Source organism: Sturnira hondurensis, unplaced genomic scaffold (genome assembly GCF_014824575.4).
Source record: "Sturnira hondurensis isolate 20B ecotype Veracruz unplaced genomic scaffold, ASM1482457v3 Scaffold0020579, whole genome shotgun sequence".
Taxonomy (NCBI): Eukaryota; Metazoa; Chordata; class Mammalia; order Chiroptera; family Phyllostomidae; genus Sturnira; species Sturnira hondurensis.
Window position 1 is genome coordinate 2,769,446 of NW_028093210.1, and position 277,879 is coordinate 3,047,324.

A 277,879-nucleotide genomic window follows, 5' to 3' on the forward strand; every position below is an offset into this window, starting at 1 on the left:
CCCACCTAGAAGACGTCAGCCGCAGCCCTCCCTCCCCCGTCCTCTCACCCAGCTGGACCATACAGTCCTCAGTCAGGGTCCTCCAGTGGTTTCCCTTCACACTAACAATCGATTCCAAACCCCTCCAGGTCCTGCATAATCTACCCTCTGCCTCTCACCACCTCACCACACTCCAGACATACCAAGCCAGTCCCAGGCATAGCCATTCCCGGATGTCACTGCAGCTACTCTGGGGGTATTAAAGGGTTCCAGTGTCACATTTCATTCATGGTTCACTCCACTCAGAAAACCATCTTGCCCTGGCTGATAATGCTCAGTGGATTGAGCATGGGCCTGCAAACTGAAAAGCTGCTGGTTCGATTCCCAGGTAGGGCACATGCCTGGGCTGTGGGCCAGGTGTCCAGATGGGGTGTGAGAGAGGCAACCAACCAATGTTTCTCTCCCTCTCTCCTCACTTCCATTTTCTCTGAAAATAAATAGCCTTTTTTGAAAGGAAAATCATCTTGTGTAAGAGCTGACACATTGATCTAAGGGGCAATAGATCTAGCTTGGGGAGCCTTTTTATTTCAGAATGGAGCAGTGGAATTTGGCCAAGGGAACAGGGAAGCCCAGGCTTCTGTTAAGGATGAGTTACTTTGCCAAGACAGGCAGGACCCAGGCTCTGTGGAGGGCAAATCTACCAGGTTCCAGACACACTTACCAGGGACTTCTTTTCACTCATGGCCTGTGGCCTTCAGAGCCATATCCTCAGCCACAGATCCTTGTGATACCATGTCCTCTGGAAGCCCAGGGAACTGTAGCTTTTTAGGTGATCAGGGATCCAAGTCGAGTCTTGATGGGGTCATGGGCAGATTTCTGCCCCTATGCACACAAGGAAAATGGAAGAAGAAATAATTAGATGCAGATGTGCTTGAGTTGATGGATGCTGCAGACTAGCTTAGGGAGAGTAGAGAAGCAGAAGAGGGGAGGGGAGGTAAAGGAGGAGGCCCCCTAGGTCTTCTGACCACCACTGTGGCCACCGTAAGTTTGCTGTTCCTTCTCTAAAGGTCGCTGTCTTCCCTCTCTAAAAGCTTCTGCTGGGGGATACCACTCAGTGAACTGGCTATGATGGTGTATTTAAAAGATACCTTCTGTCCTGGCAAAGAGCTCAGACCACAATTTTTTCTCAGCTTATGGAAGAAAAAATGCCTGCCAAATCTCAAGCCTATTGTGTGTATTGCTTAAGAGAAGACAAGTGAGAATTGGTTTGGCCTGAGAGACTCTACAGGGTGAAAAAGCACTTTCATTCTGTGTGGGCTTGATGCACGTGCATGTGGGTGTTTGGCCAGAGCCAATGGCCCTGAAATTCCTACAGCCACATTCTCACTCCAACGACTGGAGGGAGCAGAGAGGGAAGGCCTGGCCTGCTGCTCTCCCTGATCAGCATGGCTTCCTGGTGGCTGCAGGGCCCCTCTCTCAATGTCTATGCTGGTGAGGTCCTGCTTCTCTCAAGGACTGACCTTTTGCCTGGGTTCATGGACCTCCACTCCAGCCAGAGGCCCTATCTCCTCCCCACATGGCCTCATAAGCAGTGTATGGCATCAGGCCCCAGCAGGCGGGTGATGTTCACAGAGTTTTCTTTGCCAAGACCATTATCTCCTCAGGTATGAAGATGGTCCTCTCAAGATTTTCTGCTCCAGTGGGGTATATCAAAGTCAGGGTGAAAATGCAGACCACTGATGTTTTCCCTGAAGGTGCCAACACCCCCTGGACCCGGGGCAGGTGACGCCGTGGTGCATCAATGTCAGCCAGGTCTCTCTTGAGTGGCGGCTGCCGCGCCTACTGTTCGGGAAACAGGAAGGATGGGACTGATCCGAACTTTTCCCTGAGGAGTCCTATCACCCAGAAGGCTGGCTGGGGTGAGACTCTCCTCATGTTTCTTTGGAAAAGCAAGATGTAACTCTCTCTTTCTTTTAAAGATTTTTATTAATTTATTTAGAGAGTGAGGAACGGAAAGAGAGGGAGAGAAGTATCAGTGTGTGGTTGCCCCTCACATGTCCCGCAACCCAGGCCTGTGCCCCAACTGGGAATCAAACCAGCAACCTTTTGGTGCGCAGGCCCGCACACAATCCACTGAGCCACACCAGCCAGGGCAACTCTCTTATTTTTTTCACAATCTGCATTTTTACAAATGCACTTCACAGTCAGGATGCTCCCTGCTCCTCTGTCCCAGGGCAAACAAAACATTGGACACTCTTTACAGGTAATTCAGGGTTTTAAGTCCTGTGGGGCTATTTGCAGCCTGGGTTCTGCCCGACTCCTGTCCTGTTTAGAGGCTGCCTGTGGTCCTGCCACATTCTTATTCAGGGATTTGAGGAGGGCAGGAGGCCCACGAAGACAAAGGGAACAGGGGGTTCCAGTTCAGAACAAATGCTGTGAAGGAGGCTGAAGAACCATTTGACCAAAACCCCCTCTCCCTAAACCCATGTTAATTGTGAGCATTGAGATGAAGGCAGTTTCAAAGCCAAGGGTTTTTTTCCCCCCATGGTCCCCTATAACCTCACTTTTCAAACTATAGCGTGAGGACCAGAAGCAGTGGCTTCAGGTGGGAGCTTGTTAGAAACTGGGACATTCAGTTTGTCCATCCCCCATACCTACTGGTATGGACATTACAGCCAGAGAAGCGCTGTCCTAAGGTGCACACAGGGCTGTGGAGGACGTGTGCTCCCTGAACTAAGGAGCACTGTGTAATTCTTGACCCCGATGAAAAGACATCATGTTTCCAGCACAAACTGGGTTCCATGCCCTGGCTGTGAGCCCTAGCACCATCTAGAACCTTCCTCTAGCAGTTGTCTATCTCTGTTGAGTGAGTTCTCCTAGGGTTGTACCTCAGAGCCTAGGATCTGCTCGGTAGATGCTTGCTGAGTGAACAAAATGAAGAAAACTTGCTTACTTGAAATCAAGTGTCTAGAGGGTCGGCACCAAGTGAGGATGGGTCTCTCTCAAAACTCTGAGGGTTCTCCCAACAGAGCTCTTACTCTCACGGGTGACACCAGTGCCGGCTGCTGAACCCGACTCTGAACACCTCCTGTATGGCCCCTGGCTACTTCACTTCCCTGCCCCTTTCTCTACATCTCCAGCTCTGGGAGCACAGCCATGATGCCAGCGTCTGGTCCCCAAGACTCTCTTCATCAGTAAACCTCCTGCCACTCTGAGTGCAGCAGCACGTGGGAAAAAAGTGCTGCCTTCTGTGGGCCCTCAATGTGTACACTGATGTGAGGGGTCCTGGGGTCATCAAAGAGGACAAGGAAGGGTGCTGGCCCAGGGAGCCTGGGCACACTTCTCATCATCCTTTCCAACGATGTCCTCTCTGGACACATTCCTGAAGGGCTTGTGGATGCAGAGTCCTCCCCCTCACTCGGAACACTCCAAATCTCATTTCCTTCCTTGAGGATCCTTTAGTTTGAACTTCATCGATTTGCCTATATACAGAGCCCTGGGCACCCAGGATCAGGTGACATGGCCCACTGTGGTCCTTTAGCCCTCTCCAGGTGTTGGGTGGGAGATGGGTTCATCATCCACACTGGGAGTTTAAAGCTCTGGGCACTAGGCAGACCAGCACTGTCAGCATTTCTTTTTCTGTGATGCCACGGTGATCCAGTGGGCACCAGACACAGGCAGACTGAGTCCCACATGGTCTTTTGTAAGGACTTAGTTACCATTTATTGCCCGTTAACTTCTGAGGGGTTACAATGTATTGTAACATTGCCATTTTCCCCAAGGTACCTCCAAAAGTGGGTTCAAGGTGAATCTGTGGAGTAAGGGAGGGAGGGCAGTTTTCAAGGCTGGGAGGGAAAGCTACTTCCAGGCACAAGGACATGGCTCGGGCCCATGCCTGCCCCTCGCTACCCATGAACTCAGGCAAGTTACTGCCTCCATTCTCCCACCTCATGGCCAGGGCAAAGGAGTTGATAATGCATTTAAATAGCACTTGTGGCTCGTGCTGGTTGCACGTGTGACCAGACACACGTTCGTTTCACGTGCCTGGGTAGCAGGTTCAGTCCCCACCTGGGGCACATGCAGGAGACAACCCATTGTTGCCTCTCTCTCACACTGTCTCTCTCCCACTCTCTCCCTTCCCCTCTAATCTTAAAAAAACACAGCACTTGTTACCCCATATGATTATCTTCTATTCAGATAGAAAGCAGAGATTAGAGTTCACTTAGGGCCAAGGCCCTGTGCCACTACCACACCGTCACTCCTGATTCTCAATGCCTCAGCTGCATGGAAGCCTCAGGCCCCCGCTTCCTACGGTCAGATCTCTTGCTCTAGTCTCCCTCAAATCCACTCAACCGTACCTGCACCATTTCCTTAACTAAGGTGTTCTAAGCTGTCAGCACCCTTTGTATTTTTCAGTTCATCCAGTGGTATCGTGGTCAATAAATACTAGTAAATCCTTTAGAAAAGGTGTGAGACATTGGAAACACCCTTTGCTTCCTTATCTACTTACCCAAATTTCCTCGGCCTTGCCCGTTAGCCTGGGTGCTACACTTACTCCAATATAACTAACTCTCCCCTACTCTTAACTTTGCACAATAAACATACTCGAGTCATGCATGGGATGAACATGGGGCATTCTGGGAAGGCATACTGTGGCTTTCCAGTTCCAAGTGGGCTTTGTCTACGTGCTCCTGCATACCCACCTGCTGCAGGGGCACCGCTGCAGTGTTTACTTCCCAGTACCGTTGTCGGGTGAACTTCCTGCTGGCACAAGGCTACCTCCTAGAGCTCAACTCCTTCATTACTTTCTTATTTCTTCAGAGTAGCCCATCTTCCCATGTAGTGCTAAAAGCTCTTTTTGGCCCAAATGAAGTCAGTTTCATTTTATAGTAATCAAAACAAGAAAGTTGTGTCTTCAGCCAGAGATCTCAGGTTTCCCAGAGGCTGCATTCAATTCCTGCTTTTAACATGCTGCATCTTCAAAGACATCATCAAACACATGCACTAGACAACCTCAACAATGCCTTTCAGTCTTACGCTGACTAGCTGCTAAACTACTTCTGAGGGTTGTTAGCCAACTGGAACCATCTTTGAATCCAAGCAGTTTTACCAGCTTTTATTATAAACACCAGCACATTTCAAGTTTCCTCTTTTGATCACAAATATATGACTTTTGTGTTCCCCTCCTAAGCAAACAGCATTGAGACACAGCATCCAGGCTTTCCAGCTTTTCCAGAAACTTCCATCCGCCAAGTGCAGGATGGGCACCCACACACCACTCTCAGCCGCATGCTTTGGCATCTGGATTGCAGGGACATGGACTCCAAGATGAGGTCAGTACAGTTTCAGACTCCAGAATCACCTGAAAAAGATGCCTGCCACTGTTACAGGGCTGCACATCTGGACTTTGGGCCTGGACCTGATCCTCCAGGGCCCCAGAGAGCTCACCCCTTCTTGTCTGAACATTGGGTCGGGGCTTTTCAACCACGGAAGGATCTTCATGGGTGTGAGAAGTGGGCAAGCTGCTGGGCAGGGATGGCCAAGATGGCCCCTGGAGGGTCATGTCCTTGCTTCTCCTTTTGGAAAGGGTGTGGACAGATGGGGGATGTTTAGGGGTGCTAGATAGTCTTATTCTTACCTGGCTTAATTCTCTACGAGATTCTAAGTAAGCTCAGGGCTAAAACAAATTTCTTTAGAAAGTTTCCTCACTTTAGATCCCTGTATCAAGTGTTCTGGAAATAATTCTTTGAATATTGGGCCAAAAGGGAAGCTATTTGGGCCATGATTTCTAAGTTTAACACAACTCCTGATCTAGTCCACTCTCTGGCTGGGGGGCAAGGGATGAGAGATACAACTCAGCTAAACAGTGCTTTGGGAGGGGTCACAGTCTCGAGGACTAACTTCAACTGCCCGGGCAGTGGTCCTGCTCTCAAGATGTGATTTTTATGTTTAAGAACTGAAGTGTGACCCCTTCAGTAGGGGCACCTGAAACTGGATGCAGAGGGGAGGGGTGGGACTAGGTGCAAGAGTCCCTAGAAGCTGGAGGCCTAGTCTTACCATAGCTGGGCTGGTGACCACGGCCCCCAGGCGTTTCCCCCCAGCAGCCTCCAAGGTAGCACTTGCTGTTTCTAGAGGGTAGGAAATGAAGGGCCAAAGCTCCTTCTGCCCAGTCCAGAGCTGGAGGCCATGGCAAGACTGTATGGTGGCATCCTCCCCTACCGTGCGGAGAATTTCAGAGGGAGGCCAGGAACCACCTCTAGTCCCTGGAGCACCCTTTGCCTTACTTCTGGAATTGCCACACAGGAAGGAGTGGGGGTGGGGAGACTGCAAACAAGTACAGGAACCCTCCCTACTCTGATTGCTTGGGGTGGGGTGGCTGAGACAGGGGCAGTGGAAGAGGGGTGACGTACTTTCTCTGATCCATCTGTGTTCCTAACTTTGTGGGCGAAGTTCCCCCGTGAGCATCGAATGTGTGCAGCCATCACTGAGCTGACTGCCTTAATCACTGGGAAGAGAACCTTCCACGTCTTGGCTAAGCCTGGTCGCCACCTCTGTGATGAGTATGACTTTGGCGGCTGCCTCTCCTCTACAAGCAAACAACCAGAACCCTGTCTTACAAAGAACAGATTCCAAAAATATATATAAATAAATAAAAACCTTAAACATTCTTACAGGGATCTTAAAGAACAGAATACATGTTAAAAACTTCAGTAATTTATATCAATTTTAAGCAGTACTTTATATACAATGGGGAAAAAAACACATGCATAGTCCAAATACAATGTTGAAAACAGCATTTTCATAACAAAAACCCCGAACACTAAGTGTTAATACCATATACATGAATTCAAGAAGGACCACCCTTTTTGTCTGTTGCACACAGTTTATTTAACAATATGATATAAGAAATGAGTTGGTACTTTACCATTCTATACAGTGATTGAATCTTCTTGAATTTTCTTATTTATAGTAATTATAGCACTTGCATGATTTACACTAGAATTGCTTTTCCTCATTTCAAGTTTCACATAGAAGAAAGAAAAGAATGCTCTTCTCTATTAACATTAGCATGGTCTAAGAGAATGATCATCCCTATTTTTTGTCTAAAACCAGTTTTATCAGAGAAACAAAGCAACAATTTCTACATCTGCAAGACAAGAGTTTGGCTTAAGCCAGTATGTATAGGTGTGTGTGGGTGTGTACATGTGTGCACACAGTAGCCAATTCCTATTATCGTCCAGGGGTAATACTTGGAGAACGCCCACAGAGTTCACAATAGAAAAAATCTTCCCGCAACGTCAGAAAGTTGTTGGGATACATTATAAGCTTGCATTATTTCAGGAATCAGTTTCTGAATATTATTTCTTCTCACTTTTAAACATAAATGTTTAAAGTCTTGAAAATACAAATAAAAAATATGAATATAATGAACTTGTTTTTCCCGTTAAAAAAAGGCATGAGTCACCAGCAATGACAAAAAAATCCAAACAAACCCCCCTCCCCCCAAAACAAAAAAATAAAATAAAATAAAAACAGAGAGAGAGAGCGAGACCAGATATTTAAATCAACTGGTTTTTAACAAAAAAATATATTCTTTGTATTGTTTCTTTAAACAGCAATCTACCCTTCCATGGCTTGGAAGTAGCAGTTCCATCTAGGAATAAAAAGAGCCTAGATGCTTGGATTTCAGTACAAAAGGTCCAAGAACATGAAAGGGAAAAAAGTGATGCTCTCACAATGCTACAAACCCTCCACAAACTTTTCTAGGGTGTCTCCTGTGGTGTCACCAACCAGGGACAGCTCACTGGACAATGCACTCCTGTTGGGGGTATTCAGCTGTGGTAGCATTGCACTCTGTTCGGGGTTCCCCAAATGTCCCTGATCTATAGAGCTGGCCATGGTGACTGCAAGTCCTGGGTGGGGGGAACCAGTCTGGGGCGAGACGTGGTGTGGTGAAGGCTGGGGCTGTATCCGTGGTGAAGGGCTGGAATGTGGAGGCTGGGACTGGGGCCGTGGAGACTGGACAGGGGCCGGAGACCGCACCTGGCTACTAAGGGATGTGGCCATCTGCTGGCCAGGGAGGTGCGAGGCCTGTGGCTGTCCTGAGAGCATGTGCTGCTGGGGGCTCATAGGATTTGGCTGGCCTGGGGACCCAATCTGCTGCTTCATCTGCTGCTGCTGCAGAATCCGCTGCTGCAGGGCTTGCTGGATGTTTGGGGAGCTGTCTGTGCCCAGCCCAGGCTGCCCCATCTGGCCAAGCTGTCCCATCTGAGCTGCCATCTGACCCATGGAGCTGCCCTGCATGGGCAGGTGTTGCTGCATCCTCTGCTGCTGCATGGCTGGGGGGTAACCTCCAGGTCCTTGAGGCTGCTGGAACTGGCCGTGTCCTGCCATGCCTGCAGCCATACCAGCACTACCCTGCTGTTGCTGCTGCTGCTGCTGTTGCTGCTGCAATAGCTGCCTCCGCAGCATCTCTCTGTACTGTGGGTTCATACTCGCCATGCTGGGGTTGTGCCCCGGGTTCATGATGTTCAGTGCCTGGCCCTGGGGGTTCAGACCTCCTATTGCTTGTTGCTGTGGAGGCACGCCGGGCCGTGGCCCACTGGCTTGCATGGTGTTCAGATTTTGCAGGCTGGGCTGCTGGTGTAGACTGGGCTGGGCCTGGAGGCCGGGCTGGGGCTGCAGGCCAGGCTGGGGCTGCAGGCCGGGCTGACTGGCCACATACTTGGCTGTGCGCTGTTTGATGAAAGCTGCCATCAGCTGAGGGTTTGACTTGAGGATGTTGAGCACCTGCTGTTGCTGCTGCGGGGAGCTGGGAGACTTCAGTGTTCGCAGCAGGTCCTGCAGGGCACCAGGCGAGATGCTCCGGGGTGGCTGCACACTGGGCATCCGAGGTCCGGCCACAGCTGGTTGGGCCTGCATGGACATCACAGGCCTGGGCATGCCCGGCATCGGCTGCTGCTGGGGGAGGGGTGCCTGCTGCCACTGCCCAGGGGGCAGGTTTGGCATGACAGGCCCACTGACCTGGTTGGGTCGGGGCACATTCAGGCCCACAGGGGCCATCTGGCTCACTGGGGTCACCATGCCTGTGCGCCCTGGGGGCATGCCATTGTTGATGTTCACCCGGTACAGGTGCTGCTGTTGCTGGGCCTCACGTTCAATCTGTCGGGCCGCCTCTACTGCTGCAGGTGGTGGCTGGGCAGGGGGTGGTGGAGCCGGCACTTGGTTGGTGGGCTTCCCAGTAGACACTGTGGTAGGAGGCTGAGTTCGAGCTACACTGGAGAAGCCAGCTGGTGACATGCTCACAGGCGAGGGCTGAGGCTGGGTGGGGGGCTGTGGTGTCTGGGGTGTGCTGGGCTGCTGTGTGGGGGTCCCGGGTGGTGCTGAGGTAGGGGAAGGCAGACTCTGCTGAGGCACGTTGCGGGTGTTCATGGTGGCCATCCGCCGGCGCATGAGCTGTGCTTGCTGCAGGCGATGCTGGATCTGCTGCTGACGGAGCTTGTGTTTGATGTTGAGGCAGAAGGGCACGGGGCATTTGTTTTCTTGGCAGTGTTTGGCATGGTAGCAGCAAAGGGCAATGAGCTGCTTGCACACTGGGCAGCCTCCATTGGTCTTGCGCTTACAGCCCTTGGTGTGCTGCACAACCCGCTTCATCTTCTGGCAGGACGGCAGCGAGCAGTTGGCGTTGCGGCACTGGCAGGCGTGCACCAGGGACTGGATACAGCGCTGGATGCTCAGGCGCCGTGACTCCTGTGGGCTCTTGGACTGCGGCTCACCCTGGCTGCCACCCTCGTCGTCTAGGCCCAGCCCCCACTTCACCATCTTGTGGGTGTGGCTCTTTGTGTTGTAGCAGTTGATACAAAGGTCATAGTCCTGTGGATAAGGAAAGGGGACAGACCAGCATCAGCATGCAGCCCAGAGTGACCACACATTATGGCCACCTGCTGGAACCTTCACTTCTAAGAATTCCTCCACAGCACAGAAGGCTCCAAAGACCACATGATCCATCTATCACCCTCACCCTGTCCTCCTCTAGGGGACCCCTGGCCCTTCCCAGGCTGCTTGCTATCTAACACTGTGTGAGCAGGTGCACAGGCTCGACACTGGTCCCCTTTTCCTTCCTTCCTCTGCACCCAGGGTGTGGCACCCAGCCCCGATGCCTGGTGTGGGAAGCCTGGCAATGAAGGAATGACTGCTGCGGTGCCCATTTCCTCCCAAGCACCACATGAGCGTCTAAGGCACCACAGACCTGAGTTCCCAGAGACAGGCCCTCCACTCTTCAGGGCTGCTACTGGGGTTGAAAGGCCTTCACCAGGAGGAAGACCCTGCATTCAAACCACTGTGACAAAATGCCCCTGCCCCAGGTTTGTAAAAGCTACCTACATCTGGAGATTGAGACAACAGGTGCTAGAGTAGAGAACAGAGTCCTATGGCCAGGACTGATAACCTTTTCACAGAACTGACATGAACATCTCAGCAGTAGAAAATGGGAGGGAAAACAAGGAGGCTGAAGAAAGAAGAAAATATAAGATAAGGGCATTACAAAAGCCCTGCTCTCCTCCTCAGAGATCATGAGAAATTCCCATGGGGCCCATGACTATAGGGACCAGCCCAATCGCCCACACTGGCAGAGAGGCGAGGACTGGGTAAAAGTCTGTGACTGTGTGCAGGGGGTGGTAGAGGGCCCACAATAGCCTGATTCACCCCAGGTGAGGGACCTATCTATGCAAGTGACAGACTCTGCTCCTTCATGTAAGTGGCAAAACCTCTACAAGGAGGAACCAGAGTGGCATGGCCAGAAAGTCCCAACCAGGACCAGGGAGAAGGGTCGCCAGACCTCCAACCACAGGGAGCCAGGGACAACAGGCTGACAACAGGGAAGGGGACCCAAGCAGAGCTCTGGTGGGACCAAAGCACTGCCAGTGCCTCTCCCACTCTCTCCACACTCCTGCTGTGGCACCACGAGGCCTGTGGGTGTGCCTGACACAGAAACAGAACTGGGGTTAAGAACACACATGAAATAAAATAACAAGTGCCTGTGATGGTCTCCTCATCCTGAATGAGTCAGTGTGTGCTGACTCCCAGGAAGACCAGCCTGTCCTGCCGAGGGGCTAACTGTGCCCTGGACACATGTCAGTGGCCCACTGCCAGTTCTGTCAGGGCCAGACCACACCCTGGGAAGGGAGACTGGCTTCTTCTTACCTCGAACGTCTGCTGTTGAGCCTAGTGTGGGCACAGAGGAGAAACCCAACCCACAGAGTTAGATCCTCTTATTTGTGAACTCTAAAATAACAATCTTACAACTAACAGTGCCCTGAGAGGACCAGGCCATTCTCCCACCACCACCAGGAAATGCCAACTGTCTAACGGTTCAACCTAAAATGTGAATGCATAGACTGAAGAGGACTGGGGAGGAGCCAAGGGTGCCCCAGACTCGTGGACCACATAGCCCTGCCAGAAGTTCCTTCAGAACGCAGACGTGGGGAGGGAGGTATGGGCCTACCTCGCACACAGTGCAGTGCCAGCGTGTCTCCACATGGTGCTTGCACTCGTTGCAGGTATAGACAAAACGGTCTTGGCCCTGGGTGTGCAATTCCACCAGCATGCACAGCGTGGACCACTTGGACCGCCGCAGGGAGGAGAACTCCCAGTGTTTGTCCCTGGCAAGGGTGAGGAAGGCGTCACGCCCATCCATGAGGTCACAGCTGAGCAGGGGATCAGGGTCAACAATAGGGGGAAGTGTGTTGATGACAGGCCCGGCATGGAGGTGGATCACAAAGAAGACCTGCAGGAAGAACAGTAGGAGACTGTCACCCCACAGAGAGTGGTGCCAAGGAAGTCTGGCCCTGGAGGACCCAGGGCTACCCCTGGGTAGCCTGCGAAACTGAGACTGTGTTGAGCCTGACAAGTACTGTCCCAGGTATGTCAAAGGCCCAACTCCCTGGCAATAAACTGACTTGGTAACGCACTGTGTGGTGTTACCCGACCAACCAGTTCTGCCTTCTAGGGGCTGGTCCTACCCCACACAGCACAGTAGAAAGCACCAGAAAGAATGCCACCATGCTTTCACCCTCCTCTTGGCCAGGGGCAGGGCTGTGGTTTCTCAGTAAACCCCCTCCTTTATCTTGGCCCACAGGGGCACAAATGCCAGGCTCTGAGGCCTGCCCTGGATCTCACCTCTTTGTGCTTCTCCATGGTGGCGTAGAGCTTCTGGGACAAGTCATTGGACACATTGGGCATACTGGGCTTCTTTTTGTTGGCCCGGCTGATACTGCTTTTATTCTTGTTGGTTTTCTTGTTGTTCTTTTTCTTGGCATTTTTGCTGTCACCCTGGCTGCCCTGCAATAACATGCAAAGGTGTCAGACAAGCTCAGCCTCCTCCTCTGGGACCAGTACCAGCTGGGACTCCCAGCTATTGGCCCTGGGGAATGCAGGAAGCCCAGCCTAAGGCTGGAGACCACTGGGCAGATCCCAACCTGCATGGCCTGTAAACACACCACTGCCTTCAGAGGAAACTGCTGGAGGAAAGGTGATGAGGATGGAAGCAGGGCCTGTGTACTCAGCTGAAACTCAGTAGGCACACTGGTGACACATAAAAATAGAGCAAGCACTGCCTGAGCCACAAGGGACACAGATCACATACTTCTTGAAGGAAGGATACACCTGGGATGCTAGTTTGGAATCCAACGAGTGAGGAAAAGTAATTTTTCACTGTTCCACACCATTCCACCGGATACCTGCAGCTCCATGGTATATCCTGCACGCTCAGTGGCTCATTCTACGCCTCACAAAAGCTCCAAATATCCACCATATGTGGGAGACATGGGAAAGGTGCTAATGAAGAAGTGACTGCATAGATAGGAGCAAGAACTTGAAAGTGGCTTATCCAGGTACCAAGCAAGGCCATAGTAGGGCAGGACACCTCCCTGACGCTGCTCCCATTGCCCAGGCACACTCAGGCCTGAAAGCCACCATCACTGCTGCAAATGGCTTAAGTCTGAGGGGTTCTGTTGCTTAGTTAAAACTTTCCTACTCTGGAAAGAACTCAAGCTCTTATTTAGGCTTCAAGGTGGACATTCACTTGGTCTTCCCAAAGAACTTCATTTATAACAAGGGGAGGGAGAGAGAGGACAGAAAGGAAGCGGGAGGAAAAAGAGGGGGGAGGGAGAGAAGTGGGGAGAGGGAGGGAAAAAGAGAAATATTCTTCCTCTCTCTCTGGGTGCTAAAAGGAGTGCTATTCTCGGGGAAGTTCAGTGGCACTCCACCACCACCACCAAGGCACATCTGAGAAAGAGCCAGAGGGGCCTGCGGAATCTTGACAAGTGATTGTAATGTGGACCACGATTGGAAAGGACACTAAGACTTCTGGCCAACATGAAAGCATAGGTAGACACGCTACCTCCTTGCACAAGCGGAAAAAACAACAAATTCAAAAATAAAAAACAACCAGAACTGACAGAAAAGCAAACTGTACGGAAGTCTGACAACCAAGGAGTTAAAGAAGACACATTTGTCCAGACAGGTAGGAGGAATGGAGACAAGCAGCCTAGTGGAGAGGACTAGCGGCAAAGCGGCGGTTGGCGGACTGGGTGAGATGGCGGCTGGCAACCCGGTGGTCCCACATCCGTGTGCAGATAAACGGAGAGAAACAACTGGGGAGTGAGACGAACTGTGCAACCCAGGGTTCTAGTGCGGGGAAATAAAGCCTCAAAAGCTCTGACTATAAAAACTTGTGAGGGCTGAGGTGGCAGGAGAAACTCCTAGCCTCACGGGACAGTTTGGTGGAGAGACCCACAGGGTTCTAGAACATATACAAACCCACCCAACCTGGAAATCAGCACCAGAAAGGCCCAATTTGATTGTGGGTAGCAGGAGAAGTGACTGAAAACTGGTAGGAAGGAGCAAGTGGCACCATTCCCTATCGAACCCCTCCCCAACATACAGCATCACATCACAGCAATGAGGTCTGCCCCACCCTGGTGAAAACCAAAGGCTCTGCCCACTACTACATAACAGGTGTGCCAAGACAAAAAGAGAAATGGCCCAAATTAAAGAACAGATCAAAGCTCCAGAAAAAATATAACCAAGCAATGAAAAAATAACCAACCTATCAGATGCACAGTTCAAAACACTGGTAATCAGGATGCTCACAGAACTGGCTGAAAATGGTAAAAAATTAAAGGAAAAAAATGAAGGCTATGAAATGTGAAATAAAGGAAAATGTACAGGGCACCAACAGGGAAGGGAAGGAAACTGGGACTCAAATCAATGGTGTGGACCAGTAGGAAGTAAGACTAGTCAACCAAAAGAGAATAAAAAAACAAGGACTCAAAAAACTGAGGAGAGGCTTAGGAACCTCTGGGACAACTTTAAACGTTCCAACATCTGCATCATAGGGGTGCCAGAAGGAGAAGAGAAAGAGCAAGAAATGGAAAACTTATTTGAACAAATAATGAAGAAAAACCTCCCCAATCTGTCAAAGGAAAGATTTCTAAGAAGTCCAGAAGCCCAGAGAGTCCCAAAGAAGGTGGACCCAAGGAGGAACACACCAAGGCACACATCATTAAGTTACCCAAGATTAAATATAAACAGAGAACCCTAAAAGAAGCAAGAGGAAAGGAGAGAGTTACCTACAAAGGAGTTTCCATTAGACTATCAGCTGATTTCTCAAAAGAAACCTTGCAGGCAAGAAGGGACTAGAAAGAAGTACTCTAAGTCATGAAAGGCAAGGACCCACATCCAAGATTGCTCTATCCAGCAAAGCTATCATTTAGAATGGAAGGGTTGATAAAGTGCTTCCCAGATAAGGTCAGGTTAAAGGAGTTCATCATCACCAAGCCCTCATTACATGAAATGTTAAAGGAACTTACCTAAAAAAAAGATGAAAACTATGAACAGTAAAATGACGACAAACTCATAGCTATTAACAACCAAACCAAAAAAAAAAAAAAGTCTAAGAATCACAGAAATGGAAATCACATGGAAGATTACCAGTGGGGGAGCCGAAGGGGGTGATAGGGGAAAAAGGTACAGAGATTAAGTAGCATAAATGGTAGGTAGAAAACAGACAGGGGGAGGTTAAGAATAGTACAGGAAATGTAGACACCAGAGAACTCATATGTATGACCCATGGACATGAAGTAAAGGGGGCAGAGATTGGAATGCGGGTAAGAGAGGGTATGCAGGGTGGAGGGGAATAAAGGGGGGAAATGGGACAACTGTCATAGCATAATCAATAAATTATATTTAAAAAAAGGACACTGGTAAAAACTAAGTACACTGAATCTGGTTAACAATGATGGACAAATATTGGTCCAGCAATTGTACCAATGCAGCACACCAATTTAAGATGTCATCAGGAGAAACTGGTCCTGGAATATAAGTAACTCTGTACCATCTCCTCAAGTTTTCCATAAGCCTTTATTCTAAAATATAAAGCCTATATTTTAAGTCATAAAATAAACAGATTCTCTGCACAGCTTAAGAAATATGGGTAAATAACTTTTTTGTCACCAAAGCAACAGCACATATGCACATTTACTTTGTGTATTTTTCTTCACAAAGTTGGGGTTACATAGGAATTGAGGCTGCATCCTGTTTCTTTCCCGTTATAGCAAAGCATTTCCTCATTTATCCCATTAAAGATCACTTTTAATGGCAAAGCAGCTTTCAACTGGAAGTGCTGTCTGTAACTAAGGGAACGCTTAGTTATGTGAACTAGGCACACTAAACAGTGCCTCTCTGTCCTTTGTCTCCATGTCCTGCTCTCTCCACCATGCAAATCCATGGTCAGCAAAGAGAGTCAGCCCTTGTCTATTTCCATCTCCCAGAAAGTACTTCCTCCCCAGCAGGCCACAGACAGACACGTCACCCTTGAACAGGACTCACAGCTGGGGCCTGAAATGCCCCCAACCCTTGCCTGCCGAGTCCCTCTCTATGGAATCTCCACCTTCACAGCAGACTCTCCTCCCTCTGCTGTACTGGTCACTGTCCTCCACCATCCAGATGCGCATTCAGATTCAGGCTACCTCCCATCCAGAGGTGTCTGGCATTGGCAGACACACATAGGGACCTTGGGGTTCACAGGCCAGGTCTGATCTCTCTCCCAATAAAAGTGAATTTCTGCCCTGGCTGATGTGGCTCAGTGGACTGAGAGTGGGCCTGTGAACCAAAGGGTCACTGGCTACACTCTCAGTCAGGACACATGCCTGGTTTTCGGGCCAGGTCCAGAGTGAAGAAAATGTGAGAGGCAACTACACACTGATGTTTCTCTCACTCTCTTTCTCCTTTCCTTCCTCTCGTTCAAATCAATCAATCTATCAATCAATCTTTAAAAAACAAAAGAGAATTACTGCTAAAATCCAGCCAGCTCTTCAAAGGTTGGCTGAGTAGGAGAGCTCCCGGTGAAGCACGCTTGCCTGGTATAGTACAGACACTGAGCAAGTCACGCTAGACCCTGACTCTGGATGCCAGCCCCACACAACTTCCTGAGCACACCTGTAAGGGCCACAGACTTTCACAGCTCCTCTAGAGTATCAACAGGCACCTTAACACTAACACGTCTACAGCTGATTCTAACTTCTTCCCCTCAATATGCTCTCCCTCTTCTGCAGCAAAAGACACAACAGGAAGCCTTGACCCAGCATTTTCCTTACCCGCCACAAATTCTGGGGTTACTAATCTCAAAATTCATCACATATTTCTCATGGCAGCTATAGCTATGACCCCAACTACGTCTTATGGGACACCCTGAAACACAGCACACTCACTTAGAACTCAGTCACTCATGTCTGCTGCTCCTCCTTTTGGAAGCTCCTTCTTAACTTGACCCTCTGGGTTCCTTCTCACCAGGTCAGTCTCTGCTCAGATGCCTCTGCCCCAGAAAAGGATCCACTACCCCCACCCAGAAGTGACTCTATCTTCCCGTGCTTTCTTTTCTCCAAAGCCTCCACCTCTCTCTCAGAGTGTGCTAGGCATGTTTTTCTTGTTTCTACTAGAACATACACCGCTGACAGCGGGGATGATATTTTCCTTTGTTCTCACTATACTGCTCAGGCCCATGCCTGCACAATGAGGACTTGGGGTAAGTGCATGAGTGCAGACAACACTGGAAGCTGTGGGTGTGTTTAGTTTGTAAAGTACTCTTTTAATATCATTTTTAAAAGACTTTATTTACTTATTATCATTTTTTGAGAGAGAAGTAAAGGGAGGAGAAAAAGATGGAGTGAATTTTATCAGTTGTCTGTTGCATGGCCCCAAGGGGGGACCTGGTCTGCAACCTAGGCATGTGTCCAAACCAGTTTGGGAATCAAACTGGTGACCTTTCATTCTGCACTCGGGTGATCAATCCACTGAGCCACTGCCAACCAGAGCTTCTTTATTTTTATTATTTTAAGTATATTTTATTTATGATGCTATTACAGTTGTCCCATTTTTCTCTTTATCCCTCTCCTGCCTGGTACCCCATTCCCACCAGCATTCCCTCCCCTCCTTAGTTCATGTCCATTGGTTGTACATAGAAGTTCTTTGGCTTCCCATTTCCTATACAATTCCTAACCTCCCCCTATCTATTTTCTACCTACCATTTATGTTACTTATTCTCTGTATCTTTTCCTCCTCCTATTCCCCCACTGATAACCCTCCGTGTGATCTCCACTTCTGTGATTCTGTTCCTATTCTAGTTTGCTTAGTTTTTTTTAGGTTCAGTTGTTGGGAGTTATGAATTTGTCATCATTTTACTGTTCACAGTTTTGACCTTCTTCTTCTTAGATAAATCCCTCTAACATTTCATGTAAGGGCTTAGTGATGATGAACTCCTTTAATCTGACTTTATCTGGGAAGCACTCTATCTGCCCTTCCATTTTAAATGATAGCTTTGCTGGACAGAATAATCTTGGATGTAGGTCTGTGCCTTTCATGACTTTGAATACTTCTTTCCACCCCTTCTTGTCTACAAGGTTTCTTTCAAGAGAAATCAGCTGACAGTGTAATGGGAACTCCTTTGTAAGTAACTGTCTCCTTTTCTCTTGCTGCTTTTAAGATTCTCTCATCTTTAACATTGGGTAATTTAATGAAAATATGTCTTGGTGTGTCACTCTTTGGGCCCAACTTCTTTGGGACTCTCTGAGCTTCCTGGACTTCTATGTCTATTTCCTTCACAAGACTGGGGAAATTTTCTCTCACTACTTTATCAAATAAAATTCCAATTTCTCACATTTCCTTTTCTCCTTCTAGCATGCGTAACTCGGATGTTGGAATGTTTAAGTTGTCCCATGGGTTCCTAAGCCTCTCCTGTTTTTTTAATTCTTGTTTTTCCATTCTGTTCTGATTGAATGTCTATGCCTACCCTTTGCTCCAAATCACTGATCTGAATACTGGTTTCCTTCTCTTCACTGTCAGTTCTATGTGTATTTTTCTTTCACTTTTCAAAGTCTTTATTTTCCCCCCTATTTTGCAACCATACTCAATCATTTCTGTGAGCATCCTGACTGCCAGTGTTTTAAACTCTGCGTCTGACAGGTTAGCCATCTCCTTGTCGCTTAGTTTTTTTTCTGGAGTTTTGATCTATTCTTTCATTCGGACTATATTTCTTTGTCTTGGTGCACCTGTTATTTTGTAAGGGGCAGAGCCTTAGATATTTACCAGGACGTGGCAACCTACATCACCGCACTGTGGTACTATATGCAAGGGAGGTATCAGGGAGGGAACAACTCTGCTTACTCAGCTCTCATCTGGCTTTCAGTCACACCCCCCCCCCTCCGCTTCCCACAAGCAAAATGTGTCTTTTCAGGAGCTGCCCTGGTGCTGACTCCTGGGTGGGAGGGCTTGTGTACATTTTAGGATCCCCTGAGCCCCTCCAATGGACTCTTCTGTGAGACTGGGAGTTTCTCCCGTCACCTCAACCCCCACAAGTTTTTATAGCCAGAGGTTTTGAGGCTTTATTTTCCCACACTGGAACCCTGGGTTGCACAGTCTATCACTCTCCCCAAGTTCTCCTCCTGGTTTATCTATACACAACTGTGAGACCATCTGATGCCTTGCCACATGTCCTCTCTATCCTTCCTACCAGTCTAGATAAATGTTTCTTCTTTAACTCCTTCGTTGTTGGACTTCCATACAGTTCGCTTTTCTTGGCAGAAAAAAACAACAGTTCTGGTTAATTCTGGTTTTAAAATTGGTTGTTACCCTTCTTTTGGTTGTGTGAGGAATTGAGATGTATCTACCCACATCTGCATCTTGGCTGGAGCTACTACTGTTATTATTTTTTAAATTGTATTTTTTAAAAAATTTAATTGTTGTTCAAGTACAGTTTTCTGCTTTTTACCCCCATCGCAGCCCACCCGCCCCAGCTCTCCTCCCCCGCCGTTATTGTCCAGGTATCCTGTATTATTTATTATTATTATTATTTTATTCTCACCCCAGGACATTTTTTCATTGCTTTTTAGAGAAAAGAAAAAAGAGAGGACGGAAAAGAGAGATGAAGGGAGAGAAAGAATGATGTGACAGAGAGAATCACCAACTGGTTATTTTCCGTGTGCCCTGGTAAGGGAATCAATACGTGCCTGAATCAGAAATCAAAACCACAAACTGTTTGGCTATGGGTGACATTCCAGTCAACTGAGTCACACTGGCCAGGGTTGTAAAGTCCTTTAAAAAAAAAAAATCCTCACTAGAGGTTATGCTTAGTGGGGAAAGGAGGGAGAGATTAGGAGAGAAACACCGATGGGCTGCTTCTTGTATGTGCTTCAACCAGGGCCAAACCGGCAACCCAGGCATGTGCCCTGACCCAGAAGTGAACCTACCACCTTTCAGTTTACAAGACATTACTCCAACCAAATGAGCTACATTGGCCAGGGCTGTATTGTTTTAAATCAATTGATTGGTTCTTGACTGTGATGCATCTATCTCAGTTTCTGTCTGTTCTGGGATCCCTGGCCAGGTGCCCGTGTTTCTCATTTTTCCATGTCTTAACATTCCTTATCTGTTCTGTCCAGAGATGATGGAGCAAGCACTTCCCATCCTCTTCTATTAGGTGATGAGTCTCCAGTGCCCACATGCCAGTTTGCCCAATAACCAGTGTGGGCTGTGCTCCCAGGCCACAGACCTGCTACGTGTGGTGACAAGGTAAGGTTATGTGTGAAAAATCTACCACAAAGAATGCCACATCCTATGAACTCAACAGCACAAGTTCTCTCCAGCCTGCCAGAATTCAGCCATCAGCACACATCTGGGCTAGCAAGCTTTCCAGAAGGAAAGTGGTGGGGGTGTCGGGGCTTTACCTCCGTTGTCTCACTGGCTGCAGTGCTCTCTTCCTTCTTCCTCTCTTCTTCTTCTTGTTCCAGTTCCTTAATGCTCTCCTCCAACACATTGGGCCAGAAGTCACCCTCAAAATAGGGCAGTTCCTTGGCACTGGTGAGCCTGTCTTCAGTTGCTTGTTTAAAAATGTCCTGGAGATTGAACAAAGAACAGCAGTGAGACAAGCACACCCAAGGAAAGTTCCCGAGGAGGGGATGGTATAGGGCTATGACACTGAAGAGGATGCTGGTGCAGTGTATTCCCATGGTGCACAATGGCCAAGATCAGACAATTTAAACAGGCAACACAACAGCATGGCTTTTAGACTGCCAACTAAAAGATCTTGACAGACTGCAGATAAAATGCTTTTGCATGTTTTACTTTTATTTTTTTGCTTTCTAATCTCTGTAAGTGAATACAATTCTAACATGTGAGCGTGAGAGGAAGACACATGAAGGTATGGAAATCAGTGGTGACAAACCCACTGCACGCCCTCCTACAGCAAGCACCCGGTACCTTGTAGTCATGGATGATTCGCTCTGCAAAAGCCTTGTCCAGCATCTTTTTGTACCACTCCTGCAAGCGCTTCGGTTTGGGGATTTTTTGATCAGGGGGGTGGCAATGGAAGATGTAGTCATCTCCTTCACTAGGAGGACAGGCCCAGATGTGTCCTGTCACATACCTGCAGGACACATATACATAACTCAGATTAAAGGGCTTAGCAAAACTGTTCCTGCCTTCGAGAAGTACAGCTGAGGAATGGGACAAAGCAAGGACAGAAATAACTACAAAGAAAAGAGAAAGCAAAGAAATGACCACAGTGCTTGTGGCAGAACATGTAAGATGTTGAGAGGGGTTCCAAACTAGTATCCTGGGAGAGGGGGATGTGTGAGTTAAGGCCAAAGATCTCTAGAGTGCCCAAATGCACGCCTGGAAGTCAGCCCTAAGAAGCTCCCTTCTCAGGGTGAGCACGTTGGAAAAGGGGCCTAGGCTGCAAGACAACCTGTGAGCACAGGAGAAAGCCCGGGAAAACAAGAGATTCATCAGGTATATCAAATGGCTTCTACTCAGGAACACAATGAATTTCTTAACTACTTTCTTCTTCACACAGAAAAGGCAGTTGGGTATTTATTTCCTCCTAAGGGTTTAAGTTAAAATAAAACATTCATTCTGTTTAAGACACTTCAGTCAAATACCTCTAACGTTTTCAAATTTGGGAAAGGAATATGACACAGATCTAAAACATGTGATCTGAGCTAGAGAAAGAAGATGCAAGAAACCACATCTTACAGGGTTCCATTCATTCGAAATATCCAGAAAAGACACATTTATGGGGACAGAAACTAGATCAGTGGTGACTGGGGACAGACATGGAACAGGGATTAACAGCAAATGGGCACAGGGATCTTATTGGGGGATGACAATGTTCTGAGACTGATTCATGGTGATGACCATACCACTCCATAAAGTTACTGGAAATCAGTGAAGTGTATACCTTTAACAGGTGAATTTGACAATACATAAAATATGATTCAGTAATTTTTTTAAAGAGAGAGACCAGAATGGAAAAATAATGAAAAGAACACAGAGGCAGGAACACCACACGCACTGTGCTGAGAAGCTCTGAGAGCACTGGAGGAGCTCTGGAGACTTTGGAATCCAGCTAACGACGTTAAAATGAAACTTAAACACTTCCACACTTTCACAAAATAAATACACAGTAAAAATTAAAAAATGGAGGCTATTAGTACTGGATAATCTGAATGAAACTTACCCCAATTTTTTCACATACTCTAAATATCCAATAAGGATCTCATGGTAAACGGCTGTCCGAAGGCATCGGGGCCGGAAGAAGTGAATACTGTCCAAATAAGATATGTACACACGCCTGGGGGTGGAGGAAGAAAAATTAATTGGAAGTTCAGGGTATCCCCTAAACTTGAAAGCAAACAGCATCCCCCCCAAAAACAAGCTACAGAAATACATTTTGTTTTGATAGCATTTACACTGGCCACAAACAGGACATAAGAAAACTCCCATGAGCAACTGCCTCTGCCAGTCAATAAATGGAATCCAATTTCATCACTAAACTGAGAAGCAATGGCATCACTCACCATGGAGAACCATGGAAAGATAAGGTCAAACTAAGAAGAGCCATTTTCAATTCCCTCACCCAGATTCTAGAATGAACACGAAAGAACTCTTTGTAGAGGTACTTCATTTTTCCAGGTGCATCAGAAAATGTCCAGGCTCATGGGAGTAGCCCCTACCCTATTCTCTGTGGGTCTACCTGGCCCAGGTAAGATAGAACAACAGCAAAACCAGAACCAGGACCCACGAATACTCAAAACACAAAACATACTTGAAACTCATAAAAATGCTTCACTTCCCACTGTCTTAGAGGGAACCTAAACTACTTTGGTTAATCAAGTGTGAATTATTTAATTTAAACCACGCTTTAAAACACACAGGTCCTCTCAGACACACAGAGCCTGAGTCTGTCGTAACACAGCAGGACACCCCCTGAAAGAAGAGAGAGGACTACCTTGTGTTTGGAGGGGGACAATCAGAGCCATACTCTTGGACGTGCATCCCAAAGAAGCACACATCTACTCCGTCAATTTCTTCAAAAGCAAAGAGAGCTTTGGTTCGATACGGGAAAGATTCAGACATTTCCCCAGAGTCCACAAACCTGAAATAAAGTCAGAACCTGATGTTTGCACACGTCATTGCTTACAACCTAAATCTCCTGCTCTAAACCTACTCAGGACAGAGAAGATCAAGCCTGTCATCTCTTCTGATTACCAGCCCAGAACTTCCCACCAGCCCGAGCAGCGTGGAGCCACGATCCCATTCTTTGTAACTGCTTCACTTGGCTGGAAATTTTACCACCTCTAATGAATTTGGGATAGCGAAAAGGGCTTGCTACACCCTAACCATGGAAAAGCCTGTAAGTTATGCAAAAAGCCTTGTCAGAAAGTAGGGCCTTCTGTTAACCAGGAGGGGTCAAGCACTAGAACAGTGCTGTTTTAGAAAATGACACAATGTCTACACACGAACCGTGACTTCATCCCAGGCTTGACCTCCACAGTCTTGTCTGAGCTGGCCACCACTCGGACAAAGACCTCCCCTGCTTCTGGATGATTCTGTCGCCGTAAAAACTTGTTGACTCGGTCTTCCAAGTGATTTCCCAACCGTGTGGTCTGTAGTCCTGGAAAGTTTAGAAGCAGGTGAGGGGGCTTTGGAAGGGCTATGAAGGCAGCAACAGAGGCCACAGAATCCACTTTTCCCTTTTAGGGTAGTCTAATATATTGTAGGAGTTAATGCTCTCTAGATCCAGAAGGGATCTGGTCTATACTATGAGGTGAGAGTTTTATGAGGAAAAGGGGTGCTCTGGGATCTCAGGCACTTCATACCCTGAAAATTGCCATCAAGTGCCCACATTATTTCCATCCTTTTAAAATTATTTTTATTTATTTGTTTTTAGAGAGGAAGAGAGGGAGAGAAACAATGTGTGAGAAACATCAACAGCTTGCCTCTCTCATGCCCCCAACTGGGGACTTGGCCTGCAGCCCAGGCATGTGCCCCAACTGGGAATGGAAATGTCGACCTTTCAGGCACTCAATACACTGAATGCACCAGCCAGGGCAGGATATTTTCACCTTTTTCAAACTATAAGGGGCAGAACAGTCAGAAAGGTGGACCTAGATCTGAAAGATGATGGGCTGTGGGGTAAAGTAGGGGGGCAGGCATGAGGAGAGCCATATTGTGCCCACCAGCCTTCTGCCTCCCTATTCCCCAGGCCTCGGTGAAGTATAGATATGGTCCTGGGTGCTTGCACGTGGCTGCTCAGGGTCACAGCTGTGCCTCAAGCCAAGAATGCTCATGAAGTGGGGGGCCTGCCACTGCTTTCCCTGGAGGAGGGCAGGTCTGGTGCACACGTGTTCCGTGATCTGCTTTCCTCTTGTTGCCCAGCTTTGAGAAGAGTACACTCTGCAGAGTCAAGAAATAGTACACAGCACATTCCACTGCCAACTAAGCCCTGGTTGTTTCTATCATGGCAGGAGCACTGGCACTGTCTCAATACCAAACCTGCCTTGCTCTGCTCCTGGGTAGGCTCCTCTCCTCCATAACCCTCTCTCCCAAGAAATGCTCCAGGCATGGCCACTGTGACAGGGGATATACAGCAAGCTACCCAGCAAAACATTAGTCATAACATAAAAACTCTTTGCACACGAAAAAAAAAAGACTAGTAAGAGTAGCACGAGGTTCGCAATGATTATTTATATATAATGGGATTTTAAAGATATTTTCTTTTTTGAGAGAGAAGGTAAGGGAGGGAAAAAGAGAGGGAGAGAAACATCAATGTGTGGTTGCCTCTCACATGCCCCAGCTGGGGACCTGGCCTGCAACCCAGGCATGTGCCCTGACTGGGAATCTTATCAGTGACCTTCCAGTTCATAGGCTGGTGCTCTTAATCCACTGAGCCACACCAGCCACGGCAATGTTTTTTTCTTTATGTTTATTGATTTTTAAAATATTTACAACATTAATGAGAAGTTTTTTGAAAAAGCTATTTGGGATTTTAGAAGATTCCTTACTGAGGTCAAGAATATATGGAAAATTTACACTAACTTTCTAAATTCCATTTTCTGCAATAAACCCATCAATGATAGGGTGTGTTTTTTTTTTTTTGGATAAGGTATATACAACGGCAATGAAATAAAAACCCCACAGGAAAATAAAACTTGAAAGGCTGTAAAAATAGGGGCAGTGGATTTGTGACCTATTTCCTACTCTGATGAAGATGTACCCTGCACACAGCCATGTGGTCAAGCTCTGGACCCCTCACATTCTGCACACCCCACGGCCGAGACAGCTAGCCTGAGAAATGCAGCATTAGCTGCAAGGACCCACAGGCCATCTTGTGTCTTCTTTGGGAAGCCCCTGAGAAAAAGTCTCATGTTCTTGCCCATATCCCTCCATTCCCCTCCACACTGCCACTGAACACATTTTATTCCCTCATGAGGCGGTTTCTTATCCAGAAGGGGGAGGACATAGCTAAGAAGGGCCACCATTGTGAGGGAACCCCCTTCCCTTGTGAAAATATCACCCTACGCACTAAAATTTTCAAAAAGCAAACAAAGGACCTTTAAAATTAGGTCTTTACTTTTTTTCTTCAAACCACCCAAGTTACCTGCACTAAAAAAATGTACTTAAACAAAACAACTTATAATAATGTTGTTATGAGCACCAAACAAACACTGTGAAAACGTAAAGAGGGCTAGAGAGTAGTTCCTGCAGGGACGGGGTACGACACGTAGGAAGGTCCAGTGAAACTGTGGGGAGCACCCAGCACAAGCTCAGAGATGCAAATACTGGAGATGCAGTTTCTCCTGGGTGAAAATTGGGTGATTCTCATTCATGTGATACGTACGCAGAGGTATATTTCAGGTCCTACAGTATTTATACAACAAGCTCTTCCCCCAGATGTCATGACTGCAACCTCTTTGCAGTCAGTGCACACTCTTCTGCCTCCTCCTTACACCACTGCCTAGTTTCCTGCAGTATGGTTGCATCCTTTTACTTAGTCACTTGTCCTCGCTTTCCCATCACCTGTCACCATGTTGCTCGAAAGAGCATCCTTGTACTGCCTATGCATGCACAAATATCTTTGCAGGATACATGAAAAGTGAAATTGCTGAGTCTAAAATGAACATTACAAATTGTATATCCCTCCACTGGCATTCAATGTACATTTTTGTTGTGAGATGGGTGGTGAGGAAGCTTTTTTCTCTATGTGATCAAATCCTTTAGCCTATTGCTTTCTCACTCAGGGTTCCAGTTTTTTACTTTTTTGTAAGGAAAGCTTTTTATAACCCAACACAATAGAAATAATCTTATTTCAACCTTCAGTGCGTTCGCAGTGTTTCCTTCTCCCTTTCAACCACCTCAAGCCCAGTCGTGTGTGGTGTAAGGTAGGGAAGTGGCTTTAGGGGAAGGTCAGTTGCGACTATCATTCACTGACTAGCAGCTGGAAGACATTTCCAGTAGTCAGTGCAAATATGAATGAGGCAACTTTTCATTTGTTCAAACCAAAAATAAGGGGTGACATTAGGTGTCTAAGGTCCTTTTCTGTAAGCAAGTGTTCTGTATCTTAAACCCTAAAGCTCATCTACCAATGGTCCACATGTCTTTCTCCACCATTCTCTGGACACTAGGGTGGGGTCAGAGACAGGCCAGCTCTCAAGCTCCTCTCTGACCCCCATCCTGTTCCAACCCTGTGCCTTTTGGCTGAAGCTACTCTCCTAGTGAGGCACAGCTCTCCTAGCAATTTAGTTTGGTCACTGAAGCTCTGACCTAGGCAAATGTTTCAAAGTTGCTAATTGCTTTAGTAATCTCACTCAGAACAGACACTCTGAAGTAGTGGTTCTCACCTGGGGGCAACTGCACCCCCAGGGCACACCTGGAAAGGTCTGGAGACATTACTGATGGTCACTACTCATGAGGGTGAGGGTGGGGGTGGGTTTATTGATATTTAGTGGGTTGCTACCAGGGATGCTGCTAAAACTCTACCAAGCACAGGGCAGCCACTGTAACAAAGAATTATCTGGTCCTGAATGTCAACAGTGGCTCAGCTGAGAAACCCTAATCTACAGAGAAATATTACAATAATGAGTTCATCAATATTTTAAAAATGTTTTACAAGAATGAGTTTAAATTACAGGGTAACTGTGGACTTTATTAACTACACTGTTCAAACTTGAACTGACAATGACTTGGTAGCCTATAGAGTAGCTTCCTCCTTGCCTCCAGTGAGTGACCTCTCTCTCCATCCATCATCTCTCATCTTCTCTCAGCACCTCAGATGGCCTGCCTCTTGTTGGAGATGCCCTGAGCAGTGTGCCAGACCCCTGTCTTGCTGGAAAAATGAGAACTGCAGGGAACACTAGACAGGTGTGCTCTAAGATGCTGCTATAGGTGGCTTCCTACTCGGGTGCACCATTAACTTAACACGAGGCCAGCCCGGGAACACCATAAGGTAGAAGGCAGATCCTAGTACTTGAGAGCCAAGTGGACAAAGGTTGTATATTGTACACTTAAAAAAAATGTTATCTATTAAAAAATCATGACTACCTATGAAAAGTTACTTTTAGTAGTAACAGATTGCTATCATCGAGAGACAGCAGTAGCCACTCTAAATGCAGCAGTGATACTCCCAACAAGTCCTTGTGCAGACCAGGCTCCTGCCAGTGCTGGGTGGATGGTGGCCAATCCTCAGGGAACCCGAGAGGGTCACTCCTCACAACAGCAGGGTCCACACCTAGTGATGGGCAAGCAGCTGCCCATACACGGCCCAGGGCTAATTGTGTTGCTCAGACAGAACATCTGTGTATGTGTGTGTACTTAAAAGGTCTTACTTTTTAAGGAAGGTCTTACTTCTAAGCTACTTGAGAATGATCTGCTGACAAATTTTCTCTCTCAGAATTCCAGTTTACTATATATTTAAGCTTTGTAAACTTTCATCATAAAGCTGTTCATAAAGCTGGATTGTTCATAAAGCTGACTTTGATATAATGATCAGGTCAAATTATGCTCTTTAAGGGAAAGACAAAATAGAAAGTATTAGAAAACAAACAAAAACATGGGACAAGTGAGCTTCAAAGGAACCAAAGGAAAACTGGGATAATTATGTAAGTTTCTACAACCTACAGACCAGGAAACAGAAATCCTTCTACAACTTACGCTTAGCACTAAATTTGTTTTCTTTTCGAGTTCTGCCAGTTTTCTTCAAGCAGTTGTCACACACAAAGCTGCAAAAACATAATGGATGTGATCAGATTATAGAAAACAGTATATGTTGCCAAACCAGTGAAATGTAACATTACGATACTTTGTTGGTGGTTAAATCACATCATTGTACAAAAGTAAAGAGGCAGACTGCTTTGATTCTATAGTTCCTAAAGCAGGCAAACACTTAAAGACTCAAAAGATTTAGAACCAGTTGCCATCCATCTTAATTGCTGAATTCTTGCTGACAACAATGAATGAAATGCAGCAGCAGCAGGCATCCTCCCCTCCACCGTGTAAAACTGCTTTCTCTTTCCCAAGATCACACGAAATTACTTACCCCGATGGCCAAATGATATCATAGTGTAAAACACAAATCTGATGCATCTTCCGGCCACATTCCTTGCAATCAACAAAACTGGAAGACAAAGAAAGCACACTGAAATGCGCACAGAACCACACAACAGAGTGGTCTGTAGGAGCTTGTGTACTGTGTTCGCATCCTGTCCTCTTGATTACTTTGAGTGTCTGGCATTAATGCACCTGTTGATTGATTCAGCCATATTTTATAGTAATTCATCAGTATATTTTCCATAGAAAAAGCTGACTTTCTCCCCCTTTTTTTTGTACAAATGCCTCACTCCGCTCTTCTCCCAATCTCCTTTGCAACCAGGAACGAAACTTTACTTTTAAAAAGCTCTATGATAAAGGCACATTTTATGGGCCACTATTTCTGACATTACTACACATCTTGAAGACCAATGCTTGCTCTATGTAACTGCACAAGCCTAAACTGACTTAAGTAACAGAGAACAGTATTTTCAGCATTATAAACACTTATTCTTAGACCTAGGCACAGGAAATATTTGCTCTGAGTCAGTCACAAAGGTGGGAAGTCCCAAGCTGAGTGGTAAGTGACAGTCCTTATTCAAGTACACACTGGAGAGCAAAAGTTCACACTGAGCTGCTTGCCCCCTGCTGTACTCCCACCCAAACTCATTTGGAAATCTTAATCACCAACATGCTTGAAGGTTAGTCTGTTTTTTCAGGCACTCCCTCAGCATCACCACAAATTACACTTGGTAGAAGCCTTAAGGGGCAAGAGAGTACCACATTTCCCTCAAATTCTCTTGGGTTCAGGCTCTTCCAATCAGCCTGGATGGTGAGAGAGCCCTGTAACCTGACACATGTTCTCATTTATCGTCTATTGAGCCCCTGATCTTTCCACTGTCCTTGCTGAGCAAGGCTTCAACCACAAATAGAGCCTAACCCAGCTTGTCTGTTCCTGTCTACTGGAGGAAGATACACGCACAAAATAGCAGCACCATTAACTGGCTTGTCTTGAATATTCTCTGGCAGTCCTGTGCTGTGTTGCCCTTCTCCCCACCCCCTACTCTATCTGGTGGCTGTTCTGAACAGAACTCCCTCCTCAAGTGCTCCATCACCCCCAACCAGATCCTTCTCTGAAATTTTGACAGTTGAGCTCATCCCTGGGTTAAAAAATTTTAAAAGCTCAGCAGGCAATCACTTCAGTTTCTGTGCCTACTCCAAAGATACCCTATCCTTAACCTTTCCCCTCCTATGTGTAAAATAGGAATGTGAAAAATTACATTATATATTCTACACTCCATTCTATCAATTTTGAATTTTAACCTCTTTCCCCTTCTATTAAATACTAACCAACTGATTGGCTCCCTTTCCTGTATTTTTTTTCATGTAGTTACATAAGCTGCCACCTACACTGGCCTTTTCCTTGCCTCCCCAGTGTGGTCCCTTCTACCAGAAGGCTGTTGTTCAGGTCGGCCTTCCACTGCCCACCTAAGCTGCTCCTGAGTCTCCTAAGTAGCTTCCCTACCAGGAAGCAAAGCCTTCCCCTCTGGTGAATCCCCCTCACAGATCCAGGGTGATCTTTCCAAGACAGAAGCCAATGATGTCTCTCCAAGCCTCCCCAGTACATCCAGGAGGAAATCTATATGTCAAAGAGCAGTGTAAGGGACCCTGTACCCAGTATCTTTCCTCTGCATCTCAAGGGGTTCCATCCAAACCTCCTACCTACCAACCACTTGAGCTTATCTGCAGTGTTGTTGAACATCCTGCGTTCTTCCACTCCTTTGTGTCTAGAACACCCTTCTCCTCTTCCCCAACACCTGCTTCTAGATAGGCATCACCTTCTCTGGGATACCCTTATGCCCTGGGACAGGACTGCTCACCTTTGCAGCATCTTACTGCCTTCTGCTATGTGTGCTATGACCCACCTGCCTCTTGTACTGAAGAACAGAGCCCCACCCCCCTTGATTCACCTGTGTGTTGGCCTACTGCCTAGCACTGAGTATTCCAATGCAGTATGTTTTGAAATTGAAAAATGAATATAAACTGTAGTGAAACTGAAAAACTGCAGGGAAGGACATACTGTGAACAGGGAGATGGACAACTGGCACAAACACCAATCCACTGGTCATTAAAGATCTGGGAAAGTATCTCCTCGTGAGCACTTTGCTCAGGCTGGAGCTCTGGTAGTCAATGTGTAATCAGCCTGGGCACTGCTAGTAGGAAAAACTAAGTAAGCTCTGAACAGTCAAGTCAGGTTCCAAAATGAGGCCTGGGTGGGGAGTCTGTCTTCCACTGCAGCAGCTGGTCTCCCTAGAGCTGGGGAGGTCAGGGCCGATAGAGAGGAGGACCTGTTTCTCAGTTCTGGATGTACCACAGCCACACTTCCCAAACATCCAATGGTGCCTGCTCTCACCAAGCAGCTCTGAAAGAGCATTCACCACAGTGATAGAACACAACGGGCCTCTCCACACACTGGCCTGCTCTCAGAACTCAGCGTTGGGGATCTAAAAGGAGTTGTCACACTGAAGGAGCTTGGAAGTCTCTTTAAGGGCCACCACAGAGCAAATTTTGCACATACAGCATTCTCATTGAGCACTGGAGGAAAGTCAGATCAGTGGCAAGAACATATACAAGGCTCCCCATTATTTATTTTTTAGAAAGTGGTTTCTAAGAGGTTTTCTTTCTGAAATTTCCCTTTAAATGATATTAGCACTACTCCACCCAATATTCTTTTGGTTTCTAAAGATTCACACTAAATGACTACCTAAAAACACCAATGACCAAGCTATCAGAAAGGTTCTAATAGGTTTGACTTCTGCCAAGATGGAGGCATAGGTGGAAACACTGTGCCTTCTCCCACAACCAAGTTTGAATACAACAAAGGTTTGGAGAACAAAGACGCAGCCAAAGAACAGAAAATTGAACTATACGGAAGTCCAACAACAACCAACCATTCAACCGGGACCGGTAAGAGGGGCGGAGCCAGCAGCGGAGCAGGGTCGGGCAGGAAAGATTCCCCCGACCCCAGGCACCCAGGCAGTTCTGCATCGGGCTGACCCACTGAGGGTTCGGGGCTATAGGCTGGCTGCGGTCACACATTCGAGAGCAGATAAACCAGCAAAGGAGTGAGCAGTAAGACGAACCAAGCAGGCCCAGCGGCGAAACCAGCGGTGGGCTGACTGCAGCCACATATTCGTGCGCAGTGAGACAGACCGTCCTGCCCGCCATGGCGGCGGGAGGCAGCAGAGGGGCCCGCCATTGTTTTCCTTTGGCCCCACCCCCCCAGTCGCCACTCAGTGGCCTGGCCCTGGTGAACACCTAGGGCTCTGCTCCTCTTACGTAACAGGCACAAACAGTCCAAAATATGGCTCAAGAAGAACTCAAAGCCCCAGAGCCCATAACTCTAAGCGACCAGGAAATAGTGAACCTCTCAGATGCACAATTCAAGACACTGGTGATCAGGATGCTCAGACTGGTTGATTTTAGCCACAAATTAGAGGAATATATGAAAGCTAAACTAATTGAAATGAAGGGAAATGCACAGGAAACCAATAGTGATGGAAAGGAAACTGGGACTCAAATCAATGGAATGGACCAGAAGGAAGAAAGAAACATCCAACCAGAAAAGAATGAAGAAACAAGAATTCAAAAAAACAAGGAGAGGCTTAGTAACCTCCAGGACATCTTTAAACATTCCAACATCCGAATTATAGGGGTACCAGAAGGGGAAGAGGAACAGCCGTGAGTGGAACACGTATTTGAACAAATAATAAAGGAGAACTTCCCGAGTCTGGCGAAGGAAATAGACTTCCAGGAAATCCAAGAAGCTCAGAGAGTCCCAAAGAAGTTGGACCCAAGAAGGAATACACCAAGGCACATCATAATTACATCACCCAAGATTAAAATGAAGGAGAGAATCCTAGAAGCAGCAAGAGATAAGGGGACAGTCACCTACAAAGGAGTTCCCATCAGACTGTCAGTGGATTTCTCAAAAGATACCTTCAAGGCAAGAAGGGGCTAGAAAGAAGTATTCCAAGTCATGAAATCCAAAGACCTACATCCAAGACTGCTCTATCCAGCAAAGCTTTCATTTAGAATGGAAGGACAGATAAAGTGCTTCTCAGATAAGGTCAAATTCAAGGAGTTCATCATCACCAAGCCCTTATTATATGAAATGTTAAAGGGACTTATCTAAGAAAAAGAAGAGAAAAAATATGAACAGTGAAAGGACAGCCAACTCACAGTTACTAACAACCACACCTAAAACAAAAGCAAACCAAGAGGACAGCTAGATCAGGAGCAGAACCACAGAAATGAAGAACACATGGAGGGTTAGCAACAGGGGAGTGGGAAGAGGAGAAGGGGGGAGAAGGTACAGAAAATAAGTAGCATAGACGGTAGGTAAAAAATAGATAGGGGGGAGGGCAAGAATAGTAGGGGAAATATAGAATCTAAAGAACTTGAGACACGTGGTCATAAACTAAAGGAGGGGAATGGTGGGGGAGGGGGTGTGCAGGGTGGAGGGGAATAGAGCAACTGTAATGGTATAATCAATAAAATATATCTAAGAAAAAGAATTTGGATTTCTTAAAGTACCTGAAAAGAAGTGATCATTCAATAAAGGAATAAATGATGGGGGAAAAAAAAGAAGAAGAAGAAGAAAAAAAGAAAGGTTCTAATAGAACCAAACATCCATCTCATCTTATCATTGTTAAAATTCAGTAACTGGAGAGCATGTTACAAAGACACACGTTTTGTGTGAGTAAAAGGATAATCTATACCTGAAATAACATTGCACAATAAAATTCCAACCAGGGCAATGCATTTCCAATGCCCCATCCCACAACCTGTTCATAAGGATGAACTTCCGTGACCTGAAACTAAAAGCTGAAAGTCAGAAAGAAAAAGCTATATACTCACGGTTCAGGATCTAAGGTATCATTTTTCTTCTTTTCAAACTGATCCTTTGAAATTGTCCTTGTTTAGAAGAAAAAAGAAAAAAGAAAAATGTTAACGAATTTATCTGCTGAGTATAAATTATAGTCTCAGATATTATTTTATAACTAGTTCTTCAAACGAAAAGTAACTGGTCAGCTAAAACCTCAAGTAGATGCAATGATGGCACAGGCATATAAAATTCAATTGCACAGAAAACACTAACATTTATTTTTCTCTTTCTTCCTTGGAACATTTCCTCCCACCTATCATCAACATTTACTACAAGATTTAACTAAGACTAGTCAAAATGTCATGACAGAATTGTGTTGAAATTCAAACCTGTTAATTTTCAATCAAATCCATATGGTAGTGGCTACTAAATATAATATTGGTGTAACCAACTCTTTTAAATTACAATATTCCCTCAATGACAGAAGGTCAACATGTACTTGGAAATACTGTTAAAGAGCTGAGTATTTGGTTTCTATTGTCCTTTTGTTATGATCAGTGTATATTTGAATTACTTTTGATTCATAGAATTACACAATTATTAATCATGCAATAGGACCGAAAGATTAGGATACAAGGGATATAAAAATAACTGGAATAGGTAGAATATCTGTTATACTGGTTTGTATGTTTTACAAGTGGATATGGTTTGTTTTGTACTTGAATAAAGTAACCTTGATTTGCAGAGTAAGTGTCCTATACCACTGGAAACTGCTTCATCAGGAGGCCTGCTGCCTCTAGGGGGCATCACACTAGCAGACTAGCCAGCATGACAGGAATCATGGCAGAGTCCGGACAGAAAAGAGTTAACGTGGATCACCGGTAGTCCTGGGCAGACATGTGGCTGGCAGGTTTTTAGGCATCTCAAGCATAAAAATGAGCTGACCACCCAATTTTGTGGATTTGCTTTTTCTTGCCACATTCTGGACATTTAACCACTGAAAGATAACTCCATCAGAGGACAGGCATCAGGAGGAAAAGATGGACTCAGTGAAGGAATGAATGAGCCACCTCAGGCCTATTTGCATTGGACCTAGTGAGCAAGAGTCAAACCTCCTGCCTGAAAGGAAGACACATTCACACTTTGGGAGCTCATTATCTGTGTTTTATTAGCTTTACGACCTAAAGGATGAAGGTAGCTACAAAAGACCTATTTTGTGCTATTGCCAGTTCTGTGAATAGGGTTACTTGGTTTCTCTGGTATAACAGCAAATTTACAATTTCCCAAAATGGAGGGTGACAACCACTAGGAATAGCCAAGTGCTTTAGAAGAAGGGTCAGAGCAAGGTCAAGAGAGAGCAGTGAACTACATGGGTGGGCTGCAGTCTTGAATGGAGGGAAGAACACAAAAGTGGCACTGGTGTTCAACTAAAACAGCTACATGTTAAAGTGAGCATAGTTAATATGAGGAGATACAACACACAAAAGTCAAAACAGCAGTGTTCCTTCCCTTTTACTCACGGACAAGAGACAAAAAAACAATTACAAATCACCCCCGAGAAAAATTACAGGATGGTACTTACGTCTGGGGTTGTGAAGGGTCGTCACCCAGGGTAACATTCTCCCCCTGGATCTCTGTGAAACACTTCTCACAGAAATGATACCTGTCAGCAAGAAGGCCATACTTGGGTGAACTGGTCCATCATAACACACAGCCACCCAAGCAACGAAGCCACCAATCAGAGCAGGGCAGATCACCACGACGAAAGGGGAACGTTGTTGGTTGATTGATGGGTCAGTGAGAACAATGAGAGGAACAGGGGAAGGTGGGGAAGGGCAGGATTAGAGAACAGGGAAGGGAACAAATAGCACAGACACAGAGGTAAGACGCAAACACCAAGACAACACAGAGCAGAAAGCCAAGGCAAAGCATTGATTAGCATTCGGTCTCATTGCACACATATCAGGCCATCATCACTAACAACGACTGGTCTGGGTTCAGCTCCAAGATGCAAGTGTTTGCAAGGAGTTGTTAATACTAGAATTGTAAGGAGCTTAAATTTAGGAGTTTGGATTTTGTTATTACTTAGAGAAAATCAAATATAATTTCAGGGCTTGATATGAAAAAAATTTACTTTGAACAAAACAGTCTGACAAAAGGCCTTAAAATGCAATTTAAACTGAAATAGCTTATTTTTCAAAACAGAATATTTATGCTTGACAGCAATTCAGAGATTTTATTTCTGGTATTTAAGCCAGATCTTTAAGGGTATAAATATGTTCAGTACCCAAAACTGGTTTTAATCTTTTTCCTGTCTTTTTTTTCATGTTAATCACTTGATTAGATTACAATACAAATGAAACCAAATCCATTTTCTAGACAAACAATTAACAGAAATGCAATCGGGGTCAAAGACTTTCCAGGCATTTATCAATAAGAATACACAGAGAAAAAACTGCGATATATTGTATAAACAATACAATATATGTAGATCCATGAACAAAATTAAAGACTTAAAATTTTCAATTCTAAGCTTTGTTTTAATATTTTTGGTACTGGGACCAATCATTCATCAATCTGAGATACTCAGTGATCGACTGCTCTGACTTGGTGACAATCCAAATTTAGCAAATTTAGAGAGTTAATCTTTAAAGCACAATCTGCATTTGAGAAATTATCCATAACCCCAATTTCTTGTAAAATAATCCAGAGCCTCAGCTCAAGCTAGCAAATAAGAATAAAATAAAAACTATTAAATGTTTGGAAAGGACACAAATGAGAAATCAACAAAAATGCAGGCTGATGCTATATAAAACAAGATGGGCACACAAGGATACTTTAAAAATAAACAAGCTGAATGGAGATGACCTATACAAGCAAAAAAGATGAGTATAAGGTAGCAGCGGCAGCACAGTAAAATGCGGTTTTAGTGCTCAAAACTATGTCTACAAGGTGCCAAGAGGATTAGTGTTAAAGACACTATGACAAGACTTGGAGTGCCACACTGAACCAAGAGTACAGAAGGAGACGCAGCAGCTTGCAGCTTCACTCATGCTCTCATGTGTGCACGCACACACGCATGCACACGCACACACGTGGCTACAAACGACTGAGAGTCAGGTACCACCTGGCCAGTTTGTCTTCATTACTAAAATAGGTCTCCCGCAAGTTCTAGCTCTAATCTTAAACATACTGACCATTTTGTCTGCTATAGTTCACTGGCTAAATACATATAGTAACAGCATAAAACTTTGGAGAATGCACACACACCAAGATCACACAACTTTTCAATTTTTTGATGAGGAACATGACAGATTCCCTGCGGGTAACAACTGGATTAATCAAAGTTTCTTGCTGGGACCTGTTTGTTTAGGGCTAAGTCAATCAATGAATTCTGCCAACATTAAAAACTTTGACCAGCCCTGGCTGGTGTGGCTCAGTGGATTGAGCACGGGCCTGCGAACCACACAGTTGCGGTTCGATTCCCAGTAGGGGCACATGCCTGGGTTGCGGGCCAGTTCCCAGCAGGGCACTCATGAGAGGCAACCATACATTGATGTTTCTCTCCTTCTCTCCCCCTCTGAAGATAAATGGATAAAATCTTAAAAAAAAAAAAAAAACAAAAAAACTTTGACCAGAAACAAAGAGATGAGCACTACTGTTTTAAAATAGATACCTACATAGAGGGGTGGGCAAAAGTAGGTTCATGGTTGTAAGTATGCAAAACCAGTTTATTCTTTATTATTTAATAATTATTATATTATTTGTCTTATTTTTATTACTGCTATTATTTAGTATCCTTACTTATGACTTATCTATTAGGTAATAATGTCTGGCAATTCAACCTACATTTGCCCACCCATGTGTAATACCTTTTTTTACTGAACAAACTATAGTAATATTCTGGCTATTCACTATTTTCTAAATATTTCTCCGGAGCCCTTGATATCACGTAGTGAAAACAAATTCCTTGTGCAGAAGGACATGGTTATCACTGGCAGGAAAGAATCAAAGTACAGGAACTATAAACTAATTCAGTGGCAATTAGAACAATAGGAAAAGAAATACCTCCTTCATGCCAAACACTTCCCTTTTAAAAGTAAAACTAGGAATTGAGCGTTCCAATTAATTTTATGATTAAACACACAGCCACTGTGGACTAACCAGAAGAGTACTCCTGAATACATTTTGAAATGAAATTGCCATGATAATTACATGTGAACCTAAATGGCTTTAAAACCCTGAACAAATTCTTAGTTTTTGTTCAAGCAGGATTTCAAGTCCAGCAATATCCAAGAAATAAGTATCACAAATCCAATGGAGGAAACCGGCCTGGGACAAATCACTGATGGCTGAACGGGCTGCCCATGGAGTGGCCGCAGAAAACTATGCTCTGCGTGCAACTAACTCCCATCCATGAAAAACATCAGCACCAGTAACTGGGACAGAGAATTAACACGTTAGAGCCTGTCCCAAAACAATGCCAGAGACATATTGAGGTTTTAGAGGGGAGTGGGAAGGGGCCCAGGGACTTACTTTAAAACCTTTCTGAGAAATGACCACAGCCCACAGAAGACAGCATCGTCACCCATCTAGTCAAATCAGCTGCAACCACCCTGGCAATCAGTGGGTGACAGATGTTAATGCCAGGCTGCCCCTATCTTATTACCTAGTCCAAACTTTATTCACCCCAGAAACACATAAGTATTCAGATATTTACTTTTCACTATAAGAGCCTAGTTGTCATTCTGCCTTGTGTGAAGGAAGCAGTTCGATGAACATGGAATTGTAAAGGAGAAATACTTCACATAATCTGATGATATACATCTGGGTACCTAAAGTTAGCACAATGTAACTACATAGTTTGTCTGTAGGGTAAGTTAATGCATGGAGTAAATTTTCAAATGCAGATTGTTTTAAGTACCACTGTTATCAGTATATACAAATACTGGGGATGTCTATAGACAGTATATCTTATCCACAGATAATAACTGGAAAAATCTATAAAACAGTTTTCCCAACATGAGTTTCTTTCAAATCCTTAAAGCATGGAAACAAGTGAAAATGTAACCATACTCTAGTTTATATATTAGTTTCACTTGTTTAAATGGTCTCTATTGTTTTAAGTGCCCAAACAGTTTAGGACTCTTAAGTGTCAAAACAATGATTCATAAGAACAACACAGTGTTCATAAATAGTCAAAAGTTAAGAATAAAAATGTAAGCAGTCAAAATGTCCAGCACAGGATTAGGCCAGTGCTTTCTTAAAATTACATGTTAATCTCTCTTAGCCAGTGTGGCTCAGCTGGAGTATCTTCCTATAAACCAAAAGGTCCGGGTCAGAGCACATGTCTAGGCCGTGGCACATACAGGAGATAAGCTACTGATGTTTCTTTCTCATATCAACATGTCTCTTTTTCTAAAAGCAATGAAAGTATGTCCTCAGATGAGGATTAAAATTTTTAAAAATTACATGTTAATCTCTTCACATTGAGTATTCTAGAAAGCACACCTTGTGAGATTAAGCTGAGAAGTAGTGTGCCTATATTTATAAAATGTTATTAAAACAACTCTTTATTTATATTTCTACTCTTAACGGACACTCCCCATCAATACCGTCATGCAAGGGGTAAGTAGTATACTCTGATGCTATCATTTCTATTGAACTTAAATACTGTGAAAATCTGTGCAATCAGCAAAGGAAGGGTCCCAAAGGATTCAGACACAATGAAATCAACAATGAAAGGCCCCAAACTTTATAGAGAGAGTGGCAAGCAATCTGTTGCCTGTTATTCCTTCTATACCCAAACTGTGTTGGGCACCCAGTGGCAGGGGCGTTTTTTAGCGTATCGTTTATTTTAACCTATTCTCTTAAAATTTCTAACTTTATTTTGCTCGGCACATAACAGTTTCCAAAGTGAATTCTTATTCATTATTTCACTGAAGACTGACAACCGAGACTATCAGGGAAGGTGTTATTATGTCTATATCACAAAGAGGAAGGTTAGGCTTAATATTTTATGGGATGTCCTGAAGGTTACGATGCCAAAGATGTAATTAACAGGACAGGCGAGAGCTTTCCGAACACTTGCCACTGTGGGAGAGGTTCCATTATACAAGGGCCACAGTGTCACTTCAAACTTTGTCTTAAAAGTTTGTCAAAACTTTTGTCTGTCAAAACTTCTTCTATTGACAGAAGAGTACACTGAGATAGAAATTAAATTCCAAATGTTAAAAAATATTTCTCAGCAGGACAGTTGTACAGGCTGCACCTCTATACAGGCTCCCCTCTGAGGTGTCCATCTCTTCCCCTTACCAGCATTTCACTGTACCATATGGTACATGGATAAGCAAGCTGGGCAAGGCTAGAAACTTTTTCTTGAAACATTTTTAGGTCAAGAGTTTTTTTAAAAGTAGGATTTTGATGAAAGTTATTAATAATCTTGACTATAGTTACATTTTTAAAAATTAAATAACTAGAAAACATAATTGCAAGAAAAATAATTTCAAAGTTCCAAATAATTCAAGCCTACGCATGAACCTCTGAATAAATAATAGAACACTCTCTACTTATCTTCTTCAAAGTACTAGAACATATGGAATTACTAAGCAAACAAGATCAAAATATAAAAATATCAAAGCCTAATGTTGACATTTAACATTTCAATATAAAGATGGGGAGTAGGCATGAAGCTTCTTGGTCATACAAAGAATCTAGTGGCCGATTCATAAAATGGAGGCAATGTAACTGAATTTGACCAAGAGTTATAACCTCTGCTTTAAGGCATAATGCCCTCACGCTATGGCAGTATGTGGCTACTGAAAATACTGGATGCAAGTAGCTTAATTTTCAAAACAACCCCCAAATATGAAAGTCATATTTGTGTGGGGAATCAATATAAAATAGTATTGCATTCTCCCTCTACTTAAGACAGGAGATCTATTCTTTACAAGCTATCAACATTTGAAGAGAATGGCAAATATTACTCATGCATACCTACTACTCACAAAACTCTGAAATGGCCATCTTACAAGAGGAGTTTTTCTTGAACTCAATAAAACACTGGATCCCATTCTGTGTTGTGCTGCTAATTAAAAACAAAATCTATGGTTTTAGCTCCAGTGCAAGTCTTTCTATCAGATTGTCCAGGCCAAATTATCCAGGCAAGCATTTACAGGGGGAATAGCAAAATAAAATGTTTCAACTATGTTATTATCTCAAAAAAGGCATGCTAATCTTTATTAGAGTTACTTTCAACTCTAGGCTCTTTCTTATATGGTTACATTTTAGAATCTTGACAATTGCTTAAGAAAGAATGTACCTGATCCAAGTAGTGCAGCAAGTAGTTGTGAGCTTAAGTTTTTACACTGTAAAAGGATTCCTTAATATTAAGATCCTGTACCTGAGTGACCAAGAAACACTGAAACTGTGGCTACTTTAACTGGAACTTCAGGAAAGAATTAATGTACTTGGGCTACAAGCAGACAAACAGGCTTTGCCCTAAAACCTTCCTTTTGTCCTGTAATTCAGGAAGCTGCTTGATGCTTACCTATTCTGATAGCTGTAGTAGGCTGCATCTCGAGGAATTGTACATAGCTGCTTCCCATAGCAGCACAAAGTCTGTGGGGAAAACTCATACTGCAAAAACAAAGGAGAAAACACTAAAAATATATCCCATTTACTGTCATTTAACGTTCTAGTCCACTATGGTGGGTTAGAGTCACCCAGTAAATTATTTCTGTTAGTATACTAGATAGTTTTCTAACATTTTTCACAGCTATTTAAATAAAGATATTTTTTTGATATGTTACAGAATTAGTGTCTAAGAGACATTCATCACTGATAGAGAATGCACACATGGGCAAGCAGAAATGCTTCACCCAAGGCCTTCCCCAATAAGCACCTCTAGCTTTGATCATTCATTATATATCACTTCAAGTAATCAACTCTTTTGCAGAATACCAGATTCCACCTGTATACTTCTGAGCACACACATGTGGCCAAAATGTTGAGTCTATCATATTATCATACAGCTGGATTAACTAGGAAAGATCATTTTCCAGAAGGAGCTTAAACTGTACCTTGCGTCCACAGCAATATCCAAGGGACTGCATAACAGGGTCAATTTCTTGCTCAAACACCTCTGCCAGTTTACTGCAGAATTTATAGACCCGAGACGTCTTGCGATTATAAAGCCACGCGTTGTTGAACATCAGCCAGACGTCATCCACATACTGCCAGGGTTCTTGGTACTGCCCTGTGTCCAGCTTCCGCTTGATGGTGGAAAGGTCCATGGGGTTCTTCACAATGTCAAAGTAATCCTTAAAGACAAAATGGCCTCAATCTAGTGGATACCCCAAATTCCAAATGCCAGCCTTATCTCTTAAAATAAAATAGAAAGTACTGAACAACATCTGTTTCCAACAACAAGAAATGAGAACTGACAATAAAAATAACCCGATCATCCTGTAGTTTTACTAAAATTATAATTAATATTTTCAAATGTGATCAAATTCCTTCAAAGGCAAAGTTAAAGAAAAATTATATAGAAAAGAATTGTTTAATAACAGATGCTTTTTAATGTAAGACTTTAAAAATAAGAATTTTCATACACTGAATTACAATGGTGAGCAAATTTATCAGAGAGTACGTTTTTCTAAAGATTAACTCTTGGGTCTACCAAGCAAATGAAATTCCAAGATAAACACAAAAACAGGAATACAACTTAATGGAATGCATCAGGTCACCATGGCCTTTGCAAGACTATCCAGGATATCAAAGCAAGAGGCTCATGTGTTTTATAATTAATGGTCACCAATTCTTCAAATCCATTTTTCAGACTAAGTCTTACATAAAACCCCAAGTACAAAGTGGGTCACCAGAGCAAGTGGGTGGTGTACCCAGAGCATGCTCCCTTCTCACGCATCCCAACCCCTCCATGGACCCTGTGGCTTCACAAAACAAGTAGGAAACACACATTTCAATAAGCCAAAGCTGCATTACTGTTTGACAGCAAACTGCTTTTTATATTAGGAAATAAGTATTTGAAACAAGGTTGCTATTTTACCCAATTAAAAAAAATAAAACATGAATACTCATGAATTACACTGGTAAAGTTATAACATATTCTTACTCTATGAACTTACTGGAATTCCTAGGAGCTGAGGATCAACAGGCTGGCGAAAAGGTAAGGACTCTGGATCCTGTCGATACAGTGCTTCTAAGGTTGGCATAAGAGCCTGACGTAATTCTTCTGGTTTAAAGACTGCAGTTAGAACGCATGAGGTGAGAACACTATTTATGAGGCACCCAGACTCCTCCTCCATGACACTTCAGATGGAAGCCTGGACCATTTCTGAGAGGGCCTGAATCATCTCTCTCCTAGCCTCGAAGTTTCTAAGGGTTCTCATTCAGTTGAGTCTACAGACATTCTAAAGTTACAAATTCAGGATTTCCCAAAAGTACAGTAAAGTTGGGGTTTCTAAAAACTGCATCCATGTTACAAAGCAAAATACAACATTAAGTTTGCTTCTTTAGTGAGAGGGTTCCAACATTAAAACTGTGTTGTAACAGAAAATGAAGCTCACTCCCAAATCTTCTTCAGTGATCAAACGGAGGTAATCAAGTCATTTCACTGGAAGGGACCTTTCCTTCTTCGATGAAACTTCCCTGTTTTTGGCTGAAGTAAACTCAGACCACCTGAGACAAAGTCTTATACTATAACCTCATAAATGTACACAGTGATAGAGCTATAAAAAAGTATTTTCCCCCAAAGTTCTATACTGTTCTCTCCCACATTTACCAATGCCCATTTTTCCAGCCTCTCAGTCATCCCATTTCCTGCTACATTTTCTGTTGTCACCAATTCAAGGATAAACAGTGGCTGCCAAATACATTCAAGATGGCACATTCATACGAATCCCAAATGAGTTCTAACGACACAGGAAAATGTGCACAATGGCCTCTGAAGGCCAGAGGCAGGTCAGTCAGCAGAGTGTGTGATGACCCCACTTTGTTCCCATACATCCTATGCACAGAAAACTGACCAATGAGAGGAAAACACAGCAGAGTTCTGATGACTTGGTTATAAGTAATGTGAGATTTCCTCTTTCTATTTTAAAAAGACTTTCTACAACAGATACGTGGTACACTATAATTTAAAAATCAGATTAAAGCACCACAAACATTTAAAGTTTTAGTTGGTAAGTGGCATGCATCGAGTATACTGAGAGATGAAAACCATAGCCCTGAGAAGTTTCCTTAAGTTTACTGCCTTCAGAGCTAAGGACCACCATATGTCCTTACTGACTTCCTGTGGAAAAGAAATACCTGGCTGACCCTGGCCGCTGTGGCTCAGTTGGTTGGAACGTTGTCCTGTAAACCAAAAGGTCACAGTAGGTTCGGTTCCTGGTCAAGGCACATGCCTAGGTTGCCAGTTTGGTCCTCACTTGGGGGCGTGTATGAGAGGCAACTGATCAAGGTTTCTCTCCCTCTCTCTCCCCCCTCCCTTCCCTTTAAATTGATTAAAATCAATTTATCAAATTTTAAAAAATCACACAAGGGAAAAGGATCCATACAAAATACAAGACAGACAAATGGATCCTAATGTCAGAGTATGAAAAACTCAGTGCTAAGGACTGTGATTTTAAAATCACACTGCAACTCATCTTTAAGAAACTTCCCCTTGTTGAGTTTTGGTGTAGTATCAAAAAAAAAAAAAAAACCAACAACAACAACAAAAAAAACACCCCAATTCACAATCATCTGGAAAGGTTGTTATTCTTCCCTTTACCAACTATCTGGAGTGGGATTCTCTCCATGTACTTCAACCAATGTAATATAAGAGAGTGAAGGCAGGGGCAGATATGAGAATCCAGCTGTGTTCACTTATCTCTGAGCCATAAAATTGTAAAACGGATGTCATTATACTCACTAATTACTAATTGTTTTGGAAAAGTTTTTCCCCCATAGAATGAGTTATTTATGGGTGCTGTGTAACATGTTATTTTTAAATAAATTACATGTTAAAAAATTTCTATTTGAACATATATCTTTATTTTCTAATAGAGCAGATAGCCACAGATAATCCACACAAAAAATCTCTGGGGTCCTCAATTTTCAAAATATAAAGAGGTCCAAGATCAAGAATTTAAGAACTGCTGTACTCCATAATCACCAGAGTCCCTTCTAGCAGCAGAACTACACAACAGACTCAAACATTTTTCCACCATCTTTTCCAAATGTATAACCTGCAACCCTGAACTTTCTGGGCCCCAATCTCACATCTCTAAGGGTCGCCTGACAATCTTCCAACCCTCTGCCACCTCTTTCCTTTCTGGACACCTCTTCAATGTGATTTTTAAAATCACATCCATTGTGAGACTGGCTCACTACGCACAGCTGGGAATCCAAAACATCTTCACTTACCTGCCCCTACTCCCTCCTGCTGCACTAGATAACTGGGTCCCACTCCATTACCCCATTACTTTAGGCACTTAGTTTCCTATCTGTTGCAGTAGAAACCTACAAGCTCCTGTATGTGTGCTGTCATTGTGAAAATTCCCCTAACACCATAGCTTTTGGTCATCTTCCTGCTCAAATCTGTCAGTGGTTGTTCATGCCTTGCCAAAAAAAGCCTGAGAACCTTGGATGCAATTTCAACTGTGGTCCCACAGCCAGGACATCTCAGAAGAGAGCTGTGCCCCTGGGCTGCCACCTAGAGCCAAGGCTTGTTTCTCATTCCTGCCGTGAACCTATGGGTTCTCAGGCAGTAGTCCAGCTTGGTGTCACCATTTCTACTTGGGGAACAGCAGGCAAAAAAGTAAAAGAGGAGATGAAATTCTTTTTCTGCATTAGCTTTTTTAAAGCCCAGAATTGACTCTTTAAAAATTTTTTTAATCTTTTTTTTCTTTTACCATTTAGTCCCCTTATACCACCTCCACTTTCTGCATTAGCTTTTAATCCACAGTATGGAATCACAACACAATGGCAAAGCAGCACAATTCATTAAGTTCAAGAAGACACAACCTACTTTTTTTGCGTGGCTGTGAAGGAGATGCTGACTGAGAGGCGGCACCATTAGCAGTGCTCTCTTCTTCCTCTTTAGCTTCTACTTTTACTTCTGGTTTCTTTTCATCTACTTCCATTGGTTCTGATTTCTGCTCTGTTGTGTCTGATTCTTCTTTAACTTGAGAGGATCCTTGTAGATCCTCCTCCAGCACCTTGAAAAAACAAATGTATAGATAACAATACAAGGATATTAAAAACCCCTTACTGTAACTCAGAGTTATTGGAAGGCTTGTTGACACCTTCCCTTAGTCACAGCTACAATTATCATTCACTTTCTTTCTCACAAAAGAAATAGAGTATTTGGTGTCATATGGGTTGCTTTAACATAGTACCAGTACAATTACAGTCTTAATTTAAAAGTTTTATATGTTAGACTGCTTAAAAAATTGCATATACACACATACCTACTATCACCTGTTTGATAGTTTTACATATAGATTATTTCCAGGTTAGAATAACAATCTAAAATCTGAAAACTTGGGGCAGAGATAAAAAACCACATTGCTCATAGGGCCAGGCAGGCAAAATAAATGAATGCAGCAGGAGGTGGGGTGTGAGATAACAGGAAGTAGCGAAGACTCTGGCAAACTGGAGAGGCCACGCCCATCCAAACGCCATGCTGGTGCTCCCACCCAGACTGCTGCCACAGAGGACTGCAAGAATGCTGCTGACAGAGCTTCTCATTTTTCCGAAAAAATCCAAAAATTCAGAATTTATGATTCCCCACTTAAAAAATATTGTGTGAGCCAAACAAAACACATTTATGGGCTGGATTCAGCCCACAGTCATTTTCAACTTTTGCCACAAGTTAATAAGTAAACCAATACACCCCTTGTACAATTTAACTCTGCAGAACTATAAATGAATAAAAAATGGCAATGAAAAAATTGCTAAATGATCCAAACATTTAAAATGCAAGCCTTTACACCACTGAGTATGTTAGCTATGGGTCTGTCAAACATGGCCTTTATTATGTTGAGATATATTCCTACTAGATCTTCTTTTTTGAGTTTTTATCATAAAAGGACGCTGAATTTTGTCAAATGCCTTTTCTACATCTATTGAGATGATCATACAGTTCTTATCCTTTATTTTATTAATGTATCACATTAGAACACTTCCATCCCTGGGATAAATCCCACTTTGTCATGGTGCATAACCTTTTTTTCCCCCTTTAAGACTGACTGATTGACTGAGTTAATTAATTAATTTATTGAGATTGAGATTAAGGGGGGGGGGGCGGGGGAGAGAAACATCAATGTGTTTGCCTCTTGTGCATCCCCTACTGGGAACCTGGCCTGTAACCCAGGCACGTGCCCTGACTGAGAATCAAACTGGAGACCCTCTAGTTCTCAGGCCAGCACTCAATCCTCTGAGCCACACCAGCTGGGGCAGTATACAATCTTTTATAAACGCATTGTTGAATCTGGCTTGCTAATATTTTGTTGAGAACTTCTGCATCTATGTTCAAGGATATTGGCCTGTAATTTCCTTTTTTTTATAATGTCTTTATCTGGTTTTGGTATCAGAGTAGTTGATGCTGGCTTGATAAAATAGTTTGGAAGCATTTCTTCTTCTTCATTTAAAAAGTAATGTTTAGGAAGGATAGGTATTAATTCTTCTTTGAATGTTTGGTAGATGTCATCTGGTCCCGGACTTTTATTTTATCTAAGATCAGGAACAAACAAGGGTGGCCACCATCACTACTTCTCTCCAACATAACATTCCAAGTCCTAGCCATAGCAGTCAGACAAAACAAAGAAATCCAAATTGGAAAGGAAGGTATACAAAAGGCATCCAAACTGGAAAGGAAGAAGTAAAACTCAACTATTAAAACCAATAAATAACTTCAGTAAAGCTTCAGGATGAAGAATCAATATAAAGAAATATATTGCTCCTATACACTGTACCAATACCAAATGATCAGAAGAAATTTTAAAAAAACCCATCCCATTTATATTTGCATCCTAAAGTATAAAATATCTAGGCATAAATCTGACCAAAGAGAAAGACCTGTATTCTGAAAACTGTAAGACACCAAAGACAAAAATTAATCAAAAACCAAATAAATGGAAGACTATATACCTTGCTTGTGGACTGGAAGGATTAATACTGTTAAAATGTCCTTACTACCTAAAGTAATATACAGATTCAATTCAATCCCTATCAAAATACCAACGAAACTCTTCTCAGGATGAGAATTAATCCTAAAATTTATATGGAACCACAAAACCTTAATAGCCAAAGAAATCTTGAGAAAGAACAAAGTATGAAGTATTTATTAGGCTGCCTAATATCAAACTATACTACAAACCTACAAAAATCAAAACAGTATAGTACTGGCACAATAAGAAGATACATATATTCATGGAACAGAGAATCTGGAAATAAATCATCTGTATGGGTCAATTAATCTACAACAAAGGAGACTAAGATACACAATGGATTAAAGGCAGTCTCTTCAGTAAGTGGCACTGGCAAAACTCTACAGATTAATGCAAAATATGGTATCAGACCACTTTCTTATATTATATACAAAAATAAACTCAAAATGGATCAAAGACTTACATGTTAGACATGAAACAATAAGACTCCCAGAAGAAAACATAGGCAATAAACTCTTTGCCATCACTCTTAGCAATAAATATCTTTTGGGATATATCTTCTTGAGCAAGGAAATCAAAAGAAAAAAATAAAGAAAAAGAAATGGGACTATATCAAATAAAAAGCTTTTGCACAGTGACAGAAACCATCAACAAAAAAATATAACCTACTGAATGGGACAAAATATTTGCAAATGATATATCTGATAAAGCGTTAATAGCCACAATATGTAAAGAATTCATACAACTTAACCCCCTAAAAATAAAATAATCCAGTTAAAAAGTGGGAAGAAGACTGAAGGTATTTATAAAAATCAAAATTAATCATTTCTGAGAAAGAAAAGAAGAGAAAAAAGAAAAAGAAGAGAAAGAAAGCCAGCCAGCCAGCCACATCTCATGGGTTCAGGTAGCAAATAGATTAAACAGGATAATAAGACAAGCCCTGGCTAGTGTGGCTCAGTGGATTGGCCTGTGAACCAAAAGGCTGCTGGTTTGATTTCTAGTCAGGGCACATGCCTGTGTTGTGGGCCAGGTCCCCAGTTGGGATGTACAAGAGGCAATCAGTCAATGTTTTTCTCACACATCAATGTTTCTCCCTAGCTCCCCACCCCTCTAAAAAATAAATAAATAAAATCTCTAAAAAAAGAAAAAGAAAAAAGGCAGGGACATCCATGGTGGACCCCTGGCACCTACCGCAGACCCAGGCTCCCCTTTGGGTTCACTGGCATCAGGCTCAGTGTCTTCGGTCTTGACCTCAGCCTTCATTTCCAGTATTGGTAATTCAGGTCCTGGCTGCTGGGAGTTGGTTTCAGCACTGGCCACTGAGGACGGAGTGGGTACTCTGTTCTCAATGCTAGCTGCTGCCTGGGAAAGCTGTAGAAAAACCAAAATTGCTTATCTCTGTTAACAGAACAATATAATCTTAAACTCTGTTGCTCACCCACAATACAGTTTTGTGTTAACATTTCTCAGTACTGACCTAATAAGCATCCCTATTTGTGAGAACTGAAGAACAAAAATTCAAATAGGAGTTCTACAGGAAGACATCATCACACAGAAACACAACCGACTTCTTGCCAAGAATGCAGAGATGAAACAGCTGAGCTTTTCACATGTGGATATAAAACTATTTTCTACAAGTTTTTCTACCTAAGCCATAGAACCCCCTATTTTATTTATTTATTTTTAAAAATTTCATGGTAAAAATTTCAAAGAAGCCTCAAACAGGAAAATAGATTAGTACAATAAACACACATATAAAATTATCACTGAGACTTAACAATTAACATTTTGCCATGCTACCTTCATTGATTTTTTTTAAAGTGAACTGTTTTAAAGTAAATTACAGATATAATATAACATTTAGCTATTCCATACAGTATTTTAGTATACATTTTTAAAAATAAGGCCATTTCCCTACATAATCATAACATTTTTATAACTAATAAAATGAACAACGATAGTACTTTCTCCTTATTCAAATGCTCCTGTTTCAAATGTATTCATTTAAGTCAGGATCCAATCGGGGCCAATCTGTTATATTTGCTTATCTCATCTCGTAATTCTTTTACTTTTAAAATTGTGTCTACATTTTATATTCTTAAATTATTCTTCCACCAACTTTTTATTTTGGAATTTCTAAATCTTGAAAAGTTGAAAAAATGGTACAATGAACACGTACATATCCTCTTTTAGATACAGCAAGAGTTAATATCCTGCTGCATTTAACTGCTTCCCTAAGTCCTAAGTGTGCGTGAGCACACGTGAATACATAGATGACCTTCCTCTCACTTTTGACTAAACCACTTGAAAGAAGCTGCTGTGAATATCAGCATGCATTTACTGGGAAAGGGGATATTCTCTTACATATTTATACCTTTCTGCATGTATAGAACCTCCTATTTTAAAATTAATTCCTTCCAGTAATATCGTTAATGTTTATGGTTAAAGGCTGAATTATAAATATATAAATATATATATAGGAAGGGGAATAAAGTGCCTATATGGAATAAGAATATATAGCTTGTTAATTGCAGGAACAGTGGTAGTATTTGGAGGCACAGAAATAAATATTAAGAGAAAGAACCACTAAAAGAATTCTAAATTTTCAAAGTCTTATCAAATGGAGTTTAAAGTAAACAAACAACGTAAAGTTAGAAAGGCTTTAGAGAAAAACAAATAGTAATGTTACCTTGGGACTGTTGTTGGGATTAGTTTTGATATTTTATAAATACCTTCAGTCCTCAGGGAAAGAGGTGTTTTTCAGTTAGACTGGTAAGAAAACGGATACTAAGATTTTCGTTGTAACTGGGGAAGGGAGGTGGAGGTGACAAGAGAGTAGCCTCAGGTCCCTGGGTCAGTGGGACAACCCAGCCCAGCCTAGGAAAGCATGCAGATGGGGCACCACTGGCAGGTGCATGGAGGACTGGGCAAATCTGAATAGCAGGAAGCACTAACCTGGGTCTGCCATTCTGTAATTAAAAAGAAAGTGCTTCCAGTTGAAAACAAGGCTGATAGGCAAAGTCAAAGCACATATAATCAGGAGTGCGACCACATTCTTGTGATGTTAAGAGAAAAGCTACTGAAACCCAGAAGACATCCATCTAGGACAGAAAATGGGAAACACACTGCTCCTATATAGAAGTAGTTTTAAAATTCTACAGAGGACCCACATATTATTTCTTTGTAATTGCTAATTTTTGCAAACTCATTTAATTATGGAAGATCATCATAAGTCATTCCCTACCAAATATAGCCTCTGGAGCCAATCTGGAAACAAAACACAGCTCATTATGGTTCTTTTTTTTTTAATGTTAACCCTCATCTGAGGATATATTTATTGATTTTAGACAGAGAGAGAGACAGAGAGAGAGAGAGAGAGAGAGAGAGAGAAACATTGATAGGTTATCTCCTGCTCACACCCTGGCCAGGGGTCAAACCCACAACCTGGGCATGTGAACCTGCAACTCTTTGGTGTATGGGCCAACACTTCAACCAACTAAGCCACCCAGCCAGGGCTCATTATGGTTCTAATAGAGTGCAGTTACTTTCTGGGGTTGTACCAAGATGCTGCAGCAACCTCATGACAGAATTTTTTATAGGAAAGTTTTCATCTAAGCGTCTCAGGCCAAAGATGACAGACAGAGAGGCTCACCGGTGTGCCAGGGGCCTGGGCATGCACAGGTGTCGGCTGCTGCTGTGATGACTGAGGGGTGGCCACGGATGCAGGCTGAACTGGGGTCTGAGGCTGTGGGGTCACCTGGGCTGCTGCCTGGACTGTAGGGGTGCTCTGGGCTTGGCTGGCACTGGGCACTGAGCCAGGAGTTGGGGTGGGGGTCTGCCCGGAAGACGACACAGGAGTTGATGGCTGAGTGGGAGCTGCTGGCTGAGGAGGAGTCATCCCAGGAGCTGTTGGATGCTGGAGAGATGGCATGCCAGTGGCTGTGGTAGCAGGAGGTGGTGTCTGGTGTAACGGTGACTGTGTCACTGGTGGGCAAGGAAGCTGGGACCCAAGCATGTTCAGAGGGTTAGGAAGAGCTGTACCAGGCACCTGTCCCTAACAGAGGGAACAGAGTATGTTAAAATTACTTTCCCCATTTGAAAATGCGGCAACAGATTCAAATAATTAAATGTATGAAAATTTAATCATAGTTTCTTGAAGAGGTTTGGTTTCACAGGCATGTTCCATTTATAAAAATTCATCCTGCAGTACACTTATTATATAATGTGCACTTTCCAATAAAATTAACACTATCAATTCTCTCTTACACTTTGATTTATAACTGTTGAAACTTCTGGCTTAAATAAACATATCCACTCAGCTTACTAGCTTCATGCTCCATAATACCCACCCACAGCTAAGACCAACAGAAAAGACATTTATCTTTTTTAAAAAAATGAGTTGTTGAAATACTGAAATGTTTCAGTGCAGGTCTCAACTGAGGACATGTTTCAGAATATCTGCAGACCTTTGAAAAAGTGATTCCAAATCAATGATCTAGAACAAGAGCCTGCAACCTACTGCCCATAACCAAAGCCAGCTAACTGCCTGTTTTTGTACTAAAGTTTTTTTTTTTAAGATTTTAATTACTTATTTTTATAGAGAGGAAGGGAGGAAGAAAGAGAGGGAGTGAAACATCAATGTGTAGCTGCCTCTTGTGCACCCCCTACTGGGGACCTGGCCCGCAACCCAGGCATGTACCCTGATTGGGAATCAAACGAGTGACCCTTTGGTTCACAGGCCTGTACTCAATCCACTGTGCCACGCTGGTCAAAGCTTTGTACTAAAGTTTTATTAAAACATAGCATGCCCATTCATTTATGTAGGAATGAACATGGCTATGGCTGCTTTTGTCCTGCAGTGACGGAGCTAAGTAGTTAAGACAAAGAGTCTACAAAGTCAAATTTGCTGATCCCTATTCTAGAACAATAACATGTGAGGGAAATTAAGAATTAATGGGTAAGCATTTAGAGAATAAATCTAGTGTACTCAAGGTTTTTTATGCAATATTACTCTCATGTTAAAAAATTTAAAACATAAACTTCATCTTTTGGGCAAAGGTTTGGCCTATTTAAAATACGTGCACAGCCCTGGGTGGTGTAGCTCAGTGGATTGAGCACGGGCCTGTGAACCAAAGAATAGCAGTTAGATTCCCAGTCAGGGCACATGCCTGGGTTGCAGGCCAGTTCCCGGCAGGGGACACATGAGGCAACCATACACTGATATTTCTCTCCCTCTCTCCTTCCCTTGCCCTCTTAAGATAAACAAATAAAATCTTTAAAAAAATCTTTAAGAAAAATAAAAATATGTCCATATATACAATATACATATATATACATATATACATACACACACACATATATGTATCTATCAGCACTTCTAATACACTATTAATTAACAAAAGGGGATAAAAGGTAGTAAAATGAGTAGAAAATAGTTCTCTTCAGGTTTAGGCTGAATAAGTAAAAATATATTCAATAACAAGACAACTACTCAACTGACCCAGTTAGCCTGACTTCACCTGGACAGTTCAGGAACAGGCAACAGAATGCACAAATCAATCATTAGCAGTGAACTCATGGGACCTCTCCCTACTCACTTAAAAATTCAGTGTCTCTCAGGATTGCATATGAAACTTAGAATTTAAAAGACACAAATAAAAACCAAGAAAATAGTAACGAAAACCCCAAAAATCAAAATGTAAAAGTACACAAATAAAAACATCACAAACCATTCCACTTTTACGTGAAGTTATCCTCAAGATGGTAAGAGTCATTCCAAACGAGGTAAAATGACAGGACAAAAATGAGGAACAATCAAAAGATGCTAAAAGACGAAAATGAAACGTGCAGTCTAGAATTGTAATTTCCACAAAACAAGATATGCTCAGGTCAGTAGGAACATGGGGTTATATCAATGCAGGTGGCCCAAAGGTGAACAGTGTACCTGTGACACGCCTGTCTGGGCTGCTGGTTGTCCCATGCCTACATTGTTCACACTCATTGCCCCACTGGATGAAGGGAACTGGTTCTGCGGCAGGAACTGGTTCTGCGCTGGTGCCTGGGCCAGCATGTTGTTGGCATGTGCACCCATCATGTTCGAAGGCTGAGGCATTCGGGAAGGAGAAATGGCCATCTAAAAGACAAAGCATCACAGAGAGTTCAGAGGACAAGGGCTAAAGACCTCATGATAAACCAGGAGAGACAGAAATCTTCAAATCCTCCCTTCTTACGAAGAGAAACATCACTAAGACGTTACAGCTTCCAGGCACTTTGCCTGCTTTCTCATGCAAAGTCTCTAATGAGTCAGCTTCAGACTGTCCTCTGGATAGGAATCAATAGCACGTTATAATTTAAAGTTCAAAATATGCATTTATGAGTTCTCTGAAGCATCTAGAGAGCAACCTCAGGGGAGTAAGCTGTAGGAGTCAACAGACACTGACAAGTCCCTCTTGGCCACAAATCTAAGGCTGCCTATTCTAGGTAGAGAACTCCCATCTTTTCACAGAGTCCTAAGTGCCTATGAATTTGGCATTCCAATAAAAATAATAATGGTCAAAGAAATAATTTTCACTATAGTAATGAAGACGAGAGAGAGAAAAAAAGAGACTGACTTGTATATAAAGGAAATAAAGCATAACCCAAATCCAAAGGAGCAGGTACCGTAGTATTCTAGACAATCTACAATTTCATTGCTTAGAGAATTCTTATCTGGGCAAGACGTTCTCAGCAGAGTTAAGGCAAGCAGGACTTACCCCTGGAACGGAGCCCATGCTGTTCATTGGGACAGAGTGGTTCATGGGGGATGCTGCACGCGGTCCCATGGGAGCTTGTGGCAACTGTACATTTCCCAAGGACATCGGGTTAAATGAATTCATCCCTGTGAACATACCCCCAATGGTTCATTAGGAAAATCATCTACAGGAAAACAGAATTACAACTCACCCAGTAAACTCTAAGCAAACTAAGATGGAACACATTCTCAACACATATAACTGAGAGGAAGTCACCCCACTAATCAGATATGATGATTAAGTGACAGAATTTTCATATCCAGGAAATATGGCACCAGTGGTAGTCAGGGTGGTATGGTAGGGGTGGGAGTGGGAGGCACAACACAACGAGGAGATGAAAGTAGAAAGTCAGGTAAGCCTCAAAAAATAAGGCCAAGGAAGCAGTGATTGGTATGGCAGCATCCTACACATAAAGCGTCAAAGTGACTAAGGAAACGAGACTACATTGGGAAGATACCGCCACCAACTTTGGAAGAGATGTTTTAACTAAGGCCAGGGCACCCATCAGAGTCAACCTCTCATTAACACCTCCTGGAGCATCTGGCTTCCACCCTCTCTTCTGCAGGAAGCCTGTTCTCATCCCCCAACTCCTACCTAGGGCTCCTAGTCTTCAGCTGGGTTTATATTTATTGTTACAATCTGGGTTAAGACTCAAAATATGGTTTTAATTTTGCAAGTGTTTAGAAAGCATCCAAAGGCGGCCAGTTCTCAACCTCAGCCTTCTCTCTACAGACTAGAAAAATCCTATTTTTACAGGACCTTTGCTGTCCTAGGGCTGCCCACAATCCACAAGAATGTCACACCATGAAAGATATCTCACTAGCCACTAAGCATCTTCTGACCATGGTCTCTCATTCTTTGTAATTTCCCACAATCCTCTGTAAACTGTCTCCTCTACAAAATCAGTTTATCTACCATGTCTTTTTCAGTACTCAATAAGATTACTCCAACTTTAAAAATGACCTCTTCTCCCCTCCCAAACTACTCTACACACAGCAGAAGAAAGCTTTGCTTTAGAATCTTCTGGATAATGTCACCATCTTATCTCACAATCTGTAAAAACATCCTACTGTTCAAGTCTCAATTTGACAAGAACTGTACAAAGTTTAAAACACCTGCCCCCAAGCTAAAATGACAGTATTAAGCAAGCAAAAACCATAGAATTTCAACTTGAGAAAGAAGCTTTCATGTTTTCAGACCAGCTTCCAGTATCTTAGCCTGATGCAGACTCAGAACAAACTCTCCTGGCTGGACTCCACCACCTGTGCTCACAAGTCCCAGAGCAGCCACGGCACGTTCCCCACCCCACCCCAGCCCAAGTGCTGCCCACTGCTCCAGGACTAGCCTGATGCTCTCCTTTCACACATTCATAAATGTTTCTTATCCCCACCTACAATGCTCTTTTGTGAGACTCTTCCTAAGAGTAATGACCTTTCCTTAAAAAAGGGCAGTAAATCCTACTCCTCATCTTCTTGAGGATCTTTCCTACGCTCTTCTAACTTTCAAATGCAACTGATATTCATACTGCCTGTGGAAATGAATCCTGCTCATCAACAAAAAGGAATGAAAGAAAAAAGAGGAGCTATAAGGAAATACAGAGAAAAAAGGGAAGCAAAGCCAATATTTTTAGTGGTTGTTGATAAACCAAAATATGATTCACAGCAATAGTTAAATACCTTGAGAAACCTGCATGCGATTCACTGGTAGGGGCATGGGCCCGGGCCCATCTATAATGGCAGAAAACAAATGGTTATTTAAAATAATCCTTGATTTAGGAATAAGGAATTTTATATTGAGTTCTTCAAACTTAAAACCAATCAACAGGTCCCAAAGCACTGTGCATTCTAATGCCAGCAAATCCTTTAAAGGGCCTCTCCATGAGAGAGACTCCATGTCCAAGCTTAAGCGAATGCACAAGGTCGTGACCACTATCAGTCTCCAAAATGTGGGACACCTGAGAACCAAATTCCACATACTTAGAAACACACTCCAAACACAGAAAAACAAATAAGCAAACAGGCTAAGGGCTAACAAAATGAAATGAAGGCCTTACTTGGAGGTCTCACAGGTTGTGACTGTGGAATCCCAGGGGGCTGTGCCCCAGGGGCTGGTAAGGCTGGCTGGTTACCCAAGATGCCTTGTTTGTGTAAACGTGACCTCCGTTTTTCTTCTAGTTCTTTCTGTATCTTGTAGATCTTCTCTGCTAATAAGTGATAGTATTCATCCTAAAAAGCAATAATATTTAATATTATACAGTCAAAACTATAAAAAACAAATGATCTGATTTGCATGCTCTAACAAACTAGAGTAAACTTGTTAATCACATACATTGGCAAAGGTAAGTACTCAACACTTCTAACTAAGAAACCAAAGGCCCAAATTCTTGATGAATTCCTAGTTACACTACAGGACTTAATAGAAGATACAAAATGCACATTATACTTCATTCCACAATTGAACATCTACTTGGATATTTACTGGTGCTGGCAATGACACAGTACAAGCATCACACACAACACCCATGTGGACATGAACATGGATGACACCCATAAATAAAATGCAGTTCTGTACACCTCATTTACGGCTATCGTGGTGATATGGTAGTAAGGAAGTTGTGCAAGAGACTTCATGTCTTATCTGCTAGTTCTCTCTGGTCTGCCACCTCAAAATGATGGGTCTACACAAACAACACATTCCCCATTTCCAGACAAGTAAGCCAGACAGATGTAGTCCTATCTACCATAGGTGTTGCCCGTGCTGGAACACATATAGCAACCTACCCGGCTATTGGCAGACTCATACATGTCCCCTTCTACTTTCTTAGCATATGCCACTAGGTTCTCCATGCGGCGATCCTTCAGGGCTGCAGGGTCAGGTGTTGGGAAGATGGCTTGGACGCTGAAAAAACAACATACTCTATCAACCCACTTCTAATACATCATCAGCATCTTGCCATTTTATACACGACATGGCAAGAGAAGCCATGTACCTATGGGGGCCATACATCATTAAGAGAAATCCCCAATCTCTCTTATTTAGGATGAGTCCACAAACAAAGTATTCCCTAGAGATAACACTAACCTATTGATTTAACTATAAGTCCAAAACAATATTTTGCTATTAACAATAAATGCTCGGTCATCTCAAGATTAATATGATTTTGCTCTGGCTCTGTGGACTGAGTGACAGCCTGCAAACCAAAGGGTCGGTGGGTCGATTCCCAGTAAGGGCACCTATCTGGGTTTTGGGCCAGGTCTCCAGTTGGGGCCACGCAAGAAGCAACCCCACATTGATGTTTTTCTCCCTTCCTTCCCGTCTCTCTAAAAAATAAATTAATTAAATCTTTAAAAAAATAGTATGATTGTGTGCCCTAGCTGGTGTGGCTTAGCTGGGTGGGTGTGGTTCCATAAATGTAAACGTTGCTGGTTTGATTCCCGGTCAGGGTACATGCCTGGGTGACATGCTTGGAACATGGTTGGGGTGCATATGAGAGGTAGCCAATCGATGTTTCTCTCTCACATTATTTCTTTTCCTTTCTCCTTTTCTGCCCTCTCCTTTAAATTTTTTCTACCTTTTTATTCTATTTATTTTAATTGTTGTTCAAGTACAGTTTTCTGCCATTTACTCCCATCTCAGCCCACCCCCTCAGACCTCCCTCCCTCCCTCCCACTTTTACCCCCCTTGTTTTTGTCCATGTGTCCTTCATTCTTATTCTTACAAAGTCTTTCCCTTTTCCCCTGAAATTCCCTCCCCTCTCCCCTCTCGTCACTGTTAGCCTATTCCCTATTTCAGTGTCTTTGGCTATATTTTCCTTGCTTGTTTGTTTTGTTGATTAAGTTCCTGTTAAAGGTGAGATCATATGGTATTTGTCTTTCACTGCCTAGTTTATTTCACTTAGCACAATGCTTTCCAGTTCCATCCATGCTGTTGCAAAGGGTAGGAGCTCCTTCTTTCTTTCTGCAGCATAGAATTCCATTGTGTAAATATAGCATAGTTTGTTGATCCATTCATTTACTGATGGGCACCCAGCACTTGGCTATTGTAAATTGTGCTGCTATGAACATTGGCGTGCACAGGTTCTTTTGGATTGGTGTTTCAGGGTTCTTAGGATATAATCCTAGCAGTGGAATTGCTGGGTAAAGTCCTACCCATTTTTAGTTTTCTGAGAAAATTCCATACTGTTCTCCACAGTGGTTGTACCAGTCTGCAATCCCACAAACAGTGCACTAGGGTCCCTTTTCTCTACAACCTCTCCAACACTTGTTGTTTGTTGCTTTGCTTATGATGGTCATTCTCAATGGTGTAAAGTGGCATCTCATTGTGGTTTTAATTTGCATCTCTGATAGCTAGCCATACTGAGCATCTTTTCATGTGTCTCTGGATCTTCTGTATGTCCTCCTTGGAGAAATGTCTGTTCAAGTCCTTTGCCCATTTTTTAATTGGGTTGCTGTCTTCTTAGAGTGAAGTTGTGTGAGTTCTTTACATATTTTGGAGATTAAAATATGTACCCTTGTCTGAGGTATCATTAGCAAATATGTCTTCCCTTATGACTGGTTCTCTTTTTATTTTAATACTATCTTCTTTAGCCGTGCAGAGCTTTTTATTTTGATGAGATCCCATTTGTTTATTCTTTCCTTTATGTCCCTTTCTCTCAGGGGACGTATCAGTAAAAATATTGCTGCGTGGAATACCTGAGATTTTCCTGCCTATGTTCTCCTCTAGGACTTTAATGGTGTGTCACAACTTATATTTAAATCTTTTGTCCACCTTGAATTTATTTTTGTGTATGGTGTAAGTTGGTGATTGAGTTTCATTTTTTTGTATGTAGCTGTCCAACTCTCCCAACACCATTTGTTAAAGAGGCTATTTTTACTCCATTTTATGTTACTGCCCACTTTGTCACATATTAATTGACCGTAGAGAGTTAGGTTTATTTCTGGGCTCTCTGTTCTTTTCCCTTGGTCTATGTGTCTGTTTTTATGCCAGTACCAGGCTGTTTTGATTACAGAGGCCTTGTAATACAATTTGGTATCAGGTATCATGATCCCTCCTACTTTGCTTTTCTTTCAAAATTACAGCAGCTATACGGGGTCGTTTATGGTTCCATATAAATTTTTTAAGTATTTGTTCTATATGTGTGAAATATGCCACTGGTACTTTAATAGGTATTGCATTGAATCTGTAAATTGCTTTGAGTAGTATGGACATTTTGATGATGTTAATTCTTCTGATCCATGAACACGGTATACGTTTCCATCTGTTTGTGTCTTCCTTGATTTTTTTCTTCCGTGTTGTGTAGTTTTCTGAGTACAGGTCTTTTACCTCCTTGGTTAGGTTTACTCCTAGGCATTTATTTTATTTTTCTTGTTGCTATATCAAATAGAATTTTTTTCTTGATTTCTGTTTCTGATGTTTCATTGTTAGTGTACAAAAATGCCTTTCATTTCCTAATATTGAGTTTCCCAGTCAGTGTGCATATGAGAGGCAGCCAATCGATGTCTCCCTCTCACATTATTTCTCTCCCTTTTTCCTTCTCTGCAGCTCTCTTTAAAAAAATTTTTAATAATATGATTTTGAATTCCTACCTTTAACTATTACAAATTTTTTTTAAAATTTTATATTTATTTTTTAGAGAAAGGAGAAGGATGGGAGAAAGAGAGGGAGAGAAACATCAATTGGTTTCCTCTCATACGCACCCTGACTGGGAACCGAACCTGCAACCTAGGCGTGTGCCCTGACCATGAATTGAACTAGAGATCTTTCACTTTGCGGAATGACAACCAACCAAATTAGCCAGGGCTTACTACAAACATTTTTGATTAAAATAATGAAGGAAAAAACAAAGGAAATCAAGTTGATTAACTTTGCCTTCAATTTAAGTTAACTAGCTCAAAAAAGTTAACTATTAACTTCCTGTATGATCACTGACTACATGATGCCATCTATATTCACTAGGCCCAAATACCCCCAACTCTCAGGGGTCTCTACAACTATAAACTTGAGCCATAAAAGGAGGCAAAGCTTCAGAGCTAATCCCAGTTCCCTCATGCAACCCAGAGCTCAGAGGACATATGTGGCTGCTAGGACATGGGTCACCGTTCACGCTCCCCTATAGGGTAGAGCCACAAATACTCTGATGCCCGCTGTGGGTGTACATGGTCTAGGATTCTCTGGCCTGCCAGCAGTGGCCGTGACTCCCTAAAAAAGGATGTGGCCCCCTTCAGTTACCAGGGTACTGTCAGCTGGGACCACTCAGGGATTAAATCAGATACCAATGAAATCACAACACTGTCATAATGACATTAGCCACAAAAAGCTTCTCTCACAAGTGAATAGTGGATGAGGTTGGGAACATACAGTTTATGCACTAGATGGCTCCGTAGGTCCTGAGTGACATGTTCATGCCAGCCTTTCCGAACACCACTGCTGGAAGGAGGTGCTGCTGTCGGTATAGTGCTGAGGGTTCCAATGTTTCCAGAGTTTGAGCCATCATTCATCAGTGGGCTAAGGGAAGAATAAGAACACTTCATCCACCTAGTGAAGTAACTGAAATGCACTTCATGTAAGTAAGGTCTTCAACCATAAGAGACTTTTAAAATGTTTAACTTAGAGAGCCAAGTGATGTACATACAACAAAATAAAAAATATGTCCTATCTATTATCTGTTCTACATTTAAATTTGAAAGAAAAACAGCATGCCCCCATCAAAACTATTTTGTCTGCTGCACATTTAGAAAGAATAATGGAGTTTTGTTAATATTTCCAGCCCATTTGCATCTGACTGTCACTCCGACAGGAGCCAACTGAAACATGGGTCTTACTTCGTGGCCCCAAGAGAAGTTGGAAGAGCTGATTCTGAAATCAAGTTTGGTGGCTGCTGATCTGTTGTTATTCCTCCTGCTGGAATGTTCATTGGGTTATTTCCTTTAAAGACAAAAAGAAAAGAAATCAGCTTCTAACTTCTAATATACACGAATTCTGATAACAGATAAACAAGTCAACATATGAATAAGTGATTCTTAATGAGTTACAATAATAAAGATTGTGGCAGGAACTCTGGGAGTTATATTTTCAATAATGGTAATTGACTCCTTCCCACTATACTTTGTAACTAAAATAAGACATTTTTATGGAGGCTAGATGATATAAGTTTACTCTATGATGTGGAAAAACACTAGAAATACCTATTTCTGTTTCAGATTTTCATTCTGGCATGATTAATATCATGCCCTAAACAAGTAAGATGACTTATCATATATATGTGTCCTCTATTTCTTGTGTATCAGAGAATAAAATCATAGATGTTAAGTGTAGGTAAAAAGCATGAAAGGTCAATCTGTCTACAGTATTCATTTTAAAGTATGTATATAAGAGAACTATAGGATCTTATAGTTTAGGATCTACAGTCATACCCTAAACTATACCATCAATAGGAGAGGAGTTAGATTAGAACTCAAGTCTTAGGACTTCAATCCAGTGTCCTGGCCAGTAGAAGTTAGATATGCATTATGGCAGCTGCTCTTCAAAAAACAACAAAGATGTTTAATCAGTCATTTTTAACCTTAAAATATTCTGTTAAGAAAAGAACAAAACCAACACAACAACCTTGATTTACCTTGACAGACGTAAATGCTTGAGGTAAATCTGAGTTTAAAAGGACTATGTCAATTTAAAGAAAAACATTAAGAAAACATTGTGCAGAGGTGGCAAAAACTGTGGCAATGTGTATGCAATGTGTTCTCCAAACACTGGCACATAATGGGTTGAAATGATACTAGGCAATACTAACATACGGAGAATACTGAGATACGAGAGATTTTTCTGAGACTCCCATTAACCTGGCCTGGACAGTCACTTCCAGCTGTAGGATAAGTCATAACCAAGATGTGCTAAATGACAGAACATCTACAAGTCCCATATTAAAAAAAAATGGTTTACTAAGAGTCAGTAAAAGGGTACAACCACAACTATAACCTGTGAGACTTTGCATTCTGAGCCATATGAAAATGACCTTTATGAAAACTGTCCAGGCAGAATGGCACAAACAAGCATCAAAAATGTTGGTTCACTTGCAAATGTTACTCTTTTTACAAGCCTGTAACATTCTTTGCATTGGACACGTTAGCCTTTCCCTGGAAATTTTTTATTTCAATCATTTAAAAGATACCATCATCACAATATATACATATGTTAATGTGAATTTAAAGTAAAAACAATAACTGAAAACATCCTCAAGTTCCAGGAAGACTTGTCATTCTAATCGCTGCATTTGGACAAAGAAGTTCTCAAGAGTTCCTTCACCTACCCAGGGCGTTGAGAGTCCTCATCTGCTGGTGAGTTTGAGGCTGTGTTGGTTGCTGGCCAGGAACCTGAGGCTGCAGCTGTGTCTGGGGCTGGTTCAGGTAAGGGAGTCCAAGAGCAGCATACGCTCGTTGCATGGAGCTGGGGTCTATGGGATTTGGGTTACTTAAAGAAGTAGCATTCTGCTGGCCTGTACCAACAGAACCAATTGTGTTCTGAATTCCACTAGCTGGAGACCCCAGGATGGCTATAACAACAAGCAAAGACATAAACAAAAAAAGATAAGTAAAAGGGAGAAGGTCATGATTTAAAAACAACCGAGGAGAAAGTAAAAATTTATCAGAAGACTCAATATATATTATGAAGTATCATGACAGGGCTACCAAGGAAGGAGTATGCAGAGAAAAGGATCCTATTCTACTCATCTATTCTTCATGGCAGTAGTTGAGAAGCAAAAAGCTAAAAAAAAATCAAGCTTCCCTCTTAAACAGTAACAGACCATAATATCAGACATCATTTAACAAAGCTGGTCAAGAAAGAGCATACTTGACTTGATTGACTGATTAATCTAGTTGTAATTAATAGATGGAAAGAGGCTTGGCAATTCTGCAAGGACTTGGACTTGCATTTACACAGGTGTCACCTCAGCACCAATCATATGAAGGAACTGGCTCTGCCTCTGACAGCCACCCTTAGTTTCTCTGAAAAAAACCAACAAACCTGTGGCAATATAAAGAACCCTATTCCCAAGAGCTTCAACATTAACTGACAGATGATCCCAAACTTGCAAATCTTTGGTCATTTCAAGTTCAATTCATCAGTCAGTCTGTCCATCCATCCATCCAAATGTCCTTATTGGTGAGCACTTACCATGTAAGTTTTATGGCATACTATTTATTCTTATTCCTTTCTGTCCAATTTCCCCAAACTTTAGAGGCATATTATAAACAGCAGCTGATAAAACTGATACTATAGCATATGATCTTTAATACATAAAACATACTAAGGCCTTCTTTCAAAATCAGACCATTATATGTACAAGTTATATTTTCACTTTCAACCATCAAAGATACTACAACAACTCAAATACTTATCAGAGTAATTTAATTAAGCTAAAAGGTGTAAAAAAAAACCTTGGTAATTACACATTCCATACTATTATCTTTTCTAATAAGGATATTCAGATCTCAAACTAATTAATTCTCATTAGTCACAATTACATACACCAGCACCTTATTATTATAATAAGTGAAAAGCAATTCCCAAGGAGCATTTTATGACAAATGTATAGCTAAAATAAGTCATATACAATATACTTTTTCTAACAGTTATTATGTCCTCAAACTTTAAACATGTGCCCATTGTGCTCCTGAAACTAATATGCTAAATCTTCTAAAAGTACTATAATGTATAAAGGAAAATAATAATGGCAGGATGATTTGTTTTTTCTGTTACCTTGTGGTATAAGAAAGAAGAGACCCAGACTACATTTGATAGACATAATGATCAGCTGTGGAGAAGAACTTAAAGAAACAAGGTGTCAGCCCTGGCTGGTATAGCTCAGTGGATTGAGCGCGGGCCTGCAAACCACTCAATTGCGGTTCAATTCCCAGTCAGGGCACATGCCTGGGTTGCAGGCCAGTTCCCAGCAGGGGACTCACAAGAAGTAACCATACATTGATATTTCTCTCCTTCTCTCCTTCCCTTCCTCTCTAAAGATAAATAAACAAAATCTTAAAAAACAAGCTGTCTACATGGCCTTCCATTTCTAGGCAAAGATGCAATAGCTGTGCTTTAGTGACAAGTTCTCTCTATTATATTCCACTTTTGTCTACACTTCCCCAAATGCCATCCTTTTAGCCAAAAAGCCCCATCTTTGGGTGAATGCCATTCCCAAGTCCAAGGTTACTTCTAGGGCAACCAGAGCCTCCCATGCAAGCTGCCGACACAGTCATTGTATTTTATGTTTGTGTTAAAAAAGCATTTATTCCTAAACATAACACATTACTATATTTTTAAATATACATATACATTTCAGAAGACAAATAAGCATTTGGAACTTGATATTTCTAACAATCAGAGCCATGAAAACAAAGTATAAACAAAAAACATCTAACATTTAAGCAAGGCCCAATGTGACTCTCACTTGAGGATAAGAGGACACAGACATCTACTTTGGGGGTGATGGTTGACTGCAAGGGATGTTACCACGTAAAAGCAACCATAAACTTTGTTTTGGGACCTCAAGATGCTACCAACCTTGCCCCTATGGATGTTTTCCTGATCTCTCTCTTGGGCAGCAGTTATTCTTCCCTGAATTCTCACATCACCAACTGGACTTCTGCTTCTCTTTGAGCATTACACTTCATATATTCACTCGCTCACTCCACCAACTGAGTACATATGCCTCAAGTATGAGACTGTGTTCTGGGGGCTCTGCTAGGCCCTGAGATGAGCACTAATCCTGCACCCATGGATCACAGAATCTGTTGGGAGAGAACTGCAGCTCTGGGCCCTGTATCAGGGAGGATCATGCTCATCTGATCTTCCTCGTACATTCGCTGAGGGTGGCTGAGGGTGGGACCAATGTTTGACTCCTCTTGACTCTGTATGTTGAGGTGCTTACTAGCACAGGGCCTTGTAAAGTCCCCTCAGAGTTCAAGTGAGTTGCAGCAGTCTAGCAGAGTGAGTGGCCTTCCTCAGACACTTCCCACCCTCAGCACTGCAGCACTGAGTGCTTCAGGCTGAACAAAATTAAAAGAGTGCTAAGAACAGCAATGCTTCATCTATCTGGCATCGTCAAGAATGAGGCTGTCCACATTAATCAATTTTAAACATTATTGATGTTTACCTCCTTAAGTGTCAAAATTTCTTTTCTTTTTACCATTTTTACATCTTTTTTTTTCCTTTCTTAAGAGCTAATGCTATACAGTTTCACACACACTCAATTAACTGTCATGTCACACAGTATTGTGTTAGTTGGCATTCCTGCTACCAGCATGTCTTTAAACCACTCCCTGACACCACTACTACCCTACCTCTCCTCACTGTTGCAGCTTAATCAGGAGGCCATGACCAATGAAGTAAAAGGCTACGTTTTGTGCTGAGCTATCTCCAGGACTCACTGTTACTTTTAATGTAGGTCCAAGGCAGTCCTTCCCCAGTGAGCACAAAGATGGTTCTATTGTAGATTCCATGCATAGTATACCCTTCTAACTTGCAACATTGTTTATCAGGAACTTCAGTCCCCAATCATTCTGAATAGAACTGAACTTAATCGGAAATCCAATGAAAACTGACACATTAATTTCCAAAGCTTTGTCAGGGTATTGGGAGACATACCACAAAGTAGTCAAAGCAAATACTATCTAGTCACCTCTTAGATTTCTAGGAAAAAGTTGTACTGGAAGTTACTCAGGCCTGCACACATGTCTGCAGAGTTGGTCTCACACAATGCCTTGCAGGTGCCATGCTTGCTGGGTCTGCCTTCCTTTCCAGCATCTTCTTATGTGCAGTGCAAGACAGGATACAACGGAACACCCTAGCCTCAGCTGCAGGCCTCCCACCAAGCAACCACTGAGCAAGAAGGTACAAACTCTCCAACACGTTTTCCTTAGAAACTAAATGACTCAGGAGGGGGCAACACTGTACCACCCAGAAGAGCAAGGACTACACTATTCCAATCAAATACACCACCAATGACTGTCTGGTACCTAAATTAGGGACAAACAAGCCTACTGCTCTGTCCCTATAGCCATTAAGGTTCTACTGACTCTTCTGCTCCCCACCCCCACCACTGTCTGTCAAAAAGAGATGTCTAAGAATCTCTCAACAGCTCTCAGAGCCTGTTCAACAAACACTTAACAGAGCATCTCAGAAACTACTCTTTAGAAGTTCTAAGGAGGTAGAGTTGGACTCAATATTATGAAGGGAGGTGCTTAAAACAATCAGAGGGCCTAAAATTAGAACAAATAGCCAGGCCAGGCAACAAGCCAGTAAAGGTATTCAAGCAATAGGCTGGAGACTGCTAACTGACCACTGTCAACAGAACCACAGTGCAGGAGTAAATGGGTTCCAATTTGGCTCTGGGGCCAACCCTATAGAATCCATCTGACAGTCCTTGTGGGTTTCTGAGTTAGGAAACCCATGGTTTCCTCCAGATAATGACTCAAATCTTTTAAAACAGATCCAGGAGAGAAACCAAAACCTTTTGAGGTATTAAAGGCATCTCGGCTGTTCATGTGCATACCAATTATCCGGGAATTTGTTAAAAATGCCCATTCTAATAGAGAGAGCCTGGGATGGGCTCCAGTGTCTGCATTTCTAACAAGGCCCCTGGAGGTGCCCATGTAACAGGTCTGAGGACTATACTTGGAATAGGAAAAAAACTCACTGATGAGGCAACATGAGTTCTAATAGGAAGTCTGGTCTTGTGTCTACGCAGCTCTGACTCCATGCCACCCTGTGAACTGGAATTTACTGAGAGTCAGATGCCAGGACTAACATTAGGATTAGACCAACTCTTTGAATAGTCCTAATTATTCAAGAAAATCTGACTATCTCTGAAAGGATGGATAGCTTGAGATCACTGATTCCAGAATCTCTAGAAAACAGAAAACCAAAAATCTCAACATAGCCCCAAAAGGTAACCAATGGTCTGGGTTTCAAAAAACAATAGGTTAGCTCCACCGGTAATTCCGGCAGGTTCCCTCAATAGAGACATCGATGAGAAAAGTTGGATAGTGGTATGTGTGCACCCGGTAAGGTGAGTGACTGTGGAAACCCTGCCTAGGAAGTACATAGACTTGGTGGCACGGGGTATATGCTTCACGGACCAATACAGTGGGGTCTCAGTCCCCAGAGATCCTTACCACCTCAATACAAATACCTCAACAGTCCCCTTCTCCTTGAATTACCTTGCTTGCACAGGAACTTCTGAGTCCTGCTGGAGCTTGTCAGCTGTGATGACAATGTTCATGCTTCTAAAATGTTCTTCTATTACTACTTTATTGAAATTTGGCTCCATCAAGCTTCACCCTCTAGCAAACACTGATCCTCTCCTCAAGGACTGCTAATACTAGTGCCTTGTCTCTACCTTGTTCCTTTAGGTAATACCATAGTCACATCATTTTTAATGGAGATATTCTGACTCTGGAAGCCAACTTCAAGGTACTAGAAGGTTGAATCCACATTTCTTCTTTATTGCCTAAACCCAGTGTTAATATGTAATAAGCACAATTTGCTTTAGCAGAGTTGAAAAATACCAACAAACATTTACAGAAAAGATTATCGCTGAACCTTTCTCACTCATATCAAACTCTTCTATCCATAATCACAAAAACTATTAAAGCCAAAAGAATACAGTCCAAGTTGAAACCTAACTTGAGAAGCATTAAAAAAAAATTAGAATAAGCACTTTCATTTCTTTCATGAAAAATTACCAAAACTTTGCACAAAGTTTATATTATAAAATCACCCTGGTAACACCTTACATTATGACTAGTAGAAACACTGTGGTTTACCACTTCACAGAGCACACACCAGATTAATTGTCATAACAGCTAGGCAGTTATAAGGATGTTTGGGGAAAAAAACCCACGTTTCTTTCTTTTTTTAAATAAAAAACCACATAAGTTTCTTAAAAAGAGAAATCATAAAAGTTTACAATTGTCGTGGTGATACAAAAGGTCCCAGAAAAGCTACACCCCCAAATTAAAAGTTCAGAATGAAGTCTTAGCTCGTTATTCACAGAATTCTGCACAACTACAAAATTAAAAAGCCTATTACTGAAATGCATCCTAAAACAGAAGAAATTGTAACCATAACAATATACTAGTTTAAAAAATGGCTTTATACTAACTTGGGGGAAAAACAGACTGCATTATACTAGTACAGAACTTCTGTCCTAAATACCTTGTTTAGAAGACGCAGATTCCTAGACTTTCACTTTATATAAGAGATGTCCTGAAAAATTATATTAGTTAAAATTTTGGTCAATCAAAAAATAATTTAACTCATTTTGGAAAGTGACTTTGAAAGGAAACTCAGTAGGGCTCCTTCTATAGAGAGGGAGGGAGAACAACAGGCCTTGACCCCAAGATGTCTCTCCTACATGACGGACACTGCTGGACCTAGTCAGCTCACTAGGTCTTTTCTTAAGAGGGAGGTGAGCTGGACTTAAAGGAAAAGCACATGGGTTATCACCAGTGCTCTACTCCCTGACACTTAGGAACAACGTGCTTTTCCATTTTTCCCTGTACCAGTCGGAAACAACCAGGACAAAAAGCAGCACATACTCTCCAGGTAGGAGTGGGGTCTTGAGGAAGATGATCAAGAAGAATGATAGTGATGAACATATAGCCACAAACAGGGGAGGGTGGCAAGATGGCACAGACAAGATGGAGGAAGATGAGAAAGACTGCTGTGCTCAAAGTCACAGGGAGCAGCTCCACCCAGAGGGGTGACATGGTATCGAAGAAAACGTCCTATCTATCTAAAATAAGGGACACATCCAAAGACCACAGTTTTACCTCTAAAATGACAGGAAAGGACTTGACATTGGAAAGAGATGCACTTCTTTTCACTGCTCTGATGCCTACAGGGAACGCCTGGAAGGCACAGACAAGCCTCCTGAGCAGGGATCACTGCTTCATCGATCACTCAGCTAAAGGCTACAGAGATGACTCCAAAGATGAAAAAACAATGGGAAGGATCAAAATGCGGCCAGTTTGGGACAGAGACTGGCATCTGTGCTGAATAAATTGTTAGATACGCAAATAGGACTGGGAACTGCAGCTCCATAGAGGATGGAAACCTCACAAGTGTCATGCTTCTAAACATGTGGGATTCTATACTGACCTGGCCTGACTGACCTGTCTATGACACAGACCCCAAACTTACTTTAGGATTAGGGGTTTTCAATTCCAAAAGAAGTGTCCCTTGCCCTACCCCCAAAGTCGCTGCAATTATAGTGGCTACATTCAAATCCTCAGATACTGAATATCTGTCAAGAAACAGGAAGAGTGGTCACATTGGTGATAATCCTCTTCCACTGCTCTGCTGCTGCTAATTCTAGTACAGGGGGTGGAGGTGGCTGGGAATGAATTTCAAAACAACCACGCCCACTTAGCACCCTGAGACTGTCTACTTGTTAAGCTGTGCTTCAACCTTTTCCACTGTATGTCTCCATTCACTACTATACTTTGTGGTTAATAATTTCTGGCCTACTTCTTACCTATGCTTCTGTATTCTCTTCAGAAATAGCTTATTTTCTCATCTTCAAGCTTCTCTACCCCCAATGCTCACTTACTTTGTTGGTTTCGCTTGTCACTGGCATTTTTCAAAGGGAGGCAAACAGGACAGTCATGTCGTGTGCAGTTCTTCCAATGAGAGATGATTTGTCGTGAAGATGCACAATGGGCAACTATGACCAGAAAAACAACGAGATGTTATTTTTCTATCCAAATCGTCACACTTTCAATTACACCTAAATTATAATGCCAGGTTCCATAAGAAAATGGTAACAAGTGTAACCATAACACAGTACAGGCAGTCCTCAACTTACAAACAGGCAGTTTTCCAAAAAGTTTGTAAGTTGATTGTTGAGAATTCCAAACAAAAACTTCCCATAGAAGCAATGTTATGAATGATGGTGATTAAGGTTCCGCCCACAAAACAAAAGCTATTTTGACCTGAAGAACTGAACAACTGGAATGAAAGGTAGAATAAATAATTCTGCGATATCATTATTTAAAATAAAAATATTATAGTATGTTTCAGGATGAAACCATCTAAATATTATAGGTGAAGAAATACAGATAGAGAAGCAAATGAGAAGTCTGTGGAGATTCTGAAGGGGGTCCCTGGACACTTTTCAAAGCACTTCAAAGGATAATTAAACCTGGTTACTGAGTCTTTATCTCCATTTCCATACTAAAGCATTGCCATTTCTTTCTAAAGGTCTGGCATAACCCTTTAGAAAGAACCCTTCAGCTTCCCCATCAAGGGTTATGCTGGGGACTCACAAATGTCACAAAGTGAGATAGGCAGATAGGGAGAGATTCTCCCCAAGGTTTGTTTATGAGCACAAGAAAGAAAAGGTAAGAGGATAAAGTTTAGAGGACAGTAGTTAGTAAGAAACACTTCCTTCTGTAGAATCGAGTGGTCTATAGTAAAAGGGGGAAGGGGGGGTCACATGATGTGCCTAAGTCACCACCTCAAGGGGAGGGAGGAGGTGGCAGAGATGATATGGTGTGCCCAGTTCCCCAGGTCACAGTCACCCAGTATCCTGAACAGCTTCAAGATGGAAGTGCGGAGGAGCAAGGCAGTGAGCCCTGGCTGCCTGAACACATGACACAGCTGCAAGAGAGATGCTTTGGGTTGAGGGAAGGGTGTGTACATGCAGATATGTGTGCTACAACACCAAAAGAAAACCGTGATCTAGACAATTAAAATTAAGGAAGACTGTGCCTAAGAAATAACAAGAGTCTTCTGTGAGAGCCCTGGCTGGCATGGCTCAACTGGCTGGGCATCATCCTACACAGGTCACATGCCTGGGTTTCGGGAATAGTCCCTGGCTGGGGAGCATGCAAGAGGCAACCGATCGGCATTTCGCTCTTATATCAATGCTTCTATCCTTCTCTTTCTCCCTACCTTCTCCCTCTAAATAAAGAAATAAAATCTTAAAAAAAAAAGTCTTCTATGACAGAGGGAGGAAGAAAAGAACAAATGCAGGGCATAGCCTCAAGAAGATCACAGAATATTATTACAAAGCCAAATCGCCTTTCTCCTTAGCAGTTAAATGTTCCAGTGGCATCTGAATGGATGGTGTATGGAGATGCAGGGTACGGGAACCCTATAATAAGAGAGCTGCCTAAGAACGAGAAGGACAAATTTCATCCTAAGATCTGTCAAGAGAATTTCAGAAAATGGCACTTACCTTGACAGGCTTTCCCAGCCTGACAATGGGTCATGTGATTCAAAACATTTTTCATGGTTCGACAATGTGGGAGAGAGCAGGCCCGAACCTCTCCGTTTGCTTGTTCTCTTCTCTGACATTTATGAGCATGAAGCAGTAGAACCAGCTGCTGCTGTATCAGTTTGCGTTTTTCAGGATCTGCAGTGGGGCCAGTTGCAATTGCTTGTGTAGGTACAATTCCCACTGATGTTTGCATCTGGGACTAAAATAAAACAAATTAATAAACATTTTAATAATCTTTTCAAGTTCCAATTCATGTTTTTAATTATTTTTTCAAACAAATGCTAAAACCAACAGATAATACTGGCACAGAGAGAAGGCAGCAGGTATAGTTCTCTTTAATTCATCAGAGACTCTAAGGAAGATAAATAAGCAAAGAAACAAACCAGCCAAGAAGCAAGGCTGATTAAAGTTGACTTGTGTATGACTGTCTCACAAGAAGAAAATTATGCTTTTTCTTACCTGTATGATGGGTGACCCCCCAAAACCTGGAATTACCTTATGGAGGGTGGGCCCCTTGTAGTGCAGACTTCCCCTGCAAGGTGAGTGTTCTATGACCCCATTTGCATCAGTGCACCAGAGAGTGTTGTTGTGAGAGGCTGCGTTCAGCTTCAGTGGTTTTTTTTTGAAGACTTTCAAAGCCTTTGCCTATTTCATGATGGGTGATTATGAGCACACCTGCCCACACCGCACTGAGTTTTCAAAAACGGCATGACCCCTGTGCCCTACCCTCCCTATTCATCCAATCTCACCTGAGCAACTTTTGTTTTGTTTCCCCGGATGAAAAAGTCAGCAAAGGAAAATGTTTACCAATGTGGAAGAGCCAAAAAATGGCAGAAGCACTAAAAGGCATCAAAATCAGCGAGTTCAAAAGCTGTTTTAAGCAGTGGTAAAAAAGTTTCGATAGGTGTTTTACATCAATTGAAAATACTTTGAAGGTGACTGAAGTTTAAACACGTAAGAATACACATTTTTATAAATAAATTCTGGGAATTTTTCAGGGTCCCTGCTCACAGCAATCTAAACCCAACTTGCTTTACAATATATACAAGTTAGGAAAAGCTGTGTATTATATTAGGTGAAATCATATAAACTGCTGGTTTTGTAGGCCCAAATGGCCAAACATTCACAATTTCCTATGGTTCAATTTAACTGAAAAATATCTGATGGAGAAGAATCAGAGCCACCTTCTGGATTTCAGTCATTATGTTGTGACCAGAAGGACAATACCTGCAGTATTTATTATCTGTTCTAAAAGACTAATATGACACTTATCCTTAATATGACCATCCAGTGAAATTGTTAATGCTTATGAAATGCATCTCTTTCCATTAAAATTTCCACTCAGACACCTGATAGTATTTTCAAAAAATATCTGATGATCTGCTAAAGATACAGAAATAGTTTAACTGCTTTCAACCCTTAAAAAGAACAAGCCAGACCAACTGCACCTGTTAACTGAAAAGAAAATGGAAAGGGTGATCTAAGGAGTCTTCTTATTCTTTACAAACTACAGCCAACATTCTTCAGATTTTCTTCAGAACTCTGATGTTCTGACACTCGCAACTTGATTTTACATTTGCTGCCTCCTCTGAAGCACACCTGACTTTCCAAATAAGAATTAAAACCACATACTTGCAATTAGGAGGGGAAAAACTATTAAAAATATTCCTTAATAAACCAAAACTCATTTTTAAAGTTACAGCGTTTTCTGGTTTGGTTCTAGCTTTATGAGAACTCAAAAAATAAGCCATGTTGAAAAGCTGCATAGCTTTAATCAGGACCAAAACTCTTGGAAGCCAAACTAAGGTTTGAAGCAAAAGCAAAGTCCTAGCTGGGAAGCAGAACTTACTGACTTGAGTAATAGTTAACTAAGACCAAACAGCCTCTTTTTCTTCCATTAATTTACCCGATTATAAAAGTAATGTAGACAATTTCCAAAGCAACAAAATTACTAAGAAAATAACACTTGAATCCCAATATCCAGGAGTCCACTATTAAAGTTCTCATAGGTTTTTCTTCTTCCAGTCTTTTTTTCTATGAACATGCATATGTATGAACGACAGTCCTCTACTACATATGATAAATATTTATATCTGGCTTGTTATTTACTCCAGGTTCTGCCTATATGGTATGACAGTGGGATATGTAATGAATGTAAGACTGGGTATAAACTGTAACTTCCCTCCTCCTTTCTTGCAATTTAAAATAAACCTTCAAGCCCTGGCTGGTGTAGTTCAGTGGATCGAGCATGGGCCTGTGAACCGCACGATCGTGGTTTGATTCCCAGTCAGGGCACATGCCTGGGTTGCAGGCCAGTTCCCAGCAGGGGATGCATGAGAGGCACCCATACATTGATATTTCTCTCCATCTCTCCTTCCCTTCCCCTCTAAAGATAAATAAATAAAATATAAAAATAAAATAAAATAAACCTTCAATATGTAGAGCTTTTGACTATGCTCCTAAAAGCACTTAGTATTGATGTTAAAAGTCTCCTCCTTCTTCAGCTTATTCTCAGGATAGAAAAAAGAAAGGTCAGTCAGAAACTAAGGGGAATGGACATACAGAATGTGAGAAGTCTAAGATGATCCTAGTTTAGGTCTCCTTCTTTTGCGTTTACAAAAATTTCAAATATAGGAAAGCAGAGAGGAAAGGATACCTTAACAAAATGACTGATAATTCTTTAATATATTTTTAAAGATTTTATTTATTTATTTTTAGAGAGAGAGGAAGGGAGGGAGAAATATCAATGTGTGGTTGCCTTTCACATGGCTCCCACTAGGGGACCTGGCCCACAACCTAGGCATGTACCCTGACTGGGAATAGAACCCCCGACACTTCGGTTCGCAGCCTGCACTCAATCCACTGAGCTACACCAGCCAGGGCCAATTCTTTAATATTTGCTGATACCTAAGTCCACACACAAATTTTTCTAATTATTAAAAAAAAGATTTTTACACCTCTTTTACACAAATCAGGACGAAATTAAGGCCCACACCCTACAGTTGATTGTTGTTTCCCTCTTTCCTTTATTTTCTTTTCCCTCATCAGAGGAGGTTTTCATTGCTCTTAGAGAGAGAGGAAGGCGGTAGAGAGAAACATCAACGTGAGAAAGAAACACAGACTGGTTTGCCTTCTTGTATGTGCCCTGACTGGGGATCGAGCCTGCAACTGGGTATGTGCCCTGACCAGAAATCAAACCCACAACCTTTTGGTGTACAGGACCATGCTCCTCCAATCAGCTGAGCCATACTGGTCAGGGCACCACCTTTATTTTCTAATGACAGTGACTTGAAGAGACCAAGCCTGCTGTTTCTTAAAACACAGAAATGCTATAAACAAAATAAACAGCAATCATATTTAAAAATCAAGTAAAAAATTCTAACCTTGCAATTAAATTATAAACAGGCTGCTTTTAAGTCATTAAAAGTTAACACACTGTTTCTCATTTGGGATGTTCTTACTAGCATCTTTCAAACTATACATGACCATATGCTGAAACCTCAACATGTAGAAATAGCATGGTTGGAAACCATACAGCACATTCAAAATGTTGTCTATTGTCTATCTGTAGATGCTTAATGAGCTCCACACACTGTTTACATGTGTCTCAAAGGTAAACTGAGGGATGAAGCTGAATCAACAGCAGAATGGAACAGAAGACATGCCTCATGGTCCTGTGTTTGGCCCTCCCCACGTAAACCTGTATACTTGTGCAGCACTAGTCCAGTTTGCAAAGTGCTTACAAACACAGGGTACATTTAACTTCCTCCTCTCTCAAACTGTTGCTCAGTGAGATGAAAGGGTTGTATGAACTATAAGTGGCCTAAAATCTATATCAGAGGCATCCTCAGACTGTACAGACTTCCCTACTCAATCCCCACTGCTCAGGAGGGCACTGAGAAGAAAAGGGCTTAGACGAGAACCTCCATTTAAAAATACAGAACAGAACTGCAACACTGAAAACACCCACAAAAGTAGAGCACAGATTTTATGCGATTTTTGTTTGAAAAACAGTAAGAGTAAAGGGAGAAATCTCTCTTGCCAGATATCAAAGCTATAAAGCTACAGATTTCTTGATACAAATAATTTTAAAAATCCATGTACATTGATTCCCATATCATCATAAAATATAAAATTAAATTCCAGATGAATTATAATGCCTAAAAATAGATGGAAACAATTAAAAGTATTAGAAAAAATAAAGAACATTTTTAGAATGAAGATAAAAAAACTTTTTAACATAAAGACATAAGATTAAGGTTTGAAAAAGGGAAAACTGCAGGAAAAATGGTTGTTTGAGAAATGGAAATAGTCAAAAAAGTCAGGACCATTCTTAAAGCCCCTGATACAGAGGGTGGTACCAAAGCAGGTTTACAGTTTTGAGTACACAGAACAGTTTGTTCTTGTACTGTGATTTACTGTATTATTCTCCATACAAACAACTGTAAACCTATTTTGGCCCCACCCTATATGTTGCCAAACTGTTTTCCCGAAAGGTTGCAGCACCTACTATATAAAATGTTCTATACCTTGGTGACAAGAAAACTCAATGGAGAGAACAACAGTTTTTTCAACTAATGGTGATGAAAAAGGACAAGACAACTAGATATCCACATGAAAAAAAGGAGGGTGAACCCCTCTTCACATCAAATTAAAAAACTAACTCAAAATGAATAAAAGATCTAAATGTGAGAGCTAAAATTATAAAAATGTTTAGAGAGGATAACAGGAGTAAATCTTCATGACCTTGGATCAGGCAACAGATTCGTAGACATGTCACCAAAAGCACAAACAACAACAAAAAATAAGCTGAACCTCATTAAAATTGAAAATTGTTATGTCTCAAAGGACACTATGGAAGAAAGTGAAAGATGATCCTAAGAATTAGAGAAAATATTTGCAAATCATGTATGTGATAAGAGACATATCTAAAACATACAAAGAACTTTTACAGTTCAATGATAAAAAGACAAATAACCTAATTAAAAATCGACAAAAGTCATCAATAGACATTTTCCCAGAGAGGATATACAATTGGTCAATAAGCACATGAAATGATGCTCAACACCATTAGTCATCAAGGAAATGCAAATCAAAACCACAATGAGATACCACTTTGCACCCACCAGTTTACAACAAAAAAAGACAGTAACAAGTTTGGTGAGCATGTGAAAAAATTGGGAGCCTTATACAATAATGGAATGCCAAACTAAGCAGCTCCCTGGAAAAACAGTCTGGCAGTTCATCAAAAGGTTACACCTTGCCCTGGCTGTTATAGCTCAGTGGATTGAGTGTAGGCCTGTGAACCAAAGGATAGAGGTTTGATTCCCAGTCAGGGCACATGCCTGGGTTACAGGCCAGTTTCCGGCAGGGGGGACACACAAAAGGCAACCATACACTGATATTTCTCTCCCTCTCTCCCTCCCTTCCCCTCTAAAGATAAATAAATAAAATCTTTAAAAAATTATTTTAAAAAAAAGTTACACCTTGAGTTACCATGACCCAGTAATTACCTTAAGTATATACCCAAGAGAATTAAAAAAAAAACATATGCATACACAAAAATGTGTACACAAATGTTTGTAGCCTCATTAGTCACAACAGCCAAAAAGTGGAAACAACTAAAAATGCCCATCAACTGATACATACTATAACATAAGCTTTGAAAACATTATGCTAAGTCAGCAATTTTCAACCAGTGTGCCATGAGAAATTTTAAAACATGCAATACCTGACTATTTAGTCAGGGGCACTGACATCTGTTCCTTAGGCTGTCAAAAAATATGTTTTTTTGGTGTGTCACAGAATTTTAGTAATTAGTTTATGTGTGCCATGACATGAAAAAGGTTGTCCAATCTGTTTTCCATAAAATGTGCAGAGTAGATAAACGCATAGGGGCAGAAAACAAATTAGTGGTTGCCTCTAGCTGGGGGATTAGGGGAAATGGAGAGCAACTGTCAATGGTACAGGATTTCATTTTGGAGTGATGAAATGTTCTAAAACTGACTGGTGACAAGGGTTGTACGATGTACTACGTATCACTGAACTGTGGTACTTTAAAGGGGAGAATTCTATATGAATATGTCCCCCAAAGGCTAATCATCAAAGAAATGAAATGAAAGCTAAAGGTATTTTTCACCTATCAATAGGACCAAGATAAAAACATAATGACTGGTATTGATGAGGAGATACTCGTAATACCAATTCTCAGGCACTTGGTAGTAATGCAATTCAGAATGGCTTTGGAAAGCAACACGTATCAAACAGAAAAAGGTGAATTTCTGGTGCTAACTGGTGTGGCCCAGTGGACTGAGCACCGGACTGCAAACCAAAGGGTCACCGGTTGGATTCCCAGTCAGGGCATGTGCCTGGGTCGCAGGCCAGGTCCCCAGTTTGGGGCACATGAGAGGCAACCACACATTGATGTTTCTCTCCCTCTTTCTCCTTCCCTTCCTCTCTTTCTAAAAATAAATACAATATTTTTAAAGAAAGGTATAAACAAGAGGATGAAGGAATTAAAAAAAAAGAGAAAAACGTGCATTTCTTCTGATTCAGTAGTTCCACTTATGACTTATTATTAGGGAAACATTGTAAACGTGAACACTAAAATGCATGTGCAAAGATAGGCACCACACCTTCATTAAATTATTAAAAATTATAAAACTCCTAAATGCCTTTCAAATGTAGACTAATTAAATAAATTATGGCAAGAGACCTAATGAAATAATAGCAGTCATGAAAAATTAGGCACACTCCAAGAGACCCCAGTAATAGCCATGTGGAGCAAAATAATGGCCTAGCTGAGAGGCCTGCTGAACAATGATTGTTGTAATAATAGTAATACATTAGACCATTGTACTTTCATGAAAAGCTGTCTTTAACATATTCAGCTAAAAAAGAAAGTTACACCTGGCTGGTGTAGCTCATTGGTTTGAGTGAGGGCCTTTGAACCCCAAAGGGCCCCGAGTTCAATTCCCAGTCAGGGCACATGCCTGGGATGCAGGCCAGGGTCCCACTAGGGGGTGTGCAAGAAGCAACTACACATTGATGTTTCTCTCCCTCTCTTTCTCCCTCCCTCTCCCAGATCTCTAAAAATAAGTAAATAAAATAAAAAGAAAGTTACAGAACAGTATGATAAAGTCATTCATTTTTTCTTTATTAACTCTGTATGTTTGTATCTATTCTTAGAGAAACCCTAATATCTGGTGGTTATCAATGGACAGTGATGGGATCATTTTTATAATTACGTGTTGTTTGAACATTTTACAACAAACTTCTAATATTTTTAAAATGAAAAAACATTCTACTTTTGGGGGAGAAAGAATTCAGAAGAATCAGTAGAAAATAACAAAGAAATAAAGATAAAAAATAAAACTGTAAATGTACTAGAGGGTAGTAAGATGAATATTTTGTAATGCAAAGGTGGTTAAGACCTTCCTGAAAATAAATAAATAAATAAAGCAGTGGTTCCTAAAAAATCCCCAGTAAAAACCTCTTCAAATATAGATTTCCCATTCCTCTGTCCCAGAAACTATGATTTAAAAATCTAGTTTGGCCCTGGCTGGTGTAGCTAGCTCAGTGGATTGAGCACGGGCCTGCGAACCAAAAGATTGCGGTTCGATTCCCAGTCAGGGTACATGCCTGGGTTGTAGTCCAGTTCCCTGCAGGCCAACTCCCAGCAGGGGACGCACAAAAGGCAACCATACATTGATGTTTCTCTCCCTCTCTCCCTCTCTCCTTCCCCTGTAAAGATAAAAAAAAAAAAATCTAGTTTGGAGCCAGAAGCAGTTCCATTTGGTAAAGTTCCATAGGGGATGCATTACTAATTTTAGTTTTATATTTTCCCCAGATTTTCCAAAATGAACATGCCTTTACTTTTACAGGGAATGAGACAGAAACATTTAAAGGAAAAGGCCCACAGGTAATTCTGATGCAGTGGTGGGCTGTGCCATTAAGTGCAAGAGGACAGACTACAGGAGCACTTATACTCCCCCCTCCAGGACCAGCCACGAGAACATATGTGAAAGCAATCAACGAACTAGAAAAAAATACTGAACACACAAGGCAAAGCAAAAAAATAATGCAGGTATTATTTTTTCTCTTCCTCTTGGCCAGTCTTTATTTCTTAAGTACTTCATGCCAGGCTCTGTGTTCAGTGTTCATTTAATACACAATTCCCAAGAGAGGAACTAACTCAGGGCCAGCACCACCTTACAAGAGAAGTAACTGAGGCCCATAGATGTGTACTTTGCCCAGATGGTACACTCAATGCTGGAGCAGGAGGTCCAGCAGTAGAGCCTCCACCCCTAACCTCTCTGCTACCCATCTTGCTTTATAAAGTATTCTAAGAGATTCTAGCAGAAAAACTGGCAAACTAAGCAACTCAAAAAAGAAATAGGTACTTCTTTAAACATAAGTACTTTAATTTTTTACCAGTAATAAAAAAATTGCAAATCAAAATAATGAGACACCATCTTCTGTTCTCAAAGCCCATAGTGATAAACCTACAGCCTTGGGAACATCTTATAATGCTGGTGATCTGGTACGCGGCTTTTCTTTGGAAGGCAATATAACAATATCCATCAAATGTCTTAAGATGTATACAATATGCATTTATGGAATCCAAATCAGCTCACATGTAATTCCTAATTATGGAAGAAAAGGCTAGCATGGTGTGGAAGTCACATTGGTTCAACTGTGACATCCCCCAACCCCCAGCATGTTAGCATTTTGAGCCATGAGTAACAGCAGGTAAATACAAAGACACAGAACCAGCAGCTGCGCGGGTACAGCTCATCCCACTCCCCTACTTGCTAGATTTGGCCACATGCCCTTTGCATGTATCATTTGTCATTATAGCTCAACCATCATTTATCCAAGTCCATCAAATAATTTTGAAAAGCAAATATTATATTTCTGTGGTACTCCTTAAGTTTTTAAGGAATCTAATATGTACTTTTTTTTATTAGGGTTGCTACTGTTACATGGTTTTAAATAATCAACGCCACCCCCATTTTTCTATATGCCCTGTACTCTATTCTAAGGATATAATCACAGCTATGCACAGGAGTACATAAGAAGTTTATCTTGGCATTATTCATAGAAAAAAAAGTTATTTTTCATTAAGTACCCAAGAACAGCTTTTAATATCTGCAAAGAACTCCAGTGCAAACAGTAAGAAGCAGAACTTGACCAAGGCAGAATGGGGATGAAAGAGCTTCCTCCCACCACACAAACCGCTGCCCCAAATCCATCAGGCTGGGATCTCTACAGGCAGCTCTTCAGATTACCCTGGCCCCAAATTCCTTGTCTCTGATGGGGTACAGACCCACACACCTCTGACACCCTTGACCAGCCCACCTGGAAACTTTACTTCTCCCCAACCTCCAGTGAAAGTTAGAAAATAACACCAAAGTGAACACCAGGTGGGATAAGAGATTGCTCAGCAATATTTGCTTGTTCTGATTTCCCCAGAAGGGCCCAAGAACAGCTGGATATATAAAGCTTTGGAGTCATAAAATAAAGAAAATACTCATTAAACGCATACAGCTATCAAATTGGGAAGAAGAGATAATCACCTTTGGAATGATAAAGATCAACTGTAAGAAACATAACTGCTTTAGATGGAAGGAATGTTTCTTTTCTCTTTCTTTTTCTTTTGGTGTTTGACTTTTTTTTCTTAAAGCCTTACAACTTAAGATTTAAATCAACAGAAAACTAACTTGAAATAAGATGGGTCAAAATGATTTCTAAATAATTTCCCAATCAAAACGCTGTGATCTGACACTGGAAAACAAGAAGCTAAATCAAGGAGGAAAACTCAATGGGCGAGATGGAGGGCAAAGGCAGGGGGACTGATAAATAAACAGATCCTCACGCCCCAACTCTACACCCTGCCTCAAGATGATTCCTTCTGAACTGGGGAGTTGGTCTGCCAATAGGGAATGAGTGGTTACCTACTACTGCACAAAGAAACCCTACAAGGTAGAAGATGCTGGATCAATCCCAACAGCCAAGGTGACAGGCAAACTAGACCAGCAGGTCTCAAGTGAGTTAAGAGGTCTTAAAAGGCATCTGACCAAACACTGCTTTGGGGTGAAGTGGCAGGATGTCTCGCTGTTATACTTCAATCGGTGGTGTGACAAGGGGGTGGGAAGGCATCAGGCCCATTAACCAAATGACCAGTTCAAAAGAATTAACAATTAACTAAACTTTTAAAAATATATTTTATTGATTATGCTATTACAGTTGTTCCATTTCCCCCTCTTCATTCCCCTCCACCCTGCACACCCTCTCCCACCCACATTCCCCCCTTCAGTTCATGTCCATGCACCATAAGTTCTTTAGCGTTTACATTTCTCATACTATTCTTGCCCCCCCTTTCTATTCTCTACCTACTGTCTTTGCTAATTATTCTCTGCACCTTTTCTCCCTCTCTCCTCCTCCCACTGCCCTGGTGCTAACCCTCCATGTGATCTCCATTTCTATGGTTCTGCTCCTGATCTAGCTGTCCTCTTGGTTTGCTTTTGTTTTAGGTGTGGTTGTTAATAACTGTGAGTTTGCTGTCCTTTCACTGTTCATCTTTTTTATCTTCTTTTTCTTAGGTAAATCCCTTTAACATTTCATATAATAAGGGCTTGGTGATGATGAACTCCTTGAACTTGACCTTATCTGAGAAGCACTTTATCTGTCCTTCCATTCTAAATGAAAGCTTTGCTGGATAAAGCAATCTTGGCTGTAGGTCTTTGGATTTCATGACTTGGAATACTTCTTTCTAGCCCCTTCATGCCTGTAAGGTCTCTTTTGAGAAATCAGCTGACAGTCTGATGGGCACTCCTTTGTAGGTGACTGTCCCCTTATCTCTTGCTGCTTCTAGGATTCTCTCCTTCATTTTAATCTTGGCTAATGTAATTATGATGTGCCTTGGTGTGTTCCTTCTTGGGTCCAACTTCTTTGGGACTCTCTGAGCTTCCTGTACATCTGGAAGTCTATTTCCTTTGTCAGATTGGGGAAGTTTTCTCTTATTATTTGTTCAAATAACGTTTCCACTTGTTCTTCCTCTTCCCTTTCTGGTACCCCTACAATTCAGATGTTGGAACATTTAAAGATGTCCTGGAGTTTAAGCCTCTCCTCATTTTTTGAATTCTTGTTTCTTCATTCTTTTTTGTTTAGTTGTTTCTTTCTTCCTTCTGGTCCACTCCATTGATTTGTGTCCCTGTTTTCTTCCCATCACTATTGGTTCCCTGTGCATTTTCCTCCATTTCACTTAGTGTAGCCTTCATTTTTCCATCCAATTTGTGACCAAAATCAACCAGTTCTGTGAGCATCCTGACTACCAGTGCTTTGAACTATGTATCTGATAGGTTGGCTATCTCTTGGTCCCTTAGATGTACTGGCTATGCGGCTTTGATCTGTTCTTCTGTTTGAACCATTTTTTTTTCTTTTGGTCTGGTAGCACCTGTTACATATGAGGGGCGGAGCCTTAGGTGTTCACCAGGGCAGGTCAACCCAGTTGCTGGGTTGTGACGCTGTATGTGGGGGGTGGGGTCAGAGAGGGAACAATGGCGCATGCTCCACTCTCCCTTGGATTTCAGTCCCTTCTGCCATTTCTCACAAGCAAATTGGGCACTTCTGGTGGTTTCCAGGTGGGTGGGCTTGTGTACATTCTAGGACCCTATGCATCTCTCCAACAAACTCTCCGGTGAGGCTGGGAGTCTCTCCCGGCACCTCAACCCCCACAAGTGTTTTCAATTGGTGCTTTTAGGCTTTATTTCCTGGCGCTGGGGCCTTGGGTTGTGCGGTCTGTCTCACTGCCCGTTTTTGCCAGGTTAACATGTGAGCGAATGTGGGACCGAGATCAGCCAGCTGCTTTGTGCACCTCACTGGGTCTGCTTGTTGCCACCCACATCTGGGCCGCTACCTGCACACCCAGGGTCTACCAGCCACTGCCTTTTCCTGCTATGACCCCTCTCTGCTGGCTGCCCACTCTGCCTGTCTTACTGGTCTGGATGAATGGTTGTGGGACTGCCATAAAATTCAATTTTCTGTCAGTTCTGGGTGCTTTTTTGTTTCCCTTAATATTGGTTGTGCGAGGAGGCACGGTGTGTCTACCTACGCCTCCATCTTGACCAAAAGTCCAATTAATTAGTAAAACTTTAAAGGAATATTCTTGAATACCACTGATATTTAAAGACAGATTCTTCAAAAATATTTATTATAGTTAAGTTTTTGATAACTCGGTAAACTAATCATTTGACTAACAAATTCATTTTAGTGACTTGAGCTGTAGGACCATTTCAGATGATATGGAAAAGTAAAAAGAAGTTAGGGTGGTCAGGACTGTGAAAAGACTGCCTTACTTCCTCACTCTTCAGATACGATAAAGCAATGCATTTGTATCTTCGGTGGCTCTGACTGTCCCCATCCAGACCCATTAAATGTACTATCTACCAAGTTCTAACAGTCACTTAATTTCTCAGAAATGTCTGGTAAAAACAGCCCTGGTTGGTGTGGCTCAGTGTACTGAGGGCAGGCCTGTGAATCAAAGGGTCATTCACTGGCTTAATTCCCAGTCAGGGCACATGCCTGGGTTGTCGGCCAGGTCTCCAGCTGGGGGTGTATGAAAGGCAACTGACTGATATTTCTCTCCCCTTCTCCCACCCTTCACCTTTCTCTAAAAATAAATAAATAAAACCTTAAAAATTAGGGGGAAAAAAGAAAAAAATGTCTGGTAAACAGCCCCAGTATGTACTGCCAACAAGCAGGCAGAAGTTCTAACGCTAGTTATTTGTAGGTATGCAGCACAACTTGTTTAGACGAAAGAAACCTTCCTACTGGGTCTCCATGTGAAGTGACTGGGTCTCTTTGTAAAGTCAAAGAATTGAATGTCTCTAGAGATAATTTATGCTTCCACCTAGAAGGTTTAACCGAAGAGGACTTCCACCAAGATGGAGGAATAGGTGGAAACACTGTGCCTTCTCCTACAACCAAGTTTGAATACAACAAAGGTTTGGAGAACAAAGACGCAGCCAAAGAACAGAAAATTGAACTATACGGAAGTCCAACAACCACCAACCATTCAACCGGGACCGGTAAGAGGGGCGGAGCCAGCAGCGGAGCAGGGTCGGGCAGGAAAGATTCCCCCGACCCCAGGCACCCAGGCAGTTCTGCATCGGGCTGACCCACTGAGGGTTCGGGGCTATAGGCTGGCTGCGGTCACACATTCGAGAGCAGATAAACCAGCAAAGGAGTGAGCAGTAAGACGAACCAAGCAGGCCCAGCGGCGAAACCAGCGGTGGGCTGACTGCAGCCACATATTCGTGCGCAGTGAGACAGACCGCCCTGCCCGCCATGGCGGCGGGAGGCAGCAGAGGGGCCCGCCATTGTTTTCCTTTGGCCCCACCCCCCCAGTCGCCACTCAATGGCCTGGCCCTGGTGAATACCTAGAGCTCTGCTCCTCCTATGTAACAGGCACGAACAGTCCAAAATATGGCTCAAGAAGAACTCAAAGCCCCAGAGCCCATAACTCTAAGCGACCAGGAAATAGCGAACCTCTCAGATGCACAATTCAAGACACTGGTAATCAGGATGCTCAGACTGGTTGATTTTAGCCACAAATTAGAGGAACATATGAAAGCTAAACTAATTGAAATGAAGGGAAATGCACAGGAAACCAATAGTGATGGAAAGGAAACTGGGACTCAAATCAAGGGAGTGGACCAGAAGGAAGAAAGAAACATCCAACCAGAAAAGAATGAAGAAACAAGAATTCAAAAAAACAAGGAGAGGCTTAGGAACCTCCAGGACATCTTTAAACATTCCAACATCCGAATTATAGGGGTACCAGAAGGGGAAGAGGAACAGCTGCGAGTGGAACATGTATTTCAGCAAATAATAAAGGAGAACTTCCCGAGTCTGGCGAAGGAAATAGACTTCCAGGAAATCCAGGAAGCTCAGAGAGTCCCAAAGAAGTTGGACCCAAGAAGGAACACACCAAGGCACATCATAATTACATCACCCAAGATTAAAATGAAGGAGAGAATCCTAGAAGCAGCAAGAGATCAGGGGACAGTCACCTACAAAGGAGTACCCATCAGACTGTCAGCTGATTTCTCAAAAGAGACCTTACAGGCAAGAAGGGGCTAGAAAGAAGTATTCCAAGTTATGAAATCCAAAGACCTACAGCCAAGATTGCTTTATCCAGCAAAACTTTCATTTAGAATGGAAGGACAGATTAAGTGCTTCTCAGATAAGGTCAAGTTCAAGGAGTTCATCATCACCAAGCCCTTATTATATGAAATGTTAAAGGGACTTACCTAAGAAAAAGAAGATAAAAAAGATGAACAGTGAAAGGACAGCAAACTCACAGTTATTAACAACCACACCTAAAACAAAAGCAAACCAAGAGATCAGGACAGCTAGATCAGGAGCAGAACCATAGAAATGGAGATCACATGGAGGGTTAGCAACAGGAGAGTGGGAGGAGGAGAAGGGGGGAGAAGCTACAGAAAATAAGTAGCATAGATGGTAGGTAAAAAATAGATAGGGGAGAGGGCAAGAATAGTAGGGGAAATATAGAATCTAAAGAACTTGAGACACGTGGTCATAAACTAAAGGGGGAATGGTGGGGGAGGGGGTGTGAGGGTGGAGGGGAATGAAGGGGGGAATAGAGCAACTGTAATGGTATAATCAATAAAAAATATATATAAAAAAATAAAATATATTTTTTAAAAAAGGTTTAACCAAAGAAAGGGCAATACTAACCACACTCTAGAAAAGACATTGTCCGTTAATAGAAATGCATATTGGAAACAAAGTTAAATGACCTTCACTGAATACTTGCAATACCTCCCCATTGTGCCTGATGTCAAAGAATTTCATTAAATTTTCTCAATTTACAATTTCCTCGTATTTGTAACATACCACATATTGTGCTTATGCGATGTTTCCCAGATGATACATATTGTCAAAACAAAAGGGGGTACAGTTAAGCAACAGGAAGGATTTATACAGCTACTGATAAGAATTTAAACTAAAAGTTAAATTTTGTTTTTGGTGAAGATTTTTACTTATTTTTAGAGAGTGAGGAGGGGAGGAAGAGAGACACAGGAAAGAAACACTGATCCATTGCCTCTCGCATGCCAGCAACTGGGGACTAGGCCCAGAACTCAGGCATGTGCCCTGAAAGGGAATTGAAATGGGGGCCTTTAGCTTTGCAGGAGGATGCCCAACCAACTGAGCCAGGCTGGTCAGGGCTAGACTAAAAGTTACTCTTCAAAGGTCCTCTAAACTCATGTTCTCAGATGGAGGGGGAAAAAAAGAGTAATAGTAGTAAAATCCTAAAATTACACAAATACTTGGGTTACTAGTAACTATGAACCAATACTTACTTCCCAACCCTTTCCCATGTTTTCCAATTACTGAGGCATAATTCATAGTCATGGAATGATTTCCTATAGAAACTGCTCTCGTGGTGAAGTGCTAACATGACTACTCTCATTCATTGTTTCCATGAAAATGAACAGAAGTGCTTTGCTTAGTCCTAGGGCAGAGGCAAATATCAAACCACCAATGATTTTTAAATCTTCACATGTGAAGGACAGAGAGCTATGTTAGGAATGTGAGCATCTCTGCAAGGAAGCCCTTGGGTATGAGGTTTGGTCTTGATCCCTCAATGATCAGAGACTGGATATAGGAAACAAAAAGTTATGAAAGAATAGGACAAACAAAGGCAGGAGTGGGGGTGGAATGGGGAAGTCTTCTGAAGTGTACACAAAGACCAACAAAGTAAGCCCACCCCACAGAGGGACAATTGGGCATCAGTCACCACTACAGTGGACAGTGGCTCTGAAAGCATTCTACATCAGTGATTTTCAACCTTTTCTACCTCACAGCATACAAACAAATTATAAAATTCTGCAGCGCACATAAAATACTTTTGCCAATCTGAATCACTGTTCTCCACCAAAGTCACTGGAGGAGCTTGTTTAAAACTGGAGATTCCAGAGAAGAGAAAGAACAAGCCCATCTATTTGGCAATACCCCTGAACTGCCTTAGAGGGAATTAAGTGACATACAGTAGGAAACTGATAAAGAAAAAAACCCTGAAGTTTCACAAATAATAGTAACCACAAAAACACAGATTCCTTACCCTTCCTCTAAGACAGCGATTTTCAACTGGTAGCCACAAGAATCTTTAAAACACGCAATACCTGACTCATTAGTCAGGGACACACACCTCTTTTTGCCTCAGACTGTCAAATAAAAGAAAATGACAACAGCCAACAAAACAATAGCTATCCAGTGTGACTGAATCAAAATTACACCTATTTCTTTGTAAGATGAGCAAAAAATTATTTTTTTCATGTGCTGCAGAATTTTAGTAATTAGTTTATGTGTGCCATGAGATGGAAAGGGTTGAAAATCTCTAAGACTTACTGAACCAGGAGGTCTGGGCGGGGCCCAGGAACCAGTCACTAATGCAGTGGGTCCAAGGACATGCTTTGAGAAACAGACAAAACTAACTCTGAGGTGCACAGTTACCCTGCAAGGGCCATGGCTGATGGCTTGCCATCCATGTGCTGCCAGTGGCCCTGTCTTAACTATGCTATTCTGAATTCTACAACCCTCCCTAGCATAAACAGACTTTCATTAGTTACACTTTCCTTCCATTTAGAGACCTAGATCAGGAGCTAGGCACCTCATTCAAATTTTCCACATCTATTCTCTAACATATGAGTGAAACAAATCCTAACACTCTTGTGAGCAATTTTAAACAAGCAGCACTCCTGATAAAACTCTTGTGTTACAAGTTTAAGAATGGTAAAGTCTCATAATGTAGTTCTTGGTCTTTCTCAAATGAAAAAAAAAAGTTACACATTAAAACTTCCTGTGAGAAATTACCCTTGTAAGAGACCATACCCGGGGCCCAACAGTAGGCTCCCAGGGAGAACCTGATGAGGAGGCTCCTTCGGGCACCAAACGTTCACAAGCTAGATAAAGTGAAGATGTATCCCACTTCCAAACAATGTTCTTTAAAAAACAGACAAACAAACAAAAAACCCCAGACTGCACACTGCCGTGAAGGTCCGCAATGACCTCACTGACAACTCCAGTCCCACCTGGAGCCTGAGTTTCCCACCTTCCTGGAAACACTTCTTTACTCTGTGTTAAGACATTTTTCTGATGAAAATGGAAGGACAACGTCACCAGGAATCAAGTGGCCTCCTCTTCCAGAGGTACCCTGGAACAACTACTCCTCCCGCACTCTGCTGCACACCCATCCTTTGAGAAAGCCCATCAGACCTCAATTTCCATCTACAGAAAGACGACACAATATTCACCTCTTCCCAAATTTGCTCTTGTTCCTTTATCAATAAAATTTAAATACTTTTAAAGTTCTTATATCCATGTAAGCTGTCCTAGAAAACTGTATAATGAATATATATTTAATAGCTGTGTCACTCATTACATGCAAATTATGAGCAAGTAAAACAGCATGCATACTGTATTTTATAGGATCTAAAACAGCATTGTTTCTAATACATCCTGATTTCAGATACATTACAATGTGAAAAAAAAATGTGCATCTTGGAACCATGAAACATAGTACGGTGAAATTTCAAACAAACTTCCAAAATCTGTAGGAAGGTAAGAAATTATAAATAAAATGGTCAAAGACAAGAGGTGCAATGATACGTCTGAAAATTTAGGAAAATGTGCTACCTGCATTTGAACACAGTACTGAGAACATGTGTGCCACATGCAACAGGAACTCTGATCCTGTCAGTGACCCTGCAGCCTATCCTACAGGATGACAACAGAGCACCATGATCTGCAGGTCTCCAGGTCCCCATGACAACAAGTTACATTTAACTCTCAGTGGACAATGATTTGCCCACAGATTTACCTGCACATTCCAGTGACGCTCTTCTGCCTTCATCTTAACCACTTCCACTGCACCATTTCCTCCTGTTCAAACACCCTCCTCTTTTGACTGCAGGAACATCATTCCCTTGCTGTCCCCTTTGCTAGCTCCTCCTTGATCTGCTCTCTCTTCTAGTTCTCTTCCCCTGTATGGTTTTGTTCCCTTCACAGTCCTTGATGCAATATGGTTATACCAGCTCCCACATGGGCAGTGCTACCCTACTCATATGCCTACCAGTCTCCTAACACTCCCACCGGGACATCTCACAAACATTCAAAAGAAACACATATCAAGTGGAATTACTGATGCCTGCCCCTTCATCACCCCTCTCCAAGTCTGTTCCTCCTCCAGCTCTCTAAATGATCCCACCATCCACCAAGTCGATTCACATGACAACCCCACACAAGCATTGCAGTGACAAACTTCCTCTAGTCTCCTGGCCCTACTGAGATCAGCCACCTCCAAGCCATAATCTCCCATAGCCCAGACCACAGCACTGGTCACCACTACCCATGACCCTCCCTGAACTGGTTCCCGCTTGGTCCCCAAAATCCACTCACACTGATCTGCCTTCACTTAAGAGTCATTTTTCCCAATGGACTTCTGCTAGTCCCTACATAAGCCAATGTTTTCCCAGTGCCCTGGGGTCTTTGTGGTTCCTGCTCATTCTTCTAATCTTGCCCTCAAATCTCCCTCCCTCCCCAGTCTTCTCTGATGGCCCCATCTAAGGAGGTTCCTGTGTCAACCTCAACCACTACACACTACTTAGACCTGTTGGGGCAGTTTGTGCTTTGTTATTATTTCTTCTCCAGCACCACTTCCCCACAGTTTCATGAAAGAGGATGAACTCTGTATGTCACACACACCTGCATTCCAGGTGCACCTGGGCCCAGAGAGAGAGCATTCAGCAAATGTGGCAAATTAAAGGAATGGCCAAATCCCCCCCTTTTAAAACCACCCAATGATATTGGAATCCTCTAGAAATGAGGAGAGGAAAAAAGCAAGAGCTCCCTGGCTAATGACCAAGTGGCTTAAACCATTCCATGAAGAGCTCAAACGGGGCTTCAGAACCCTAACCCTAACTGTTTGGTATACTGAATCTAGTTGGGCATCAAAAGATCACTCCTCATAACATGACAAAACACACAAATAAATTCAAGAATTCATATTTTTCTTTTTTTATTAATGAGATTAAGATTTTTGGTAACTCCCTGCCCTCATTTGTGCCAAAATCTATGATTCCAAAGGACAACATACAATTTAGAAAATTTAAGGAAGACCACAAAACATGTCTGAGGAACTGCAAACAAACCATATAATAAGCACAGCCTACTGAAGCACTCCCAGTGGACCTGGAGCTAAAAACATGACATCAGACATAATTAAAAAGTGTTGGGCTTTGTAGACAGGAAGACACAGAATCTGAACAAATCAAAACCCATGAGAACCTCAACTTCCTCATCTGTAAAATGGGACATATAACAATGTCTTTCCAAGAGACTGTTGCAAGGATAAGAAAAAACACAGGACGTGATGGTACTTAGATGTCAGGTGAACTGTAGCCCACTTCTCTGCTCAGCCCCTCTCGTTCCTGCCCCTACAACATGAAGGCTATGACTGAGTCACTCTGGCACAGACACACACGCTGACAGAGCCCTCTCATCCCCCTATACATGTGTGAGGAGCTCACTCAAGGTCTGCCCTCCAAAGGTACCTACTGAGAATCTCTCACGAAGTCCACAAGTGTCCCGGTGGGAAAGTGATGGCTAAGAAAGCACTGCAGATGCTAAGGGGAATGGGTGGAGAGAGGGAGAGGGAGACAAAGAAAGAGACAAAGAAGAAAGAATTGGTTTTATTTCTGTTAGATGTCACAAAGACAGACAGAACGAAATGCTGTTGTTACCTCCTCACCTAACCATTCCCCAGAGCAGGGGTTTCACTTGGAGCCACTGTGGGGAGGAAGAAAGGTGAAGGGGGAGAGTGTTATGAGCATGTAGAGTGGGCGGAAGCCAGGAATGTTGCTAAATGTCCCACAATATGCAGGACAGCTGCCGCCATAGGGAATGATCTAGTCCCAAATGTTAATAGTGCTGAGGAAGAAAGAAGCCCTGCTCCAGACCAAAGGGCTACCCCCAACTCTGGCAGAGATGAAGGAAACCAGAAGTCTCTTTGCGGTCGAGTTTGAACTTGACCCTGACAAAGGCACCACTTTCAGAAATTCAGTTCCCTGGATCAGCAAAGGAAGGCAGGGGACTATGGAGTAAAGGGATTCTGCCACCAAGTTGTGAGTAAAGGAGAAAGGATGAGAAACTGGGGCTGGATAAGATCAGGAAAGAGAAAGGAAAAAAGTATTAGGTCAGACTTCCCCAGTCTATGAAATACAAGATAACTGTGAAGAAGCAAATGATCTTACTGTGAAGCCAAAATGTACTCCAGGTCACTGAGCAAACTCAGGTGATGACTGCCAGCACTGGAGTCCATGTTTCTGTCCCCGCAGTAAGAAATGGAAATGGAAAGGCAGGTGAGATTAGGGAGAATGTGGGTGCTCAACGCAGACTGCTGCCTCCAGAGCTAGGAGGGTGAGGTCTGACACAAAAACAAAACAAAACAAAAACCTCACCCCCTTCACTGTTTGGAATTGAAGGAGATTCTATTCTGTGGTGGAAAAGGAACCATCGTTCCCATAATATCCTGGTTAGTTAGGCCAAGAGGTTACAAGGATAATCCCTATTTTATAGGTGAGAAATCTTAGGGAGAATGAAGGCACATGAAACCATCTATCAAGTCAGACACAACACCCACATCTCACAGACATGGCAGAGTCCTCAGAAGATGAACGTCTTTTGTTTGACCAACACAAATCGACAGGCTTCTACCAACAGCCTTAACCACTAACAGAAAGTGCAAAACACCTGTCTCTTGGATTCTCTTGGCTCTACTACTGAATCAAGAGGGTGACTCTGAGGAGAAAAGTACAGTGACTCACAGCCATGAACTCTACCCCTGCACAAAGGGGAGCCTGAGAGGACTGGCTGAATCATCTCTACCTCGCCCTCTGATTGCCAGCTCATGTCAGAAAATGTAAACTCACTCAGTGAGAGCTACTCATAAGAAGTATAGGTTATTTTCCTATCACCTACAGCACACTTTTAGTCCCAGATCTTTACTATCAGCACAATAAAATCCACACAGCAAAGCACCTGAGAGTCAAGGGCAACTTACCATGTTTGGCACATTGGTGACTGAAGCATTCTTGATGTCTGCAGGGAAGGGAGGCAAACTAGTGACCACATTCTGTTTGCTGGGTAACTGGGGGTTCACTCCAGGGGCTCCCATCGGCTGTCCTCCAGTTTGACTAAAGGGTTGTCCAAATGGACTTGTGTTACCAGTCATTCCCATCTGAAACAAAAAGAGGTAACATCAGCTATTTGAACAAGAAACATATAATAGGGCCTCAGAAATACTCACTTTGACCCAGGGAAGCAAAGTGTTATTTCCTATGAAAGCCTCATATCAATTATAAATTAAAGGTCCATTCTCAGTGTTCAGTCAGAATTACGAACAGAGCAACTTGCTCAAACAGCTACACACTAAGGCAGAAGACTAATAAAGCTGTTCTCAACAGCTACAATTGTCTCCTTCTCCTAAACGCCACCCAAGAGCCAGCAATTCCCATCCTTACCCTCAGCCATACTCCTCAAAAAAACCATCCAGAATCACTGACAGAGGGGGAGCTCCTTCAGCTTAATCTAAATTACTCTCTAAGAAAACAGTTTCTTTCAGGGTCATGTCTTCCCCTCTCATAAGATTGAAACTAACTTTCCATTAGTTCAAAATGCACAGTAGAAACACTAATAAAAAAATGATACAATGTCTGGTATTTGCTTTAAAATAACCTAGTGAGGCAAGAGGTACTTACACAAAAAAAGCCTGGATGACAAGGGACTGGCCATATGTTGTTGGTAACTCCCCAATAGGTGACACCTGTGAGGTGTTGTTATACTATCCTCTCTAATATTAAATGAGTTTGAAATTTTCCATAAGAATTTCTTTAAATTAGTGAAATAAAACGTATAATAGTTAAGGCAAGAACAAGAAGAAGGAACCCCCACCTATGCCTCTGCAAGGGCCTGCAACCAATATATGAGTCAGGATTCCCTTCTAGTCAACTGAGCGAGGCTGAATTCCCTATGGACACCACAGCTCCAACCCCCACAGGAGAGAATTTGGGAAATCCCAAATTGATAATCCTGATGCTCACCTCCCTCCTCTAGAGGAAAAGAAACCAATTGTTAAGAAGCTGGGTTTTCTTACTGCTTTCTTTGCTCTTTCATAAAGTTTTAACATACCACCTGCTGTACACTGCTCATTCCACTTTCTTCCCTACATTTGATGTTTGAAAACTGGTACCTTAGGACACATTTTGTTAATGGATGAACAACATAAATAGAGAGAAAAGCCCTGGGAGGAAGGGGTCCACCCAGGGAAGACCTCCTAGGAGAAGGTGTTCCCATTCAAGACATCCTGGCTCAGTTCTTTCCACCCACCTCACACGGTGACTGCCGCTCTAGCCCATTCCTACTGGGTAACTTAACATTTTCCTTCTATTTGCTAAGACAAGTGTCTTGAACAAGATAAATTGCATTATTTCTTTCAGCTCTAAAATTCTAAAATTCTTTCAGCTCTAAACAATTCTATTTGTTTATTTGTTTCATAAACAAAGCAATGCTCCACACAATTGACCCTCTTCTGCTGTGTTCATATAAAAACACAAATAAAACCAAACTAGTATAATGATCTTGGCCTGTGCATTTTCACACACACGGGGGGGGGTGGGGGCGTTTCCACATGTAGCCCTTACAGCTGTCATTTCTTATCTTTAAAAAAAATCCTCACTCAAAGACATTTTTTCCTGTTGCTTTTAGAGAGAGAAGCAGGGAGAGGGGAAAGAGATGTGAGAGAGAAATATAGATTAGTTGCCTTCTCATAAATGCCCCGACTGGGAATGAAACTCCCAACTTTTTGGCTTATGGGATGACACTCCAACCAACTGAGCCACATCAGCCCAGGCCATTTCTCACCTTTTTGAAAGTGAACATATTCTTAGCTGCCACTTTTGCCCTATTTGCTTTGAGTAAACAGAAACAAATTAAATTCCACTGAAATGCAAATTCAACTTGAAGAAAACAAAAACAAATTTTTCAAAAAGACCACTAATTAGGCTCAACTTTGAGTCCTGATTACCTAAGGCAAGATGGTAGCTCAGTAAACTATTAATATAAAGGGCATTTCCGAGTCTCAACTAGGTTCTTTCAGTTGTTAACTGAAACTCAGATCTGAAGCAAGACTTTCTATTTTCAGAAAGTATTACATTCACTAAATAAACTTCATGTAGCAATGCTTCTCTCAGAATTTGTTTTATTGCATAGAATCAATCTGCTGAAACACCTTTCTCAGAGGCTCACAAGTATCTGGGGGAAAATGTAGGTATAATTTCCATTTCTTAAATTTCATTTTAAAATATCCTTACTAGGACCACATATTCATAAGACACATGCACCTATTCGCCCTTCCTTGAATTCATCCTTGCAGTTAGCCACTACAGGTTTCCCCTGCTTTCTGAAAGTGGAATTCCTATGAAACCTTTCATAAACCAAAAATGGTGTAAAATGAAGAAATTATCATTAATTTATATAGAAAAATTGTTTAGCATTACCAGACCCCCAAAATAACATACCAAATAAGACATAAAACCTAAAATAACACTAACATATAGTAAAAGTTAAGAATCATATAAATACACACCACACTTTGCACACTCACCAATCCACTCAAGCAACAGGCTTTCCATTTTATCCGTTAATGGGTATCAACTAAAAGAGAGCATCCTTTGCTACTAGCAGAACTAACAGTAATGTAGGCAGCTTTCAAGGTTCTGGGTCTCTGCATGCATGTGTAAATAGTACAAATGGCGACACAGGCAAGATCAATGCATACAAAAGGTGTTTATTTTCACCACAATCAAAATGCTTAATTATATCCAGTTTTACACTAAACTGAACCTCCTCAAGAGCTCTCTTAGGCTTTTCTGATACCTTAGGACACATTTTGTAATAGATGAACAACATGAATAGAGAGAAAGCCCCAGAGCTCACAGACACAGTTCAAGACTACAATGGCCTGGCGCTAAGACGCTGAGTGTGGCTCCTGGGGAAGGAGCTCAGCTGGGTTACCCTCGCTGCTTGGTGTGTATGCTGGCTTGCTGCTAAGTGCTATTTCCACCATCTAAAAAAAATTAAAAGCATGAATCCTCTTCAAATTTCTTTCAGTTAGTGAAAACAGATACTATCATAGGTCTTTCATAAAAGCAAAGTGGAATAACATGAACAAAAAGTGGGTGATACTTGTGTTCACCAAGCCTGGCTCTGTGCACAGGCAATTTTCCTACTTCTTGTTATGGAGTTCACTCCTGTTACATAATCATCAACTTGACAAAGAAAATCCAGGTCACTTTGGAAGTCTCGAACATCAATGAACCAAAGTAGATGATGGCTGGAGAGTGAAGAGGAGATAACTTTCCTTTCAGCCACACCACCCACCCAAGGTAGCTGCCCCTTTGGGGCAGAGAGGGAAATAAATACTCAGAGACCAAAGAACTCCCAAAGGGATCCTGTGGATCTCAAAGTTCACCCCACATGTTTCCAAAAACCTGATTCTAAAAAAATTTGTAAATATTTTTGACAGCATTCATACGATCACCTTGCCAGGATAAAAATGGGGTGAATGTGCAATCTGTCTGGTCCCTTGGGTACTTCTTGCCTGATGAGCTTCTGGGGTAAAGCACTAACTGTCTGAACTAAGGTGGTCCAGATTGCTTTGGAATACTGATAGGTTTCATCAGAAATTTTCTCCACTTTTTCTTTTTGGCCATCCAATAGTGAAGAAAACTATCTCAACATGGTCTCAGTCCTCATGGGGCAAGAAGCAAGATACAGTTAAAGCCAAAGATCTAATGACCTAACAGATGACAGGTAGGTAAGGAACGTAAGGAAGGTCTAGCTCACAGGGGACTAACTATGCATTTAAAAAATCTGAAAATTTTCCTTTCCTCAGCCTAGAACAACAAACACAGCTCAGAGAAGAACCAAAGCAAGTAGAGGCTACCTGCAAAAGGTCAGACTCTAAGGTCAGGCCTAGGGTCTCTCAGTCCAGGGCCATTCCCAGCCTTTCTGTAATGAGTTAGAATTTTTAAAAATTATTTCATTGTTGTTCAAGTACAATTTTCTATTTTTTACTCCCATCCCAGCCCGCCCCTGCCCCAGTGCTCTCCACCTCCCTCCCATTTCTATCCCCCTTAGTTGTTGTCCATGTGTCCTTTATAGTAGTTCCTGCAAATCCTTTCCCTTTCCCCCTGGAATTCCCTCCCCTCCCCTCTGGTCACTGTCAACCTGTTAGAATTAATAGGGCAGAGACCAAAGGATGGTCCTCCAACAGGCCACTGCTGCCTAGCTCCTCAGTAGCCCTTCCACCCTGCGTTCCAAACTGTCTCCTGATAGAGCCTGGTAGGACCAGAAAGATGTTCTCTAGTCCTAGCCTGCAGTATGTGTAAAAGCCATTAGCTTCTAGAGACTTCTACAATTTCTTAATTTCTGTTCTACTTCCATTGTCCTTTGATCAAACATTCTCAAATATAGACTAACACATATTTTTAGCATCAATACTCATAACAAAATAGTCAATTCAGGATGTAAAAATCTACATATTTCATCTAATTTCCAGATAGTTATTTGATAACAATTTAGTAAACTTGGCTTTATTTTCAACTGAAGTTTATCAGAATTTGGTTTAAAGCTGCATAAGAACCACCATGTAATCTTTTCAATAAAATCCAAAAAGCGGAAGAGCAGAAATAAGCAACTATTGATGGTAAAATTTATATAAAATATGAACAAATTAAAGCCTATATTTATCTTCTGCCTTATTCTGCAATAACCCATGCATGTTAAAATTTCCTTTTACTTTGTTTTTTTCCACAGCCCCTTTAAGCATTAGTTTAAATTCAATTTCAGAAAACAGGAAAAATTAATTACATTAAATACCTAAGAAGGTAAGCTTTCCTATAATGAAACTTAAATTAAGGAATGCCTTATAGGTCTACCATGTTTTCCCATGGGGAGGGGGAGGAGTCTTGTAAACCAAGTATATGTCTGCTGTCTGTGCCTATCACTTCGACAAGAGAATAAAGACACTATATTATAATCCCTGTTTATAAGGAGAGAACAAACTAAATCAGAAGGGAAAAAAATACTAGTGCCAAATCTGGAGGCCCACCTGCCCTCACAACTCAAGGACAGGGATTAAGTACTAGACTTAGCATGACTCAAAAGCATGAGATCTAGTTAGAAAACCTCTTTATTAGTTGGCAAAAAACTAAACAAGGACTATATTAGCCTTTGTTACCAAAACAAAGACAGCAACTAAATCAAATTTTAGTGACACTTGGCTCAGTCAAAAACTGCTGAAGTCCTGAGCTGTCTGCAAGTAGGTGAGTGACAACCACCCACAGAAGATGGACAGACGATGCTGCTCCTTCTGCTCTGGTGAAGACATGTACTACAGATATACTATGGAAAGCACAAAAAACCACACAGCTGTATGGCATTATCTACCATAATACTACTTAATGACAATCCATCTTCAATCTGTCTTGGATACAAAACCAGGATACAAGTTGCCTTCCTGGAACATATATGTCTCTGTGTCCATAGGCCCCAGCACATAGTGGGTACTTTAGTATTTGTAGAAGGAACCAAATAAATGAATACTCAAAGAGACCACGTATCAGGCAGTCCTTGGGAACCCCTACGCTGGCACTGAGGACAGAGGCAATCAAAGAAATGTCGGCCAGTTAACTAAGCCAGCACAAATGAGAGTCACCATCGTTTGGAGATGGGACTAGGAGAAGCAGGAGCAACAGTCTCCCTTCTATCTTCTCAATATCTGCCATAAGGATATCACCTACTAGTTAGAATGAGCAGATATGGAGTGGACAGCCATGCAGGTGGTATGTCCATTCTAAAAGCTTGAACACAATATGCCCTGGAGTTGATTTGACAGGATGATGGTAGCTCTGTGTCCCATCACTGCATATATGGGAGCCCCATCTAGCTGTAAAACAGGTCTTCTATGCTACATCCACCGGGGCAACAAACCCTTGGCTTTGGTGCAAGGTCCCAGCCAAAACCCAACCCAAAGAGTTCCCAACTGGTGTGCTTAAATACTGATCCATCAGCCTCAGTGGTCATCTATGACTGCAAACAGCTTCCTCTGCTTTCCCCTAGTGTGTGGGAAAAATATTTTCATTTTTTAATTTGTGTCATGATATGACAAGCTATCAATACATTAATAAGAAAACCAGCTCTGGGCTCCCAAAGAACAGGAAGATTATTTTCATTAACCCAGAGGTATCTCTATTATTTACCTAACTTACCTCACCAAATAAGGCAGTAAGCTTGATAATTTTTTTTAAAAGTCTTAGAAAAAGCTAGTTTGTCAGCTAACAAACATAAATGGAAAGTTGCTTGAATCATTTACAATGTACCTGTGTTACTAAATTACTTTTTATAAAGGGAGTGACTGTTAAAAAATGTAATAAAAAAATAAAGTAGTAAACTGAAAACCAAAAAACTAACTAGGGTTTAAGAAGAAATAACACTGATATTGAAAAGTTTAGAGCAAACTAAAAGGGTATAACAGATCATCAAAATGGAAGTTTCTCCCCCAAACAGGTTTCTACAATTGTAGCAAGCCAAGCATCCATTTCTTGCTTCTTTGTAGGACGAGGGGACAGAAAAATGCTTTCTTTGCAGTTAGGGCCACCACAGGTTGTGGCTCCTCTCCCATTATCAGCAGTATAGTCCCAGGATGAGCTACGGGCCAAGGACTATCTGGGAAGTCCATTGCAAACTCGTGTGTGCATGTGCACCTGTGTGTGAGAGAGAAGGAAGGTGGTTATCCCTGTCCAAATTTTGTAATGTGCATTTTCGAGAGAAAAGGTCATTATTACATTTAAGAGGGGGTCCTAAGATCCCCTAAAGATTAAGAACACCTGCCTCTGGATAAGGAACCCCCTACCCCGGCTACTTCTCTCAACTCTTATGGAAGGGCAAGACCTCTCCCCAGATCTCACATAACCCTGCCATATATCGTAGATACTCTTTAATCCAAAGACATTCACCACTCACAAAAACAACTACTCTCACAAATGAACTCTCCCCAATATTATCTCCAAATGTCTCTTGAAACACACAGTCACAAAAAGGATCAGATCATAACCATTTATGAGCTAAAAGCTAATGGGGATACACTGTGTGACCAGAGGAGAATATCCGGAACGGGAGGACAAAGGGTAGATTGTAGGACTGGAGAAAGACAGCCAGAAACATGCTTCCACTTCACAGTTTTACATAGATTTGGCCAGGCCTTCAGAAAGGCTTGAAGAGGCAACAAATGCTGAGTTTGATGTGGTTTCAATGAGACCACTAAACACAGTGTTTTTTTTTTTAAGCTGAATTCTTCAGTTTGCCTCACCTTGATACACACTTAAAACCACACCACAGAGCAGAGTAATTACAGGAAGTACTGAGAGTGTGTGTGCATGTGTGTGTGTTGTGGGGGACGCTACTGATGCAGGTCATAAAACATACAGAAAGCAAACAAAAAATGACCTTCAGAAATAAGCTTAGTAGGGACAATTGGAAAGGACAAAATTTTCAGATGGAAGGGCCTCAGAGAGTACTGGTTAAAACATATCACTTCATGGACAAGAAAAAGGTAGTCAACAAAGCCTAAGAACATCCCCACCCCCCAGTCCAGAGTCCCTGACTCCTGCCATGAGGCTTGTCACCTCCTTGTAAAGCAGAATTGTGATTCCTCCAAACACACCCAGACCTGTACACACATGGTACTTGATACCACTCGGCAGAGATAGGCTCAGTCCACAAAGACAAGGAATTAATGCCTGTTTTTGAAAAAACAAACAAAAGTTTTATTGGAGCACAGAGATTTCATTCAGACAGGCATTGAGTGCTGTGGTTAAGTGAGTGGACCCCTAGAATATTTGCCCGCCTGGTCTGAGAGTGGCTCTGCCACTTGCTAAATGTGTGATTTTGGACAATTTACTTAAACTTCTCTGTATTTTGGTTTCATTGCCTGTAAATTGGAGACAATAGCACCTCCTCTGAGGGTTGTGTGAGGATTATAAAACTCCACCTATGTAAAGCACCAAGAAGAGTAACTGATAGACAAACAGTAACTGATAGACAAACACTAAGTGCTACACAGGTTGGCTAGGATATCATTATTTGGTTTTGGGAAGAATCACTTTCTAGATAGAATTTCTTCCAGAAGTATGCTTAGAGTGACAATAAAATAAATGAACATTTTCCAGAGGCCATGTGATAGTGGGGAGTGGTTCAAACAGGTAGGATCAGAGGAAGAGGCCATCTGAATTACTAACATTTGACTGAGACAAATTCAGAGGAACATGAAATGAATCTGTAACAAAACAATCATTTACTAGTTGCAGAAACACTTTTAACAGACAATTATTTTCAAAGTGTCTTACTAGATCACAATAATTTCCAAGTATTCACTCTACATTGTTTTCCAGCTTTAAAAATACTTAAAATGTTCATTTCGAACTTAAAATACAGCAAAAGTAGTAACAATATATAATCAAAATACCCTAGCCTAATCTTCATGGGTTGAAATTTAAATAAAAATATACAGGAATCAAACAAGAAAGAACATTCCTGTAAAACAGAAATTAGTGCAACTCCCACTTTAAGGGGCCACAACATAGCAACAAATGTTCCAATTGAGATGTGGCTTCAACCTAACTCGACAAGTTTATTAACCTGAAGTTTTTAGCATCTTTCTTCACACTTTGGTATATATGTAAAGCAACAAAATTAATATAAGATTGTAAAAACAACACAATTTAGTACACCAAGAACAAAATTTGCCAAATAATTAAAGAGCCAGAAGTATTCATTCTTTCCAATAACATAAAGAGCCGGAACTAACCCAGAGTATGGCCATATCATTCATAAAGCCAAAAACATTTTCTCTTGGCAACCTACCATTGTTGGGAGAAAGCCAAGAAAAGCAGTTTTCATGGAAAGACACATGGCTGTATTCAGTTGTCTGCTATCACCCGCTTGCTCTTGGAATCCTTCCAGTACCTCGACTTGGCAAATAAAGAGTAAGTAGAAATACGCAACAGATCACAATGCCAAAGGCATTGCCTGGTCGTCCAGTGTCACCCGCAATAAGAGAACTAGGCTGGAGACCCTGGGCACATGTTCAGCCCTTCTCACTGGACTCCACTCTTACAGTGATGTCAACTTTTAGAGAGTTCAGGGAAATACATAACCCCAATGTCTGAACATTCCCCCTAGACTGATAAATCACAGCTGGGAGATGGGTGAAAGTACTCAGCAACTCTCATGGTATTTCACTTGGATGATATGTGACCAGAATGTGACTTAGAAAAGAGGGTAGGAAACTCCTACAGGGAAGGTTACAGGTCTGGGGATCACTTGGAGGCCTGAGGCCTTGGGCTTCATTTGTATTCAGCCAATTGCTACGGAAACTTCCAGCAACAAAACCGGCATCCTAACACCAATGGCATACTTAGAAGGTCACAATAGTTAGATATATCACCTCTCTAGGGTGCAGTCTGCATTAATTCACAAACAAAAGCATGGAACTAAGGTCTGTGGGGAAAATGTTTCTGCCATTAATCAGATGTGTGGCTGAGACAAATCTCTTGTCGTCTAAGTCGTAGTTCTCCTCAGCTATAGAACATGAAGCATTTAGATTACCTCTAGGTGATCTTGAATGTTCCTTCTAATCCTAAAATCCAATGAAGGTTCTGATTTTAAACAATCAGTGCTTGAATCACCTGAAGTCTATACTCTTGAGAGGTCTAGCTATTTGCAGTGAGTAACAATTGAGGACTCAGTCTGCTCAAGCCAACAAAGCCATCCTCTAAAAAGAGAGGACCTCACCATAGTAATAATCCCTGTGAGGAGCCTGTGGGGTAGCCAGGGGCCTATTCAGGAGACCAAGGATTTTGTAAGGTACTCCAAAACACACAGAGCCCAGGCTTTCCACAGCTTTGCATCCTCCACATCATTTCCCAGAGTATGTTACACATATTACTAAGTCAAGGCAAAATAATCCAAGGTGATGGTGATAAAACTTAAGTCGATCACTTCTCTTAATTCTTCCAAGTCTTAATATCTTTTTAGGTAGAAAAGCAGCCTATTTAGGATTGAGTACTCCTTTCAAATAATGCAAAGCCAACACAAGCCCACAGTGGCCATGGAGAAAGAGGAAGAAAGAGGAAAAGATGATAAAAGAACAAGAGAGCCCTGACTGGCGTGGCTCAGTTGGTTGGGTGTCTTCCTGCAAAGCAAAAGGTCGGCTGATTCCCAATCACAGCACATTCCTGGATTGTGTGGTTGGTCCCGGCTGGGATGCGTATGATAGGCAACCAACTGATGCTTCTCTCTTACATTGAAGTTTCTCTCTCTCTCTCTCTCTCTCACTCTCTCCCCCCTCCCTTTCCCTCTCTTTAAAAATAAATGTTTTCTAAAAAGAGAAAAGGGGAAATACAAGAAAAAAGGGAAACGCACAAGAAAAATCTTATAAAGACAAATTTTAATTTATACTGCAACTCAGCTAAAGCACAATGGAATACAGATCTGAGCTTTAAAAATAAGTCACTCGATAAACTAAGCCTTTGCTCTAAACCTTCTGCAGGACAGGTCTCCTGTTCCTCCTTTATGGATTTACCATCCACTAGAGAAGTGATGAAACAGAGGAGGCAATGGAGGAATAAGGTAATGTCCATCCATACTGGTAATGCAGGAATACTATGGGGTGGTGGAGGTCCACAGTACACAGGGCCACATCCTCCCTAGTCTAAGGTAGGAGACACATGCTACAAGGAAAGTGGATGTGTGCTGTCAGCAGGTAGCACTGATACCCACTGCTAAATGCAGTCCAAAAAGGTAGATGAGTCCTGGCCCAGAGAGCAAACAAATGGTTCAAGAGGTCAAGCCTCAGCTGGGCCCTGAGAGGTAGGCTAAATAACTAACAGTAATATTCACTGTGGCAGCTACTGTTCTGCATCCTCTCCATGAATGACAAGACACCTCAGAAGGGGTTTGGGTATCCACTAAGTGTAGAGAAGTTATTCTTGCAGTTTTAAAGTCCACCTCTAATCAAATATCTGCAACAACAGAACCTGATGGCCAGACATCTGGCTGGGAGTTAATTGATAGCATTAAGGTATTAATTAAAATGAACATCAAGACTGGAGAGAACAGGAGTACACTGGTTATTAATGCTGCTGATCACTCATAAAAGGTAAGGAAGGACTATCTCATTAAGAGCATCATTCAAAATGTCAACAGATAGGAAGGAAAGCTGCAATGATCTCTCCAATCAGATCCTGACAGATTCCCTCTGACAGTCAGAGCCTCCAGTCTTCTTTGGCTACTCCCACCTCTGCACACCTTTCCTTCAATGAACCCAAAGCAGCAGTAGCACATCTAGATGCAGCCACACCCTGACAACTTTGAGAGTACAACTGCCAAGCTGGCCAGCACCTCCTATTCTACAGTAAATCTCCAAGCAAAATGGGCAAAGTTTTCAGGGGAGAAAACATACTCTCAGTCTGTCCTTTATCTCTATGCCCCAATGCTTCCCTCCCCCCACCCCTCCCATCAGTATGGCTGCTCACCACTGAAATCATACACGCCTGAAAGCCTGTGCACAGGGCTGCTTGGACTTCCTGTTTCTGACTGAAATGGGATAGCACATAGGAAAACACTCTGAAAACCACAAAGGACTATGCAATCTTGAGGTCGCTTTGAGATCTCTCAAAAACCTCTATAATCAGACAGGATTCTCTAAAGTGAATAGATTTTCTACAATAACACACCAGAAACTGGGATTTCCCAGTATTATCTATCTCTTGCCTTGTTCTAGAAAGGATTTAAAATATCTTGTTTTCCAGTTCATTCTTCATACAGTTGGCAGAGAAACATAAAATGAAAACTAAGGCTCACTGAGGGCATAAAGTTTCCATTTGGTAAATAACAAAGCAACCACTACAATAATGTTACTTCAGATCATGCACTATTTTTCAAAAGCCACAAACCAATTTGCCACATTCTTATCCTTAAACATATAATATGCACAAGTGTATATATACAGAATTACTGCTTTGAATTACAATCCTCTGATAACTATACAATCCACTGCACCTCCTAAGCAGAAAAGGTCAACAACATTCAATTCTTGTATCTCATCAAATACTATTTAGATCATTCTGGACATTTGCCTCAGTAGAACATACATGATAGGTGCTCACTTCCTGCATATAGATTTCAGTTAATGATAATGTATCAATATTATTTTATTAATTGTAACAAATGTAGTAATAGAGATACCTATGTGTAGATGGGGGTGTGGGGGTGGCAGGGAAATGTGAGAATCTTCTGTAATATCTTTCATTTTTTCTGTAAATCTAAGACTGTTGTAAAAAATAAAAAGTCAATCTTAAAAATGGAAAAAAACTGCTCTTGGTGGGATGGCTCAGGTGGTTGGAGCACTGTTCTGTGTACCAAAAGGCTGCAAGGTTCACATCGATGTTTCTCTCTCCCTTCCTGTCTCTCTAAAAGCAATGAAAAAGTGTCCTCAGGTGATGATTAAAAAAAACACATTTAAAGAAATTATAATTATGCTGGTGGCCTCCTGCATGTAGGGAAACACATTTTCACTAGCCAGAAAAGTGGACTTCTTTATGGGTCCTTGCAAAGCTTGGCTGGATTACTATTTCAAACTGAGAGCCACAGCCCAATCAGAACATAGGGATAGTTCACTCTATACATGAGTGTATTTCTAGATCCTTTTGTACGATGAAAAATACTCCTGAGAAATTAGATTAGTGAATCTTTCCACTAATCTTTTTTACAGTTATTGGAGTTATCTTTCTTTATAAATTTTGTAGATGGGGGTAAAACCTGATCCATACATAGAAAATTAGGTAATATACTTCCCCACCATATTTTGAATTCCCCACTATATTACAGACAAAATGGGGCAGCTGAAAAAATAGACTTTGAAGTCAGATGCAAATGGGTTGTAAGTCAGAGCCTGCCACTTTCTAATAGGCATCATCTCAAATAATTTCCAAAGTGGTTCAGAATACTTTATTCTGTATGTAAAACGGATATGGCATGTATCCCACAAGATTATTAAACATGAGATGAAGTGAGATCATGTACCAGAGAACCTAGCACAGTGCCCAGTACAATGGGCACCTAAGAAATGTCACCCCTTGCCTACTCTTCTCTTATTATAAACTCAGGAAGACTAAATAAAGTAATTATTGTCATTGCTCATTACAGGATCATACTGAAATTTTATGTTATAGTCATCATGTAATTCTGAAAAAAATGCTAAAAGTATTAAATGGGATCAACATAAAAACCCTAAATGTTCTAACTTGGTGACAGATGAACAGCAAATTACTATCTACAGCAAGTGTAAATCTTTCTAACAGAAACATTTTACAGAAGTCAACCCTTGAAGTTATGCTTTGGACCCATTTACATGAAGAATGTTAGGTTTAATACTTCCTAACTTTTAAAAAAAAGATTTTATTTATTTTTAGAGAGAGAGGAAGGGAGGGAGAAAAAGAGAGAGAAGTATCAATGTGTAGTTGCCTCTCACGTGCACCTATTGGGGACCTGGCCTGCAACCCAGGCAAGTGCCATGACTGGGAATCGAACCTGTGACCCTTTAGTTCACAGGCCAATGCTCAATCCACTGAGCCACACCAGCCACGGTCTTTAACACTTCCTAACGTTATACATTAAACAATAAAGGAAGTAACAGATAATTTTTAAAGTGTGACATACCCAATCACCAACTGCCACAATCATATACCCTAACTTAACTTCACACCATCAAGACAGAGATCTCTCCCAGAGCCTGGAAAGCACATTCATAACACTAGCTCCTCCCAGAGCTGGCTAGAAAAGCTCACACATCACCCCACCCTCAAGACCTCCCAAATCAAAATCCGCATCTTAACAAGATCCCCAGGTGAGTTATTAAACTTTAAGAAGCACTACCCAAATCTATGCTAAAGTCTTAGACTTTAGAGGTTAATGGCTGGGTTTCGGAATGGTCCCTGAGATGTTTGTACAGATGGAAAAGCACCCAAGAGGAATGGGAAGAGCAGAGGATTCAGACAGACCCTGGGTTGTAAATACTGGGCAGCCATCTCCCAACTGCAACCCTACATAAAATACTTGATTTCTGAGCATTAAGCTCTTCACCTGCTAAGTTAAAAACCACCTACATGGTGACTTTAAAGCTTAGGTACAATGATGTTTCTAAATTTCCTTGTTATGTGGGCTGTTCCCTGCCACACAAGGGGAAGCCTGAGGGTCAGGCTCTCAGCAGCAGACCCCACACCGCTGTAAATTGTTTGTTCAGATTAGACAAGTTTCCCCAACCAAAAAACCACAGGCAGCAAGTAACAAAATCCAAAGATCCATAGGCAACAGAGAGCAGGCCCAGAGAAGAGTGTAAGAAAAGGCTTAAGAGAACCTGTGGTCAGCTACTACTAAGGAATTGCATACTGAATAGATTTCAGAGGGAGCACAGTGCTGGAGACATGGAAATTCTGACCAATCAAAGGTTCGAGACCTTCCTAAACATCCCAGAAATTAAACTAAGACCCCTACAAAGACCATGCCTAAGAAGCAAGGCTCCTCAAGATCTGCCTTTAGAAAGTTTAAAAATAAGGCTTGAAAGGATCAAACTAATCTGTGAGTCAAATGTCTGCTAGAATAAAACCCAAAACTCTGTAAAGGAAGAAAAGCAAAATTCATATTCAACAACATAACCACCATGTTCACTTCACTACAAAGTCAAAAGTGACTGAACATGCAAGAGGCAGGAAAGTATGACCCATAAGCAGGAATCAAATACTTAAATGACCAACCATGAGTGAAACAAACAACTGACATGAATGAGTCTTCCAAAGAAGGGCAGGAAAGAAACAAAACACAGAAGGACAAATAGCAAACAAGTAGCAAGATGAGGAGACCTGAATTCAACTACTCCTATACCAATATTCAATGTAAATATATAAATTAAAAGACTAAGATTATAGTGAAGGACCACTTTGTAAAGAACATGATTGTCTAACCACTATGTAGCACACCTGAAACTAATACAAAATAATACTGAAAGTGAAGTGTAATTGAAAAATAAAATTTTTAAAAAGACAAGATTGTCAGAATTAAAAACAAGTTCCAACTATATGTTCTTTACAAGAGACACACTTTAAAGACACAGACAAGAGGGTACAAAGATATTATTTGTAAATATTAGTCATAAGAAAGTGGAAGTGGCTAGGTTAATGAGACAAAGTAGATTTCAAGGCAAAGAATATTAATAGAAATAAAGGTACATTTAAAATGAAAAAGGCTCTATTCATCAAGAAGCATAATAGTCCAAAATGTATATTCACCCAATGAAAGAGCTTCAAAACACATGAAATAAGTAGTCAGATCTCATTCTGACTAAAGGAAAAATCGACAAATCTATAATTATACTCAGATATTTTAATACTTCTCTCTCAATAACTGATAAGAGACAAAAAAGATAAGGACATAACCAATATGAATACAATCAATCAACTGGTCCTGATGTTTACAAAATGCTACACCTTACAACTATAGGATGCACATTCTTTTTGAACACATGTAGAACATTCATCAAGACAGACCACGTGCTGGGCCACAAAATAAGTTTCCATAAATTTCAAAGGACAAACATCAAACAGAGCATGTTCTCTGACCACAATGGAATTAAAATGTTTAATAAAATAATATTTGCAAAATCCCCAATTATTTGAAAATTAAGCAACATACTTCTGCATAAAAACATGAAGAAACCATAATATGTAAAAATACTTTGAACTAAATAATAAAAGCAGAATATCAAAATTTATGGAATGCCATATAGAGCAACATGTAGTGTGAAATTTACTGTTCAAATGTCAATACTTGGAAAGTCTAAAACCAATGATCTAAGCCCCAAGAAAACTCAAAGTAAACAGAAGAAAATAAAGATAGAACTGATGATACAGAACACAAGGAAAAATCGACAAATCAAAAGATGGATGTTTGAAAATATTAATAAGGCCAATAAAGCCCTGCCTAGGCTAATCAGGGAAAATCGAGTTAAACACAAATCATAAACATCAGACTAAAAGAGGGGGCATTATATTATTACAGATTCTATAGGCATTAAAAAGAAATTAGGGGACTATTATAAACATCTTTATGCCAGATAAATTTAAAAAATAAATGAGTTCCTTGTTTTTACACAAATTACCAAAATTAACACAAATGAAATATTTAAATTGCCAATACCTATGTTAAACAAATTGAATCATAATTAAAAACCTTCCCACAAGGAAAATTTCAGACCCAGGTAGTTCCACTGGTGAATTTTATCAAACATTTAAGGCATGAGGGAAATAACGGGCTCATTATTATTTATTTCCCTGAAAGAAGAAAAAGGATCATCAAAGGACATGTATAAAGGACCCATGGACAAAGTCAAAGGGGTTAGGATTGAGGGTGGGAGATGCAGGTGGGTGGGGTGGGGGAAAGTGATGGTGGAAAAATGGAGACAACTGTATTCAAACATTACTAAAAAATGATCAAAAAATTTAAGGCATCAATAATACTAACCTTAGATGACTTCTTTCAGAAAAAGAGGGAAGAGGGAGTAAGTCCCAAATAATTTTATGAAGCCAGTATATTCTTGATACTGAGACTAAAGGACATTGCCAAAAAAGAAAATATAGATGCAAATCCCTCATGAATATAGATAAAATACATCATAAACAATATTTTAATAAATCAGATACAGTAGTACATGAAAAGGGTAATACATTATGATTAAGTGAGGCTAAGCCAGGAATGTAAGGTTGGTTCAACAATCAGAAAGAGGTTGGTTCAACAATCAGAACTTCGACACTTTAAAAGAACAAAGAAAATCCCTAAGATCATCTCAATAGATGCAGAAAAAGTATTTAACAAAATTCAGCAATCATTTATAATCAGAAGACTCAGCAAACTAGGAAGGAGACTTCCTCAACTCATTGAAGGAAATCTTTCAAGTCCTACAATACCATACTTAATAATAAACACTTGAATGCTTTCTTCCACAGATCAAGAATAACACAAGGGATATATGCTCTCACTACTTTTATTAAATGTTATACTAGAGATCTCAGGCAGAGCCAGAAAAACAAAAGGCATGCAGATTAGTAAAAGGAGAAAGATTTATAGGATCTGAAGAGAAACCAGAGTATTAAAGGCATGCAGATTAGAAAGGAACATGTAAAACTGTCCTTATTCAAAGACAAGACCTAAAAAATTCTAAGGCACCTACCAAGTAACTAACAGAACTGAATGAATTTATTTCTCCGTATTAGCAACAAACAAGTTAAACAATGTTATAAAATCTATAAGCAGAATGAAAATGAGAAATGAAGCAACCTGATTTTAATATTTACTATATAAAGCTAAAGAAATGGACATATAGATCAATGGAATAAACTAGAAGAGGGGTGATAAACCTTTTTTTTATATAAGGCTAGTTAGTAAATATTTTAGTCTAAGCAGGCAACCTATGTTTTCCATCCCTCATTCCTTTATTTATTTGTTAGTTTATTTTTAACTAACCCTTTAAAACTATAAAACCATTCTTAGGTTATGGGCCATAAAAAACAAGTCTATTAGCAAGATCTGGCCCATGGGCTTTATAGCTTGCTGATTCCTGGACTAGGGTCCCAGAAACAGACCTCTCCTTATTCAATCATTTCCACTCCAAGTTATTTATTCAAGAGAAATGAAAATTTCTATGTCTACACAACAACTTGTACAAAAATGTTCACAGAAGCTTTATTCTTAATAGCTCCAAACTGGAAACCGCCACAATGTCCATAAATAGGAGACTGGATAAACATCATGGAATATGCACACAATGAAATATTATTTAGCGACTTCCGCCAAGATGGAGGCATAGGTGGAAACACTGTGCCTTTTCCCACAACCAAGTTTGAATACAACAAAGGTTTGGAGAAACAAAGACACAACCAAAGGACAGAAAATTGAATTATACGGAAGTCTGACTACATCTAACCGCTCAACGGGGACGGTAAGAGGAGCGGAGCCAGCAGCGAGCAGGGTCGGGCAGGACAGGGCCCCCGACCCAGGCGCGCAGGCAGATGGGAACCAGTTGGGGTGCGGGGCAGACCACGGGCACATATTCGCGCACAGTGAGACAGACCACGCAGGCCCCAGGGGGCGAGGGCTGACAGCGGTGGCACACTCGCGTGCAGTGGGACGAATCTCGTGGGCCCGGTGACGGCAGCAACTGCGGCACCGGTGAGGGCCGTGGCGGCAGGCGGCGGACAGGACGCCATAGTCCCTCTTTTGACCCCACCCCCACATACAGCATCACAACCCAGCGACTTAGTTGCCCTTCAGCACCGGTGAGGGCCAGGGCGGCAGGCGGCAGACGGGACGCCAGAGTCGCTCTTTGACCGCGCACCCACATGCAGCGTCACAACCCAGCGACTGAGTTGCCCTGTTCTAGTGAACACTTTAGGGCTCCGATCCTGCTATGGAACAGGCACGAACAACCCGAAAGATGGCACAAGAAAAACTCAAAGTCCCAGAGCCAATAACTCTAAGTGACCGAGAAATTGCCAGCCTCTCAGAAGCACAATTCAGGGCACTATTTATCAGGATGCTCACAGAACTGGTTGATTATAGTCACAAATTAGAGGAACAAAGTTACAAATTAGAGGAACGTGTGAGGGCTGGACTGATTGAAATGAAGGGAGATGCACAGGAAACCAATAGTGATGGAAAGAAAACGGGGACACAAATCAATGGAATGGACCAGAAGGAAGAACAAAACATCCCACCAGAAAGGAATGAAGAAATGAGAATTCAAAAAAATGAGGAGAGGCTTAGGAACCTCCAGGACATCTTTAAACGTTCCAACATCCGAATTATAGGGGTACCAGAAGGGGGAAAGAAACAGCCACGAGTGGAAAACGTATTTGAACAAATAATAAAGGAGAACTTCCCCAGTCTGGCAAAGGAAATAGACTTCCAGGAAATCCAGGAAGCTCAGAGAGTCCCAAAGAAGTTGGACCCAAGGAGGAACACACCAAGGCACATCATAATTACATTAGCCAAGACCAAAATGAAGGAGAGAATCCTAGAAGCAGCAAGGGATAAGGGGACAGTCACCTACAAAGGAGTACCCATCAGACTGTCAGCTGATTTCTCAAAAGAGACCTTACAGGCAAGAAGGGGCTGGAAAGAAGTATACCAAGTCATGAAATCCAAAGACCTACAGCCAAGATTGCTTTATCCAGCAAAACTTTCATTTAGAATGGAAGGACAGATAAAGTGCTTCTCAGATAAGGTCAAGTTCAAGGAGTTCATCATCACCAAGCCCTTATTATATGAAATGCTAAAGGGACTTAGATAAGAAAAAGAAGATGAAAAAGATGAACAGTGAAAGGACAGCAAACACACAGTTATTAACGACCACACCTAAAACAAAAGCAAACCAAGAAGACAGCTAGATCAGGAGTGGAACCATAGAAATGAAGAACACATGGAGGGTTAGAAACAGGGGGGTGGGAGGGGGAGAAGAGGGGAGAAGGCACAGAGAATAGCATAGAGGGTAGGCAGAAAATAGATAGGGGGGAGGGCGAGAATAGTGGGGGAAATATAGAATCCAAAGAACTTGAGACACGTGGTTATAAACTAAGGGGGGGAGAATGGTGGGGGAGGGAGGGTGTGGGTGGAGGGGATTGAAGGGGGGGAATAGAACAACTGTAAATGGTATAATCAATAAAATATATTAAAAAAAAATAAAATAAAAAATAAATATGAAAAAAAATAAATACATATTATTTAGCAATAAAAAGAATTCCTGGGGGGCAGGGCAGGGAATATAAAACAGAAAACTGTACTTGAATAAGAATTAAATTTAAAAAAAAAGAATTCCTGATTCAGGCAACAACATGAATATAAAAAACATGCTGTAAGCAAAAGCAACCCTGCCAAAAAAGTACATACTATATGAATCCATTTACATGAAGTTTGATAATGGGTAAAACTAATCCATGGTGAAGGAAATCAGTAGTGATTATTGGGGTGGGGGTACGGGGACAGGAAAAGAGAGAAATACAGAAGAACTTTCTAGGATAATGAAATGTCCCCTGTATCTTGATAGGGGTACAGGTTATTTACATAGACGTGAATTCTGACAAATGCATCAAATTGTAACATTTAAGATCTGTGCATTTCTATGTAAATTATACCTTCAATAATAAAATTAAAACAATCAATATTTTATTTTTTAAAGACTTTATTTATTTTTAGAGAGAGGGAAGGGAGGGAGGAAGGGAGGGAGAAAGGGAGGGAGAAAGGGAGAGAGAGAAACATCAGAGTGTGGTTGTCTTTCATGCGTCCCCCACTGGAGACCTGGCCTACAACCCAACCATGTGCCCTGACTGGGAATTGAACTGGTGACCCTTTGGTTCGCAGGCTGGCAGCCAATCCACTGAGCCACACCAACCAGGGCAAAAACAACAAAATATTTTAAAAATGAATACATGTAGGCCTTTAACTCCAGAGATCCCAATTGTTGACCTTTAGTTGGAAAGTATAACAGGTTATTGGTTTTTCTTACAATTAATACTTTCAAAGTATTAGTAAGTCTACTAATTAGTATTAGTATTAGTAAGTACTATTTTACAAAACATTCATTCAGTCTGCGTTACAGAAAATAATCAGTTATAAAGACCTAGAGAAGAGTTCCCTCCCAACTTGGACTTTACAAAGAGATTAACTATAGGCAGACTGGTAAGGAAAACATCAAAGTTAACACTGCTCTGGCTAGGAGGCTCAGGTGGTTGGAGCATCGTCCCATACACTAGAAAGTTACGGGTTTGATCCCTGGTCACGCATATCTAGGTTGCAGGTTTGATTCCTGGTTAGGGCGTATATGAGACGTAATGGATCCATGTTTCTATCTCACACCAATATTTCTCTCTCCTCCCCTCCCACTCACTCTCTCTAAAATAAATAAACATATCCTTGGGTAAGGTTTTTTTTTAAAGTAACACTATGAACTGTACTGTATGATAGAATTATGGGTAATGTACTCTTTTCTAGACTTGCAATTTTTGTATAGTAAGCATAACCTATTTTTATTTTTTACAAAATATTCACTCAAAACATTTAATAAGCAGTCTCACTACCACTTTAAATATTTTGTAGTTATCTCAAATTCTTCATGTAAGAAAGCACTTAGCCCGCTAACTAACCAATCTTCTCTAAAAGTTTTTCATTAAAACATTGCACTGTCCTAAGAACTTTACAGAATTCTTCCTCAGACTCCTTGGTAGTCTGTCAGTGGAAGGTCCCTGTTGCCGTCCCCTGGCCTCCTCCAGACTCATGGAGCCTTACATGTCTCAGTTATGAATGAGTGCATCTCCATCCACCTTGACCAGGCTGGTGTCAAGATCAGCGATGCCTGGAACACAGTATTCAGCCTGATAGCCAGATACCAAGTGAGAGGACCATTGGGGGAGGAGATGAATCAACACTTTGTAGGCATTGGCAAGCATGTTCCCAAGGCAGTGTTTGTACACCTGGAGCCTACAGTCATTGATGAAGTTCACACTGGTATCCTACTACCAGCTCTTCTACCTTAAGCAGCTCACTCACCACAGGCAAGGAAGATGCTGCCAGTAACTACGCCCATGGACACTACACAACTGGCAAGATCACTGACCTCATCTTGGACCAAATTCAGAAACTGGACTACAGTGCACAGGTCTTCAGGGCTTTTTTGTTTTCCTCAGCTTTGATGGAAAACTGGTTCTGGGTTTACCTCACTACTGATAGAAGGGCTCTCTGTTGACTATGGAAAGAAGTTCAAGCTGGAATTCTCCATCTACCCTGCTTTCCAGGTCTCCAGAGCCCTACAACTCCATCCTTACCACCCACACCAGCCTGGAGAATTCTGATTGTACCTTCATGGTTGACAATGAGGCCATCTACAACACCTGTTGTAAAAACCTGGATATTAAGCACTCAAACTATACTAACCTTAACCGCCTTATTAGCCAGATTGTGTCCTTCATTACTGCTTCCCTCAGGTTTGATGGAGCCCTGAATATTAATCTCACCAAATTCCAGACCAACCTGACACCCTACTACCACAACATGCCCCCGTCACCTCTGTTGAGAAAGTCTATCATGAACAGCTTACTACAGTAGAGATCACCAATGCATGTTTTGAGCCAACCAACCAGATGGTGGAATGTGACCCTTAACACAATAAATACATGGCTTGCTGCTGTTATAAAAATGGCAATGTGGTTCCCAAAGATGCCAGTGCTGCCAGTGCCACCATCAAGACCAGGTGTACCATTCAGTTTACGGACTGGTGCCCCACTGGCTTCAAAGCTGGCATTAATTACCACCCTCCTAGTGTGGTACCTGGTGGAAACCTGGCTAAAGTACACCAAGCTACGTGCATGCTGAGGCCTGGGCTCACATGGACCACAAGTTTCACCTGAGGCACACCAAGCGTGACTTGGTGTACTGGTACATGGTTGAGGGCATGGAGGAAGGAGAGTTTTCTGAGGCCCATGAGGACATGGCTGTCCTTCAGAAAAATATGAGGAAGTTGGAGCAGAGAGTACTGAGGGAGAAGATCAGAATGAAGAATGCTATCTTGTCTGCTTCAGTGTTACATAATGGTGTCTTAGAACGGTCTTATTTCTGTTGTTTGGTGAAGTTGTCCATTGTATCCCAAACTTGTCAACAAAAGTACTGTTTTTATTTTTTTTAAAAAGAATTTCATACACACTATTTCATTTAATCAACACAATTCTATGAGAAAGATATTATTATTGTCCCCTTTTAATCTACGCAATTCTCAAAGGCAGACACTACTATCATCCTCATTAAAAAGACAAAAAACATAAGACCCAGAATGGTTATGTAATTTTCCCAGGAATAAAATTAGTGGAGCCTGGATTTGAACCAAGGCAGCTTACTCCAGAGCCCAAGGACTTAGCTGTACTTCATCTGGGGAAGGCAGTCTCTGCTACTGGTGGTGCTGCTGCTACTACCACTAATACTAAAGAGTTATACATTATCTCATTATATCTCATAATCTCACGGGTTTTAAGATTGTATTTATTCATTTTTAGAGAGAGAGGCAGTGAAGGAGAAAGAGGGAGAGAAATACCAATGTGTGGTTGTTTCTTCTGTGCCCCGTACTAGGGAGCTGGTCCACAACCTAGGCATGTGCCCTGACTGGAAATCGAGCCATCAATCCTTTGGTTCACAGTCCATACCCAATCCACTGAGATACACCAGTCAGGCATAATCTCATGTTTTAAAATAAAATAAAAAATTCACAGATAATTATCACATGAGTTAGTACACCCTGAATCACAACTATGGACAACTATGACCACCTTTCATTAAAGTCATGGTAATGAGATGGTACAAGACTGATTAATATTTCTACTTAAAAACCTGTGCCTAAAGGAGCCAAGTACATCTCATAGCATTCGGTATTAATTGAAGCTTTCAGTCTTTTCCTTCTACAGACAAACCACTTATTTCCATTGTGAACTTTTTTAAAAGGTCAAATTAAGATATACTTAATATAACATTCCCTTATTTTGTTTGCATTAGTTTAAGAATCAGATGACATTACATGAAAAAGAGAAAAGCATCAGACAAATATAAAATACTATTTCTCCTTGCTATTAAATATTAAAAGTGGGCAATTATTGTCCCAAAATAGAGGAAGTTGATGAGTCATGCATTCCTTTAATTGTTGACTTGGCTTACTAATGCTTTACTGACTATACTCTGGCTAATACAATCATTCAGCACACTCGTTTTCAGATCATGGTCCATGACCAGCAAGAGGGTCACCAGGGAGCTAACAAGAAATATAAATTCTCAGGCCGAATCCCAAATCTGCTAAATCAGGAACTCTGGGGAGAGACTCTGTACTCAGGACTCTGAGGACTCTGAGGACATGTATCTCAGGACTCTGAGATAACATGTCTGCAGTGACTTTTCTGGACACTCAAATCTGAGAACCACACCTTTATCCTATCTGACCAAAATGTTGGTTGACTGGGTCCAGGGTATCTGGATCTAACTCAAAACCTTTACTCCTTAGGAAGAGCTCTAGGCAAAAGCAAGTTTATGTTTTCTGAACAACTGCTGAAACAGAAGAATATTTCAAAAACCTCATCAAAAAATAAGCACTAATCAATCCCCCTGCGAAGACGGTTTACCATACAAGCTATTATGGCCCCTTTTGAGATTTGTTACTTGTAAGAAAAGAATGAAAGCATTTCTAAGCCTGCAAAAGCACATTTTTATCAACCTTAGAAAGATTCTGACTTGTTGGCCAGATACATCACACATTTTCCTCTATCTTTTTTTTTAAAGATTTTATTTATTTATCTTTAGAGGGGAGGGGAAGGGAAGGGGGGGGGAGAGAGAGAGAGAGAGAGAGAAATATCAACGTATGGTTGCCTCTCGTGAGTCCCCTGCTGGGAACTGGCCTGCAACCCAGGCATGTGCCCTGACTGGGAATTGAACTGTACCCAACCCACTGAGCTACAACAGCCAGGGCACACATCTTCCTCTTCCTACCAGTTTCTGGCTTCCCTCCGCCACCTTCTCTGTGCAGAGCAACACTTTCTCAACACCTATAGCCAGGAGAACAACTTCAGTGTGTCCATGGCTCCTAAATTTCACTTAAATACACTTTTTTTTGCTTTCCTTCTAAAACACATGCATTTGGGTTATTTTCAGGAAAAAGTATGCTACAAAAAAAGAGGGGATAACATATCAGATTTTGCCACTGCTGAAATGGGGAAATTGTTTTTTTAATCATATTGTGCCTTGTTAACATTATTGTTGTGTTGTAGAATGACTTATGTTTTCTATTTTAATGTTTCCTTTGAGAGTCACACAAAATGAGAAATGAGAAAGGGGAAATAACTACGAACATACACAAAGTCCAAGGGAGACCCTCAGCCAGACTGTGGGAGAGCCCATCCTGGTTCTGTCACTCACTGGCCGTGCGATCATGGAAAGGTTGTTCAACTTTCCCCTCTATTCCCGCCTACTACGTGCCTCCGCTTCACAGTAGGCAACATGAGAATAGTAGTACGTAGTAGTCACTTTATATTTTTTAGTGAGGAGTAAAAGAGTTAAGTATTTTCAGTTTTTCTCTAAAAGTAAATGTAGACTTTTCTAAAAAGAAAATACATTGACCCAAAAGAGCAAAAGTCTAAAAGGGTCAAACTTATAGAAAATAGCAAGACTGTTGTCAAAAATCTTAAGTCACTCACTATGAAAAACTTCAGGTCTATACAGTTGTACAGGTGAAGTCTCTCAATTTTACAAGGAAAAGATCATTCAAATGCTCAACCATTCTAGAGAACAGATGTGAAAGGATTCCAAACTCTTTTTGACCAAGTTAACACAACACTGATAAAATCTAGCAAAACACTAAAAAGCACTATGGATCAACCTCACTGCTGGTTAGTGAGAAGCCAAATTTTGAAATGAAGACTAGCAAATAAAATTCAGCAATACACTAACTTTTAATTTCACAATTACAGACATGGTTCAATTTGATGTTAGGAAACCTACTGAGATAATTTGTCACATAAATAAAACAAAAGAGAAAAATCGCAGGGTAATCACCAAAGATGTCAAAAGGGAATCTGATTAAATCTATCTAATAAATGAGAAAGGTTATTCCCCAATTTAAAATGAAACTGCACTCCCTGGCTGGTGTAGCTCAGTGGATTGAGCATGGGCCTGCAAACCACACGATTGCGGTTCAATTCCCAGTCAGGGCACATGCCTGGGTTGCAGGCCAGTTCCCAGCAGGGGACTCACAAGAGGCAACCATACATTGATACTTCTTCCCTTCCCCTCTAAAGATAAATAAATAAAATATTAAAAAATAAAATAAAATAAAATGAAACTGCAAACCAAAGCTCACATTTTACTTAATAATAAAAAACTAGGTACTCTACTTAAGTCAGATTCAAAACAGTGAAGCCCAGCAGCATAAATACTGATATAAATACTGGCAAGGAGAAGACAAAATAATCAGTAATGCAAAAAATGACTGTCTATGAAGAAAACCCAAAAGAATCACCTGAAAAAGGATTAGAGTAAGAATAATTCCATCAAGTAGCCAAATTAGCAAAGTGACATATATACAAATAACATCTTTTATATATTAAAACAGTGGTCAGGTGATGAAATAAAACAACTCATTCACAAAAGCAATTATAAATTAATACATCCAGGGATAACCTTAATAAAGTATATTACCTATATAAAAACTATACTGTGCTTCTGAGCAACTTAAGATTCCATGCAAAGACAACTTGTATGCATATGGTAAGACAGTTTAGGAAGCTGCAAAAATTGCTAAAATAATCAAATTCTTCCGTAAGTGGTTTACAAAGTTCAATACAAGCCCAATCAAATCGCATGAATTAGTCTGTTTTTAAGGACTTGAAAACAGTCCTAAAGTTTATCTGAAACAGTAGTTCTCAGCCATGGCTGCCATGAAAATGAGGAAAATGAACTACAAATGAACTACAAACCATATTAATGTTCATGCCATACCCCAGAGTTTCTAACTTAATTGGTCTGTAGTAGGTTCAGGCATCACATTTTGATGTGCAGACAGGGTTGAGAACCATACATCTAGAAGAGAATATCAGAGGAATGGCAAAGAAAATACTGAATTCTTAAAAAAGAATAAGGAGCAACTAGCTCCATTATATATTAAACTCATCAAAGAGGTAGGATAGGAAGTTTCTAGCACAGAATAAGCAAAAATCAATGAAACAAAACAGTACAGAATTAGACCCAAACCTTACATATGTGAAAACTAAAGAAAATGTACCCAAAAATAGTGTGTCATATTAGTGGGGGAAAAGCTGGATTACCAATACCTAAATAAATGGTACAGACAGACTGTAACTTGGAAAAAATTATACAGTTAGATCTCTATAACTCACTCAAGTCAGAATTCAGAGTTAAAGATCCAAGGGTATAAGGAGAAAAATACACAAAAATATTTCATAATTCTGGCCATGGCCCGTGTGGCTCAGTTAGTCGGAACATTGTCCTGTAAACCGATAGGATGCAGGTTCAGTCCCTGGTCACAGCGTATACAAGAGGCAAGCACTTGCTGTTTCTCTCTCTCCCTTCCCCCCTTTCTCTGAAATCAATAAGCATATCCTTGGGTAAAGATATTTTTTAAAGGACAAATTTATTCCTATAAAAACTGAAAACACCTATTTGGCAAAAACTTATCTGTCACAAGAACAATCAAATCGTAAAGCTGTGTGGCCACATTCCTGGTAAAACAGACTTTAGTAAATTAAAAAGGGAAGGAAAATTTGCATTTATTAAAAGATGTAAACCTTTACTACACAAATAATTAAGAATAGAAACCAACAAAAAAAGAGGAAACACTGGTTCAGAAAATAGCAAAATACAAATGCCCATGAACTTATGAAGAGACATTTACTTAAGAGACAATTTGCCAAAGAGAAAGACAAATCAGTAAAGATTATCAATGTTGGTGAAAATTGGGGACCAGGGACTCATTTGTTGCTAGTGAAGGTATAATTTGCACAATGTTTTTGGACCATGTTTGGCAGTATCTATGCTTGTTAAAAATGTCAGTATCTTTTAATCCAGAAATTTTATTCCTAAGAATTTAGCCAGCAGATATAGTCACTCAGATGTACAAAGATGTAAATACAGGTCAAAACTGTTGAAACAGCTAAACACTGGAAACAACCTAAATGTCCAGCCAAAGGGGCACTAGTCCTATAAATTATGATATGCCCAAATCAGAAACTAATATTGCATCATATCTAGCAAGAAGGACTGAGAGTTCTATTTAACATGGAGTAATTTCTACCATACATTGTTAAATGCTGGGAAGGAGGTGTGTGCACACACAGAGACTGGTTACAATCTATGTAGTATTTATATCCAATCTATGTATATCCTTACACACACATAGAAAGGATATATTTGTTGTAGCATTTTTTATTAATGAAAAATCAGAACAGTCCAAATATTCATCATAGAGGAATAGATAAATTAAGGTGCATCATATAATGAAATACTTTGCTACTAGTAGGAAAAAAGAAAAATCTGTATGCACTGACATAATGTTATATGTATATATATTATATGTATGCTGTTAGGTAAAACAGCAAGGTACTTATGTAGTTTGGTTCCACTGGCATTTTAAAAGGGTGTTAATTAATATATCTGCATAGCAGTTATCTGTAAGATGCGATGGATTGCTTTTCATTAACTGATTTTATAGGAAATATGCATTTCTTGTGTAATAGTTGTTTAAAACAAAAGTATCTTTTTAAAAAGTTTCTTTTCCCCTCTGTGCATTTTGAAATCAAGTTTACTTGGCTCTGCTATCATTATGTTATAGAGAAAAAGGGCTTAAAATGAACTTGTCCCTTGCTCCTACTATTTGCCTACCACTATTCTTTTGTTCCACCTAAAGGGCATGGCAATCTTCAAATATGCCAGTCCAACCCTGGCTGGAATGGCTTGGTTGGTTGGTCATCCCACAAACCAAAAGGCTGCCAGTTCAATTCTCAGTCAGGGCACATGCCTGGGTTGTGGGTTCAGTGCTCAACTGGGGCACATACAGAAGACAACCCGATCAATGTTTCTCTCTTATATTGATGTTTTTCTCCCTCCTTTCCCCTCTCCCTAAAACCAAAAAACTTAAAAAAAAAGCCAGTCCCCACCCTTCCTTCACCATCAGCCTCTTTGGGGGTCCTTATAAGCAATAGAGATGACTACCCTCACAACACTAATGTAGGTTACTTCCTACATAGAGAACATGTAAAGTGTTGTTTCAAAGAAAGGTCATTCTGTACAAAGGAAAGAACCCCAGGACAGAATAAAAAACCTGAGTGGACAGAGAAACGTGAAGTAACAGAGATGAAATCAGCAAAGCCCAGACTGCAGGAAACTCCCAGAAAAAAAACAAACAACAAGCAAAACCACCAGATCCTTCAACAAATAAATTATAAGAACCTTAGAGATTAATAGATTCTTAAGAGCCTTATCAATCAACTGAAATATGGATTATTCAAATTTTGAAAAATAATCTAAAAAAATTTATGACGGAGGAGAAATTTAAATATTTAGTGGACATTTGACAATGTGAAAAAATTGCTGATACATTTATATGTGAGAATGGCACTTAATGTTTGGGTATGCCAAGTCTAACTTTTAGGAATACATATTATCAATGGCTTTCCAAGTATGGTCAAGGGCACTAAACAATTTTCATGAAATACTAAGATATTCTTTGCTTTCTCACCTCCTTTCTCTTATAAGAACACAGAGTTGTTTTCCAGAGGCTCTAGAACATGTGATGTCACTGTGCTTAACGGCTAACGGAATGTGTACTTGTGTTTTAAGTTTCTGTTTTAGTATCTAGTGTGGCAAATACTGATTAATATAACCTACATTTTAAAGAAATTTCCTCAGGGCCCTCAATATTTTTTAAGATTATCCAGGAGTCCTAAAACCAAAAATATTAAGTCTTGCACCATGCTATTATATCTACTTTTGTATATAATTTAAATTTTTTAAAAGATTTTATTTATTTATCTTTAAAGGGGAAGGGAATGAGAGAGGGAGAGAAATATCAATGTATGGTTGCCTCTGCCGGGGACATACAATGCATCGTGTGTCCCCTGCCAGGAACTGGCCTGCAACCCAAGCACGTGCCCTGACTGGGAATCAAACTGCGATCCTCTGGTTCGCAGGCCCGCGCTAAATCCACTGAGCTACACCAGCCAGGGCTTATAATTTAAATTTTACAAAATAAAGTTTTTTGTAACTGGGAAGTATGGAGTGGAATGATGAGTAAATTAAGAAGGAACAAACATCAATCTATCCAAAAATACTAAATTCATCAGAAATCTCTTAACTCAACTCTAAAGGGCATGTGCATACACATGTGCATACACATACACATGCTTCAAATGCCAGGGACAACTAAAATTTAAGTTCACATTACCCTTTGCTAATGTTTCAAAAGAGATAAATACAATTTTGATTTTGGGAATTATTTGACTTTTGTTTCTTAAGTTTAAAAAAATAATCTGCTCCTTAGCTAAGACACTCACAGGTCTTTGTATCTGCTACCTAATGCTCACAATCAAACTTGTGGGGAAATTGTGTTCTATTCTTATTTCTCCCTCTTCTTTATATGGGACTAATCAAGTCCAAAGAACAGCCCAAACCATTTTTCTGTTCTGGAATTTGCTGTACCAAATATTGCTCGAAGCCAAGTGCCCTGGTAGCTGTAATTTAGAAGTCTCTGTCTCAGAGCTTCTGCCAGCATTTGTTCCTTCAACAGGAATGAGCGTGCACTCTCTTCTCCCCTTGTCCCCTTTTCCAATGGTCTCATGTCTACCTGGGCATTTGCCTTCCCTCTTCTCCCAGTTTGGTTCCTACTCTCCACACCAGTTACAAGGCTGGTGGCTACAAACCCCAGCGTAGGCCTTTTCCCTACAGCAGAGCTCTCAACCTTGCCCTTAAAGCCTAGAGTGCTGAGCCCAGCCCCCAGTTTCTGAGTTCAGTAGCTCTACACTTTGTAACTAGCTCCTGGGTGATACTGATAGGGGCCCCACTTTGAGAACCAATACTCTGAGTTTCCTCTGGGATGCAAGGGCCTGCACTGCCTCTTCACTCTGGCACCTCTTCACTGTTAACTGTGGCATGTAGTAGCTAACCTGCGTGGAACACAACTTTTTCACTGGTAAAAGTGTATGTAGAGTAAGAACTTGGCCAGCTGGGTAAAGCAGCTTTTACCAGATTCACTGATAGAAGCTGATTTGCAGAAGTTGCCTCTTTTAATCATCTGGTCCTATTTCCACACATTTTCCTCAGAGGCTGAAAACTGGTGATCAGTTCAAACACAATCTCTATATTTTTAACTGCTTGATGTGCATGTTATTCTACTTTTGGTTTTAAGAACCCCCGTTTTAAAAATATGTGGTGAAAATTTTTATACTGGAAAGAGGAGGTCCTGATACCAAATCTGACTCTGGGAGGGGCAAGAAAAAAGCCTGAAGAGGAGGAAGGTGACATGTCACCCCATTTTACTATGTTATTTGAAAAGGGAGAAGTACCTCATTAGTAGGAAGCATTCAAAGTACTGATGCTCACTTACCTTGGTCATGCCTCCTCCCTGTGCTGTGTTCAGTCCCGTGTGACTGGGAATCTGTGGTGAAACCTGCGTTAATGTCTCAGCCAGCACACTGCTTGTAGCCCCCTGCAAAGCTGGAGTGGGGTATGGTATTCCAGCTCCCCTTCCTCTGCCAGCAGCCCCCAGAGATCCATTCATGACTTGCGCTTGCCCCTGCTGGGGCTGATTCAATAAACCATGGCCAGAGTTACTATTGAGGAGGCTGGGGTGGGTCTGGTTGAAGTTAGCATTCATGCAGATCCCAGGTCCCGTCTGTGACGTGGCAGGACTGCTGGTTACCAGCCCCACTTGCTTTTGTGCTTGTGGATTCAGTGGTTGGGAAGCAGGGGGAGTGGGCCCAGTGGTGCTGGCTGCCTGCTTTGGTAGGCTGGGGGCTGAAGAATCTCCTTGGTTCAGAGGGCTCTTGCCCATGGCACCCAGACTGGCCAGGTTCGCATTGTTCGGCTGCCCTTGAGCCTGGCTGCCGAGGCCTTGCTGCACAGGGCTGCTGGCGCTCACGTTTCCTATTCCTGGGTTGATACTAGAGCCACTGCCTCCTCGCAGAAGCTCCGACAGTTGTTTATGTTTGGAAGCAGCATCTGGAACAAGGTTCCCACTGTTTAAGAGGCCTAATTCTCCATTGGGGATCAGCTCATCAGGAAGATCATTTTCCAAGTCAAACAATGGTCCAAAATCTAGAAATTAAACAGAAATGGAAATGAGAAAACTAAGTAACCATAATAGCTTTTCCAACTGACATATGCTACTATGATCTTAACCTAAAGAGGCATATATAACACAGAACACTACCATGTCTTAAGAGTAATGTTAAAATGATTTGAAAGTTCATTTGGGAAAATAAAACAAGGAAGAGTATTTTTCAAATTCTGAAAAAGGAAAAGTTAAACAGAGATGAAAGGAGGGCCAGCCCTATTAGATTTGATCATATATTTTCAAACAATTGAACTATGTGGTATGGGGAAAAACAGATATACAAATTAGAGGAAAACTCTGGTGAATTAAAAAAACAACAACACTGAATTACAAGGTAAAAATGGTCTTAATAATGTATTGTGTAAAAAGCAAATGGGCATCAGATTAGATGAACACCAATTTGGGAAAATCAAAGTAAAACCCAACCTTAAGTAATTACTATTTAAAAGGTAAATTATCCACCCCCCCAAAACAAACCAAAAAAAAGCCTTAACAGAAAATGAGGTTTCTCAAAATGGTGAAGTTGTAGAAAATAAAGACATATATATAAACTAAAAGTAGCAACTCCTTTTTATTCTTCTTTTTGATTTAATCTTTATTTTTTCTATTACCATTTAGTGAAAGGACAAGATACAATGAAATACGTTCATTAAAGTATTATCTGTAACATCAAAACAGGGTATAACAATACCAGAGGTAGTGTAGCCTAATGGTTTTAGACCCTAGACTACCTTCATCTGAGCCCCAGCTCTGTTGCTAGCTCCCCACTAAATTGGCTGTGTGACCTTGGGTAAATTACTTAGACTTTCAGTGCCTCAGTTTCCTATCTGGAAACTGGGGTGATAACAGCCACCATATCCCACAGGATCATTGTGAGGATTAAATGAATACATGTAAAACACTTAAACAGTAAGTAGTAAGTGCTAAGTAATAGACTTTATTGTTACTATTGTTCAATAATAGGTTTAATAAATTGATGTAAAATGCAACAAAACATTATATACATATTAGAATTATGAAGATTGTAAAAATGTAGAGAAATGTTTATATAGTATGTAAAAATTTACAAAGGGAAACTGCACAAAATGGCACCTAGAGTAAGATTAGAACCCTACTTGGGTGGCTCAGTTGGTTGGAGCATCACCCCGTAACTAAAGGGTTGCGGGTTCCATTCCCAGTCAGGGCACATACCTATGTTGCTGGTTTGGTCCCTAGTCTGGATAAGTATAATCCCCTGGGTTCATACAGAAGGCAACTAATTGATGTTTCTATCTCCCTTCCTCTCTCTCTAAAAATCAATGAAAAAAATGTCCTCAGGTAAGTAAGATTAGAACTAAAGTATGTGCATATAGGTAGGCAGTGGGGGGAAAGCAATATGCCAAAAATAGAGCTGTCCTGGTAAAGTGGTGAAGGGGATGAGTGCATGTGGCTTTTCTTTGTACCTTCACCCAAAGACATACTTATTGATTTTAAAGAGAGGGTAAGGGAGGGAGAGAAAGAGGGAAAGAAAGACATGTGAGAGAGAAACATTGAACAGTTGCCTCTCACACACTACCTGACTGGGGACAGAACCCGCAACCCCAGCATGTGCCCTGACTAGGAATCAAACCTGCAAACTTTCAGTTTACAGGATGACACTCCAATCAACTGAGCCACACTGGCCAAGGCACTTTTTTTTAAATTTAATTTAATTTTATTTTTTTTAAGATTTATTTATTTATTTATCTTTAGAGGGGAAGGAGAGAGGGAGAGAAACATCAATGTTTGGTTGCCTTTCGTTCGTTCCCTGCTGGGAGATGGCCTGCAGGGAACTGGCCTGCAACCCAGGCATGTACCCTGACTGGGAATCGAACTGCGATCCTCTGGTTCGCAGGCTTGTGCTCAATCCACTGAGCTACGCCAGCCAGGGTTTTGTTGTTTTTTTTTAAATTTAACACAGCCACTCCCCTTCCCACCACTCACTCTTAGAAAAATTAACTTTTCCCCCCTATGGTGACAGACCCTGATGGCTGCTTACACAACAACTCCATTTGGCTGGCTATCTCAGAGGTTCCTCTCAAGAAGGGAAACACCTTTCTGGCCACAGGAGGGAGAGCAACTGGAGAAGCCAAACACCACAATCACCTTACCCTTGTAGGTGACACAAGCCCAGCTAAGGGAATTGAAGGCAAATTGGCCAAGACAATTCCGGAAAAGGCTTTCCTTCCTAGTACTGAGGGATGCTCAGGAAGAGAATCCCCTCTCCTACATTTTTTCAGAGAACCGTGGCAATCCTCTTCAACCAGAGAGGAGACACCATTCACACACTAAACATGGCTGCAGCAAAAAATGCAAACACCTGGGTTCATGAAGCCATCTCTGAGCTGAATTAGCCAACCCTGGAACCTGCCTATCTTTAGACTTCTTGTTAGGCGAGAAAGTGCATTTCCTATCATTTAAGCCATTCTAGCTGAAGTTTAATGTTAGCTTGCAGGTGAAGCATCTTGATTATATCTCTATCACATCTAAGGATACAGTTTAAATTCTTTTGTATGGCATACAAGACTACCAGGATTTGGCTGCTGCTCACTTCTCAGGCCCTCTTTCCACCAGTACCTCCTGATGCACCCTACCTTACAGCAATAACACAATGAGCTGTTTCATGCATCAGCAATCTCTCCTCTGACTCGGTCTTTCACTAGAAGACCCCCCCCCTCCCGCCCAGACCTCACCAGAATTAGACACAGAAACTATGAAGACATTTTTTAGTTTGCCCCAGCAGAACTCACATGTCCCTCTTTTCCAGCTTCAAAGTTATCTGTGCATACATGTCTAGTAAACCACCTCTAACACACACATATTTCCTCCTATGAGACTATTAAGGAATTAGACCTGGAAAGGTGGGTATGAACACACACACAATTTGTTCTGGTAGAACCTGTAAGTACAAGCTGCAGAGAGTATGATCCCCTTCCTCCTAAGTACTGCACTCTACATCTCCTAAGAGTACCCCTTTACGTAAGCAGTGCATTTATCAACTTCAGGAAATTTAATATCAATACAATACTTAACGTATTGGTTGCCCTTACTCAGATATGGCCAGTTGTCCTAATAATGCCTTTTATCACATTTATTTTCTGGACCCAAGATTCAATTCAGAATCCTAGCAAGCTTAGTTATCATGTCTTTGTCTTCTGCTTTCATATAGAAAGGTTTCTGAGACTATCTTTCATAACTGACATTTTTGAAGAGTGTGGGCCAGTGATTGTGTAGAATGTCCCTCAATTTGGTGTTGCTTCCTAAAGGTTACAGGACAACAGGAGTTGTCTTATGAAGAGACAACAGGAGTGGACTCCTGGATAAGGGCAGACAGCACTGAGAAAGAACCACTGACTAGCTTGCTGCTGGTGATTACCCTGCTTCTGTGTCTGAACACGGTTTTGTGGATTTTCAGTAGCTTATATGCTATTATGTTGTCCTGAATCTGTAGATTCACAAGTCTCCAGATACAGCAGATGGAACGCAGAGGAGACTGAGGTGTTCCAAGAGTATAGCTACCGCCACCATGAGCCTCCTCAACAAGCCCAAGAATGAGATGACTCAGGAGGCACTGGAGAAACGGGAGGGGGAGGAGTTAAACACAGGCCCACAGTCCATGCTCAACAGTCGGTCAAAAACAATACCCAGGTGCTCATCACTGTCACAACAAGAAGCTCCTGGGCCGTGTGAAGGCTTTTGATAGGCACTACAACAAGGTGGTAGAGAATGTGAAGGAGCTGTGGACCGAGGCCCCCAAGAGTGGCAAGGGCAAGAAGTCCAAGCCAGTCAACAAGGACTGCTACATCTCTAAGATGTTTCTGCATGGGGATGTGGTCATCGTGGTCCTGCAGAGCCTACTCATCGCCGGCAAGTAGGGGCTTCCTCCCTGCTGGCAGGACTCGCCCCCCTCATACCCCCATCCTGCAAAGACCTGACCTTTGATACGAGAAAAATAAAATCCTGTTTTTCTTAAAAAAAAAAAAAAACAAACAAAAAAACCCCTCCAGATACAAAAAGCACATGAAATAAATAAAAACAAACAAGCCTCCAGCATAACTAACATTTTTGTTTGTTGTCTTCCAGGTTTTATCTGTATGAACACACAGTTTTACTTAGTATTCTTTTAAAAAAATCTGCATGTGTGTCTTTAATACAATGCTCCTTTACCTAAGAACATGAAAATGAAACTTCATCTAAACCAGAAAGTGGGAGCCATTGTAACAGAGAGGGTTTTCTTCCTATTTGTAGGGGAAGAGATAAACACCTGGTGCCTGAAGCTCATCTAGACTGGCTCTTCCAAGCATCCAGAAGCATTTTTCCTAGGAAAGCGTGTCCAGGCCAGGACAACAGCAGGTAAACCCACAAGAACCATTAGATAAATACAGCAGTGTCAGCATCAGGGACCCTAGTCCAGTGTAGAAATTGTAAAAAGAACACTTGCAATTGGAACACATGAATTCATATCCTGGCTGAATCGATTCCGCCGCGTATCCTTGGGCAAACTGCTTAATCTCTGAGTCTTAACTCCCTCATCTGTAAAACAGGGACAACAGTATCCCAGGGTTACATAATAAGACGGACAGAGAGCACTCTGTGCCAGAGGTATGGGTTAGCTTATTCTATCTTGCACAAAAGCTTTAAAATCTGTTACCTTTAAAAATTCACCCACCATCCTGTTACTCTTAAATTTACCAGTTTTCTTTTGTGGTTTATTCTAGTTCTAATCCAAATGCACATAAAACTTTTATGTCTTGGGCTCGTTTTAGTTTTTAATTGGTCTTCCACATTTTGTCCACCTTGACTACTCCTTCTCATCTTGTTTCGATCCAGACACATCTTACAACTGTTTGGATGCAAGGAAGGTTGAGTGATTCTACTTATGTCCTCACCTACCAGTCCAAGCACATATGAACATGTATACAATCAAATGTACAATGTATGGCTTTTTAGAAAGACAAGACAGGTTGTGTAGGTTTGTGCAAGGCACATCCATACCCCCATCACCACCCTTCCTTTCACCATTACACTGTCACCACTTTCCCCTATTCTCTAGTTCAAAAAATTGACATAGGATAGTGAAGAAGGAAAGCCAGGATGTTGCAACACAGCTTTGCTTTCTACACACCAAAGTGTCCCAACAATCAGTTTGGGTAAGAGCTATCTGAATCATGGGAAATTCCTACAATTCGAGATTGAACACTACCATTTCCGACCCTAGGTAAGTTCCCTTCTCCCTGCCAAGTCACCAGGAGTCCAGGAGACAGCAGACCTGAGACTGAAGGAGATTCGTGGACACCTTGCTTTCTAGGGATTTGCCCTTAGCAGGAAACTGTCGAAAAGCAAAGAGCAAACACACTGTCACACTTTCAAAGCTAGAGACAGGAATTCTCTCTTTGGGGGCTTCCCAGCTGTCAACCACAGAGTTGGCCCCTTTTATTAAGCTGATCTGAGAGAAAAGCTGTTAGCTTCACAGTACTCATACAACACTGAGGCACCCACAACAGTGGCTTAGGAAGGAGAAAGTCACACCTAAACTTGGCCCTGCCTTAGGAAACAGAAGGTCTTCACCATACAAGATCACAAGGGACATTTCACTTCTAGGCCACACACAGAAACTTCATTCCAGGTAACCATCACTTCTAAACTCTGAAAGACAAATTGCATTCCACACATGTTCTAAATCCATTCTTATTCATCATCATCAGAAATCAGTATTTCACCTTAAATAAGGAATGAACTACTCTCAGGTACTCTGAAAAAAAAAGTCATTTTACAGAATCAAAAACAAGTGGCCGAAACAACCTGTCCAGCCAATAACATTTGAAAATAGTTTTGTTTGAAAAACTGTTTTCAAATGTGTTAGCTAAATAAATCATCCACAAAACACATCTTTCCTTCAGGTCATCTAACATCTCCTCTGTTAGAATACCTTATTTTTTTCTTTGAATTGCATTTGGAACCCCAAATTCTCTGTACTGGTTTTTCTTTTTTTTAAAATATATTTTATTGATTATGCCATTATAGTTGTTCTAATTTCCCCCTTCATTCCCCTCCACCCTGCACACCCCTCCCCCACCATTTCTCCCCCTTTAGTTTATGTCCACGTGTCTCAAGTTCTTTAGATTCTATATTTCCCATACCATTCTTGCCCTCCCCCTGTCTATTTTCTACCTGCTGTCTATGCTACTTATTTGGTGTACCTTCTCCCCCCCTTCTCCTCCTCCCACTCCCCTGTTGCTAACCCTCCATGTGATCTCCATTTCTATGGTTCTGCTCCTGATCTAGCTGTCCTCTTAGTTTGCTTTTGTTTAGGTTTTGCTTAGTTTGCTGTCCTTTCACTGTTCATATTTTTTATCTTCTTTTTCTAAGGTAAGTCCCTTTAGCATTTCCTATAATAAGGGCTTGGTGGTGAGGAACTCCTTGAACTTGACCTTATCTGAGAAGCACTTTATGTGCCCTTCCATTCTAAATGAAAGCTTGCTGGACAGAACAATCTTGGCTGTAGGTCTTTGGATTTCATGACTTGGAATACTTCTTTCCAGCCCCTTCTTGCCTGGAAGGTCTCTTTTGAGAAATCTGCTGACAGTCTGATGGGAACTCCTTTGTAGGTGACTGTCCCCTTATCTCTTGCTGCTTCTAGGAGTCTCTCCTTCATTTTCATCTTAGCTAATGTAATTATGATGTGCCTTGGTGTGTTCCTCCTTGGGTCTACCTTCTTTGGGACTCTCTGAGCTTCCTGGATTTTCTGGAAGTCTATTTCCTTTGCCAGACTGGGGAAGTTCTCCTTTATTACTTGTTCAAACAAGTTTTCCACTTGTGGCTGCACCTCTTCCCCTTCTGGTACCCCTATAATTCGGATGTTGGAATCTTTAAAGATGTCCTGGAGGTTCCTAAGCCTCTCCTCATTTTTTTGAATTCTTGTTTCTTCATTGTTTTCTGTTTGGTCATTTCGTTCTTCCTTCTAGTCCACTTCCTTGATTTGAGTCCCAGTATCCTTTCCATTACTATTGGTTTCCTGTGCATTTCCCTTCATTTCAATTAGTTTAGCTTTCATTTGTTCCTCTAATTTGTAACTAAAATCGACCAGTTTTGTGAGCATCCTGATCACCAGTATTTAGAACTGTGCATCTGATAGGTTGGCTATTTCCTGGTCGCTTAGATTTATTGGCTCTAGGACTTTGAGTTCTTCTTGAGCCATAATGTTTTGGTCTATTCACACCTGTTATGTATGAGCAACAGAACCCTAGGTGTTCAACAGGGCGGGGCAACTCGGTTGCTGAGATGTGATGCTGTATGTGGGGGCAAGGTCCACGAGGGACAATGGCAGTCCCCTCTGCTGCTTCCTGCCACTGGGGCCTGGGCAGTCTGTCTCACTGCTTGCTCCTTCGCTGGTTTATCAGTCCGGTTGAATGGTTCGTTGTTGTCGGACTTCCATATAGTTCAATTTTCTATGTTTTGGCTGCGTTTTTGTTACTGAAACTTTATTGACTTTAAACTTGGTTGTGCAAGAAGGCACAGTGTTTCCACCTATACCTCCATCTTGGCGGAAGTCCTCTTCACTTTCTTAATAGCTGAAATAGAATTGTTTGCTGGAGTTCCAATAGCCACTTTGTGACCAGAAGTTATCACTGTAGCTCAGAGACAGCAGTGCCACAGTGATTTACTGAGCTTTAATTGTGGGCCAGGGCTGGAGTATGCCTCCTCTTTCCTGGGCACAAAGCCTCAGGTCAGCGGTCAGCGGTCAGGTCCTCTGACCCAACTTCTCCAGCACTCCCCTTTTCCTGACCTGCCCCAGCAGGCTTTCAGCCTCAATTGACTCCTGCTGTTTTCTCATCTACAGGTTCTCTCTGTACTGGTTTTTCTGTCAGAGCATGTACAGACGAATTTATCAGTCCTTTTATTAGCCAGAAGTATGAATTCTTCTATACTCTACAGACATAATGAGTCTTAAAATCATACTATCAATTTCCTATTTTAACTCATGAAGCTGTAAGCACTATGTAAGCAGGCATCTTAACTACCTAGTGCCTAGCATAAAATGCCTGGTATACATAAGGCCCTCAACAAACATCCATGTGCTGAATGAGTGATTTATAGACTGCCAGAATTAAAGGAGACACACTATTGATTTTAACAAGTTCTTGTCCAGCCAAAGATGTAAAGTAGTAATATTAACATTTATTACTACTTAAACCAGAAACAATGAAAACAAATTTCAATAATGAATTATCTTGAAATTTTACATTGTTCTACTCATCTTTTTCTTTATACCTCTTTATTTTCTATGAAACCAGTTAGGCCTATTTCATTCTCCAGCTACACCCCAGCATTAGTGACCCTCTAATCCATGGCTGATGCAAAGATTAAATGGCATAATGTAGAATGAGAAATGGTAGTACAAGAAACAAACTATGTTAAGAGTTTAGATTCTGTTTTGTGTTCATGTTTCTCTACTTCTAATCATGAAAACCAGCCTCCCACAGACCCCTCATTTCTCTCAGCAGTCGTTATTCCTGGAAGGAAGGAAGGAAGGAAGGAAGGAAGGAAGGAAGGAAGGAAGGAAAGAAGGAAGGAAGGAGCTTTCTTGAAATTTTTAAAATAATTTTACAAAAAGAGTTTTTAATTCCTAAGTTAAACTGGATTAAAAAAACAACTGATCCAATGAGAGCAACATACCTTGGAAAAGTCATATGTAAAGATAAGGAACCCACATAATGGTAGACACTTTTCACAGGGTTATTTCTTAGATCATTTGGAGACCATACTGGACCTCCATGGTAGCAAGTACCAGTTAGACATTGACAATACAGGAAGTACAGTCTGGGGTAGTGAGAAAAGTACCCAGCCAGGTCTTGATTTGGCTCTGTCTCTGTCACTTACTACTACTACCTCCCTATGAGTCCACTATGAGTGCCTATGAGTCCCTATGAGTGCACCTCAGCTCTTAAATACAAATATTAGTACCTGCCTCTAGAATCACTGATGAAAGAATTTAATCATAAAAAATATATACAACACTTAACCTGGCATGCAGTGATGGCTCAATATATATTAGACATTATTATCACTGTCACAGGCCAATCTCCCAAGATTACAAATCAAGGACCTAGCTGGTCCTTGAACAGGGTTCATGGTCAACAACTGTCTTTTCTCTATGATAAAGCCCTAATAATCTATGATAATTAAAAAGAATAAAACCTTTGGAAATTCTGAGAGATCATGCAAATAAATAATGAAACAGTTCTCCAATAATGAAGAATTAAAACACAAATATAATGAAAAGGAAGACTTTAAAAAGCATTGTTTTATTAGCATTTATGCCATTACAATTTTTATCTAGGCATTTAAACAAGTTCCCAAAAGACACCTAACCTTTATTTCTTTTTATAATGATTATTAGAAAATAATTAAAGCAAATTCTAAAATCTTCTTTGATTCACACTTCTTTTATGCAGATATACCACCCCCTAATTAGTACAGAATAATGAGACTTTACTTCATTCTGAACAGTGAACTTATATTAAGCAAAAAAATCTTGCCCTTCCTTGGAATCACTATGGCTTCAAGAGTCAAAGTGGGCTTAACTGGGCAATCTGCCTCCTCCCTAGCCTTCCTACAGTGGAAGTAAACACACTTCATGGTTACTCTGAATCAGGTATCAAAACATCTTGCTCACTAAATATTTGTTATTTACCTTCCAATTAAAGAACCCAAGACAGTTCTGATTGAAAGTTGTTTGTCATACTGAACCCTAAATCGTCAGAGTCCTAAAATTGCAGTCAGCCCCCTATCTTCTTCATTTGATGCACCTATAAGTTCCAGGAAAGGTCCATTCCCAGATAGCGAAGACAATTTTACACTTCCTAAATGTGATTTGTGTGCTGCCTTCCTTAACCCTGAAAAGTGGAGAAAAGCCATCACGGACAAGAGTAGAACAGGAGGTGCTGTCACAGCAGTAAACCACCAACAGACTGACCATAAATCACGCAGCAGCCCCTAAACGGTAACCAGATATTCTGGAGCAGAAAGAGATTCTCTATGCTCCACCACCATAGTTGAGAGGCACTCAAGTGAGATGTTGTAATCAGCTGCCTATCTACCCTGCATGAAGAATGCTGGGGCTGAGCTACCTCAGGTAAGTATAAGCAAGCAGATGTCCAGAAACTAGGTCCTCTGACCTAAATGCTGGGATCTATGGCTGGCAGGCAGCAACACCAAATCAGGAAAAGGGAAAAGGTCATAACCTGGACTCAAAGGTATCAGTGTACAACATATGAAATTGAGTGGACTATACAAGAGCCCATGACAGGAAATGAATGCCTTAAGTCCAAAAAAGTACACCAACATTCAAACAATGGAATATTATTCAGCACTAAAAAAAAAAAAGTAAGAAAGAAGCTATCAGGCCATGCAAAGACATGAAGGACTCTTAAATGCATGCCACTAAATGAAAGCAGCCAATCTGAAAAGACTATGTACTATATGATTCTAACTATATGATATTGTGGAAAAGGCAAAACTATGGAGACAGTAAAGAGATCAGTAATTGCCAGGAGATGGGGAGTGTAAGGGATGAAATTGTGGAGCACAGGTGATTTTCAGAGCAGTGGAAATACTCTGCATGATACTATAATGATGGCTATATGTCATTATAATTCTGTCCAAGAACAAAGAATGTGCAACCTCAAGAGTCAACCCAATGCTAACTATGGATTTAGAGTGATTATGCTGTGTCAATGTAGGTCCATCAGTTGTAACAGATTTACCGCTATGGTGGGGAATATTATTAACAGGGGAGGCTGTGCATATGTGGGTATAGGAGGCATATGGGAGATCTCAGTATCTTCCCCTCAATTTTACTGTGAACCTGAAACTGTTCTATGAAATCTTAAAGAAAAAAATAAAGCACACCCTAAAATTACAAACAAATCGTAAGCAACTAAAGGGCACAAATGATGGAGATCACAAGCTGAAGAAAATGCATCATCACAAAATATCTATACTAAATACTGGTTATGTCTATACTAAATAGTGTAGACATGTGCTGCTTTTAAAGCTTTAAGAATCCATCAACATAGAAGACATTGGAGAACAATTTGATGATACAACCAAAATTACCATTAGTTCCATTTTTAGGAATCTGTTCTATAGACAGACACATAACTGGGTAGAACTATTCACTGAAACACTGTTTTGAGAGGATAAGACTGGAAATAACCTAAATGTCCACAAGTGGGGAACATATCAAGTCAATTTCAGCCCATCTCATGAAACAGAACACTAGCACCTACAGAAAGAGATGAAGAAGCTCTCCATATGCTGTTATTACAGGTATGCCACAGGTGTATAGTATACCACCTTGGGTAAGAAGAAAAAGGCAGGAAGAAGGCAAGGGAGCTAAGAATAGACAGTGCCTGCTTGAAGAGACAAACCCTGGAAGAGCACAATCTACTCATATCCTGGGGGACTAGAGGAAGGAAGAAAGGCTCTCCCCCTCTACAAATTTGTGTCCTCTGATTTTTGAATCAGGTGACTGAACTACCCACTTAAGTAATTAAAGACACTGAATTTTTAAAGGCAGCCCCTAGGGTGTCCAGACCCAGGTGATAACACCTGGAATACTTCCAGGCATTCCTGGTTGCAGTTGGGAGTGTTTACTATTTGAGGATGAAATCTGAAATGAGCTCAGTATTCATCCCAAATATTATTAGTGTTCAAATGAACTTAAAAGGCAAGAAAATAAAAAGTATTTTAAAGAAGGACTTTTCAAAAGTACTAATTTTTCCTAAAGGAATATGACCATCTACATTTTTGTGCCGAATGTAGTAGTTAAATGTTGCTTACGTAAGGAAAGCTGACATTATTTTAAAACACTCCTAGAAACACAAGTTGGCCGTCAGGTCTTATAGCATCCAACACATCAATGAAGGAACCTCTAAAAGGATTCTATTAGAATCAGAGCTCATGACAAAGGAAGTGATGACTGGACGTAACACTAAAACACAATCACATTCTCCTATCTTCGGATGGCACCTCTAAGTTAATTTATACTTTTTTCAAATCATTCTTGCTAAAAGTCTAAGGTTTTTCACCAGGAACTACCAAAACTCCACTTCTCGCCTTTAAACATATTGTTCTAACCACAAATACTAAAGATGTTTCGCTCTGGATTTGATTTACTTTTTAACTAGTTCTTCATGACAAAAAATTATGTTAATGGCCCTGGCTGGCGTAACTCAGTGGATTGAGCACGGGCCTGTGAACCAAAGGATCGCGGTTCGATTCCCAGTCAGGGCACGTGCCTGGGTTGCAAGCCAGTTCCAGGCAGGGGGGACACACAAGAGGCAACCATACATTGACGTTTCTCTCCCTCTCTCCTTCCCTTCCCCTCTAAAGATAAATAAAACCTTTAAAAAATTATGTTAATGGTATTTTTTAATGCATTCAGAAGAATACAAAGTAGCGAGTCATCTCAAACCAACTTCAGTCCCTTACCAAGAAAAACAATTTTTAGAGAAAAAAATTGTTTTTCTGGAAAAACAGAAATCTGGAAATCTACGCACACATTAGTAAATACCTTTTACCACTAAAAAGGATCTAATTATCATTTATCTGTTCTCCATTTTTTTAATGTAATGATTCTCTAATTTATCTTCTTCTCTCTTAAGTATCCTTTATTCTCCCTCCATCACATCAGCAATGGTAGAGGACTTAGCCACTCTTCTTCTGAAGGACTTTTGGGTCACCTTAATGTTTTGCAATTTCTAAATTAACTAAATTAATTAAAAGGTCTGGAGTTAATGTGACTATTCTTAGAAGTCCTATCAAGTAAGAGACTTGATTTCTGCTTTATCTGCTTGATGTAGAAGTTACAGATATTTGTACATCAAGTAATAAAGTGGATAATAAAACCTGGGAAACTAAACAAAACTTTGGTGTGAACTGGCTGCACGATGTGCAACATGACAACAGTAACAAAACCTCTAATATTTTTCAAGATGACATGAAATTCATTTTTTAAATTTTTTTCTATTATCATTTTTACTCCTCACCTGGGGATATGTTTATTGATTTGAGAGACAGAGACAGAGAGGAAGAGGGAAGGAGAGAGGGAGAGGGAAAGAAAGAAACATCAATGTGAGAAAGACACATCAACTGGATGCCTCCCATACACACCCCCAACCAGGGATCAAACCCACAACCTTTTAGTGTACAGAAGATGCTCCAACCAGCTGCACCAACTGGCCAGGGCTGGAATTAATTTTTGTAAAACCTCAGTTCAGTGTCTGAACTTCCAATTTATACCAGATAATGAAAACACTATAATTATCTTTCTTATTTAAGTACAGCTCCAAAACATTTTACCGTTAAAAACAGTGATTTTTAGAAAGAAGACCATTCTCTGAATATTAGTATTTCCAACAGCTCTGAGATATTTGTCATTCCAAAATGCACTTACAGTGGAACAACATGTATAAAGTGCCACTTTAGTAAGAAAGAGTAAGTAGAGTATGAGCTTATATATGCACAGTGTGTCTCTAAATAATATACACTTATTTGCCCATGGGAAGTAAAACTGATTGACTACAGAAACAGGAGAGGGAGGATTTTCACTAAACATTCTTTTATATACTTTTTGGAATTTTTAACCCTATGAATGTTACCCTTCCAAAAAAAGTTTTTAAAGAACTTTCTTAAACTGCTTTTCCTGGTGCCTTTCCTTCCACAGTGGGGTACAGGAGGAGAGAGTCAGTTGTCAACTCTCACTGCATATAGGGACTCAGATGTAAATATGCATCTTCGAAAAGCTTATCTAGACTTCTCCCATTACGCTGGAAGTGATGAGTTTCTAAAATTTTGTATTTTTAAAAAATTTTATTTATTTATTTTTAGGGAGAGGGGGAAGGAGAGAGGAACAGAAACATCAATCAATGTGTTGGTTGACTTTCACATGCCCCCTACTAGGGGCCTGGCCTGCAACCCAGGCAGGTGCCTGATTGGGGATCGAACTGGTGGTCCTTTGGTTTGCAATCCTGTACTCAATTCACTGAGCCACACCGGCCAGGGCAAATTCTTTGTTTTGTTTTTAAAACCCTAAAAGAATGACCTGGCCCTGGCAGGGTAGGTCAGTTGGTTAGAGTGTTATCCTGGCATGACGACATTGTGGGTTTAATTCCTGGTTAGGGACCAACCAATGAATGCATAAATAAGTGAAACAATAAATCAATGTTTCCTTCTCTTTCTTCCTCTAAAATCAATAAATAAAAAAGAATGACTTGGACTCCCTGGTCTGACACTTGGAGTCTCTCCACGACTGTACCCTGCCTTCAGATGCCCCCCATAATTCATCCTGCAAGAGCTCCAGTGTCCTTTCCATTAAGAAGTTTCCCTGACTATCCCACCTGAAGCATCAGTTTCTTCCCATCACAACTTTGATGTCAGTTTGCAATTAGACAGGCACTGGTTGGACTGCAGGATTGCCTGCCTACATCAGTACACTCTGAGTTCCAAAAAGAACACAGCCACCACTGTTATCACCATAGCCTAGTAGTATCTCACATACAGGCCTATTCAACTCCCCAGAGCAGGACCGCACCAGCAGTCTCCAACTCTCAGAAGAAAGACCGCACGGCTTCTAAATGGTAGCCCACTAAATGGGAACCAAAAACAAAACTGGTTTTTGCAAAAACTATTACACACTTGAAAGTTCATACCTGCAGATCTTCACACTTCGTATTTATGCTGTTTCCAAACCTAGAATAGTATCCCCTCCCCACAATCTTCCATTCATCTTCAGGTCTCAGTGCTAATGGCACTTCTCCCAGGAGACCTTCCAATACCCTTCAGAACGGACATTGTCCCATACCTAACATGCACGAACCCCACCTCTGAGGTTCTAGGTAACACCTGACTACAGCTGCCTTCCATGAAGGCAGACACTGAACCTGTTGTGTCCCCAATAGATTTCTAGGGCTGACAGCACATGTGACTATTTACATTTACATTAATAAAATTAAATAAAATTTAAAATTTAGTTCCTGAGTCTCATTAGTAACAGTTTAAGTACTCAATAGCCACAAGTAGCTAGTGGTTCCAGTACTGAGCAGTGTAGATAGAGGACATGTCCATCAACACAGAAAGTTCTACTAGACAGTGCTGACTTAGAGATTACCAAGATTCCTGGCCAATGTGGCTCAGTTGGTTGGAGTGTTGTCCCGTAAAACAAAAGATCTTGGGTTTAATTCCTGGTCAGGGCACATGTATGGGTTGTGGTTTGGTCTCTAGTCAGGGCGCATGTGAGAGCCAAGTAACTGATGTTTCTTTCTCTCTCTCTTTCTCTCTTCCTTCCCCTCTCTCTAAAATCAATAAGTATGTCCTCAGGTGAGGATTTAAAATAAAGAGAGTATCATGAGGATAGGATACTGGCATTTCAGACAAAGAAAATGTCTAAACCCATTCTCTTCCTGTTGGGAAAGAATAATTTTTTCCTTAAACTTTAAAAGATTGAGAAAGTCATCAGTGCATGCTAAAACGCTGAATTTTTTCTGGATAATCTGAATGACTTCCCAGGTTATCTTATTATTTTTTTTTTTTTTTAAAAAAAAAGAAGCTCAACTCTGGGCAGACTGTGCTCTTCAAACAAAAAACAGTCCCAACAATAGTAGAGGCACAACCAAAACGACAAAGAAAATCTACCAATACTTTATCCGTTATTTTTAAGAAAAAAAAATACTACAATACAGAAAGGAGCTCAAACTCTTCCTTTCAAAGCCAGTGGGGTAACTGGACCAAAGAGGAAATCAAATTTCACTGATATTTCTTCTAAACCAAACCCATCACACTTACTAAACTGCTTAGTGATCCCAAAGCCATTTTCTCCCGTTTTCTAAAAAATAAAGACTGTTTCTGTAATTTCACCAAACTCACTTTTCCTTTTTTAAATCCTAACCTAAATCAAGTCCTTATTCAGAAATACTAGAAAAAGTCTGAGTTCCACTCAGACTTCAGTTTTCCAATAAAGACGGAAAACTCAGTGTGAAACTTTTAACTTCAAATACAGATGGGAAAAACTTTTCCAGTTCTGTATGACTCCCAAATCTCAGGTTCTTATTCATTCTTCTGCAAGCCGGTACTGAGACGACAGTGGCCCTGGCGCTGGAAGCAAAACAAGCAGGGGAGGTATTTTCTCCTGTACTCGGCAAGGAAATTCCATGGATTTGGTGCTGTGTCAGATCCCTAGCCTACATCACCCCAACCCTCACTAACCTGCCCTAAGAGGTAGATGACATCTATATTTTCCCACACAATTAAACAGTGAGAATAGCTGCTACAACCTGCTATAATGCAAGGAACCATAGTAGCACCCCCCCATACAAAGCTAATTAAGGTAAAATGAAAAATTCTAAAAGAAAAAACCCATTTTAGAGATGACTCCCCTGCAACCCCGCCAAAGCTCAGATGTAAAGTCACAGGACCCAAGTCAGAGTTTATGAGCTGGAAGCCAAGCAAGATTCAGCGTCCACTCTGAGAGGAAGCCAGGGCTCCCGCCTTACTACAACACTGCCCACACCCCATATAAAAAGCTCTGACATCTCCTTCAACTCTGAGTCATGGTTAGAAGATTCTACTTTTAATCAGGTGACAGATACTCAAAATATTTTAATCCAAAGGAATTGAGTCAAGTTTATAGTCCATAATTATTTGATAGATTTCTATAGTTCCTGTACGTCATCATTCACTTTTTAATCAAATAACAAATCCACTTTACTTAGATACTGTACAATAGCCTCTCTACAGGGTATTTTAAAGAACAGTCACTTAATTTTTCTTGCTATTTCATTGGTTATATTAACTGCACAGTTAAATTACATACAGGTAATATGGTTTTGATTAGGAAAAAAACCAAAATATTTGGGGGTAAAGGGAAGCTTTTAAGTTATAAAAAGAATTTGCTTTATAAAAAAATTATACAATGCCATTAAACAACTACAACTATTAAGAAACACCTACTGTATACAGTAAGGTGCAGGTGTTATTAGAAAGATTGGCAAATTCAGAGATTTTCAAACAGTAGCATACTGGGCACCTAGAAATAAGAAAGTCACATTTAATCAAGTGAAGTTTTCTGTCACCATTAGACTTTACTATTCTTAGCTATGGTTCAACTAAATATTCTTTTGATTAATGGAAATGAAACACGGGGGAAAATGTTGCACGGGATGCTATCCAAGTCTTCCTAAGGGTGAGGTTTAAAAAGAAAGAATGCGACTTTTAAGATATAGAGTTCAAAAATAGATTTGCTTCCCAAACTTAGAACCAGAAAACACCCTAAAAGCAGTTTTTCAAAGGCAGCAAGTCATTCTCAAAATTGTCTAAGAACCTGGAAAACAAAAAACCACTTTTGCTTTTCTTGCACCTTCTTCCATGTCCAAACAACTCCCCCACCAAATCTGAGTTAGTCACTTCTCTTCCAGTCAAAGTTCTGTTCTGTTCCCACTGGACCCTGTGCATGACTCCATCCCAGCCCTCCTGTCAAGTCATCACAGCCCCCATGCAAAGATGAATATGCAAAAGCTCCCCCACCAAGCACTGGTGGAAGGCTTACACTTCAGCACTAGTAACATGCTGCAATGTAAGCATGTTCCTTAAAGTTAAGCTTAAGACTGAATAGTGACAGTGTGGAATCCCTTCCCCTAGTTAATGCAGGGGTTGTGGACAAACATGCCCAACCCAAGGGGCTATTAGCCATGGAATGGAATTCTGAAGAGGGAGGCACCAGTAGGAAAAGGCCTCCGAGTGAGCTGGAGTAACACCGGCACATGTGTTGAAAACGAGAGGGTATGACCAGGTATTTGAGAGCTTATGAGAGACTATCTGGGAAAACTAGAGAAGACACAGGTGAAAGCCTTAAGATATTACAACCAAAGACAAAACTGTTCTGAGTGGCCAGAGTGTCTCTGCCAACAATAATAAAGAGGCATGGAAAACCAGCAGGGTCCCTGACTACCGGGCTCTTTGCTCTGGCCCAGCAGGCACCAGAGTCCAGGGGCACAGAGGGCCCGTCAGGCTACCGCTGGTGCATGCTTCTCTTAGCCAAGGCCCCTCACCATCCTCAAGGTCTAAGATGTTACCCCTCACTCACATACCTAGCCCTGGGCTTCTGCATACAGGAGCATTCAGTAAACAGTGGGGTATAAATGAAGCCCTTTTGGAGCTGCTCTTTCTGACTCATGCATTTAGCATTTGATCATATTTGATGACTTTTGCATTCTTTTTCAAGTTCTGCCTCTGAGTCTTATCTTAAACACAATTCTAAGCCACTCAAAGACATTGATCAGAATCCTTTTGTAAACTGCTACTGCCTAACAGGTACCTCAGACTGAGTTGCGATATACTCAGTAAGGAAACAGAATAACATATTCACCTGATACTTAGTTCATGAAATACAATTCAAAATTAGTAAGAGTTTTCAGAACATGTCACACTACTTAAGTTTTTGCAATTTTAGAATTTATGGGCATTGTGTTCCTATTAAAAAATACAGTTGAAAATAGAGGGAAAAATCAATAGTAGTGATTATATAATTCTCGACTATATACTCACTGAGCAGGCTTACACTACAACACATCTGTCTGCCCACGGCCCTGTGTGGGTGTGCATACAAGGCTGCTGCTGGTTTCAGAAGCACCAACCAGCAAGTCTCTAGTCCAATCAAATGAGCACTTCGAAACTCTACTGAGTTTGGACTACAGGGCACACCCACCTTCCCTAGTAAGGACAGTGTTGGCTGTCATGCACGGAGCATTTACTTCAGATGCACTTTCCACACATCATCTCTTTTACCCTCAAAACCACCTTTAGAGATGGGAATGGTTATTATTGTATCTCTATTTTACAGATGAGGAAACTGAGGGTCAGGGAGCTGAGGTAACTGACCAGGGTTATGATGCTAGCAAAAAGGGAAAGGAAAGTGACACCCACAAAGCCAGTGCTTTCACACCCTTCGCTGTCAACACCATGGCCTGTGGTGCCACCTGTAAGAGCCCCAAATAGGCCCTGCCAGCCAGGTTGGTCCATTAGTGAAAATGCACAGGTGCACGTCTGTATCTCAATAGAACTCAGGATTAGGACAAACAGATCCTAAGATTTGTGGCAATTAACTTTAAAACACAATCTTGTGACAAAAAAATATGAGAACTTTGAAAAATAAATACTGTACATTAGTTCACTCATTCCCTCAACTACTTCTGGAGGGCCTAGCCTGTGTCAGGCACCGCTCCCAGAAACAGGAAACATGGCTATGAAAAGCTCTCACAAACTGCTGTGGAGTTGCTCACCTTCAAGTTTCACTGCAAGGTATGGACTTGGAGGGCAGAAGATGGCAAAGGAAGAAGAAAATACTGCATGAGCCACTGGAGCCAACAAAAAGCAAAACAACAAGCAAAGGACCAAAACAAACACCTTAATTTAACTCAGTTTTTGTTAAACTTACCTGACTTTAAATGAAGCAGTGCATAAAGGTGTTACAGAAGAACAATAAAGAGAAGCTCCCTGCAATCTTGGAAGTGGCCCCAGACCCTGCATGGCTTCCCCCTGGGGCTCACTGGGCTCAAGGGCTTTATGACCCCTGCTCCCCACACTTGACGGTCAGCAGCCAGACCAGCCCACAGTAGGTGCACGAAACACCTGTGCTGCTGCTATTTGATAGATCTTGTCCTTGAAGCTGTCAGAGACAATGGAGACTAGGGCAACCCCAACAGCCCAGTGCTCCCAGTGGATTTTCAGAGCATTAGTCCCACATTACATTAGGACCCCACAGTGTGGCCCACGGGCCAAGCTGTAGTTTTATTGGCACACAGCCACACCCACTGCTGTAGTCTCACTCTAAAATGGCAGCACTGAGTACATGGAACAGAGACCAATGGGCCCACAAAGCCAAAAATACGTCCTCTAGTCCTTTACATAAAGTTTGACCAACTATGTAACAAGGGGCCCCCTGCAAAAACCAGAATTTATTTATTTAAAAAATGTGTATTTAGTCTTACATGTTTAAACTTCAGTCACCTTCAAAGTACTCTCCATCTGATGCAATACACCTATTCAGACTTCCACTGCTCAAAACAGTAGATTTTGATGCCTTTTAGTGCTTCTGCCATTTTTTGTTTCACCTCTTCCCCTTTGAGGGGAACAATAATCAGCAAAACATTTCCCTTTGAGGACTTTTTTCATAGAGGGAAACAAACAAACAAAAAAGGTGGCTCCAGGCAAGATCTGGTGAATAGGGAGGGTAGGGCATATGGGTCATGCCATTTTGGGTCAAAAAGGGCATGGGAATGGTGCTTTATATAAAAAAGGCTTGGGGATGGTGCAAACTACAGCCCCTCTAAGACGTACAGCCCATCAGTACGCAATGGTTCTGGGAAGGTCTGCACCTTAAGTTCCTTGCCTATTCCCAACCTCATCTGAGAAACACCTCTTCACATGGACTAGTTTCTTGGACTATACTCAAAGTGCTCATCTGAATAAGGTAAAGAGGTGGTGTCCTGACTAATGCTACACTAAGAACGGAAATGGCTTAAAGCGAGCTTTCCTAATCTTGCTTTACATAATAGGTACATTTCATCTTAACAAGGAAAAGCGTACTTTAGCAAAATCATTTTTAATTTTATTTTCAAACACAATAAATAAAAATACAAAGTTGGCACTTATATGGCCCCAAGTAACAGCGTACTTTGTCACACAACCACAATAACACAAGTCAGAGTGGTAAAAACACTGGCTAACTATCTAAGCATCAACTTGCTACAGGAGGATTACGCTTCTGTCTCTTTATAAGTCATTCTCAATTATGTTTACGAATTACAGAATCAAATCCAAACGTTAAACAGGAATAATTCTCAACCTTTTGATCAACTGCCAAGCACCTTTGTGGGATTCATACTCATCCGCCATCACCCTGAGGAACTTCACACAGAACTACTATTCTCACCTGTTATTCGAAAGCCCCTACTTTTCTAACAAGTAAAAGCAAAGTCAAGACAAGTCCTGGCCCTAGAAGTCTCTACAAACTTGCTTTTCCTTAGCTAGAACTTAGTTAAGAAATAAAATAATTTGACTGATCCTCAATTATTCACTGCAATAACCACAAAGGTGAGACCACACAGTGTAGGCTCTGGGTGCCAGAACCAGAGGGAAGGGGGAGTTCCTGCCTGGAGACCATGGCAGGAAGAACACACCCCTTACTCCCCGCAGAGTGGCTACAAATGTTCCCCAAAGGGATTTCATTCACTTGCTGGAGTTAGGTGACTGAAAGTTGCTAACTACTAAAATCTAAGTCTGTGATTCAAGCAAATTCCATGTTTATGGATACAGATTTTTAAAGTGAATATACTATATTTACCTATTTACTTTAATGATTAGGTTTGTTTCAGGTTTTGACCCTCTGCTACTTTGGGCAGATTACCTCTCAAGTATGGTTCCTCACCTAAAAGCAGCAGGAACAGTGTTTCCCTTACCTCATAGGATGCTGTGAGGACCAATCTGACGGAAAGAAAAGGATTCTGATATGTAAAGCACTGCACATTTTAAAAAAAACTATCATTTTGTTGTAAAAGGTATTCTGGTTGACAGCCGTATTTACCACAAGCTTTCTTTAAATACAGTTTTCTATTGCATTCACAGGGATTCACATTATAAAACGTAATCACAACTGCTTAGGGACACTTATACAGATGAAATAAATATATCTATCTTCAATTTTTAGAAGGCAGTCTTATTAAACTCTTTAAAAAATAATATTTAATTAACTTATTTTTAGAGAGAGGGGATGGGAAGGAGAGTGGGAGAGAAACATCAATGTGTGGTTGCCTCTCATGTGTCCCCTACTGGGGACCTGGCCTGGAACCCAGACATGTGCCCTGACTGGGAATTGAACTGGCAACCCTTTGCTTCACAGGCCCGTGCTCAAGCCACTGAACTACACCAGCCAGGGCTAAACTTTTTAATAACGTCTTTGTTATATGTAAATTTGGCCTTGAGCTGACAAAAAAAAAGGCTACTGCTTGCCTGGATATTTATTTCTCCTACACTGTTAAATCATGTATCCCTTCTGTTGAACGACTAATATGCTGTTATAATTTGGACATATTTAATAAAAAAGTTTCCAACACACACAACTAACTACATACTGGTGACACAAAGTCCTCCTACTTCTTATAAAGGGTGCCAAGTAAAGGAAGACTATAGTTGTAACAAAGTGTTTAATCCTCCAATGTGAGAGAAGAAAATGCTACTTCAACATCTGATACCATCAAATTCTGTGTCACTCCTGAGCTGAGGTTTGAATGGGGTGGGAAGTACTATTTTTCCTTCTTCCTCTTGCTGCCTTCCCTTGGGGTGAATTCCCTATTTACCCACTACCTCTGCAACCTCTCCTCAGAAGCCTTTCCTGACCTCTCCTCTCCTGCCTGTCTTAGGTGGCAAAGGCATTATCACCCAAGATGCTGCCTTACTTCAACTGTGGAGTGTTTCATGCACATCCACCCTCCTCCTTCTAGACTGCAAGTGCCCATCAGGCAGCACTCTGGCTAGTAAGCTCCTCAATGGGCAGGGATTCTGTTCCTCTGGCCAACTGCCAGCCCCCAGACTCATCTAACAGACACCAATGGTTCCACAGACCAGTCCCCACAGACATGCACTGCACTGTGACAGTCCAAGTGGCTCTCTCCTTTCCCAGGCCGCCAAGGCCTCCTCCCAATACCTGTAACCCCTCAACTCTGCCCATGCACAGAGATTCCCTCCCTCAACAGAAGCAGGGGAACACACCTTGCTCCAATTGGCCCTATTTTCTCTTAGAATGCTCAAATACACATTCCCTTACTAAATTAAGATTGAGTCTCTCAAGAATATTATTCCCAGGTCTTCACACTTGTTATTCACATTTTCCCATCTAACCAAATGCCTTCACTCCTTTGATTGTATGTAATGTTAAGGACATTAGTTCTTTATTTGCTTAATTTATGTCCTTAAGATCTGTCTTAGACTAGTAGCTACAGGACACAAGGTGTATCTTATTTAATTAATATGCTCAGCAATCCCTTCCTTGGCCACCACACCAATACACCCTTCTAAGATAATGTAATGGGATCAATGTGTGAATTTTATTCTTTGGATTATTTAAATCAGAACTATTAAGAACTGACATCTTCGTTTCACATTTGGAAAGGTAAAAGAGCCGCCATACCTCACCAGGATCAAAATTGGAAAGCAAGGAGGGAAAAGTGGGCAAAAATAGAAAATCATTTCTGATAAATTTCATTGTGATTATAGCAGCACCTAAATAGCTGGCCATCTAAGTAACAGAGCTACTCATAAGGCCATCTTTTTGGCTTTATCTTGGAAACGGCTCAATGTATATAGTAGGGCAAGCCTTTTGTTATGTTACTAGTTTCTTCCTCTGTGTAAAACAAGATCTACAATAACCTCGCTCAACAACAGCAAAGCTGCAAAGCCATCCAAAAAGTTATCAGCCTCAGAGGACAAGCTTCAAAGCTGAACTTCCTGGTATGATCTACACTTCACATAAGTGAAGACTTTTCACTCAAACATGGCAAGATTAATGAAGCAAAAGAGATCTGTTCTGCAGTAAAAGGGCATTTAAATCACAGCTGTTTCTACATTTCAGTTCGGATAGTTAATTTTACAAAACATCAAACTCAACTCTTTACCAGTTTTTAGAAGTATTATTAGAGACTTTTATATTCCATGAGACTTATTTACTCCTTCCCACTGTTTAACAAACTCTATTTTAATTAACAATTTTTAAAAATGTTTCTCTCACATCTACATTAACTTATATTCTAGGAACTGTATTAAAACCAAAGCCACAAAATTCAGATTTTGTTTCAACAGTAGAAAGAGATTTTAAAACCACTAGTACAATAGAAACATGCTGGTGGTAACAGAAATATTTGCAGAAGCTGAACAGCTGTGTCTACTGCAAATCTGAAGGGATTGCTGCAGCAATGTAATTCAATTTGGACCCATTCATTATAAACTGGTTTTCAGATGCTGCTACTGCACGACTGTACTGGAGAAATGCAAGCTGCACCCACAAAAGAACTGTTCCCGAGTAGCGACAAGTTTTTACTGCAAAAGAGAGCTCTAAAAGAGGAAATACAACTAGTTCATGCTACCATGAACCAGCCCAGAAGAACCCCGAATTATTTAATGAATAGACAACTAAAATACTACTTTTAAGCAACCGATATGATTATCTAAGAAAGTTTTCAAGGAAACTGCTTACTGAGAAAAAGATGATATATTCAGTATCCTGCTAAAAAATTTTTTTAGAAAAATCGTAAATTCGGCATTCCTTAACATAATCCGTACGCCTCTACACTGTAAAATCAACACGAGCTCAAACGGTGATTGCAGCCCGAATGAACCTATTTAACTTTTTTTGAAGTTATACTTCTGTGAACTTAAACACACCATCGCAATTTTTAGAAGATCTTGCTAACGAAGTTTGGGGCTGTGAAAAATGGAGTGATTTAGGTGACCAAACAACAAGAGTTTTCAAATATACTCCAAGAAACTGCTCAGTTGTAACTTACACGCTAGCTGCTGCATTGTGAATGTCACCAATTCCGAAAACACTTGGGGTTCTCTTTCTGCTGCACTATTTCCTTCTCTAGCTATCAAACTTACCCTCTGCTGTCACCCCTCCAGACAACCACGCGTGTGTTGACACACAGCGGCAGGGGCATCTGCTACGCAAAATAAATACGCTTCACTTTACTTTTTCTCCTTGGAAGTACCACTCGGTTTCCACGCGAGGAGGGCTCATCAACTCCGGGAAACCCGAGTGCACCCGGGCATGAGCCCCCCACTCGGGCCCTCAACAGTCTCCCCACAAACTTCCCCTCTCCCACGGGGCTCCGGGGGAATAGATTGCGCCGGCCGCCGCTTGCGGCGGGGGCGGGGGGGTGGCTGCGCAGGCCCACGGCCGAGTTCGGTTCTCCAGGAGACACTCACCTTCGGGGGTGGGGTCTGACAGCAATCCCCGAGGCTCCCGCCCCCCGCCTGGCCCCCTCCTCACCTGTGCTGTCATTCGCCGAGAAGCCGGGCGAGCTGAGTTTGGCTCGTTTGGGGTTGGGCGGACCGTCCAGCAAGTTCTCAGCCATTTTCACCTGCTCGCGGAAACAGCCCCGAAAGCGGACGGCGGGGCCGACGATGGCTCCGGAGCGGGGGTCGGCGCCGGCCTTGGCCGGCTACGAGCGAAGAGGAGCGAGCGCGAGCGGCGAGCAGAGAGCGAACGCCGAGGGAGAGGGAGGGCGCTGGGCGCAGGGCCGGGTGGGGGAGGCGGCGGCCAAATCTCAGCCACAGCAACAGCGCCCCGCAGCGCTCACCGCCCGCCCCCGGCCGCAGCCACCGCCGCCGGCCGCGGCCCCCTCATCCCCTGCCCGCCTCCCGAGCGCGACACTCCGCGGCGGGGGCGCCCAGGAGGCCTGGCCGCCCCCCCCGGGTCCGGCTGGTAGCGACGGCGCCCGGCCGGCCGGCTTAGGCAGTCCCTAGGAACATGGTGCCGCCGCCGCCGCGCCGCCGCCTCGCTACCCCCCCCCGCGCCCCACTTAATTAATTCGCTCGCGGCCCGACGACCTGGGGGCTCCGGGCTCCACTCCCCGCCCGCGGCTCGCCGCTGCCGCCGTAAGAAAAAACAATGCGCGAAGCGGAGCCGCCGCCGCCGCGCCCCCCCACCCCCCGTTCCGCCGCCGCCGCCGCCGCTGCCGCCGCCGCCGCCGCGGCTCCGGGAGGCCGAGCCGAGAGCGGAGCGGGGCCGCCGGAGCGGGCGCCGAGGGCCGGGCGGAGCGGGACGGCCGGGCGGAGCGGGGTGCGCGGGCAGTTGTAGGGCCCGGGACCGGCGGGGCCGAGTAGATCGCGCTCGAAGCCCCGGTCGGGTCCGCGACAAGATGGCGGCTGTTGATTCCTCAATTAAAAAAAAAAAGAAAGTTTTTTTTCTTCTCTTTCCAGAGCCTGAACGGGGAGGGGGAGGGGGCGGGGCACGCCGGTGCGTCACCCCCCGCGGCGTCACCACGCACAGCCCCCGCTCCGCCCCCTCCACCTGCGCCGGCCGTGGCGGAAAGAACCGAACGCGCTCGGGCGGAAAGGCCGAAAGCTCGGCCGCGGTGTGTCAGGCGGCAGGGCGGCGGTGGGGCCTGCGGGACCCACGACGCCCGGCCGAGCTGCCACTTTTGTTCAGACCACTGTTGGGCTGTGGGGCCGGTCAGGAGCCGGGAGCGGCTGCCTGGCCGCGGACTGGACCTTCGGGCACGCAGCCGGCGCCGGCCGGGCCCATCTGTCCCTCTGGGGAGACTGCCCGGTCCTGGCTACTCACTTCCCTGCCGCCGACGTCAGGGGGGACCCGAACGAGGCCTAGTCACTTTACCTTGCCGGATGCCCCCGGTCTGCCTGCGAACTTGTGTAGATGGGAAAACTGAGGCAGGAAGCAGCAGGGCTGGGATTCGAACAACCCTCACCCTTTAAGTGAAGCGAGGAGGATGCAAAACTCCTGAGCCCCTGTTCCCGAGCCCAGGGCGACGGGATCCTCAGAGCTGACACCCTCACCTAGGGGAGGTGGTGAACACTGCCCCACCCTAGGCTGGGGCGCGGCCAGCTGCGCCAAGCCCAGAAGTCCCCTTAGGTCGGGGCTTAGGGCCCCGACAACAATTTGGGAACTCCGTAGGTGCTTCGGACGGGCTTGAAGGTCCCAGGGAAACCGGCTTGTGTGGTCACTCCCCGCAGGACAATATTACAAATATCTAAAGTGTTTGTATCTCAGTTTTAGTCTGCTCGTCGAAACTTGCGGTCGCCTCATCCCGAAGTCCTTATCTGAAAGGTATCACCAACAACACGGTTTCCTAAGCCAGAAACCTTTGAGTCAGCGCGGACCCCTCCCTCCATCTCCACTCACCATGAAGTCAGTCTTCCCACGTCCTTTACCTGGGCAAATGACTCTTCCTTCCCATCCCAGTGCCCCAGAGTCGTCCAGCATCACCCAGTGGCTACGGTGAAAGCTTAGCACTTAAACGTCTTTTGCGCTCCACATTTCTCCCCGGAGCACCGCAGTTAACTTGCTGAAAAAAGAGGGAAAGAATTGTTTAAAACAAATAGCTGCTACACGTGGGGAAATTTATATATATATATATAAAATAAAGGAGTGGAGAAATTTATTTATATATGTAGTATATAAATTATATATATTTAATATATAAAAATATATAAATTTTATATATTTATATATCATTTATAATATATTTTATATAAATATATATTTATATATATTCATATTCATTCTTTATTTTTTCTCTTTTTAAAATAAATTTATTTTATTTTATTTCTTTATTTTAGAGAAAGTGGAAGAGAGGGAGAGAAACACTGATGTGTCCGAGAGTCACCCATTGGTTGCTTCTCACATGCCCCCACTGGGGTCCTCGCCCACAGCCCAGGCATGTTCCCCAACCAGGAATCCAACCGTTGACCTCAGTTCATGGGCCAACACTAAATCCAATAGGCGGCACCAGCCAGAGCTAACCTCCTTTAACAAACATGTACAGTTTAGCCCTGGCTGGTGTGGCTCAGTGGATTGAGCAGGGTCCTGTGAAGCAAAGGGTCGCTGGTTCGAATCCCAGTCAGGGGGCACATGCCTGGGTTGCAGGCCAGGTCCCCAGTAGGGGACACATGAGAGGCAACCAACCACACATTGATGTTTCTCTCCCACTCTTTCTCCTTCCCTTCCCCTCTCTCTAAAAATAAATAAATAAAGTACTAAAAAAAGGTACAGTTTAAAGTATAAGGCAAGACAAAAATTAGGTTTACAGTTGTGAATATGTGAATCATAGAGTTTATTCTTATATTATTTATCAGTTACTATTTTCCATATGAACTGTAAACCTACTTTTGCCCCACTCTGTGTGTGTGTGTGTGTGTGTGTGTGTATGTATGTATGTATATACCTATATATCAGAAGAGATTGTTCTCCAGTGTCAAGACTGAGTGATCTTTTTACTTTTTTCTAATTACATTGCACAAAATCTTGTGCTGCCTCCACCCCTTTCTTGCATCTGTCTCTTCAACTTTCCATCCCTCATTTTACCATCACCTCTTCACACCCACTAAGCCACCAGGAAACTCTCATCATTCAGGCCTTTTTATACAGGGTCTGACACAAATAACATCCCTTTTTTACGGGCTGATAATCTATACCAAATCTTTTATTACAAAATCATAAGCATGTAATTCTGTAACAAAAATAGCACACTCAAGCACACTATGTGACATTTCAGGTGAAATATTCAAATTGCTGTCCATCTCGTGTGAGACATTCATGTACCCTACCAACTGCACTCAATGGCTTTACTTCTGCTGGACCCTGAACTCTTGGAAATGCTATTCTCTATGGTGAGAATACATATGCCTGGCAAACTCTAGCTCCGAGACCCAGTTCAGATGTCTCCTACTCCAGGAAGCTCTCCTGGCCCACTTGAAGACTCCCACGTACCTCTGTGAGGGCACATCTCACACTGTGCCATTGCTTTTTTAAATCCATTAAATATTCCCTGTGATTCTCTTGAGGTCACTGCCACTTCACTAATCTTTTGGGCAAAGAATAAAGAAATAAATTCCTATATATTCAAGGAGGCCAAATAGCAAGTCCTGGAAACCATAAACAGAAGTATGCAATAAGTCAATTTGCACAGCAAGGCAGGAAGTGTATAGAGTCACAGTGACACAGGGCTGGCAGCACTCTGTATCAAAATGTGGCATGTGTGTCCCTCTTGCTAAGAATGTGTGGGCTCCTTGAGGGAACACACCATGTCTTAACTATAGTACAGTACCCTCTAAGAAGTAGGTTTGTAAAATTTGATGAAAGAATGAATGAACACTGTCAGGTCCTCCTCAGTCCTAGAGGCCTCCAGGCCCTAAGAGGGTGGGCCCCAACCCAAGGCATCTCCACACTACTATCCCACAGATGGGACACGTCAGGTCACTGAGAAGCCTCAGCCAGGGCTTGCCTTGGTTCAGTAGTGTCGCTATCTGGCCCTTGGGGGCCCTCAGTAAATGGTTTTGCACAGCTGTGTGCACATGAGCTCACACCCCTCTCTCCCTGCCCAGTCAGTTGGCAGCTATGGCATGGGTCATAGTCCATTTTACAAAGGGGGAAACTGAGGGGACCCAGTCCCAATGACTCAGAGGTAAATGACCTGGACACGTCAGGGCCAGGCAGAAACACAGGTCTTCAAACTCAAACCCCATGTTCCTCCTGCCTAACCATGCTGAACTCTAAAACATACCTGCTCTGCGGTGCCTTTTTCTATCACATTTGTATCACTTTGATCAATTCTTCTGGTATTTCCTGATATCTGCTTTTCTCTTTTCTATTTCTTTTCCCCTTGGTCTGATTCTCATTCAAGAACACTGTGCTCAGACATTGATGGGGGCATAGTAAGGAAGGAGGTATGGTTCCTGCCTGCATACACTTAGCTGGGGATCAAGGTTGACACAGATGAAAGGGACTCAACACTGCTGAGTGCCTCCTGTGTGTCACGCCACTCTGCCGCATGGTGCACTTGGATCAGCGTTTCCCACAACCCTGGAAGGAAATATCACTGTCCTTATTTTATAGATGAGAAAATAAGGCCCAGAGGAGAGCAAATCATTCAGACAGTAAGGGGCTCAACTGGACTACAAGCCTAAGGCTAGCTGCTTTTTCCACAGACCTGACACTCTCCAGCCTCAGAGGCCATAGGAGCAAGGAATCCTCAATTACAGAGTGTGTAGGGGCAGAGAGAATGAAGTGGAGAGGAACAAGAGGTAGAAATAAATCAGGAAATATTTTCTTGGAAAAGTTCATTTGAATCCATCAGCTGATAAGCATAATGTCTTATATATCCACACAATGGAATATTATTAAGCCACACAAGGAATTTAGTACGTACTAATACATGCTACAATGTGGATGAAACTTGAAAACGTTATGCTCAGTGAAAGAAGCCAGTCACCAAAGACCTTGTATTGTATGATTCCATTTACACGAAATGTCCAAAATAGGCAAACCCATAGAGGCAGAAAGTAGAGCAGCTATTGCAATGGGCTGGGGAGAGGCAGAAGATGGTGGATGGTAGCTCCAGGATATGGGGTTTCTGTTTGGGGGAATGAAACGTTATAGAATTAATGGTGATGATAGCTGCGCAACTCTGAACGTAATAAAAACAATTGAAATGTACATTTTGAATGGGTGAATTGCATCTCAATAAAGCTTGTTTTTAACATGTTGATTTAGAAAGAAGGAAGAGAGACCAGGAATGATGGAGGGAGCCCCTGTCTTCCAGCAGAAGGAAAGAAGTCAGGGGTCTAGCTAGGAGAGCACACAGGGATCTGCTTAGTAGCACAAAGAGAAGGGTCCGGGAGGGGTGGATCTGATGTGGTTGGGATTTCCCAACTGCGGGGCTGAAGGATGAATTGGTAGGTACAAAACAGGGTACAAAACAGAGACTGAGATTCAGAGGCTGAAATGGTAAGAGAAGCAATTGAGAAGGGAGACTTTCCCAGAAAGCTCCAATTGCATAATCAGCTGCCTGCTGCCTCCGGCCCAGTGGACACCTTACATTCAGTGGGCCTCAACTCTCTCCCCACACACCAGCTCCCCTTCACCCCCAGTGCTCCTCATCCCATACACATCCCCTTCTCTCTTTTGTGGCCTAACTTCCCACCACCCTTCTCCTGAACCTTTAATCTCTTACCCTTCCCTGCAGGGGCTTCTTCTCAGTAAACGCAGTCTCCACAGTTAATCCTGACACTGCTCCATCTTTTCCATTCCCAGCCAAGCTGACTCCTCAAGTTGTCTGCATTGGCCCAACTTGTTTCCTCTTCTCCCATTCATTGCTTTTATTTTTACTCATGAAAACCTCAAACAGGTTGTAGAAAATAATACATAGACACTTGTGTCTACATTGTTAAGGTAGGCACAAGGGAATATTAATGTTAATATTCTGCCACACTGACTTCAGATCTTCATTTTTCTTATTAAAGAAATAACATATCCGAGATAGAGCTGAAGCCACCCTCCATTTCCTGCCTCGCTTCCCAAAGTCTCCAGGTTCCTGAAGGTGATGTATATTGTTACCATATAAAATGTGTATTTTTGTTAAGTCAAACTATATGAAACTGCCAATACTTGACTGGTTTTTATCCCATCCAACGTAACAACCATTGCATGTTGTACCGACTCTAATTCCAACAAGTTAAAATAATGAGACAACTGGAAATTGAAACATTGACTAGTATGGAATGGTAAGAAATTATTGTTAATTTGATTAGGTGTGATAATATCATTACATATATACTATACATTATATATTTTCAAATAGGCCTTATATTTTAGAAGCACAGGCTGAGGTATTTACAGATGGGATAATGTGATGCTTGGGAGGAGTAGATGGAGAAACAGAGGAAACAAGACTGGCTAGGAACTGACGGTTATGAAAGCTGAGGGATGGGCTTGTGAAGATTCATTATATGATTGGGCATACTTTGTGTATTTTCAAACTTCCCACAACAAAAAGTTTTTAAACTATTGAAATACTGAGCCTTTCCCCCCACAAACAAGATATAGCTATTTATTTACTTTTTTTATTCTATCTTATAATGAAGTCTTATAATTTTTCCCATAAGGTTCTATACATCTTTGGCTGATCCAGTAAGTTTGCTAACGCTCTCTTATTAGTTCCAACAACACTAATATTTTTTTCTCTAGAATCACTTGGATTTTCTATGTAGGCCATCAGATCATGTGTTAAAAAATAAAAGAATGAAATTTTTGTTTCTCCTGTCTAATACTCATAACTTCCATTTCTTTGTCTTGTTATACACCAGAATCTCTAGAATAATGTTGAATACAAATAGTGATGGATGCATTTATGTCTTATTACTGGCTTGAGTAAGAATGAGGGGGTTTGTGGGTTTATTCATTCATTCTACAAATATTCATTGAGCACCTATGATGTGCCAGGCACTGAACTAGGCACTTAGGATACAGTGGTGAACAAAACAAAGGTCCCTACTCTCACAGCCTTACATTCTAGCAGGCAGAGAGAGAAGATGAATGTAATCAATGAGCAATGCTACAGTATATGTGAAAAGGTGATAAGTACTACATAGAAAAGTAATACAGTAGGTTAAGGAGGATTCAGAGCATCAGTACAGAGACAGGTGCAATTTTAAATATGGTGACAGAATCAGTCAATATTTGCTTAGAAAATAATATTGGAGCTAAGACATGAAGGTCGAAAGCTGTGGTGCGCGTGAATTTTCAGGAAAGAGCTGTCCAGGAGCAGGACTCAGTTAGCTAGTGTATGTATGACCCTGTATCACTAACGTTGTTGGCTGTTTGAAGATGAGAAAAAAGGCAAGTGAGGTTGGAACAGCTGGGCAGGCAAGGAAGAAGGAGGTGAGGTTACAGAGGAAATGAATGAGGGTGGGAGCTGATGGTAGAGGTATTGACTCCATTCTTGGATCTCCTCCTGTTTTTTAATTTTATTTAAAAAATCTCAGGCCCTGGCTGGTGTAGCTCAGTGGATTGAGCACGAACCAGAGGGCCTGCCAACCAGAGGATCGAGGTTGATTCCCAGTCAGGGCACATGCCTGGGTTTCAGGCCAGTTCCCGGCAGGGGCCAATTCCCAGCAGGGGATGCAGGAGAAGCAACCATACATTGATGTTTCTCTTCCTCTCTCCTTCCCTTCCCCTCTAAAGATAAATAAATAAATATTTAAAAAAATAAAAAATCTCATTCTGTATAGCATCTGACTCCAACAATACTTAGATCCTCTGGCGACCTTCAATACAGAAATACTGTCCCTTTCCATTGTTCATTATCCCCTTAGGCTCCCCTTTTCCTTTCCTACCCAGCTTAAATTCCATGGTCAGTTGTCACTAACACTACCCTGCACACACGCTCCCTTTTCCTCTCTTGCATTATTGTACTTGCTTGATTGACAAAACCACCACCCAAGTAACTCTAGCCTCCTGCCCACTTTTCATTTGCACCTGAGAGTTGTACTTGGTTGGGGAAAAAAAAGCATGCGATGGACTGGTTTTGCTTTAATTAGTGATCACAATTTTGAATGCGTGCTTACTGCCACTGGGCAATCATACTGTGATTCCGCAGTAGTTCACTCTTCCACTTTCCTCCCCTCAGAACTCTAACACCTCCTCCCCGATCCTTACTCTCAGCTGATGACTTCTTACTACTTTGCTGAGAAAAGTTAACCCATTACAAGAGAACTTCTTGGCACATATGGCCCGGGTCACATTCACCCACAAACTTGCATTAGTGCCTGTATACCTATCAGCCTTCTTGCTGGTGCTGATACCTAAAGTCAATTTCTCCACTTCTGAACTCTCAAGAACCATCTTTCTTTTTGCCTGCTCAAGTTCATATCTCCAAAAACTCGGACCTATGTCATCAATTTCCCTGTGCACTACATCATTCCCTTCTGCATATATGCTCTTATTTTTCACATTTGAAAAAAGAAAGGGAAAGCCCTTCTCTTAATCTCATTTTCCATCAGTTACTACCCATGTCTCAGCTTCATTTTGTTGCAAAACTCTTCTTAAGAATTGTTCATACAAGTAGTCTCCTATTTCTTTCCTCCAATTTTCTTTTTTTTATTCCATGTACCCATCCCCCTTCCTATGTGATTGTCATGTCTTTTACTTCAACATGCATTAATAAACCTCATTTAATAATGTTATGATTATTTAAATAGTCGATTGTTTTTATAGCGAATTCGAAGGAGAAACAAGATCTTTTATGTTTACCCTCTTATTTACTATTCTCAGGGCTCTTCATTTCTTCCTGTACATCTAGGTTCCCACTGAGAACCATTTGCTTGAAGCCTGAAGGATATCCTCTCCGCATTTCTTAACCTTTGCTGGTCTACTGGCAACAAATTCTCACAGCTTTTGTTGATTTGAAAATGAATTTCTTTCACACCTTTAATTTTTGAAGGGCATTTTTATGGATACCCAATTTAGGGCTGGTGGGGTTTTTCTTTTAGCACTTTAAAGATATATTTGCATATTCTTGCATAGTACTCCGGCCTCCATCACTGCTAATAAATCACTAAGCAGGCAGGCAGGGTGCTATTTCCAAATATGTAATGTGTCTTTGTTGTCTTGATGTTTTAAAGATTTTTAGATTTATTGTTGGTGTTCAGCTGTGTGACTATAATGAGCTAGGTGTAGTTCTCCATTCATTTATTCCTCCTTGGGATAAATGTAAATTTATTCTTGTAAATTGATGTTTGTCATCAAAACTGGGAAATTTTCCACCATTATTTTCTTAATTTTTTCTGCCTCTATATGATTCTGTCCTCTTTCTAGGATTCCAATTATATGGGTGTTCAATTGCTTGATATTGTTCCTGAAGCTTCATTCATTTTTCTTCAATCTTTTTCTCTCTGTTATTCAGAGTGAATAACTTCTATGATGTGTCTTCAAGTTTACTCACTCTTCTGCCATACCATATCTGCCACTTCAGTTATTTTATTCCTCAGTTCTAAAACCTCCATTTAGTTCTCTTTTATATTTTCTATGTATCTGATAAAATTCTCTATTGGTTCACTCTTAAAGCCCATATTTTATTTTAATTCACTGAACTCATTTTTCTTTAAAAATATATGCATAGTGGCTGCTTCAAAATATTTTCCTGGACACGCTGGCTGGTGTGGCTGGAGCATCATCCTGCAGACTGAGCAGTCACAGGTTTGATTCCTAGTTAGAGCGCACACCCAGGCTGCAGGTTTGGTCCCCAATCACACATGTACAAGAAGGCAACCAGTCAATGTTTCTCTCTCACACTGATGTTTCTCTCTCTCTCTCTCTCTCTCTCTCTCAGCAATGAGAGAATGTCACTGGGTGAGGATAGAAGAAAATTTGTCTGCTAAGTCCAATACCCTGGGCTATCTTTTGTTCAGCTCCTATTGACTACTTTTTTTCTTCACTTGGGATCATGTTTGTGTGTGTGTAGCAGTTTTTGACTGAAGAATAGATACTGTTTCAACACATTGTAGAGATGATGGATTCTGTTATTTTCCTCTGAAAAGTATTGATTCTTATGCTATCAGACAGTTCTGCTACTGGCTGATAATTTGAACTTCCATGGGCTTGTTTTCATACTTGTTAATGTAGATCTGTAGAAACTCAGGGATTTTTCTAGTCCCTCTGACTTGGTAGCACTCAACCTTCAAACTCTGTCTCTGCTGTGGATCTTTTTGTGGTTTCGTGTTATATTTTGTTAGAATGAGTCTAGAATAGCATCTTATTCTAGGCCAGAGTTTGTCAGACTACAACCTGTGGGCCAAATTCTCCCATCTTCACCTGTTTTTTGTTAATTAAGTTTTATTGGAACACAGCTGTAGCCATTCATTATACAATGTCTGTGGCTGCTTCCACACTACAACAGCACAGTTAAGGAGTTGTAGCAGAGATCAGATAGCCCACAAAGCTTAAAATGTTCAATATCTTCCCCTTTTTAGAAGAAGTTTGCTAATATCTGCTCTAGGGCATGGTTCTTATTGCTAAGGCCTATGTCTCAGCTGGACGCCAGGAGTCTTGATGAGATATAAATGTGGTCTCTCTACCCCAGCAGGACCAGAACTCCAGTGCTGCTGCTCTGCTTTTCCTCCAGCACTGCTTAACCCTCCTGTTTGGAACAGCCATGCTCTAGCAAGCCTGGGGTAATTTCGCCCTGCACAGGTGCAGCCCAGACTCCAGTCATGGACTCACTGGGAACCTCCCCCAAGACTTATGAGCCCCCCCTCTCTCCAGAGCTTCCTCCTCCCCAGTGCTTCACTCCACAGAGTTCAGCTACTTTAGATCTGCTGAGCCCTAATTTCTGTTTCCTCGTTTTAGTGTAGTCATTATGCTTCTTTAGAATCCATCTCTTTGACCAGATTGAGAAATGGTCCTGAGGTAGAGAACTGGGCAATTGTGGGGCTCACTCATGAATTTCCCTTCTCTGAGGGATCATAGTCTTGCACGGCCTGATGTACAATACCTGAAAACAGTTGCCTCGTGTATTTCTCCAGTTTTATAGTCAGTTATGTTTGCAGGGCTAGTCCAATAAACACTTATTTTATCATGGCAGGAGGCAGAGCTCCACATTTGTTCTCAAACCAAGATGCGCTTTCACACCCACCATTCTACTGAAAACTGTAATTGTCAAGGACATCAGTGACTGCAGAGCTGCCAAATGAAGTAGTTAATCCTCCGTTCTCATCTTTCTTAGCCTTTCTTGTCATTAACAGCTAACGACTCCCTCCTTACTTTCTTTACTTAGCCCTCAGATGCCACACTATCTTGGTTCTCTTCATAGCTTTACTGGTCTCTCCTTCTCAGTCTCCTTTGCTGGTTCTTCCTCTTCTGAGTTCTCAGCAGAATGCCATAGGCCTCAGTCCTTTTCCTTGGATTTCTTCTCTATCTTTACTTAGTCTTGGTAGTTTTATCTGGTCTCATGGCTTTAAATACAATGTAAATGCCCATGACTTCCAAATTAATATCTTTCTCTCAAACATCTTTCCTAAACTCCAGATAGAGCTAAAATAGATATCTCAAAATTAACAAATTCCACAACTGACCTCCTGATATTCCCTCTACAAGACCTGTTCCATCCCATGTCTTTTCCTTCTTGGTTGATTGCTATGCAGTTTCTCCAGTTGCTTAGGCCAAAAAATGTGTAGACATTCCTGATACTTCTATTTCTCTCACCCCACATTCAATTCATTAAAAAAAAAACCCTCTAGGCTCTACCTCAGAAACATCCAAAATTCAACTCCTCTCCATAATTTTGTTACTATCTCTCTAGTTCAAGTCACTACTCTCTCTTGCCTAGATTATTGCAATACTCTCCTAACTGGTCTTCTTTCTTCTGCCTTGCTCTTTGCGGTCTATAATCAACACAATGTTCATAAAAATATAAATCAGATCACAACACTCCTCTCTTGAAACTATCTATGGCTCTCCCATTTTTACAATGACTCATTTGTTCATTTTACAAAATATTGATTGTGATTCTTCTATAGGTCAGGCACTGTTCTAGGGACTTGTAATACATCGATGAACAAAAGGGCAAAACATTCTTATAGAGACATTCTAATATAGAGATATAGCTAATAAATAATTAACATAACAAATTTTACAGTGGCTACTGAGGAAAGATATACAGCATGGTAAAAACAAGTTTGGGAGTGTGAGGCAAGGGAAATTTTTAAGTAATATTGTCATTGAGAAAGAGATATTTGAGCAGAGACTAGGAGGAGGTCAGGTGTGAGGGCTCCTGGAGGAATGGACTTCTAGGCAGAGGAAACAGATGAACAAAGTTCAAAGGCAATAGCAGACCAGACATGTTCTAGAAACAGCAAGGAGACAAATGGCTGGGAAGAAGTGAGTGAGAAAGAGTGGTAGAAGATGAGGCCTTGTAGTATCTTGTGGGGCATTTTAAGGACTTTGCTTTTACTCTGAGTGAGAGGGGAGCCCCGGGAAAATTCCAACGTTGAGAAATAAGGCAATCTGAATAAAGTTTTAAAAGGGTACCTTTATTTGCAAATTACATACTAGATAAGTTATTTGTATCTGGAATATACAAAGAACTATTATAACTCCATATTAAAAAATGAATAACCCAAATTTAAAATGGGCAAAGGATTTAGACAGTTCTTCAAAGAGCATATACAAATGATCAATAAGCACATGAAAAGAGCTTATTTTTAAAAAAATGTCTAAAATCAATTATCTAAGTTTACATGATTAGTAACTAGAAACAAAAGAACAAATTAATACCAAAATAAGCAGAAAGAGGACTTCTGGCCAAGATGGAGGCGTAGGTAGACACGCTGTGCCTCCTCGCACAACCAAAATTAAGGACAACAAAAATTTAAAAACAAAAGAACCCAGAACTGACAGAAAATTGAACTGTATGGAATCCAACAACCATTTATCCAGACCGGTAAGACGGGTGGAGTTGGATGGAGGCGGAGAGGGGTCTTGGCAGGAAAAAGCGATGGCTGGTGCATCCAGGTGCGCAGGCGGTGGTTGGCAGACCCTGGGCGCGGGATGGCAATGGGAAGACCCAGTGGGGCGCACAAGGCCACTAGCTGACCATGGTCACACATTCACTCTCAGATAAACCAGGTGAAAATGGGCAATGAGACAGACCATGCAACCCAGGGCTCCAGTGCCAGGAAATAAAGCCTAAAAGCACCAATTGAAAACACTTGTCGGGGTTGAGGTGCTGGGAGAAACTCCCAGTCTCACAGGAGAGTTTGTTGGAGAGACCCACAGCGTCCTAGAATGTACACAAGCCCACCTTCCTGTGAACCAGCACCAGAAGTGCCCAATTTGCTTGTGGGAAGTGGTAGAAGGGACTGGAAGCCAAGAGAGAATGGAGCAAGTGCCATTGTTCCCTCTCTGACTCCCCTCTCACATACATTGTCACAACACAGCAACTGGGTTGACCCGCCCTGGTGAACACCTAAGGCTCCGCCCCTCACACGTAAGAGTTGTGACCAGACCCCCCCATAAAATGGCTCAACAGAAGAACAGATCAAAGCCCCAGAGCCAATACTTTTAAGAGATAGCCAGCCTATCAGATGCACAGTTCAAAGCACTGGTGATCAGGATGCTCATAGCATTGGTTGATTTTGGTCACAAATTAGATAAAAAAAAAATGAAGGTTACACTAAGTGAAATGAAGGAAAATGCACAGGGAACCAATAGTGATGGGAAGAAATAGGAAATGTTAAAGGAACTTATCTAAGAAAAAGAAGATAAAAAACATGAACAGTAAAAAGACAGCAAACTCACAGTTATTAACAACCACACCTAAAACAAAAGCAAACTAAGCAAATAACTAGAACAGGAACAGAACCACAGAAATGGAGATCACATGGAGGGTTAGCAACATGGGAGTGGGAGGAGGAGATAGGATGAAAAAGTACAGAGAATAAGTAGCATAGACAGTAGGTAGAAAATAGAAAGGAGGAGGGCAAGACTAGTATGGGAAATGTAGAAGCTAAAGAACTTATAATGCATGGGCATGAGCTGAAGGCGGGGAATGTGGGTGGGAGGGGGTGTGTGGGGTGGAGGGGAATGAAGGGGGGAAATAGGACAACTGTAACAGCATAATCAATAAAATGTATTAAAAATAAGCACAAAGAAGGAAATAAAGGCAAGGGTGGAAGTCAGCAAAAGAAAATGGATAATCAACAAAAAAATCAATGACACTAAGAATCTGTTTTTTGAAAATATTAGTAAAATTGATAAATTTTTAGGAAAAAAGGTAAAAACTTCCAATATCAGAAATTAAAGAGGAGGAATCATATCTACTTTGGTGGGAATTCTGGGTGATAAATGAATATATTAAATATCTTATGCCAACAAATCCAAAAACTTATAGGAAATGGATTAATTTCTTGACACAAACTACCACAATACCTTGGTTTCAGACTTCTGGCCTCCAGAACTATAAGAAAATAAATTTGTATTGTTTTAAGTCACCTAGTTTGTGGTAATTGTTATGGTAGCCTCAGGATACTAATACACTGACAAAAACAAAAAAAAAACACAAAAAACTGTGATCAACCCTTCCCTCCAAAATTTGACAAAATACAAAACCAATTCATGACTTTTAAAAAAGACAAAAATAGCCTTGGCTGGTGTAGCTCAGTGGATTGAGGGTGGACCTGGGAACCAAAGGCTGGAAGGCTCGAACAAATCGCTGGTTCGATTCCCAGTCAAGGCACATGCCTCGGTTGTGGGCCAGGTCCCTGATTGGGGGGTGCATGCGAGGCAACCACACATTGATGTTTCTCTCCCTTTCTTTCTCCTCCTTTCCCCTCTCTATAAAAATAAATAAATAAAAATCTTTAAAAAAAAGACAAAAATAACTCTCAGCAAATAGAATAGAAATAGAAGGGAATTTTTTAACCCTGATAAGAGTCATCTATACAAAACCTACAGCTAGCATCTCATTTAGTGGAGAAAGATTCAATTATTTCCCCCTAAGATTAGAAACAAGGCAAGTTTCACACATCTTGTTTAACATTGTAATGGAGGTCCTATCCAGTGCAACAACACATGGACAGGAAATAAAATGAATACAGATAGTAAAGGAAGAAGTAAAAGTATCTTTATTCACAGGTGACATAACTGCCCCTGTACAAAACTTTAAAGTATTCTAGAAAAAAAATTCTAGAACTAATACATAAGTTTATCAAGGTCACAGGATACAGGTCAATATACTGTAACAATCAATAGCATTTTTATACACTAGTAAAAAAAGAATTGGAAATTTACATTAGTTAATATCTAAAATAGCATAAAATATAAAATATTTAGTTATAAATTTAACAAAAGATGAGTAAAACCTGTACCCTATAGGTGGCAAAATATTTCTGAGAATTAAAGACCCAATGAATGAGGAGAGATACTGTTGTGGTCTAAACGTGTCTCTCCCAAAGTCATATGTTGAAATCCTAAGCCTCAATATGATGGTATTAGGAGTGGGGGCTTTTGGGGGCCCTCTTCTCTGTGTGGGGATACAATGGAAGTCTATGACATAGAAGAGAGTCCTTGCCTGACCACACTGGCACCCTGATCTTTGACTTCCAGTCTCCAGAACTGAGAATAAATTGCTCTTGTTTGCAAGCCACTCATTTTGTGGTATTATATTATAGCAGCCTGGGTAAACTAATACAAATACCATGTTCCTTGAGACCTGGAAGATTCATCCTGGCTGGGTAGCTCAGTTGATTAGAACATCATCCCAATACACCAAGGTTGTGGGTTTGATCCCTAGTCACAGCACATACATGAAGCAACCAATGAGTGCATAAATAAGTAGAACAATCTTTCTCTCTCTCTCAAATCAATTTAAAAAAGAATTGGAAGACTCAATATTAATATGTCAATTTATCCAAAACTGATATGGATTCAATGAAATCCCAATTAAAATCTCATCAGGCCTTTTAATTTTATTTATTTATTTTTTTACTTTTGTGGGAATTTTAGGTAATAAGTAGCATAAATGGTAGATACCAAATAGACAGGTGGAGGTTAAGAATAGTGTAGGAAATGCAGAAGCTAAAGAACTTATATGTATGGCCCATGGACATGAGCTAAGGTGGGGGAGGTGAATGTGGGTCATGGGGGTGCAGGGTGGAGAGGAATAAAGGGGGGAAAATGGGACAACTGTAATAGCATAATCAATAAAGCATATATTTTTTAAAAGGCAAGGAAGAGATAGCAACATTCATCAGGCCTTTTTAAAAGAAACTCACAAGCTGACTAAGAAAATGTGTATGGGAAAGTCAAACACCCAGGAGCACCAGAGGTCATTCTGGCTGCTGTAGAAGTGACTAAAGGGATAAGACCAGAAGTAGGAAGGCCAGTTTATTGCCAAAGAACCCAGCTGGTGATTGTGGCAACAGTGGCAATGAAGATGGAGAAAAGTGTGTAGTTTTGAGAGAGAGTAAGGAGATAAAGACCAAGAGGTTTTAGGGACTAGGTGTTGGAATGAGGGGACCAAGAATGACTCCCAGCCCTGGCCAAAGTGGCTCTGTTGAAAGTATCCTTCATGTACTAAAAGGTTGCAGTTTCCATTCCTGGTCAGGACACACACTTAGGTTGTGGGTTTGATCCCTGGTCAGGGTGCACATGAAGGGCAACCAATCAATGAGGTTTTCCCTTCCCTTCCCCCCACCTTTCTCTTCCATCCTCCCCACCCCAGTCTCCTCCCCTTTCTCTAAAAGCAATGACAAAAATGTCCTTGGATGAGGATTGAAAAAAAAAAGAATGAGCCCCAGATTTCTGATATGGGAAACTGGGTGGATGGTAGGGATACTCATTCTGATAGGGGACACAAGAAAACAAATTTTGAGAGGAGATAGGATAATATTAATTTAGGATATGATAAAAGATTCTTTGACATAACCAAAAGGACATGTCCAACAGCTGCATTTCTAGGATTTGCTCTGGACTGGATGGAAGTACACATTTAGGAGTTATCAGCAAAGAGATGGCAACTAAAAACAGAAGTGGATGAAATATCCCAGGTGGTGTATAAGAACAGGGGCCTATGGTCAACCCACTAAAGTGTTCTAAGCATGAGGAGATGAGCTGGATGGGGATAAGAATATTAGGAAAAAACTAGTTTGGAAGTTACTGCTTTAGTTTTGTTGCTGCTCTGGTGGTTTAGACCAAGGCAGAGGAAGTAAAAGTAGAAATACTTGGGCTAATTCCGGTGACTTCTACCAGGTATGGGAAGGAACTTCTATTGCATCCACACTTCTACAGCTTGTCCAGTTTGTCTGGACCAAACATTGAAAAACAACTACCAAAACATCTCAGAGAGAAACCAAAAGTAATACTGGAAGGGCATTAACACTTGAAAGAATGAAACTGCTTATATGTTTCACATTTTTCATGATTTCTAGCCTGAGGGAAGGCTGCAGTAATTGCCACTCCAGATGGCTAAAACTCTGGTAGAAAACTCCACAGCTTTCTTAATCAAAAGTGATATAGGTAAGCTGTAAAGAAAGGATTAAAATTTTTAAGATGTTCTAAAAAAATAAAGAAAAAGAAAACTCATAGCTTTATTGGTTTGAAGAACCAGAGGACAATTTGTGACAAGTGCAGCTGCAGAAAAGGAAGGAGGGAAAACCTGGAAAAAACAGAAACAGAGGTGAAATACTCCAAATTCTGTGGATAAATTTTGCCCTAATCTCTGGTTGATTCATGAACAATGCATGCACATAGCACTAAGCCAAGGCTAAAAGAACTAATCTGAGATTTCAATTCCTGCCCATTTTGTCAAAGACGGAATTTGTAAACTGAGTCCAACCAAGTTAAATGCCAGCTTAAAGGCATTCTTCTCCCAACACTCTTGGGAGAAGAATAACAGGATTCAAGTCTCTGAAACCTATCCTTCACAATTCAATTTTATTAGACACACAAGGACTTACAAAAATGTGTTCTACTCTTAAGAGAAAAGACAATCACTGTACATTAACTTATGATAAACAAGACATTAGAATTAGCAGACAAGGATTTTATAGCAGTTATAATTTGAATTGGCATCCTAGGGCCATCATAACAAAACACCACAGACTAGATGGCTTAAATTAAAGAAATATATTTTCTCACAGTTCAAGAAGCAGGAAATTCATAACTAAGGTGCCAGCAGGATTGGTTTCTCCCAAGTCCTCTCTATTTGGGTGCAGATGGCCACCTTCTCTACATGTCCTTACATGACCTTTCCTCTGTACACATGCACATCCTTGAAATCTCTTTATCTTTTTATAAGGACATTAGTCATGTGGGATTAGGACTCTACCATTATAATTTCATTTATAATGAAATTTAAAGATCTGTTTAAAGATCCAATATCTAAACACAGTCACATTGGGGGTTTGGGCTTTAATATATAAGAGCAAGGAGTGCTCAATTCAGTCTATTACACAATTGTTCAAGGACATTTTATACATATATATTTAAAATACATTAGATAGATATACATACATACACATACTTAGAATGTAGAATATCTCAGGAAAGAGGACAGAAACCAATGAAAAGAACTAAATGGAAATCTAGAAAAATGTATCTTTAATAAAAAATTCATTGGATGAATTAATAGCAGGTTAAACATTATAGAAGAAAAAATCAGTGAACTAGAAACTGGGGCAACAAAAACTATCCAAATTGAAGTTTATAGAGAGGGGGGAAAGCATGAAAAAAATAGCATCATTGACTTGTGGCATAAGACCTAATGGTTTAACATATGAGTAATTAGAGTGCTAGAAGGAGAGGAGAGAGGAAATGGATAGAAAATACATTTGAAGAAATAGTGGGTGGCATTTCCCCATGTTTGGTGAAATACACTTACAGATCCAAGAAACTCAGAAAACTCCAAGCTAGGTAAACACAAACAAAACTACATCCAGGTGCTTTATAGAACACCAAAGAGAAAGAGACAGTCTTGAAAGCAGACAAAAGAAAAGTGACGCTGTAGATACAGGAAAACAAGGATCCAGATTTAGAAATAGTGAAAGCCAGAGCACAATAGAACATCTTTAAAATTTGAAGAGGAAAAAAATCAATCAACCCAAAATTCGTATCCAGGTCAAAGTCTCCTTCAATATTTAAGGTAAAAAGACATTTTCAAATAAAATTAAGAGAATCTGTTGTCAGCTAACCTTTGCTGTAGAAATACAAAAGGAAGTTCTTTGTATAAAGACTGAACAGAATTATAGCACCTGGAAATTAAATTTTCAAGGAAGAAACAAACAACATTGAAAGGGTAAATATGGGGATAAATGTAAAATAATATTTTTCTTGTTAATTTTGTTAAAATACATATAGCTGTTTAAAGCAAAAGTAAAAGAATTGGAATGTAAAGTTTACAATGGACATAGATATAAGATATATGATAACTACAGCATAAAGGATGTGGGAGAGAGTAAATAGATCTGCAGAGTTATAAGGTTTCTGTATTTCTGGTGTAGTAGTATAACACTGACCATAAGTAGACTGGGAAAAATTAAGGATGTACATTGGAACCCCTAGAGCAATTAAGAGCAATTGCTAAAGAAGTATTACACAAAGGTGTGGCTAAAATATTCAATTAATGCAAACAAAGGCAGGAAAGAAGGAACACTAGAACAAAAATACAGGAAAACAGCAACCAAATGGTAAGATGGTAAACCTAAATCCAACCACAGAAATAATTACATGTCAATGAGCTCAGTGCTTTGATTAGAAGGCAAAAATGTTTAGAATGAATTTTTTGAAAAGCAAAACCCACTGCTATTTATGAATGGTTGACTTTAAATAAAAAGACACTGGTTGAAAGTGAATTAACAGAGCCTCGCTGGGTAGCTTAGTTGGTTAGAGCATCACCTAATATGTCAAGGTTGCAGGTTCAATCTCTAGTCAGGGCACATATGAGAATCAACCAATGAATGCATAAATAAGTGAAACAACAGGTTGATGTTTTTTTCTCTGTTTCTCTCTCTAAAATTAATTTAAAAGTAATTGGATGGAAGAAGATGTATCATACAAGCAGTAGACATAGGCTGCAGTAGTTATATTAATGTCAGCTAAAATAGACTTCAGGACACAATTACCAGAAAAAAAGAGGAACATTTTGTAATGATTAATCGTTCAACTCATTTGAAAGATATAGCAATCATAAATACTTATATGTGCACCTTCACTTAAGATTTCTACTTGAAGGTGGCAAATCAAACATATGCACTTAGTTCTATTCCCTCAAATACCCTCCTAACATGAAACTGAAACGATATACTTATCATGAAACATTCTAAATCTACAAAAAGTATAATGAATTCCCACTCACCTGCTACCTATATTTAACACTTATTCATATTATGCTATATTTGTTTCTCCTTCTTTCCCCAAGGTATCTTAAAATAAATTTAATTAAAAAAAATTTTGTCCTGCTGGTATGGCTCAGTGGATTGAGTGCCGCCCTGTGAACCAAAGGGTCGCTGGTTCAAGTCCCAGTCAGGGCACATGCCTGGGTTGTGAGCCAGGTCTCCAGTAGTGGGTGCACGAGAGGCAACCACACATTGATGTTTCTTTCCCTCTCCCCCTCCTTTCCCTTCTCTAGAAAAATAAATAAATACAGTATATATATATTTATATATTTTAAGATTTAATTTATTTATCTTTAGAGGGGAAGGGAAGGAGAGAAGTATCAATGTATGGTTGCCTCTCGTGAGTCCCCTGCTGGGAACTGGCCTGCAACCCAGGCATGTGTCCTGACTGAGAATCAAACCGCGATTGTGTGGTTTGCAGGCCCGCACTCAATCCACTGAGCTATGCCAGCCAGGGATAAATAAAATATTTTTTAAAAATAAATACTTAAGTGGTGTCATTTTTAAAATTCCTTTATTGTAGCCCTGGTTTAGTTGGTTGGAGCATCACCTCATACACAAAAACATTGTGGGTTCGATATCCAGTCAGGGTGTGTCTGGGAGGGAGCTGATCGATGTTTTTCTCTTATATCAGTATTTCTCTCCTGCCCCTATTCCCTTCCACTCCCTCTATAATCAATAAATATATCATCTGGTGAGCATTAAAAAATTTTAGTGTATATATTTTAAAATTTTATTTTTCAATTAAAGTTGACACGCTGTATATTAATTTCAGGTGTCCTAACACAGTGGCCAGACATTTTTATTTATTTGTATTTTAATATACTTTATTATTATGCTGTTACAGTTGTCCCAATTGTTTCTCCCCTTAATTCCCCTTCACCCTGCAATGCCCCTCCCACCAGCATTCCTCCACTTTAGTTCATGTTCATGGGTTGTACATTTGGCTTCTCCTTTTCCTATACTATTCTTAACTTCCCCTTGTCTACTTTGTACCTACCATTTATGCTTCTTATTCCTCGAACATTTTCCCCCATTCTCCCCTCCCTGCTGGTAATGCTTCATGTGATCTCCATTTCTGTGATTCTGTTCCTGTTCTAGATGTTTGCTAAGTTCTTCTTCTTCTTTTTTTTAGGTCCAGTTGTTGATAGTTATGAGTTTGTTATCATTTTCCTTTTCATATTTTTGATCATCTTCTTTTTCTTAGATAAGTCCCTTTATCATTTTACATAATAAGGGCTTGGTGATGATGAACTCCTTTAATTCAGCCTTATCTGGGAAGCACTTTATCTGCCCTTCCATTCTAAATGATAGCTTTTCTAGATCGAGTAATCTTGGATGTAGGTTCTTGCCTTTCATGACTTAGAATACTTCTTTCCAGACCCTTCTTGCCTGTAAGGTATTTTGGAGAGATCAGCTGATAGTCTAATGGGAACTTCTTTGTAGGTAACTGCCTCCTTGTCTCTTGCTGCTTTTAAGATTCTCTCCTCATCTTTAATCTTGAGTAATGTAATTATGATGTGCCTTGGTATATGCTTCTTTGGGTCCAGCTTCTTTGGGAGTCTGTGAGCTTCCTGGACTTCCTGAAAGTCTATTTCCTTTGCCAGACTGGGGAAGTTCTCCTTCATTATTTGTTCAAATAAAATTTCAACTTCTTGCTCTTCCTCTTCTCTTTCTGGGACCCCTATGATTCAGATGTTGGAATGTTTAAAGTTGTCCTGGAAGTTCCTAAGCCTCTCCTCATTATTTTGAACTCTTGTTTCTTTATTTTGTTCTGGTTGAATGTTTCTTTCTTCCTTCTGCTTCAATTTGTTGATTTGAGTCCTGGTTTCTTTCTCTTCACTGTTGGTTCCCTGTATATTTTTCTTTAGTTTACTTTGCATACCCTTCACTTTTTCTTCTATTTTGTGACCATACTCAACTATTTCTGTGAGCATCCTGATTACCATTGTTTTCAACTGTGCATCTGATAGCTTGGCTATCTCTTTATCTCTTAGTTGTATTTTTTCTGGAGTTTTGATTTGTTGTTTTATTTCGGCCATATATATATTTTTTTGTCTCAGAAAACCTTTTATGTAGTAAGGGGTGGAGCCTTAGGTATTCACCAGGGCAGGGCAACCCATGTCACATTGAGGCTCTGCATGTGAGGAAGGGGTCCAAGAGGGAACAATACCACTTGCTTGGCTCTCGCCTCACTTTCAGTCACTTTCCCTGCTACCCACAAGCAAATTGGGCCCTTTGGGTGCTGATTCCCAGGTGGGTTGGTTTGTGTGCATTCTAGGACCCTTTGGGTCTCTCCAGCGAACTCTTCTGTGAGACTGGGAGTTTCTCCCACCACTGTAACCCCCACAGGTTTTTACAGTCAGAGGTTTTGAGGCTTTATTTCCCCACACTAGAACCCTAGGTTGTGTGGTCTGTCTTGCTCCCCTCCTGGTTTATCTACACACAAATGTGGGACTTCCTGGTCTGCCAACTGCCACCTCGCCTGCCCCTGATGTCTAGCTGCCACCTTGCCATGAGTCCTCTCTGCCCCAACTGCTCATCTCTGTCCCTCCTGCCAGTCTGGATGAATGTTTCTTTTTTAACTCCTTGGTTGTCAGACTTTCAAAATTTTATGGCAGTTCTGCTTATCTTTTCTTTTCAAATTTGCTGTTCTTGTTCTTTCGGTTTTTTGAGGAAGCAAAGTGTAGTTACCTACACCTCCATCTTGACCAGAAGTCTGACATTTTTAAATGTGGTACATATTTTTAGAAAATATGGTATATGTATTCAGTGGAATATTATTCAGCTTTAAAAAAGAAGGAAATTTTAACCCAGGCTATGACATGAATGAACCTTTAAGACATTATGCCAAGTGAGATAAGCCAGATGCAAAAGGACAAACACTGTATGAGCACACTTACATGAGGTAGCTAGCATATCAAATTCATAGAGAAAGTAAAATAGTGGTTAGTAGGGGCTGAGCAGAGGGGGTAATGGGGAGTTATTGCGAAATATGTACAGATTTTTAGTTTTGGATGATGAAAAGTTCTGGATATGAAAAATGGTGAGGAGGAAAATGGCAGCGGAGTAGGACGGAATAACTCCAGTTCTCGTATCCCTGGGAGAAAATCCTGGCAGATTTACTGAAGAACAGCGCAATCAATTCCCCAACCAACAATTCCCCAGCATTTGTGAAAATAAGAGACCAGAGATAGTGACGAACCAGACAGCTACAGGTCGTTGGGGTCTCAGGGACTCGAGTAAGGATGGAGGCGGCCAGACCAGCGGCAGCCATTGGCCGGCACGTAAAGAGCTTGGAGCCGCGGCTGCCGCAGCGGTCGGAGCCCAGAGGCTTCCTTCCGTCCGTGCCCAGCGACAGGGTCATCTGCCACAGAGAACTCATCGGGAGCTCGGCAACCCTGAGTAAAGTCAAGGGCAGCGGCGGCAGCAGCCTTTGGCCGGTGTGTAAAGACCTCAGAGCGCAGCTGCCGCAGCGGTCGGAGCCCAGAGGCTTCCTTCCGCCTGCGCCCAGCAACAGGTGCGCCTGCCACAGAGGACTCATCGGGACCGGCACCTGTGAGTAAAGACAAAAGCGGCAGCGGCAGGGCCGGCTGCCCTCGGGAGCCAGGCACCCCAGAGTAAAGTCAAAAGCAGCAGCGGCGGGACCAGCAGCCATCGGCCGGTGTGTAGGAGCTGCTGCTGCCGCAGTTTCCAGGGCCCAGAGGCTTCTGTCTACGGCCAGCGTCAGGGTGTCTGTCACAGAGGACTCATTGGGAGCCCAGCACCTGTGAGTAAAGACAAAAGCGGCAGCAGCAGGGCCAGCTGCCCTTGGCCAGCCCGAAACGCCTCGGAGCCACCGCTGCCTCTGCGTTAAGGGTGTAGAGGCTTCTGTCTACGGCCAGTGCCAGGGAGGACTCATAGGGAGCCCAGCACTCAGTGGAGCATTGGGCCGGCTGCGGGGTCCTTGGAAGAGCTGGCTCCCTCCCTCATCATCTAGGCGGGGCTGGGTGGCAGAGACCTGTCTGCCTAGGTGTGCAGGGAGGGTGGCAAGGACAGGGGGCCATGTTCAGTTTCGATCTCTGTAGTCGCCAGCCCACCAGCCTGCCAGCCCAGGAAATTTGAGAAGAGCATTGTCCTGACCAGTCAGGTTGGGGATTGGGCTGGGCTGAGAGGCACGCTTTCTGGAGAAGTTTTTACTGGACTGAGGTGTTCTCCTGTGAAGGCAGCTTGACTTGCTTCTCACCCAGCCACAGGACTGGGAAGGACCAGTACTAGATCCCGTGGGACCCAGGCAGCCTGTCGGGTGGGTGCACGCCCGCACCCCAGTCTGGTAGCCTGGCTGGCGGTCAGGAGTGTGCCTGGGCCTGCAACCCAGCCCATAGAGGGGTCCTGCCGAAACCAGAAAAACCGGATTGGACAGTTTGAAACCAATAAGGAAGGAGGGTTTTTTTTTTAACTTTTTTTAAAAACTTTTTTCAGTAATCGTATATATTTTTTAAATTTTATTGTTGCTGTATCCTTCAGTACTCTGTTCCTCTCCTTTCTTTTTTCCTGTTTTAGTCCCTCTTCATTTCACCCCAAACTTATTGCTTTTTCCTCACTTCTCTTGCCCTTTTTTTGTGTGTTTGTTTGTTTGTTTGTTGCTTTCTATAGCACTGTAAATACTTCACAACACATCTCTCCAGTCTTAGCCCACTTTACAGGTTCCTGAATTCTATTACTGTAGTGATTAACTCTACTTGCTCACACGCTACGTCTATTTACTATTCTTTACTCTCACCTTACCTCAAAATCTGACCACCCGCAACCTCACTGCTTTCTAGATACAACTCACAAGCCTTCCCTCCCCAACAAGAGGCTTATCTTTGGTCTATCCTTTCCTAGAGGTGGCAAATTGGGTTGAAGATTACAGTTAACACTATATAGAGCCTAAAGATCTTCTATCTCTTCTCTGCCAGCTGTGACTGTAAATATCATAAAGTACTCTCCTGCTGTCATAAACCATTTTGCCTCCCCCTCCAGCTGATCACACACACACAAAGAAAGGAGTAGGTGGAAGCAGAGAACATCAAGATACCTGCAGGAGACTGTACCACTGAATTTCACAGGAATTCTACCACAGAAGTTCACACCATAAACCTAGGGAGTCAGAACAGATCAATTTAAGAAGCTGAAGCTAACAAGAAGAGTCTCATAAGCAATGGGAAGACAAAGAAACAATGCCCAAATGAAAGAAAAGGTGGAAGTCTCAGAAATAATGTTAGATGAAAGAGAGGCAAGTCAGCTATCAGATATTGAATTCAAAGCACTAGTTATCAGGAAATTCAAAGAGCTCACAATGAGCTACCAGAAACTAGAGGGGAGCTACCATGAGCTCTCCGCAAACTATATCAACATGAAAAAGGAAATAGAAACTATCACCAAAGGACAAGAGGAAATGAAGAATACAATTTCGGAACTGAAGAACACAGTAGAAGGAATGAAAAGCAGGATCGATGAGGCAGAAGATCGGATCAGTGAGTTGGAGGACACAGTAGAAAGAATCTCCCAGAAAGAGCAAGAAAGGGAAAAGAGGCTCAAAAAGAATGAAGATGGACTAAGAGAAATGCAAGATAATATGAAACGTAATAATATCCGAATAATAGGAATACCAGAAGGAGAAGAAGAAGAACAAGGGATAGAAAACCTATTTGAAAGAGTAATGATGGAAAATTTTCCTAATTTGATGAGAGAAAAAGTTACACGAATCCAGGAATCACAGAGAGTCCCATTCAAGAGGAACCCAAAGAGGCCCACTTCAAGACACATCATCATTAAAATGGCAAAATTTCAAGACAAAGAGAGAATCCTAAAGGCAGCAAGGGAGAAAAAGGAAGTAACATACAAGGGAGCCCCAATAAGGTTAGCTACTGACTTCTCAATGGAAACACTCCAAGCAAGAAGAGAATGGCAAGAAATATTTCAAGTAATGAGAACCAGAGGCCTACAACCAAGGCTACTTTACCCAGCAAGGCTCTCAATCAAGATAGAAGGCCAAATAAAGAGCTTCCAAGACAAAAGAAGTCTAAAAGAATATGCCTCCACCAAACCAGCTCTACAAGAAATACTAAAAGGGCTGCTTTAAGGAAAGGAAGGAAAAGAGAGAGACAGAGAGGAACTGTGGTACAAAAATGGCAATGAATAAGTCCCTATCAATAATAACCTTGAATGTAAATGGATTAAATGCTCCAATCAAAAGACATAGAATAGCTGAATGGATAAGAAAGCATGACCCACACATATGCTGCCTACAGGAGACCCACCTCAGGACAAAAGACCATCACAGACTAAAAGTGAAAGGCTGGAAACAAATTTTCCAAGCAAATGGACAAGAAAAAAAAGCCGGGGTAGCAATTCTAATATCAGACAAAATAGACTTCAAAAAAAGGGCCATAAAGAGAGACCCAGAAGGTCACTTCATATTGCTCAAGGGAAGAATCCAGCACGAAGACATTAACATCATAAATATATATGCACCCAACATAGGAGCACCCAAATATATAAGAAAAATCCTAGAAGACTTCAAGAAAGATATTGACAGCAACACAATTATAGTAGGGGATTTTAACACCCCACTGTCAAAAATGGACAGATCTTCCAAACAAAATATCAACAAAGATATAGCAGCATTAAATGAAACTCTAGAAGAAATGGACTTGACTGATATATATAGAGCGCTTCATCCCAAAGAAGCTAAATACACATTCTTTTCAAATGCACATGGAACATTTTCAAAGATAGACCACATGATAGGACACAAAATGAGCCTCAACAAATTCAAGAAAATTGAAATCATACCAAGCATTTTCTCTGACCACAAGGGACTGAAATTAGAAACCAACCCCAAAGGAAAAAACCCAAAACACCCAAAATCATGGAGACTGAATGGTATGCTATTAAACAACGAATGGGTCAAGATTGAAATTAGGGAAGAAATCAAAAAGTTTCTGGAAACAAATGAAAATGAACTCACAACAACCCAAAACTTATGGGACACGGCCAAGGCAGTCCTGAGAGGGAAGTTCATAGCAATACAGGCTTACCTAAAGAAAATAGAAACATTTCAAACAAACAACCTAACCCGACGCCTGCAAGAACTCGAAGAACAACAACAAAGACAGCCCAGAGCAAGTACAAGGAAGGAAATAACCAAGATCAGAGCAGAATTAAATGACATAGAGACCAAAAGCACAATTATAAGGATCAATGAATCCAAGAGTTGGTTTTTTGAAAAGATAAACAAAATAGACAAGCCTTTAAGTAGGCTCATTAAGAAAAGAAGAGAGAGGACACAAATAAACACAATCAGAAATGAAAGAGGAGAGATTACAACTGATACCACAGAAATAGAAGGGATTGTAAGGAATTACTATGAAGAACTGTATGCCAAGAAATTTGAAAACCTAGGTGAAATGGACAAATTTCTAGAAAAATATAATCTTCCAAAACTCAATGAAGAAGAAGTAGAAAGCCTGAACAGACCAATAACAGCAAATGAAATTGAAGCAGTAATCAAAAAACTCCCATCACACAAAAGCCCCGGACCAGATGGTTTCACAGGAGAATTCTACAAAGCGTTTAAGGAAGAGCTAACCCCTATTCTTCACAGACTATTCCAAAAAATCCAAAATGATGGGAAACTCCCAAACTCTTTTTATGAAGCGAGCATTATCCTAATTCCAAAACCAGAGAGAGACACAACAAAGAAAGAAAATTACAGGCCAATATCACTGATGAACATAGATGCTAAAATCCTCAACAAAATATTGGCAAATCGCATCCAACAATACATCAAAAAGATCATACACCATGACCAAGTGGGATTCATCCCAGGGATGCAAGGATGGTTCAATATCCGCAAATCAGTAAATGTAATACACCACATAAACAAAAGCAAGGACAAAAACCACATGGTCATATCAATAGACGCGGAAAAAGCTTTTGATAAGGTACAACACCCATTTATGATAAAGGTACTCAGCAAAGTGGGAATAGAGGGAGCATTCCTCAATATAATAAAGGCCATATATGAAAGACCTACAGCCAACATCATACTGAATGGGCAAAAACTGAAAGCTTTTCCACTAAGATCAGGAACAAGACAAGGTTGTCCACTTTCACCACTTCTATTTAATATAGTATTGGAAGTTCTAGCCACAGCAATCAGACAAGAAAAGGAAATAAAAGGCATCCAAATCGGAAAGGAGGAAACAAAACTGTCACTGTTTGCAGATGACATGATAGTGTACATGGAAAATCCTATAGACTCTACCAAAAAACTGCTGGAACTAATAAATGAATTTGGCAAAACAGCGGGATACAAAGTCAATATCCAGAAATCAAAGGCATTTCTGTATACTAACAATGAATCAGCAGAAGCAGAAATCAAGAAAAAAATCCCATTCGATATAGCAAAAAGAAAAATAAAATATCTGGGAATAAATCTAACCAAGGAGGTTAAAGACCTGTATGCAGAAAATTACACAACACTGAAGACAGAAATCAAGGAAGACACAAACAAATGGAGACGTATACCGTGTTCATGGATTGGAAGAATTAACATCATCAAAATGTCCATACTACCCAAAGCAATTTACAGATTCAATGCAATACCTATTAAAGTACCAATGGCATATTTCACAGACATAGAACAAACACTTCAAAAATTTATATGGAACCATAAAAGACCCCGAATAGCAGCTGCAATGTTAAGAAAGAAGAACAAAGTAGGAGGGATCACAATACCTGATATCAAACTGTATTACAAGGCCACTGTAATCAAAACAGCCTGGTACTGGCATAAAAACAGGCACATAGACCAATGGAACAGAATAGAGAGCCCAGAAATAAACCCAAATCTCTACAGTCAATTAATATTCGACAAAGGGGGCAGTATCATAAAATGGGGTAAAGATAGCCTCTTCAACAAATGGTGTTGGGAGAACTGGACAGCTACATGCAAAAAAATGAAACTCGAGCACCAACTTACATCATACACCAAAATAAATTCAAGGTGGATAAAAGACTTAAATATAAGCCATGACACCATTAAAGTCCTAGAGGAGAACATTGGCAGGAAAATCTCAGATATTTCACGCAGCAACATTTTTACTGATATGTCCCCTAGAGCAAGGACTATAAAGGAAAGAATAAACAAATGGGATCTCATCAAAATAAAAAGCTTCTGCGCAGCTAAAGAAAACAGCATTAAAATAAAAAGACAACCAACTGTATGGGAAAACATATTTGCCAATGATACCTCAGACAAAGGTTTAATCTCCAAAATATACAAAGAACTCACACGACTTCACTCTAAGAAGACAACTAACCCAATTAAAAAATGGGGAAAGGACTTGAACAGACACTTCTGCAAGGAGGACATACAGAGGATCCAGAGACACATGAAAAGATGCTCAATATCACTAGCTATCAGAGAGATGCAAATTAAAACTACAATGAGATACCACTTTACACCGGTGAGAATGGCTATCATAAACAAAGCAATAAACAACAAATGTTGGAGAGGGTGTGGGGAAAAGGGGACTCTGGTCCACTGTTGGTGGGATTGCAGACTGGTACAACCATTATGGAAAACAGTATGGAATTTTCTCAGAAAACTAAAATTGGACTTGCCTTTTGACCCAGCAATTCCACTGCTAGGATTGTATCCTAAGAACCCTAAAACACCAATCCCAAAGAACCTATGCACCCCAATGTTCATAGCAGCACAATTTACAATAGCCAAGAGTTGGAAGCAACCTAGGTGCCCATCAGTAAATGAATGGATCAAAAAACTATGGTACATATACACAATGGAATTTTATGCTGCAGATAGAAAGAAGGAGCTCCTACCTTTTGCAACAACCTGGATGGAACTGGAAAGCATTATGCTGAGTGAAATAAGCCAGGTATTGAAGGACAAATACCATATGATCTCACCTTTAACAGGAAGCTAAACAACAAAACAAACAAGCAAGCAAAATATAACCAAAGACACTGAAATAGAGAACAGGCTGACAGTGACCAGGGGGGAGAGGGGAGGGAATTTCAGGGGAAATAGGGGAGGGATTTAGAGGAACATATATAAAGGATACATGGACAACAACTGAGAAGGGTGGAAATGGGAGGGAGGGGGAGCACGGGGGTGGGATAGGATGGGAGTAATAGACAGAAAACTGTACTTGAAAAATAATTAAATTAAAAAATTGGGGAAAAAAACCCACCACTGGGCTCCATAGCTCCCTGAACTCTGCTGAAATGGAAGATTAATCTGGCTGTAGGGCACTGGAGGGATGCCATCATCCAGAAGAGAGCAAGGAAGGCAGGCAGGCCGGTGAGGACACAGTTGCCACAGTGTAGGTATGAAATAATGTCCTGGACCAGGGCAGGTAGTGGCATGGATTCAGAGGGCAGAGTCTTTGAGGAGGGTGAAAATCACAGGGCTATAATAGCATAAGAGGAGTTGTACTATCCTTTTTATTTCTGTTTCCATAGTTTTTATATGTAGAAATCAAAGCTCCAAAAAATCACGGAAGAGGAATTGTTTTTGCTTGTCTGGCATCCATTAAGTCCCTTTTTGTTAAGAGCAGCCAAATTTTACTTTGGGAAAATCACCTGTCCTCTAGTTTCAGTTCATGAGGTTGAGGTAAGATGGACAACACCTCCAGCTTCAGAGGTGAGCATGTGGCCCAGGTTTGGCTGGTGAGTGTATTTTAGTCACTGGACCTAGTCACTTTCATGTATGGAATGACTTCCTGAGCCAGGCCAGTGTGGTGCCACTCATTTCGGAAGCTTTGTTTAGACAATTGGGGATGAGCTACATCTGTACTTGAGGACACTGATTTATGGCTGTAATTTTTTTGTGAGAATCAGAAATTACTGTCATGTTTTGTAAATTAAAAAATCTGTACAAAAATTAAAAAAAAAGAAAAATGGTGAAATGAAAACATATATCCATACATAGACATGCACATAAATCCTTAGCAGCATTATTCACAATAGCTCCAAATTGGAGAAAATTTAAAGGACTGGACAAAATAGGGTATGTTCATGCAATGGAATACTATTCAGCAATAAAAGGATATAAACTATTGATATATGCTATGATATGAATGAAACGGAAGAATATCATGATTAAGTTAAAGAATGCAGATGCTGGATAGGGTCAAAGACAGGATATCTGGACTGGGGAACACCAGATGCTTGTAAGGACAAAGGTCAGATACTGAAAACTGAAAGATTAAATGAAATTATACAAATGAATGCAGAGACTCCCGACAACTACCCACTGACTCAGGTCCATGATAGTGGAATTCAGGCCCTGACTCTCCAGGATTCTGACCAGACCAAGATAACATATCTAAAGATGTTCACAGCTGTTTCTACTTGCAATAACTCCAGCCAGATGGACAGCAGTAAATGTGACAAGACCCTCCTACATCCACAGAGCTTCCAGTCTGCCTTTTAGCAGCCCTCTCTCGAGTAAGAGTAGGTAGTCTAGGATAATCAAACATTTGAGAAACACATAATTGCGTCATCTCCAAAAAATCCAAGCGAGCATACAAAAAATGGAAAAGGACAATGTGAAGGGAATATAGATCATGCAGGGAGAAAATAAAATAGCACATTAAACAAAAAGAATAGATTGCATTTTAAAAAAGAACATTCAAAGGGCCTTAAAAAGCTTTTGGAAACTAAAGATATGATAGCAGAAATCAACAATTTTAAATGGAAAGGTTGGAGGAGAAAAGAACAGCAGAGATAGAGAGAGAGAGGGGATAGAGGGATGAGAACAAAGAAAAAGAAGTAAGAAAAAAAGCTAAGGAAATCAGAAAACTTACATAAAAGTTTAACATACAAGTAGTAATCAGAGCTCCAGAAGGAACAAATAAAGAAAGATGCAGAGAGAAAGTTATCTAAGAAATAATTCAAGAAAGTTTCCCAAAATAGATAGACGAAAATTCCCAGATGAACTGATACCCACCAGAGCCCAGCACCAAGTCTACTCCTAGCACTTGTAGGGTTTGGGGCAAGAGTATAAGTGAAGGTCAATACGCTATCTGTCTAAATTTCTTAAAGTTATAAATGAAGCAAACACACTAATAAGTAAAATATGTCCTCTCCTCCTACCTTGACAAATGTACCTTCAGAACTACCTGGAAGGTCAGGTTCTAAGAGAGAATACCCAGGCTCTTTGAAGTTCAGCTCCAGAAGATGAAAGTGTGGGGATTACTGGTCCCTGCTGACATCCCTTCACCTGCTCCCTTTTTCTTCTTACTCCTGAATCTGTCCCACACCATGAAGGGCCTCATGTGTGTGCATGTGGGCATTCCAATCTCCATCCCTATCTCCCACAAAGGGCTCTTTGTTGAACACTCCAGAACTTAAGCAAACATTAGTGGTATGATCTGTCCTCAGGACAGATCTAAGGAAGAAGAACAAATGGATCCTGGAAATAGGCTTTGGGGTATTTAAACAAAATGCTCCAGGTTTCCAGGTATGTACCTAGGTTACTGTCAGAGTGTGGGCTCTGAGTAGCCCGATGGACTCTTCAATCTGTGGGAAGAAGCATGGTTGGAATATAACCACAGAGGGGCTCTCTGAAGTACAGGGCCTCGGACAGAGAACGCTCTTTCCCATGTCTCAGGGTGGATCTTTCCTGACTGATAGATGAAAACAGACACACATCAAGGCACATCACTGTGTAATTTCAGAAAAGATTCTAAAAACTTGGGGAGAGAGAGACAACTATCAGAATGACAATGGACTTCGCAAGAGCAACACTAGAAGCTGGATGACAGAAAGCAATACTTTCAAAAATTCTTGAGGAAAATGGTTTCTAAGCTAGAAGTCTATATCCAGCCAAACTTTCAATTAAGTGTAAGTGTAGAATAAAGGCAATTTTAGGCATGCAAATTTGCTCCCCATGCACCTTCTTTTGGAAGCTGCTGGTAGATGTGCCAAATTCTCCTCTTTAAAAAAAATTAAAATATATATATTTTATTGGTTATGCCACTATAGTTGTCCCATTCCCCCCTTCACTCCCCTCCACCCTGCACAACCCTCCCCACCATTCCCCCCATTTCATTCATGTCCACGTGTCACAAATTCTTTAGATTCTGTATTTCCCATAGTATTCCTGCACCCCGCCCCCTGTCTATTTTCTACCTACCATCTATGCTACTTATTCTCTGTTACTTCTACCCCCTTTTCTTCCTCTCACTCCTCTGTTGCTAACCCTCCATGTGATCTCCATTTCTATGGTTCCACTCCTATCTAGCTATCCTCTTAGTTTGCTTTTGTTTTAAGTGTGGTTGTTAATAACTGTGAGTTTGCTGTCCTTTCACTGTGCATATTTTTTTATCTTCTTTTTCTTAGATAAGTCCCTTTAACATTTTACATAAAAAGGGCTTGGTGATTATGAACTTTTTGAATTTGACCTTATCTGAGAAGCACTTTATCTGCCCTTCCATTCTAAATGAAAGCTTTGCTGGATAGAGCAATCTTGGATGTAAGTCTTTGGATTTCATGACTTGGAATACTTCTGTCCAGCCCCTTCTTGCCTGTAAGGTCTCTTTTGAGAAATCTGCTGACAGAGTGATGGGCACTCCTTTGTAGGTGACTGTCCCCTTATCTCTTGCTGTTTCTAGAATTCTCTACTTCATTTTAATCTTGGCTAATGTAATTATGATGTATCTTGGTGTGTTCCTTCTTGGGTCCAACTTCTTTGGGACTCTCTGAGCTTCCTGGATTTCCTGGAAGTCTATTTCCTTTGCCAATTGGGGAAGTTCTCCTTTATTATTTGTTCAAATAAGTTTTCCACTTGTGGCTGTTTCTTTCCCCCTTCTGGTACCCTGATAATCTGGATGTTGGAATGTTTAAAGATGTCCTGGAGGTTCCTAAGCCTCTCCTCATTTTTTTGAATTCTTGTTTCTTCATTCTTTTCCGATTGGTTGTTTCTTTCTTTCTTCTGGTCCACTCCCTTGATTTGAGTCCCAGTTTCCTTTCCATCACTATTGGTTTCCTGTACATTTCCCTTAATTTCAATCAGTTTAGCCTCCATATGTTCCTCTAATTTGTGGCTAAAATCAACCAATTCTGTGAGCATCCTGATCACCAGTATTTTGAACTGTGCACCTGATAGGTTGGCTATTTATTGGTTGCTTAGAGTTATTGGCTCTGTGACTTTGAGTTCTTGAGCCACATTTTGGTCTGTTTGTACCTGTTAGGTATGAGGAGCGGAGCCCTAGGTGTTCACCAGGGCAGGGCAACTCAGTCACTGGGTTGTGACGCTGTATGTGGGGGCGGGGTGAGAGAGGGAAAAAAATGGCACTTTGTTCCACTCTGCTCTCTCTCAGATTTCTGTCCCCTCTGCGGCTTCCCACAAGCAAATTGGGCCCTTCTGGTGCTGGTTCCCGGGTGTGTGGGCTTGTGTACCCTCCAGGACCCTGTGGATCTCTCCAGTGAATTCTCTGTGAGCCTGGGAGCCTCTCCCAGCCCCTCAACCCCAAGAAAGTCTTTCCAGTTGGTGCTTTCAGGCTCTAATTCCCATTGCTGGGGCCCTAGCCTGAGCGATCTGTCTCATTGTTCACTCCTTCGCTTGGTTTATCTGCGCGTGAATGTGTGACCACAGTCAGCCAGCCACCCTATGCCCTCACTGGTTCTGCCTGGTGCCACCCCACACCTGGGATCCACCAACCGCCTCCGCCTCCACTCCTGGGTTGGTCGGACTGAATGATCTTTCCAGCCCAACCCTGCTCCACTGCTGACTCTGCCCCTCTTACCAGTCTGGCTGAATAGTTCGTTGTCTTCCGTACAGTTCCATTTTCACTGTATTGGCTGCGTTTTTGTTTCTAAAACTTCACTGTCTTTAAATTTAGTTGTGGGAGGGAGTACAGTGTTTCCACCTATGCCTCCATCTTGGCCGGAGATGTGCCAAATTCAAACGAGGGAGTAAACCAGAAATAAGACAGGGTTTACAGTAAAATAAGAAGCTATTTAGGAGAGAAATGAAGTGGCTCCCCAGGATGGATGTATTTGTTCTCTGTTTTTTGTGTGACAATTACCACAAATTTAGCAGCTGAAAACAATGCCTATTTACCTCTCATTTCCATAGGTCAGAAGTCAGGGAGGGGGCTTGACTGGGTTCTTTGTCTGGGGTCTTTCAAGGGTAAATTCAAGGCATTCACTGAGCTGCATTTTTACCTGGAGTACCTGGGGAGGAGGCCACTTCCAGGATTGCTTGGTTATTGGCAGAATCTTGGTCCCTGCAGTTGTAGGACTGAAGGGTCCTGTTGTCTTGCTGGCTGTTGTCAGTTCCTAGGGCCCGCTGTTAGGTCCTTGCCCTCTCTATCTCAGCAACAGATAATGTACCTAAAGGGAAACTCTCTCCACTCACAATGTTTCTGGCACCAAATGTGTTTCCACACCAAGCAAATCTCCAATCCTCTATGGACACCAACTGGGTATCCTACATTTTAATTCTGACACTGCCCAGAATTAGCACAGACTGCACATGTTAAGGGCTCAGTTCCAGAAGATTGCCCCCCTCTTCAGATGCCAATCACAAGTACTGAGTCTCCAGGTTTCCCACACTTCCATTTGATTGGCTACAAATCATGAAGGTTCCCATGACCTCATTTTTGCATTGGATAATGGCTCACAAAACTCAGGGGAACACTTTACTTAATATTACCAGTTTATTATAAGAAATATTATAAAGGATACAAGTAAAACAGGCAATTGAAGAGGTACATGCTATGTTACTAACTTAGAAACTCTCCAAACCCCTTCATTTAGGGGTTTTATGGAAGTTCCATTACATAAGCATGATTGATTAAATCACTGGCAATTGGTGATTAACTCCATTCCCAACCCCTTTTCCTTCCCTAGAGGTCATGGGGGTTGGACTGAATATTCCAACCCTCTAGTCATAGGGTTGGTTCCTCTGACAAACAGCCCCCATCCTGAAACTATCTAGGGGTCCACTAGAGTCATCTTATTAGCATAAACTCAGGTATGGTCAAAAGAGCTTATTATGAATGCCAACAGATGACCCTTCACCCCTATCACTCAGGACATTACAAGTGTTTTAGGAGCTCTGTGTCAGAAACCAGGAGGAGGACCAAATGTATAACTCTTACTATATTGCAATGCTGCAGTCCCCTACACTGAATCCCTCTTGGAATCTCTCTGACTTTCTCTTCTACCACAGGCCAGAGGAAAACTCTTTGCTCGGAAAAAGCTACATGATTAGGTCAGGCCCACTTGGAAAATCTCTCCTTCTGGGGATCTTAATCACACCTATAATCTCCCTTTCAATGAGTCACATGACATGATCACAGAATTGGCATTTCCCCATCATCACAGGTTCTGCCCAGATTCAAGGGAAGGAGGATGGGAGTAATAGACAGAAAACGGTACTTGAAAAATAATTAAATAAAAAAACGGGAAAAAAAGGGAAGGAGCCAGGTTCACTCAGGTCACGTAGAAGTCTGCTGCCCCAGGGAGGGTGAAAGGTGGTCCCAGGGTGTGCTATGCAGCAGGCCTCGAGGGCACTCAGTCTGGCTGAAGAAGCCAGAGGACTCTGGGGAAGATTTCTTCAAGATGAAATTCACTTCTAAAATGTGTTCGTACATATTGAGAAGAGATTTTTTCCTACCTGGGAGAGAGTTTGTGGTTGTATGATTGATAAAACCAAAGAAAACTAAGCCAAAACCAAACGAAATCAAAGAATTAAAAAAATAGACAATAACCTCCTAGAAAACAAAAAAAAAGTTGCTCAGGAAAGAAAAACTAATCATAGCATCTACATAGCTCAGAGGTTTGACTAATGTGCTACATAGCCATAATAATGTAAAACCAAACATTGATCTCACAAAACACACAAACAAACAAAAAACACGTTCTAATTTTGGATGACAAGGGTAGACAGAGGAAGCGTGTGAGTGAGCGTGTGCGTGTAAGGAGGTGAAATGCTCATGTCCCACAATAGAAAGTGTCTCTAATTTAAAGGCTAAGAAGGAACATAAGTATATTTTGTGATAAGGAGGTAAATAATGAGGAGGGAGGAATCAGATGAAAGAGTTAAAAGTGAGGTGTATGGCCAGGGAATGATCTTTTCTGTAACAAATCTTGTAGAATTCCTTTACTCTTTCTGTTTATATACATCTTAGGTAAAAATAAAAATTTAGCCCTAGCTGGCATGGCTCGGTTGGTGGGGGTATCCATCATCCCCCAACAGAAGGGTTGAGGGTTTAATTCCTGGTCAGGGCACATCCCTGGGCTGCGGGTTCAGTTCCTGGTCTGGACATGTGGGATCCCCAGTTCGGGCACTTATGGGAGGCAACCAATCTATGCTTCTCTCTTGAATCCATGTTTCCCTCTCTTCCTTCCTCTCTCTCTAAAAGCAATGAAAAAAATGTCCTAGGGGGAGGAAAAAATATTTTAAAACATAATAAAAATACACATATAATTTAAAGAGGGGAAATTTTAGAAAACTGGCATACCCAGGCCTCCAAACTCAGCTCTCCTCTCTTGTTATTACCTAGATAATATTAACCACCTGTGGCTTCAACTCTCGCTTATTCTTTGGAGACTCCCAAATTCTCAACTTTCTCCCAAGGCTTACACCTGTGCAACCAAATGTTTACTGGACCTCTCCAACTCTGGCTGGCCCATGGCGCCTTTAACTCAGCTCGTCCAACCTGTGCATTTTCTCTGGCTCCCAATCTGCCCCCAGACCTGCACCTGTATTTCTTGGCGAGGTGCATCTGCCCAGGTGTTCAAGCCAGAGACACAGGAGGGCCCTAGAGTCCCCCTCACCCAACATTGAATCAATTTTTTAGAAGATTTTATTTATTTATTTTTAGAGAGAGGCGGAGGTGTAGAGAAAGGAAGAGAGAGGAATATGTATGTGAGAGAGAAACGTGCCCTGACTGGGGACCAACCCACAACTCAGGCATGTGCCCTGACCAGGAACTGAACTGGCAACCTTTTGGTTCAAAGGATGATGCCTAACCAAGTAAGCCACACCCATCAGGATACACTGAATCACTTTTATCTCCAGCCCTATTGCCACTATTGAGGCTCTCATACCTAATCTGGACTCTTAATAGTGACCTCATTTTACTTGTTATTCATTCCAAATCATCCTATATACCATTTCTAGAAAGACCCGTCAAACAAACAGACAAAAAATGGTTTAAAAGTCCTTCAGGATGTTCTAGTTACCTTTAGGATAACGTCTAAAATCTAACAGACAGAATACAGGCCCTATCTACCTGTCTTTGTGTGTTCTTGACAATCATCACTCTACATGTAAGCTGTGTGTCAGTTGTACTAAACGGCTACAGCCCCCATTTGCACTCTCCACTAAACCAGGCATTCCCCCCTCACTTTATCTGCTGTACTGCCCACCCCTCCCACCTACCTAACAAATTCCTGCCTCCCCTCCCCCCAACCCCCTGCCCAAGGTTTAAGAAGGTTTAAGGTGGCATCTGCTCCCCTGTGCAGCAAATTCTGCAGGAGAGCCAGGAGGGCAAGCCTCTATATCCCGCCTTCAGCCTGGGGCCCAAGTTCACTGCAATCATCACACTGACTGCCCTCATTGTGAAGTCTGACAGTTAGAAAACACTTGCTGAATGAATGAATGTTAAACAGAAGCTATGTTTGAGAGACCTTATCCATTAGGATTATTTTAGTTGTAAGCAACTAAAAGCACAGCCAAGCTGTCTTAACCAAAGGAAAGTTATAGCTGGAAAGTCTGGGCAGGGCCTTCAGCTGGCACTCAAAGGGCCCCGTGGGTCGGCCAATGCTCTACTACCACTGGCAATTCTTAATAATGCCTCTGAACTTACATTTTGTAAGTGAAGTCTGGTGGGACAACAGGGCATGACTGTTGGTAGAGGAAATAAGTGTAGCACTCATGTCCGTTGTTCCTTGATGCTCATTCAGATAAAGTGTGGAGATGCCCCATGAGCACACAATTCAGGGGACCCACAATGTATCGAATTTCAGCAAGATTCAAAGTGAGCAGAGGGTTAATTTTACATCTGTGACTAAATAATTAGGTGGTACTCATATCCCCAAGAGGCCACACCTTCCATTTGAACCATAACTTGCTTCAAATGCAGAAAGAAGGCAATGGTGTTCTAAGAAACAGAACAATCAAGGACCTGTCTCCTACCTTTCATGATTGCACGTCATATCCTTGTACCTGCCAACCAACTGCACTGAAGACGAGGATGTGGAAGGAAAGGCACAGAGATTGCAGCCATGGTTTCTCCTCCTTTCCATCCTTCCTTACAAATCCGTAAGCTGAAGGTTGAGAGTGTCGATAGAAAGTGCTCCTATCAAGATGTGAGATAAAATAGCTGAGTTAGTTTTTGAGCAGTATTTCTACTGTTCTAATAAGAACAAAAAATATATGCACATGCCGTGCTATGTAATACAGATTGTGTAACTTTGGTAATTCCACATATGAGTTAAATGCTGATATCTGCATTTAAAACTGGCAATGTACAATGTAAAGATGAGGGCAAAATTCACGCTAATAACTTACAATTTTGATTTCTTTTGACTTAGAATGACATTCAATAGCAAATTTTAAAAATACCAGAAGTTGAGAGACAGACCCCAGAAGAGAGAAAAAAGCTTTACATTCTAGTGCCTTTAATGGCACTTTGCTTCTGCTTTTGGAACAAGGGGTCTGTATTTTTACTTTGCATCACACCCTGCCAATGATATAGCCAGACCTGAGTCTGTAAGTAGGTGTCGCTTCAGAATTTTAAATGATATAATCGAAACATGGCTTCTCTGGTGCTCCTTGCACTGGCTTCAGTCTCAAGTCTCACGTGGTGGCAGGACAGAGGTGGCAGTTCCAACACAAGCAACTGAAGGCTTTTTCCCAGAAGTCCCAGCAAAAGCCTTCTTGAGTTTTGATGGTCCTGGTGTTCTCTTGAACCCATTACTCTTGTCAGGAGGGTGTAATACCCAGATGAGTTTTCATTCTGATTCACTTAGCGTCATCTGAGCTGAGGGTGGAGGAGGGGTGGGTCTGCAAAGGAAAATCCAGGATCAGTGACCAGAGATGAGTCCAAGTCTGAGAAAGGGGTCCAAGTCTGAGAAAACAGCTCTCGTCTATCCCTTTCAGAATTCCCAACAGCCACATACACCCTCTCTCCTTACACAATCCCTTCTTTACAGCTATAAAGATGCACCTACATACATAACATTTGTTTATTCTCTCCCACAAGGCAGACAACTCAAAGTTTTAATCAATCACGGTATCCTACTTTAAACTGTAATTTCTGGGTGATTTGCTCTTCTTTCTGCAAGGTCTGGTTTGTGAGTCCTCATGATCTGGCAGTCTGTTGCTGAATGATGAACGCAACCAACCCCAGCACATGTAAAAACATCCCAGATAACTCTCACTTGGAGAGGGGAGCCTGGGAAAGAGTGGTCACCGATTCCACCCCTATCCCACCCCGGTTCTGCTCTCTGCAAGGACTTTCCATACCCCTCAGATCCCTGGTTGTGCAGTCCATTGTGGAAATATCTGAGCTGATACTGGGGGAGAATATCCCTTCTAGGGGTTGCACATCTTCAACAGGTCACTTCTTATTGGCATGGGGGAGCGCACAGAGTGAGTCTTCACCCACTTTTGTCTGCCAGATTTGGGATTTTTGGCCTGGCTCAGCATTCTATCTACTTGCTCCCTGCCACTTCCACAGGCTGGAGAACTGAAGCCAGAGATTCGTCAAGTCAGAGTCCCTGCCTGTGAAAGGTGGCCTAGGAATTTGTTTCCTAGCCACAGACCTTCAAACTTGGGCCCTGCCCGAGAAGCTCAGTGTCATAACTGCGGCCTGCCGGTCCGGCCATCTTGACCACCGCCCACATCCGGGTTTCTGCCGCTAGGAAAGCAGAAACCTTACGTCAGCGTCAGCGGTGGGAGGCGCTGTATTCCCGCAGGTCGCGTGCAAGCGGCATCTTTACAAAACTAGAGGGAGGATTGTACAGGCCAGTGCTGGGATGGAACCAGGCATCAGCGAGCATGAATCACTTACTCCTCTGTGCCTGGGTCAAAAACCAGAAGGGAAAAGACTAAACACAAATTCATGTATCACTTCCATGAGTTTAGAAAATGAAGTTTTAAAAACTTATGAGAAAAACTCAATGACCAAAGGAACCATGGTCAGTTAAGGATTAAAACCCACTTAAAAACATCATTAACTTTAAGGAAAGGCCAAAGGAGTCTCCTGGACACCTATAGATGACTCCTGTGCAGGCAAGGCCTGCAGTGGAGTTGAGTAAAGATGTCAGGATGGGTTTGAGCTCTGTTTGGCCACCACTGGGACTCCATCAAATCCCACAGACCCATCAACAGGACTCTCATCTGATGTCAAGAACAGATGATCATACAGCTCACGACAGGGACCAAGCTTGTAGGAGAGTTGAGCTGTGAGCAAACACACTTGTGACAACATTCTCCTGATATGTACTTGGTGCATTATCCTTCCTGGGTAATACATCATCAGCATCTGTGCCAAGCATATGTAATTAGTGATACTGCTGCCAAGTTGACCAAGAGTTTCTGTGGTCAACCGTGGGGACAGATCAGCTTGGAGAACAGGAACATGCTCCTCTAAGTCCCTGCGACTATAGCCCATTGTGACTCAGGCAGGTACCCCTGCAGGGGATGTCCATGAACCAGGCAATCCTGGAGGCTCATGCCAACAGTTGGGTTGGTCCCCCCGGGGCTGGGGCTGGGACTGGCACAAAGGGGATGCTGTGTTGCAGGCGGCATTGGATTAGGTGAGGCAGCCCTCTTCCTCCTGAAGTGGGAGAGCTCTCTGGCCATTATTGGCCAAGAAGGGATCAGGGCTGCATAGACGCCTCTATGACTCCCTACCTCCCATCCTCTTCAGACCTGAAAGATCTAGTCCTCCTAGAGGAGGAAGGTTCTGTGGGCTAGAACCCAAGGGCTCTAGGAATTGCCCTTGACTGAGGAGAGTTGCCTCATCCAAGGTCATGTCCCTTCCTGGGGGTTCTGTATCCTAGGTGATAGATTCAGATGCAGACAGCTTAGCTGCTCACCCCAACCCCACTCTAAAGGGCCATCCTGACATACAGCCTAACTTTTCCTTCTGGGATGGAAAAGACCCATCTTACAGACCCATCCCTCATGGTCCCTGTCGTGAGCTGTATGATCATCTGTTCTTGACATCAGATGAGAGTCCTGTTGATGGGTCTGTGGGAGTCCCAGTGGTGGCCAAACAGAGCTCAAACCCATCCTGACATCTTTACTCAACTCCACTGCAGGCCTTGCCTGCACAGAAGTCATCTATAGGTGTCCAGGAGACTCCTTTGGCCTTTCCTTAAAGTTAATGATGTTTTTAAGTGGGTTTTAATCTTTAACTGACCATGGTTCCTTTGGTCATTGAGTTTTTCTCGTAAGTTTTTAAAACTTCATTTTCTAAACTCATGGAAGTGATACATGAATTTGTGTTTAGTCTTTTCCCCTCTGGTTTTTGACCCAGGCACAGAGGAGTAAGTGATTCATGCTCTCTGATGCCTGGTTCCATCCCAGTACTGGCCTGTGGGAAGGAAAAGGTCCTGCTTCCTTACTCTCCCCACAAGAGCATCTGTGATATGCCTGCATGCTCATCTCCATCTCAGAGTCTGCCTCCCTGAGGGCCCAGCCTTCAACAACAGCATTTATATTAGTTTCCTAGGGCTGCCATGACAGTTTACCACAAACGGAGTAAACCAACAGAAATTTTGAGCTTACCATAAAAAAAGTTTACTCTCTTGCAGTCCTGGAGGCCAGAAGCCTGAAATCAAAGGGTCACTAGGCCACACTCCCTCCAGAGGCTCTAGGAGAGGATCCTCCTGCATCTTACAGCTTCTGGTGGCTCCTGGCATCCCTTGACTTGCGGCCCCATCACTCTGATCCCTGCCTCTGTCTTCAGGTCTTCACATGTCCATTCCCCCTGTGTGGCTCAAAGCTCCTTCTTTTTTCTTATGACACTTTTCATTGGATTCAGGGCCCTTGCAGATAATCCAGGACAATCTCATTGTGATTGAGATCCTCACTCTGATAACATCTGCAGATATTATTGTTCCAAATACAATCACATTTTGAGATTCCAGGTGGGCATACCTTTGGGGGGCTCCAACTGAACCCAATGCAGCAGCCTAGACTTCCATTTCTATGGCAAACTCTGAACCTCCAGTGGGCAGGGATCTCTGTTGCATTGTCTCTGGGTCCCCAGGGGTCCCACAGAAGGGGAAATGGCATGAATAGCCCCATCTGCCACTGGCTTGTAGAACTGGTGCTGAGAGCAACACAAGATGTGCAGGGGGAAACATAGACTCCATCACCCACGTCAGGTCCACCCCGCAAACTGCAGCCATTGAGAACATTCTGGTACACAGTGGGAACTCTATGTAGGACTCTAAGAGAGTAGGGACTCCTCCTTTGAGTCCTGGGGTAGGTGGCCATAGAGTGGTTGCAAGGTGCTCAGGTGGGGCCTGGAATCTGTGAGGGGTGCCTTGATCATCACTTCACTGTGTGTTTATGGTTTTGCTCACTTTGAGGCACACAGATGTTTAATGGCTTGCCTAAGGCTAGCCCCAGCAAAAAACATGGAGTCCTGCAGGGTTCTTTTTTTTTGTTTAAGATTTTATTTATTTATCTTTAGAGTGGAAGAGAAGGAGAGAGGGAAAGAAATATCACTGTAGGGTTGCCTCTTATGCGTCCCCTGCTGGGAACTGCCCTACAACCCAGGCACGTGCCCTGACTGGGAATCAAACTGTGATCATTTGGTTCACAGGCATGCGCTCAATCCACTGAGCTACACCAGCCAGGTGCAGGGTTCTAAATAAGGGATAAAATCATGTTTGGTCCACATGACTCACAAAACAAAAACCCTTAAGTGCTGCATATGTGGTTGCGTGCATTCATATACCCCTGTACAGGTGCATCGACTGTTCCCTCTTTAAAGTAAATAGTAAAGGCTTAGTGGAAAACAGCAGAGGAACAGGAATGCTGACGTCTTATTCTGTAAAGTGGCGCAGTGAGCCTCAGCACTCCAAGGACAGGTTGACAGGCCGATTTGTTCCTGAGGTCAGGTGAGAGCAGAGCTGCCTTGTTGAAAAGCTGCTGAAAGTTATAGGCAGTGGGAGTTGTTTGATTTCCTCATAGGAGGTGGAGCCAGAACCATGGTCCAGGATTTCTGCTTCCTGGGTCACACTCTCCTGCCAATTGCTAGCCTCTTCTTTCCCCTTACAAACTTCTGTCCCTCTCCCACTTCTCTCTGTCCTTCCACATGGGCCAGCATGCACCCAGCCATGAACTTTGCTGGGTGCTTTTGTCCTCTCTTTACTACTCAACACTTCGAACCAGTCCACATGTAAACCTCCCAAAGTAACAATACTTTGCCTCCCACAGGTATACAATCTCCCAAAATAACAATACTCTACCTATTTACATACTGAGCCACATTCTGAGTGTAGAAATGGTTCAGAGCAGATACCCACAACTGGCCACTGAGATGTTGGTAGGTCTGATTTGAGTGGGCCCCACTCTCTCCTGACCCAAGGAGGTTCTTGTTCTGCCTCTTGCAAGGGCCTGACTCCCTCCCTCTCTCCACATCCAGACCCCCGAGGAGTCTGACTTGCAGAGGTAAAACTGAAGGCCATTAAACTAAACGTCATTATTGATAGGATCACGGCGTTCCTTGATGAAGTACGGTACTAATGGAGAGAAGGCCAGCCCCATTAAAACATTCCTAGGCCAGCGCCAACACAAATGTATGAAACAGGGCCACCTCAATGAATGGTGATGATGAGCTTGAACAGCTAACGTCCTCTGAGCACATACTATGTGCCATGATTGAGCCAAGAGCTTTCCACACATTATGTTGTTTAATCCTCTCAACAACTCTGGGAGGTAGACACTGCTCTTTTTATTCCTATTTTACAAATGGATCATCCAAAGCTCAAAAGTCAGAGCTTTTGTTCAGAGAGGCCGTGGATTCCCCATAGCATCAATCTGTTCTTTTTTTAAATTAATTTTTTATTAAATGTATTGAGATGCCATTGTTTAATAAAATTATATAGGTTTTGGGAACACAATTCTATAATACTCATCTGTATATTATATGGTGTGTTCACCAACCCAAATCAAGTCTCCTTCCATTGCAGTTTATTCCCCCAGCCCCTCCCTCTGGTAATTACGATATGGTTGTCTATGAAGGAGGTTTTTTTTTTTTTGCATAATCCCTTTCCCTTTCTCACCAGCCCTCCTAACCTCTCCCCTCTGACAGCTGTCAGTCTGCTCTCTATGAGTCTGTTTCTCTTTCACTNCTAACGTCCTCTGAGCACATACTATGTGCCATGTTTGAGCCAAGAGCTTTCCACACATTATGTTGTTTAATCCTCTCAACAACTCTGGGAGGTAGACACTGCTCTTTTTATTCCTATTTTACAAATGGATCATCCAAAGCTCAAAAGTCAGAGCTTTTGTTCAGAGAGGCCGTGGATTCCCCATAGCATCAATCTGTTCTTTTTTTAAATTAATTTTTTATTAAATGTATTGAGATGCCATTGTTTAATAAAATTATATAGGTTTTGGGAACACAATTCTATAATATTCATCTGTATATTATATGGTGTGTTCACCAACCCAAATCAAGTCTCCTTCCATTGCAATTTATTCCCCCAGCCCCTCCCTCTGGTAATTACGATATGGTTGTCTATGAAGGAGGTTTTTTTTTTGCATAATCCCTTCCCCTTTCTCACCAGCCCTCCTAACCTCTCCCCTCTGACAGCTGTCAGTCTGTTCTCTATGAGTCTGTTTCTCTTTCACTTGTTTATTTTGTTCATTAGATTCCATGGATAAGTAAAATCATATGGCATTTGTCTTTCTCTGACTGGCTTACTTCACTTTATACTCTCCAGGCCCATCCATGCTGTTGCAAAAGGTAGGATTTTCTTCCTTTTTATGGCTGAGTAGTATTCCGTTGTGTAAATGTACCACAGCCTTTTTATCCAGTCATCTACTGATAGGCACTTGATCTGCCTCCAAATCTTGGTAACGTAAATAACACTGCAATGAACACAGGGGTTCGTATATTCTTTCAAATTAGTGTTTTGGGTTTCTTCAGATATATTCTCAGAAGTGGAACTGCTGAGTCATAAGGCAGTTCCATTTTAATTTTTTTGAGGTAACTCCATACTGCTTTCCACAGTGGCTGCACCAGTCTGCATTCCCACCAACAGTGTACAAGGGCTCCCTTTTCCCCACATCCTCACTGACACATGTCATTTGTGTATTTACTGTTGATAGCCATTCTGATAGGTAAGGTGACATCTCATGGTAGTTCTAATTTGCATTTCCTGATGATTATGACACTGACCATCTTTTCATCTGTCTACTGGCCATCTGTTTGTCCTCTTTGGAGAAGTGTCTATTCAGGTCCTTTGCCCATTTTTAAATGGATTCCTTGCTTTTTTATGTTAAGTTTTTTATAAGTTTTGGATATCAACTTCTTATCAGATGTATCATTGGCAAATATGTTCTCCCATTCAGTGCATTGTCTTTTCACCTTGTTGATGGTTTATTTTGCTGTGCAATAATTTTTTAGTTTTTTGTAGTCCGATCTGTTTATTTTTTCTTTTGAATCCCTTGCCTAAGGAGACATATGAGGTCTGACCAGAAAGTATCTAGCCATATAATATGAAGAGACATGTATTAAAGAAGATACAACATGCAAAAACATTGTATGTATGACAATGACACCACAGTCCCCTTCAAAGTAGGCACCTTCGGACCTCACAGTTCTCCCAATCACCATCAGCTGTCCCATCGTATTTCCCTGAATTTCATCAATGGTCTGAAATTTCTTCCCTTTCAAAGATGATTTCAGTTTTTTGAAAAACCAAAAGTCACAGGGTATCACATCTGGGTTGTAGTGGGGCTGAGTCACCAGGTGATTTGATGTTTCACCAAAAAACTCAGCACGCGATGTGATGCATGAGCGGGCAGATAGTTGTGATGAAGCTGCCAATCACCAATTGCCCATTGCAACGTTCTGAATCATCCAAGCAGTTTCTCTACTAGCTTGTGTCAAGCTTAACACAAAATTTGATGTAGATTTCTTGCTCTGTTTGCTTAGTCATTTTGAATGTGATGGCCACACAGTACACATGCTTATTCAATGGTGTCTACACCCCCACTGACTAGTACAGTGAAGTTGCTATTGTTCATGCCTGCACATGCCAGTCCACTCCCCTTGGCTGCCAGCTTACACTGAAGTTGAGCAAACCATTCTCATTAGTCCAACAATGGTTGGACTTTTTCCAGACAGACCTTATATCATAAAAAGTATTGCAATAAGAGATGTCTGAGATTTTACAGGCTATGTTTTCTCCTAGGCTTTTCGTTTTGTTTTGTTTTGTTTTGGTCTAACATTTAAATCTTTGGTCCATTTTGAGTTTATTCTTGTGTGTGGAGTAAGAAGGTGGTCTAGTTTCATTTTTTTGAACATATATCTCCAATTTCCCCAAGACCATTTAAGCATCAGTGTGTTCTTAATTGCATAGCTGGAAGTGATCGAACAAATTCTATCACATACCATCACCACATTCCCTTCAGCTCTTGCAAGATTCCAAAGTATCTCCTGGTGATGGACCAAGGGTAGAGAAAGGAGGCCTCTGGTCCTCCCTTCTCAGCCTCACTCCACTGAGAACCCTGAGGTCCACCTGGTGAGTTGGCCCCTCCAGGCCTTGAGCCAGCCCTAGCCCAGGCAGCAGACTATATGTAGAAACTGGACTAAGGTGTGTATGGACCAGGTTCAGACCTGGTGGGTACTCTGGGCACGCACCCCCCCTTGACCCCTACTGCACTGTCGTGATTTTCCCATGGGAAAACCCTAGTTTGGGGCCTAGATTTGGCCTTAGGCTGATCTGTTGCTGAATTCTGACATTTTTGGAAATGCAGGTTGAGCTGGTGGGTTTGGAAAATAAGTCACCTGAGAAAGGGAGGAGCCAGGCCCGGCAAGCTAATCTTGTGACAGGTGGCTTTGTCAAATGGCCCAGCATTCAGCACTTGTTTGGTGTACCCCGGAGAACTGGAGGAAAGGGAGGGGTATGTGCACCATAAATACAGACAAATGAGGCTGGTTGACTATAAAACAGGGCACAGGTACTGCTCTGATGCTTAGAGTTGCTGCCATGCCCAAAGAGAGCAGACAAGGCCTGGCGAAGCAGCAGCGGCCAAGTTCATTGAGCACATTTGCTGATACAGATGTCTCCTCAGGGGCTACGGTGAGGCCTGTGGACTCTACTAGTGCAGCAGCTGCCTGGGCTGTGACTGCCTCCCTTGGCAGCATGGCATCAGGCTCTGGAGACCTGGGTTCTAATCCCACTCCTGCTACTTCCTTGCAGTGTGACCTGGTGCAAGTTAATTAACTTTCATGGGAATGATGCTGCCTATTGTAGTGGTTTTAAAGTATGTCTGCAAATTCCTTGACGCTTCCCCCTTCACAAGGTGAACATAGTTCCCTTCCCGTGAGTGTGGGCCAAACTTAGTAATTCGCTTCTAATGCAATAAAACAGAAGCTGTGGTGTGAGACCTGGGAGACCTGGTTCTAAAAGAACCATCGTAGCTCCCTGCCTGCTCCCTCTCCCTCTCTTGATCACTCACCCTTGGGAAAGCTGGCTGCCATGTTATAAAGAGAAGCCCACTTGCAAAGAACCGAGGCCTCCAGCCAATAGCCGTGTGAGGGCACTGTCTTGGAAGCTTTTAGAAAACAGCAACTGCGGCTGACATCTGAACTGCAACTCCTGAGAGACCCAGAACAAGAATCATTTAATTAAGTTGCTCCTGAATTCCTGACTAGTGGAACTTGTGAGATAATAAATGTTTGTTGTTTAACTCAGCACATTTTAGGGGGTAATCTGTTATATGGCAAGGGGTGACTGACACACCCATCTCAAGGTATTTGTCAGGGTTTACTGGGATAATATACATGAAGGGCCAGAAGCCTGAGGGACACTCACTCTGATTAGCTCCTTTCCACTCAGGGTCTCAGCAGGCCCCTCCTCCAGGCACTAAGGTTTGGGCTGTGGATTATGCTCACTCAGGGGCCAGCCCTCCTGCCAGGTCCCCTGGCTTCCTCCACCTTACTCCCAGCATGCCTCCTGGCCTTGACCACAAGAGACACTGTAACAACAGGGGAGGCCTGCTCTCTGTTTTATACAAAGGATCCAAGAAATTGGTTGGCATCCAATTTAATCCAAAATTTGTGGCAATATTGTATACCAAGGTCTCTTTCCAGATTCATCTTTTTTAAAATATATTTTATTGATTATACCATTACAGTTGTTCTATTCCCCCCTTCATTCCTCTCCACCCACACACTCCCTCCCCCACCATTCTCCCCCCTTAGTTTATAACCACGTGTCTCAACTTCTTTAGATTCTATATTTCCCCTACTATTCTCGCCCTCCCCCCTATCTATTTTCTACCTACCCTCTATGCTATTTTCTGTGCCTTCTCCCCCCTTCTCCTCCTCCCACCCCCCTGTTTCTAACCCTCCATGTGTTCTTCATTTCTATGGTTCCACTCCTGATCTAGCTGTCCTCTTGGTTTGCTTTTGTTTTAGGTGTGGTTGTTAATAACTGTGTGTTTGCTGTCCTTTCACTGTTAATATTTTTCATCTTCTTTTTCTTATATAAGTCCCTTTAGCATTTCATATAATAAGGGCTTGGTGATGATGAACTCCTTGAACTTGACCTTATCTGAGAAGCACTTTATCTGTCCTTCCATTCTAAATGAAAGTTTTGCTGGATAAAGCAATCTTGGCTGTAGGTCTTTGGATTTCATGACTTGGAATACTTCTTTCCAGCCCCTTCTTGCCTGTAAGGTCTCTTTTGAGAAATCCGCTGACAGTCTGATGGGTACTCCTTTGTAGGTGACTGTCCCCTTATCCCTTGCTGCTTCTAGGATTCTCTCCTTCATTTTAGTCTTGGCTAATGTAATTATGATGTGCCTTGGTGTGTTCCTTCTTGGGTCCAACTTCTTTGGGACTCTCTGAGCTTCCTGGATTTCCTGGAAGTCTATTTCCTTTGCCAGACTGGGGAAGTTCTCCTTTATTATTTGTTCAAATAAGTTTTCCACTTGTGGCTGTTTCTTTCCCCCTTCTGGTACCCCGATAATCTGGATGTTGGAACGTTTAAAGATGTCCTGGAGGTTCCTAAGCCTCTCCTCATTTTTTTGAATTCTTGTTTCTTCCTTCTTTTCCGATTGGTTGTTTCTTTCTTCCTTCTGGTCCATTCCATTGATTTGAGTCCCAGTTTCCTTTCCATCGCTATTGGTTTCCTGTACATTTCCCTTCATTTCAATTAGTTTAGCCTTCATATGTTCCTCTACTTTGTGACTAAAATCAACCAGTTCTGTGAGCATACTGATAAACAGTGTCTTGAATTGTGCTTCTGAGAGGCTGGCAATTTCTTGGTTGCTTAGAGTTATTGGCTCTGGGACTTTGAGTTCTTCTTGCGCCATCTTTTGGGCTTTCTGTGCCTGTTGCATAGCAGGATTGGAGCCCCAAAGTGTTCACTAGAGCAGGCCAACTAAGTCGCTGGGTTGTGACATTGTATGTGGGGGTGGGGTCAAAGAGGGACGATGGCTTCCCGTTTGCCGCCTGCCTCCGCGTCCCCCAACGGCGCCGCAGCCACCACTGGCGCTGCAGCCACCACCGTCACGAGGCCCACGCGTTTCGTTCCACTGCACGCGAGTGTGCCACCGCCGTCAGCCCTCCACCACTGGGTTCACCCCCTGGGGCCTGCGTGGCCCGTCTCACTGTGCGAGAATGTGCGACCTTGGTCAGTCTGCCCCACACCCTGACTGGTTCCGGGCTGCCTGCACGCCTAGGTTGGGGGATCTGTCCTGCCCGACCCAGCTCCACTGCTGGCTCCGCCTCTCTTACCGTCCTGTTGAACGGTTCGGTTCGTAGTTGTCGGACTTCCGTGTAATTCAGTTTTCTGGTCTTTGGGTGTGTCCTAGTTCTCCAAACCTTTGTGGTATTCAAACTTGGTTGTGGGAGAAGGCACAGTGTTTCCACCTATGCCTCCATCTTGGTGGAAGTCCTCCAGATTCATCTTCTGCACAGCAACACTATTGGGATACCCAAACTATAAGTCAGTACACACTACTTCCCACTTAAAACCCTGCAGCAGCTTCTTCCCTTTACATTCAGAGTAAAAATCCCCACTGATCACCATGGCTGTAAGCGTGATATGCCCTACCCCCACTGTATAACCATTTATTATGCTCCAAGTTCCTGTCTTCCTCATGCCCGCGAAACACACAAAACCTCTGCACTTTGTTTGTTCCATGTAGAACAGTCTCCCACCGGACTTTCACAAGGCTGCCCCTCCCCACTATTTTGAGCTTGACTCAGTGTCTCCTCCTTGGAGCCCCAGCCCCACTCCAGGTCCTCTCCACCACCACATCTTATTTTATCATTTTAATTGCAAGTTAAAATAACTCATTGGCTTGTTCATTGCCTGAAGCTCCCCCACACTGGCATGGATGCTCCTGAAGAACAGAGCTTGGCCCTGATCACCCTGGGGGCCAGAATGGTGCCCAGCACCCAAGAGACACGCAGATGAATGTTTGCCCACCAAATGACTTTTTGAATATCAATCAAATTTCCTTGGAAAGTTTTGGAGAAAAAAAATACAATTAAAAAAAAAGAAAGAAAGTTTGGAAGCAGCTTTCTTTATGAGGAACACTCTGACAAGTCCTACTATGAAGGGAATGAACCACCTTCAAACTTTCTAACAGTGGGCCCTAACTACATCACAATCATTTAACCCAGGAAGGTTCTTGTTAGGGATTGTGAAACACCAGTGTTCTGAGGGGAGGAAATCTTTCTCTGTTCTGGTTCCAGGTAACACATGAACTGGAACATGCTGATTATTTTCCCGTGGCTGTGCTTTCATGGGGGGGGTGGGGCGCTGCCTGGCCAGCTGTCCCTCTGTGGAGAGCAGGGCGCTGAGGACTGCACCCCACATGCAAGCCTCTTCACCCACCATGAGGGCAGAGTCTAAGCAAGGGTGATGAAAGAAGCCAGAAGTCCTGGGAGATGGAAGATGGAAAAGAGACAGAAAGTAGCAAATGGGACCCAGCACAGGGCTGTGAGGGAAGGGAGCTCAGCTATAGGGGCAGACTACAGGGCCATCCCTGAGCAATGAGGCCCAGCAGGTGAGGTGTCCATGGTCTGCTGGGTCAACTGGCAGAGGACTCTGCTTCTACTCTGCTTCTAGGACCTGGGGGCTGAACTAAGTGGCTCCTTGCTTTTCTTGAGGCCTGAACGTCAACAGAGTCATATTTCCTCTGCTTGAGGTCCTCCCCTGTTCTCAAAACACAGACCCACCTCTATACTAATCCCCACCCCTTCAGCCCAGCCCCTGCTGCTCAATGCATCACTCTCTTTCCAATCTTGGCCTTCTCTCTGTTCCCTCATCTGGGAGGCTGCTCCTGCCATGCCATCTCCTGAGAGACCATCCAGGCCTTCTTAGCCAGTTGAATCTGTCTCTCCCTTTCCTGTAGGGATCCAGCGCTGCCACGCTCTCAGCCCTAAAGTGTGTGCTTGATTATTGCCTGTCTCCCTCGCTGCAGTGGACTCCCTCAAGAGTAGGAACGTTGCCTGTCCTCCCTACCTTTGCCCCCAGAGGGCATGCCCAGGGGAGTCCTTGACATTCAGCAGACCCTCAGAACATACTTGTGAGTAAAAGTAAGAATAGGAAGCTCTAAGGCTCAGGGTTAATGAAGAATCATTGGAAGTACAATGAAAATGATGATTGGAGCTGGATACTTGAGTGAAGGGAGTTCAGGCAAGTCTTGGGCTCTGTCTCTTGATGCACGGGTGTGTGCAGAAAGATGCAAACCGAGCAGCTTGTGTCCAGGTGTGCCCGCTGGGTGGTGCTGCAGCTGGGGAGGGCTGCAGCTGGGGAGGGCTTAGACCCCAGCCCTACCTCCTCATCCTCTCTTCACCCAGACAGTGAGCAGGCAGGGAAGGACATGCTTGGATGTGGAAGGAGAAAGAAGAACACAGTGTAGAGGAATTCATGGCACTTGGGTGCCACCCAGTTTAGCCCAATGGAGGGGAAGACCTGGGGAGAACTGAGGGAATGAAGAGATCAGGAAAAAGTACTGTGACCCAACAGGTATCCCAGGAACGCATATGAGTGAAGCTGCTTGGACATCCAGCTTTCTGGCAGCATTTCCTGTGGCTGAGCCCAGGGCATCCTGTGTAACCCCACTTCTGTGTGCGGAGCCTGGGTGGGAGCAGCAGCTTCAGCATGGGACCACACTCATGCCGCTGCAGGGAGAGCTTTGGGGCAAGTCCAAGGAGAGCAGGACACTGGGGCCAGCAACACCTTATGCAAAGGAATAGGTGGGACCTGAGCAGGAGCAGCGTGGGCATAACCAACCAGAAGGAACCCTGCAGCAGGGGAGCGGGGTTTGGGGGGCTCCCTCTGGGCCAGGCAAGCCCTTTACTTGCTTGACTTAGGAAAGTCCAAGAGTCCCTTGGGTGGAGTAGGGTGACAGGAAAGCACTCAGATTTTAATGCTTGGGCCAGCAATACCAGTGTGTGCCAGCTGAAGTCTGCTGAAGTCTCCTACCTGGCCACCAGCCTTCCATCAATCATTGAAAGACACAGTGCTTTGTGGGCTTTAAAAAAATTTTTTTTATTTATTGATGACAGACAGACAAACATCAGTTTGTTGTTCCACTTATTTGTGCATTCATTGCTTGGTTCTTATATGTGTCCTGACTGGCTGCAACTTTAGCATATAGGGACAACACTCCGACCAACTGACCTACCTTGCTAGAGCTCCCTGGGACTTTGGTGCCCAGTGAAATTCCCTAGAAGTTCCATGACCCCAAACCCCTCCCCATCCTTCCAAGGTCAGCTCAGCTATCCCATCCTCTGGGGGCTTTCCTGACCCCAAGGCTAGTTCAAGTCCCTTGGTCCACAGCGAAAGCTTATCCTTCCCAGGGCCTGACTTTGCTGCCACATATCTTAGTTTGTAATTTCACAAGGATGAGTTGCCCACTAAATTCAGTCCCAAACTGCTATTTTTCCACCACCCTATTATCAACATCTCATTAGATAGCTGCTGAATGGATGAGCAGAAGATATTTAAGGACTAAGTAGATCTGATGGACTAAGTGGGCCAAAAACACCCACCCTGTTATGAATCCCGTGATCTTCCTCCTTGGCAATGAATTCAGGTAGGAGTATCGCTCCTGCAGTCAGAAAAACATGGGTTCTGAGATAATGCTGAGATGTTAGATAAGTAACAAATAGAGCCCATGCGGGCTGGCTGTGAGGAACACAAAATCCTGCTGGACATTGTAAGCACAAAGTTTTAATTTCCAGGGGCCAGAACTTTGAAGTCTTGGTCTAGCACAGTGCAAGATTGCCCAGGATGTGCACTGCTGTGTTGATAGGATCCTTTCAGGACAAGCATCTCCCATTGTCACTGGCAAAGTCACTTTCCCCTCCTCAAGACAAAAATCAAGGGTGGAGGCAAAACAGATTCAAAAGAAGGGGTTTAGACTTTGTTTAACAGACTTCTGACTAAGATGGAGGCATAGGTAGATACACTTTGCCTCCTTGCACAACCAAAAGAGTGACAACAAATTTAAAAACAAAAAACAACCAGAACTGCCAGAAAATTAAACTGTATGGAAGTCCAACAACCAAGGAGTTAAAGAAGAAATGTTCATTCAGACTGGTAGGAGGGGTGGAGACAGGCAGCTGGGACTGAGAGGGTGAACGGCAATGTGGCAGCTGGATGACTGAGTGAGCAAGGTAGAGGCTGGAGGTCCATATTTATATGTAGATAAACGGGGAGGAACAGCTAGGGAGCAAGACAGACTGCGCAACCTAGGGTTCCAACCCAGGAAAATAAAGCCTCAAAACCTCTGGGTGTAAAAATCTGCAGGGGTTGTGGTAGTGGGAGAAACTCCTAGCCTCATGGGAGAGTTTGTTAGAGAGGCCCATAGGGTCCTAGAATGCACACAAACCAACCCATCTGGGAATCAGCACCAGAGAAGGGCCCAATCTGCTTGTGGGTAGCAGGGAAAGTGACTGAAAGAGCCAAGAGCTGAGCAAGCATATTGTTCCTTTTTGGACCCCTCTCCCACATACTGTGTGATAATGCAGCAAAGTGGGTTGCCCCACTCTGGCAAATATCTAAGGCTCTGCCCCTTATAATGTAACAGCTGCAGCAAGACAAACAATTATGTCCCAAAAGAAAGAACAGATCAAAACTCCAGAAAAAGAACTAAGCAATGAAGAGATAGCCAACCTATCCGATGCAGAGTTCAAAACACTGGTAATCAGGATGCTCACAGAAATGCTTGAGTATGGTCACAAAATAGTGGAAAAAGTAAAGGCTTTCCAAAGTGAAGTAAAAAAAATTACAGGGAACCAACAGTGAAGAGAAAGAAACCAGGACTCAAATCAACAGTTTGGAGCAGAAGGGAGAAATAAACATTCAAACAGATCAGAAGGAAGAAACAAGAGTTCAAAACAATGAGGAGAGGTTTAGGAACCTCTAGGACAACTTTAAACACTCCAACATCTGAATCATAGGGATGCCAGAAGGAGAAGAGGAAGAGCAAGAAACTGAATACTTATCTGAAAAAAATACGAGGGAGAACTTCCCCAATCTGGCAAAGGAAATAGACTTCCAGGAAGTCCAGGAAGCTCAGAGAGTACCAAAGAAGGTGGACACAAGGAGGAACACACCAAGGCCCATCATAGTTACATTACCCAAGATTAAAGGTAAGGAGAGAATCTTAAAAGCAGCAAGAGAAAAGAAGGCAGTTACCTACAAAGGAGTTCCCATTAGACTATCAGCTGATTTCTCCAAAGAAACCTTACAGGCAAGAAAGGTCTGGAAAGAAGTATTCCAAGACATGAAAATCAAGGACCTACATCCAAGATTACTCTATCCAGAAAAGCTATCATTTAGAATGGAAGGGCAGATAAAGTGCTTCCCAGATAAGGTTGAATTAAAGGAGTTCATCATCACCAAGCTCTTATAATAAACCCTTATTAATATGTTATAATAACATAATATGAAATGTTAAAGGGACTATCTAAGAAAAAGAAGATCGAAACTATGAACAGTAAAATGACAACAAACTCACGACTCTCAATAACTGAACCTAAAACAAAAACAAAGAAAACAATAGAACAGGAACAGAATCACAGAAATGGAGATCACATGGAGGATTATCAGTGGGGAGGGGGGAAGCAGGAGAAGAGACAAGGAATAAGAAGCATAACTAGTAGGTACAAAATAGACAGGGGGAGGTTAAGAATAGTATAGAACATGGAGAAGACAAAGAACTTATGTGACTTATATGTGTGACCCATGGACATGAACTAAGGGAGGGAAATGCTGGTGGGAGGGCGTTGTAGGGCAGGAGCAAATAAAGGGGAGAAAAAATGGTACAACTGTAGTAGCATCATCAATAAAATACTTAAAAAAAACAAAAGAAGGGGTTTACTGAAAACAAAGTGGAGGGCAAGGAGGAGAGAGAGCTTGAGGTATCAGGGGAGCGTATATTAATGAAGAATATGGCTCCCTCAACTGCTCCCAGTGTCTGGCTTATATAGGGCTCAGTTATTCATGCAGGTGCACAGTAGATTTCTTTGCTTTCTAGGTTCTAGCCTTAAGCTGGTGTCAGCCTGCACTTGTGCAGAGTGGGGCCCTTTGCTCTTGTGGGCAGGTGTGTCAACCAACGCATGCACAAAGCAGAACTCTTTAGGAAGTGTCTACAGAGAAATTTTAAACTTATCTAGGAGAGGCTTAAAAAGAATAATTGAAGAGCATTATCATTCATTTAAGAGACGCTCTGCCTGTCTCACCATGGCTCATCTCTGAGCCCCTGTCTCATAGCACATGGACATGATCCATGTCTTTGAAACACTGTTGTCATTGCCATGGACTGAAAAACAAGCCACTGTAAGATTTCTCTACCCATTCTGTTTGATTTTTCTACCAGGATATTTTCCCCCCTCTAGAAATATTTAATCTTTCCTGATTGGCTGGAAAGGTGGTAAAACAAACAAAAAGGGTGGGAAAAGGGATATAATTAAAGGACATGGACTAAAATTAAAAGTTTGATATCTCAACATTTCCTTAGCACTACACTAAGGGTAGGTGTAAGAGAGATGAGAGATCTTCCCTTACTCAATTCTTTGGTTGCCTAAACTAGGAAGGTTTCAGCCAGATATTCCCCGGGACAGAAGAAGAAAGCAATTCTGTTGGGGGTACAGTGCACGTGTTCTAGCATTCCCTCTCCTGAGCTGTTGGCAGTGGGACAATCCTCACCTACTTGTGATGGGGCCCCTGCCACACACAGTCCTGGGCAGAGCCACCAAGACCACACGCTGTCAGTCAGCCCACAGGAAGTCAGCTTGCTAGCTGGACCCCGCCCCCCCGCCCCATACATACCTAGGAAGCAGGCCAGAGCCCAGATGTAGAGAGGACAGGGAGGAAGCCAGCTCACAGAACTAGGGAAACCTGTCCTGGTGTGAGAAGGGCTGTGCATACAGGGAGCCCTAATGAAGGAGGTGAGCCCACAGGAGACTTCAGTGGAGGACCGACAAGGTGTTTGCTAATCTTGAATGGGTCCATGGCTGGGAGATTTTTTCTTAAATCTTATACAAATTGAGTAAGATCCCCTTGTTTAATGGGGAAAAGGGGGAAAGAGATGAGGTGAGTGACTGAGTGTTAAAGAACAACTTGTGAAACCTGCCCCTAATGGAAAAGCTGAAATAGAGGGAAAATTCGTATTTTTTTTGTCCTGTACACACTGTGAGGTGAGCACACAAATTTAATTTGACCCATGAGGGAAATCATGCACATCCAGGTTGACCAGTGTGTCAACCAGATTGGTGCTAAGTTCTAGGAGATGACCAGTGATAAGCATAGCATCAACTACCACAGGGACAACAACCAGCAGTTGGGTCACATCTCCATATATTACAATGAAGCCACAGGTGGAAAATATGTTCCTCATGCTATCTTGGAGGATCTAGAATGAAGGATGATGGACTCTGTTCACTCAGGTCCTTTTGGCCAGATCTTCAGACCATACAACTTTGGTTTTGGTCAGTCTGGAGCAGGCAATAACTGGACCAAGGACCACTATACAAAGAGGGTTGAGTTGTTTGACCAAGTCCTGGACATAGAGTGGAAGGAGCCTGAGAGCTGTGACTGCCTGCAGGGCTTCCACCTAACCCACTCACTGAGCAGGGGCACAGGCTCTGGAATGAGTACCTTTCTCATCAGTAAGATCCATAAAGGGTATCCTGACCACATCAGGAACACCTTCACTATGGTATAGCTTTACCCAAAGTGTCTGACACTGTGGCTAGCCCTATAAAGTCACCCTCTCTGTCCATTAGTTGGTAGAGCATACTGATGAGACCTACTGCATTAATAAGAAAGACCTTTACTGCCCTTTACTCAAAGGGTAACAGGCATATATGGGAAGGAACTGAATTATTTGGTAACAGAGCAGGAGCTAGAGGAGCACTTTCTCTCAGACAGAATTACTGACAAGAGTCCATTGTTCCTATGATGAGACCTGCTTTCACATAACCAGTAGACAGACCCCATATCTGAATCTCTGTCAGCCTGGCTAACATTTTTACCCTGTGCCAGTGATTCCCTGAGATCCCACCCCACCCAACTCTCTGGCCCACAAAGCCATTTCCAATGTTTGTTTGTTTGTTTTTCATAAAAATGGCCTGACTTATTTCATACTGTGGACTTCTCTAAAATTTCTCAAACAAGAGGCATCTGCCCTCTACGTATCCTGGGCCCCAAGCCTGTCAATAGCAACACCCTACCAAGGTTCCCAGCTTGGCCTCTCTTAGGCATCTCCAAGCCCAGCACAAGTAGCCGCCATCTTCGAATTGCTCTGCAGCTCATTCCAGGTGGCCCTGGACAGGGCACACATGGCAGTTCCCTTGGTCTGCATCTCCGAGGAGGCCTGAGAGCCAGGACCTGGTGGACAGCTTCAGAACACGCTGAAGAACTGCTTTCACAAGTGACACACTCAGCAAGCACCAGAGCCCTGCTGAAATGAGTCCTGCTCTGTGAGGTCAGCCCCTCCACAGAAGATCCTTGACCATGGTCATGGCCAGTCCTTGCAGCCAATTAGCCTGGGATAAAACTCTTTCTTTGTCATGCTATCAGCACTCAAGGCTCAACTACAACATGAAAGTGCACACAACTCACACAGGTGAGCACAGCAGGAGAGCCCAATTTGGGTGGCCTAGAGGCTGCATTATTGGGCTCTTGAGGCACCTACTGCATAAGGCCACTCTGTTAAGACAGGAGATGTAGAAGCTCCACTTAATACATGGAAATAATACTAGAAGACAGCCAAAATGAAGATACAAAGAAATATGCCTCAAATGAAAGAACAGAACAAAACTCCAGAAAAGGAACTAAACAAAATGAAGACAAGCAATCTACCAGATGCAAAGTTTTAAACACAGGTTATAATGATTCATATGAGAACTTCAAAAAAAGTGATAGAAAACATAAAAATGGAGATTAAAAATATGAAAAAGCAGTTAGAAATGAAGAATACAATAACTGAAATAAAGAATACATTACAGAGAATCAACTCTAGAGTATATGAAGTAGAAGATGAAATCAGTGACTTAGAAGGAAGAGAAGGAAGCAAAAAACACCCAAACAGCCCTTGCTGGTGTGGCTCAGTAAATTGAGTGCTGGCCTGCAAATCAAAGGGCTGTTGGTTTGATTCCCAGTCAGGGCACATGCCTGGGTTGCAGGCCAGGTCCCAAGTAGGGGGTGCACGAGAGACAACCAACCACACATTGATGTTTCTCTCCCTCTCTTTCTCCCTCCCTTCCTCTCTCTCTAAAAATAAATAAATAAAATCTTAACACACACACACACACACACACAACAGCAAAAAGGAACAAGAATCCAAAAAGAAAATGAGGATAGTGTAAGGAGCACCTGGGACAACTTCAAGCACACCACAGTTTGCATCATGGGGTGCCAGAAGAAGAAGAGAGAGAGAAAATGAAAATCTATCTAAAAAAATAACAGAAAACTTCCCTAACCTGGTGAAAGAAATAGACTTACAAGCCCAGGAAGCACAGAGAATCCCAAATAAGATGAACCCAAAGAGGCCCACACCAAGATACATCATAATTAAAATGCTGAAAGTTAAAGACAAAAAAAGACTCTTAAAAGCAGCAAGAGAGAAAGAGCTAGTTACCTACAAGGGAGCTCCCATAAGACTATCCACCAATTTCTCAGTTGAAACTTTGTAGTCCAGAAAGGATTGTCAAGAAATGTTCAAACTGATGAAAAGTAAGGACCTACAATGAAGGTTACTGCACCCAGCAAAGCTGTCATTTAGAACCGAAGAACAGATAAAGAGTCTCCCAGACAGGAAAAATATTTAAAAAGTTCATCACTACCTAAACAGTATTACAAAGAAATGTTAAAGGGTCTTCTTTAAGAAGAAGAATAAGAACAAAAAAATCAAAAGTATGAGTAATAAAATAGCAATAAATACCTATTTATTAATAATCACTCTAAATGCAAATGGCTGAAATGCTCCATCAAAAGACATATAGTGGCTGAATGGATTAAAAAAATCAAGATCCTACATATGCTGTCTTCAAGAGATTCATGTCAGATTAAAAGACACATACAGAGTGAAATTAAACAGATGGGAAAAGATATTTCACATAAATAGAAAAGAAAAAAAAGCTAAGACAGCAATACTTACACCAGACAAAATAGACTCTAAAACAAAGGCTATACAAGAGACAAAGAAGAATCCAAGCAATTCCACCTTTGAGTATTTATCCAAAGAAACCCAAAACACTAAACCAAAAAGGTATATACATCCATACATTTATTGCAGAATTATTTACAATAGCCATGATGTGGAAGCAACCTAAGTGTCCATGAAAAAGATGAATGAATAAAGAAGAAGGGGTGTATATATAAAATGGAATATGATTCGGCCATAAAAAATGGATTCTTGCTATCTGCCACAACAGGGATGGGGATAGCGGGTATTGGGCTGAGTGAAATAAGTTAGACAGAGAAAGACAAATGACATAGGATTTTACTTATATATGGAATAAAAAACACACAAAATAAATGATCAAGCAGGATAGAAACAGACTCATATATAGAGAGAACATTTTGATGGTTGCCAGATGGGAGGGGGGTTGAGAGAATGGGTGAAAAATGTGAAGGGATAAAGAAGTACAAATTGGAGGTTAGAGACTACTTACAGAGATGTAAAGTACAGCATAAGAAATATAGTAAAAAATATTGTGATAACTATATATGGTATCAGATGAGTATAAGATTTATGGGGGCTATCAATGAATAAGTTATCTAAATGTCTAATTACACCTGAAACTAATTAATATTCTACATGAACTGTAAGTTAAAAATAAAAAATAGTCTTAAAAATAATTTATAATAAGGAAATAAAAAGAAATGTAGCCAATAAATGAGCAAATAAATAATGAATGATCCCAGAAGAAATAAAAATGGAAATTGGAAATTATTTTGAACCAAATAATGTATAATGAAAAATATCACACATCAAAGTTTATTGAATAAAGCTAAAGCAGTGCCTGAAGAAAAATTTATAGCCTTAATTGCATATTTTAAGGAAGAAAAAAACCTAAAATAAATGAATTAAGCATTCATTTTAAGAGGTTAGGAAAATAACAAAAAATAAATCCAACAAAAGTAGATGGGAAAAAATAATTTAAAAGCATAAATAAATTTAAAAGAAAACACACAAGTGAATCAACAAAGCCAAAACTAAAAAGACTAATGAAACTGATAAACCCCCAGTGAGAATGATTAAGAAAAGAGAAGGCATGAATAGCAAGTATAAGGATTGAAAAGGGACTTCACCACAAAAATAAGAGGATATGATTAATAACTTTATGTCAATAAATTTGAAAATTTAGGTGAAATGAAAAGATTCATAGAAAAATACAACCTAAGTCACACAAAAAGAAATAGAAAAGCATAGTGCTATAACTGTTAAAGAAATAAAATCTGTGATTTAAAAACATCTGATGATGAAAAGTCAAGACCCAAATGGTTTCATTGGGGTTTCTACCAACACTGAAGAAAGAAAAAATATGCTTACTTTTATATATCTTCCACAAGGTAAAAAAGATTGACCAACTAATTTTAGGAGGCTTGCATTACTTTTACACTAGCACCTAACAAAAATAATACTAGAAAGAGAAGACACAGGCCAATTTCATTCATGAATGTAGGTGCAATAATCTTAAAATAAAACAAGTTGAGTCAAGCAATCTATCAAAGGATAATATGCCACAATCAAATTAAATTTACCCTTGCCAGATTTCTGGGCAAGATGGCAGTGTAGGCAGACATGGCTTGCCTCTCCACACAACCACAACAAAATTACAACTAAAATGTAAAACAGCCATCGCTCAGGCCCAACAGAAATCAAGTTGAATGGAAGTCTGACAACTATGGAATTAAAAAACCACATCCATCCAGACTGGTAGGAGGGGCACAGATGTGGAAGGGGCTGATCCCACATCCTCATGTGGTGGATAAAAATTTGGGAGGGATATCTCTGGAGTGAGGAGTCCCAGCCTAGGGTTCCAGTGCCAGGAAGACAAGTCCCCCACAACTTCTGCCTGCAAAAACCATTGGGGGTTGAGTCAGTAGAAGAAACTTCTGGAGCTTCAAGCAGTTCCTCTTGAAGAATCCATACACAGACTGACCTGCTCAGACTCACTTCCTCTAGGCTCCAGAGATGTGTGCAGGCTGAGGTGCTTTGAGGCATCAATGCAAGCAGAGGCCATTGTCTCTTTTCTGGGCCCTCCCCCCACAGAGCCAGCAGACTGGTGCCCTAGCTAAGATTTAATCGACCTGGTTAACACTGTTTGATCTGTCTTGGAGATCCCCAGAGGCTCTGCCCCATCCAATTTATGGGCCCACCCAAGCTCCTTCTCCATATGAATGGCAGGGGCTCATGCTTCACAACTTCATAAATCCTCTCCAACAAGGAGCAGCTGGCCTCAGTGAACCCCAGGCAAGGAACTAGCAGCCTAGACTCACAGCTTGGCTTCTCTTGGAAATCTCCACAACTAGCACAAGTAGCAGCCACCTCAGATTTCTTTATAACTCAGGCAGGGTGGCCCTAGGCAAAACACAGAGTGGGGTGTGAGGGATGCTGACTTTGGCCTGCACTACCTTCTAAGCCCCAGGGCCAGTGCACCCAGTGGACAGCTACAGACCACATTGGAGCACCACCACCAGACTTCCCCTGTACAGCAGATCTGAGTTTAGTGGTCAGTGGTCACAGACAGTCTTTACATTGACTGGCCTGGGTAAATCCCTCCCATAGATCTGCTAACAGCAACCAAGGCTCAACTATAAGAGGAGGGTGTTCTCAGCCCACAGGAAGGGTGAACCTTGAGTACCCAGCTTGGGTAATAGGCGAGGCTGTGCCATGGGTGATAGGTGAGGCTGTGACACCTACTACATTAGGCCAGACTATCAAGATATGGAGTCAAAGAAACAAACGCAGGGAGGCTGCCAAAATGAGGAGCCAGAGAAACATGGCTCAAATGAAATAACAGATCAAAACTCCGGAAAAAGAGCTAAACCAAATGGAGATAAGCAAATCTATCAGATGCAGAGTTTGAAACACTGGTTATAAGGATGCTCAAGGAAATTAGTGAGGATTTCAACATCACAAAAAAGATCCAATCAGAAAAGAAAGATACACTAATTGAAATAAAGAAAAATTTACAGGGAAACAACAGCAGTGTGAATGAAGCTGAGAATCAAATCAATGATTTGGAACATAAGGAAGCAAAAAACAAATCAGAACAACAAGAAGATAAGAGAACAAAAAAAACCAAACAAACAAACCAAGGATAGTGTAAGCATTCTGTGGGACAACTTTAAGCAATCCAACATTTGCATCATAGGGGTGCCAGAAGAAGAGAAAGAGCAAGAAAGTGGAAAACTATTTGAAAAAGATGATGAAAGAAAACTTTCCTAATTTGGTGAAGGAAACAGACATGCAAGTCCAGGAAGCACAGAGAATCACAAAAAGATGGACACAAAAAGGCCCACCCCAAGACTCATTACAATTAAAATGCCAAAGATTAAAGATAAAGATATGGAATGAGGGGTGTGGCAGAATGGGCGAGAGGTGAGGGGAATAAGTACAAATGGGTAGTTACAGAATAGCCACAGGGATGCAAACTAAAGTATAGGAAAGGGAGTAGCCAGAGAACTTACGTGTGTGACCTGTGGACAGAACAAAGGTGGGGGGGCTGACTGAGGGAGGGGGGCTGCTGGGTGGAGGGAGGTAAAGGGAGGAAAATTGGGATAACTGTAATAGTATAATCAATAAAATCTAATTAAAAATAAAAGTAAAAGAAACAAAATTTTTAAAATGGCAAAAACATAAATTTACCTTGGGAATGCATATTGGTTTAACATTAGGAAATCAACTAATTGAATTTTCTTCATTAACACGTTAAACAAATATTCACGATCATCTTAAGTCTTACAGAAAATCTGTTTGCTAAAACTTGACATTCATATATAATAAAAACTCACAGGAAAGAATGAAACTTCCTGAATCTAACAAATAATGTCAATTAAAAACCTATGGTAGCTCTGGTTAGTAGGGCTCAGTTGGTTGGAGTGTCATCCTGTAGCCAAAACGTTGCAGGTTTAATTCTCCCTCAGTGCACATGCCTAGACTGTGGTTGGATCCCCGGTCTGGGTGTGTGCAATCTGAGGACGTGTGCAGATGCTACCAATTGATGCTTCTGTCTCACATCGATGTTTCTCTCTCTGCCTTCCCTCTCTCTAAAAGTTACGAAAAAATGTCCTCATGTGAGAATTAAAAAAAAACCTTAAGGTAAATATTATGTTAGGTAAAAAGTTGAAAGTTTTCAGCTTTCGATGGTGGATGAGATAAATAGACTCACTACTATCATTTCTAATTGGTATTTAGCCAATGTAGTAAGTAAAGAAAAGATGTAAATGATGTAAGGGTTGGAAGGGGGAAAAAACCTAAGACAGTCATTATACTTAGATAAGGATTCTATATAAAGACAATTCAAAAGAGTCTTCTGATAAATGTTAGAACTGGTAAAAGATATTAACAATGTTGCTGAATATAGAGTCAATATACAAAAATCAAGAGTGTACTAGTATCTGACTTCCAGTCAAGGTGGAGATGTAGGTAGACACATTTTTCTGCCTTGCACAACTATAAGAAGGATCACAACTAACCTCAAAAGAAATAACACCCAGAACTGCCAGAAAATCGAATGTATGGAAGTCTGACAACCAAGGATTTAAAGAAGAAACATTCATCCAGACGGATAGGAGAGGCAGAGACGGGAGTTGGGGCGGAGAGGAAATGGTGTGAGAGCAGCGAGCAGTGGCCAGTGGGAAGGGCTGTCCCACATTCATATGTGATGGATAAAAATCAGGAAGGATACCTGGGAAGCGAGCAATCCCACTCCTGGGCCAGACCATGAAGCCCAGGAAAATAAAGTCTTGAAACTTCTAGCTGTAAAAACCAGTGAGGGGTTGGGGTGGTGGAAGAAACTGCCAATCTTCCAGGAGAATCCATTTAAAGGGCCCACACAGTCCTAGAACATACACAAACCCACCCACTCTGGGAACCAATACCAGGGAAACAGAGGGGCATCAGTCACATACAGGAATTGGGTAAAGTGACTGGAAGCAGGGAGCTTCCAGCAGCCAAGCAGTGTCACTGTCCCCTCTCTGAACACTCCCCCACATACAGAGCCACAAAGTGGTGAAGCAGGTGGCCCTACCCTGGCAAATACCTAAGGCTCTGTCCCATACAACTTAACAGGTATACTAAAAGAGAAAGTCAAAGCAGCTCTACTTAATACACAGAAACAAACACAGGGAGGCTGCTGAATTGAGGAGACCAAGAAATATGGCTCAATGAAAGAACAGAAAAATAAAAGCAGAAAAAGAACTAAATGAAATGGAGAGAGCCAACCTATCAGATGAAGAATACAAAACACTGGGGATAAGGATGCTCAGAGAACTCACTGAGTACGGGAAAAGCCTAAGGGAAGGCACAAAGGCCACACTAAGTGAAATGAACAAAAATCAACAGACAGAGAAACAACAATAAAGGGAAGGAAGCTGGGGTTCAAATCAACAATTTGGAACATAGGGAATAAACAGTCAACCAGAACAGAATGAAGAAATAAGAATTTAAAAAAAAGAGGAGAGAATAAGAAGACTCTGGGACAGCTCCAAAAGGGCCACCATCTTAATTATAGGGGGGACAGAAGGAGAAGAGGAAGAGCATGAAATGGAAAACTTATTTGAAAAAATAATGGAAAAAACTCCCCTAATTTGGTAAAGGAAATAGACATACAAGTCCAGGGAGCACAGAGTCTCAAACAATTTGGGCCCAAAGAGAACCACACCAAGACACATCATAATTAAATTGCCAAAGGCCAAAGATAAAGAGCATCCTAAAAGCAGCAAGAGAAAAGCAGAGAGTTACCTACAAAGGAGTTCCCATAACATTACTAGCTGATTTCTCAAAAGAAACTTTGCAGGCAAGAAGGGACTACCAAGAAGTATTTAAAGTGATGGAAATCAAAGACCTACAACCTAGATTACTCTATCCAGCAAAGCTACCATTTAGAATGGAAGGGCAGATAAAGTGCTTCACAGACAAGGTAAAGCTAAAGGAGTCCATCATCACGAAGCCCTTATTATACAAAATGTTAAAGGGGCTGATTTAAGATGAAGAAGATAAAAACTATGAACATTAAAATGACGACAAACTCACAACTGTCAACAACTGAGTCTAAAAAAAGAAAACAAACTAAGCAAACAACTAGAACACTAACAGAATCACCGAAATGGAGATCACATGGAGGGTTATCAGCAGGAGGGGGGAGGGGGAGAGACTGGGGGAAAAGGTGGGGATTGAGAAGCCCAAATTGGTAGATACAAAATAGACAGGGGGAGGTTAAGAACAGCATAGGAAGTAGGGAGGCCAAAAACCTTACAAGTACGACCCATGACATGAACTAAAGGGGAATTGCTGGAGGGAATGGGGGTACCAGGTGGAGGGGGAACTACGGGGGGAAATCGGGACAACTGTAATAGCAAAATCAATACAATATACTAAAAAAGAATAATCAAAGAAAGATCAGATCAGTTGTCTGTTTTGCTCTTTTCTGGGGGCAGCAGAACCCTGGATGTGGCACTTATCTCTAATCTTGACCACATTAAAGGGGGATGTGGTCTTATCTCATAGGGTTATCGGGAAGAGCACAGTGACGGACACTATTAACAGGGGAGTAAAAAGATTAGGCCAAGTGTGTGCCATGGAACAACACAGACGTGGAAATAATGGGTTAATTGGTTCAAAATAGAAAGTTTAAAAGAATGATAGCAGATCTGTATATCTGCATATAAAGACGCTCCATGATTCATAACTGAATTAGCAAAGCAAATACCGATGCAGTATCAGTGGGCCTCAGAATCACTGTGGATTCTCACTGAACTGCTCTAGAGAGAGACCTAGGTGCTGGCATTTAAAAACAAATTAAAAATGAACGAAGGTTTTTCTCATTTGCATCCCAGAGCTAAGAACAACTGATAATGATAAGGGCTAACTACAATATTATTTTGTCCTTACTGTAGCAGACACTAAGCAGTTGGCACACTAACTCACTGAATCCTCACAACTATCCCATTTCACAGATGAGAAAAGTGAGTCACAGGGAAGTTAACAAGCGTGTTCATAATCACACAGCCAATGGATGGTGGAGGTGGAATTTGAATCAAGAGTGGTTCCAAAAATTTAGTAGAATTTCATGGAGGAGCGGAAGGAGAAGAGCAGTGTTTAGGAATTTTCAACTTAAGTCTGTAGGGGAGGAGACCAGAAATCTAATTATTAGCCAGGTTTGGAAACTTAGAAGCACTGTTCCCAAGTACATGATAAAAACTTCCCAGGGAACCCAGAGATTCCTGAATATCTTAGCTGGAGATTCCGATTCCTGGGTGTGGGACAGGACCCAGGAATCCTTGTTTAGCCAGGCTCCCAGGCAGGGCAAGCACCATGGGCTTGTGGCCTCTGTAGCCACATAGAACCAGAACTTGTTTCAAAGCTCTGCTGTCGACAGGTTGAAATTCTTCATAACTCTACCCTTGAACTCACGTTCTGTAAGTGGTGGGACATCGTGATGTGTACTGGGGGCTCAGGGGCTCAGCACATCTATGATCTCACCTCTCACCACTTCTCTGCCTCTCTGACACCGGTTCTCAGCAGCCACTGCCCTACTCAGCTGGGGCCCTGGGCTACCTCGGCCCCACGACCACTGCTGTTCTCTGCCCTTCACCCTCTAGTCCCGATTCTGCTGGTCGTTTTGTCTGTGCAAATGCAGGTAACTGCTTCTCAGTCCTCCCTCTCCTGCGGCCAGAGTCCAAGGTGACAGGAAAGCACAGGAGGGGACACCACCTGAGTTCGAGACCAGAGGGGTAGTTAGTTCAGAGGGGTAACATTTTGGAAGAAGGTGGTAAATGGGTGTGCCGCAAGAGGCAACTGAGATGGGTGCAAGTGCAAATGGGACATGGGGCTTACTCTAAGTGTAAGACTGTGTCCTTAACCCGCAGTCGTACCATAATATTTATAGAGTAATCTGGCAAAAGCGGAAAATACTGATTCCTATTCTCCCCCCACCCCGCCCCATTCAATGGGTCTCGAGTGGGACGCCCAGATATTTGTCTTTAAGAAGGTTAATGCAGGAGCACCCAGCCGCTTTCCGTGGATGGATTAGGGGCTGCAGGTATTCTGTGCACTTGGATCCGAACTTTCAGAGCTGGAAGTCTCTCCATCCTCACACCGGCCTTGAGCTCAGGGCCACTCCCGGCTTCTGTTACACAAGAAAAAAACGGATGCCGGAAAGATGGAGGAGGACTGGGACCCTGTCCCCTAATTCAGTCCAGTCTTTCCTGCCCCAGGCACCGCGATACCAGAAACCCCAGAGGACCTGTGCCTCAATGCCTGCAGGACTCCGCGCGCAGGGGCGCTAGGGCCACGGTGGACAGTGAAATCCAGAGGTTCCTTCTGCTTTTGTTCAGGGCCAGTGATTGCAGATTGTGGGGCCGACTCCGGTCGCAGTCAACGCTAGGTGGCGCCAGAGAGCTGGACCTGCTGTGCTCCCTGGAGCCCTGGGGGCTTGGAGCATGCTGGGTGTCCTGCTACTCTGTGGCAAAGAAACGCCCCTTGGGTGGCCCCATTTCCTCGCTTCTTTCACAGGACTGTCGCGCGGGTTACTGCAATAACTTCTCAAGACCCCAGCACTTGCTCGGCCCCTAGAGAGTATGCAATCGAAGGTACTTACCTTTCTTCTTGCCTTCTGTCACTAGGCAGGTCTGTTTTTTAAGGTGAGTTGCACTTCTTTGTTAGCAAATCTGGAAGATTATTCAAAGATTTCTTGCTTAATGTGTGTCTCAGAGGACACTCTATTGGCAAGAAAACCACATTTTTTCAAAACAGGAAATTTATCAAAATAGGGTCAAAGAACATTTTCTACAATAATGTGATGGATGGGTAAGGAAAGTCACAAAGAGGACCCTGAGTCGTTATGAAATCCCGACCTAAAAAGGATCCACTTTGCTTAGTGTTATTTCATATAGAGTGCTTCAAATATTTTATAACAATTTGAGAACCAGGGACCCATCACTGATGGGTTGCTACTAATATTAGCCCTCCTAGCGCACAGAATGTCACAGGAAACCCAACAGCAACATGCATTTTTGAAGTAAAGTGTCATCTTGCAGTTCTTAGTACTTAAAATATTTCCTTTTGAGAAACTTAAGTTAGCTTTTACAAAATGGTCTTTCCCATTGTTACCAATTATTTATTTTTCTCCCTCCTCATTTTATTTGAAAGATTTTGTCAACTAACATTTATTTGCCAGCCTCTGAGTCAGACCCTGGAAATATAATAATAATAATAACAATAACAGGAAACTGACTCCTACCCCTATGAAACTCACCATCTATGGGAGAGAGGAAGGCATGTAAATAACACCAATCCTGTATGCTCAGGGATTGTATGAAAACCTGTATGTCCTTGGGAATCATAAAGGAGCAATTCATTAATTTTTTTAAACTTTGTATCATGAAAATTTCAAATATAAACAAAAGTAAAAGGAATAGTGTAATGAATCTACTGTGCCTGTCACCCAACTTATGAAATTATCAACAGTTTGCTAAGTGCCAGTCTTGATTCATCTATGCCTCACTATCTTGCTGGTTATATTTTTTTACAGTGTCGTTAAGGTATAATTACATACCATAACATTCATTCACTCTATATGTATAACTCAGTGATTTTTAGAGAGTTTAGAGTTGTGCAGCCATCATCACCACCCCAGTTTTGAACATTTCTCCTGTCCCCCACATTTTGCCTGTGCCTGTTTGTGGTCAGTCCTCATTCTCATCCCTAGCCTCACGCAACCATTGATCTTTCTGTCTCTATTGATTGTCTTTTCTAGAGATTCCATAATAATGGAAATGAATAATAAATATCTAGTCTTTTCTGTCTGGTTTCTTTCACTGAGCATGTTTTTAAGATTCATCCATCTTGTAACAGAACTTTATTCCTTTTTGTTGTTAAGTGATATTCCACTGTATGAATACACCACATTTGATTTATCTGTTATTAGTTGATGACACCTGTGGGTTATTTCCACATTTTGGCTATTACGAATAACATGTCTGAATATTCACTTTCATGTCTCTTCGTAGGTATATCAGAGTGGGATTCCTGGATATCTTTGGTAAGTTTATGCTTAGCATTTTACAAAACTGCCAATTTCCCTCCCAGAGTGGCTGTCCCATTTTAAAGTTCCATCAGGGAAAGGATTCTAATTGCTCCACATCCTTGCCCATACTTATTTCTTTTTTTTTATTATAGTGGCATCTAACTGTAGTTTTAATTTATGTTTCCCTAATGAATGATCATTTTTAGCATCTTTTAATGTGCTTATTGGCCACTTGCTTATCTTTATTAAAATGTCCAAACATTTTTAATTTTTTAAAATAAGATTAATTTTTTATTCTTTTTAGATTTACAGAAAAATTGTGAAGAGAATACAGACTCTTCATATCCCTCACACCCAGTTTCCCCTGTTATTGACATCTGACAAGAGTGTGGTACATTTGTCACGATTAACTGAAGCCCACACTTTCCTCGGTTTTTACTTAACGCCCTTTTTCTGTTTGAGGACCCCAGCCAGGACACCACATTACAGTTCATCGTCATGCCTGCTTAAGCTCCTCTTAGCTGTGAGAGTTTCTCAGACTTTTTTTTTTTTACCTTGACCTTAAATAACCTTAGCAGTTTTGAGGAGGACTGGTCAAATATCTTGTAGACTGTCCCTTAGTTGGGATTTGTCAGATGTTTTTCTCATGATTGGAATGGGGTCATGGGTTTTTGAGAGGAAGACCGCAGAGGTAAAGTGCCTGTATTAATCTGCTAGGGCCTGCCATAACCAACACCACAGGCTGGGCAGCTTCAGCAACAAAAACAACAAAAATCTATTCTCTCACAGTTCTGGAGGCTGGAAGTCTAAGATCAAAGCATCAGTAGGGTTGGTTTCTTCTAAGGCTTACCTCCTCGGTTTGTAATGGCTGCCTTCTCCCTGTGTCCTCACATGGCTTTCCCTCTGTTTGCCTGTATCCCACTCTCCTCTTGTGTAAGGACACCAGTCATATTGGACTAGCACCCACCCCAGTGACCTCACATACTCGGTTACCTCTTTAAATATTCTGTCTTCAAATACAATCACATTCTGAGGTGCTGGGAGCTAGGACTCAACTTGTAAATCTGGGGATGCAGTGCCACCATTCAGCCCATAAGAGTGCCATTCTCATCCTGTCAAGGGTCCGTGCTATCAATATAACTTATCACTCGAGACGTTAACCTTAATCACCTGGCTGAGGTGTGTTTGCCAGGTTTCTACACTGTCAACTTACTCATTTCTGAGTACTTCTGGCCAAGATGGAGGCATAGGTAGAGACCCTTCGCTTCCTCACACAACCAAAAGGAAGATAACAACAAATCTAAAATCGATAAACAACCAAAAGCACCAGAAAAATCAAACCGCATGGAACTCCGACAACCGAGGAATTAAAGAAAAAAACAACCAGAACAACCAAACTGGTAAGGTAGTAGAGAAGCACAGGCTGACCCAAAAACCTAATGGGACCAGGTGAGCAGGGCTTTCTGCTGCCAGTGGGCTGTGCAGGTGGGGCTGACTGAAGGGGAAACTGAGACTCAGAGGTGGCTGTGGGCTACCACGGTTGCTACGGTGGGAGAAACTCCCAGCCCCACACAAGAATCCAGAATCTGTTGGAAAGTGCATGAGAGATGAACAAGTGGGCTGCTCTGTTCCCTCTCTGGCCCCTCCCCCCCACGCAGTGCCACAGTGTGGCAAGGAGGGTTGCCCTGCTCTGGTGAACACCTAAGGCCTATCAACCTATCAGGTGTGCTAAGACAAAGAAGTATGGCCCAAATGAAAGAACAAAGCAAAACCTCAGAAAGAGAACTAAGCAAGGAGGAGATCGCCAACCTATCTGATGGAGAATTTAAAGCCCTGATAATCGAAATACTCACAGAGCTGATTGAGCTTGGTCAAAAAATGAAAAAACAAATGAAGGATACCCAAAGTGAAATAAAGCAAAATATTCAGGGAACCAACAGCGACAGGAAGGAAACCAGGAGTCAAAGCAATGATTTGGAACAAAAGGAAAAAATAAAGATCCACCCAGAGCAAAATGAAGAAACAGAAATTCAAAAAAGTGAAGAGAATCTTACAAACCTCTGGGACAACCTGAAATGTTTCAATATCCAAATTATAGGGGTGCCAGAAGGAGAAGAAAAAGAGCAAGAAATTGAAAACTTATTTGAACAAATAATGAAGGAAAACTTCCCCAATCTGGCAAAGGAAATAGACTTCCAGGAAGTCCAGAGAATGCCAAAGAAATTGGACCCAAAGAGAAACACACCAAGGCACATCATCATTAAATTACCTAAGATTAAATATAAAGAGAGAATCCTAAAAGAAGCAAAAGGAAAGGAGAGAGTTACCTACAAAGAAGTGCCCATTAGGCTATCAGCTGATTTCTCAAAAGAAACCTGGCAGGCAAGAAGGGGCTGGAAAGAAGTATTTGAAGTCATGAAAGGCAAGGACCTACATCCAAGATGACTCTATCCAGTAAAGCTTTCATTTAGAATGGAAGGGCAGATAAAGTGCTTCCCAGATAAGGTCAAGTTCAAGGAGTTCATCATCACCAAGCTCTTATTATATAAAATATTAAAGGGGCTTATCTAGGAAAAGGAAGATTAAAAATATGAAAAGTAAAATGATAACAGACTTACAACTATCAACAAATGAACCTAAAAGAAAAGAAAAACAATGAAAACAAAAACTAAGCAAACAACCAGAACAGAAACAGAATCAAAGAAATGGACATCAAATGGAAGGATTTCATTGGGGAAGGGAAAGGGAGGACTAGCAGGGTGAAAAGTGCAGGGAAAAAGAAGCATAAATAGTAGGCATAAAATAGACAGGGAGAGACAAAAAGTGGTATAGGAAAGAGAGGACTCAAAGAACTTATATGTACAACCTGTGGACATCAACTAAGAGGGGTGGGATGCTGGAGGGTTGGGGGCAGGGCAGAGGAGGGGTAAGGGGGGGGAAATTGGGAAAACTATAATAGCATAATCAATAAAATACTTTTAAAAAGTTATGCATTTCTTTCCCCTTTCTATTCTGTGCTTTTGGAGAGAAATTATTATGTGCTGCCCACACTTTAGGAATGGGGCTCATAGTCCATAAGACTCTTAGAAGAAATATAGGGTAAATCTTTATGACCTTGGTTTTGGCAATAGACCCTTAGATATGACACTAAAAGCAAAAGCAACAAAAGTAGATAAATTCGACTTCATAAAAATGAAAAACTTCTGGTATCAGATGATATTTTCAAGAAAGTGAAAACATAGCCTACAGAATGGGAGAAAAATTTGCAGGTTACATATCTGATAAGGGTCTAGTGTCCAGAATATATAAAGACCACCGACAACTCGACCACAAAATGATAAGACTTTAGTTTTTACAAATAAGTGTTGTAAGGAAGAAACCTGTGCAGACGGCATTTTGCACGTTTGAGCAGATCTGTAGAATAAATCCTCAGAAGGGCATGTGTTTTTCTAAGTTTAACAGCTATTGCCACATTGGCCTCCATTGAGGGTGTATCCGTTTAGATTCCTGCCAGGATTTATTCACAAACCTGCTCTGAAATGTGCCAACACTGACCGCACTTCTCATTACAGCACTAATAGTTCCTCTCTAGGAACAACCCACTAATGCTCAACAGGGGGATGAATAAATAAATACTGGTTTCATCATACAATGGAATACTACAAAATAATGAAAAAGAACAAAGTTCTACTATCCACAAAGTGGAGGAACCTCATGGCATGTCAATGAATGAAAGAAGCCAGACACAGAAGAAGACCTACTGTGGGTTTCCAGTGAGATGAATCAGCTACGAAGTTACGAGGAAGAAGTGTATGGTGACAGATCAAATGGTGGTTAGCCCTGGATGGCGGGCACACGGAGTCCTCTGAGGTTCTCAAAATGTCCTGTACCTTGATCTGGGGGATACTTACACAGGTGTATAAATATGTAAGCACTTACCTAGAGATATGTGCTTCACTGATATAAGTTATGGCTCCATAAAAAGAGAAAATGTGCTTTTTTGTTGTTGTTGTTACTGTTTTTCAGCAAACACCAATGTGCTAACAACATGGCCAGGGCAGCAGGCAGTCTCCACAGCTACAAAGGGTCACGTGGTGGACCCTTGTCTCTTTTGCCCAGTGTTAAAGCAGCTGTGGGGTTCCAGTTGAGAGGAGGGAGGCCTACAGCTCCCCCGAGGGCTGTCTAGGGTTCCTCCCGCACACTCAAGGTACACCACGTTGGGTGCTGTCTAATGGCATTCCTCCCTTGCCCAGACCATTCTCTGCACCAGCTGTTGAGCAGCTGCCTGGCTATTTATAGCCTTGGGGCTCCGCATGAAGGAAACCTCACTCAGCGGCTCTTTCCTCCTGCCATCAACCTTGTTTCTGAGCCCTTCTCTCCCCACCAACCCCAAACTTTCATGTTTCTGGAACATTCCGGGACCCACTGCTGGGTATTGTGTTTCTGTGGTGAGGGGTCTGCTCTGCAGAGCTGATTCCTGGGCTCATCTCTAGGAATCTCCTTGAAGTGAACTCAACTCTCTGAAGGGTTTTTGGACCAGATGGGAGAGCTCATTTCAATTCAGGCTCAGGGCAAACCCCAGGGTCTTGGGCACTCGGCTGCCATGCCATCTCCCTGGGTGAAGTAATGCCCACTCAGAGGCTTAAGAGGAGGGTTTAGTCCCTTCCTGGGAAGCATAATGGTGGCCCTGGCCTCGCCTCCTGAGAATCTCCTGGGCCTTCTTAGCAAAAGAGGCCAGCCTGTGTCCATCATGCTTTTCCTATACCTGGTGCAGGCTTCCCAGAGACTGGACATACCTCTTCCTGCCTCCCGGCTGTGGGAGCTTCTGGTTCTGAGGCCAACCCCCTCCAGGACAGTTTAGCAANCTCCGCATGAAGGAAACCTCACTCAGCGGCTCTTTCCTCCTGCCATCAACCTTGTTTCTGAGCCCTTCTCTCCCCACCAACCCCAAACTTTCATGTTTCTGGAACATTCCGGGACCCACTGCTGGGTATTGTGTTTCTGTGGTGAGGGGTCTGCTCTGCAGAGCTGATTCCTGGGCTCATCTCTAGGAATCTCCTTGAAGTGAACTCAACTCTCTGAAGGGTTTTTGGACCAGATGGGAGAGCTCATTTCAATTCAGGCTCAGGGCAAGCCCCAGGGTCTTGGGCACTCGGCTGCCATGCCATCTCCCTGGGTGAAGTAATGCCCACTCAGAGGCTTAAGAGGAGGGTTTAGTCCCTTCCTGGGAAGCATGATGGTGGCCCTGGCCTCGCCTCCTGAGAATCTCCTGGGCCTTCTTAGCAAAAGAGGCCAGCCTGTGTCCATCATGCTTTTCCTATACCTGGTGCAGGCTTCCCAGAGACTGGACATACCTCTTCCTGCCTCCCGGCTGTGGGAGCTTCTGGTTCTGAGGCCAACCCCCTCCAGGACAGTTTAGCAAGGGGCTAAACTTTTGTCCTTCACCTCCACCCCCTCCTCCAGTGGGGCCCGATGGCAGCATCCCTCGGGAAGCTTGAACCTTTTCTCTAAGCTCCCTTTGGCACCAAGTTAGTCTTGTTCCTCATTTCAGAAAACCAGGACACTCCCACCCCCACTCCAAATTGAAAGGGTGCTTTGCTGGCCACCTCACCAGCTATGGAGGGAATGAACCAAGCTTCGTACTTTCAATGGCTCAGCTGACAACTCTGGGGAAGCCCACATCCTGGGAGCAAGGTATAGAACTTCAGATCCTCTGTGTAACCAGGGGAAGGGCACTTACTGCAGGCGACACGTTCTGAAAACATGAGCCAGAAACGGATTTAAAAATCAAATCCATTTAAAAAGTAGTAAAGGCTTTGCTTGTCTGCTTGCTTTTTCCTTCCTTCCTTCGTCTCTCCCTTCCTTCCTTTTCTATCATTTTTCCTCCATTTATCCCTTACTTCTCTCTTCTTCTCTCTGACTCTCTCTCTTCCCTCCCTCCCTGCTACCCTCCCACTTTTCTTCCCGCCCTCCCTTCCTTGGTAAAGTAAAAGATCCCTCTAACATGGGAGGACGGTTAGGTAAACCAGATTTAAATGGATTTCATTCCACAGGCATAATGCATAAGGTTCACATCCTCTGTGTAACCGGCAAGCTGAGTTGCTGCCTCCAGAGCAGGGAGTGAGCCCCATCTCTATGCGCTGAGAAGTGGGGCTCTGAGGCTAAACAGTGTTCAGGAGCAGAGAAGTTCTCTTGGCTACCACCTATCACCTTTTCCGTGGGCCCAGGGTTTTCAGTGGCCTGCGTGCAGCTGACCCATCAGAATCTCCCCTGGGGCTCGGGAGTGTAGAGGGGGCCAAGGAGTTCTTGGCAGAAAAACAAGAGCAAAATTAGTTTGCGTCCTTTGAGCCTGTGGCTGCCTGCCAATGTTTCCTTCAAATATGCACATTCTCATTTTCATTCTGGAAGTTTTTGTCAGATTTATTGCAAATAAAAGGGTAAGCAGACAGAAACAAAATGATATTTGCTGGGCTGAAAGGACTGTTTCTAAATCTATTCTCAAGAGCACACCAGTGTTTGTATGCTTTTCTGGGGGACTTTCCTTCATGGTGACTTAGTTCACCACCAGTCTTGGGTCTAGATAATCACTTTTCAACCCATGTGCCACAAGAATTTTTAAAACATGCAATACCTGACTATCAAGGGCACTGACCTCTTCTCCCTTAGACTATCAAATAAAAAAATGACAACAGCTAACACAACAATAGCTGTCTGGTGTGAATGAATCAAAATTATACCTATTTTTTTGTAGGATCAGCAAAAATACATTTTTTTATTTCTGGTGTGCTGCAAAATTTTAGTAATTAGTTTACGTGTGCCGGGAGATCAGAAAGGTCGAACATCACTGGTCTAGATGCACGTGTGTTTCCATGCATGCACAGTGAGCAGGCACGTGGCCAATATCCGGCAAGGACCATTGCAAGCCAGCCCCGGAAACATGCAAGACAGGTGGGCACCAAAGCCACAAGATAATGAAGAATTCTTTTTTTTTTTTAGATAATGGAGAATTCTAATGAATTTCATTGGCATCAAATTTGTACATTTCTGTAAAATTATGAAAGCCATGAAATTAAACAACAAGCCTCACGCCAGTACCAGAGTGACTAAGGGCGGGGGGGGGGGGGAAGTCCTCTAGAAAAACCAATTGGTAATCAAAACTAAAACTAATACCCTTTTAAAATGGAGAATGATATATCTCCAAGTTTCAGTGTTTGCTCCCAGATCCCTTTGGCCAAGAGTTTCTTATACAAGATACTTTCTTGTTTTTCGAGACCATGATAGCTGGCTTTTGGAAGCCTCTGGAAGCCTCTGGAAGTCTCTCCAGATGGCAATGAACAACGGCTGCCTTGTCTCCAACCACACAGGGCAAGTCTGAGGAGCTACCTGGAATGGCTATTTCAGTCCCAGGAGAGCCATTGGGCTGCAAAGGGATCCCTTCCAGAGCATCAGTCTATTTAAAGAGACGCTTTCTTATTTTCACATGAGTCCACTAACTGGAAAAAAGAGAAGATGAACAATGTTTCCTTCCTGGACAAAAAATCCCCGCAGCCATCAGACATTTGTTCATATGCACATCTAATGACCTTTCTCCACAGCATCCCTGCGCATTGCTCAGTGGCTAAGAGAGCAAGACTGTCTTCTTTTTAGATACTTGGGCTGATTTTAAAACAAAACAAAAAGCCTAATCTCCTAAGAGGAGTGGAGTTTTTCTTCATATTGTGTTTGCTACCCAGTTCCGCACAGCTGTTTACCTAACACCTGCTAAAAAAGCCAGACTCAGTGAGGAACAACACCTGGAACAGTCCATGCAGGAAATCTCACCCACCATGTGGAGTGTTCTCTGACTCCTGGTGCCCAAGCTTTTGGCTCAGTTTCAGCATATTCTCACGGTCTAGGGAACTGGCAGTCACACTTCTATCTTAAAACATTGGGAAACTGGGCCAGTGAATAAACACTTTGGATCTGTACCATTGGATTCCCCGCCCCCCCCCCCTAAATCTTTGGAAAAAATGAGCCCCTTTTCTTCTATTTTTGTTCAGTGCAGTCCAAAGAAAGCAAGTGTTGGTTCACTCTTGCCTATGAACTCAGCTCAGTGTTGAACAAACTCCAGTGAAATCACGGTGAAAGCTGGGACCAGACACGTAGGGCAGCCCATACACATCCTTTAATGTAGAGGCTGCACTTTCCCTTTCTACTCCAGGAGAAAGGCCCCCAGGGAGAGGGCGCTTCTTCAGTCTCTTTCTGTATTTTTCTGTCTGCATACATTCCTGCTTGAGAAAGGGGGCCATTGAACCTTCCAATCCCAAGAATGGCACCCAATGCCCTGAAAACGTGCAGCTACACCATGTGTTCTGGACAGTTCTACTGAACCTAAGGGGAGCTGACGGTGGCCCAGTGGAAGGTAGGCTAGTTCTAGGGTGGCAAGTGCCTACATCTGGATTAAAATACAATGACCAGGTTTGCGACCCTCAGCCCTGCACGTGGGTATGGTCTAAGAAGTGGTGTTGTGTTAAAAAGACATTTCTGGAGTACTGTGGATACATTAATTTTGTCACTGATAATTTATATTGTGCAAAATTTTTCTGAACCCGAATAAATAAACAACATTTGAGTTAATTATACTGTATTTTGAATTATTTTCTCAGTCTATAGCATAAAGTTTTTCTTGAAACAGTAGAACATTTCAACATACAATAGATTTACAAGGTCTGTGGTATTGAATAAAAGATGATATGCTTTTATCTAGAGAGATATATATTTCACAGATGCAATTCTTCCTGATTTTGGTTGTTGACCAAGTATAAGCAATTCCTCATTTTTTGTTTACAATTAGGCTCCTTTCCTTTATTTATTTATTTTTTATCCTTGCCTAAGGATATGTTTATTGATTTTGAGAGAGAGAGGAAAAGGTGGGGGGAGAGAGAAACACCAATCAGTTGCCTCCCATATATGACCTGCCTGGGGATCGAACCTGCAGCTTCGGTATGTATCCTGACCAGGGATCAATCCTGCAACCTTTTGGTGCATGGAAGGATGCTCCAACCAACTGAGCCATCTGGCCAGGGCTGGGCTTCTTCCCTTTAACTGCAATGAAACTACGAGTTCCTTTCTCAGCAATGTTTTCATCTTCTGGAAAAGAGAAGATGGGAAAATGTAGACAAGAAGTTTGGAGGCGAGGAAAGAAAGAATCATAAACAATGTGTAGGAACTATAATGATTCAAGAAGAAAATTATCCATGCTTTGGAACAGAAAGATTAGAACGGTCTGTGATTTCTTTCTGTATTTCAAGATAAGCAGGGTTCAATGCCCATGCAAAGAAAGCTTCAAGCAGTGTGTGTGAAAGAATGTCAGTGTTAAGGTAGAACATACAACCACCACAAGTCAAAAGGCTGCTTGAACAAATGACGTTACCTGTTCACAATGATACAACACCACAAAGAAAACTTGCTCTGGTAACCTGTCAGGACAAAGCTCGGTGGGGCGGTGTGACTGTGTTGTGCTACACCAGCACTTGTGTGCCTCACAGGGTCAGTTTTGGTGGGAGGATAACTGCATGGACTGAGATAGTGGAAGCTGCTTTCAGTAACTGGACCATTTTAGGGACAGTTAATCCCAGAATGCTGTCTGTTACAAATCATGCACCTGACACAGGATTTCCAAGAGGATGTTAAGGCTTTGGGTTTTCCACTAGGTGCTGATCTGTGTTTTCAGCGCTTCAGTTTAATGCTGTAGCGAGAAGAGGGTGCACGCAGAGGCCCGGCCGGCACGCCCCATCTGATGGCCTATGGCGCACCTGCAGCCACGGCACCTGGGTGCAGAGGGTGCAGAGGTGGTTGAGGGCTGCTTGGGAGCTGAGTCCTGCTGCACTGAATGTTGGCGAACTGCACTTCCTTGACATCCACTTTTCTAGGCATTCACAGCTGCTCTTCTGTCCTGTCCCGGCCCTCTCCCAAGTCCAAAGACAGCTTTGGGGACCCCAGGACCATTGGTGGGATTGGCAATGGGTTCCATGCTGGCCTGAGAGTTTGGAATAACCACTGCTGGGCCAGCCCAGGAGCAGATGGATGAAGATCCTCTAAGTCCGAATCGGCCCGAAACACCCTACTCACCGCTCTGGTGTGTTTGGGGCTGAAACCAGAAGGGGCTTGTGGAGGATTTTTGGAAGGGTGGTGGGTGTCACAGGCTTGCCCAGGACCAGTGGCAGTTTACCCTGAGGGGCTTGGAGCACCTCAAACTGGGCCAGTGCAGCCCAGGAAAAGTGTTACAAGCAGAACGGGAGGCCAGTGCAGGTCACCAAGAAGCCAGAGAGGCGGCAGCAGGTTGGCACCGCTTTGTGTCTTAGAGGCTGCTTTCTAGCCCCTTCAGAGGACCTGGCGAAAGACCTGGCCCCCTCCACGCTGCCAGACAGTCTCGGGACACGTTGGACACCCAAGCTGGCACTGGCAGAACTCCTGCTCCAAGTCACCCATGGGGGTGCTGCTGCTGTGGGCACAGGTGCCAGAGGTTTTGTGTTCATGGTGGTGACAGGAGCCACCTGCTGGGAACACGGACAAACTTTTGGAGGATGACATGGCACTGAAACCTTCTTNCTGGCCCCCTCCACGCTGCCAGACAGTCTCGGGACACGTTGGACACCCAAGCTGGCACTGGCAGAACTCCTGCTCCAAGTCACCCATGGGGGTGCTGCTGCTGTGGGCACAGGTGCCAGAGGTTTTGTGTTCATGGTGGTGACAGGAGCCACCTGCTGGGAACACGGACAAACTTTTGGAGTTCTAATAACTGTTGAATGGCTAGTTCACTAGATCACACTAGGTTTTCTCTTAGAGCATGCAAGTCTAAGCCTACTGTAATTCTGCCAGTTGGAAATAAGATTCTGAAAGGATCGAAGTAGTCCTTTGTATTAGCTACATAAGAAAAATGAATTGAAGAATTTGAATCACTGTCAATGTGATTCATACAATAAATTCTTTCAATAAATTTTGTCCCATTTGAAATATTTTAGGAAAAAGGATGCTTTTACCCTAAATTATCTGGATAATTGTTTCATATTTTTCTTTAAAAAAAAGATTTTACTTACTTTTAGAGAGAGGGGAAGGGAGGGAGAGAAACATTAGTGGTTGCCTCTCATGCTCCCCCCACTGGGGACCTGGCCCACAACCCAGGCATGTGCCCTGACTGGGAATTGAACCAGCAACCCTTGGGTTCACAGGCCAACTCTCAATACACTGAGCCACACCAGCCAGGGCTCCAATCTCTTTTGAAAATAGTTTTACCTTATCTTCTTAAGCATTATTTGTATGTTTCCTGAAAACTCATATAAATAACATTCTTCAACATTAAAAAACATACAAATAAATGTCTAAGTTCTCCCAGTATCATGGTAGAGTAGGATCTTGAGAAGTCTATGGAAGTCCTTGACTAAAATTTTTGGAACGTATAACCTGTCTGGCAATTAAGATAAATAGGAGACCAAGGACTGTATTCAACCACATTCTTCTGTGCTAGCATTCCAAATGCAACTGTGGTGACACCAGAAGTCTTTACTTTTGAGGAAGAAGAGATATCATTCTGGCAAACCAAAATTACCAAAGAAAGCATTTTGTTATAAAACTTGCTTCTAAAAAGTAAACACTTGGTTTCCTTAGTCCTCAGTAAATAGTCAACAGTATGCTTTTTACCCAAGATCCCCAAATTGGTATGGAAATTGCAAACTATATTCTATGCTACTTCAAGCTAAATGGTCAAGTGATACTTAGTTTTTTCTTTCCCTCTCTCTGATATATCCCTGAGATAAAATGACCTAACATTTTACATAATAAAAATTTACCATGGAATAAATAATGTATATGATCTGTTGCTGTTAAATTAGTAGGTAGTACAGGACACCAACACAATCTGTGTTTTTACACTAATTTTATGTATATACTTTTACTCCTCACCTGAAATACACTTATTGATTTTAGAGCAAGAGAAAAGTGTGTGTGCGGAGGGGGGGGGGAGTGGAGAGAGAGAAACATCAGTTGGTTGTCTCCCGTGCACACCCAGAGGCGGATTGAAACTGTAACCTAGGTAATGGGTCCTGACCAGGGACTGAATGAACCCACAGCCTGCTGGTGTATGGGATGATGCTTCAACCAACCGAGTCACTCAGTCAGGGCTTGTAGCAATCTTTCTGAAGGCACCAGCGTGTTGCAAACTTTGCCTCTCTTCCCTGATGGTCTTCCTTAGCACATGAAAAGAAATCCATACGGACACTTGAATAATTAAAAAACTTCTCCCTTTTAGGCAAACACTAGATAATACCTTAAGTATCCAACACATAATTCAAGTAGCAAGTGTTAGAAAAAGAAGGGGAGAGGGAGAGAAGGGGAGATATGTTTTACCTCCTCGGTCACTTGCTGACTACTGTCTACTCTGACCATTTAAATGCACAAGGTCTCATTTCACCACCTAAATTCTTTGTTCTTTCCTGACAAAGGAAGGGAGAAGCCAAGAAGTTAGATCATTTGGATTTTTCAGCATGCTCTGTTTTCTGGCTGCATAGCTGGAAATCATGGACGACAATGAGGTGGACCTGGGCAGGCCACTCAGTGGCTCTGAACCTGAGCTTTCAAATCCGTTGTATGGAAGACTACCTCCGTCTACCTATTTAGATGAGGCATCGTGAGGACAAAAGGGGTTCCTGGTGTTTTGAGATCCTTGGTGGAAATGTATCATATAATGAGAAACTACTTTATATGTAGAGGCATATTTGCACATGTGAGAGCTGAAGAATTACTTTCTCTAAATAAAGTATCTACTAAGCTTGATGCTGTAGTTTTATCTATAGCCCTGAAGTCAGGGAATGAGGATGACATGGCACTGAAACCTTCTTGGGAGGTCAAAGATGATGGTGGAATGGGAGTGAGGACACATGTCCTTGGAGAAGAAAGTCCATCTGTGACACAGAGAGATAGCTGAGTAGGGCTGGTCCTGGGTCAGAGGACTTCCAGAGGCCATTTCTGGAGACCTCAAGAACCAGGGAAGCTGGGGAGAATGAGAGATGGTGGTCCTGAAAAGGAAGGGCATGGTGAGCCCCTGTTTGTCTTGAGCACAGAATATCTACGGAGTCCAAGCAGAGAACACAGATTTACATCACCTCCTTTCCCATTCTGCTCCATTCCCCAGAATCTCATGGACAAGTTTCCAAATGACTCTTTTCATTCCTCACTCTCCCAACCTAAAAGGCAAGACTTTCGTTTTCAGAGAAAATCAAGGTCAGAGGAAGACGAAGAAAGAGCAACTCTTTCAGAGGACTCCTGGAAGCTGGGCTGCCTCGTCTCTCGACCAGGCACAGGGCAGAGATGGGGTAGGCAGACTTCCAACCGCCATGTTTTTCAGTGAGCAGGAATGCCCTTTACTGGGTGGTTATTCCTGAAAGGTTCCCACCAGCCAAATCAGTACTGGCCAGTGCCTTGTTTTCTCCAGCTCTGTGACCCTCCTGCTGGGACCCAAATTCCCATCAGGAGAGGATTGTTTTAAAAATAAAATGTATAAAATCTGATGAGTAGCATGTGGAGTGGCCCCTCTCTCATTGAGGGTCCAACACAATATTGAGGGTCCAACTACACAATATTGGTGTAGTTGTTTTCTCTGAATGTTTCTCATCTGTTGCTCTTTCTTAAGACTAAGCAATCCATAACACCGTAAGCACACAAAAAAATTCTAATGGGTTACAGAAGATACTAAGGAGCCACTGCTTTAAAATGCCAGTATGGAGCCCTGAGCAGATAGCTCAGTTGGCTAGCATCAACCTGCTATGCCAAGGGTGCAGGTTCCATCTCTGGTCAGGGCACACACAAGAAGCAACCGGTGAATGCATAAATAAGTGGACCCATAAACCGATGTTTCCTGCTCTCTCAAATCAATGAAAACAATGTCATTATGGAAAGGATGTCACTGTGGGACCCCAGGTATCCTGAACTTCCCTTTAGTTTACTGGTGGGATTCACAACGTGAGAGCTCTCATGGAAAGCAGTTTCTAATCACAGCTGTTTCCCCAATATTCTCAAGTATTACAGCAAATTTAACAACCCAAATAAAGGAAGTTTTGGTATTATTTGGCACATAGTGGGTTGCCAGTTACTTCTCTGTTGGAAAAAATTTGACTATATTTATATAGGGCCCAGCAGAAGTAATGCCTGCTTGAGTGTGGTTGGCAAGGTAATAATATGGGTGTGATAATTTATAGTTTTAATTTGAACATTTCACCTAAAATGTCATATGGTGTGCTTGAGTATAATATTGTTATGTTACAGAATTACATGCTTATGATTTTGTAATAAAATAGGGGAATTATTTGCCCCTAAAATAGGGGCTGGATCCTGAATATTAAAAAGCTCTTTGAGTAGCACTTCAAATATATTTAGGTAACTCAGACATAAAATGCTAAAATATAATTTTGATTGGAAATGCATATATAAATAAGCAGCATTAACATTTTAATCAAATTCCCAACAGAGTCCAGAAATGCTTGACAATTGAATCTGCAGGTAGTTATAATTTAAAATCATCATTCCTCTAGTTATTGCAAATAGGGGGTATTTTATTTGGAAACTCCTGAAATTGTATGCAACATCAAGATGGTTTATTTTTATGTGCATTTTCTTTCTGGAACTCTCGAAATTATATGCAACATTAAAGAATTTCTGAAATTGTATGCAACATTAAGAGGGTTCATTTTTATGTGCAGTTTTTTCTGGACGAAGGAGCCACAACTTTCATCAAATTATCAAAGGCTTTGTGAGCCAGAAAAAGGTTAAGAATAGATGCTGTTGATGACAGGTTTCAGAAGGCACTCAGATTGCTCAATACATGATTGCTTAATTCACTTCTCCTTCCGACTTTCAGGCCCAGCAGGAATATGAGAATTCCCCAAGCTTAAATTACTCTAATACACAGTAACAATTCTTTGGAGTCATGTGATTAAAAAAAACAATTTTTACAAAGGAACTGTATAAAAATAGATGCTTGGGGAGACTTTAAATTTACATGTATATGGTGTGCAAGTGTGTACTTTTCCTTAATCACTTCCTCTCATTTATCTTTCCCCAGTTAGCTTCTTCTTCCTGGACGTGGGAACTATTCCAAGTGGCCATGACAGATTCTCACAGCAGAACAAAGCAAACACGTGTGAGATTTTAGACCAAAGAGAAACCACAAATGTTAAGTTCTAAGACTTACTGCAAAAATTAGAGGCTGCCTTTCTGGACCGTTTGAGAAATCCTCCAAGTTCCTGAGTACTCGTTCTAGTAGAGAGACCCACGTACTCATAAGACCTTCCATGCAACAAAGACCACTATTCCCTAACTTCTCTGGAAAGGTTCTTAGGAATGCCTCTGGCCCAGGAGGAAAGAATTCTTTCAAGGAGTCGAGTCCTCATTGGCACCAGGTTCCAGCAGAGAGAATCACCTAAAGGTTTGTTCCCCTAAGTGGATGAGCAAGAACAGACAGGCCCTGATCGCCACCTCTCTTCACTGAGTCTGTACAAGAGGGTCGTGTGTGCCGTTTGCTCATAAATACTGGACCCACCAGGAAAAACCTCTTAAGGCTCTAAACCTCAGCAGATTCAGTTTGGTTCCAGATTTGGAAGTGTTGTGAACCCCTAAGATATGTATAAATGGCATGAGTGTTTTTCTGGGAAGAGGCTCTGTGACTTCAGGTTCTGAAATGGGTTTGTGACTTCCCCGTAATATGGGCATCCCCAGGAACTCTGCAAGGGAAGATGCTACATGGGTGTACCTTTTCAGAAATCCTACTTCATTTTCTCAGTCAATTCCTTCTCTTTTTTAAAAAAAAAATTTTTAGGCCCTGGCTGGTGTAGCTCAGTGGATTGAGCGTGGGCCTGCAAACCACACGATCGCGGTTCGATTCCCAGTCAGGGCACATGCCTGGGTTGCAGGCCAGTTCCAAGCAGTGGACTCACAAAAGGCAACCATACATTGATATTTCTCTCCCTCTCTCCTTCCCTTCCTCTCTAAACAAAATAAATAAAATATTAAAAAAAATTTTAATTCAGTTTTAGAGAGAAGGGAAGGGAGGGAGAGAGAAACATCAATGTGTGGTTTCCTCTCATGCACCCTCTACGGGGGACTTGGTCTGCAACCCAGGTGTGTGCCCTGACTGGGAATCAAACTGGCAACCCTTTGGTTTGCAGGCAGGCACTCAACCAAGCCACACCAGCCAGAGCTTCCTTCTCTTAAGATAATGTAGGAAAAACTATTTTGAAGGTTTAATAAAATAGGGATGTCATCAAAAGCAAAACTATCCTATAACCTGCTGTTTTATAAGTGCCATGTAAAAATAACTTTTCAACCAAAGTTAACTGTAATATGTACATTAAAGGAATTCTTGAGCCCTGACCAGTGTGGCTCAGTTGGTGAGGTGTTGTCTTGCAGAGCGAAAGGTTGCCGGTTCAATTCCTGGTCAGGGCACATGCCTGGGTTGCAGGTTTGGTACCTGGATGGGGTGTATACAAGAGGCAGCCAATCGAGGTTTCTCTCACTCTTTCTCCCTCACCTTCCCCCCTCTCCAAAAATAAATAAATAATAAAATCCTTTTAAAAAAACCTCACAGGACACATAGGGATTTTAGTTGCTTTGTTTTGAAATCATGATGCAAAAGAAAAATAAAATCTTCCTATTTCAGCCAAAAATTTCAGGAAACAAGGGGTGCCCCAACTTCTGAAGTGACACTGATCTTTTCAGTGAGGAAATACCACACATCAAATATTTAGATTTTAGAATATTTTAATGATGTCCATTTCTTCAGTAGATGCATTTTGAAATTATAGAATTAACAATTTATCAAGAGTAGAGCAATAGAAAGATGGAAAATGCAAACAGTTGGCTCTTGCTAATTTAATTTCAGATTCTAGGCATGATGTGATTTTCCAAACCAACCAACCAAAAAATGCTTACCACAAAAAAATCTAGAAATGCAAACACAGATGAATCTTTGGAAACTACAAATTATTACAGCCCACATAATGGGAAGCACGTGGCCCTTTGGCTCTCAATGTCATGTGCAAATGTGCAGGTGTCTCCACGAGTGAAGTCAGTGTTAATGGAGTCGTGCGCAGGTGTTGCATAATCTGTGCGACTCTTCAAGCTAAAGGGTTTAATAACTGATGCTCTACATTTGTTTGCATTGGATAAAATTATGTGCTTGTTTATACATATATACAGTTTGATCTGACCTGGGGCCAGGATGAAAATAGCAATTGCAACTCAAAGCAACTATTTACACACATTCAATTCTGAAGTATTGCTTCCTGTCCTAAGTTCAGAAGAGGTATTGCCACTCTGAAGAATGCATCCGTCCTATCAGTAGCGCTTGAACCTGCTGCTTAGAAACCCCTCTGTCTTTAGCAACTATCTGTTCAATGCCAACTGGGTGAGATGCAAGGCATTTCCATTGCAGAGATTCTGTGGTTCCATGTTGAAGTATGCTTCAGAGTGGGACACTGGGAAGGACTAGAGAGCACATGTGAACTGGTTACTTAGGAAGGCTCAGGGTGTTTTTTAAAGACAATTTTGAACTCTGGGTGAGCTGTCCATCAAAGGCTCCGGTTTGCACAATGCTGAACCAGACCAACAGATGGTCTGACTCTCTCCCTGCAGTTTGCAGTCTCTCAGGTTCCCAGGGTCAGGAATCATCAACGCCTTCGTAGGAGGGGAAGGGAAAAGAAGAGTTTGATAGGGAGGAAGTACGTGCAGAGATGAACTTTGTAGAGCACATTTTGAACAGAACAGCAGAGACACTGGTAACTCAGAGGCAACCACCCAGCCCCTCAGGTGCCACCAGAGCTAGAGAGCCTGGAGTGGGAAGGCAAAGGAAAAGAGCCACACTCAAACACACACCTTAATACTGACGGGAGAAACCCCGAAAACGCCCACGATCCCTACAGACAAGGAGAGTATCAGGTAGTGTTTTTTTAAATAAAAATTCTGCAATATTTTATAAGAATACATTCTTTAGAAGCAAGAGGTATTGTCACACCATCCTTTCTCCGGCATTGGAAGAACAACACAGTGACAGTAAAACCTGAAGGAAAATCGTAGTTACTGAGAATGTTCTCAATTCCCAGGACACTGGGATCCCGGCTACAGCTGTACAGCCAGGTGGTCATCCCATGTCCCCTGGGGAGATGGCTAATCAGAATCAATATTTCATGATGCCGGAAATGGCAGGTTCCATAAGAATTTGGGGAGGAGAAGTGATAACAGGACTTAACACAGATGTGAAAGTTACACACAGATTTACCAGTGAAAAGCAAATGCACAGGGCATGTTGGTGAGGACCTTAAACAGAGAAGGAGTTAGTCCTCAAAATACCGCATGAGCAGTAGGCCACTGTCACCTTAAAAATAACTATGACTATGGCAAGGCAACTCTAGCCTGAGTTCAGTTCTACATAAGCTTCAGACTCCACATGGCAAAACGCAATTACAAAGAGGACTGGCAACAAAGGGCACAGAAGTGAGTTTCCTAGGTTATGTACGCTGCCCCTAGTTTAATGCCTCATTTGCATCCAGACGATTCTGTTCCAACCTATGGTGGAAGAACTCCATCTAGAGAGGGATGGCATTCGCTCACCAGGCCCAATCCTGCCGCAAATAGGCCCTGTGCAGCCTGAGAATGGGAAGGATGGAGAAACTCCTTGCATGTGTGAAGGCCAAGACAGTACTGGCACTGCCCTGCCGTCTTTGTGCTTTGCTCAGACCGCCTGCTTCGCACCCGGCCAGGTTCTGATCCAATCCCTGCAGCATCAAGTGGGGCAGAAGTAGCGGCATTCGGTTTAAAAAACAGTGGCGGGGAGCTTCTCTGACCCAGAGCTCTGGCCATGTCCACTGGGGTCCTGCTTGGCCCCCTCACAGGGGAGGTGGCCCAAAGTGGCTAGAGCACTAACAGGCAACTTCTTGTCCTCTGCTGTGTGCCTTTGGCAGATCCCCAGAGTCTAGTTCCCTTCACCAGAATGACTCGGCATTCCCTCCCTGAAAACACGCTTCCTGACAGACAGACAAATAAATAAATAAATAAACGCAACCCTCAGATACTTATTTTCATTTCCCTCTCAGACGAGTCGGCCTCAAAGACAACTCCCTTCACTCCCAGATGGAAGACCCCTTGGCATGAGGGCAGAATAAAAATAGCTTTTAAATACCTGAGGCTTTGTTACTGGTTAGCATCTGGAACCCTGGCCTGCATGTGGAGGACTGGGGAGTGGGGCACCCACAGCCCACAAGGGCTCAGGTGATCTGAAAGGTGCAGGGAGGGAGGGACGCCGGGCTGTCCCGGCTGACTGCTGTTGTCAGCCCACGCCCAACCCCACCTTGACATTCCCTCTCAGTGAGTTACTGGCACTTAATCTCAGATTCATAAATGCAAGTGTGTGCGCATGTAAGTGTTTACATAGAAAGATCAGGTCATTGGAAAACATTACTATGTATATAGGAAAAAAACCCTTCAAAAACATTGTATTAGCCAAAAAAAAAGTATCTCATGAGAAAAAGCAATAAAAATGATATCTTAACCGCAGCTTTTGTCTTAAAAGGCCAATGACACCCAATGCCATGATCTCACCTGTGGCCTCTTTCCCTAATTTCTGAAGCCACAGCCAGCCCCTGAAGGCACTTGTTCTCCATGCTGCTGAATGGTTACACCAAGGGAAGAGGGTTCCAGGGAGAGAAAAAGGAAAGAAATGGATGAAAATGAACCCTGAATAACTGTGATCTACACAGAAGTTAGGGCTGCAATGACCACATGGCACCACATCTAGGGATGGAAACTGTGGCGCTTGGAACACACAACAGCCAAATATGAATATTATTGTGTTTTGATGAACAGAGCACCGCGGGCAGCATCCAGGTGCTGCGTCACACACTCTTTGAGACATTGAGCTTAGTGAGCTCATTGGCTTCTTCCATCCCCATGTCTTCACAGTCACTTTTTTCTATGGCTTTGCCGAATCGACACCTTTCTTCAGCTTTGACTGGTTCTTTCCAGGGTCTCTTAGAAGACAGGTGAGTGTCCTTGGCCTGTGTGTTGTTCTCAGAACCCAGAGATGTCTTGTCCAAGTTCTGTATAGAAGGCACCAGGTTGGCAATCTCGTCTGTGGGAGACCGTCCGATGCTGCCGTCCACCTGGACTCGGATGTCTGGGGAGATGGAGAGCTGGTGCTGCGGCACAACCCCATTGTCCGTGCACTTTGGATAAAGGTAGGTCTTCATCTGACCTTTGCCCTTAACATTCACCGTGCCCCTGTAGTCAAAGTCATAGCCCATCTTGCTTAGGACACGGTAGCTTTCTTCACTCACCTGGATGCGGCACTCCACTCCTGTGGTGTCCATCCTGCTGGCAATGTTGACAGTGTCTCCCCAAATGTCGTACAGCAGCTTGGTAGTGCCGATGACCCCTGCTGTCAGGGGTCCGTTGTTGAAGCCAACTCTGAGCTTGAAATTGAACCACAGCATGTTGTTGTTGAAGTCATCCACCACACGCATCATCTCCTTGGCAAACTCAAACAGGATCTGCAAGTGCTCCTGTGGGTGGCTGCCATCTTGGCACTGTGTGGCATTCAGTCCCGATGCAGCCATATATGTGGCCCCAATGGTCTTAATCTTCTCAATGCTACTATAATCTGGCTTGCTCAGGAGCTCGTCGAAGTCCCCAATCAGCTCATTGAGGACCCGGTAGCACTCCTTGCCTCCCTCATAGTTCTCCTCATAGAACTCACTAAAGTTGACAATGCTGGCAAAGATGACTCCCCCATTGTCGTGGTTCTTGGAGTAGGTCTGGGAAACCTTCAGCTGCTCGGCCACATGGTAGGGGATGATGTTCCTCAGCAGCCAGTCGGCTTGGTCCCTCATGCTCTGGATCTTGGTGCGGTGAAGGTCTGCCTCCACGTCCCCATGGTAGTGAAGGCGGTAGCTGACCTCAAATTCTCGATTCAGGAACCAGACCAACAAGAGCAGGAGGAAGAAGACGAGAATCACTTCCTGGCCAATCAGGCTGGCTGGGCTCCTGCTGTCATGCAGCAATGAACTATTGCATGGATTCCTCTCCGAACTGGAGAGGAAAGAGAAGAGAAAGACGTCCCTTTTAAAATAAATCCTTTAAAGAAAAGGTTACTCTCAGTACTTTCAGGTTCTGAAATAGCCCAGCTAACCAGCAGTTTGCATAAAACTGTGTCAAGCTCAAACCTTTGGCTACCTGCAGCTGCAAAACAACCCATTTCTGTTTAGTTGGCTGCCTAAAGATGTGAAGATAAAGACTGACTTCTGTAACTAATTTCTTTAATAAGTACTTTGCAATTGCTTTGTTTTTCAGAAGTCTTGAGTTCTTTGGTCTTAAAAAATCTTTTTCCCCCAACTTTTTATTTTGAAAAATGTCAACCTTATGGGAAAGTTAAGATACTAGCAAAACAAGCCTTTATACATCCTTCTCTTGGATTCAACTGTGTTAACATGTTGCCACTTTGCCTTTTCCCCCGTCAACACACACACACACAGGCACACTCATACACGCATGCACACTCACACACTTGTTGCCGAACATTCTGAAAGCTGCAGAGATCATGGAACTTCAACCCTGATTATTTCAGTACATATCTCCTACGAATAAGAACATTTCCCTATATATAACCACACTATTGTCACACCTAAGAAATTTAACATTCTCGGATATATTCACTTTTTATATTTTTTCTTTTTTAAATTTTTTAAAAAATATTTTATTTATTTATTTTAAGAGAGAGGGAATGGGAGAAAGAAAAGGAGAGAAACATCAATGTGTGGTTGCCTCTCACATACCCTGGACTGGGAACCTGGCCCACAACTCAGGCACGTGCCCTGAACTGGGAATCAAACTGGCCACCCTTTGGTTTGTAGGTCAGCACTCAATCCACTGAGCTACGCCAGCCAGGGCCACTTTTTAGATTTCTAATCCAACTTTAGTTTTAAAAGACTTGTAATTTAAAAATAAATAAATAAAAGACTTGTAATTTTACAAAGAATTTTTCTAAGTTCTCTACTCTTTGCTTTTATAAACATTTGGCAAAATACCATTCTCTCCACTATGAGTTAGTTTTGTTTTGCCAGTCATTTAAGACAATTTCAACATTTTTTAAAAGTATAAAACATGTACTTTTAAGAGTAATACATGTAAGAATCTTAAACCGTATAAACAATGGAAAAATGTGTGTCTTCTCTTCCAGGTGACTAACACTGTCATTTTCTTGAGGTTGTGCACGACTGTAATGCATGGATGTACAGTAACAGCAGACTCCCTCCTGTGGGCACCAGGTCGTGTCCTTCTACTACCGGGAAAATGTTGCACTGTATCTCTGTGCGTAAGAATAAGTCAGTCTGTAGAATAAACCGGAAGTAGCATTACTGAGTAATTTAAAATACTGTGCATTTACAACTCCACTAGGAACTTCCAACTTGCCCTTCTCACTTCTCTCCTCTCCAAGGCCAGAGCCTGTGGCCAGGGGTTGTCCTTTGGTTTCACAGTGTGGAGGGTGACAGCTGTGACTGGAGCTCTGGAGATTAACACGAGGAGCACACCCTCTCGTAAAGTTTATTTTTTAAATATATATATATATACACACACACACACACACATACACACACATATATATAAAACAATTAAAAACACTATCTACAATATTTAAAGAAGTAGAAAGAAAAAAAATTCATTTGTCAACCTGCCATCCAGAGGCTATCACTGTTAACATTTTATTTAAGTTCCTTCTAATCTTTCTTCTATTTGTTTATAACATTGTGACTGTTCTGTTCTGATAAATTTTGTACCTTGATGTGTTTCTTAGGTGCACCGAGTAGGACACTAGGTTTTATGTAACAAAGGGTTGGGTCACCATATAAATATAATGATATATGAAGATGTATAGGATCTAGGATCTTAAAGGATCTTAGGATCTTTTAAGATCCTAGGATCTTAGGATCTTAAAGATCCTATCTGTCTGTCTGTCTGTCTATCTATCTATCTATCTATCTATCTATTATTGTTGTTCAAGTACAGCTGTCTCCATTTTTACCCCACCAGGCACCCCCCACCCCACCATTCCCACCTCCCACCCTCAAACCTTCCCCCTTTGGCTTTGTCCATGTGTTTAAAGGTCCAATTTCAAAGACCAAAAGGAATTCTGTAGTTATTTAAATGTGCAATGACTTCGGTAGTAACATATTTACCTACCATCTACATTTCCTCTTGTGAATCTTTTGGTTATTTTCTGTCTTTTATCTATGTAGATCTCAGTTAGCTCTTATTTTTTTAACAACAGTTCCACAAGATATTTGTCAGTCTGCTTTGATCTCCCTAATCAATATTATCAGTAAGTCTTTTCTCTCTTTTTTTTCACATGTGGTTCTATTACACTTTGTAAAATTGGGAAGCTATCTCTGTCTTAGAGGCTTGAAAATCATTTAATTTTATTTTCCCTAGGTTTTTATAGTTTTATCTAATTTTTATTTTGAGCCTTCAACTTATATAAAATTTAGTTTGATGTTTAAAGTAAAGCAAGGGTCAAACATTTAATATTTCATTTTAGTTAAGTATTTGAAAATATTTTAGGGATAAAGTAAGTACTTTTCTTTGATTGGTGAGATCTCCTAAAGTCTTATATAAAATTAAACCAAATCTAACATATGTCTTAAGTATCATTCCACTTTCCTAATAAAATATCATAACTATGATCTGCTATTTCAACAAGTAGGTAGTTTTCATTTATTCTTTTAAGAATGTATATATTGTACTTTTATTTAATATACAATTATTTTTAGAAAGTTTAGGAATAAGCAGTGCAAATATAGTTACTATCATTGATTCAGATGTAAGTACAATGTTAAAAGCTTACCTGAAATTCTGTGTTGCACTAAGGTGTGAAATTACTACGGAACTGAAATTTAAAAAAAAAGAAAAGTATTATTATAAAAGGCAAAGAAGGCATCATATAAAACATTGACAAGAGTTTAAATAAACATTTTTCCTTTTTTATATGGAGATCAAGTTAGACAGCTATTTTTTCATTACAATTTGATTCTGTTGATTAAGAACAACACAGGGTAAAGATAATGATATAGCTAAAGAGCCTTTACATCAGCTATGGAAAACAGACAAAATCACCAAAGAACAAAACAAAACAGAAGAACTCTCTAAAGCATACATTTTACTACTAAGACTTAATTGCGGCATCCTATAGAACAGAATGTTCAAACAGCAATGCCCATTGACAAAGGATCAGTTTTGAAAGAACTGTTAGAGGTGTAATCTGCCAGAGATTATACCAGAGACACCAGACTTTGCTATTAATGGTGTCCAAAGCCATCGCACTCCAATTATATTTATTTATTTATTTATTTTTAAAAGATTTTATTTATTTTTAGAGAGGAAGGGAAGGAGAGAAGGAGAGAAATATCAATGTATGGTTGCTTCTTGTGAGTCCCCCACTGGGAACTGGCCTGCAACCCAGGCATGGGCCCTGACTGGGAATCGAACCTCGATCGTGTGGTTTGCAGGCCCGCGCTCAATCCACTGAGCTACACCAGCCAGGGCTACCAATTTTAGATATTGAAACTATACATCATTAACGAACTCTCTTTTGGAGTTAGGGAAGGTATACACATTCAGCCCTTATTCTTTCCATATTCGTAGAAGCTTCATTTGGAGTCATGTTACTCACACCCAGAACCCACCCAGTCCTTCGATAAACTGCAAACTTCCCCATCCAGGGAATCTCACTCATTGCGAAGGGGCATGTGGCACAGCATCTGTGAGCAGCTTTCCTGGGCAGCAAAGGCCAGGTGAGGACTACAGTGGCTTTTATAAGCACATTGGGTATTAAATGTATTCACAGAAAAGGAAAGAAAAGCAAGTGCTATAATCACAAGAACTGAATTACAAGAATTCATGTCCTCATCTTTCCCTGTTCAGGCATTATTGTGACATCACTGTAATCCACGTGTCTGTGTTCCTGCAAAGCTGGCCACGGTTCTCAAAGAATCCTCTCCCCTTTACAGGAATTAAGTTTATGTTTTTCCTCCCCTCCCCCATATATTCCCTACCCTGGACAGACTTGGCAGTGATGATGGGCTACATGGGGTCCAAGCACCTTGTGTGTGTGGAGGACACTGGGTCAAGGGGAGATTCAACTGCCAGCCCTACCCCAAGATCTGTTATTTGAATTCTGGGCAAGGAGGCGATGATAGGTTCCCCATTAAATGGCTCTCCAGACCCAAGTGGAAAAGCCACACACCATTACAGAATGACCCTGTGAATGGCTGATGAAGCATGTGTGATGGATCTAAAAGGTTAAAAGGTAGATTGCTGAATTTCAGGCTCTTGGAAAAGACATTTATAATGACCATAATTCCAGACTGCAGCACCTCCAGAAAGGAAAAAGTAGGCTTTGTTCTCCTTAGAGTAATTTACTCATTAAAATCTCCTTTCAAACACTCAATGACAGGTCTACTTTATATTCCCCTTTTGATTTTAATTTGCATGGAACTTGAATATCTTTCATGTCCTTATTATTTTATTAAGTGAATTAAGAAAGAATACTTAGTCCATTGCTAACTAATACTTTGGTTATACCCAAAGATATACTGGTAATTTCACTGATATCAAGACAAACTGGATTTACAACTTTTGAATTTCCTAAAGCAATGGTTCTCAGCAATGGTAATACCATTCCTTGAAGGCATTTGGGAAACACTGGGGGATCCCTCTGGTTACATAATAATCTGGGGAGCTACAAATGTTAGATACCTTACAAAACATAGTGAAGAAGTGTCCATGTAACTCTGAAATATCCTGCCAGCCTAACCCAGTGCGATTACAAATAAGTGTTTCTTCAATACATGCTGATATATTTTAAGTAGTTACACAGAATATCCAATATTCAGAAGTGTGTTACATAAAAGGAAGCTTCATAGGAAGCTTATCACGAAAATTTTTTAAATTATATTTTATTGTTTATGCTTTATAATTATCCCAATTTTTCTCCCTTAGCACCCCTCCACAAAGCACCACACACTCCCTCAGGCAATGCCCACACCATTATTTATGTCCATGGGTCGTGCGTATAGAATCTTTGGCTACTCCAAACTCTATACTGTAATTAACATTCCTACAGCTATTCTGTAACTACCTATTTGTACTTCTTTATATATATATATTATTTATCTTTAGAGAGGAAGGGAAAGAGAGAAGGAGGAAAATATCAATGTATGGTTGCCTCTCATGAGTCCCCTGCTGGGAACTGGCCTGCAACCCAGGCATGTGCCCTGACTGGGAATCGAACCGAGATAGTGTGGTTCGCAGGCCTGCACTCAATCCACTGAGCTACACCAGCCAGGGCTATTTGTACTTCTTAATCCCCTCAGCTCTTCACCTATTTCTCTACACTCCCTTCCCATCTGGCAAACATCAAAATGCTTGCTGTAGCCATGAATGTCTGTTCTTGTTTGCTTACTTGGTTTTCTAGATTCAATTGTTTTGATCTTTTTGGTTTTCTAGATTCAATTGTTTTGATCTTTTTCATAAATAAGTCTCCTTAACATTTCATACAATAATGGTTTGGTGGTAACTCCCTTAGTTCTTCCTTGTCTGGGAAGCTCTTTATCTGCCCTTTTATTCTAAATAGTATCTTTGCTGGGTTGAACAATCTTGGCTGTAGGTCCTTGCTTTTCACAACTTTGAATATTTCTTGCCAATCCCTTCTAGTCTTCAGTTTCTTTTGAGAAATCAGCTGAGAGTCTTATGGAGATCTTATGGGTACTCTCCTGTAAGTAACTAAATGCTTTTCTCTTGCTGCTTTTATGATTCTCTCTTTATCTTTACTTTTAGCATTTTACTTATGATGTGTCTTGGAGTGGGCTTCTTTGAAACCATCTTGTTTGGGACTCTCTGTGCTTCCTGGACTTGCATGTCTATTTCCTCCACCAAATTAGGAATATTTTCTTTCACTATTTTTTCAAATAGATTTTCAATTTCTTGCTCTTTCTCTTCTACTTCTGGCATCCCTATGAAGAAAATGTTGGAAAGCTTCAAGTTGTCCTAGAGGCTGCTTACATTATCCACATTTTTTTGGCTTCTTTTTCTTCTTTTGTTCCGATTGGTTGTTTTTTGGTTCCTTATGTTTCAAATCATTAATTTGATTCTCAGCTTCATCTACTCTACTGTTGTTTCCCTGTAAATTGTTCTTTAATTAGTGTATCCTTCATTTCTGACTGAATCTTTTTTATGCTGTTGAGGTCCTCACTAAGTTCCTTGAGCACCCTCATAACCAGATGCAGATAGACTGCTTATCTCCATTCTGCTTAGTTCTTTATCTGGAGTTATGATTTCTTCTTTCATTTGGGCCATATTCCTTTATCCCCTTATTTTGGCAGCCTCCCTGTGTTTGTTTCTGTGTATTAGGTAGAGCTTCTTTGACTCCATCTTGGTAGTATGGCCTAATGTAGTAGGTGTCCTGTAGGGTCCAGTGACACAGCCTCCCCTATCACCCAAGCTGGGTACTTGAGGTACGTCCTTCATGTAGGCTGAGTACACCCATCTCTTATAGTTGCATCTTGATTGCTGTTGGCAGGTCAATGGGAGGGCTTTACCTACACCAGTTAGCTACAAAGACTGGCTGTGACTACTACCACCAACCTCTGCCCTCTGGGGAGAATCTATTGTGCAGGGGCAAAGTAGAGGTGCTCTGATGTGGTCTGTAGCTGTTGACTGGGTGTGCAGGTTCTGGGATTTCCCAGGTGGTATAGGCCATGGTCAGCCCCCACCTGTTTTTTGCCTGGGGCTACTGGGCACGAGATATAAAGCAATCTGAGCCCTGACTGGTATAGCTCAGTGGATTGAGCGAGGGCACGAGAACCAAAGGGTTGCTGGTTTGATTCCTAGTCAGGGTTTATGACCTGGCTTACAGGCCAGGTCTCCAGTGGGGTCTGCGTGAGATGCAACCACACACTGATGTTTCTTTCTCTCTCTTTCTCCCTCCTTTCCCCTCTCTCTAAATATAAATAAATAAAATCTTTAAAAAAATAAAGCGATCTGAGATGGCTGCTACTTTTGCTGGGAGATTCCCGGGTTAAGCCAAGTTGTGAATCTAGGCTGGCTGGTGCTAGTGCCAGGTCTGAGGCCACTTAGCAAGAGGTACAGGGGCTGGGGACTTGCTGAGGCCAGCCGTTGCTTGTTTAAAAGGATTTAGTAAGTTGTGAAGCATGAGCCATGACCAGCCATTCATACGAAAAAGTCACTGTTAACAGCTTGGGCAGGCCCATAAGTTGGGTGGGACAGAGCCTCAAGGGATCTCCTGGGCAGGGCAAACAGTGTTAGGTTGATGGAGTCTCAGATATGGCACCCGCCTGCCAGCTTTGTGGCCCTGTGGTCCATGGGGGAAAAATCAGAAAATGGACAATAGCCTCTGCCTGTCTTTCTGTCTGGGAGAAAGCTGTCCCCCAGCTCTCACTTTGAGGCCAGACATTTCAGTTTCTCCCTGTATGCCACCGGCGCCTTTCAAGCTCTATCCAGGTGCTGGAGCTCCGAGGGAGTAAGTCTGAGTGAGTCCGTGTGTGGGTTCTTTAAGAGGAACTGCTTGGGACTCCTAACATTTGTTATACCAACTCAGTCTCCTTTGGGTCTTGCAGCCAGAAGTTATGGGGACTTATCTTCCTGGGCTAGGAAGTCTGGTGTAGGGCTCGGACGCCTCGCTGTGTGTCTAAATGCAAATAGATATTATGTTATTAAAGTTATTTTCTTTTTCTTTCTTTGGCACACCACTCCTTAGGCATTTCACCAAGTTGATGGCATGTGTGTTGAAAGCTATCTCATGTTGTGACAGTGAATATCTGCTAGAGTGCAGGGTGTTAGTGCTGAAGTGAAACTGAGGTTAAGAGAGACATAAGTGATACCGGGAAAGGTGGCCCTGCTGTCGAATGTACCAGACACGAACTGAAGCGGCATACACACCTGTCTTGGCACAGGGAGATGTAGAGCAGAAGCAGGGGCCCAGCCCCGATGACGGTGGCTAAGGAGGACCGCATCCAGGAGCTGAGCTGGCAGAAGTTACAGTAGTGCACGACGGCGACGAGGACGGCCGAGCCCATGAACATGGTGAACTGCAACGAGGGACGGGCACTCAGTCAGAAACTCGCCCTACCTCCTCAACTCGTGGGCCTGCTCACCCGCCGCCACCTGAGCACCATGAGATCAAATGATTTGCTCATTTACACGTGTTTCTGCGTCATACTGAAATATCACAGACATTACAATATATCCAGCAGTGTCAAGGACGGATCATGAATCATTAGGTTAATTACAGAGAGTTTCAGGGAGTAAGTTTACAGAGGCCCTAAAATTCTCCAAACGTGTGGAAATTGCATTTTGGAGGAAAGGGAAGGCAGGCCACCCCATTTGAGAACTATCACTGTGAATCAGTTACATTTTAAAAGCCTTTCCTTCAGGTACCTGCTGCCTGTCGGCAGAAATGTAATTTGGTGTTAAAGTATGAAACCCAGCCAGCCTGCTCTGGCAGTTCATGTCACAGTGCTTTCACCCAAAATACAATCTTCCACAACAGCATGAGTTCATTCTTGATGCGGCTTAACTCATAAGCTCCTTCTCTGATCACAGAGTAGCACATTACTTTGTATTGCTTACAATGTTTCTTTATGTTGTAAAACAAGTAAGAAAATAACTGAATTGGACCTTGATAGACACTAAGAGAGGTAGGACAGGATACACGTGCACTGGGAACTCTCCCCAGAGCAGGGTGGCAACTTATCCAGCATCTGTGAGTGTGGTCAGCAACAGGCTTGCGCATCTGGATAGGCTTCGTGGAAACCCCCCTGCCTGCTCCTCTGTGACAGGCAGGTCTTTTCCAAAGACAAACTCACAGGGCTGACAGAGAGATTGTACTTCTTTAAGGGACTATATTAAATTCGCGATTCAAATCATCAGGCATTTTTTTAAAGTGATGAGGGAGGCCAGAGAGTTCAGGAATAAAACGGCCAAACCTTTACGTACGTGTATATTTGTCTCAAATTCGGAAGTGATGTGTGAATAGACCGCGAGAGCGGGAAGTGACACCAGGATGGCCCCAATGAAATGGCGTGGGAGCCAACCAGCTATCCACTCCAGCAGGCGCTTGGTGCAAGCCATCACATCCTCCAGGAAAAACACCATCCTGTAACAGGCAGGGAGAGAAAGGAGAAACAGGGTGTCTGTAGGTGGGTCAGTCGGCCAGAGAAGATGGGATGGAGGATCACAGCCAGGCCTGCTTCCCACTCTCACCCATGCTGCTGCTGCTGGCATGAACAACAGGCAGAGCCCTGCACCCCTCACTTTTGGTAGATGGCAAGTACACTGGACTTGCTCAGCTCATCGTACCTTACTTGTTGCAAACTGATAAGACACACTTGTAAAAAGCCAAGCATAAGCCTCTGTGTGTCTGAACGGAACAGGTAAGAACTGGGCATACAGATATTAACAGACCCCGTGAAAAATAGCCACCTTATTGTCCCCTGCTAAGAAAGGCAGGACGTCTCAAGTGGGTGGTTCAGGGGGTGTTTTGGAATGTTGAGGAGGGGCCTGTTGGGTTGCCACAATGACTGAGGGGGGCTACTGACATCTAGAGAGGCATTCTGCAATGTACAGTGAGGCTCTGCCCTGGGCCCCGCACGACTGTCACATGCCCCCTGAGCATGCCCCATGGAGCTGAAACTCTGCTGACAAGGACCTCAGCCTACAGCCTAGTTGCTTTACTTTACAAGCAGAAAGTGGTTTCTGCATGTTGTTAACATACACATTTCCAGGAATAAACCACTGTGTAAATCAAGCGAGATTACCCTTTGTTTAGTTTGGGATATCTCCACAAGTTGTTCGGCATTTCAGAAACCACAGGCTGTAACCCAGCCCACAGCATTTATGCTGCCAAACATGCACACCTCTGATGGTCCATGTTTAGAACCGTCACATTTTCAACAATCATGTGCGTGAGAGCAGACAGCCGACAACTCTGTTATAACTCTAGATGGTGGTGTCCAAGTACATTTGAAGTGAGGCACTCCATATTTTATTTTAAATGGCTTTCTTGTTTCTTCTTCAAATTGGAGTGACAACATTTCATTGATTCTTTTAGATGTTGTGCGTATAGGCGGGCTACATTTTAGGATAGTGATGTGAACATCATAAAATATTCTTCATAAAGAAGGGAGCTCAGTGTGTTGGGCTGGGAACTGTGATTCTGAGGACAGAATAGCCTTGACTAAGCGAGGGATCCCAGACTCAGGAGTGGCCTAGTCTCCAGCAGTGGAAACAGAAAGGCAGTGGGGGGTCTGCCTCAGGAGGGGGACCCACACACACAGTCCCTCTCTGAAGCCAGCCCCTGGGGAAGGTGCGGGGGTGGGCAGCCTCATTGTCGTTGCTTCTGGAAGGGCTACGAGCCCCCACCAGGGCACCTCAATCACACCCCGGCACCTGCCCTTTCAGACCCGGCCACCGGCAGTGCAGCTAGGGCTCTGCCTGTGTTCAGCCTCCATGAGGAAACCCTAAATCTCAGCCACATCCCATGTGGAGCCCGGCCCATCTGACCCTTTTAAGTCCTGGACTATTCTGGCCTCCTGATACTTACAGGATAATGGAGTCCTTGGACTATTCCCAAGAATAACCATAAATATGCTCAAAGGCAGAAAATACAAGCCCTACCAGGAGACAGAGGGAGCTGAGCCCCAGCCTGGAAGAGGCAGGCCTGGGAAGCCCTCCTCAAAGGTCCCCAGGACTGCAGAGTTCCAAGGATAAGACCTCTGTCTCATGCCTGGTCTCGAGCACAAATGGCTAGTGTGGAAGAACAAGGGCCCAAGCTGAGCCTGGGAAGCCTTCCAGAAGAGGTGCCAGGCTCAGGGCCAGCCACTCAGGCAGGCAAGGACTGGCCTTCCTGGGGCACCTACATATTCACCAGTGTAGGTTCTTACTAGTCTGGAGTCCTAAATATAAATATGTCTTCAGGGGACTGAGAGGAAATCCTTCAGGGTCTCAACCTCTCCCAGGTAAAGTGAACTTTTAAAGTCACACTAGAGGTCTTTCCGGAGCACAGTGGCTACCTCATTTGCCTGGCCCAGGACCTTGACATTCAGGCATGACTAGGCCTGGCTTGTGTGTGGCCTGGGGCACAGCCTCTTCTGCAGCCTTCTGCAGCCTCTAAATGTGGGTTTGCCCAAATACTGTAGAATTGGACCCAAAGGAACAGGAAATCATCATATAAAGTTTTTTTTTTTTTTTTTTTTTAATGTATGGAGACGATGCTAGCCTCAGAGAGATCAAAGCCTTCTCTAGTTATGGAACCCATGCCAGACAGAAACCTGAAGCTGGGGAAGTGAGGAAAGTGGTAACTGCAAATGTGTACTTTGTTTTCTTTGGGGTAATATAAATGTTCTAAAATTATATGGTGATGTTGGTACAACTCTGTTAAGTTCACTAAAGTCAATTGAATTGTAGGCTTAAATGAGTGAATTTATTATACATGAATTGTATCACAAAACTAATGTTAAAAAGGAAAAAAACCCACGGGGGCCTGATGATGACTTAGTCTGGGTTCCCCAGAAGCAGGTGACTTGGGAGTGGGTCCGGGGCAGCTCAGTGAGGTGTGCAGAGCCAGGACACGGGGGGCAGGCACATAGGAAAGAAAGGCTGTGTTACGGAGGGGCCACTTGTGGGCAACGCAGCTCCACCCACCTATGGGGGGACCTGGGGAGACAGCAAGGATGCACCTCAGAGTGACCTCAACCAGGGACAGGAGATGAGGTTGTGGCTTCTGGCAGCGCTCAGTAAAGAGCCTTCTCACAGGGGCCTCAATGGGGAGCAAAGGAACAGCGAGCATCAAAGGGAGGGGGCAGGCAGCTAGCCTCAGGGCCAGACCCAAAGCTACTGCTTCCAGTCCTGGGATTCTGGGGAGGAGCAGCAGAAACTTATGGTCAGGGTTCTTCTGCCTGTTTCTGTTTTACCCCAGCTTTAGGGACAATTACCAGTGGGACCCTACTAGGCTGACAGGCTCCCCTGTTGGGAGTGACAGGGCTGAACAGAGAAGGTGGCTGTGGTGCAAAGAGTCAGTGTCACAGTGCCCAGGAGGCAGATGGCACAGGCTGTCCGTGTGCTTGTGAACGAAGTGCCCTGTGTAGTCACCTCCAGTTGGAAATGTAGAGCACCTGGGAGCTTTCTCAGTGCTAGACTGAACTCGAAATCATGTTGGGCAGGTCCTGAGGGCCCAGCTTCCTAAGTGGCCACTGCTTTCTATTCAGACTCTCTGTCCATTTTTAAATGGGTTATCTTTTTATTATTGAGCTTACATTCTAGATAATCAGACCCTGGTTGTAGATAAGATATGCAAATATTCTCTCCCATTCTGCAGGTTCTCTTTCTTTTCTTTTTCTCCTCTCTTTCTTATTCCTTATCTTCCCACCTTTTCTTTTTTTTTAAAGTCTCTGATTTGAGATCCAGGGACTAGCTGGCAGCATTGGGGCTGCAAAGGATACTGACCCTCTGGTAAAGAGTGCCCACCTGTGCCACAGGCCAGGGTCTTCAAAGGAGGAACCTGTGAAACAGAGCTGGGGGAGGGAAGGAAAGAGGACCCGTCACCTGGAATGAGCTTGCAGAGACAGCCCGCTTCAGACCGCTGGTCAGTTGTGCTGCAGACTGTTCAGTCATAAACTGTTGAGCCAGCAGAGGGAGCCAGAAGCTAAAAGCTGGAGAACCGCCCTGCAGGTGAGCCTTTACCTGACGGAGACCACGAGGGACAGCACCTCCAGTAGCAGGGCCGCCCCGAAGACCACCAGGGTGGCTGGCGGAGGAGGTGTGGTGGCAGCCCCGTACTTTAGGAAGCAGGTGATGGAAAGAATCAGAAACACTGTTGTTGACAGAAACACATCCAGGAGGGAGCTGAAAGTGGCACTAGCAAAAGTCTTCACGGGAGAATTCTTCATAACCTGTTTCGGGTAGAAGAAAGGTGGGGGAGCAAAAATAGATGATGGGACAGATGGTCATGAAGTATGGTTTAGGTGGGAAACCCCACACATTTACTGAGCACTTGTCTACCCCTAACCAGGTACATAGTAGTAAGTGCTCTAGGTGAGCCATCTCCTTACTATTTCTCCACTTAATAATGAGGAACCTAAGGCACAGATAAGTTAAGGAACTTGACCAAAGTCACACAGCAACTGATTACACACCAGTAAGTTCTCACAGAAGTGTTACATACTGAACCTGAAAGGTTGAGTTATTGACTGGTAAAGCTAACGATTCCGTGTCTGTAAAGTCAGTAGCACAAAAACCATGTGCTGGAAGCGTCCAGTGAATGGCCGGGTCCCAGGTTCAGAGTGTGTGAAAGCTGGGATCATGACAGGAGTAATAAGTGGGGATTGAAGCAGCAGCAAATGAAGACGCAGGCCTGTCAACTGACAGTAAGAGATGCTTATGCCTTCACTCAAGACCCTGCTCTGGGCCTGGCTCTGTACGGGTGCTGGGAATAGACATGAAACAAGGTCCTAGGGGAGCGCACAGCCTAATGGTGGATGCACCAACTGCAGAGGAAAGGGACTGGGAAATGACAAGCCTGGGTTGTTAGACTAAAGAGTGCAGGAAGATTGTTTTGTCCCTTGTGTAGATAAATTCACATACAGATGCAACTTAGGGCTTACAGGGTGTAGGAAATCAATACTAGCCTTCACTTTTCCTGTCACTTAGGGAATCAAAAAAGTTTTCAAAGCATAAAATTAGGAACTATCCACTAAAAAGTGACACATTTCTTAGTAAAATTATAAGGAACACCCACCTCTTCTTGATAGCTGGTCCTGTAGGCTTGCTCTAGCTCTTGATCCAGAAAGTTCAAGCTGAACTGATTAATGGGTGGCTTAAAAAAATAATCTTTCATCAGGCTAGAAAAGATGAAAAATGCAATCCATCAACATGAAGCTCAATCATATCTACTTTATGAGCAGACTGCAATTAGCTACCGAAATGCCACTCAGTAAGCATGTCATAAAAGCTGCATCTAAAAGTCACCATGTTACAGATATGGTTTGATCACCCCTTTTCAGAACACACCTCTGGAAAGTGTTTGCAAACATAATCACATTTTATGTTTCCCTTCCACTAAAAACAACCATTCACCATAATTATAACACATATCACTAGAACCCCGCTTTTGAAAACATCTTCCTGATATCCAGGGTTAGAAGAAGGCAGCTCCTTTGTTCTATGAAAATATCCTTCTAAAGGACCGGCAAATCCTTGTACTGAGAGTACTCATGCAGATTTGAAGGCTTCCAGTGAAAACATAATTCAGAGCTGGCTGTCCTGTCATTCAGAGTATTGACAGTAATCACCACCGTCAAAGAAAGCTAACAGATTATTATCACAAAATTGTGTTTACAGTTAGTATAATTTTGTGTGTAATTGTGTTTACAGTTAGTGCTACCCTCACAAATACAGAGTGCATGTGAAACCTGAAAAATAACAATGCTCAATGGCCTTAATAGCAGAGAAATCAAACCTGCTTTATGTGACTCATTCTTTTATGAAGTGCTGGCAAATAGTTAATATCCTTTTTCTACTGCAGGAAACTGCTATACATTTAAGGGAATGTTGGCATAGTTTCAGAAGGCAAATACAACCATGGGGTGTAGTCTCTCTGACTCACACAATACTAGAATTAAATCAGATGAAATAAGTGCCTAGCATGTGCCTGACACACAGTAGGATTCACTGTACATATGCTTCCTCTTTTCCTTACAACAGAGCGAACTCTCTTTTTGTGTTAAGTGTGCAATACCTTACTAATCTCAGACTCAGAAAAGAGAAAATTCTGTCCTTTAATGTTGATCCACCATCACGACACCCTACAAATGCTCAATATAATTTTTTCCAAGTGCAAGGGTATGTTCACAAAAAAGATGACATATGAGACCATAAAACAAGTATCAATAAACATAAAAGGACTGAAATCATATAGAGTATGTCTTTGACCATGATGACATTGAGTTAGACATTAATAACTATATCTAAATGCCATTCTTCACTAAAAGTAGTGAGGGTTCTTTCAAGAAATGTCTGATTCCTGAGCTGGGGCAGGGAAGATAAAAAATGAGCCTGCGATAGCCCGTGGTGCTACACCAGCACTGTCGACCTTTTTCAACTCGTGGCACATATAAATTAATTATTAAAATTCTGCCACACATGAAAAAATACATCTTTTGCTGACCTGACTCCCCCACAAAAAAAAGTATAAGTTTGATTCCTTCACACTGGAAAGCTATTGTCATTTTTTATTTGACAATTTAAGGGAAAACAGGTCAGTGTCCCTGACTAAAGAGCTGGCACACCAGATGAAAATCGCTGTGCTAGAATGTAAAAAATTGCTCATAATAAATGACTGAGTAATGCCAAAATGACACAGGAGCCAGCCTGAAGGGGGGCTCCTGATGGCCAGATTTGGTACAACTGGGGCATCAAACTAGAGTAAGGCCAATGATGGACTATGTCTTTTTAAGTAGAGCAGACTCTGTGGGTCCAGGTTGCTAACACAGGGGGAGACAGGGAAGAAGTGGGAGGGACTTTGCTTGGCCGTGGAGCACTAGTGCCGAGGGACAACGGTGCAGCTGGTGCTGAGTGGAAAATCACTGTGCCCAACCATCGTAGTAAAGCCTGTTACAGGCAGAAACCACCAGTGGAAATAAAATCTAGCATTTGATGAGGAATGGGATATTTACATGATCTTCCCACACCCTGCTTATAAGTCACAAGAAGAAAATTATAACTACAGATTGGAGAAGGCTGCAGCACTTGCCTGGCTGACCAAAATTACTATGCAGATGACGGACAAATAACCACCAGACACGACACCTGAGAAGGACATACCCCTTCTGTAGTATCTGTCCAGCCTAAATGTAATCATGAGGAAACACACAAATCCAATTTCAGGATTATTTTATAAAAGAGCTAGGCCTGCATTTTTCAAAACTGTCAACATCATGAAAGACAGAATGGCTGAGGAACTGTCTTAGATTCAAAAAGACTGAAGAGGACTGACACTAGATGATACAATCTGTGGTCCTAGACTGGATCCTGTACTAGAGGGAAAGGAAGTACTACCAAGACATATTGGACCAGCTGGCAAAACTGGAATGTAGACTGCAGATTAAATAAAATATCACTCACATCAATGCTAAGTTTCCTGAATTTGGTAACTAGGATTATGTAAAAGAACATCTTTGTTGTTAGGAAACATAGTATTAAGGGGTAAAGAGAATGATGTATTCAAGTTAGTTACATGGGTCAGAAAAAATAATAAATTTCATAGAGAAGGGGGAGCGAAAGGAGAATAAAACAAACAGTAAAATGCTAAAAGTTAGAAAGTCAGGCAAAGCGTATAAAGCAGGGGTGTCCAACCTTTTGGCGTCTCCGGGCCACACTTGAAGAAGAGTGGGCCACACTAAATACACAAACACTACTTAAAACTGATGAGCCAAAAAAAAAAAAGGTTTTAAGTAAATGTACAATTTTGTGTTGGGCTTTCTTCATAGCCATCCTGGGCATATGTAGCCCACAGGCCGCAAGTTGGACACCTCTGGTATAAAGGAAATTGTTTGTATTATTCATGCAACACTTCTATATGTTTTAAATTACTTCAAAGTAAAGTAACACACTAACAACACATGAGGGATAAGGTAATTCAGAAAAAGGGAGAGGCTTCTACCTGAAAACTTTACTTCAATGCCCATGGCTCCATTCTTACCTGTCTTCTTTGATAACATCGACAAAGTGGGCATCTGTTTTCTCCCGGATGTTCTTGAATCTCAGTGGAAGGAGAGCAGACTGGTCCAAGCTGACACCTGCCCATCTTCCCTTTTCCTGTAAGATCTCACACAGAGAGGTCTGGCTATTGGTGAGTTTCTCTTCTTGGGGAGGGCTCAGAAGTCCATTTTGGGTCTTAGAATTGTGTCCACCAGAAGCCTGCCTCAAGACAAGAGAGAAGCGACATAGAAGTGGTCTGTGGGTGTGCAAGAGTGCAATTCCACCCAACCCCTCTACTATGCTGGGGTCCCACTGTCTGCACACTACACCTTCCAATCTCTGTTTTAATCCAAACTCTCAACCTCTTTGCCCACCTGCTTTTCCCTGTCCTCTTAGTTTGTCAAATTACACCTCTAGGCATTCACACAACCAGGGAGGTTGAGGCTTTCAGAGTTTGCAGACCATAGAACCAGGGTTCCAGAGGGCTGTGTGGAAGGTTTAAGGGAATCAGGAGAAGTGCAAGGGTGGATACAGAGAAAGGAAACCCCTATGGGCTGTAGCTTAAGAAAGGGTGACTGCCTGTCTGCAACACAGACTGACCCAGTGTTGCACGGATCCATGGGCAGATGACATGGAGGCGGATGACAGATAAAGGTCTCCTGGAGGGCCAGCCTTCATAGCTGCTTGAAAGGCTCTCAGGTTTGGTCTTTGTTATGCTTTCCACTGAGACTTCCTGGTCTCAGGAACTTTCTGGTTCCAAATGAGACTTTTCTGGCATTGTCTCACTGCTGTCCCTAACTGCAAGTCCCTCTTCATGGTGTCTCTTATCCCAACGTCCCCTCTTCTTTTTGCTAATCCATATTCCACCATATTTTGAGTCCAACCTCCAGCTCTACAAACCTTCCCTAACTAATGCACATGTCTTTGAACCCTTATTGCCCATTAGGGATCCCATCCAGTTCAGCATGTGATTACTTCTCATAGATTAGTTCTGACCCTCTATCCTGTTCTTTACTGGTCTGTTCAAAACTCAAAGGACTAGAAGGTGTGGAACCATGTCACCTAAGAGGAGTTATTCTAAGAACTGAGAAGTTGACAAGTCATGAGTGCCATCTCAGGTAGATGCGCCAGGAGAGGAACTGACAGGAATGACAGCCAGGAGCTTGTTACCTTGGTGTTATTTTTATGCTCCTCCTGACAGCCGTTTTGCACTGCTCCTCCTTCTGCACCAGCTTCCGATTTGGGAGCGAATGTGATTCTGCAAGAAGGGCAGGTCTGCAAGAAAAACACAGACCATAGGATCTCAGACAGAAAACAGGACCACAATACATAATTCAAACAGATCCTCTATCGTTGCAATTTGCTGTCATGTAGAATGGTTGTAACCAACAGAAGGCTTACTGATCCACTCCAGGATGAGTTAAAGACAAAATGGCAAAGTGAAAATGGAAACATGTCCACCTAAGACCTGTACATGAATGTTACAAAACAGCCAAAAACTACAACTCAAATGTCCATTAACAGATGAATGGATCTAACCATATAATGGAATATTATTTAGCTATCAAAATGAATGAAGTACTGATTTAGGCTACAATGAACCATGAAAACAATATACTCAGTGAATGAAAACAGACACAAAAGGCCACATACTGAATGATTCCATCCATATAAAATGTCCAGAAAAGGCAAGTTCATAGAGATGGAAAGGAGACTGGGTGTTGCCAGGGGGAGGGGGGATAAGGGAATGGGCAGGACCTAATGCAGCTGTCCTCAGTCTTTTTGGCACCAGGGACTGGTTTTGTGGAAGACAATTTTTCCACAGACCTCGAAGAGGCGGATGGTTCTGAGGTGATTCAAGCGCATTGCATTAAGCTCACCTCCTGCTGTGAGGCCCGGTTCCTGTGAGGTCTGGACCGGTGCCGGGCCATGGGCTGGAGGTTGGGGACCCCCAATCTAATGGACATGGGATTTCTTTGGGGGAGTAATGAAAATGTTCTAAACTTGATTGTGATGATAGTTGCACGAATTTGCAAATATACTACAAGTTATCAAACTGTATACTTTAAAGGGGTTTCTTGGTATGTGAACCACACCTCAGTGAGGCTGCTGCCATTGACCAACCCACCGTTTCCCTACAAGAGAACACTAAGCCGAGGTCTGCGAGCTCTACATGATAGTGAGCTGTTCCTAGAAAATAGGCTGAATAACCAGAGGGACCTGTTTATAGACCTAGGAATTCTTAAAAGCTTGCAGAAATTAGCTGATCTAGAAAAGAAAAGGGAAGACAATACTGACAGGTAGAGTAGAAAGGGCAGCAAGGCCTTCATTTCTCATAAGCCAGGGTTCAAATCCCATCTCAAATCCTTACTCATTTTGGAGGATTCTGTTCAAGCCACTCACCTCAGTTTTCTCATCTGTAGAAAGAGCCTGCTAACACTTTTCTTGAAAATATGTGATAAGGAAGCCTAGCGTCGTTCCTGGCTCTCTTAATAAATGTACTATTATTATTAATGTGATGCATTAAACTAGGAATTGTCATTGAGATAGCAACTAACCACTTCCAGTGGAGAAGATAAACTGTACCAGCAAAAATATATTAGGACTAAAAAAATTTCCTTACATAGCATTGTTACACATTGGAATACATTATAGGAAGCTAAATATTATTTCAGAAATTTAAAATAAGTATCATTTAATACCTAAAGGCAAGGACACGACCCAGATCACATCCCAACTTAGATTTCGGGCCCACACTGTATTAAATAAAAGAAATAAAGACTCTAAAGAGGTGTGTAATTTGGGAATCTGATGCAATGCACAAGCTAAGTTTGAACATTTTATATTCACCAAAAAATGAAAACAAACACAACAGAACTTACGTACCTGATCTAACATAACGTTAACTAACATACCTGAGCAAAGAGTAGTACCTAGGTGAAATCTGGTTATAGTTCTTTAAAAATTGTCATTATTAATGGATAAAATGTTCTAATTATCAATACACACAATAAAATTATTTAAAAGTATATCTTGGTATTGACTGAGTTAAACTTCAAGATATTTTACCAATGGGGACACTGATCTTCTCAAATAAAAAATAAATCCAAAATTGCAATACCACACAAATGGGAGTTCCCTTCCCAGCCCCCATAGTAGGCATAAAGTACACATGCCCAAGAAATGCCCAGCGAGGTCCTGAGGGTGCCCCCTAGTGGGGATAGAAGTAAATGACTTTGGTGGTGGCAGTGGTGGCAGACTTGCTTCTCTAGGAAAACAGTGGCCTTTTCAGGGGCCAAGTAGTGAGTGGCCTGTGGGTGGAGTAGATCCAACTTGGAGTGTGGGAACGGTGTGAAAGACTCTGAGTCAAACCCTTAGGGTCCAGGGAATTTCACAATCTTGTAAAGACACAATGAAAGAGTAAAAAGCTATTACTCTGACCATTTTTTAAACATTAAGACTAGAGAAGTAGGATGATCACCTTTAACAGTGATTAAAGGCAATGGCTTTGAAATCAAACTGTCATGGACTGGTGCTACCACTTAATAGGGACTCTCTCTGAGTCTCATTTTCTTCCTTGGTAAAAAGGAACTGTATCTAGCTTGAAAAATTATTATAAGGGCAAAATGAATTAACACAAATAAAGCATGTCAGAGGTACTTTAAACCAGCTTTGTTTTGTGCATCCACTCTAATCCTGTGATACTGACTTTCTAGATCAGTGAACTGAAGATGATGAGGCCGCATTCTGGCCCAACAGGAGGGAAGCTGTGACGGACTGGTAATGTCTGCCGTGGGTGAGAGGTGGACAAGTGAAGGTGTACGTGCACTGATCACAGCTTGGCTCTGCACAAGGTCTGAAGTGTTAGTGAGTATTCAGTAATGTTGGTATTTAATATTAAAGCTTCTGGTCACTATTCTCTCTGGTTATAAAAATAGTTTATCTGCTAATTTAAAGTCCCTGATCACAGACAGGGCAGTCATCCTTGGTATCTGCTCTTGCGTAGCCATTTTTTTTATTACTTATCTCGTGGCATCAGTTGTTTCTGAGTATTTTCCTCTCAAGTACACTTGATGCACTTTTAAAGTGCATCAAGTGTACTTGCGAAAAGAAGGCCATCTGCTTCTTAGGAATTCCACTGCACACTGGTTTTATGTGTATATGATGTTTTATGCATTTAGAGCCACAAATAAACAACAGTGACTATCAAACCAATCCAACAGCAAAGGGCACACACTCTCCACAAAGGATTCCCTTGACAGGAATCGGGGTCACACAACTTAGATTCTGCACCCTCTCTGTGAAGGTCTTGGCTGCAAAGGGGTTGAAAGGCCTATGGAGACTGGGAGTGCCCATTGGTACCTGCTAATCTTCGGGGAGCCTGGCGCAGTGGTCTTCACAAATGGCCAAGTCAAAATTATGTCCTTGGACAAAGAGGCTATGTGGGCCTGTACCCTGTTGTGATAAAATGTTCTAATACAGAGGTAAGATCTTGTAGAGCTGCCCACAAAACAACCTCAGGGAGCAAAGGCACAGACATACACTGTTAGAGTCCAAATGTTCATAATGGTCTAGGAGTCCCCACTGAGAGAGGTTCGGGGACTCGTTGGTGTCACATGTGAAGCAGCAGAGAGTAGGACCTACGACTAGGACTCCTCATGGCCTGAACAGTGCTCACTGCTCACTCAACATTCCCACAGCAGCTTTGCCCTGAGTGGGGACATGGGGTTGGGTGGGAGAACAAGCTGTGGACCTGCTTTGAAAATGTTGCTTTGTCATTTAATTTCTTCTTTAGCTACCTTCCTTTGGGGGGGGGGGTTTAATTAAAATTGTAAAACAAATTAAACAAAAAATCTTCAAGAAATACATCTTCCCTGATGGTGTTATTCTCATATCTCAACTTCCCCTTCTGCTCTGTGGTGAGAGCCCATTCTGTATGAGAAGGGCCCCACCACGCAATGGTTAGGTGGGTTTACTTCCCCTCTCCACCTGTGACAGCCATTTCCCTTTAACCATTATATATTAAAGCTTTATGTTAATTGGGTTAAAACATCTCACAAACTACTTTTTGCTAGGCATGCAGACACCTCTTTGAAATGTCTGCCAACCCATTAAATGTCCCTCTCTCCCCCTATGCCGCTGCCAGTAACTACATCCCTGAGAAACCTTCACTGGGAAGCATTTCAGACTTCAGGGAACTACCTGGGATATCCTGCCACCTTGGGAGGCATGCCTGAGCAACTGACTCACAGGGAAGCAACAGTGGTGGGCACATTAGATAAAGCTGTTGTAATGATGGCAGCTGCTATGACTTAGAAACACCAATGTATAGAGGGCACACCATGAATGATAATCAGGCCCTTAACCAGGCAATGTCTGCAGTCTCCTGTACTTGATCTCAATTAATCCTCATAACACTTCGAAACAAAAGTGATTGCTCTGACCACACACAGATGGTCACCAACAGTGGGGCCCAGATTGCAGAGCTCCTGGCCCCTGACCACCATGAAGCTTCTCTCTGGCCTCCTTTCCTGGTATAAGGAGGATCCAGGAATAATCCTGGCACTCTGGTCTCCTCTGCCTCATTCCATGAAGGGACCAAGGCAGTTAGGACCACATCCTGGTTCTTTTAAATGGCACTATTGGCACACTGGTATCAAGGGAAGCTTCATCAAGGTAAAGTACCCCAGACAGAGTATTTCCTAGGCCAAAGAGTACACTCGCTATTGCCTGGGAAACCTGAGGTCCCATTGGAGATCACCCAAGAGCAAGTTCTTTATTTTCCCAGGTTATCTGTGCTCTTTCCCCCAACATGAACATGGGCTCAGAGGGAAGGTTATAACTATTTCTGTAACACACTTGGGGGCATTTGCATTTATTTTTTAACAGACTTTGACACATGCACCCTACAATCTGTTCAGAGTATATAGCACAGAGCTACAAAATAGTTTTTTTCTTCAAGGCTATTTCTCTTCACAAGATAAATCATTTCTAAGCTAACAGCTGTCCTTTTTCATAACTGTCAAAGGAGGGAGCAGGGAAGCCTGTTTTCTGAGAAACGAGGAGGAAACACCAGAAAAGCCATGGCTTCGCCTGTTCAGTCTGCTGAATACAACTACTAGGCAAGCTGTCGTGTGACCAGAAGCACCCCTTACTCCCCAAACTCAAAACTCAGGTTGAACATGGTGTATAGGAACATTCAACATCACTGTAATACAGCTTACTGAGGCCATTCCAAGTTCTAGGCTCTCTGCCTATATTACTTTATTTAGTCCTCATAACACCTATGAAGCTGACACTATGATTACCCTGATATTATTTTTTAAAAGATTTTATTTATTTATTTTTTGGCAGAAGGGAAGGTAGGGAGTAAGAGGGGGAGAGAAACATCAGTGTGTGGTGGCCTTTCACATGCCCCCTACCAGGGACCCAACCCACAACTCAGGCACATGCCCTGATTTGGAATCAAACTGACAACCCTTTAGTTCACAGGCTGGCACTCAACCCACTGAGCCACACCAGCCAGGGCTGATTAGCCCCATTTTATACAGGAGGAAACTGAGGCACAGAAGAGAGTTACACAGAGTTACACAGTGGGAGTTTAAGGCCAGGCAGTAGCTTCCTCAACCCCAAACACACATGTATGACATCTCCAAGTGAACAGGAATCACCTTGCAATGTGAGCAGAAGTCATCCTGGCTATTACACAGCACTGGGGGGCCGGTGCATGGGTGATTTCTGCTAACAAAATACCAGAGAAAAGTAGAAGCAAAATATTAGAGGAAAATAGAAGCAGTAATTGTTACCCCCTCAAAAAGAAAGGCAACCTAAAGCTTTAAGAACAGGGAGTGAACACCTTGAGAATACTGGAGGCAAAAGCATAAACAAAACAAAACCTGTGAAAATCAGGCACAGGATCTCAAAGTCATGGAGTGGTGAATCACAGAACCTTGCTCAGATTCCTGAGTGCTACATGGCTACTACATTTATTAACTGGGGTTCACAAGGCAAGACCACTGTTACTATGTTGTGGAAATACTCCACCAAAAAGTCAAAAAAAGGAAGTTATTTCCTATTTTGAAAAATTTCATTTATGTCCAATTCCTCATATTCAGAGTTCTCAGTTTCCCCCATAATGTCCTGTTTCTGACCTGGGATGCCATGTTGCACTTAGTTGTTCTCTCTCTTAGACTCCTTTGGTCTGTGGCAGGTCCTCAGCCATCCCTGCCTTCGATGACCCTGTCACTTTTAAAGTGCCCTGGTCAAGTAATTTGTAGACTGCCCTTGAATCTGGATTTGTCTGATGCTCTCACGCAGTTGACTCAGGTTTGGAATTTGGAGAACTCCACAGAGGTGATGTGCCCTTTTCAGCACCTCACATCACTGTGTACAGGACCCCACTACTCTGACTAACCTTCCTCATCCGTGATGGAGAGCCTGCCAGGTTTTCCACTGCCAGTTACTATTTTTCCTTTTAAAATGAATAAATATCTGGAGGAGAGGAGGGATGCTTAGAAGATATGCAAATATTCCATTTCTCCTAAATGCATAACCACTAATTTTAGAGTTCATTGATGGATCTTGCCTGCAACAACTATTACTGTGATGTTCTAATGGGGATTTCCTTTTGCTCATTTCTTCTACATCAGATGAAATTCCTAAGAAAGAGCTGTCAATTTATATGTGATATGCTTTCTCCTAATTAAAGGACACATACACAAACAACTACAAATATAGATAAATCTTAAAAAGTAATTTTTAAGAAAATTTACTTTATATCCATATTTCAGAGCCAGCAGACTACCATTTATTCTTTTTTATAACAGTTTTATTGAGATATAATTAACACACCATACAATTCACTATTTAATTTGATGGTTTTAAGTTTAGTCACCATTTATAATAAATACTTAATTTCTAAACTATAGCCCTGGCTGGTGTGGCTCAGTGCATTTAGTGCTGGTATGCAAACTGAAGGGTTACCGGTTTGATTCCCAGTCGGGGCACATGTCTGGGTTGGGGACTGGGTCCCCAGTGGGGGGGGGGGGTGTGAGAGGCAACTGATCAATGTATCTCTCATATATCAATGTTTTTGTCCCTCTCTTTCTCTTTCCCTTTTGCTCTCTCCAAAAATAAATAAAATCTTTTTAAAAAATAAAACAGAACTATATAAGTAGTGTGTGTATATATATGTGCCTGTGTGTTTATATATCTACATATAGATATATAGGTTTCTATAATGAAGATATACAGATATATATATATAGATATAGATATAGATATAGATATATATAGAGAGAGATCTACTACCTTTTCCATTTCTATACTGAATTAATTAAAAGTAGAGGCCTTCTGCTTCCTCAAACTGAACCTCAGCCTATAGCTGAGGCTATTCATAATCATTTTACAGACAAATAATACAAAAAACAAGGAGATAAAAGAAGTGAACATTTATTTGGAGTCTTGGACAAGGGTTTGATATCCAAAATATATAAAGAACTCATATGGCTCAACATCAGGAAGACAAAAAATCCAATTAAAAAGTGAACAAAGGACCTGAACAGACACTTCTCCAAGGAGGACATACAGAGGGCCCAGAGACACAGGATGCTCAACATCACTAGCCATCTGAGAGATGCAAACTAATACCACAGTGAGATACCACCTCACACCAGTCAGAAAGGTCATCTTTAACAAATCAACAAACAACAAGAGCTGGTGAGCACGTGGAGAAAAGAGAACCCTAGTGCACTGTTGGTGGGAATGCAGACTAGTGCAGCCACTGTGGAAAACAGTACGACATTCCTTTAAAAAAATTAAAATGTAACTGCCTTTAGACCCAGCAATTCCACTGCTGGCATTATACCCTGAGAATCCTGAAACACCAGTTTAAAAGAACCTATGCACCTCAATGTTCATAACAGCATTATTTATAACAGCCAAGTACTGGAAAGAGCCTAAGTGTCCATCAGTAAATGAGTGGATCAAAAAACTGTGGTGTGTTTACAAAAAGGAATATTATGCAGCAGAAAGAAAGAAGGAACTCCTACCTTCCATGACAGCATGGATGGAACTGGAGATTATTATGCTAAGTGAAATAAGCCAGGAGATGAAAGACAAATACCATATGATCTCACCTATGAGAGGAACCTAATGAACAAAACAAACAAATGAGCAAAATAGAACCAGAGGCATGGAAACAAGAAAGCAACTTACTTGTTGGAAATAAGGGTGGAAAGAAGGGAAAGGGTGGAAACAAGGAACATGTATGAATGACTGATGGACATGGACAACAGGATGGGGATTGTCTGTGGGAGCTGGGGGTGGGCTGGGCGGAGGAGGGAAATGGGGGGAAAAATTGGGACAACTGTAACAGAACAATAATAAAATACTTATTTAAAAAAATAAAGTGTGCCCTGGCTGGTGTAGCTCAGTGGATTGAGTGCGGGCCTGTGAACCAGACGATCACAGTTCAATTCCCAGTCAGGGCACATTCCTGGGTTGCAGGCCAGTTCCTGGCAGGGGCCAGTTCCCAGCAGGGGATGCACAAGAAGCAACCATACATTGATGTTTCTCTTCCTCTCTCCTTCCCTTCCCCTCTAAAGATAAATGAATAAAATATTTTAAAAAATAAAAAAATAAAGTGAGTCTCTTGTAGGGGAAAAATGTCATGGCAACTGTCATAGAAGAATGATCCCTAGGGCTAGTAACCTCAAAGGAAAAGTACAACCCTTTTGAAAATAGGATAGGTCCTCTCTGAATTGCTCCACGTGAACAAATGTATACCATCAGCCTCATTACTGGCTGTAAACATGAGCACACAGAGCACACAGCCTTGAGCACACACACCCATGAGCACACAGCCTTGTTTTGAATAACAGATTTAGGTAAACTCACAATGATAGCCAAGCAGGTGCATTTCCATGAGCTCTTTCAGAAATGAGCTTAAGATGGTGTCATAGTTCACATAGTTAACTGATTAGGATTGATGTAACAAATGAAAAAGAAAACAAGAAAAAAAAATCAACCCCCCACATCTTCGGTTTTCATTTCTTGGTTCTTCACGAAGACATCAGATCAGCTATTGTTATCACCTACAGCTTCATGCCAAATGAGCAGCAGACCTCCTCTGCAGAGCTGAGGTCACACTAACTAGGCCAAGCACCCATACTCCAATTATACATTCGTTACATGGTTACAACCCACACAGCAACAACCAAGGACAAAAATGGAAGAACCTCTCTCCAGTCAGAACAAGTGGAGAAGGCGAGACCTTCCCAAGATAGTCAATGACTCATTGTGGGCAAATCAACACCACATCTATGTTTCCTCCTGTCCTTCTTTACTCCTACAGTGGTCACTGTCCACATTTCCACATGGAGTGAATGAATTCATGTCCTGGTGTTAACTGAGCATTTACTGCAAACCTAGCCTTCATGGGAATTATTAATTCAGTTAAACTTCACAAGAACCCTGAGAGACTGCCTCACCATCACCATTTCACTGTGACTTAGAAAAGTTAAGCAACTTGCTTACAAGCCCCAAAGCCAAGTCTTTAAGAACAATCCTCAATTTCAAGTTTTGACCTTTCCTATAGCACTAGAGTTGCCTTCTGTGACTATGACATACAGAGCCCTTGTGTCCTTCCTGGGCTCCCTTCTTAACTCCTCTTTCCCCTATTCCAAACCCTAGGGTATCTTCAGAAGCTCAGGCTCAGAGAGCTGTGTGCCACGGTGCTAGCAGTGCCCCACTCCCCACAGCCCCCCATTGTGTAATGCCAGGGCTTTTGATGAAAGACCCTCACTGTCACTCACAGGAGAAGTCAATGCTCGAGTGTGGGAGGGTTCTCTCTGACCTGAGGATCAAAGCTCTGTCCTTTGACATGACTACAGTTTCTCATCATAGTACTAGGTCATCATAGTACTCAGACTATTTTATGAAATATTAGATAAGACTTCTCTAGCTACAAACTGAGAAATAACTTACAGACACATAGAACAGGTGTGCTAGGAAGGAAGACAAATGCTTCCTAGACATTACTTTGCTTCTATGTAGTTCTGCTCAGGCTTCTCAGTTCAATCCTTCTTCGGCTAGCTCTGTGAAGTTCTATCTTCCTGTGTATCATTTAAGAATTAAAAATTTAGGCCAAAAGAAAGTTGTAATTATCTACTATATGCCAGGCATCATGCTGGACACTTGGGGAAAATATAATTTTTTAAAACATGGGCCCTGTCTGAATTTCAAGAGCTCACAGTAAGGCACATAAGAAACCTAAGGCAAATACTGAAGACTATATATGTTAGAGCTATAATGTTTTAGTATTATTGGGCAGAGGAGTCATAGAAAATAGTAATGAAAGTGACCTGTGAAAGGCAAAGAGGAGTTTTTAGGGAAGAAGGGAAGCAATGTGCATTGCAGGCAAGAGGAGCAGCAGGACCAAGACAGCATGCACTCACTTGATGAACATTTACTGAACACCTTTTCTCTAATTTCTTGGTTCTTGCATGCAAACCCTCTCACTAGACAAGCATTCTCCCAAAGGAGCAGCTTGAAAAAAGAAATCTGTGGTCAAAGAGGTCTGAGAATGCTGCATACAGCAACCCTCTCTGGAGACCTAAGTATGCATATTAGCATACTAAAGGCTCTGAGAAGTCCTGCAGTAAAGAAACCTTTTCAGTGTTGTTTAACCTAGACCTTCCCACATTTGCCTGACCACAGAACCTTTTTTCCATGCTTGATACCTATGACCATTGAGAGAAAGTACTGCTCAAGGGAACACAGGGGAAACACTGCATCACACCAGGGTAGGAAGGAACTGTGAGGTCTATGACAAATCTACATGGGAGCTAACTCTGGCTGGATGAGGTAACAACAGCAACAAAGGAGATGAAAGCCTACTGACAGGAAGAGTCAACAGACCCTGGTGAAGGAATAGGAGGAGCTAGTCTGGGATTCTTGCTAACGAGAAGAGCTAACCATAGTCCAGATAATACAAGGCAACAAGCCAATGATATGCATATGAGGCACTGACAAGTTTAGAGGAAAAACCCACCCAAAGAATGCATGAGCAAGTAACTGATATTTTACATTTCTATTGTTCAAAAACCGGTACTTGAAGGAAGGCCTTATATGTCAGATTGTAATCTATATAATCTTCTAAGGCAGACCTCAGTTTTCCGCCTTTCAGCTTTAGGCTGCTAGTTCATAAAGATTCACTCAGTTACCCAGTACTTATATTTTATAAAGTTCTCACAGATGCCTGCTCTCACCTGATCCTTATCACAGGCACTAGAAGCAGAGAAGACAAGAGTGTGGCAAGGACTTCCCAAAGTGATAAAGCCTGGAGAGGAGACCGAGTCTTCTATCTCTTCCTTCTCCTTGCATTCCAACTGTAATTCTAACTTCCTGGGACAGCCCTAGTCTCAGATGTCTTCTGATCCCCCACAACACCATCAAAATAGCAGAAATTATACTTCAAAATCCAATTCATCAATCTCTTCTGGAAAGGGCACAAAAAATTTTTGCTCAAATTCCTTTTGGTAAACACGGTCAACTTAAGAGATCACAAGATTTTCAGGAAACTTTCAATGATTATTTGGAAAATGTATACAAGGTAACAGAATATACTAAATAGATTATGTCCATCCAGATTTCTTTGAAAAAAGTGAAGTCAGCAACTGCACTCCCTAATCGATAGAAACTCACATACACAAAATCTAAAATGGCAGCAAACACAACAAATCATTTATTTTTGGCTTTGAGCTCTATTTCTCTACTTAAATACAGCTCACTTTGAAGCCTTGAGGAAATTGTTTCTCCTTAGATAATGAAACTGTACTTGGATAGCCACGTTTTTGTGCCCCTTCCTGGCATGATATGCAAAGTGCCTCATATGCATATGCAACTTTCCTGCTACGCTCAATGACCATCGATGCACCCAGAGTTCCTTTCTGACCGTGTCAGTCCAGCAAAGAAGTTGTCTCGAAAGTGCAGGGGCATCAAAGAAATTTCATTACATTAGCTGTTACTCATATGCCAGAGAGTACAAGGAAGACAAGGAAGACAAGGCAAGTACCTACCCCACTGATCCTAAACCTGGGGTGATTTTACCCTCCCACCCATCCAGGGGACACCGGGTACTGCTGGAGACAGTCTTGGTTGTCACAATGGGAGGAGGGGGAGCTTCCGGCACTTAGTGGGTAGAAGCCTGGTATGCTGCTCAAATGTCTCACAGGCACAGAATGGCCCAAAATGTTGATAGTGTTGAGGCTGGGAATCTCTGCACTAAGTTAACAAAGCACACAATGACATGATATCTGAGTATAAACTTGAATGCAATAATTACACTAAGTAACTGGTGATTGGTCCTATGGATTTCGACACAAGTCAAATAATCCCAGCTGACTGCCACATTATGATGCCTATTAAGCTTAAATACCAACATAGCCAGTTTTCGAATCTGTTAAAGAATAGGTTGGATTAAAACCATAAGAATAGGCCATCACCCTGACCAATATATCATTGGGATATTTGAGAACACAGAAGTGAAGTGGATATATATTTTAACTGTCTTTAAAAAATAGAAATGGCAAATATTTAAACTGTTAAAATAAAGAAGAGGTACAAGTGGGGGAACTAAATCAAATGTGAAAACTGAGGAATAGGTCATAAACTAGACTGATTTAATATGCCCAAGGCCCATCATATTAATTCCTTAGTAGTTCACTATGACAGAAATGGATACTTCTTGACAGCCACCAAAACATCTCTATTCCAATAATGAAATACTATAATGTTCTTGGCAAGCCTTCACTCAGCTATGTCATAAGGTTCACCCACATCAACAAAATTTAAAATAATCATAAAACATTGGATTTCAGGAGACATAGAAATACTTGAGCAAGTGGTCTCTGAAATAAGAGACCAACTAGCTCTCCAGCAAGCAGCAAGGAGAATCATCTTTACTATTATTTATTAGCTTTTAAAAATCCTAAAAGATATCATAGGTTCCAGAGAAAGAAAATAACAACTCAAGTGAAAAGCATCTTTATGCAGTGTAGAAAGAAAACGGAGGTGCAGAACATGTCAAAAAAAGAAAAGATATTCAAAATGCAAAATGCTGCTTCTTTTATACTATACAAAAAAAATCACAAAACCAAATTGAAGGGCATTCCAGTCATCTGCAATAGCCCCAAAAGCTGTTTATTATTTCACATGTTCTACTGCAGAATTAATATAAAGTTTTAGAAGTAGGAAAAAAAACTAACCTTAAGGTTATCAAAGGTTTTGACAGTCTGCGCCAAGTCACTGACACTCCCTGGTGATGCTGTCCCCTGTCCCCTAGGGCCTGAGGACACCCGTGAGCCATCAATGACCTCAAAGCCAGAAAGCAAGGCCTCTGAACAGCTGCAATGAGACTCCTTCGCTCTCTGACCAGCTATCAGGTATGTCTTCAAACCTATGGATAAAAATTACAGTCAGCACAAGTTGAAACCACCGTTGGTTGAACGCAGCTCCATCTTGCTCTCTGTGCAGGACCTGCTCCTGAAAAGTTGAAAGTAAAGTGAAAATGTGAATATGTCATATTTTACTACTGACTTGCATCTTTCCAGATGCACAGCCTCATGGGAACATTTGCCTCCAAGATACACCATTTACTTACATTTTATTTTCTCTAAATGATGGATGTACATTTTATCTCTGAAAGATGAAATGAACATTTAAAAAATTTCTTCTTGAAAGGGTCACATGACCTCTTTGTGATAGCAGTAAATCAAAATGCTAGACCCTCTACATTTTGGGTGTATTTTTTCATCTCTCAATATTAGTCACTGACACATACAATGGTAGGTCTAGTTGTAAGGATGATATTAGACTATGGACCATTTTACTTTTGTCAGGGACTACAAAACTACCATGAAAAGTGAGACCATAATATGCACCAAAAGGGGTAATTAAAACCTCCACTGATTCAAATTTAGGAAGTATCTATTTTCTGTTGGATCCAAACATGCATAGCAAAAACATTAAGTTTTTGTTCAGCTGCAGTCTACATGAATTTTATCCTCTCACAAAATCCTCATTTTTAAAAAAACTTGATTAAATGAACAATTAACCTATATCTTTACAATTCTCATTAAAGGCTAAAATAAGAAACTAATGAATGCTACACTGTTAAGCACCTGTAACAGGTGTGTAGGTCCCTGCTGTGGGTATTCACTACTACCTGATGAGGAAATAATGAAGAATTCAATGAATTTCTGAAAGAGAAGAAAATCTGATTTAAAGAAACCCACCGAGGTTGGCTGGGATGGGAGTAAAAGACAGAAAACTGTACTTAAACAATTAAATTAAAAAGGGGGGGGAAAGAATCCACTGTGAATTTAACCAGACTGGAAATATATTAAAAGGGGTAACAGTGTAATTTATCTAATAAGTGTTTATTTTAGGACTGGTACACGTTATACAGGGTGAAGCAAATGCAGGTTTACAGTTGTGAGTATGCGAAACAGAGATTATTCTTGTATTATTATTTATTAATTATTGTATTATTTTCCATATGAACAACTGTAAACCTACTTTTGCCCCACTCAGTACTTGGAGAATAAAATCAAGAACAAAACAAGGGGTCTGTCTTGGAGAGTCTAAGGTATGGCAGAAGGGGGTAATGAAAAGCCATTCATGGAAAGACAATCAAAAGGTGATGTGTCTACATTACTGAACCTGCACGTTTTCTTACACTTAATACATATTTAATAAATCTTTAAAATTAATTAGTCAAACAACCTAGGGACTACTTAATAATCCCTAATCATTTTATAATTTCATCACATAATCTTTGTTCATCTCCTCTCTCTTCATAAAAATACCACATGGTGTATGTTTTTAAGTCAACTTTCTGAGACTTTGGCAAGATTCCTTAAAACACCTAGAGACATCCTTGAATATAGCCAAATCCCAGGTGAGAATCAAAAGACTTCTTAGATAAATTTTAGATGCTAAATGACCAAAGGAAATAGTGACATGCTCACTCTTAATTACGGTCCTAAACTTCCTTTTTTCTTCTCCAACAAAAACATATATCCCAACTTATGCATAGGATTGATCACAGTTATAGCTAATTACATGCATATATTGAATTGGAAACATGAACTAGAATACAATAGAAGAGTAAAAGCAACTTTATAGGAATTTCTGAGGCCCCTGTGTCTGTTTAGTCACAGACAATACTGCATTGATTTAGTCATTTCACCTTGGGAGCATTGAAAAACACAAAGTTTGTGGGCTAACCAGAGGAAAGTCCTATTTCTGGCTTTACAGTCTCTGGAGTAGCAGGCTTATTCTTGGTTCAACACAGGGCACAAAAAGACTGTCCCTGAAGCTGCTCTAATGATCTCTCCCCTGACTCCCAAGTATGGCAGGTTATGCAGCCCGGCAGTGGGTGGGGAGCGGCGCCTGAGGGAACACACCCTGCCACTGCAAGGATCCACCTGGGAGGCCAGAAGGAGGAAGAACATTTTTGACTGCAGGGGGTTAGAAGCTGCCACTGAAGGGAGATGTTTCCATTATGTCCACAGCCTGTCCTGACCCCAGAAGGGTGTTCACTATGAGATGCCACTGGCTTGGGACTCCCCTGGTTGAAGCTGCTGCTCCCTGTGGGTGAGGACTGTCCTGGAGCGTGAAGGTGGGGAAGGCAGAGAGGCCCTGCTCTCAGCTCTCAAACCGAGGAAGCATCTTTGGTCAGCTAACTGCCTATCTGCCCCCAACCACCACTGCCCTCTGTGTGGCTCCTGACCTGCAAGAGCCAGTGAAGGGGGCCTTTCCTGGAGGTGTAACAGCCAAAGCAGAGAAAAGGCTGAACCAGCAGACCTAAAGGGAAGTATCCTGAGTCCCACACAGACATGCATGATACTGAAGCCAGCATCTCAAAGCAGGAGCATGCCCACCACCAAGGAGGGTGCAGCAACAGTGCCCAACTCTGTAGTCACAAGCTCCAACACTGCCTTGGGGTGCACATCCCTGAGGTCTGTTATTACTACTATGAATTGTGACTGCCAAGTTGCTGCTCATTCGTCACTTATCAATGCCTCCATGCACTGTGATGAGTGCTGGGAGAACAAGCTAGAACACATCCACCACGGCCCCTACCTGTATGGGGCTGTCACATGAAGAGAGACGTAGGCAGCGGGCAGGATGAGGAAGTGATGGTTCTCTGGAAAGCGTAGGAGGGCAGCACCTTGCAAAAACTTGGAAACTAGGGAAGGTCTCCTGGATGAAGTGCCCTCCAAACTAAGAACTGAAATACAAAGGGAGGTGAACCCAATGAAAGCCAGCAGAGCCAGGGGTGGGGGCAGTTGTCATCAGGTTGTGGGTGATACTATATAGTCCATGAACAGGCCCTCCAGAAAGGGAGCTTTTGGCAGGCAGAGTTGGGGGATGAAAGTAAGTTTAATGTGGTTGGAACAGAGAATGTGTGGAGGGGAACAGCCAAAGGTGATCTGCGGCCATGCAGGTGCTGTATAGACCAGCTCCAAGAGTCTTCATGCTGGGGAAAATGGGGATGGTGGGAAGAGTGGTGGCAGGTTTGAGGCTTAGGGAAGGCCAGGGAGCTGTGGCTGCTACCCACAGTGGGTGGGAAGGAGTTAGGGAACATGGGAGTCAGGAAGTTAACGGTGGAAATAGGAACCTACTGCCCCCTGGAGAGATGGGCATGGCTCCTGCAGAGCAACCCGAGACTTAGACTCTACCACCTCCTCACTGCATGACCTGGAGTAACATACCCCAGGGCTCTGCATCTCTGTTTCCTCATAGTGAGGTGAGGCTAAGGACAGGACTCACCCCCACATGGCTCATGTGAGGATTAAACAATTAACACACATGAAGGCTTTCCAACAGTGCCTAGAACACATTGCTTCAAATCTGTTTCTAGCTTGAATTTTTCTGTAGGAAGCCCCTAATGACCAACTTATGCTGATGACACATTACTAGTGTTCCCAAAGTCAAACATACGTATGTATGTGTCCATAGCAAGCAAAATTGGTGAAGAAGTTATCTTTTTGAAAAAAATTAAAGAATTTAGTGATTTATTTTTAGAGAGAGGAGAAGGGAGGGAGTCAAAGAGGGAGAGAAACACCCATGTGTGGTTGCCTCTCACATGGTCCCTACTGGGGACCTGGCCCGCAACCCAGCCATGTGCCCTGACTGGAAATCAAATCTGCAGGCCAGCATTCAATCCACTGAGTCACACCAACCAATACCAAATTAATTATATATTTGTTTATGCTTCAATATAAAGCTAAATTTATAATGAAACCTTTTGCCAAAACTGGAGCAACAGCAGCATGATAAAGTAAGGCACAGCTTAGCTGCCTGATGTGAAATACCTGGGAAATGCATTAGGTCTGAGTGACTGAGTTCCAGCACTGTCAAGTCTGAGTCAAGACAGTTTATAAGAAGACTTTCGCCAAGATGGAGGCATAGGTGGAAACACTGTGCCTTCTCCCACAACCAAGTTTGAACACAACAAAGGTTTGGAGAACTAGGACACACCCAAAGACCAGAAAACGGAATTATACGGAAGTCTGACAACTACGAACCGTTCAACGGGGACGGTAAGAGAGGCGGAGCCAGCAGCGGAGCTGGGTCAGGCAGGACAGATCCCCCGACCCAGGAGCGCAGGCAGCCCGGAACCAGTCGTGGTGTGGGGCAGACTGACTGTGGTCGCACATTCGCGCACAGTGAGATGGACCACACAGGCCCCAGGGGGCAAACCCAGTGGTGGAGGGCTGACGGC

At 42.2% G+C, this 277,879-nt stretch overlaps 2 protein-coding genes, 1 long non-coding RNA gene and 2 pseudogenes across 4 annotated transcripts in view; 2 read left to right on the forward strand and 3 right to left on the reverse strand.

The window, feature by feature from the left end:
* Positions 1-5,080: 5,080 nt before the first annotated feature.
* Positions 5,081-150,122, reverse strand: CREBBP (CREB binding lysine acetyltransferase). 2 transcript variants are annotated; one of them, XM_037029954.1, is made up of 31 exons: positions 149,826-150,015; positions 123,980-124,689; positions 92,678-92,854; positions 71,488-71,728; positions 69,859-69,972; positions 62,554-62,796; positions 61,070-61,172; positions 60,606-60,752; positions 57,029-57,146; positions 56,302-56,473; positions 55,925-55,975; positions 54,210-54,334; positions 53,402-53,590; positions 51,110-51,511; positions 48,649-48,828; positions 45,315-45,504; positions 42,430-42,548; positions 41,365-41,604; positions 40,833-40,921; positions 34,866-34,946; positions 33,316-33,372; positions 28,406-28,483; positions 28,021-28,088; positions 23,335-23,485; positions 22,820-22,966; positions 22,049-22,162; positions 20,791-20,956; positions 20,259-20,426; positions 12,157-12,318; positions 11,483-11,764; positions 5,081-9,852 (listed from the first exon to the last, which is right to left on the reverse strand). In XM_037029954.1, the coding sequence occupies exons 1-31, from the start codon at positions 149,908-149,910 to the stop codon at positions 7,720-7,722; spliced, it is 7,302 nt and encodes a 2,433-aa protein (XP_036885849.1). In that variant the 5' UTR covers positions 149,911-150,015; the 3' UTR covers positions 5,081-7,719. The 2 variants fall into 2 exon arrangements, with proteins under 2 accessions (XP_036885849.1, XP_036885850.1); XM_037029955.1 differs by lacking the exon at positions 69,859-69,972 and having other exon boundaries at positions 149,826-150,122.
* On the forward strand, positions 113,724-115,524 carry LOC118975819 (tubulin alpha-1C chain-like; annotated as a pseudogene).
* On the forward strand, positions 128,207-128,676 carry LOC118975821 (small nuclear ribonucleoprotein Sm D2-like; annotated as a pseudogene).
* On the reverse strand, positions 136,035-149,274 carry LOC118975822 (uncharacterized). Its single transcript, XR_005064145.1, has 3 exons — positions 148,542-149,274; positions 146,898-146,901; positions 136,035-136,045 (listed from the first exon to the last, which is right to left on the reverse strand). It is a non-coding gene; the product is annotated as an uncharacterized LOC118975822 (long non-coding RNA).
* An 87,892-nt stretch (positions 150,123-238,014) lies between the features above and the next one.
* ADCY9 (adenylate cyclase 9) overlaps positions 238,015-277,879 on the reverse strand; it is a 152,070-nt gene continuing 112,205 nt past the window's right edge. The window contains exons 3-11 of the mRNA XM_037029937.1: positions 273,354-273,544; positions 260,257-260,361; positions 259,088-259,305; positions 256,127-256,229; positions 255,073-255,281; positions 251,329-251,488; positions 250,273-250,421; positions 245,162-245,203; positions 238,015-242,352 (exon numbers count right to left, since the gene is read on the reverse strand). Coding sequence (XP_036885832.1) covers positions 241,161-242,352; positions 245,162-245,203; positions 250,273-250,421; positions 251,329-251,488; positions 255,073-255,281; positions 256,127-256,229; positions 259,088-259,305; positions 260,257-260,361; positions 273,354-273,544 — 2,369 coding nt within the window. The 3' untranslated portion in view covers positions 238,015-241,160. The remainder of the gene's footprint in view (positions 242,353-245,161; positions 245,204-250,272; positions 250,422-251,328; positions 251,489-255,072; positions 255,282-256,126; positions 256,230-259,087; positions 259,306-260,256; positions 260,362-273,353; positions 273,545-277,879) is intronic.

Bases quoted from the DNA above. Each gene is read 5' to 3' on its own strand.
- CREBBP (XM_037029954.1), bottom strand. From the start codon at position 149,910: ATGGCTGAGAACTTGCTGGACGGTCCGCCCAACCCCAAACGAGCCAAA. The intron at 45,505-48,648 runs GTAGGTGCCAGG...TGTTTTTTCAAG, and splicing joins AAGGGGAGCCTGGGTCTGCG to GTGCTGGAGGAGGATCTACA. The intron at 33,373-34,865 runs GTAAGTACCATC...CTTCTAAACAAG, and splicing joins GACCCTTCACAACCCCAGAC to GACAATTTCAAAGGATCAGT.